The following is a 286,976-nucleotide window of genomic DNA, read 5'->3' on the forward strand; positions in this document are numbered from 1 at the left end:
AGCGAAGGGCTCTAGCCCACTGCTTCTGCCAAAAGACGCTCGGGCCAGGCACTTACATCCTCAGCACTACGTAGCCCTGTATTCTGCATCTCTTGTCATCCATATCATATCGGAAAGCATTTCACAGAGACAAAATGTGCCAGGACAATGAGCTTGGCTGGAGCATACCCCTGAAACTGGTGGTAATTTGTATTTGCACCACATTCAAGGGGCAGTCCTCTTTCCTATACAACCTGCACACCACTGTCAGATGGCAGTGCTCTCTGCCCACTCCTTCTTAACTTGAAGTACTGGTGTGCACATTAGAGCCTTGCAAGGGCAAAAGTTCCGGAGGGATGTGACAGTGCATTTGTGCAGCACAGACGCTGAAAAGAGGCAAAGCTGAATGCCATCACTGAGCTTCAGTTCTGTGCAGATCACAGAATGAAGCAGCAGAGTACTGCGATGTTGTGTGCAGTGTACCTCATTGCAGAAGTCGAGAAAGAGCTCGTTCACAGTCAGGTGAGAATATGCTTGTAGCCATAGAACTTTCTAATCCAATGGAGAGTTGCCAGACAGTATGTTTTGGTTTTCTAAACTGTCACCTTTACTTCTTTCTACTGCAATGTGGATACCTTTGCCCAGTAAGGTCTGATTACATGTACACATATATGTCTCTATTATAATATCTAAACTCTCAGTTTATTCTATTACAATCACATGACTACATTACTATACTATAAACCCTCCCTTATCTTATCTAATACAGTTTCTTACTTACTTAAGGCCTATTCTTATAACTATAGAAACATAAGTTGATGATTTCTCTGTTTAATGTCTGTGTACTGTGCTTTCACATCAATCTAGGCTTCTTCTAAGGCTGTAAATCAAACCCTCTTGGGTCTGTGACGATTTTATTTTTGTGATTCCCACACCTCTTCCAATCTTCTCAGGAAATTCCAACTGAAGTGTTTTTCAGTGTCTTCATAAGTGGGCTTTTTCTGGCTAGATCATGCAACACTGCCTGTCTAAGGAAAAATCAAATATCCCAGGTATGGAACATGTAGACAGAGGTTTGTGTGTCATCAATGAGATGTATGTGCTTACACACACATGCAGTGAGAACAGAGCGCTGTTATGGTGAGGGCTGTGGCTTGGAGACAGAGATGATACACACTCCAAAGGTCCTTGTGACAAACAACCTGTTTTATTGTTCAGAGCTTACTTTTATAGGGAGTTCAAAACTCCCAGCTCGTTTGGTCTGATCCTCACACAGCCCATCCCCTGACTAATGAGGTACCTGCTGCCCAGGCTGGAAGGTGATAGGTGCAGGTCCCTGTCTATCAACCCAGGGGGTCCAATGGCATGGAGCGAAGTCTGGAACCACTGATGTAGAGCAATGTAACAGCAACCCCCAACCAAAACCAAGAAGAAAAAGTATTCCTCAGTCAAATGTTTGGACAGTAAGGCAGAGACACATAAAGAAAGGAAAGTCTCCTGCAGAACAGTTGTGATTATGCAAAGATGTTGCAGTGTGATTTCCTGTTTCACCTATCCCAACCCCCCCAGGTGTGCCAACCTTCCCCCTCCCCCTTTTGCCCTCCTGCCTAAGAGCTGTCAATCAATCTTAACATTCCAGCAAGGGAGTTGTGTGGTTGGCAGAATTTCAAAAGATGCCCTTCAGGTACGGGTTCATTGGCCTGTCTAAGCATCTATATCCCTTGAGCCTTCCCCTCCTCACACCTGGTTGGCCCCTACCTGTCCCTTCCCCTTCCCTTGTCCCCGGGGCTTAAAAGGACACGAGACCATGCGGCCGGGAGTTCTATTGCGAGCTGTTACCACATTCAGAGGTCTACCATGCTGAAATAAAACTCTGGATTAAGACTCTACGATAGAACCTGCTCCTTTTCTCTTCACCGTTGCCTGAATCTTTTCCACCAGAGGTAAACTGAGTTCCTACTTTGCCTGGATTTGTTCCGAGTGCCTAGCTGCAGCATCCAGCCGGCCAAAGGTATCTCTGTGGTGAAAACACCACAGCTGCCGCCTTTGGTCCAGCAGCGGGGGCTAGACAAAGCCAGGCACCCCACACCCGGAAACATCGGGATTAATATTCTATATATTGGTGCCCAGACGTGTGGCTGCTCGAACCTGCAGCCCCAGAAGGAACCTCAGAACCTTGGAAAAGCGTTACAGCAGCTTTGCTTCCACTGAAGAGCTGTGGTTGCACAGCTCTCCAGAGAGACTTTGGGACTGAACCCCCAAGAAGCCTCGAGGAATGCATTGCGCCTCTGAAAAGTGCAGCTCCTTTCTGGTGAGAGAATTTTCCAGGGGAGAATAGGGGAGTTCCTCCTGCCCAAGGGGTCCTATTCAGTGAAGAGACCAGCCTGCCTGACTTTGCCAGCAACAGCTTCGATTTCGGTGAGTATTTCTGCTCCTTGGGGGCGTAGAAGCTCAAATTCCGTCTCTGCTGTGAGACTTGTTCTTTTTTGCTCTTGCATTAAGGCTGCGCAGCCCTGTGGAGCTAAGGCGGTTCCCGGTGTAAAGCTTTAACTCTGCGGCGTGTTTTCACCGTTTTTAGAATTCACGCCATCAGCTCGGAGGAGCAGGACAACTCTGCCTGCCCCGTCCCCCGGCTCGGCAGCGCGGCATGCTCGGCTCTCGGTGCAGGGGGGGAGCTCTCTCGGCTCTCGGTGCGGGGGGGGGAGCTCTCTCTTGGTGTGTGGGGGCGGGGGATGCTCCCTACGCGCGGCGCGGGGCAGCCCCGGTTTCGGCTCCCCACGTGGTGAGGGGGGGGCTGCGTTCGTGAGCTGGGGAGGCTTTGTCTGTCTCTCCACACGGCCGGGGTGGGCCCCGTTTCCCTGCTGCTGCTGCCGTGGCAGTTTTAAAAGCAGTATATACAGCTGCATTGTGAAAGCTTTCGTCTGATACCGCTTTTTAACTGTGGTCTTTTTAGAAATCGGTAGCTGATTTTGGCTTTGTATTCAGTTGGCGGGACTTTGTTCTGTGCCATTTACATCTAAGATGGGCTCGAAGTTGAGCACAGCACAAAAAGGAGTGTATTATAATATTATTGGAATTTTAGTTAGTGCAAATGTAAAGTTCTCTAAAGGAAAATTGAAACAGTTTATAAGGTGGCTTTTTCTACACTTCCCACCAACTTCTCCTGAGGAAGTCCACAATATTCAATTTTGGGATAAAGTAGGGCATTAATTGATAACCTTGGAACAGTCTGGGAATACATCTTCAGCTAAATTTGTGTTCTGGAGCTTACAAATTCGGACAGCCTTGCTCAAACAAAGGGAATTGGAGAAAAAGCCAAATATCAAGCCATGTACCTCTGCTCTCTCTGTTTCCCCCCCTTCCAGCCCTAAACCTCTTACCCCAAAACTTGGTATTTTAAAGAGAGCAAATCCTGCTCATGCACTGGGAAATCGACTCCCAGAGCAGGTTAAAATGCCTGAGTTCCCTTGTCCACAGGGCAAGGATGTTTTCCACGAGACCTGGCCAGGTCTCGTGGAAAACATCCCAAAACCCTGCTTCCCCTGCCCTGAATCCCAGAGCACCCAGAGCACGTGTTAGTTTTTTGGAGAGCAGTGATCCCCAAAATGGCCCCCAGTCCCTAGGGGGTACCCAAGATGGAGGATGCCACGTGGCACCTTCCCAAACCTGGTCGTCTTCTTCCCAAGATCCCCTTGAGTATTCCAAAATTCCTTCCCCATCCCCCTCCCCTCCTGTTCCTCGTGACACCTTCCCTCCCCCTCCCTCACCTGCCATACCCTCAGCTCCGCCCCTCTACTCCTCCCAGGGGGTGTCTGCCAATGTGATGTCACCAGGTGTCCCCGCCCCCTGTTCCCACAGTATCCCTGCCCCCTGCCTCCCCCCTGTCCCCGCCCCCTGTTCCCATTGCGTCCCCACCCTCTCCATGGGTTCCCACGGTGGGGCCACACCCACTGCATGTCCCCAAACCTGCTTCTGTTTTCCCAATAATTCCAATGCAAGGGATACAGGGCAGGAAGCTGCAGACCCAATACAGGGTCCCACTTTGTCATTTGCTCCTGTTTCGTATCAGCCTGCAGCACAAGGAGGAGCAGCCCCAACTGCTAATTGGAGCTCTTTTGGACGACGATTAAAGAGGTCTGTAAAGCTCACTGGGAGTATGGCCCACACAGTCCATATTTCTGTGGCCTTTTAAATTCTGAACTGAGTAGGACTGTAGTAGTCCTACATGATTTAAAACAGCTTTTCTCATGTCTCATGACCTCTACAAAATTCAAATTATGGGAAGTAGCATGGAAACAACTGTTAAAGGAGGCTCTCCCAGGCTTGCATGCTGATCCAAACACAGATAGATACTAATGGCATGCCAATTACCATTGAGCATCTCTCCGGTGTAGGCCAGTGGTCTTCACCCTCAATCTAAGCTACTGCAATACCTGTGGAAACACTCGAGAAGGTGAAGGAAGCAGCTGAAAAAGCATTCTTTTCCCTCCAACCTGAGGGGCCCCTTGAGCCCTACAGTAAGATTAAGCAGCTACCATCAGAGCCTTTTCTGAAATTTGTAGAAAGGTTAACTAGAGCCATTGAAATCCAAGTTAAAAAAGAGAATGCAAGGGAAGAAGTTTTAGAGGAAATGGCATTTACAAATGCAAATGAACAGTGTCAAGCGGCAATTTTGAGTCTCCCTCTAGAACTGCCCCCTACACTAAAAGATATGCTTCTAGTCTGTAACAGGAAGGTGCCTCTGATGAGTGTTGCTGAAGACACCAGACCAAGGCTGCTGCCAAGACCACCACAGCGTGTCGCCATTGCCAGCCCTGCGCCCATTCCCTCAGCACAGCAGTACCCTGGACAGCAGCGACGACCACCAATGGTTGACACCACAAAGCCATGCCTGCTTTGCAATAACCTTGGACATCGGAGTAACCAGTGCCCCCTGAAAAAGCAATTTGATAAATTTAGAAATGGCACAGGAGGAGAATTACAAGCACTCCCAGGGGGTCAACAACAACAAAAAAACTGAGAGTGCCAGCCTGTCAGGCGTGCAGACATAAAAAGAGCAGGCCAAGGGAATAAGGGAAGCAAAACAAACCAAGCGCGCAGTAATATTACTATTTCTTAAGTGAAGCAGATGCTTCAAAGACCACGTCTGCTGGTCCACTGTTAAAAATGCAACAGAATAACCTTTGTTATGATTTAGGTGAACCTATGTCAACCACGTCTTCTGTCAATGAGCCTTTCAGGTTGCAGCTGACAGAACCACTCCACCTAAAAGACACTGACTGGCATTTTGTCTCTGTCAACCCAGAACAGAAGGGTACTTGGCACCGTATTCACTGTAAGTACATCGTCATTGGGGACACCAAACACACACCACATGAGATTGAAATTGCTCCAGGAATGACAACATCAGATCCCGAACAATTCGTTCTCGGGCTGCACTGTTTCCACCCACCCCTGTTTCTTCCTAAAGGACAAATTGTTGCACAAGCTATCCCTGTGCAGTTTTTGCCTGAAGGCACCAAAAAACAAGGGCCCACAGTCACCTGGGTCCAAGTTATTGGGAGAGACAAACCTAAATTATGGTGTAATGTCAGTGGGGATGGGCAGTCAAAACGCATTGAGATGCTTGTAGACACAAGTGGAGACTGCACAGTGATCCCAGTACAAGACTGGCCTGCACATTGGCCTTTGCAAAACTTTGTTGGTCATGTTTGAGGTGTAGGAGGCCTGCAATTGGCAAGACAATCCAAAAGCATCATCCAAATTGAGGGACCAAACGGACAATTGGCAAATATCCGTCCATTTGTGTTAGATTATTCGGAACCTTTGTTAGGGAGAGATTTAATGGCCCAGTGTGGTGTCACAATTGATATTCCAGACTCTCCACAGCATTTTTGTACAGCGGTCATTGAACAAAAGTGCCCCACCCAAAAACTGAAGTGGAAAACAGACAAACCAGTTGAGGTGAAACAGTGGCCGCTCAGTAAACAAAAAATAAAGGCGCTTGAGGAGCTAGTGGAAGAGCAACTGAAAAAGGGTCACATTGTGGAGACCACGTCCCCATGGAACTCTCCGGTGTTTGTCATTCAGAAAGCTGACAAAAAGAGATGGTGGCTCCTCCTTGACCTCCGACAAATTAATAATGTCATTGAAGATATGGGCTCTCCCCAGCCTGGTATGCCATCCCCAACAATGCTTCCCCAGGATTGGAAATTAGCTGTTATTGATATAAAATATTGTTTTTTCCATATTCCCCTACACCCTGACGATGCACCGCATTTTGCATTCTCAGTCTCCACCATCAACATGGAAGCCCCTATGAAAAGGTACCATTGGACAGTTCTTCCTCAGGGCCTTAAGGTCTTGCCAGCGATCTGCCAGTGGTATGTCTCTTCCCTGCTTTCCCCAGTGCGTGCAGCCACAGAGAAGGCCATCATCTATCATTATATGGATGATATCCTTGTGTGTGCCCCCAGTGATGATTTACTCACACATGCGCTTGACCTAACGATCCATGCATTGATTGTTGCAGGGTTTGAGCTCCAGGAAAAGAAAATTCAAAAGATGCCACCTTGGAAATATTTGGGCCTAGAAATTGGAAATAGGACCATTGTTCCTCAAAAACTAGAAATCAATCCAAGCATCAAAACCCTTGTGGATGTCCACAAGTTGTGTGGGTCTTTGAATTGGGTAAGACCATGGCTCGGTCTGACTAATGAAGACCTTGCCCCTCTTTTCAATTTATTGAAAGGGGGGGAGGACCCGGGTGCTCCTAGGTCTATTACCCCAGAGGCACGGAAAGCTCTAGAAAAGGTTCAGATTGCAATGTCCACAAGACAGGCCCACCAATGTCAGCCTGACTTGCCATTCAAATTTATCATCTTAGGTGAGTTGCCACACCTCCATGGAATAATTTTCCAGTGGGAGGAAAAACAAACACTTAAGGCAAAGGGCACACCTAAAAAGGGCCAGGACCAGAGGGACCCTCTCTTGATCATAGAATGGGTTTTCCTCAGTCACAAAAGGTCCAAGAGAATGACAAAGCCTCAGGAGCTGGTAGCAGAACTGATCCGGAAAGCAAGAACCCGGATCAGGGGGTTAGCAGGATGTGACTTTGAGTGCATTCACATTCCAATTGAGTTAAAATCAGGCCAAAATACTATACAAATATTGGAAGAATTGTTTCGAGAAAATGAAGTGTTGCAGTTTGCTCTGGATTCCTACTCAGGACAAATTTCTGTCCACCGGCCTGCCCACAAAATGTTCAAACAAGATGTTCAATTTATTCTGAAATTAAGTGCTTAGAGTAGGAGACCTTTAAAAAAGGCTCTGACTGTCTTTACAGATGCATCCAGGAGGTCCCACAAGTCCATTATTACTTGGAAGGATCCTCAAACCCAGCAGTGGGAGATGGACATTGCTGAGGTGGAAGGTTCACCTCAGGTTGCTGAATTGGCTGCTGTTGCTAGGGCTTTTGAAAGGTTCTCAGAACCATTCAATCTGATTACAGATTCTGCATATGTGGCAGGAGTAGTATCCAGGGCAGATCAAGCAATACTGCAAGAAGTGTCTAACATCACACTTTTTGAATTGCTCTCAAAACTTGTAAAGTTAGTCACTCACCGAGAGTGACCATTTTATGTGATGCACGTCAGGTCACACACTGACTTGCAAGGGTTTATCGCTGAGGGCAACAGAAGGGCAGATGCTCTTGCTGCACCTGCAGTGATGGCCACTCTCCCAAATGTTTTTGAACAGGCAAAAATCAGCCATCAGCTTTTCCACCAAAATGCACCTGGCCTGGTTCGTCAGCTTCACATCACTCGAGAACAGGCCAAAGCGATGTTGGACACATGCCCAAATTGCCAACAACATGCATTCCCTACAGTGAGTACGGGAGCAAACCCTAGGGGGTTGAACAGTTGTGAACTGTGGCAAACAGATATTACACACATACGGTCATTTGTACAGCAGAAATACGTTCATGTTAGTGTAGATACCTTTTCTGGAGTGGTCTATGCCTCTGCCCACACAGGAGAGTCATCTAATGATGCCACTAAGCACCTCTTACAGGCTTTTTCTTTCATGGGCATCCCCAAGGAGTTGAAAACTGATAATGGGCCTGCCTATAAATCCAAGGAATTTGGGAGCTTCCTGCAGCAATGGGGAGTAGAGCACAAAACTGGCATCTCCTACTCCCCTACAGGTCAAGCCATCGTAGAAAGAACTCACTGCAATATTAAAAGAGTCCTGGACCAGCAACAACAGGTTCTGAAGGTGGAACATCCCCACATCCCGGTTGTCCAGGGCTCTGTTCACAATCAATTTTCTGAATTGTTCCTTTGACAGCCTGAACCCGCCCATCCTATGCCACTTTGGGGGGAGCAGTCATACGTTGATGAAAGAAAAGCCTCCGGTTTTAGTAAAGGACCCTGAGACTTTGAAGACGGTGGGACCTAAGAAATTGGTTACATGGGGACATGGATATGCCTGTGTGTCCACCCCCTCTGGGTTAAAGTGGGTTCCTTCCAAATGGGTAAGGCCCTATGTTCCCAAGGTCTCAGAGAAATTGACAGAAGCGCCCCAGGTTGCCAATGCTGCCTGGAGAAGGAAACGCCGCACGCATTCTCTGGAGGAAATTCCATTTAAGCCTCCTATCTGGAATAGTTTGCAATATGTTTGTCTTAAGTTCCTTGTACCAGTTTAGATCCCATGGTTCGCGTGTAGCCTCAAGACACCGTGAGACCAAGCCTGTTCCTCGTCCTACTCGCGATCATCCCACCAGCGATTTCCTGGATAGTCCCTCAGCCCAAAGCACGTATGGACTACCTTGGCAAAAGACCTTGGACATCAAGAGAGAAACTGATGACTGCCTGACTGGACTGTTCAAAGGCTGGGGACTCTCGGGCTGGTTGAGATCTATTCTGAAAACTGTGGTTTTAGTACTGTTTATATTAGTTATCGTTGTTGCAGTTGTTAGCATTGTTTTTGGACTAGTCAAACGCATGGTTCTCAAGTTGATTTCAAGCTCATCTCCCCCTCCTGAAGTTTACCATTTGGAAGCCCTTAGTGCTCCAATGAATGACATGGAACCTTCAGTGGAAAGCACCGAACCTCCTGTAGAGGAGGAACCGATTTACCAACCATGGTTTGGCAAGCACTCTGCACCACAAACCCAGTCCTCTTCTTTTTAAACAAAACCAGGGGGAGATGTTGCAGTGTGATTTCCTGTTTCACCTATCCCAACCCCCCCAGGTGTGCCAACCTTCCCCCTCCCCCTTTTGCCCTCCTGCCTAAGAGCTGTCAATCAATCTTAACATTCCAGCAAGGGAGTTGTGTGGTTGGCAGAATTTCAAAAGATGCCCTTCAGGTCTGGGTTCATTGGCCTGTCTAAGCATCTATATCCCTTGAGCCTTCCCCTCCTCACACCTGGTTGGCCCCTACCTGTCCCTTCCCCTTCCCTTGTCCCCGGGGCTTAAAAGGACACGAGACCATGCGGCCGGGAGTTCTATTGCGAGCTGTTACCACATTCAGAGGTCTACCATGCTGAAATAAAACTCTGGATTAAGACTCTATGATAGAACCTGCTCCTTTTCTCTTCACTGTCACCTGAACCTTTTCCACTAGAGGTAAACTGAGTTCCTACTTTGCCTGGATTTGTTCCGAGTGCCTAGCTGCAGCATCCAGCCGGCCAAAGGTATCTCTGTGGTGAAAACACCACAGCTGCCACCTTTGTCCCAGCAGCGAGGCCGGACGAAGCCAGGCACCCCACACCCGAAAACATTGGGATTAATATTCTATACAAAGAGTGACTTCTTATTAGAATATTAATCTTCATAGGGGCAATTCATTCCCTTTTTGGAATAACTTTACCTTTCCCACAAATTTATAGCTCCTTGGAGAGTAGGAAAAGGTATTGACAGGGCACATTTCAATAGCACAGCAATTGCTTGCTTTATGTATTAATCTTTCCACAAATGAAACAAGTTTAGAATGGTTGAAGAGGGAAGATTTGCATGGGTAGGGTGCTGTCTAGAAGCTGATACTGCAATGGGTTTGTTACTGGCATGAGAAGCATCTGTGTAATCAGAGAACTAATAGCAAACTTGTTGTCAATGATGGGTAACTTCAGCTGGATTAAAGCCACAGGAGTGTAGATGTCTGAGTGAGGAAAGTAACCATTATTTTTATACTTAAGGTTCTTATTAGACAAAGGGTAAACATGTAAATGAGTAGACATTTGCTACACTTCACGGTGTATCTTCATACAAGTCAGTCCTATAGAAGAGAGAAATTCACTTATGGGAACATTGCATGATTTGAATGCAGAGACACACTTGTCTTTTGTTTCTTTGTTGTGTACTTGGCATGGAACATGCTGCTTTGAAGAGGGAAGTGCCCAACAGACATTCCACTTTCCAAACATATATGCTTCCCTCTTCTGAGACCTCAGCAGAGAGCCCTGATTGGCATGGTAGTTTCCTTCCATTAGAAGGGAAACTCATCTAGCCAGGCTTCATCACCCTCTGCATATTTTGGGGTAGTTCTTGGAAGAAAATAAATAGCAGCTTTTCCACTCCACATGCTTTATGTTTCATTCTCTTCCTAATGTACTTCAGGGAACAAGCTATCAATTCCCTGCTGTTTCTGTGAAAAGGCATGAAGCTATTAACTAAATCCCATAGATATAATAAGAAATCAAAGTCTTTTATGCCTACAAACATGCCCCTCTGTTACAAAAAGTGTGGATTGTCAAGGATGGAAGAAGATCTGTATGAAAAAGGAGAAAACCCAGAAGCATGCAGGGATTTTCAGGTATGAAAGGGAAAACCACATTAAATTGTTGACAGAAAGAAATTGAAAGAGTGAGAAGGGAGGAAGAGGCATAAGCTGCCTTTGAGGCAGCTGACACAAAGACCATTGGCCTCATGAGCAAACAAGAAAACCAAAAGAAACTTCACAACCTGTTTGTTCATTTTTTATGTGTATAAGATACATAATATGTTCTTCATTCTGACAGAATTTTCAGGTAGCAAGCTGGTGTATGGCACCTGGAACCAGTGGTGTATTGAAAATGGCCAACATGCAGAACACGCTTTATCCTGAACACTGCCATAGCAGAATCACAGAATCATAGAATGGCCAGGGTTGAAAAAGACCTTAAAGGCCATCTAGTTCCAACCCTCTGACATGGGCAGGGATACCTTTTACCTGCCCAAGTTGCTCAGAGCCCCATCCAGCCTGGCCTTGAACACCAGGCTGGGGTGTCTGTAACTTTTCTGGGCAAGCTGTGCCAGTGCCTCACCACCCTCACAGGCAAGAATTTCTTCCTAGTATCTTTCATTTTGAAAGCATTGCCCATTGTCCTGTCTCCATAGTTCCTAATGAAGTGTCCCTCTCCTGCTTCCCTTCAGATACCAGAAGGTGTTTTCAGGTCTCCATACAACCTTCTCTTCACCAGGTTAACAGCCTTAATTCTCTCAGCCTGTGGGTTTTGCTCTTGTCCTGAATACTGAACTGCAGTATTAAATGATGATTTTTTGAATCCTTTGAAGGAATGTTCTTTTTCAGCCTTAAATTAGGCTAAATAGCTTTGATTTGTGGGTATTGCAAGTGAGCAACAGAAATCACTGCCCTGGCTTGCCTTTTCTTCAGCTCCTTTCCGTGGGAGACTTGGTGCAAACATCACAGCTGGTGAGACAGTGGGCACACCATCATTCTGAAAGAGCTTTGCACGGTAAACATAGAGGAGGATTAAATATTGCAATGAAGATGATAGAAGCTGGCCAATGGACTCTGCTGGTGGAAATCAAATACTAGTCTAGTATTTTGAATGCAAATACTTCCTCCCAATGAGGCCAGACAGGATTGTTTGGCTTTGAATCTGAGCATATGGACTGTAGTGGATGGTCTACAGGTTGAAAACAGTGTAGATACATCTCCTTTTTTTCATTAATGGCTCAGAAACTGAAAAGGCAGCTACAAAACGGTAAATTCATCCCTACAGATTCAAAAATGGTTGTTCTTAATTTGCATCTCCACCATAACAACAGACCGTTAGAACTAAAATACAGATGGGAATTTTATAGCTTCTCAGAAATGAAGCAGGAATTGGCCAATGGGCCTTAGCAGTAGCTACAAGTTTTTAAGCATGAGGCATCTAAAAAGTATTTTAACCTTACAGTACTTTTCTATGTTAAGCTTTAATCTCAAGGATGCATTAAAAAAAAAAAAGAAAAAGAAAACAAGAAAAAGGAAAAAGAAAAAATCTTACCAAATATATATATATTTAACATTACTAAGATAATAAGCACAATCAGTAACTTATATAGAAACAGAACCCATGGTTTTTAACTTTCAATCTTATCTTCTCAACACACTCTCGAAAATGGAATTGTTTCCCTAACTGCCTTGAAACATTTTGGAGCAAAAAACACTCTAAGGTCTTGATAGGTGTTTTGTTCAAAAGTCACTTCTTCTGGTTTTCTGTCCATAAGCAGAGTAATGGAGGGGAAAGCTGGTAGCTGGCCAAAGGAGGTAGGAAGAGTAATCATCATCCACAACACTGGGGCTAAAGAAATTTCCACAGAAAATTACCTGCCTTATTACTTGTTCATGGGTTGGGTTAAAAGTTCAGAATCTGTTTCCATTTTTCCCAAACCTCGAATGTTATATTTCATAGAATTCGAGCCCCTCAAACATCAGTCCTGCCAGAACAGCCTGCCATGTGCTGTCATAGGGGATCTGCTGATGCCCACTGACCCTTACCAGTATAGTGCTTGTCACTGTTGCAGATCAAAAACTTCTGAATAGTTTTGATTAATGTTCTTTGAGTGGTTGAAAACAAGAAAAAAATGACTAGACATTTGTATGATCAAATCCTCTGATGGAATAAAAATAGGAACATAATAAATGTATTTATTGTCATAAGAAGGGAGATGAAAGGTCCAAAAGATTACTTGCATACTTACTGTTCTAAATCCCTTGTTATTTTGCAAATTGCAAAAGATTCCAGGCTTTCACCAAAATACAAATCAAATTAAAATGTGAAGCCTTACACTTTACTGGATATAAAACTTCATCATTCATTTTTAAATCTTAGACATTGCGATGCGTTTCCTATTAATACCCCAAGGTTTAGAGAGGTTTAGAGCTGTAATTCAGAGAGAAAAGAATGCTATTTTGAATTCATTCTATTAAATCATCTTGTCTGCACTCTCTCCTCTTGCTTTTCACTTCTGAAACTCTGTATGAAAGGCATAGAGTTCTGGATTAATTCTTTTCATCAGTTTCCCCTGTAATTCTTCTTTTAAGGCAAACCTGTAAAAAGCCACACTTTCTTACCCCACCTCTTCTAAAATTGGATTGAGAAGCAAAAAAAAACCCCATCAAACAACTAAATCTCTGCTCCAATTTGTAGAAAAAAAGCAGTCCATTAACTGCTTTCTTAACATATTCTTTATGTTGTACTAACATGGCAACCTTTTCTTGCTTTTATAGATTAGAACTAAATTCTTAAAGCAATAAGGAAACACAGGTTTACTGTAGCTGATTCTGAGATACAAAAGTCCAGAATTTCATACGTCAAAAGGAGTGTCTGTACAACAAGATTCAGCACAACATTGAGACATATTAGCTATTTTTCAAGAAAAGCCGCCAAAATGAAACTGCTTAGACTTCTATACTATCATGGGTGCCTGCTTCCACAACCTGACCTAAGTTGCTGGAAACTAGCTGCAATATAACTGTGAACAATGCTGTGACTGTAGGACATTGTAATTCTTCTCTTCCATTGAAAACCACAAGTGGAGTTGTGTCACTTGTCTTCAAAATTTAGTATTTCTTTGCAAACTGGTACAATAATGATAAAAAAAGTATTCTGTTCATACAGTTTAAATCTAATAATGTTCAAAATGGAAAAAAAAAATCCATTCAGATATGGTCTGCAATAATACAGCCGAGACAAGATGAACCAGTCTGGCCTACAAAATAAAGTGAAGCAGAATTTGGGAATTTGGAACACCTTACGATGTAAGTTTTAAAGCAAAAAAAGAAAATATAACCTACCCAAACTCAATCAGTGATGCACAGACAGAGAAAAAGAACTAATTACGACTATTATTTCATTCATTCTCAGACAAGAAGTTAAATGATACTCTCAAATGCATGGAGGATTGTTGGAAAGACAGCAGCCTTCTTCTTTACAACATATTGCTCAGAACTCAGGAGACAAATCATTAGAGCTATGAGGCTCTTTCTCTCTGTAAAACCCCCAGAGCATAGCCAATATTATATTCCTTTAGAGATCCACACCACCATGGGCGAGTGGTGGATAGTCTACAGCCCCAGTACATCAGCCAGACACTCTGCCTTATTTAGCATGGCTACTGCAGCAAGGACACCATCTATACTGGCTTTCTATCCAAAATATATGCAAGGCACAACAAAGAATATACCCAAAACACTGAGCACAGCTTATGGCCTTCAAAACAAAAATCTCAGAATGGCAATACTGGATCGTCTGATCCAAACCATCAGGAAACATTTCTTTAGAGGTGAAAAAAGCTTTTGTGTATTGTACAAATTATGGTTATGTAAACCAGAGTTGCATGACCCAATATTTCTATTGAACTGGAACTATTTTGATCAATATTATTGATCCATTTTTTTTTAGTGCATTTGGTAAAAAATGTAAAGTATCGTTTAAAAGAAATTATTGGATGCATACTAAGTACTACGGATTAGTTAAGGTGTTGGTTTTGCATGGCTTGGTTAATGGTGGGGAGGGAAGAAGCCAGCCACAGAATTGAATTTGTGTGAAAAGCTCCTCGAAGCTTCCTCCATGCCTGGCAAAGTGAGTCCCTGCTTGGCACTAAGAACAGACATGCTGCTAAGCCAATTAGAGAAGCTGGTAGCGCCTCAGTGATATATTTAAGAAGGAAATCAAAACTGCAGCCAGTTAACTTTTAAGTTTGCAAATTTTTCGGTTGGCACCTCTTCTGGTTTGAAAGCAAAACCAGCGAGAGACTCCAAGTTAGAAATATAATTTATTAGGAGGAGTGGAAAAAACCCAAATACATGCAATAATACAAAAGAAAAACCACTGACAGAGTTAGAATACAACCTGACACCCTGCTAGTTAGGGTGGTGGCAGCAGTCCGGATGAAATGGTCTTGTTGAAGTGGTGATCCTGTAGAAACCATCTGGTAGCTCTTGTCCTCTGGAAAACCAGTGGGTAAGGGTGGCAGTTCTTCCAGGAATCCAGTGGAAAGACTGCTTGTGGTGTCCCAAAACCCAGATTATATCCAGCTGGGGATGCTTAGCTCCTCCCCCCTGGGTGGAGCATCTCACAATGGGCTGAAATCGTTCTTAGTCATGCAGTGGGTCCTTGATTACCCATTAAAAAGAAATGGCTCCTGGAGGAAGTTATCTGTGAGTCATGTAGCAAGACATTGATGCGCCCATTAACAGGAGATAAGGAAAAAACAATGCCCCTCCTGGTTTCAGCAGCTCTTGAGGATGGGAACAGAATACATTTTTATATTGTAACCTAGGACATAATCCTCCCCTTATTCTATTACCATCTATACCCAAACTAATATCCTCTTACATCTATACGTATATATGTGTATATACATATATACATACATATATATATAAAATAGAAAATGAAACATTACGTTCACCTCTAGCTTAAAATTAGGTCTCCTTGTGGTACACAACGGGTTTCCCCATCCTTCTGCATTACCCACCAAGTGTAATCAGGTCCTAGTGCAAAAACAATCCCATGGATGGGTTTGCCCCTGCGTGCAGTGGGATTAATGCTAATAGTCTTTCCCAAAATACCTTTCACGTGTATTACAGGAACTTTATCTCCATCCCCTGTGTGCAGAGTTTCAGACTGGGCAGGAGCAGGATTGATAGATCCTCGGGTGTTGGCCATCCAGGTGGCTTTTGCTAATTTCAATTCCCAGTTCCTGAAGGTTCCTGCGCCAAGTGCCTTCAGAGTAGTCTTAAGTAGTCCGTTGCATCGTTCAACTTTCCCGGCAGCTGGTGCATGATAGGGAATATAATAGATCCATTCCATACCATGTTCTCTGGCGCAGGTGTTTATAGGGCTGTTCTTGAAATGGGTTCCATTGTCCCACTCAGTTCTCTCAGGGGTGCCATGTCTCCACAGGATTTGCTTTTCTAGGCCCAAGATGGTGTTCTGGGCAGTAGCGTGAAGCACAGGGTAGGTTTCCAACCATTCTGTGGTAGCTTCTACCATGGTCAGCACGTAGCGCTTGCCTTGGTGGCTTTGGGGAAGCGTGATGCAGTCAATTTGCCAGGCTTCCCCATACCTGTACTTTAAACATCGCCCACTGTACCACAGAGACCTCACCCGCTTGGCCTGTTTGATTGCAGTGCAGGTCTCACACTTGTGGATGACCTGTGTGATGTTGTCCATAGTAAGGTCCACCCCTCGCTCATGGGCCCATTGGTACATTGTATCTGATGACCAGAGGCATCATGGGCCCAACAAGCTAGGAATGATTTTCCTTTGTGCTGCCAGTCTAGATCCACCTGTGATACTTTCACCTTGGCAACTTGGTCCACCTGTTCGTTATTGTGATGCTCTTCATTAGCCCTATTCTTGGATGTGTGCGCATCCACGTCTCGAATCTTCATTGTCAGCCTCTCTACTCAGGTGGCAGTCTTGCCAAATCTTGGCAGCCCGAATGGGTTTCCCTCTGCACTGCCAGTTGGCCTTTTTCCAGCAACCCAGCCATCGCCACAGAGTATTAGCTACCATCCATGAGTCGGTGTAGAGATAGAGCCTCAGCCACTTCTCTCATTTGGCAATATCCAAAGCCAGCTGGACGGCTTTATGCTCTGCAACCTGACTTGATCCACCTTGTCCCTTGGTATCTTGTGCAACTCATCATGTGGGGCTCCATACTGCAGCTCTCCATTTCCAGTTAGTGCCTACAATTCAGCAGGAACAATTAGTGAAGAGGGCATACTGTCTGTCAGGCTCCAGTAGCTCATTATATGGTGGGGCTTCCTCGGCACATGCCACTTGCTCCTCTTCTTCTTCTTCAGATAATCCAAAAGTCACTCTTTCAGGCCAGTTTGTTCTAATTTCCAGAATCCCAGGGTTTCAATTGGGATTTCCAATACGGGTTTGCTGAGTGATGAGGGCAATCCATTTGCTCCATGTAGTATTGGTGGCATGATGTGTGGAAGGAACATTTCCTTTAAACATCCACCCTAGCACTGGTAGCTGTGGTGCCAGAAGCAGCTGCGTTTTGGTGCCAATTACTTCTGAGGCAACTTGAACTCCTTCATAGGCAGCCAAGATTTCCTTCTCTGTGGGAGTGCTTCAGAGCCTTTGTCTCCAGAATCCCAGTGGTCAACCCCGAGTCTCACCAGGCACCTTCTGCCAAGGCTCCAGGACAGACTGTTGTTCCCAGCCACTGAGTAGAGCACATTCTTCACCTCTGGTCCCATCCTGACTGGGCCAAGGGCAACCGCATGAGTGATTTCCTGCTTGATCTGGGTGAAGGCTTGTTGCTGTTTAGGACCCCAGTGGAAATTGTTCTTCTTGCAGGTGACCAGGAATGCTCACAATCTGGCTGTATTGGGAATGTACATTCTCCAAAAGCCTATGGCACCTGGGAAAGCTTGTGTTTCCTTCTTGTTGGTAGGTGTAGACATAGCGGTGATCTTGTTGATTACCTCTGTCGGGATCTGACGACGTCCATCCTGCCACTTGACCCTAGAAACTGGATTTCTTGAGCTGGTCCCTTAACCTTGCTTTGCTTAATGGCAAAACCAGCTTTCAGCAGAATCTGGATAATCTTTCCTTTTTCAAAGACTTCCCCTGCTGTGCTCCCCCATACAATGATGCCATCAATATCCTGTAGATGTTTGGGAGCCTCGCCTTTTTCCAGTGCGGTCTGGATCAGTCCGTGGCAGATGATGGGACCATGCTTCCACCCCTGGGGCAGTAAGTTTCAGGTGTACTGCACTCCCCTCCAGGTGAAGGCTAACTGAGGCCTGCATTCTGCTGCCAAAGGAATGGAGAAGGCATTGGCAATATCCATGGTTGCGTGCCACTTTGCTGCCTTGGACTCCAGCTCGTACTGAAGCTCCAACATATCTGGCACGGCAGCACTCACTGGTGGTGTGACCTCATTCAGGCCACAGTAATCTACTGTCAGTCTCCATTCTCTGCTGGACTTATGCGCTGGCCATATGTTTCACATGAGCTATGTTCAAGGTCCACAGGCTACTTTTCACAGTATCTTGAGGCCTGATGCAGTAAGAATGATGAATAGAACACAGCTGGGATCAATTTTTCAGTTTGGATAAAATGTATTGTGCACACAAATCCAATGAGAAGGTGTTCCCCCTATGCCCGGAAAAACCTTCACTAGTACTAGTGTTCTACGCAAACTGCAACTTAGTTTGAAATAAAAGCTAAATAATTTTAAAGAAACAAATGAAATTATAATATTCTGCAAATATAATTAAATGAAAAGTTGTGATTTAAATAGGAGGTAGATATTAAACAGAATTTTTTACGAGGTATTTGAATTATTGCACCCTAACCCTAACTCTAACCCTTGACATAGAAAGTTATGTACCCTTATCTACTGCGCAATATCTAAGTTGGTGAGTTCACCATCTGTCAGCATCACTTCAGAAAATCAATGTTTGATCCACAAAAAAATATTTCATATGTCCTGTCTACCTGCTTCATTTCAACCAATGAGTAGGCTACATTCCATCAGCACAGGGTTTATGACCATATGTTTCTTTAAACTGTGGTAATTCTTTATGTTTTTCTAAATCAGACACTGTCTCTTCATAAGATTCAGATGTCCATGGTATGGTAGGGGTGTAATTAAGTTCACATGTTAAAAAATATCCTTCTTGGGTTTTTTTATTAAATTACTGACATGTAACATCAGTCTGAGAGCTTGTAGAGAGCTTTTTGGATAATTGGTTAGCTGAGAAAGGACATTTCGATGTGATACCAATGGATAAGGATAGGGGAAACAAGCTGGGAACTGAGCAACCAGTGTCCAATCACTGACAAAGGTCACAGTGACCTTCTCTGAAACGGGAAGACGGGGGAGAAAATCGCTTGCCAGAAAATGTAGTTATCTTAGGTAGAAAAGTTAGAAGAATGCAAACATAGAAGCAAAATAATTGTTAGAAGATAGAAGTAGGTGTGGTTGATCTAAGTGTGCTTTAACCAATAATGAGCTCAGCTTTTGCAATATGTATAAGCTTCATTAACACCAATATAAATATGTGTGGGGTTTCAATAAACTTCGGGATTTGCTATTCATCGCATATGGTGTGTCGCATTTCTCCCGCCGTTCACGACAAGAGCTGAAGAAAAACCCCTTCATTTGCTGTTTGCCAAGTATCATCTATGTGATACAAATTCTACTTGAGAAATCACACCTATACATTGCCATGTAACACTACTAGTAATGCCTTCACAACCTTTTCTTCATCATTAGGTCTTTTGGTGAAGTGAATGACTAGAACATAAGCAAGGGCATTTGTTCAAGATGCTCCAGAAAGAGCTGTGGTCTGTTCTCTTTTTTGCTGCCTATGTTAGCACTGAGCTGCAAAAAATGAAAGATTACTAGGAAGAGTGTTACTTTTAGTCTAAATTTCTAAATTATATTTGGAATAACCTGTTATATAAAATGTTATTTTAGATGCTCTTTTAAAATATGGCATCTAAAGGGAAAAAGTCAGCTTTAAAGACGTTTTGAGACAATTGCTTCTGGAAAAAAAAAAAAAAAATTGGAGGCATCTAAGATCTTTAGCCATACCATTTTGAAGATTGATTCGAAACACAGTTCCTTCATATAGGAAGAACAGAGGACCATAAATGCAAGGAGTTCTATATGTTTCTGGTTGGGATTACTGGACATCATTTCTTATAAAGTCAGGGGACTGCAGTTAGGTCTCCAATAATTTCCTTCCCTGAAATTCATCTGCATTTGCTCCTTTGTCCAGAGTCCCCATTTATTAGTGATGGTATACTTCATCTATGCATTAGAATATACTCTAACTAGAGTGTGTGTCTCATACTTGCTAGTTAAAATTGCCTGGAGCGGAATGGATAGTTACAGTTGCTTATATACAATAGTCTTATTTTGGCAAGTTTTCTTTAGACAATGTTGAAGCAGCACTAGCAAATAGGAAGTACTGCTTACAGCAGAGAAAGACACCTTTCTTCTTTCTCAAGTTTCCTGTAGTTAAATAGATGCCAAAAGGCTTTTCGTAGTACTACTACTGTCTTGTAGGAATACTTGATCTAATACTATCTTTGATAAAATTACTAATGGGCTACTTTTCTACAAGACAGAACATTTTTCTTTTAATAATATGTTTTTTGTGAGTTAGAAACATGAACTTGTGCACCAGTCACATGGAATGCTCTCCTACTTCTTAATAAGTTTTACAACCTCCTTTAGAAAATATTGACTCTGTGTAACTTCAAAATAAGAATTCTGGGCATCTTCATTCTATTGATGTATTTTTTTTCTGCCATGCTGTTATTGTTTTCTATCATTTTTGCCAATAGAAATATATTTCCCTGATACCTATGGAAAATACCTATGTTTACTCAATAGTGCAGCATCAGTACATTGTTTAGAATAATTTCAACATGGTCCCAAACATATCTGACAGCTAGACAGCAGAGGTTAGCAACAGGGAATGGGAATAACTTCTGAACCATTTCAGTAGATTTCCCAAGAAGGGCTTGCTTTCTGCCACTGCAAATTTTCCCAGACATATTGTCTGGTTAACAGTTGCATCAAAAGAGTATTTTTGCACAAACCCTGGGGCAAGCTCTGTCTCCGATTTACTAGTGAATGCAAAGAGGGTGAAAGTGCTGCTTCAAAGCCCTCTGTGCACTTTCTGTACCAAGAGGGGGTTACCAGAAATAAGTTTTTGATCTCTCTTCAGAACACAAGGCATGTCATCACCTCATTCATCTTCTTCTGGAACTCATAGCATCTAAAGACTAAGAAGCTCTCTTGCTTGCTAAAGTGTGTTCAGCAAAAAAACCTTGCCCCATCAGCAAATTTGAACACAACTACAAGCAAGTCAATTCCAATGCTGGCAGGGCAATACTCTACCCCAGTAGTAACATACCACTATTGGAAGACTGCGTAAAAATATTTTTGTACAAAGTAATCAGAGGGAAAAATAGAATTGGGAAGAACTGCACATTGTTCTGGAAAAAGCCTCCTTCCACAGTCTTACAGACATCATTTGCTGGTATCATTTTTAATAGTTAGGGTTTTTAAAATTTTGTATAAGATAAAATATTACTGCAGCTTTATGTTTCCTTAATAGAAGTACAGCCATTTCTTAATAGAATAGAAGTAAGCCATTTGAATATGTACAAATGGCCTTTTAAAATACATATGCTATAGCACACTGTGAAAGTAATTAGCTATAAATAGAAATCTAAAGGTTTAAAAGATTTTGAAGAAAGTAAGTCTAAGGTGATAGAAGAAGAAGAAAACAGCAGTTTTCTTCTGGTGAAAAAAAAATGGAGGACCTTGTATAGTGGAGATGTATTATTTGACTTCCTGAAAAACTGAGTAGGTTTGCTATTGCCAATGGTTTTTATTAGGAAGGAAGAGATTCCTTTGGGAAAAAACTTCAAATTGACTTGACATAAATGTGATGACACTTAACTTCACCAATCTTGAAGAAAAATTCTCATCACTTGATATGGAAATCATGATGGTAATGGAGACAAGGATGTCTAAGCCGTGCCATTAGGAACATAAAAAAACATTAGAATGCAGGTAAGACTGAGCTCCTGAACTAATGAGAAGAGAATCCAACAAAGACATTTTCCTTTAAGAGTCTTCGGGATGGAGAGCAGATCAAATTTTTTCATGTGAAGTATTTATGAATAGAATGAACCTTCAAAATAACATTGTTTTCAAAAACCTGTTTACAGTATTTCTTAGAATGATGCACAGTTCTTATTAATAGAAAAAGAAAAGCACTTTTTTTCCAAACTGTTGTGCACTCTTAAGCAATCTGCAATAAAAAAAGTATTTTTTCATGCTGGGAATGATGTTAATTGCAAAAAAGCCTTGTAGCACACTTGGCACTGTAGTCTATTGATTAGCATAGTTTTTTATTCATCAAACAAGTTTCATGCTGACTATTTTTCACCTTTAAATAGTGGCGTCTTTGTACTTATGCAGCATCCATGAAGAATTTCTTGGGTGTTATTTTGTACTGGATCCTAAATGGCAGGTTCTGCATTCTGCCATCTGTCTAGCTTTCCCATTTGATGCAGCTTCTGAGAGGTATTTTCAGAATTGAGGACTACCTTCAAGAATGATGTTAAATGCATGCATTTTACTCCTTGGTTAATGCAAAACTATTTTTCCTTTACAGCACAATAACAACAGGAAAATAATGATGGTGGATTCAATCCTTATAGTAATACAAAGAGGACTATTATCATCATTAGAAACCAAGCAAGTTGTATTTATTGCACATGCAGTATAATCACTAATGCAAATTGCCCTGTAAATTCAAAAGGAATCTGTATCATAGGAGTGGATGGAATGTTTCTATTGATATTTTGCTTAAAGCAGAAAATTAATTCTTTTGACAGCCAACTCATAATTGCAACCTCACTTTCAACTACAGCTTTTAAACAGTTGAAACATGTCTGTTTATAAAACAATACGGTACAGTACACAATAGCAAATCAGGTCATAGAGATTCAAAAGAAGAAAAGGACAGATTCATTCACATCTGCAAGCCCTCAAGAGTGTACAGGTCAAATGTCCCTAGAAAGCTAGGCTGGTGGCACAAATTCTCTGTGTTGGCACCAGCAGAAGCAGCTGCTATCTTTATAGGATGCAATCTTGCTTACATCACCCTTCAGAGCAATCTTCTGTACCCCTGCCCAATACACCTTCTGCTGTATTCCTTGGACTTCACATTTGCATTTCTATAGAGTCCTGTCCTGCAAACTGACTCAAAGTTCAGGTAATACATTTCCAAGATTTAGAAATGTTGTGTTAAGTTTATTTATTTCATATTTCGTTCTGTCTAAGCATATGGTAACTTTCTGAAGTTAAATATGTTGAGTATGTCGTGTATTTTGTATGTTAGTTCTGCTTCACATTAAAACTTCTCACAGACCCCTGTGATGCCTTGCTGCAAAAATATATAGCTGCCAAGAATGGTGGTGGGAAGCTAGCAGAGCCAGAAAACCATGAAAACAATCCAACAAGAGAGCCTTGAATTTCTGAATATAATTGCAGCATGTAAAGTCAAAATATAATATTTAAATGATTTTCATATAACGATGTGGGGTAGAGAGAATCCAGATAGAATTTTTTTTTAACAGTTCCAGGAAAAACATGGCCTTGACTTGGAAGTATAGCATTAAATATTTTTATACAGCATTAAGTTCTCATTACCTAATCATATGATTTGTATCACTGAATTGGAAACCAGGAAATAAACGAAGAAAGATATTCAAGCTATAAAAGATGTGAGTTTAAAATTTTCTTTGTATTTCTGATTAAAACTATTAGGAAACTAAATGGTCACCTATTATCTTAAAAAGCATCTGGACATTAAAAATAGATAAATTTCTGCAGGACTTAGATGTCAGGTATTCCTGAAAAGCTTTATTTCCCTGCTTCCCAACCCTGAATCAATTAACTTAAACACAGTTGTATTTCAGATGCTCAGTGGAACTGTCCATGTAATGCATATAGTTGACAAATAATCTGCAGAAAAAGCTAGATAGATTTGAAGATCTTTTCCTGTAAATGGCATTCAAATCATTTGTACAAACACACAGATGGGATTTCTGCTGTCTTCTTCAGGCCACTTCCTTCCTCCAGAGAGCTCTCCATTAAATCTCTCTAGTTCTACTCTTCAGGTGATCCAAAGTCAGCACTGGGATTGTCCAACTGCATGGAATTACTGTCTGCTAGAGGTGCACCCTGAGGGCTTCTGTGTCCTGCATCACGTGAGCCCTACTAATGTCACCCTGTTGGTATAAACTGAGCTTGCTGGACCTTAAGGGACAAGATTGTGCACTGATTTTGTAATAGAAATAAGGTACTAAGAAGGAGGCTGGAGGATTTAAGTATTTCTGCCTCCAGCTTAAGCAACACGAAAGCTTGGTCTTTATCTGAAAAACTAGGTGAATTGACCCATTCGGCATTCGTATGCCAAAAATGTCAGTAATACAGTAAGAACTGTCAAAAGAGTAACAATTCCAATCATTACTTTATAAAAATAATTCATTTGAAGAAGTCAGGAAGAAGGATGAAACATGCCAATATCCTACCCTGAGAATCATTCTGTTGATTTGCACAGGTTTCTTATTATATTCTAATGCATTGGACATGCATGCTTGTGATGACACAAATACTTGCAAAGCTTACCAGATAAACCATGTTCTCTTCAGACAGCAAAACATTGCTTGGTGGTTGCATTTGCTAATTACATTTAGACTCAATGTTCTTAAAGGTCTTTTCCAACCAAAGTGATTCCATCATTCTCTAAGTTTCACATCCTGCTTGTCCTGGTTTAGGGTAAATTTGGCAGCAACCTCAAAAAGGGGTGATTTATTAAAAGTATTGATCTAGTACTGATATCCAACTGTGATGGACAAAGGCTCTCGAACAGTTTAAAGTTAGAAAGTGTATGTTTATTGCAATGCCGGGCAGCATGCAGGATAGCTCCCAAATACACACTGTGATTTACAGGTGATTATAGAGTCCTTTTATCTATACAAGTATTGAATACCCAAAATACAAATACATATTCATAATTTTGGTACATCCCATTCCCCACTTCATATGGTAATTAGTTCAAAAGCTATTAAGCATGCAGAGTTTGTTCCTCAAAATGAGTCAGTGGTCCCTTTCATGGGGATGGGTTCCAAAATGAGGAAATAAATGAAGTCTTCCTCCTTCTGACCTTTCTACATTTTCAATGCAAATATGACAAATGAACCCATTGGTAGAACTCCCATTCCCCATCTTCAATTGGTTTCAGAACAGAGGAGGCCTACAATTGTCTTATGTTCCTAAAAGCGATTTATCAGTTTATATATTCTTCATTATAAACCCAGCTAAGCAAACATTATGCTGACAAGCAATCAATTATTAGTTAACTACTAACTCTTAACTTCATCAAGGCCTACCTATTTATTTTGATGATTTCTAAAAAGGCTTATCTCTAACTAAAACCACAGCTTCTCTAAAATCCCCAAATTCCTGAAAGTTTATGTCTCAGGGGGCCCCCCCCAGAAAGCCCACCCACACGGCCCCTCCTCTCAGCTGGTTTGGGAAACATTTCCTCTGAGAGAAGTGAAAAAAACCTGTTTATTTAACAGGCAAAGCACTCCCCAGCACAAAAAATGAACAATGCCAGATGACAAAACTCATTCGCAGCTCTGAAGAGACGACAAATTCAGAAAGTCTCTCCTGTGGATGCTCGCTCTGTTATCAATCCCTCCGGCACTGGGAAAGGCTGCTACCCAGAGTAGGCTCCCATAGGCCAAAGAGTGCAAACTCTCAGTGTACCCCAGGTCCCAGTCTGGAGCAGATTTGAACAGTTCCAAGAAAAGGGAAAGAAAAAAAGACAGTCCAGGGAAAACTCTGCCTCAGCCAGCAAAACCAACTAAAAAGCAAAGGAGTGCTCTGTTCTGCTCCGTCAGTGCCTGGACAACACAGTGCAGCACAGAATGTGGAGGAGTGTTGCTTTTCGAGGAGTGAGTGCAGCCTCTGATAACAAACTCCGTGCTTCTTCTCCCCACCTTTGCTCTCCGATCCAGTCTTGAAGGCAGAGAATATAATATCCAGCATTAACAGAACAGATGACTGGGGATACAAGCATCATGAAGTCACCCTAGGACACTGCTCTATTAAGATATGTCACCAGACTATGCTAAGACAAAGTTTTGGAACTGCTAATTAAAATTCTACTATCACAGTGAAGCTGAGGAGGAAACACAGCTCACTACAGTTACCTTGTGGCATGCCAATACTTCCTTTCAATCACAATGGTTTTTGTTTTTAAGTCTGTGACATCACAGGCATAATTCAACATCTTTTGGGCAGGAAGGAAGATATTATTATTCTTCTCATTATACTGATGGGTAAGCTGGAATACAAAGCAGTTAATTCAAAGTGAAACAGTGATAAAGTCAATAGTAAAATTCACCACAGTTTTGTTTACTACCCTGAGTCCTAACTATCCCAAAATACAAGAACAGCTGTAAAAGCCTTGTGGTTTCTTAATTTTTTCCTATACCTACATGGGAGGGTAAGGGATAAATTCTCCCAAACAATGGTAATCCACAACAACGCATTCTTGACTTCATATTCAGCTTTTGCATAGTGAGCTCTTCAACTGATCAAGTTATTCCATTGCAATAGTTTGGGGAGTATGTTAGAGGGCTGGGTGTTGTTTGGTTTGAAACCATTTTGATCATTCAGGAACCCAGTAGCAATGAGAAAGTTCAAAATAAGTGATGTATTGTTATGTATTGATTCTCATATATGACAGACATATTTGATTGTGTTATGTATTGATTCTCATATATGACAGACATATTTCTACAACACAGAAGGCTGACCTAATGCTTCACTACAACATGGCTGAAGCGGCATCCTGTTCCCCATAGGTTTTTCTGCTTATTTTTAGCTGCTTTCTTACCAGATTAATGAGCTGAACTAGCTCAAAAAGGAATCAGATAAGTTCCAGAGCTTTAAAACAAAAAAAAAAGCAAAATGGTGATTTGTAGGTGCGTTTGAAAATAGAAGTTTTTTTGTATTTTTCATAGATACATGGCATTCTCTAGAATGATATTGCTCTAACGGTTTGAGTTTGGGTTTTTTTTCCCACTCAATTCTAAATGTTATGCATTCTTTTTGGCCATTTCAGTAAATAGATTTTCTGATACGTGTGAAAGACTGTCTGAAGTTCCCTTCATTTGCCTCACAACCATTCCCAGGACAGACATTGGGACCCTAAGACCCTGATGGGAATTCTGGCCTGCCAGTGGTGGATGAACGCCAAAAATCCTGAGGCCCCTGAGCAGAATTCTGGCCTGCCAAGTGATTGTTCACAGCTGTGTCTACAGTGACTGCTTCTAGCAGGGCCTGCCAAAGGGTGACATGGCCTATATGCTTGCACCTGCTTCACGACAATAGACCAGGAATTTTCCCATCTCTTGGCCAGATGAACTTGCTGGGGCAACTTTGGTAGCCCCCCATGGAAAATCCTTCATCTGCTCAACTACCACCGTGATGGACGGAGATTGAAGCCCCCCTACCGAGGACTGAGACCCCCGTAATTCTGATCCAGGGGTGTTGGACTGACTGAAACAGGATGCCTGCTAAGTGTTGCCTACAGATGTGTTCACTGGACCTAGACTGGTTTCCCATAGAAAGCAGTCCTGAAACCATGGGTCCCACTCACTGCTGATACTGACTTATCTTGCTGAGAACATGGACTGTCTGTACCCGTCTTCAATACCTTTTTCCCCCTCAGCAATTTCAATAGACTTCTTCTTCTTGATTGTATCTGTTCCCCCTCAGCCATTTCAAGATCTGTTTCCCCCCTCAGCAATGGACTATAATAGAACCTTGAGTTAACCAGGACTTTGAGATCTTCCCGACATGACTAGGCAAACTCTATCGGTTGGACTATGAGGACTTAGTCTCTCTATGTTTGGTAGCTATACTCCTGTCCTGGTTCAGGGCAAATTTTGGAGAGAACCCCCAAAGGGTCTCCTCTAGGAAAGCAGATTCATTTGGCCCCTCCACTCAACCGGTCCAGGAGAAAATAGCTCCTTGGAAAAAAGTGGAAAAAACCTGTTTATTAAACAATAAAACCTAAACAATATAAAAGAGTAAAACCCCTTGTTGCTCCAAAAGAGATGACAAACTGAGAAAGTCCCCTCCCTGGGTTGCAGTTCAGCTCACTCAGGCTCTTATCAGTCCCTCTGGTGCTGGAAATGTTGTGGGCCAGGCCCGGCCCAGTGGGCCACAGGTGCTAGCTGCCGGTGCTCTTCTGGGTGTTCAGTCCAGAGCAGGTTTCAAGAGGTCCAAAGAAAAGGGAAAAAAGAAATAAAAACACAGTCCAGGGAACTTCCTTGCCTCAGCAAGCTAAAACTAACTAAAAGCAAAGAAGAGCTCTGTCCCACTGTCTGTTCATCCACAGACAACACAGTCCAGGAGCAGAAATGTGGAGGAGTGAGTGCAGTGTCTGAAAACAAACTGCACGCTTCTTCTCTCCCCCCTCACTCTCTGCAACAAGTCTTAAAGTGCAAAACTTATTATTCAGCATAAACAGAACAAGATGATTGGGGTTAAAAGCATCATATAGTCAACCTAGGGCAACTCCCTCTCTCTTTCTCCCCCTCTTTTTATTCTTTTCCTCTCCCTAATTCCTTTCACACATTTGCTGTTGTCATTCTATAAAGGTGCATTTGTTTTGATTGATACTGCAATCCCCTTTCCGTGTTGTGTGCTGCACTCTGAAATCAGTAAACTCACCATTACCACCCCTGTTGGTATGAGCGGATCGTGACATTAAATTGGTGTCATGGACAGGATTCTGATAGACAGAAGGGTCTGCAAAGCTGTTTGTAGTCTGTAACAGGGGAAGGATGATTTGCTTCAGCCACACCTCGCCCCTCATTGCGAAAGGGTTGAACGAAGCTGGAAAGCAAGGAAAGCTCTTCGAATTTCCCACAAACTGCACACGCCCAGGTGAAATACATCCCCATACTCTATTGAGGGTTCTGTCTTTAGAATTTCCCAAAAGATCTCTTAGTGCAAAAGGGGAAACTGTTTTTGTCTATGTGTGAATTCGGACTGTCTGGGAAGGAAGGGACAACCTGAAGGAACTAAGCAGGGCCTCCCAGGGAGATTTTGTCTCTTCACCCAGCCAGGGAAGCAAAGGGGAGCACAGCAAAGGCTGTGAGATTGTCTAACTTAAGTTTACACCTCCCCGTCGTGGTTTTAGTCCCTATACAAAATGACCGAAAACTCCAGCGCAAAAGTTAAAGCTGAATTTTCTGCTCTGCTTGCTAAATACAATGCCAAGCCTTCTCCAAGGGGAGGAGGTTTGGACAGAGAACAACTGGTTTAATTTAGAAAATATCATAGATAGAATTTGTTCTTTACAACAAGAAACAGAAGTTAAACTAGGCAAAAATAAAACCATCCTCTGCTCAGTTTTGGGAGCTTGTCTCACAGCAGGCATAGAAACACATTTTAAGCAAAGAAATTATTAAATAGCAAGAATAGATTCCCTTCAAAACCTAGTTGAAATTTTGCAGAAAGGATTAAAGGAAGATAGAAATGAGATCTATATGTTGCGAGCTGCCCTTAGAGAGAACTTGCTAAGAAGTCACATCATACTGATTCCTCTACAGAGGCAGAGGGAAAGGAAACTCCTCACATTAAAAAAATCTATCCCCATAAGGAACTCGAGGCAGTAAAAAATTGGGGAGAATACTGCTGTCCTTGCTTGAGACCCTTGGTTCAAACAGAATAGAACTATATTAATGATGAGGATCATTGGAATGTTGGGGGACACAGGACAGATTATGGACTTTGGACCTGGTTAATATAAGAGATCTGATAACAGGATGCCTTGGCATAAACAAACAGAACTTTGAAAATTAGACCTGGATTGCAAGAAGATTAAATCAAATGGGTTTACCGGAAAAAGAAAATCCCATTAAACTCTGCAAGCAAGAGATGTTGTTATATGCGTAAGTTTGTGTATGTGATTTTAACCTAATCGTTGTAGTACACATTACTAGTCTCCCTGAAATAGTATATAAACCCTTGTATCCCACAATAAATTTGGATTCTGATTACCGAGTGGGTCTCCCTGTCTCTCTCCATCACTGAAAGAGACTCTTGACCCACATATCACAACTAAACAAATACCATCCAGTGCTACCAAATTAGCTAAGCTGAAAAAGAATTTGGGCGCCTCCCACAAGAATCGGAAACAGAATATGACCTCAGAGTGTCCCTCGATGGTGGAGATCAAATTAAATTAACCAAACAGGAGGCCAGTGGGTACTGGGGATGTGGAGTCTTCTTAACAACAGGAGATAAGCGTGATGCGTGGTCCCTGACACAGGGCACATCTTTCTGGGCTGGGAGAATGAATCCTTTGAAAGGGGTGACCCCCTGGCAATCGTTGGAACCCCCGACCAGCTCTTAGAAAGTGTTCACAAAGCTGCCTGCCTGCAAATGATTCATGAAAAGAAATTGCTTCCTGGTTTTGAATGCCCAATGCAATTACCTGTGAAGCCAAAACTAATGACCCCTTGAATTCATGGGCTTCCAGAAATGCTTAAACCTACAGCAATCACTCTACAGAAAACCATAATGGCTTTGAATCCTGTAGAAAGACTAGATAAGGTTCCTCAGGAACTCCACTGACCAAAGTGGATCTAGACATCCTGGCTTCACTCCGTACTCTTCCTCCTCACAGCCCTTAGCTTCTCAATCTGATTCACCTGCCAGTAGCCATAAAGTTTGGACATGGGGTGAAGTTGCAGTAGATATGATTAATTATTGTAGACAATATGGAGCTATAAAAACCCCGGCATAGAAATCAGAAAAAAACAAAGATGTTTGGTTTATTGGGGCTCCTCACAGTGAAAATACAGAGAAAGGAAAACAGATCTCTAACCGCCACTGTTGATGGTTGTTGGGAATTAAAAAGGGGGTCCCCAAAGAGGTGTTGAATGGTTTGCCCCTTGATAAATTGCAGAAAATAATAAATAATTGGCACCAGCGAAAACCAAATCCATCGGCTCAACCCAGTGCACCCCTCCCTTCTCAGGAACCAAAACTAACCCTCCCCCAGCCTCTTCCTCAGAAAACAGGCAGTGAACCGAAACCAACGGGGTTTTCAGGAAACTAATCTCTCTGCCACTTACAGGTGGGCAAAGGGGTGTAGCTTGGGTTTATTTAAAAATGCTCACTAAAAATAAATCAGGAGATATATTAATTCCAGCTATCATGGGCCTCAAAAGGCTACTAGTAACCTTTTTGATTGACACTGGGGCTCAAATCTCTGTACTAACAAAAAAGGATGCCCAGAGGTGTGGAATTGTTCCAACTAAGAGACAATGCTGTGTTCTTAATGCTCTGGGAACTACAGAATCTATGAAAGTTGCCTTAGTCAAACTGACACTCCCTGGAGATGACCATCAACTAGTCATCAAAATGGTAATTGGGAACATTCCAAATAATTGATTAGAGTGGATGTCCTTGCTGGGAGGCAGTGGGAAGACTCTGAGGGATTTCTGTGGTCTTTTGGCACACTGCCACATAACATTAGGCTGCTTCAAACCGCACCCTCCCTACCTTACAATAAAACAACTAATGTAAAACAATACCCTCTACCTTCTGGTGCCAGAGAAGGTATCAAAGCAGTTCTACAGGACTTGAGAAACCAAGGGGTAATAATTCACACACATTCTCCTTTTAATTCACCGGTATGGCCAGTCCGAAAAGCCAATGGAAAGTGGAGATTAACAATAGATTTTCACAGGCTGAATGCCAACACAGATACTCTTAGAGCAGCGGTCCCAAACTTAGCTGAATTAATTACATCAATTCAAGAAAAGGCTCACTCAATCATGGCAATGGCAATTATAGATGTCAAAGACATCTTCTTTATGATACCTATACAGCCAGAAGATATGGACCATTTTGCCTTCACATGGGAAAGGACAGCAATACACTTGCACTAGGCTTCCCCAAGGCAACAAACACTCCTCCACTTTGGCCCACCATGCTTTAGCCCAGGAATTAGAAAAAATACCCAAACCTGATCCTGTATCTGTTTATCAATACATTGATGACGTTCTGGTGGGGTGGGGGAAGGATGAAATAGAGGTAGTAGGGAAACATCAGCAGAAAATAATCTCTCACTTAGAAAGTCTTGATTTGCAGATGGCCCCAGGCAAAACTCAGAAGCCTTCTCAGGAAGTGAAGTTTTTGGGAATTTGGTGGAAAGGATGTATGACAAGTATTCCACCCGATACCCTAAACTCTTTAGATCAGATTCAAATGCCTGAATCCAGGAAAGATCTCCAGCAAGCTCTAGGACTATTAGTGTTCTGGAGAAAACAGATTTCTCAATAATTGCTCAATAATCCCAGATTTCTCAATAATTGCTAGGCCACTTTATGACTTGCTGAGGAAAGGGGTAAAATGGAATTGGACTCCTTCTCAGGAAGAAGCATTGCAATTACTGATTTTTGAGGCAACAGCTCACCAAGCACTAGGCCCTATCCATCCCACAGATCCCTTTCAGGTGGAATGGGGATTTGCCTCCTCAGGGCTATCAGTACACATTTGGCAGAAGGGTCCCCAGGGTCCCACACCGCCTCTTGGTTTATATTCCTGTGGTTTCAAAGATGCTGAGAAAAGATACACTACCTGGGAAAAGGGGTTGTTTGTGGTTAGCTTAGCTCTCCTAGAAGAGGAAAAAATTGAACAACAGCCTATTGTATTAAGAGATGCTTTCAAAGTTAGCAAAATTGTCACTAATGGGACCCCCCCCCCCTCATCTGACGGGGTAGCCCAAAGGGCCTCAGTTAGGAAATGGTATGCTCAGATGTAAGCCTACTGTAATACCGTCTCAATAACAGAAGATGCTGCTAAAAATCTAACAATCCAAGGCACTGAGAGCCTGGTTAGCAGCCAAGATAAATCTGCCTCTGTAATCAAAGCTGCCCTTCCTTTCTCTCCCGAACTAGCAGCAAGATCTTGGTTCACAGATGCCTCTGCAAAACGGGAAGGGAAGGTATGGAGATATAGAGCAGCCGCCTTACACATTTCATCTGGTGAAAGAATCATTACCAAAGGGGAAGGCAGCGCTCAGGCTGGGGAGCTCATAGCTGTATGGAGTGTTTTCCGACGTGAGGCACAGAACATTTCTCTTGTCTGCATTTACACCGACTTTTACGCAGTGTACAAAGGTTGTACCAAGTGGCTTCCCTTCTGGCAGCAAAATGATTGGGAAGTTCACAGAATTGCAGTGTGGCAAAAGGAAAAGTAGCAAGAAATTTTAGATGCTGCAAGCCAAGGAAATTTTGCTGTTGGTTGGGTAGCTTCTCAGCAAACAGATGGAAATCCAGCAGGAGAGTGGAAGAATAGAGCTGATGAACTAGCAAGGCTCAGCCCCCTGAAAAAGGAACTCATTAGTGAGGACTGGGATCAGCTATTAGAATGGCTGCATGTAAAAAGGCAGCACACAGGTACGAAAGATTTGTACAGAGAAGCTCATGCTTGTGGTTGGCTGGTTACCAGGGAAATGTGTAAAACATGCATATCAGCCTGCGAGCAATGTCGCAGGCGACTGGAGAGACGTGCTTTAGAAGATGACCCATTTAAGAAAGGGCAAAGGCTTATGGGACATGTGGCAGGTAGACTACATCGGTCCCTTTAAGAAGTCAGGAGGTAAACACTTTGTGCTAGTAGGAGTAGAAATTGTATCTGAGTTGGTTCAAGCTGATGCTTTGAAAAGAGCTACAGGTGATAATGCAGTTAAAGCTTTGCAGGGGTGATTTGGAACTTGCCCAAAGCCACAGGAAATTCAATCTGACAACAGGTCCCACTTCACTGCTAGAGGTTTACAGCATTGGGCAAAAGGTGAAGGAATTAAGCAGACTTTCCACAGCCCTTACTACCCTCAAGCTAACGGGATCTTAGAAAGGACCAATGGTTTTTTGAAAGGACTTCTGAAGCCACGGGAAGGAAATTGGGACATTAGGTTATGGGAAGCTGTTAAAAGAGTGAACAGTAGATGGGGGGTGAATGGATGTCCCAAAATCACTGCCTTTTGCCCAACAGCTCCAAGCATCATTCCCTCACTATGGGGACCTGACAATTCAAAAAATCCAGCACATTACCCTGGACAACCTGTTCTGGTGTACCTCCCTACTGTGGGGGAAGTAGCACTAGTGCTGAAAACCCCTCTGAAGAAATATGCATGGGTAGCCTCTGATGCTCTAGGGAAAGAGCATTGGATAAATACATGCTGGATAATCCCATCATTTTAACTCTTTTCTGCCCCTCAGTAGAAGGGGGAACAGTAGATTGCTGTTGTTTTTACTTTTACAGAAGAACCCTGAGGGACATGAGAATCATCTGAACCATGATAACACTGGTGATACTTTTCTGCATCCTACTACAATTCCATGGACAGGATCCTGCTGAGTGGTCGTGGTCTGAAGCTACTCTCCATCACGCTAATGTTTTAGGAGCATATCCCAAGGGTGGCCACCTGAACCTAGAGTCTATAGTGCTGCATGACTCTGAGGTATATCGTCCAAGTGAGTGGGGATGAGATCAGAAGGACTGGACTAGAACCCTAACTGGAACAATTGGTGAGTCGATTGTGGAAGCATGAAGAAAAATGGAAGGATCTCTCTATGAGAAAGCCACCTCCATTACAATTGCTGGAAATTTTATGGAACCAGGTGGGAAAAATGAAGGACAACCTTCAGCAAGACTGTGTCCTATAAACAAGTGGGAGTGTGCCAAACAAATTCCCTTTATTCTGTGTTGCCACCAGGAGCATGTTGGGCATTACACTCTAGGTCCCAAAATGAACAATGTTGCAAGTACAAAGGATTGTAAAAATGAACCAATTGATTGCTGGCATAATTTTGCTTTACCCAAACCGACTTATGTGACATGCCGCTGGCAAAATAACTTGACTGACCCATTAGGTTGAAAAGGCTTAGTTCATAAATTGAAAATAGACGCCATAACAAAACCCACACTGAGTACCGTAGTTACATCCCAGCGGATAGAAGGGACTGAGAGCATGAAGCCCAAACTGAGTACTGTAGTTACACCCCAATGGGTAGAAGGGACTGAGAGCACAAAGCTGACATTGAGTACAGTAGTTACATCCTAGTGGGTAGAAGGGACTGAGACTACGAAGCCCACATTAAGTACAATAGTTATATCCCAATTGGTAGATCAGGCTGAGAGTCCCCTTAGTCAATGTGTTATCGAATGCCTTTGGTCACAGGCTTTTGTTCATTTTGCAGGAATGGGAAAAACAAAAAACCTGGCAGCTTCAAGGGGTAGTGGGAGAAAAAATCAGCCGAATTATTTGCGGAGCTACTTATAGTAAAGCAATCTCAATCATTGTTTTGACAGATCAGACAAATAAGTGTGAACAGGTTTGTATGCCCCCAAGCGTACAAGACTGTTGACCCAATTTTACATTAACACAAACTGCAGAGGTAGTTTGTCTTTGGTCCAAAAATACTGAAGGCCTTTCTTTTAAGTTGATAATAAATGGTATGACCCAACCTTCTACTACCACCACTCCAGCCCAACCACCGCTTATGCTTAGCCCGAGAAATTTTGAAATTGGACCATATATAATCAGGAAATCTGGTCAACAACACATATTGTTCAATCTGGCATGGTCTCTTAAAAAGTCAAATTGCTGATGATGCAAAACAATGTCTCAGAAATTCAGCTGGCCTGTTTCCCTTTTTTGCGGACTTCCTTTGAGGGTTGGACCACCTGGCTGCAAAAATGGAAAGTCCGTTTTTTCTTTAAAAACGGATACTAAGAGATATAACCGGTGTTTTGGGAACAGGTTTTGGAATTCTAAATAGTATTGATTCTGAAGTACTAATGGATAAATTGGCTGCCACAAATAGAGATTTGACCGAATTAAAACAACCACTGTAATCATCCTTATTGGCTTTGAGAACACAGCAGTTCTTGCTATCAAACATATTACCAGCTTGGGAAAAGGTAAATGTAAATGATCACAAATTGGTATACTGATGCACTCGGTGCTACACAAAACAACCTTTCTCTGGCTCTTAGCTGCATCCAGACACAATTGTTGATGCAGTCAGTTGCTGCCTCAATGATAAGAGAATGTGAAGAAGGCACTTTTCCTACTGAAATTCGGAAAATAGTTTGGGACAGTGCCACTGATTTTGAAAGAGAATTCCAATCCTGGTGGCACTTGGTGAATTTTACTTATGACCCCATTACAAACACAGCCACAGCTCCTGTGTTAACCATACACAATGCCTCAGTGCATTTGAGATTTCCTATTACTGCATTAGGGCTAAATCATGGTGGAGCTATTCCCTATCTTTCTGAACATAGAGAATGGGCCCGTCAAATTGGTGAAAAATGGCAATATGTTAATTTGGAATCTTGGATTGTCCAAGAACAAGGCTTCATCTGTGAAAGTAATGCAATTATAGCTCAAGACGTTTGTTTGGACACAGAACAAAATATCTGTCATTTTGAAATTCATCCTAACGAGACTTTTGAAACAGTCCTTAAATATATAGGCATTTGGTGTGCATGCTTTAGAACTGCTTGTGACGTGGTATTCGTAGAAAATGTAGTAGTGGATAGTAAAAATCATTCAAATTTTTGTGCTTGTAACTTCACAAAATTGCAGGACGTGATTTTTCTTCAGAAGCCCCAGTTACCTCCCATTACCTTTTACGATCCAATTAAACACAGATTCACAAACTACTACTGTCCTAAGGTGACGTAATGATGCTTGTATGCTCATCCGTGTGTTCTGTTTATGCTGGATATCATGTTCTGTGCCTTCAAGACTGGCTCTGAAGAGCAAATGTTTTGTTTTGGTTTTGCTTTTAGCCACTCCCCCACGGCTGGAGGGACACAAAGACAGGGCAGTACATGGGTGCTGCTTTTGCTTTGCTTTTTGTTTGCTCTTGCTTCTGCTTTGCTTCTGCTTTGCTTCTGCTTTGCTCTTGCTTTTTTGCTTCTGCTCATTAGTTAGTTTAGCTAAGTCCAAATTTTCCCCGGACTGTTATTCCTTTCCCTTTTTTCAACCTACTTGAAACTGGTCTGGACTGGGACCTGGGAAACACTGAGAGTTTGCACCTTGTGGCCTGCAGCAGCTACCCCAGCACAGGACAGACTGATAACAGAGTGACCACCCCCAAGAGACTTTTTGAATTTGTCTACTTTTTCAGAGCGGTGAAAGAGTGGTGTAATCTGGTACTGTTCATTTTGTGTGCTGAGGGGTGCTTTGCCTGTTCAATAAACAGGTTCTTTCCACTTGTCTCCATGGAATCTTTCTGGACCCGGTTGGATGGAGGGGCCACATGGGTTTGCTTTCTGGAGGAGCCCCCTTTTGGAGGTTTTCTCCCAAATTTGCCCTAAAACAGGACAAAATTTGGCGCCCAATGTGTGGGGCTCGAGAGAAAATGGAAAAACCCCTGTTCTGAGTGTATTTTGGTTGCCATTATTCTGTGTTCGTATAAAGGACTTCATAGCCATGCTTTTTGAATTCATAATATAGCCTTTCAAAACTACATTTTTTATCTTCTGTATTCTTACAAGTACATTTCTACTGCAGGGAACAGTTTGGAAGATCCTAATTGTTTTATTTCTCAGATATGTTGCTGCATAAAATAGCTCTTCTTTTAATTTTTTCCCTGCTAAAGTATAGGGTCTGTGCTTAAATGATTGTGATGCTAACTCATTATCATCTATTCTTGTCTTACAGAGTATGCAGCAAAGTTTTCTTCTGAGGACATTATACTCTTTTTATGAGAAATGTTGAAGGTCTGACTTTAGTTGCAAAGGTCACTGATTGACAGATTGCAAAATTGTTAAGTCTAGTAACAGCAGGAAAAGTGTGCTGTTGCTGTGTCTGTAAATGTCGTGTCAGCTGCTGTTGGGATAAAAAGCATGAGCATAAGCAAAGATATCTGCATGGATAGAAAAGAAACAAGACATTTGTTGTGATTTCTGCACTAAGGAAAAAGAAGAAGCATGAAGCACTAATTTCAGTGGCTAAGACAGTATCATCATTGGGCCAGTTCTCTTCAACATCTTTTGAGCAACCTAGACACAGCACTTGAAGGAATATTAAGCAAGTTTGCCAAGGACACTAAATTGGGAGGAGCTGTGAACTAACTCCCTTGAGGGCACAGAGACCTTGCAGAGAGATCTTGTCAAATAAGAGAGATGGGCAATTATTGCCGACCAGGAGTCTATGCACAAATCACAAAAGAGGCGGGACTGCTGGGGACAGCATCTCAAGCCGTTGTATTTTCCAGCATCAGTCTCATTACATGGTGATGACAATGGGAAGCTGCCAGCAGCTCACGTCCCCAGCAGCAGACAAAGAACTTAATGTTACAACTTCTTATATAATTTTTCTGCTGACAAACCTTATGACTACTGCTTAGCTCCAATGACAGTTCTGCTGTCTCTGAGGCCTGCCTTTTGCAGCTTTTCCAAACCCATCTGTTTTAGAGGATTTCCACAGGCCATCATCAACCAGATGGAGTTGAACAAGGTCAAGTGCTGGATTCAGCACCTGTGGCAGGGCAATCCTGGTGTGTGTATAGACTAGGGAGCAAGAGACTGGAGAGAAGCACTGCAGAAAGGGACCCAGGCTCCTGGCCAATGGCAAGCTGAATGTGCATCAGCAGTGCCCTGGCAGCCAGGAGGGCCAAGCCTGTCCTGGAGTGCTGTCATGGTTTGACACTGGCACAATGCCAGTGCCCCCATGAAGATACCTTCTCCCTGGTTTCTGCTGTGAGATGTGACCAGGAATAAGCAAAGCAGGCTCCTACTTAGGGAAAAAGAACCAGAACTTTATTAACTACTCTACAACTACAGATAAAAAGGAACACACACACAGGGAAAATGAAAACTTCACAAGTGCATTTCCTCCTCCCCCCACCAAATTTCCAACACAATACATTTGGTTCCTCAAATCACCAACTCTCGGTCCAGCACCACCTTTTAGACAATCAATCCTCAGTTCATCAAGAGGAGAGGAGTCCTTCTTGTGCCATGGGCTTCCCCTGGAAACACAGCTGAAGCCTCGTGTGTTTCTGTGTCACTCGTGGCACCGCCTGGAGTACATCTGCCGTCGTGACTTCTTCCTTTTCATGTCCAGTGCTCTCACCACTGAACATGGACCAGAACTGCTTCTAGGGTTGTCTTTTAAGGATGCTCTGTCCCGATCCAAAAAAGGCACAGTCTCTCCTTTGGGACACCTGTCCCCACAATCTCTCCTTTGGGACACCTGTCCCCCCCATATTTTTTCACCCCCTGGGGCCGAGGGGCATCAACACTGAGCAGTCTCTGTATCACAAGGAACATGGGTCTGTCCATCTCTCCTTTGGGACACCTGTCCCCACAATCTCTCCTTTGGGACACCTGTCCCCCCCATATTTTCACCCCCTGGGGCTGAGGGGCATCAACACTGAACCCTCTTGGTTCTGAGGCCATTGCCTCCCCCTAGAATGCAGTCTCTGTATCACAAGGAACATGGTTCTGTCCATGGCTATACAAAAAGAGTCCAGCAAAAGCTACTCCATCATCTCTTCCCACTAGGATTCTTCTCTATTCTTCTACTATCTCTCACTCGCCCAGACCTCTCTCACACTGGCCCATTTCCTTCCTCATCTTCCACTCTATCTTCTAGGAAAGGTCAATGTTCTGTAAAGTTCTCATTCTCCAAAAAGGGGTTAAAAGCTCCTACAAGCGGCCGGCTGAACCCCCCCCTCTTCTCCGTCCCAGCCGTGCTGCCGGCGCAGGCCCATGTTTATCAAGCTTCAAGGTTACAGTCCCAGGCAGCGGCTCTCTCTCTCTCTCTCTCTGTGTGTCTCTCAGGGGGGGCTGCCCGATGGCTCCCGGTGTCTCTCTCTCTTTCTCTCTCTCTCTCTGTGTCTCTCAGGGGGGGCTGCCCGATGGCTCCCGGTCTCTCTCTCTCTCTCTCTGTGTCTCTCAGGGGGGGCTGCCCGATGGCTCCCGGTCTCTCTCTCTTCCACCCTTGCTGTCTCCCAGGGGGGGCTGCCCGATGGCTCCTGGTCTCTCTCTCTTCCACCCTTCCACCCCCGGGCTCAGGCCTACCTCTCCCGGCCACATGGCTTTCCCCTCCCCCTGCCCAGCCAGCAGCTGGGCCGGGGGAGAGACCCGAACTCTTTCCCGCCGGAAACCCAAGAGAGCCCTCCCAGGGGAGAGCTCTGCTTTTAACCCCGTGTTCTCAGAGGCGTGTCCATGTCCCAATGGCCAGGTTAAATGCCAATATTAAAGTCTGAATATCCATTGGCCAAAAACACAGCATCCCAAAAAACACATTTCCTGTCAAACCAATACAAGTGCATCAGGCACAGCATCACCAGCTGGGCAAGGGAGGGGATTGTCTTGCTCTGCTCTGCTCTGCTCTGTTCTGCTCTGGGGTGGCCTCAACTTGGTATTAGAAAGTTCTCAAATGGGGTCTACAAGGACAGGACTCAAAGAACTGGCATGCAGCTGAGTCAGGGGAGGTTTAGGAAAAAGTTTTCGGGTATCAGGAAAATGTTTTTTATCCAGAGGATGGCTTGTCACTGGAAGAGTCTCTCCAGGGAATGGTCACAGCATCACGCCTGTTTGAGTTTTGGATATTGATCTCAGGCATATGGTGTGATTCTTGAGGATGGTCCCATGCAGGGCCAGGAGTTGGACTTGATGATCCTGATGGGCCCCTTCCAATTCAACTGATTCGATGACTATATGGTTCTGTCCTGGCCACTCAGGGTATAATGCTTGGTCTCATCAGATTTTGATCTGCTCTTGTTGATCAGACTTTGTCACTACTGGCTAATTGTCGCAGACATCTTTCATGAAAAATCCTTTCTTAGGATTTTTCCTTGTGAGAAGTTGCAGTTTCAGCAACCAAAGTAAACAATGGTTATCTGCTGCTGTGGAATGCAACAGGTAGAGCCGTGATTGGTCTCCTGTGGGTGTCTGGATTTCTTGACCACTCATGGCAGAGCTGGCTCTTGCTCTGTCTGAGACACAGATCTTTGTTATTCATTCTTGTCTATTCTTAGCTTAGCTAGCTTCTGAAGAAACCTTTTCCTTTCTATTTCTTTTTAGTATAGTCCTAATGTAACATATATCATAAAATAATAAATCAAGCCTTCTGATCATGGAGTCAACATTCTCGTCTCTTCTTCATCCTGAAAACCCTTGTGACCACAGTCACAACTAATGATATTAATCACAGGAGACAAAGTGCCTTCTCTCAATTTTCTCAAGAAATTGGAACATGCACACTAGCATCCTAAAAAGTCTTTTCCTTAAAACAACACTGTCTCCTGCCCAGTAGTCTTTCCAGATCTTATGGAGAAAGAAGGCAAAATGAGGGGACGTATTACAATGAAGCATTGTCAATTTTCTGGTTCTTTAGCAGTATATTTGTGCTTCCACTATTCTTTTCTATAAAATCATGGTTTTGTATAGCATCTAATTTTCTAGCAAGACACATTTCTGCAACTGTGTCCATCAGTCTCTGTGAAAATATATTGTCAAAAGCACAAAACATATGAATAGGCAGTGACAAGTGAGGAAAAAAAAGAGTATGAGAAGCAGGTCCGTGATACTATAGTGAGACAAGAAGGAGGAGGAGGTGCTCCACTAGACAGAGCAGAGAATCCCCTGCAGAAGGACATCACATTGAAGCAGGATGTCTCCCAGTAGTCCCTGGAGAACTGTGGAGGAAGACATACCTACACTGCAGCTCGTGGAGGGCTCCATGCCACAGCAGGTGAATGTGCTTGAAGGAAGCTGCAGCTTGTGGAGGGAGGGCCAGAAAACCATCCTTGACCTCTTCTTTAGTGGAAGAGTATGTGCAAATGTCAAACAGCTGCTAACTCAAATCTATTCTCTTTCCACTTCTTGTCTTAGGTAAGTAAGAAGACAATACAAGAATTAGAAGCCTAAATTCTTTTGCTTGAGGCTCCCATTCTCTCTGCCAGTCCCTTAAAATTTCGTTTGATATGAAATAAAACTCATGATAAAGTTCTTAAGGCTTGATGTTCAGGCTTTTCAGAAAAAAGGGAGTGCAAATAACTCTTGTCTCTGTCATTTTTTTCATAGAATGAAAAAAGTGCAATTACCGTTTTCTAAGGACTTATGGAAATCAGTTGGTACAGGTGGTGAGACTAAGAGCATAATTAATCTGAAAGAGAATATCATGTAGCTACCTCAACTGTGTACAAGTTATTTACCGGGAACTCTAGACTTTTAAATAGACTTAGGACACAATAGTTATCTCTGGGAATATTTTAGTATGTATAGTACATTCATTTTTAAATAGCTCTATCTGTTTGACAATTATGACTTAGGCTTTAAATTTTATGTGAAAAGAAATATTTGTGATTCAGATCATTTCCATATCTGAAGCATTTCAGTTGTTGGCAGTTTTTGCTCTCTCCTGAGGGCAGGAAAATAGTCTTTGCACCAATACTGAAACAAACTAGACGGAAAACATTGTTTTCCTCATTCTTTTCTGTTTATTCTAACAGGCACAGCAGCAAGACCACTACTATGAGTCGGAGTTGCCCTACCACTCCTGGATGACAAACCTGTAGTTGCTAGTATTTTATTTGCACACATTTCTGATGCCAGATGTTAACTGTTGTGCAGAAAGATCTGTCAGCTGTTTTCACGGGAGGACACTCCTGAATTGGTTCCACTTGTCTCTGAAACAGAGAACAAAGCTGGCACCCCATTTCGGCAAAAGGCGCTCTCTGGAATACACCGCGAACGGCACAAAGCTCTGTGCGCGAAGAAGCCACTTCTTCACCTCCGGGAGACAGAGAGAGCCGCAGCTTCCCAAAGGTGAAGAACCAAGACGCACCACACCAGTATATTGTGGTCAGATTTCAAATTTAAAGAAAATAGTACTTTGACAGTGTCTTGCTTTTTTCTATTCACGTTATATACAAAAAGAAGGAGTTTTATACAACTACATTTTGTAACTTTCTAAATACTCTGAAGACCACCTAGCAAATTCTAGAACACAGTTGGGGGTGTTTTCTGTACTGGCACACTTTCTCCTTGCAGGATAGAATGGAAAAGATTTTCCTGAGTGTTTGGCGACAAGAGAAGCAGAAGAGGCAGATACGGAGCTCTCCGAAACTAAATGCGGGTCCCGGGCATCTTTTGGCACAAACCGCTCTACGGAGCCCCCTGCGACAAGCACAATGCTCTGGGCACGAAGAAGCCGCTTCTTTGCCTTCACGAGACAGACAGAGTGGCAGCTTCCGAAAATCGAAGTATCAAGCTGCACAACACACTCATGGTGTGGGCAGCGTTCCAACGAGAGAAAACAGCACGATACCACTCTCCTGCCTTTTCCATTTACATTATATACGAAAAGAAAGTTTGCATAACTATTTTTTCTTCTTTCTAAAGATTCTGAAGACTTGTTTGCAACTTCTAGAACAAGATTGGGGGTTATTTTCTATCTTGCCACAGTTTCTCCTTGAGATATATAGTGGAAAGTCTTTTTGCTAAGTGTTTGGCAAAAGGAGAAGCAGAAGACAGAGATACGGAACTCTCCTAAGCTAAGTGCCGTTCCCGGACATCGTTCTGCACTAGGCGCACGCTGGAAGGCACTCTGACGGGCCAAATGCTCTATGCGCGAAGAAGCCGCTTCTTCGCTTCCGGGAGACAGACAGATCGGCAGCTTCCCAACGGCGAAGAACCAAGCCGCACCAAACCAGGAGAGTGTGCGTAGCTTTCTAACTTATAAAAAACAGAACTTAACTACTCTCTTGCCTTTTGAATGCACATTATAATGGAAAAGAAGGAGTTTTGGACAACTATTTTTGCTTCTTTCTAAGCACTCTGCAGACCTCCATGCATCTTCTAGAAAAAGACAGGGAGAGTTATCTGTAGTGGCACAGTTTCTCCTTGCAAGATAGAATGGAAAATATTTTTGCTAAGTGTTTTGTGACAAGAGAAGCAGAAGACAGAGATACAGAGCTCTATGAAGCTAAGTGGCTGTCCCCGGCATCTTTCGGCAAAAGGTGCTCTCTGGAAGGCAATGCGACAGCCATAATGCTCTGTGCGCGAAGAAGCCGCTTCTTCGCCTCCGGGAGACAGAGAGAGCGGCAGCTGCCCAAAGACGAAGAACCAAGCCGCACAACAACTATATAGTGTGGGTAGCATTAGAGCTTCTAGAAAACAGGACTTTACCAGCCCCTTGCCTTTTCCCTTCACATTAGATTGGAAAAGAAGGAGTTTTGGACAACTGTCCTTTGCTTTTTGCTAAACAGTATGCAGACCGCCGTTAAACGACTAGAACAAGGCTGGGGATGTTTTCTGTACTGGCATAGTTTCTCCTTGGAAGACATAGTGGAAAAGCTTTTTGCTGTGTGTTAGGTGGCAAGAGAAGTAGAAAACCGAGATATGGAGCTCTCCAAGGCTAAGTGCCACTCCCGGGCCCATTACGGCACAAAGCGCTCTAATGAACACACCGCTACCGCCGAAATGCCCTATGCGCGAAGAAGCGGCTTCTTCGCCTCCGGAAGACTGAGAGAGTGGCACCTTCCCAAAGGCAAAGAACCAAGCCGCACCACACTCGTAGAGTGTGGGTAGCTTTCAAACTTATACAAAACAGTACTTTACAACTCTCTTGCCTTTTCTATTCACATTTTTTCCAAAAAGAAGCTGTTTAGGCTAAATATTTTTGCTTCTTACTAAACATTCTGCAGACCTCCGAGACACTTCTAGAACAAGATATGGGGTGTTTTCCATACTGGCACAGTTTCTCCTGGCAAGATATAGTGGAAAAGCTTTTTCCTAAGTATTTGGCGACAGGAGAAGCAGAAGACGGAGATACGGAGCTCTCTGAAACTCTGTGCCAGACCTGAGCATCGTCCGGCACAAGGCGCCCTCTGGAACACGCCGCGACCTGCCAAATACTGTATGCGCGAAGAAGCTGCTTCTTCGCCTCCGGGAGACAGAGAGAGAGGCAGCTTCCCAAAGGCGAAGAACCCAGCCGCACAACACAAGTATATTGTGGGTAGCATCCAAATTTATATAAAAGAGAACTTAACCACTCTCTTGCCTTTTCCATTCACATTATATTTGGAAGGAAGGCGTTTTGAGCAACTATCTTTTGCTTTTTGATAAACAGTCTGCAGACCTCCTTGCAACTTCTAGAAAAGGATTTGGGATATTTTCTGTACTGGAACAGTTTCACCTTGGAAGACATAGTGGAAAAGCTTTTTGCGATGTGTTACGTGACAAGAGAAGCAGAAGAAGGAGATACGGAGCTTTATGAAGCTAAGTGCCGGTCCCGGGCATCTCTAGGCACAAGGAGCTCCCTGCGACTGGAACAATGCTCTGTGCGCATAGAAGCCTCTTCTTCGCCGCCCTGCAGCAGTTTTCGAAAGGTGAAGAACAAACAAAAACGACTCCGATATAGTGTCGCTAGCTTTCAAATCTATAGAAAACAGTACTTTACCACTCCCTTTCCTTTTCCATTCACAATATATTCGAAAAGGCAGCAGTTCTGGACAATTATCTTTTGCTTTTTGCTAATCACTCTGAAGACCTCCGAGACACTTCTAGAACAAGATTGGAGATGATTTCTGTAGTGGCACAGTTTCTCCTTGGAAGACATAGTGGAAAAGCTTTTTGTTATGTTGTATGACAAGAGAAGCAGAAGACGGAGATACGGAGCTCTATGAAGCTAAGTGGTGGTCCCGGGCATCTTTTGGCACAAAGTCCTCTACAGAGCTCCCTGCCACCAGCACAATGCTCTGTGTGCAAAAAAGCCTCTTCTTCGTCTCCTGGAGACAGAGAGTGAAGCAGGTTTCGAAAGTCGAAGAACTCAAACGAACGGCACACGCAGCGTGTGGCCAGCTTCCAAACTTATAGAAAAGAGTACTTTACCGCTCTTTTGCCTTTTCCACTCACATTAGATTGGAAAAGAAGGAGTTTTGGACAACTATCTTTTGCTTTTTGCTAATCAGTCTGCAGCTGTCCTTTCAATTTTAGAACAGCATATGCGGTATTTCCTGTACCGGCACAGTTTCTCCTTGCATGATAGAATGGAAAAAGCTTTTTGCTAAGTGTTAGGGGACAAGAGAGGCAGAAGACGGATATACGGACCTCCCCGAAACTAAGTGCCAGTCGTGGGCATCGTCTGGCACAAGGCGCCCTCTGGAACGCACTGCGACCGGAAAATTACTGCATGTGCGAAGAAGCCGCTTCTTCGCCTCCGGGAGACAGAGAGAGAGGTAGCTTCCCAAAGGCGAAGAACCAAGCCGCACCACACCCGTATAGTGCGTGTAGTGTTCAAAATTATAGGAAAGAGAACTTTACCACTCTCTTGCCTTTTCCATTCACATTAGATTGGAAAAGAAGGCCTTTGGGACAACTATCTTTTGCTTTTTGCTAATCAGTCTGCAGACCTCCCTTCGAATTCTAAAAGAAGATTGTGGATGTTTTCTGTACTGGCACAGTTTCTGCTTGGAAGATATAGTGGAAAAGCTTTTTGCTATGTGGTAGGTGACAAGAGAGGCAGAAGAGGGAGATACGGAGCTCTATGAAGCTAAGTGCTGGTCCCGGGCATCTTTCGACTCAAGGTGCTCTACGGAGCTCCCTGCCACCAGCACAATGCTCTGTGCGCAAAAAAGCCTCTTCCTCACCTCCCGGAGATGGAGAGAGAAGCAGGTATCGAAAGTCGAACCACTAAGACGAACGACACCGGCAGCGTGTGGCCAGCTTCCAAACTTATAGAAAAAGAGTACTTTACCGCTCTCTTGCCTTTTCCCTTCACATTAGATTGGAAAAGAAGGAGTTTTGGACAACTCTCTTTTGCTTTTTGCTAATCAGTCTGAAGATGTCCTTGCAATTTTAGAAGAGGATATGGGGTGTTTTCTGTATTGGCACAGTTTCTCCTTGCAAGATAGAATGGAAAAAGATTTTTTCTATGTGTTGTGTGACAAGAGAAGCAGAATTCGGAGATACGGAGCTCTATGAAGCTAAGCGCCGTTCCGGGCCCCGTTCGGCACAAGGCGCTGGCTGGAACGCAAAGAGACAGCCAGAATTCTCTGTGAGCGAAGAAGCCTCTTCTTCGCCCTCGGGAGACAGAGAGAGAGGCAGCTTCCCAAGGGCGAAGAACCAAGACGCACCACACCCGTATAGTGTGCGTAGCTTTTTCCATTCACATTAGATTGGAAAAGAAGGCGTTTTGGACAACTATCTTTTGCTTTTTGCTAATCAGTCTGCAGGCCTCCCTTCGACTTCTAAAACAAGATTTTGGATGTTTTCTGTACTGGCACAGTTTCTGCTTGGAAGACATAGTGGAAAAGCTTTTTGCTAAGTGTTGTGTGACAAGAAAACCAGAAGACGGAGATACGGAGCTCTATGAAGCTAAGCCCCGTTCCGGGGCCCCTTTTTGCACATGGCGCTGGCTGGAACGCACCGCGACAGCCACAATTCTCTGTGCGGGAACAAGCCGCTTCTTCGCCTCCGGGAGACAGAGAGAGAGGCAGCTTCCCAAGGGCGAAGAACCAAGCCGCACCATGCGGATATCGTGCGAGTAGCTTTGAAACCTATAGAAAACAGGACTTTACCACTCTCTTGCCTTTTCCATTCACATTAGATTGGAAAAGAAGGCGTTTTGGACAACTATCTTTTGCTTTTTCTAAACAGTCTGCAGACCGCCGTGCAACTCCTAGAACAAGATTGTGGATGTTTTCTGTACTGGCACAGTTTCTGCTTGGAAGACATAGTGGAAAAGCTTTTTGCTAAGTGTTGTCTGACAAGAGAACAGAAGATTGAGATACGGAGCTCTATGAACCTAAGCGCCGTTCCGGGCCCCGTTCGGCAAGAGGCGCTGGCTGGAACGCAACGCAACAGCCACAATTCTCTGTGCGCGAAGAAGCTGCTTCTTCGCCTCCGGGAGACAGAGAGAGAGGCAGCTTCCCAAGGGGGAAAAACCAAGCCACACCACACCAGTATAGTGCGTGTAGCTTTCAAACATATAGAAAACAGAACTTTACCACTCTCTTGCTTTTTCCATTCACATTAGATTGGAAATGAAGGCGTTTTGGACAACTATCTTTTGCTTTTTTGCTAAACAGTCTGCAGAACTCCAGGCAACTTCTAAAACAAGATTTTGGATGTTTTCTGTACTGGCACAGTTTCTTTTTGGAAGACATAGTGGAAAAGCTTTTTGCTAAGTGTTGTGTGACAAGAGAAGCAGAAGACGGAGATATGCAGCTCTATGAAGCTAAGTGTTGGTCCCGGGCATCTTTCGACTCAAGGTGTTCTACGGTGCTCCCTGCCACCAGCACCATGCTCTGTGCGCAAAAAAGCCTCTTCGCCTCCGAGAGTCGGAGAGTGAAGCAAGTTTCAAAAGTCGAACAACTAAGACGAACAAAACTGGCAGCGTGTGGCCAGCATCCAAACTTATAGAAAAGAGTACTTTACTGCTCTCTTGCCTTTTCCACTCACATTAGATTGGAAAAGAAGGAGTTTTGGACAACTATCTTTTGCTTTTTGCTAATCAGTCTGCAGATGTCCTTGCAAATGTAGAAGAGGATATGGGGTGTTTTCTGTACTGGCACAGTTTCTCCTTGCAAGATAGAATGGAAAAAACTTTTTTCTATGTGTTGTGTGACAAGAGAAGCAGAAGACGGAGATACGCAGCTCTATGAAGCTAAGCGCTGTTCCGGGTGCCTTTCGGCACAAGGCGCTGGATGGAACGCACCGCGACAGCCGCAATTCTCTGTGCGCGAAGAAGCCGCTTCTTCGACTCCGGGAGACAGAGTGTGCGGTAGCCTCCCAAGGGCGAAGAACCAAGCCGAACCACACCCGTATAATGCTCGTAGCTCTCAAACTTATAGAAAACAGAATTTACCACTCTCTTGCCTTTTTCCTTCACATTAGATTGGAAAAGAAGGCGTTTTGGACAACTATCTTTTGCTTTTTCCTAAACAGTCTGCAGACCGCCATGCAACTTCTAGAAGAAGATTTTGGATGTTTTCTGTACTGGCACAGTTTCTGCTTGGAAGACATAGTGGAAAAGCGTTTTGCTAAGTGTTGTGTGACAAGAGAAGCAGAAGACGGAGATACGCAGCTCTATGAAGCTAAGCGCCGTTCTGGGTGCCTTTCGGGACAAGGCGCTGGCTGGAACGCACTGTGACCGGAAAATCACTGTGCGCGAAGAAGCCGCTTCTTCGCCTCCGGGAGACAGAGAGTGCGGCAGCTTCCCAAGGGCGAAGAACCAAGCCGCACCACAGCCGTATAATGCGCGTAGCTTTCAAAGCTATAGAAAACAGAATTTACCACTCTCATGCCTTTTACCTTCACATTAGATTGGAAAAGAAGGCGTGTTGGACAACAATTTTTTGATTTTTGCTAATCAGTCTGCAGACCTCCCTTCGACTTCTAAAACAAGATTGCGGATGTTTTCTGTACTGGCACAGTTTCTCCTTGGAAGACATAGTGGAAAAGGTTTTTGCAAAGTGTTAGGTGACATGAGAGGCAGAAGACGGAGATACGGAGCTCTATGAAGCTAAGCGCCGTTCCGGGTACTGTTCGGCATAAGGCGCTGGCTGGAACGCACAGCGACCGGTAAATTACTTTGCGCGAAGAAGCTGCTTCTTCGCCTCTGGGAGACAGAGAGTGCGGCAGCTTCCCAAAGGCGAAGAACCAAGCCGCACCACACCCATATAATGCGCGTAGCTTTCAAAGCTATAGAAAACAGAATTTACCACTCTCTTGCCTGTTCCATTCACATTAGATTGGAAAAGAAGGCGTTTTGGACAACTATCTTTTGCTTTTTCCTAAACAGTCTGCAGACCTCCATGAAACTTCTAGAACAAGATTGTGGATGTTTTCTGTACTGGCACAGTTTCTCCTTGGAAGAAAAGCTTTTTGGAAAGTGTTGTGTGACAAGAGAGGCAGAAGACGGAGATATGCAGCTCTATGAAGCTAAGTGCTGGTCCCGGGCATCGTTCGAATCAAGGTGTTCCACGGTGCTCGCTGCAACCAGCACAATGCTCTGTGCGCAAAAAAGCCTCTTCTTTGCCTCCCAGTGTCGGAGAGTGAAGCAGGTTTTGAAAGTCGAACAACTAAGATGAAAGACACCGGCAGCGTGTGGCCAGCATGCAAACATATAGAAAAGAGTACTTTACTGCTCTCTTGCCTTTTCCACTCACATTAGATTGGAAAAGAAGGAGTTTTGGACAACTATCTTTTGCTTTTTGCTAATCAGTCTGCAGATGTCCTTGAAATTTTAGAAGAGGATATGCAGTGTTTTCTGTACTGGCACAGTTTCTCCTTGCAAGATAGAATGGAAAAACCTTTTTTCTATGTGTTGTGTGACAAGAGAAGCAGAAGACGGAGATACGCAGCTCTATGAAGCTAAGCGCCGTTCCGGGTGCCTTTCGGCGCAAGGCGCTGGATGGAACGCACCGCGACAGCCACAATTCTCTGTGCGCGAAGAAGCCGCTTCTTCGCCTCCGGGAGACAGAGAGTGTGGTAGCTTCCCAAAGGCGAAGAACCAAGCCACACCACACCCGTATAGTGCGCGTAGCTTTCAAAGGTATAGAAAACAGAACTTTACCACTCTCTTGCCTTTTCCATTCACATTAGATTGGAAAAGAAGGCGTTTTGGACAACTATCTTTTGCTTTTTGCTAAACAGTCTGCAGACCTCCATGCAACTTGTAAAACAAGATTGCGGATGTTTTCTGTACTGGCACAGTTTCTGCTTGGAAGACAAAGTGGAAAAGCTTTTTGCGAAGTGTTGTGTGACAAGAAAACCAGAAGACGGAGATACGGAACTCTATGAAGCTAAGCGCCGTTCCGGATGCCTTTCGGGAGAAGGCGCTGTCTGGAACGCACTGCGACCGCAAAATTACTGTTCGAAGAAGAAGCCACTTCTTCGCCTCCGGGAGACAGAGAGTGCGGCAGCTTCCCAAGGGCGAAGAACCAAGCCGCACCACAGCCGTATAATGCGCGTAGCTTTCAAACCATTAGAAAACAGAATTTACCACTCTCTTGCCTTTTCCATTCACATTAGATTGGAAAAGAAGGCGTTTTGGAGAACTATCTTTTGCTTTTTCCTAAACAGTCTGCAGACCTCCATGAAACTTCTAGAACAAGGTTGTGGATGTTTTCTGTACTGGCACAGTTTCTCTTTGGAAGATATAGTGGAAAAGCTTTTTCCTAAGTGTTGTGTGACAAGAGAGGCAGAAGACGGAGATATGGAGCTCTATGAAGCTAAGCGCCTTACAGGTGCCTTTCGGCACAAGGCGCTGGTTGGAACGCACCGCGACAGCCACAATTCTCTGTGCGCGAAGAAGCCGCTTCTTTTTCTCCGGAAGACAGAGAGAGAGGCAGCTTCCCAAGGGCGAAGAACCAAGCCGCACCACACCCGTATAGAGCGCGTAGCTTTCAAACGTATAGAAAACAGAACTTTACCACTCTCTTGCTGTATCCATTCACATTAGATTGGAAAAGAAGGAGTTTTGGACAACTATCTTTTGCTTTTTGCTAAACAATCTGCAGAAGGCCTTGAAAATTTAGAAGAGGCTATGGCCTCTTTTCTGTACTGGCACATTTTCTCCTTGGAAGACATAGTGGAAAAGCTTTTTGCTAAGTGTTGTGTGACAAGAGAAGAAAAAGACGGAGATACAGAGCTCTATGAAGCTAAGCGCCGTTCCGGGCGCCTTTCGGCACAAGGCGCTGGCTGGAACGCAACGTGCCAGCCACAATTCTCTGTGCGCGAAGAAGCCGCCTTTTCAGATCGGGGAGATAGAGAGTGCGGCAGCTTCCCAAGGGCGAAGAACCAAGCCGCACCACAGCCGTATAATGCGCGTAGCTTTCAAACCATTAGAAAACAGAACTTTACCTCTCTCTTGCCTTTTCCATTAACATTAGATTGGAAAAGAAGGCGTTTTGGACAACTATCTTTTGCTTTTTGCTAAACAGTCTGCAGACCTCCATGCAACTTCTAAAACAAGATTTTGGATGTTTTCTGTACTGGCACAGTTTCTGCTTGAAAGACATAGTGGAAAAACTTTTTGCTAAGTGTTGTGTGACAAGAGAGGCAGAAGACGGAGATACGCACCTCTATGAAGCTAGGCACCGTTCCAGGTGCCTTTCGGCACAAGGCGCTGGCTGGAACGCACTGCGACCAGAAAATTACTGTGCGCGAAGAAGCCGCTTCTTCGCCTCCGGGAGACAGAGAGTGCGGCAGCTTCGCAAAGGCGAAGAACCAAGCCGCACCACACCCATATAATGCGCATAGCTTTCAAAGCTATAGAAAACAGAATTTACCACTCTCTTGCCTTTTCCATTCACATTAATAGGAAAAGAAGGCGTTTTGGACAACTATCTTTTGCTTTTTCCTAAACAGTCTGCAGACCTCCATGAAAATTCTAAAGCAAGATTGTGGATGTTTTCTGTACTGGCACAGTTTCTCCTTGGAAGACATAGTGGAAAAGCTTTTTGGAAAGTGTTGTGTGACAGGAGAGGCAGAAGACGGCGATATGGAGCTCTATGAAGCTAAGCACTTTTACGGGTGCCTTTCGGCACAAGGCGCTGGCTGGAACGCAACGTGCCAGCCACAATTCTCTGTGCGCGAAGAAGCCGCCTTTTCAGATCGGGGAGACAGAGAGTGCGGCAGCTTCCCAAGGGCGAAGAACCAAGCCGCACCACAGCCGTATAATGCGCGTAGCTTTCAAACCATTAGAAAACAGAACTTTACCTCTCTCTTGCCTTTTCCATTAACATTAGATTGGAAAAGAAGGCGTTTTGGACAACTATCTTTTGCTTTTTGCTAAACAGTCTGCAGACCTCCATGCAACTTCTAAAACAAGATTGTGGATGTTTCCTGTACTGGCACAGTTTCTCCTTGGAAGACATAGTGGAAAAGCTTTTTGCTAAGTGTTGTGTGACAAGAGAGGCAGAAGACGGAGATACGGAGTGCTATGAAGCTAAGCGCCGTTCCGGATGCGTTTCGGCACAAGGCACAGGCTGGAACGCACCGCGACAGCCACAATTCTCTGTGCGCGAAGAAGCCGCTTCTTCGCCTCCGGGAGACAGAGAGAGAGGCAGCTTCCCAAGGGCGAAGAAACAAGCCGCACCATGCGGATACATTGTGCATAGCTTTCAAACTCATAGAAAAGAGCACTTTACCACTCTCTTGCCTTTTCCATTCACATTAGATTGGAAAAGAAGGCGTTTTGGACAACTATCTTTTGCTTTTTGCTAAACAGTGTGCAGACCGCCGTGCAACCTCTTGAACAAGATTGTGGATGGTTTCTGTCCTGGCACAGTTTCTCCTTGGAAGACATAGGGGAAAAGCTTTTTGCTAAGTGTTGTGTGACAAGAGCAGCAGGAGACGGAGATATGCAGCTCTATGAAGCTAAGTGCTGGTCCCGGGCATCTTTCGACTCAAGGTGCTCTACGGAGCTCCCTGCCACCAGCACCATGCTCTGTGCGCAAAAAAGCCTCTTATTTGCCTCCCAAAGTCGGAGAGTGAAGCAGGTTTCGAAAGTCGAACCACTAATACGAAGGACACCGGCAGCGTGTGGCCAGTATCCCAACTTATAGAAAACCTCCATTTACCGCTCTCTTGTCTTTTCCCTTCACATTAGATTGGAAAAGAAGGAGTTTTGGACAACACTCTTTTGCTTTTTGCTAATCAGTCTGCAGATGTCCTTGAAATTTTAGAAGAGGCAATGGGGTATTGTCTGTACTGGCACAGTTTCTCCTTGCAAGATAGAATGGAAAAAACTTTTTCTATGTGTTGTGTGAGAAGAAAACCAGAAGACGGAGATACAGAGCTCTATGAAGCTAAGCGCCGTTCCGGGCGCCTTTCGGCACAAGGCGCTGGCTGGAACGCAAAGTGCCAGTCACAATTCTCTGTGCGCGAAGAAGCCGCTTCTTCGCCTCCGGGAGACAGAGAGAGAGGCAGCTTCCCAAGGGCGAAGAAACAAGCCGCACCACACCCTTATAATGCGCGTAGCTTTCAAACCATTAGAAAACAGAACTTTACCTCTCTCTTGCCTTTTCCATTCACATTAGATTGGAAAAGAAGGCGTTTTGGACAACTATCTTTTGCTTTTTGCTAAACAGTCTGCAGACCTCCATGCAACTTCTAAAACAAGATTTTGGATGTTTTCTGTACTGGCACAGTTTCTCCTTGGAAGACATAGTGGAAAAGCTGTTTGCTAAGTGTTGTGTGACAAGAGAGGCAGAAGACGGCGATACGGAGCTCTATGAATCTAAGCACCATTCCAGGTGCCTTTCAGCACAAGGCGCTGGCTGGAACGCACTGCGTCCGGAAAATTACTTTGCGCGAAGAAGCCGCATCTTCGCCTCCGGGAGACAGAGAGTGCGGCAGCTTCCCAAAGGCGAAGAACCAAGCCGCACCACACCCATATAATGCGCGTAGGTTTCAAACCTATAGAAAACAGAATTTACCACTCTCTTGCCTTTTCCATTCACATTAATTGGAAAAGACGGCGCTTTGGACAACTATATTTTGCTTTTTCCTAAACAGTCTGCAGACCTCCCTTTGACTTCTAAAACAAGATTGTGGATGTTTTCTGTACTGGCACTGTTTCTCCTTCGAAGACATAGTGGAAAAGCTTTTTGCTAAGTGTTGTGTGACAAGAGAAGCAGAAGACGGAGATATGCAGCTCTATGAAGCTAAGCGCCGTTCCGGGCCCCTTTCAGCACAAGGCGCTGGCTGGAACGCATCGCGACAGCCACAATTCTCTGTGGGTGAAGAAGCCGCTTCTTCGCCTCGGGGAGACCGAGAGAGAGGCAGCTTCCCAAGGGCGAAGAACCAAGCCGCACCATGCGGATATAGTGCGCGTAGCTTTGAAACCTATAGAAAACAGAACTTTACCACTCTCTTGCCTTTTCCATTCACATTAGATTGGAAAAGACGGCGTTTTTGACAACTATCTTTTGCTTTTTCCTAAACAGTCTGCAGACCTCCATGCAACTTCTAAAACAAGATTGTGGATGTTTTCTGTACTGGCACAGTTTCTCCTTGGAAGACATAGGGGAAAAGCTTTTTGCTAAGTGTTGTGTGACAAGAGAAGCAGGAGACGGAGATACGCATCTCTATGAAGTTAAGTGCTGGTCCCGGGCATCTTTCGACTCAAGGTGCTCTACGGAGCTCCCTGCCAACAGCACCATGCTCTGTGCGCAGAAAAGCCTCTTCTTTGCCACCCAGAGTCGGAGAGTGAAGCAGGTTTCGAAAGCCGAACCACTAAGACGAACGACACCGGCAGCGTGTGGCCAGCATCCAAACTTATAGAAAAGAGCCCCTTACTGCTCTCTTACCTTTTCCATTGACATGAGATTGGAAAAGAAGGAGTTTTGGACAACTATCTTTTGCTTTTTGCTAATCAGTCTGCAGAAGTCCTTGAAAATTTAGAAGAGGGTGTGTGGTGTTTTCTGTACTGGCACAGTTTCTGCTTGGAAGACATAGTGGAAAAGATTTGTCCTAAGTGTTGTGTGACAAGAGAAGCAGAAGACGGTGATACAGAGCTCTATGAAGCTAAGCGCCCTTCCGGGCGCCTTTCGGTACCATGCGCTGGCTGGAATGCAACGTGCCAGCCACAATTCTCTGTGCGCGAAGAAGCCGCTTCTTCGCCTCCGGGAGACAGAGAGTGCGGCAGCTTCCCAAGGGCGAAGAACCAAGCCGCACCACGCCCGTATAGTGCGCGTAGGTTTCAAACCGTTAGAAAACAGAACTTTACCACTCTCTTGCCTTTTCCATTCACATTAGATTGGAAAAGAAGGCGTTTTGGACAACTATCTTTTGCTTTTTTGCTAAACAGTCTGCAGACCTCCAGGCAACTTCTAAAACAAGATTTTGGATGTTTTCTGTACTGGCACAGTTTCTCCTTGGAAGACATAGTGGAAAAGCTTTTTGCTAAGTGTTGTGTGACAAGAGAAGCAGAAGACGGAGATATGCAGCTCTATGAAGCTAAGTGCTGGTCCCGGGCATCTTTCGACTCAAGGACTTCTACGGTGCTCGCTGCAAGCAGCACAATGCTCTGTGCGCAAAAAAGCCTCTTCTTCGCCTCCCAGAGTCGCAGAGTGAAGCAGGTTTCGAAAGTCGAAGAACTAAGACGAACGACACTGGCAGCGTGTGGCCAGCATCCAAACTTATAGAAAAGAGTACTTTACTGCTCTCTTGCCCTTTCCACTCACATTAGATTGGAAAAGAAGGAGTTTTGGACAACTATCTTTTGCTTTTTGCTAATCAGTCTGCAGACCTCCCTTTGACTTCTAAAACAAGATTGCGGATGTTTTCTGTACTGGCACAGTTTCTGCTTGGAAGACATAGTGGAAAAGCTTTTTGCTAAGAGTTGTCTGACAAGAGAACAGAAGATTGAGATACGGAGCTCTATGAACCTAAGCGCCGTTCCGGGCCCCGTTCGGCAAGAGGCGCTGGCTGGAACGCAACGCAACAGCCACAATTCTCTGTGCGCGAAGAAGCCGCTTCTTCGCCTCCGGGAGACAGAGAGAGAGGCAGCTTCCCAAGGGGGAAGAACCAAGCCACACCACACCAGTATAGTGCGTGTAGCTTTCAAACATATAGAAAACAGAACTTTCCCACTCTCTTGCCTTTTCCATTCACATTAGATTGGAAAAGAAGGAGTTTTGGACAACTATCTTTTGCTTTTTGCTAATCAGTCTGCAGATGTCCTTGCAAATGTAGAAGAGGATATGCAGTGTTTTCTGTACTGGCAGAGTTTCTCCTTGCAAGATAGAATGGAAAAAACTTTTTTCTATGTGTTGTGTGACAAGAGAAGCAGAAGACGGAGATACGCAGCTCTATGAAGCTAAGCGCCGTTCCGGGTGCCTTTCGGCACAAGGCGCTGGCTGGAACACAAGGCGACAGACACAATTCTCTGTATGCGCGAAGAAGCCGCTTCTTCACCTGCGGGAGACAGAGAGAGAGGCAGCTTCCCAAGGGCGAAGAACCAAGCCGCACCACACCCGTATAGTGCGCCTAGCTTTCAAACCTATAGGAGCGAGAACTTTACCACTCTCTCGCCTTCTCCCTTCACATTAGATTGGAAAAGAAGGCGTTTTGGACAACTAACTTTTGCTTTTTCCTAAACAGTCTGCAGAACCCCGTGCAACTTGTAAAACAAGATTGCGGATGATTTCTGTACTGGCACAGTTTCACCTTGGAAGATATAGTGAAAAAGCTTTTTGGAAAGTGTTGTGTGAGAAGAGAAGCAGAAGACGGAGATACGCAGCTCTATGAAGCTAAGCGCCGTTCTGGGTGCCTTTCGGGACAAGGCGCTGGCTGGAACGCACTGTGACCGGAAAATCACTGTGCGCGAAGAAGCCGCTTCTTCGCCTCCGGGAGACAGAGAGTGCGGCAGCTTCCCAAAGGCGAAGAACCAGGCCGCACCACACCCGTATAATGCGCGTAGCTTTCAAAACTATAGAAAACAGAAGTTTACCACTCTCTTGCCTTTTCCATTCACATTAGATTGGAAAAGAAGGCGTTTTGGACAACTATCTTTTGCTTTTTCCTAAACAGTCTGCAGACCTCCATGCAACTTCTAGAACAAGATTGCGGATGTTTTCTGTACCGGCACAGTTTCTCCTTGGAAGACATAGTGGAAAAGCTTTTTGCTAAGTGTTGTCTGACAAGAGAACAGAAGATTGAGATACGGAGCTCTATGAACCTAAGCGCCGTTCCGGGCCCCGTTCGGCAAGAGGCGCTGGCTGGAACGCAACGCAACAGCCACAATTCTCTGTGCGCGAAGAAGCCGCTTCTTCGCCTCTGGGAGACAGAGAGAGAGGCAGCTTCCCAAGGGCGAAGAACCAAGCCGCACCACACCCGTATAGTGCGCCTAGCTTTCAAACCTATAGGAGCGAGAACTTTACCACTCTCTCGCCTTCTCCCTTCACATTAGATTGGAAAAGAAGGCGTTTTGGACAACTAACTTTTGCTTTTTCCTAAACAGTCTGCAGAACCCCGTGCAACTTGTAAAACAAGATTGCGGATGATTTCTGTACTGGCACAGTTTCACCTTGGAAGATATAGTGAAAAAGCTTTTTGGAAAGTGTTGTGTGACAAGAGAAGCAGAAGACGGAGATACGCAGCTCTATGAAGCTAAGCGCCGTTCTGGGTGCCTTTCGGGACAAGGCGCTGGCTGGAACGCACTGTGACCGGAAAATCACTGTGCGCGAAGAAGCCGCTTCTTCGCCTCCGGGAGACAGAGAGTGCGGCAGCTTCCCAAAGGCGAAGAACCAGGCCGCACCACACCCGTATAATGCGCGTAGCTTTCAAAACTATAGAAAACAGAAGTTTACCACTCTCTTGCCTTTTCCATTCACATTAGATTGGAAAAGAAGGCGTTTTGGACAACTATCTTTTGCTTTTTCCTAAACAGTCTGCAGACCTCCATGCAACTTCTAGAACAAGATTGCGGATGTTTTCTGTACCGGCACAGTTTCTCCTTGGAAGACATAGTGGAAAAGCTTTTTGCTAAGTGTTGTCTGACAAGAGAACAGAAGATTGAGATACGGAGCTCTATGAACCTAAGCGCCGTTCCGGGCCCCGTTCGGCAAGAGGCGCTGGCTGGAACGCAACGCAACAGCCACAATTCTCTGTGCGCGAAGAAGCCGCTTCTTCGCCTCCGGGAGACAGAGAGAGAGGCAGCTTCCCAAGGGGGAAGAACCAACCCCCACCACACCAGTATAGTGCGTGTAGCTTTCAAACATATAGAAAACAGAACTTTACCACTCTCTTGCCTTTTCCATTCACATTAGATTGGAAAAGAAGGCGTTTTGGACAACTATCTTTTGCTTTTTTGCTAAACAGTCTGCAGACCTCCAGGCAACTTCTAAAACAAGATTTTGGATGTTTTCTGTACTGGCACAGTTTCTCCTTGGAAGACATAGTGGAAAAGCTTTTTGCTAAGTGTTGTGTGACAAGAGAAGCAGAAGACGGAGATATGCAGCTCTATGAAGCTAAGTGCTGGTCCCGGGCATCTTTCGACTCAAGGACTTCTACGGTGCTCGCTGCAAGCAGCACAATGCTCTGTGCGCAAAAAAGCCTCTTCTTCGCCTCCCAGAGTCGCAGAGTGAAGCAGGTTTCGAAAGTCGAAGAACTAAGACGAACGACACTGGCAGCGTGTGGCCAGCATCCAAACTTATAGAAAAGAGTACTTTACTGCTCTCTTGCCCTTTCCACTCACATTAGATTGGAAAAGAAGGAGTTTTGGACAACTATCTTTTGCTTTTTGCTAATCAGTCTGCAGACCTCCCTTTGACTTCTAAAACAAGATTGCGGATGTTTTCTGTACTGGCACAGTTTCTGCTTGGAAGACATAGTGGAAAAGCTTTTTGCTAAGTGTTGTGTGACAAGAGAAGCCGGAGACGGAGATACGGAGCTCTATGAAGCTAAGTGCTGGTCCCGGGCATCTTTCGACTCAAGGTGTTCTACGGTGCTCCCTGCCACCAGGACCATGCTCAGTGCGCAAAAAAGCCTCTTCTTTGCCTCCGAAAGTCGGAGAGTGAAGCAGGTTTTGAAAGTCGAACAACTAAGACGAACAAAACTGGCAGCGTGTGGCCAGCATCCAAACTTATAGAAAAGAGCACTTTACTGCTCTCTTGCCTTTTCCACTCACATTAGATTGGAAAAGAAGGAGTTTTGGACAACTATCTTTTGCTTTTTGCTAATCAGTCTGCAGATGTCCTTGCAAATGTAGAAGAGGATATGGGGTGTTTTCTGTACTGGCACAGTTTCTCCTTGCAAGATAGAATGGAAAAAACTTTTTTCTATGTGTTGTGTGACAAGAGAAGCAGAAGACGGAGATACGCAGCTCTATGAAGCTAAGCGCCGTTCCGGGTGCCTTTCGGCACAAGGTGCTGGATGGAACGCACCGCGACAGCCAAAATTCTCTTTATGCGCGAAGAAGCCGCTTCTTCGCCTCCGGGAGACAGAGAGAGAGGCAGCTTCCCAAGGGCGAAGAACCAAGCCGCACCACACCCGTATAGTGCGCCTAGCTTTCAAACCTATAGGAGCGAGAACTTTACCACTCTCTCGCCTTCTCCCTTCACATTAGATTGGAAAAGAAGGCGTTTTGGACAACTAACTTTTGCTTTTTCCTAAACAGTCTGCAGAACCCCGTGCAACTTGTAAAACAAGATTGCGGATGATTTCTGTACTGGCACAGTTTCACCTTGGAAGATATAGTGAAAAAGCTTTTTGGAAAGTGTTGTGTGACAAGAGAAGCAGAAGACGGAGATACGCAGCTCTATGAAGCTAAGCGCCGTTCTGGGTGCCTTTCGGGACAAGGCGCTGGCTGGAACGCACTGTGACCGGAAAATCACTGTGCGCGAAGAAGCCGCTTCTTCGCCTCCGGGAGACAGAGAGTGCGGCAGCTTCCCAAAGGCGAAGAACCAGGCCGCACCACACCAGTATAATGCGCGTAGCTTTCAAAACTATAGAAAACAGAAGTTTACCACTCTCTTGCCTTTTCCATTCACATTAGATTGGAAAAGAAGGCGTTTTGGACAACTATCTTTTGCTTTTTCCTAAACAGTCTGCAGACCTCCATGCAACTTCTAGAACAAGATTGCGGATGTTTTCTGTACCGGCACAGTTTCTCCTTGGAAGACATAGTGGAAAAGCTTTTTGCTAAGTGTTGTCTGACAAGAGAACAGAAGATTGAGATACGGAGCTCTATGAACCTAAGCGCCGTTCCGGGCCCCGTTCGGCAAGAGGCGCTGGCTGGAACGCAACGCAACAGCCACAATTCTCTGTGCGCGAAGAAGCCGCTTCTTCGCCTCCGGGAGACAGAGAGAGAGGCAGCTTCCCAAGGGGGAAGAACCAACCCCCACCACACCAGTATAGTGCGTGTAGCTTTCAAACATATAGAAAACAGAACTTTACCACTCTCTTGCCTTTTCCATTCACATTAGATTGGAAAAGAAGGCGTTTTGGACAACTATCTTTTGCTTTTTTGCTAAACAGTCTGCAGACCTCCAGGCAACTTCTAAAACAAGATTTTGGATGTTTTCTGTACTGGCACAGTTTCTCCTTGGAAGACATAGTGGAAAAGCTTTTTGCTAAGTGTTGTGTGACAAGAGAAGCAGAAGACGGAGATATGCAGCTCTATGAAGCTAAGTGCTGGTCCCGGGCATCTTTCGACTCAAGGACTTCTACGGTGCTCGCTGCAAGCAGCACAATGCTCTGTGCGCAAAAAAGCCTCTTCTTCCCCTCCCAGAGTCGCAGAGTGAAGCAGGTTTCGAAAGTCGAAGAACTAAGACGAACGACACTGGCAGCGTGTGGCCAGCATCCAAACTTATAGAAAAGAGTACTTTACTGCTCTCTTGCCCTTTCCACTCACATTAGATTGGAAAAGAAGGAGTTTTGGACAACTATCTTTTGCTTTTTGCTAATCAGTCTGCAGACCTCCCTTTGACTTCTAAAACAAGATTGCGGATGTTTTCTGTACTGGCACAGTTTCTGCTTGGAAGACATAGTGGAAAAGCTTTTTGCTAAGTGTTGTGTGACAAGAGAAGCCGGAGACGGAGATACGGAGCTCTATGAAGCTAAGTGCTGGTCCCGGGCATCTTTCGACTCAAGGTGTTCTACGGTGCTCCCTGCCACCAGGACCATGCTCAGTGCGCAAAAAAGCCTCTTCTTTGCCTCCGAAAGTCGGAGAGTGAAGCAGGTTTTGAAAGTCGAAGAACTAAGACGAACGACACTGGCAGCGTGTGGCCAGCATCCAAACTTATAGAAAAGAGCACTTTACTGCTCTCTTGCCTTTTCCACTCACATTAGATTGGAAAAGAAGGAGTTTTGGACAACTATCTTTTGCTTTTTGCTAATCAGTCTGCAGATGTCCTTGCAAATGTAGAAGAGGATATGGGGTGTTTTCTGTACTGGCACAGTTTCTCCTTGCAAGATAGAATGGAAAAAACTTTTTTCTATGTGTTGTGTGACAAGAGAAGCAGAAGACGGAGATACGCAGCTCTATGAAGCTAAGCGCCGTTCCGGGTGCCTTTCGGCACAAGGTGCTGGATGGAACGCACCGCGACAGCCAAAATTCTCTTTATGCGCGACGAAGCCGCTTCTTCGCCTCCAGGAGACAGAGAGAGAGGCAGCTTCCCAAGGGCGAAGAACCAAGCCGCACCACACCCGTATAGTGCGCCTAGCTTTCAAACCTATAGGAGCGAGAACTTTACCACTCTCTCGCCTTCTCCCTTCACATTAGATTGGAAAAGAAGGCGTTTTGGACAACTAACTTTTGCTTTTTCCTAAACAGTCTGCAGAACCCCGTGCAACTTGTAAAACAAGATTGCGGATGATTTCTGTACTGGCACAGTTTCACCTTGGAAGATATAGTGAAAAAGCTTTTTGGAAAGTGTTGTGTGACAAGAGAAGCAGAAGACGGAGATACGCAGCTCTATGAAGCTAAGCGCCGTTCTGGGTGCCTTTCGGGACAAGGCGCTGGCTGGAACGCACTGTGACCGGAAAATCACTGTGCGCGAAGAAGCCGCTTCTTCGCCTCCGGGAGACAGAGAGTGCGGCAGCTTCCCAAAGGCGAAGAACCAGGCCGCACCACACCCGTATAATGCACGTAGCTTTCAAAACTATAGAAAACAGAAGTTTACCACTCTCTTGCCTTTTCCATTCACATTAGATTGGAAAAGAAGGCGTTTTGGACAACTATCTTTTGCTTTTTCCTAAACAGTCTGCAGACCTCCATGCAACTTCTAGAACAAGATTGCGGATGTTTTCTGTACCGGCACAGTTTCTCCTTGGAAGACATAGTGGAAAAGCTTTTTGCTAAGTGTTGTCTGACAAGAGAACAGAAGATTGAGATACGGAGCTCTATGAACCTAAGCGCCGTTCCCGGCCCCGTTCGGCAAGAGGCGCTGGCTGGAACGCAACGCAACAGCCACAATTCTCTGTGCGCGAAGAAGCCGCTTCTTCGCCTCCGGGAGACAGAGAGAGAGGCAGCTTCCCAAGGGGGAAGAACCAACCCCCACCACACCAGTATAGTGCGTGTAGCTTTCAAACATATAGAAAACAGAACTTTACCACTCTCTTGCCTTTTCCATTCACATTAGATTGGAAAAGAAGGCGTTTTGGACAACTATCTTTTGCTTTTTTGCTAATCAGTCTGCAGACCTCCCTTTGACTTCTAAAACAAGATTGCGGATGTTTTCTGTACTGGCACAGTTTCTCCTTGGAAGACATAGTGGAAAAGCTTTTTGCTAAGTGTTGTGTGACAAGAGAAGCCGGAGACCCAGATACGGAGCTCTATGAAGCTAAGTGCTGGTCCCGGGCATCTTTCAACTCAAGGTGTTCTACGGTGCTCCCTGCCACCAGGACCATGCTCAGTGCGCAAAAAAGCCTCTTCTTTGCCTCCGAAAGTCGGAGAGTGAAGCAGGTTTCGAAAGTCAAACAACTAAGACGAACAAAACTGGCAGCGTGTGGCCAGCATCCAAACTTATAGAAAAGAGTACTTTACTGCTCTCTTGCCCTTTCCACTCACATTAGATTGGAAAAGAAGGAGTTTTGGACAACTATCTTTTGCTTTTTGCTAATCAGTCTGCAGACCTCCCTTTGACTTCTAAAACAAGATTGCGGATGTTTTCTGTACTGGCACAGTTTCTGCTTGGAAGACATAGTGGAAAAGCTTTTTGCTAAGTGTTGTGTGACAAGAGAAGCTGGAGACGGAGATACGGAGCTCTATGAAGCTAAGTGCTGGTCCCGGGCATCTTTCGACTCAAGGTGTTCTACGGTGCTCCCTGCCACCAGGACCATGCTCAGTGCGCAAAAAAGCCTCTTCTTTGCCTCCGAAAGTCGGAGAGTGAAGCAGGTTTTGAAAGTCGAACAACTAAGACGAACAAAACTGGCAGCGTGTGGCCAGCATCCAAACTTATAGAAAAGAGCACTTTACTGCTCTCTTGCCTTTTCCACTCACATTAGATTGGAAAAGAAGGAGTTTTGGACAACTATCTTTTGCTTTTTGCTAATCAGTCTGCAGATGTCCTTGCAAATGTAGAAGAGGATATGGGGTGTTTTCTGTACTGGCACAGTTTCTCCTTGCAAGATAGAATGGAAAAAACTTTTTTCTATGTGTTGTGTGACAAGAGAAGCAGAAGACGGAGATACGCAGCTCTATGAAGCTAAGCGCCGTTCCGGGTGCCTTTCGGCACAAGGTGCTGGATGGAACGCACCGCGACAGCCAAAATTCTCTTTATGCGCGAAGAAGCCGCTTCTTCGCCTCCGGGAGACAGAGAGAGAGGCAGCTTCCCAAGGGCGAAGAACCAAGCCGCACCACACCCGTATAGTGCGCCTAGCTTTCAAACCTATAGGAGCGAGAACTTTACCACTCTCTCGCCTTCTCCCTTCACATTAGATTGGAAAAGAAGGCGTTTTGGACAACTAACTTTTGCTTTTTCCTAAACAGTCTGCAGAACCCCGTGCAACTTGTAAAACAAGATTGCGGATGATTTCTGTACTGGCACAGTTTCACCTTGGAAGATATAGTGAAAAAGCTTTTTGGAAAGTGTTGTGTGACAAGAGAAGCAGAAGACGGAGATACGCAGCTCTATGAAGCTAAGCGCCGTTCTGGGTGCCTTTCGGGACAAGGCGCTGGCTGGAACGCACTGTGACCGGAAAATCACTGTGCGCGAAGAAGCCGCTTCTTCGCCTCCGGGAGACAGAGAGTGCGGCAGCTTCCCAAAGGCGAAGAACCAGGCCGCACCACACCAGTATAATGCGCGTAGCTTTCAAAACTATAGAAAACAGAAGTTTACCACTCTCTTGCCTTTTCCATTCACATTAGATTGGAAAAGAAGGCGTTTTGGACAACTATCTTTTGCTTTTTCCTAAACAGTCTCCAGACCTCCATGCAACTTCTAGAACAAGATTGCGGATGTTTTCTGTACCGGCACAGTTTCTCCTTGGAAGACATAGTGGAAAAGCTTTTTGCTAAGTGTTGTCTGACAAGAGAACAGAAGATTGAGATACGGAGCTCTATGAACCTAAGCGCCGTTCCGGGCCCCGTTCGGCAAGAGGCGCTGGCTGGAACGCAACGCAACAGCCACAATTCTCTGTGCGCGAAGAAGCCGCTTCTTCGCCTCCGGGAGACAGAGAGAGAGGCAGCTTCCCAAGGGGGAAGAACCAACCCCCACCACACCAGTATAGTGCGTGTAGCTTTCAAACATATAGAAAACAGAACTTTACCACTCTCTTGCCTTTTCCATTCACATTAGATTGGAAAAGAAGGCGTTTTGGACAACTATCTTTTGCTTTTTTGCTAAACAGTCTGCAGACCTCCAGGCAACTTCTAAAACAAGATTTTGGATGTTTTCTGTACTGGCACAGTTTCTCCTTGGAAGACATAGTGGAAAAGCTTTTTGCTAAGTGTTGTGTGACAAGAGAAGCAGAAGACGGAGATATGCAGCTCTATGAAGCTAAGTGCTGGTCCCGGGCATCTTTCAACTCAAGGTGTTCTACGGTGCTCCCTGCCACCAGGACCATGCTCAGTGCGCAAAAAAGCCTCTTCTTTGCCTCCGAAAGTCGGAGAGTGAAGCAGGTTTCGAAAGTCAAACAACTAAGACGAACAAAACTGGCAGCGTGTGGCCAGCATCCAAACTTATAGAAAAGAGTACTTTACTGCTCTCTTGCCCTTTCCACTCACATTAGATTGGAAAAGAAGGAGTTTTGGACAACTATCTTTTGCTTTTTGCTAATCAGTCTGCAGACCTCCCTTTGACTTCTAAAACAAGATTGCGGATGTTTTCTGTACTGGCACAGTTTCTGCTTGGAAGACATAGTGGAAAAGCTTTTTGCTAAGTGTTGTGTGACAAGAGAAGCCGGAGACGGAGATACGGAGCTCTATGAAGCTAAGTGCTGGTCCCGGGCATCTTTCGACTCAAGGTGTTCTACGGTGCTCCCTGCCACCAGGACCATGCTCAGTGCGCAAAAAAGCCTCTTCTTTGCCTCCGAAAGTCGGAGAGTGAAGCAGGTTTTGAAAGTCGAACAACTAAGACGAACAAAACTGGCAGCGTGTGGCCAGCATCCAAACTTATAGAAAAGAGCACTTTACTGCTCTCTTGCCTTTTCCACTCACATTAGATTGGAAAAGAAGGAGTTTTGGACAACTATCTTTTGCTTTTTGCTAATCAGTCTGCAGATGTCCTTGCAAATGTAGAAGAGGATATGGGGTGTTTTCTGTACTGGCACAGTTTCTCCTTGCAAGATAGAATGGAAAAAACTTTTTTCTATGTGTTGTGTGACAAGAGAAGCAGAAGACGGAGATACGCAGCTCTATGAAGCTAAGCGCCGTTCCGGGTGCCTTTCGGCACAAGGTGCTGGATGGAACGCACCGCGACAGCCAAAATTCTCTTTATGCGCGAAGAAGCCGCTTCTTCGCCTCCAGGAGACAGAGAGAGAGGCAGCTTCCCAAGGGCGAAGAACCAAGCCGCACCACACCCGTATAGTGCGCCTAGCTTTCAAACCTATAGGAGCGAGAACTTTACCACTCTCTCGCCTTCTCCCTTCACATTAGATTGGAAAAGAAGGCGTTTTGGACAACTAACTTTTGCTTTTTCCTAAACAGTCTGCAGAACCCTGTGCAACTTGTAAAACAAGATTGCGGATGATTTCTGTACTGGCACAGTTTCACCTTGGAAGATATAGTGAAAAAGCTTTTTGGAAAGTGTTGTGTGACAAGAGAAGCAGAAGACGGAGATACGCAGCTCTATGAAGCTAAGCGCCGTTCTGGGTGCCTTTCGGGACAAGGCGCTGGCTGGAACGCACTGTGACCGGAAAATCACTGTGCACGAAGAAGCCGCTTCTTCGCCTCCGGGAGACAGAGAGTGCGGCAGCTTCCCAAAGGCGAAGAACCAGGCCGCACCACACCCGTATAATGCGCGTAGCTTTCAAAACTATAGAAAACAGAAGTTTACCACTCTCTTGCCTTTTCCATTCACATTAGATTGGAAAAGAAGGCGTTTTGGACAACTATCTTTTGCTTTTTCCTAAACAGTCTGCAGACCTCCATGCAACTTCTAGAACAAGATTGCGGATGTTTTCTGTACCGGCACAGTTTCTCCTTGGAAGACATAGTGGAAAAGCTTTTTGCTAAGTGTTGTCTGACAAGAGAACAGAAGATTGAGATACGGAGCTCTATGAACCTAAGCGCCGTTCCGGGCCCCGTTCGGCAAGAGGCGCTGGCTGGAACGCAACGCAACAGCCACAATTCTCTGTGCGCGAAGAAGCCGCTTCTTCGCCTCCGGGAGACAGAGAGAGAGGCAGCTTCCCAAGGGGGAAGAACCAACCCCCACCACACCAGTATAGTGCGTGTAGCTTTCAAACATATAGAAAACAGAACTTTACCACTCTCTTGCCTTTTCCATTCACATTAGATTGGAAAAGAAGGCGTTTTGGACAACTATCTTTTGCTTTTTTGCTAAACAGTCTGCAGACCTCCAGGCAACTTCTAAAACAAGATTTTGGATGTTTTCTGTACTGGCACAGTTTCTCCTTGGAAGACATAGTGGAAAAGCTTTTTGCTAAGTGTTGTGTGACAAGAGAAGCAGAAGACGGAGATATGCAGCTCTATGAAGCTAAGTGCTGGTCCCGGGCATCTTTCGACTCAAGGACTTCTACGGTGCTCGCTGCAAGCAGCACAATGCTCTGTGCGCAAAAAAGCCTCTTCTTCCCCTCCCAGAGTCGCAGAGTGAAGCAGGTTTCGAAAGTCGAAGAACTAAGACGAACGACACTGGCAGCGTGTGGCCAGCATCCAAACTTATAGAAAAGAGTACTTTACTGCTCTCTTGCCCTTTCCACTCACATTAGATTGGAAAAGAAGGAGTTTTGGACAACTATCTTTTGCTTTTTGCTAATCAGTCTGCAGACCTCCCTTTGACTTCTAAAACAAGATTGCGGATGTTTTCTGTACTGGCACAGTTTCTGCTTGGAAGACATAGTGGAAAAGCTTTTTGCTAAGTGTTGTGTGACAAGAGAAGCCGGAGACGGAGATACGGAGCTCTATGAAGCTAAGTGCTGGTCCCGGGCATCTTTCGACTCAAGGTGTTCTACGGTGCTCCCTGCCACCAGGACCATGCTCAGTGCGCAAAAAAGCCTCTTCTTTGCCTCCGAAAGTCGGAGAGTGAAGCAGGTTTTGAAAGTCGAACAACTAAGACGAACAAAACTGGCAGCGTGTGGCCAGCATCCAAACTTATAGAAAAGAGCACTTTACTGCTCTCTTGCCTTTTCCACTCACATTAGATTGGAAAAGAAGGAGTTTTGGACAACTATCTTTTGCTTTTTGCTAATCAGTCTGCAGATGTCCTTGCAAATGTAGAAGAGGATATGGGGTGTTTTCTGTACTGGCACAGTTTCTCCTTGCAAGATAGAATGGAAAAAACTTTTTTCTATGTGTTGTGTGACAAGAGAAGCAGAAGACGGAGATACGCAGCTCTATGAAGCTAAGCGCCGTTCCGGGTGCCTTTCGGCACAAGGTGCTGGATGGAACGCACCGCGACAGCCAAAATTCTCTTTATGCGCGAAGAAGCCGCTTCTTCGCCTCCAGGAGACAGAGAGAGAGGCAGCTTCCCAAGGGCGAAGAACCAAGCCGCACCACACCCGTATAGTGCGCCTAGCTTTCAAACCTATAGGAGCGAGAACTTTACCACTCTCTCGCCTTCTCCCTTCACATTAGATTGGAAAAGAAGGCGTTTTGGACAACTATCTTTTGCTTTTTCCTAAACAGTCTGCAGAACCCTGTGCAACTTGTAAAACAAGATTGCGGATGATTTCTGTACTGGCACAGTTTCACCTTGGAAGATATAGTGAAAAAGCTTTTTGGAAAGTGTTGTGTGACAAGAGAAGCAGAAGACGGAGATACGCAGCTCTATGAAGCTAAGCGCCGTTCTGGGTGCCTTTCGGGACAAGGCGCTGGCTGGAACGCACTGTGACCGGAAAATCACTGTGCGCGAAGAAGCCGCTTCTTCGCCTCCGGGAGACAGAGAGTGCGGCAGCTTCCCAAAGGCGAAGAACCAGGCCGCACCACACCAGTATAATGCGCGTAGCTTTCAAAACTATAGAAAACAGAAGTTTACCACTCTCTTGCCTTTTCCATTCACATTAGATTGGAAAAGAAGGCGTTTTGGACAACTATCTTTTGCTTTTTCCTAAACAGTCTGCAGACCTCCATGCAACTTCTAGAACAAGATTGCGGATGTTTTCTGTACCGGCACAGTTTCTCCTTGGAAGACATAGTGGAAAAGCTTTTTGCTAAGTGTTGTCTGACAAGAGAACAGAAGATTGAGATACGGAGCTCTATGAACCTAAGCGCCGTTCCGGGCCCCGTTCGGCAAGAGGCGCTGGCTGGAACGCAACGCAACAGCCACAATTCTCTGTGCGCGAAGAAGCCGCTTCTTCGCCTCCGGGAGACAGAGAGAGAGGCAGCTTCCCAAGGGGGAAGAACCAACCCCCACCACACCAGTATAGTGCGTGTAGCTTTCAAACATATAGAAAACAGAACTTTACCACTCTCTTGCCTTTTCCATTCACATTAGATTGGAAAAGAAGGCGTTTTGGACAACTATCTTTTGCTTTTTTGCTAAACAGTCTGCAGACCTCCAGGCAACTTCTAAAACAAGATTTTGGATGTTTTCTGTACTGGCACAGTTTCTCCTTGGAAGACATAGTGGAAAAGCTTTTTGCTAAGTGTTGTGTGACAAGAGAAGCAGAAGACGGAGATATGCAGCTCTATGAAGCTAAGTGCTGGTCCCGGGCATCTTTCGACTCAAGGACTTCTACGGTGCTCGCTGCAAGCAGCACAATGCTCTGTGCGCAAAAAAGCCTCTTCTTCGCCTCCCAGAGTCGCAGAGTGAAGCAGGTTTCGAAAGTCGAAGAACTAAGACGAACGACACTGGCAGCGTGTGGCCAGCATCCAAACTTATAGAAAAGAGTACTTTACTGCTCTCTTGCCCTTTCCACTCACATTAGATTGGAAAAGAAGGAGTTTTGGACAACTATCTTTTGCTTTTTGCTAATCAGTCTGCAGACCTCCCTTTGACTTCTAAAACAAGATTGCGGATGTTTTCTGTACTGGCACAGTTTCTGCTTGGAAGACATAGTGGAAAAGCTTTTTGCTAAGTGTTGTGTGACAAGAGAAGCCGGAGACGGAGATACGGAGCTCTATGAAGCTAAGTGCTGGTCCCGGGCATCTTTCGACTCAAGGTGTTCTACGGTGCTCCCTGCCACCAGGACCATGCTCAGTGCGCAAAAAAGCCTCTTCTTTGCCTCCGAAAGTCGGAGAGTGAAGCAGGTTTTGAAAGTCGAACAACTAAGACGAACAAAACTGGCAGCGTGTGGCCAGCATCCAAACTTATAGAAAAGAGCACTTTACTGCTCTCTTGCCTTTTCCACTCACATTAGATTGGAAAAGAAGGAGTTTTGGACAACTATCTTTTGCTTTTTGCTAATCAGTCTGCAGATGTCCTTGCAAATGTAGAAGAGGATATGGGGTGTTTTCTGTACTGGCACAGTTTCTCCTTGCAAGATAGAATGGAAAAAACTTTTTTCTATGTGTTGTGTGACAAGAGAAGCAGAAGACGGAGATACGCAGCTCTATGAAGCTAAGCGCCGTTCCGGGTGCCTTTCGGCACAAGGTGCTGGATGGAACGCACCGCGACAGCCAAAATTCTCTTTATGCGCGAAGAAGCCGCTTCTTCGCCTCCAGGAGACAGAGAGAGAGGCAGCTTCCCAAGGGCGAAGAACCAAGCCGCACCACACCCGTATAGTGCGCCTAGCTTTCAAACCTATAGGAGCGAGAACTTTACCACTCTCTCGCCTTCTCCCTTCACATTAGATTGGAAAAGAAGGCGTTTTGGACAACTAACTTTTGCTTTTTCCTAAACAGTCTGCAGAACCCTGTGCAACTTGTAAAACAAGATTGCGGATGATTTCTGTACTGGCACAGTTTCACCTTGGAAGATATAGTGAAAAAGCTTTTTGGAAAGTGTTGTGTGACAAGAGAAGCAGAAGACGGAGATACGCAGCTCTATGAAGCTAAGCGCCGTTCTGGGTGCCTTTCGGGACAAGGCGCTGGCTGGAATGCACTGTGACCGGAAAATCACTGTGCGCGAAGAAGCCGCTTCTTCGCCTCCGGGAGACAGAGAGTGCGGCAGCTTCCCAAAGGCGAAGAACCAAGCCGCACCACACCCATATAATGCGCGTAGGTTTCAAACCTATAGAAAACAGAATTTACCACTCTCTTGCCTTTTCCATTCACATTAATTGGAAAAGACGGCGCTTTGGACAACTATATTTTGCTTTTTCCTAAACAGTCTGCAGACCTCCCTTTGACTTCTAAAACAAGATTGTGGATGTTTTCTGTACTGGCACTGTTTCTCCTTCGAAGACATAGTGGAAAAGCTTTTTGCTAAGTGTTGTGTGACAAGAGAAGCAGAAGACGGAGATATGCAGCTCTATGAAGCTAAGCGCCGTTCCGGGCCCCTTTCAGCACAAGGCGCTGGCTGGAACGCATCGCGACAGCCACAATTCTCTGTGGGTGAAGAAGCCGCTTCTTCGCCTCGGGGAGACCGAGAGAGAGGCAGCTTCCCAAGGGCGAAGAACCAAGCCGCACCATGCGGATATAGTGCGCGTAGCTTTGAAACCTATAGAAAACAGAACTTTACCACTCTCTTGCCTTTTCCATTCACATTAGATTGGAAAAGACGGCGTTTTTGACAACTATCTTTTGCTTTTTCCTAAACAGTCTGCAGACCTCCATGCAACTTCTAAAACAAGATTGTGGATGTTTTCTGTACTGGCACAGTTTCTCCTTGGAAGACATAGGGGAAAAGCTTTTTGCTAAGTGTTGTGTGACAAGAGAAGCAGGAGACGGGGATACGCATCTCTATGAAGTTAAGTGCTGGTCCCGGGCATCTTTCGACTCAAGGTGCTCTACGGAGCTCCCTGCCAACAGCACCATGCTCTGTGCGCAGAAAAGCCTCTTCTTTGCCACCCAGAGTCGGAGAGTGAAGCAGGTTTCGAAAGCCGAACCACTAAGACGAACGACACCGGCAGCGTGTGGCCAGCATCCAAACTTATAGAAAAGAGCCCCTTACTGCTCTCTTACCTTTTCCATTGACATGAGATTGGAAAAGAAGGAGTTTTGGACAACTATCTTTTGCTTTTTGCTAATCAGTCTGCAGAAGTCCTTGAAAATTTAGAAGAGGGTGTGTGGTGTTTTCTGTACTGGCACAGTTTCTGCTTGGAAGACATAGTGGAAAAGATTTGTCCTAAGTGTTGTGTGACAAGAGAAGCAGAAGACGGTGATACAGAGCTCTATGAAGCTAAGCGCCCTTCCGGGCGCCTTTCGGTACCATGCGCTGGCTGGAATGCAACGTGCAAGCCACAATTCTCTGTGCGCGAAGAAGCCGCTTCTTCGCCTCCGGGAGACAGAGAGTGCGGCAGCTTCCCAAGGGCGAAGAACCAAGCCGCACCACGCCCGTATAGTGCGCGTAGCTTTCAAACCGTTAGAAAACAGAACTTTACCACTCTCTTGCCTTTTCCATTCACATTAGATTGGAAAAGAAGGCGTTTTGGACAACTATCTTTTGCTTTTTTGCTAAACAGTCTGCAGACCTCCAGGCAACTTCTAAAACAAGATTTTGGATGTTTTCTGTACTGGCACAGTTTCTCCTTGGAAGACATAGTGGAAAAGCTTTTTGCTAAGTGTTGTGTGACAAGAGAAGCAGAAGACGGAGATATGCAGCTCTATGAAGCTAAGTGCTGGTCCCGGGCATCTTTCGACTCAAGGACTTCTACGGTGCTCGCTGCAAGCAGCACAATGCTCTGTGCGCAAAAAAGCCTCTTCTTCGCCTCCCAGAGTCGCAGAGTGAAGCAGGTTTCGAAAGTCGAAGAACTAAGACGAACGACACTGGCAGCGTGTGGCCAGCATCCAAACTTATAGAAAAGAGTACTTTACTGCTCTCTTGCCCTTTCCACTCACATTAGATTGGAAAAGAAGGAGTTTTGGACAACTATCTTTTGCTTTTTGCTAATCAGTCTGCAGACCTCCCTTTGACTTCTAAAACAAGATTGCGGATGTTTTCTGTACTGGCACAGTTTCTGCTTGGAAGACATAGTGGAAAAGCTTTTTGCTAAGAGTTGTCTGACAAGAGAACAGAAGATTGAGATACGGAGCTCTATGAACCTAAGCGCCGTTCCGGGCCCCGTTCGGCAAGAGGCGCTGGCTGGAACGCAACGCAACAGCCACAATTCTCTGTGCGCGAAGAAGCCGCTTCTTCGCCTCCGGGAGACAGAGAGAGAGGCAGCTTCCCAAGGGGGAAGAACCAAGCCACACCACACCAGTATAGTGCGTGTAGCTTTCAAACATATAGAAAACAGAACTTTCCCACTCTCTTGCCTTTTCCATTCACATTAGATTGGAAAAGAAGGAGTTTTGGACAACTATCTTTTGCTTTTTGCTAATCAGTCTGCAGATGTCCTTGCAAATGTAGAAGAGGATATGCAGTGTTTTCTGTACTGGCAGAGTTTCTCCTTGCAAGATAGAATGGAAAAAACTTTTTTCTATGTGTTGTGTGACAAGAGAAGCAGAAGACGGAGATACGCAGCTCTATGAAGCTAAGCGCCGTTCCGGGTGCCTTTCGGCACAAGGCGCTGGCTGGAACACAAGGCGACAGACACAATTCTCTGTATGCGCGAAGAAGCCGCTTCTTCACCTGCGGGAGACAGAGAGAGAGGCAGCTTCCCAAGGGCGAAGAACCAAGCCGCACCACACCCGTATAGTGCGCCTAGCTTTCAAACCTATAGGAGCGAGAACTTTACCACTCTCTCGCCTTCTCCCTTCACATTAGATTGGAAAAGAAGGCGTTTTGGACAACTAACTTTTGCTTTTTCCTAAACAGTCTGCAGAACCCCGTGCAACTTGTAAAACAAGATTGCGGATGATTTCTGTACTGGCACAGTTTCACCTTGGAAGATATAGTGAAAAAGCTTTTTGGAAAGTGTTGTGTGAGAAGAGAAGCAGAAGACGGAGATACGCAGCTCTATGAAGCTAAGCGCCGTTCTGGGTGCCTTTCGGGACAAGGCGCTGGCTGGAACGCACTGTGACCGGAAAATCACTGTGCGCGAAGAAGCCGCTTCTTCGCCTCCGGGAGACAGAGAGTGCGGCAGCTTCCCAAAGGCGAAGAACCAGGCCGCACCACACCCGTATAATGCGCGTAGCTTTCAAAACTATAGAAAACAGAAGTTTACCACTCTCTTGCCTTTTCCATTCACATTAGATTGGAAAAGAAGGCGTTTTGGACAACTATCTTTTGCTTTTTCCTAAACAGTCTGCAGACCTCCATGCAACTTCTAGAACAAGATTGCGGATGTTTTCTGTACCGGCACAGTTTCTCCTTGGAAGACATAGTGGAAAAGCTTTTTGCTAAGTGTTGTCTGACAAGAGAACAGAAGATTGAGATACGGAGCTCTATGAACCTAAGCGCCGTTCCGGGCCCCGTTCGGCAAGAGGCGCTGGCTGGAACGCAACGCAACAGCCACAATTCTCTGTGCGCGAAGAAGCCGCTTCTTCGCCTCCGGGAGACAGAGAGAGAGGCAGCTTCCCAAGGGCGAAGAACCAAGCCGCACCACACCCGTATAGTGCGCCTAGCTTTCAAACCTATAGGAGCGAGAACTTTACCACTCTCTCGCCTTCTCCCTTCACATTAGATTGGAAAAGAAGGCGTTTTGGACAACTAACTTTTGCTTTTTCCTAAACAGTCTGCAGAACCCCGTGCAACTTGTAAAACAAGATTGCGGATGATTTCTGTACTGGCACAGTTTCACCTTGGAAGATATAGTGAAAAAGCTTTTTGGAAAGTGTTGTGTGACAAGAGAAGCAGAAGACGGAGATACGCAGCTCTATGAAGCTAAGCGCCGTTCTGGGTGCCTTTCGGGACAAGGCGCTGGCTGGAACGCACTGTGACCGGAAAATCACTGTGCGCGAAGAAGCCGCTTCTTCGCCTCCGGGAGACAGAGAGTGCGGCAGCTTCCCAAAGGCGAAGAACCAGGCCGCACCACACCCGTATAATGCGCGTAGCTTTCAAAACTATAGAAAACAGAAGTTTACCACTCTCTTGCCTTTTCCATTCACATTAGATTGGAAAAGAAGGCGTTTTGGACAACTATCTTTTGCTTTTTCCTAAACAGTCTGCAGACCTCCATGCAACTTCTAGAACAAGATTGCGGATGTTTTCTGTACCGGCACAGTTTCTCCTTGGAAGACATAGTGGAAAAGCTTTTTGCTAAGTGTTGTCTGACAAGAGAACAGAAGATTGAGATACGGAGCTCTATGAACCTAAGCGCCGTTCCGGGCCCCGTTCGGCAAGAGGCGCTGGCTGGAACGCAACGCAACAGCCACAATTCTCTGTGCGCGAAGAAGCCGCTTCTTCGCCTCCGGGAGACAGAGAGAGAGGCAGCTTCCCAAGGGGGAAGAACCAACCCCCACCACACCAGTATAGTGCGTGTAGCTTTCAAACATATAGAAAACAGAACTTTACCACTCTCTTGCCTTTTCCATTCACATTAGATTGGAAAAGAAGGCGTTTTGGACAACTATCTTTTGCTTTTTTGCTAAACAGTCTGCAGACCTCCAGGCAACTTCTAAAACAAGATTTTGGATGTTTTCTGTACTGGCACAGTTTCTCCTTGGAAGACATAGTGGAAAAGCTTTTTGCTAAGTGTTGTGTGACAAGAGAAGCAGAAGACGGAGATATGCAGCTCTATGAAGCTAAGTGCTGGTCCCGGGCATCTTTCGACTCAAGGACTTCTACGGTGCTCGCTGCAAGCAGCACAATGCTCTGTGCGCAAAAAAGCCTCTTCTTCGCCTCCCAGAGTCGCAGAGTGAAGCAGGTTTCGAAAGTCGAAGAACTAAGACGAACGACACTGGCAGCGTGTGGCCAGCATCCAAACTTATAGAAAAGAGTACTTTACTGCTCTCTTGCCCTTTCCACTCACATTAGATTGGAAAAGAAGGAGTTTTGGACAACTATCTTTTGCTTTTTGCTAATCAGTCTGCAGACCTCCCTTTGACTTCTAAAACAAGATTGCGGATGTTTTCTGTACTGGCACAGTTTCTGCTTGGAAGACATAGTGGAAAAGCTTTTTGCTAAGTGTTGTGTGACAAGAGAAGCCGGAGACGGAGATACGGAGCTCTATGAAGCTAAGTGCTGGTCCCGGGCATCTTTCGACTCAAGGTGTTCTACGGTGCTCCCTGCCACCAGGACCATGCTCAGTGCGCAAAAAAGCCTCTTCTTTGCCTCCGAAAGTCGGAGAGTGAAGCAGGTTTTGAAAGTCGAACAACTAAGACGAACAAAACTGGCAGCGTGTGGCCAGCATCCAAACTTATAGAAAAGAGCACTTTACTGCTCTCTTGCCTTTTCCACTCACATTAGATTGGAAAAGAAGGAGTTTTGGACAACTATCTTTTGCTTTTTGCTAATCAGTCTGCAGATGTCCTTGCAAATGTAGAAGAGGATATGGGGTGTTTTCTGTACTGGCACAGTTTCTCCTTGCAAGATAGAATGGAAAAAACTTTTTTCTATGTGTTGTGTGACAAGAGAAGCAGAAGACGGAGATACGCAGCTCTATGAAGCTAAGCGCCGTTCCGGGTGCCTTTCGGCACAAGGTGCTGGATGGAACGCACCGCGACAGCCAAAATTCTCTTTATGCGCGAAGAAGCCGCTTCTTCGCCTCCAGGAGACAGAGAGAGAGGCAGCTTCCCAAGGGCGAAGAACCAAGCCGCACCACACCCGTATAGTGCGCCTAGCTTTCAAACCTATAGGAGCGAGAACTTTACCACTCTCTCGCCTTCTCCCTTCACATTAGATTGGAAAAGAAGGCGTTTTGGACAACTAACTTTTGCTTTTTCCTAAACAGTCTGCAGAACCCTGTGCAACTTGTAAAACAAGATTGCGGATGATTTCTGTACTGGCACAGTTTCACCTTGGAAGATATAGTGAAAAAGCTTTTTGGAAAGTGTTGTGTGACAAGAGAAGCAGAAGACGGAGATACGCAGCTCTATGAAGCTAAGCGCCGTTCTGGGTGCCTTTCGGGACAAGGCGCTGGCTGGAACGCACTGTGACCGGAAAATCACTGTGCGCGAAGAAGCCGCTTCTTCGCCTCCGGGAGACAGAGAGTGCGGCAGCTTCCCAAAGGCGAAGAACCAGGCCGCACCACACCCGTATAATGCGCGTAGCTTTCAAAACTATAGAAAACAGAAGTTTACCACTCTCTTGCCTTTTCCATTCACATTAGATTGGAAAAGAAGGCGTTTTGGACAACTATCTTTTGCTTTTTCCTAAACAGTCTGCAGACCTCCATGCAACTTCTAGAACAAGATTGCGGATGTTTTCTGTACCGGCACAGTTTCTCCTTGGAAGACATAGTGGAAAAGCTTTTTGCTAAGTGTTGTCTGCCAAGAGAACAGAAGATTGAGATACGGAGCTCTATGAACCTAAGCGCCGTTCCGGGCCCCGTTCGGCAAGAGGCGCTGGCTGGAACGCAACGCAACAGCCACAATTCTCTGTGCGCGAAGAAGCCGCTTCTTCGCCTCCGGGAGACAGAGAGAGAGGCAGCTTCCCAAGGGGGAAGAACCAACCCCCACCACACCAGTATAGTGCGTGTAGCTTTCAAACATATAGAAAACAGAACTTTACCACTCTCTTGCCTTTTCCATTCACATTAGATTGGAAAAGAAGGCGTTTTGGACAACTATCTTTTGCTTTTTTGCTAAACAGTCTGCAGACCTCCAGGCAACTTCTAAAACAAGATTTTGGATGTTTTCTGTACTGGCACAGTTTCTCCTTGGAAGACATAGTGGAAAAGCTTTTTGCTAAGTGTTGTGTGACAAGAGAAGCAGAAGACGGAGATATGCAGCTCTATGAAGCTAAGTGCTGGTCCCGGGCATCTTTCGACTCAAGGACTTCTACGGTGCTCGCTGCAAGCAGCACAATGCTCTGTGCGCAAAAAAGCCTCTTCTTCCCCTCCCAGAGTCGCAGAGTGAAGCAGGTTTCGAAAGTCGAAGAACTAAGACGAACGACACTGGCAGCGTGTGGCCAGCATCCAAACTTATAGAAAAGAGTACTTTACTGCTCTCTTGCCCTTTCCACTCACATTAGATTGGAAAAGAAGGAGTTTTGGACAACTATCTTTTGCTTTTTGCTAATCAGTCTGCAGACCTCCCTTTGACTTCTAAAACAAGATTGCGGATGTTTTCTGTACTGGCACAGTTTCTCCTTGGAAGACATAGTGGAAAAGCTTTTTGCTAAGTGTTGTGTGACAAGAGAAGCCGGAGACGGAGATACGGAGCTCTATGAAGCTAAGTGCTGGTCCCGGGCATCTTTCGACTCAAGGTGTTCTACGGTGCTCCCTGCCACCAGGACCATGCTCAGTGCGCAAAAAAGCCTCTTCTTTGCCTCCGAAAGTCGGAGAGTGAAGCAGGTTTTGAAAGTCGAACAACTAAGACGAACAAAACTGGCAGCGTGTGGCCAGCATCCAAACTTATAGAAAAGAGCACTTTACTGCTCTCTTGCCTTTTCCACTCACATTAGATTGGAAAAGAAGGAGTTTTGGACAACTATCTTTTGCTTTTTGCTAATCAGTCTGCAGATGTCCTTGCAAATGTAGAAGAGGATATGGGGTGTTTTCTGTACTGGCACAGTTTCTCCTTGCAAGATAGAATGGAAAAAACTTTTTTCTATGTGTTGTGTGACAAGAGAAGCAGAAGACGGAGATACGCAGCTCTATGAAGCTAAGCGCCGTTCCGGGTGCCTTTCGGCACAAGGTGCTGGATGGAACGCACCGCGACAGCCAAAATTCTCTTTATGCGCGAAGAAGCCGCTTCTTCGCCTCCAGGAGACAGAGAGAGAGGCAGCTTCCCAAGGGCGAAGAACCAAGCCGCACCACACCCGTATAGTGCGCCTAGCTTTCAAACCTATAGGAGCGAGAACTTTACCACTCTCTCGCCTTCTCCCTTCACATTAGATTGGAAAAGAAGGCGTTTTGGACAACTAACTTTTGCTTTTTCCTAAACAGTCTGCAGAACCCTGTGCAACTTGTAAAACAAGATTGCGGATGATTTCTGTACTGGCACAGTTTCACCTTGGAAGATATAGTGAAAAAGCTTTTTGGAAAGTGTTGTGTGACAAGAGAAGCAGAAGACGGAGATACGCAGCTCTATGAAGCTAAGCGCCGTTCTGGGTGCCTTTCGGGACAAGGCGCTGGCTGGAACGCACTGTGACCGGAAAATCACTGTGCGCGAAGAAGCCGCTTCTTCGCCTCCGGGAGACAGAGAGTGCGGCAGCTTCCCAAAGGCGAAGAACCAGGCCGCACCACACCCGTATAATGCGCGTAGCTTTCAAAACTATAGAAAACAGAAGTTTACCACTCTCTTGCCTTTTCCATTCACATTAGATTGGAAAAGAAGGCGTTTTGGACAACTATCTTTTGCTTTTTCCTAAACAGTCTGCAGACCTCCATGCAACTTCTAGAACAAGATTGCGGATGTTTTCTGTACCGGCACAGTTTCTCCTTGGAAGACATAGTGGAAAAGCTTTTTGCTAAGTGTTGTCTGACAAGAGAACAGAAGATTGAGATACGGAGCTCTATGAACCTAAGCGCCGTTCCGGGCCCCGTTCGGCAAGAGGCGCTGGCTGGAACGCAACGCAACAGCCACAATTCTCTGTGCGCGAAGAAGCCGCTTCTTCGCCTCCGGGAGACAGAGAGAGAGGCAGCTTCCCAAGGGGGAAGAACCAACCCCCACCACACCAGTATAGTGCGTGTAGCTTTCAAACATATAGAAAACAGAACTTTACCACTCTCTTGCCTTTTCCATTCACATTAGATTGGAAAAGAAGGCGTTTTGGACAACTATCTTTTGCTTTTTTGCTAAACAGTCTGCAGACCTCCAGGCAACTTCTAAAACAAGATTTTGGATGTTTTCTGTACTGGCACAGTTTCTCCTTGGAAGACATAGTGGAAAAGCTTTTTGCTAAGTGTTGTGTGACAAGAGAAGCAGAAGACGGAGATATGCAGCTCTATGAAGCTAAGTGCTGGTCCCGGGCATCTTTCGACTCAAGGACTTCTACGGTGCTCGCTGCAAGCAGCACAATGCTCTGTGCGCAAAAAAGCCTCTTCTTCGCCTCCCAGAGTCGCAGAGTGAAGCAGGTTTCGAAAGTCGAAGAACTAAGACGAACGACACTGGCAGCGTGTGGCCAGCATCCAAACTTATAGAAAAGAGTACTTTACTGCTCTCTTGCCCTTTCCACTCACATTAGATTGGAAAAGAAGGAGTTTTGGACAACTATCTTTTGCTTTTTGCTAATCAGTCTGCAGACCTCCCTTTGACTTCTAAAACAAGATTGCGGATGTTTTCTGTACTGGCACAGTTTCTGCTTGGAAGACATAGTGGAAAAGCTTTTTGCTAAGTGTTGTGTGACAAGAGAAGCCGGAGACGGAGATACGGAGCTCTATGAAGCTAAGTGCTGGTCCTGGGCATCTTTCGACTCAAGGTGTTCTACGGTGCTCCCTGCCACCAGGACCATGCTCAGTGCGCAAAAAAGCCTCTTCTTTGCCTCCGAAAGTCGGAGAGTGAAGCAGGTTTTGAAAGTCGAACAACTAAGACGAACAAAACTGGCAGCGTGTGGCCAGCATCCAAACTTATAGAAAAGAGCACTTTACTGCTCTCTTGCCTTTTCCACTCACATTAGATTGGAAAAGAAGGAGTTTTGGACAACTATCTTTTGCTTTTTGCTAATCAGTCTGCAGATGTCCTTGCAAATGTAGAAGAGGATATGGGGTGTTTTCTGTACTGGCACAGTTTCTCCTTGCAAGATAGAATGGAAAAAACTTTTTTCTATGTGTTGTGTGACAAGAGAAGCAGAAGACGGAGATACGCAGCTCTATGAAGCTAAGCGCCGTTCCGGGTGCCTTTCGGCACAAGGTGCTGGATGGAACGCACCGCGACAGCCAAAATTCTCTTTATGCGCGAAGAAGCCGCTTCTTCGCCTCCAGGAGACAGAGAGAGAGGCAGCTTCCCAAGGGCGAAGAACCAAGCCGCACCACACCCGTATAGTGCGCCTAGCTTTCAAACCTATAGGAGCGAGAACTTTACCACTCTCTCGCCTTCTCCCTTCACATTAGATTGGAAAAGAAGGCGTTTTGGACAACTAACTTTTGCTTTTTCCTAAACAGTCTGCAGAACCCTGTGCAACTTGTAAAACAAGATTGCGGATGATTTCTGTACTGGCACAGTTTCACCTTGGAAGATATAGTGAAAAAGCTTTTTGGAAAGTGTTGTGTGACAAGAGAAGCAGAAGACGGAGATACGCAGCTCTATGAAGCTAAGCGCCGTTCTGGGTGCCTTTCGGGACAAGGCGCTGGCTGGAACGCACTGTGACCGGAAAATCACTGTGCGCGAAGAAGCCGCTTCTTCGCCTCCGGGAGACAGAGAGTGCGGCAGCTTCCCAAAGGCGAAGAACCAGGCCGCACCACACCCGTATAATGCGCGTAGCTTTCAAAACTATAGAAAACAGAAGTTTACCACTCTCTTGCCTTTTCCATTCACATTAGATTGGAAAAGAAGGCGTTTTGGACAACTATCTTTTGCTTTTTCCTAAACAGTCTGCAGACCTCCATGCAACTTCTAGAACAAGATTGCGGATGTTTTCTGTACCGGCACAGTTTCTCCTTGGAAGACATAGTGGAAAAGCTTTTTGCTAAGTGTTGTCTGACAAGAGAACAGAAGATTGAGATACGGAGCTCTATGAACCTAAGCGCCGTTCCGGGCCCCGTTCGGCAAGAGGCGCTGGCTGGAACGCAACGCAACAGCCACAATTCTCTGTGCGCGAAGAAGCCGCTTCTTCGCCTCCGGGAGACAGAGAGAGAGGCAGCTTCCCAAGGGGGAAGAACCAACCCCCACCACACCAGTATAGTGCGTGTAGCTTTCAAACATATAGAAAACAGAACTTTACCACTCTCTTGCCTTTTCCATTCACATTAGATTGGAAAAGAAGGCGTTTTGGACAACTATCTTTTGCTTTTTTGCTAAACAGTCTGCAGACCTCCAGGCAACTTCTAAAACAAGATTTTGGATGTTTTCTGTACTGGCACAGTTTCTCCTTGGAAGACATAGTGGAAAAGCTTTTTGCTAAGTGTTGTCTGACAAGAGAAGCAGAAGACGGAGATATGCAGCTCTATGAAGCTAAGTGCTGGTCCCGGGCATCTTTCGACTCAAGGACTTCTACGGTGCTCGCTGCAAGCAGCACAATGCTCTGTGCGCAAAAAAGCCTCTTCTTCCCCTCCCAGAGTCGCAGAGTGAAGCAGGTTTCGAAAGTCAAACAACTAAGACGAACGACACTGGCAGCGTGTGGCCAGCATCCAAACTTATAGAAAAGAGTACTTTACTGCTCTCTTGCCCTTTCCACTCACATTAGATTGGAAAAGAAGGAGTTTTGGACAACTATCTTTTGCTTTTTGCTAATCAGTCTGCAGACCTCCCTTTGACTTCTAAAACAAGATTGCGGATGTTTTCTGTACTGGCACAGTTTCTCCTTGGAAGACATAGTGGAAAAGCTTTTTGCTAAGTGTTGTGTGACAAGAGAAGCCGGAGACGGAGATACGGAGCTCTATGAAGCTAAGTGCTGGTCCCGGGCATCTTTCGACTCAAGGTGTTCTACGGTGCTCCCTGCCACCAGGACCATGCTCAGTGCGCAAAAAAGCCTCTTCTTTGCCTCCGAAAGTCGGAGAGTGAAGCAGGTTTTGAAAGTCGAACAACTAAGACGAACAAAACTGGCAGCGTGTGGCCAGCATCCAAACTTATAGAAAAGAGCACTTTACTGCTCTCTTGCCTTTTCCACTCACATTAGATTGGAAAAGAAGGAGTTTTGGACAACTATCTTTTGCTTTTTGCTAATCAGTCTGCAGATGTCCTTGCAAATGTAGAAGAGGATATGGGGTGTTTTCTGTACTGGCACAGTTTCTCCTTGCAAGATAGAATGGAAAAAACTTTTTTCTATGTGTTGTGTGACAAGAGAAGCAGAAGACGGAGATACGCAGCTCTATGAAGCTAAGCGCCGTTCCGGGTGCCTTTCGGCACAAGGTGCTGGATGGAACGCACCGCGACAGCCAAAATTCTCTTTATGCGCGAAGAAGCCGCTTCTTCGCCTCCGGGAGACAGAGAGAGAGGCAGCTTCCCAAGGGCGAAGAACCAAGCCGCACCACACCCGTATAGTGCGCCTAGCTTTCAAACCTATAGGAGCGAGAACTTTACCACTCTCTCGCCTTCTCCCTTCACATTAGATTGGAAAAGAAGGCGTTTTGGACAACTAACTTTTGCTTTTTCCTAAACAGTCTGCAGAACCCTGTGCAACTTGTAAAACAAGATTGCGGATGATTTCTGTACTGGCACAGTTTCACCTTGGAAGATATAGTGAAAAAGCTTTTTGGAAAGTGTTGTGTGACAAGAGAAGCAGAAGACGGAGATACGCAGCTCTATGAAGCTAAGCGCCGTTCTGGGTGCCTTTCGGGACAAGGCGCTGGCTGGAACGCACTGTGACCGGAAAATCACTGTGCGCGAAGAAGCCGCTTCTTCGCCTCCGGGAGACAGAGAGTGCGGCAGCTTCCCAAAGGCGAAGAACCAGGCCGCACCACACCAGTATAATGCGCGTAGCTTTCAAAACTATAGAAAACAGAAGTTTACCACTCTCTTGCCTTTTCCATTCACATTAGATTGGAAAAGAAGGCGTTTTGGACAACTATCTTTTGCTTTTTCCTAAACAGTCTGCAGACCTCCATGCAACTTCTAGAACAAGATTGCGGATGTTTTCTGTACCGGCACAGTTTCTCCTTGGAAGACATAGTGGAAAAGCTTTTTGCTAAGTGTTGTCTGACAAGAGAACAGAAGATTGAGATACGGAGCTCTATGAACCTAAGCGCCGTTCCGGGCCCCGTTCGGCAAGAGGCGCTGGCTGGAACGCAACGCAACAGCCACAATTCTCTGTGCGCGAAGAAGCCGCTTCTTCGCCTCCGGGAGACAGAGAGAGAGGCAGCTTCCCAAGGGGGAAGAACCAACCCCCACCACACCAGTATAGTGCGTGTAGCTTTCAAACATATAGAAAACAGAACTTTACCACTCTCTTGCCTTTTCCATTCACATTAGATTGGAAAAGAAGGCGTTTTGGACAACTATCTTTTGCTTTTTTGCTAAACAGTCTGCAGACCTCCAGGCAACTTCTAAAACAAGATTTTGGATGTTTTCTGTACTGGCACAGTTTCTCCTTGGAAGACATAGTGGAAAAGCTTTTTGCTAAGTGTTGTGTGACAAGAGAAGCAGAAGACGGAGATATGCAGCTCTATGAAGCTAAGTGCTGGTCCCGGGCATCTTTCGACTCAAGGACTTCTACGGTGCTCGCTGCAAGCAGCACAATGCTCTGTGCGCAAAAAAGCCTCTTCTTCCCCTCCCAGAGTCGCAGAGTGAAGCAGGTTTCGAAAGTCGAAGAACTAAGACGAACGACACTGGCAGCGTGTGGCCAGCATCCAAACTTATAGAAAAGAGTACTTTACTGCTCTCTTGCCCTTTCCACTCACATTAGATTGGAAAAGAAGGAGTTTTGGACAACTATCTTTTGCTTTTTGCTAATCAGTCTGCAGACCTCCCTTTGACTTCTAAAACAAGATTGCGGATGTTTTCTGTACTGGCACAGTTTCTGCTTGGAAGACATAGTGGAAAAGCTTTTTGCTAAGTGTTGTGTGACAAGAGAAGCCGGAGATGGAGATACGGAGCTCTATGAAGCTAAGTGCTGGTCCCGGGCATCTTTCGACTCAAGGTGTTCTACGGTGCTCCCTGCCACCAGGACCATGCTCAGTGCGCAAAAAAGCCTCTTCTTTGCCTCCGAAAGTCGGAGAGTGAAGCAGGTTTTGAAAGTCGAACAACTAAGACGAACAAAACTGGCAGCGTGTGGCCAGCATCCAAACTTATAGAAAAGAGCACTTTACTGCTCTCTTGCCTTTTCCACTCACATTAGATTGGAAAAGAAGGAGTTTTGGACAACTATCTTTTGCTTTTTGCTAATCAGTCTGCAGATGTCCTTGCAAATGTAGAAGAGGATATGGGGTGTTTTCTGTACTGGCACAGTTTCTCCTTGCAAGATAGAATGGAAAAAACTTTTTTCTATGTGTTGTGTGACAAGAGAAGCAGAAGACGGAGATACGCAGCTCTATGAAGCTAAGCGCCGTTCCGGGTGCCTTTCGGCACAAGGTGCTGGACGGAACGCACCGCGACAGCCAAAATTCTCTTTATGCGCGAAGAAGCCGCTTCTTCGCCTCCAGGAGACAGAGAGAGAGGCAGCTTCCCAAGGGCGAAGAACCAAGCCGCACCACACCCGTATAGTGCGCCTAGCTTTCAAACCTATAGGAGCGAGAACTTTACCACTCTCTCGCCTTCTCCCTTCACATTAGATTGGAAAAGAAGGCGTTTTGGACAACTAACTTTTGCTTTTTCCTAAACAGTCTGCAGAACCCTGTGCAACTTGTAAAACAAGATTGCGGATGATTTCTGTACTGGCACAGTTTCACCTTGGAAGATATAGTGAAAAAGCTTTTTGGAAAGTGTTGTGTGACAAGAGAAGCAGAAGACGGAGATACGCAGCTCTATGAAGCTAAGCGCCGTTCTGGGTGCCTTTCGGGACAAGGCGCTGGCTGGAACGCACTGTGACCGGAAAATCACTGTGCGCGAAGAAGCCGCTTCTTCGCCTCCGGGAGACAGAGAGTGCGGCAGCTTCCCAAAGGCGAAGAACCAGGCCGCACCACACCCGTATAATGCGCGTAGCTTTCAAAACTATAGAAAACAGAAGTTTACCACTCTCTTGCCTTTTCCATTCACATTAGATTGGAAAAGAAGGCGTTTTGGACAACTATCTTTTGCTTTTTCCTAAACAGTCTGCAGACCTCCATGCAACTTCTAGAACAAGATTGCGGATGTTTTCTGTACCGGCACAGTTTCTCCTTGGAAGACATAGTGGAAAAGCTTTTTGCTAAGTGTTGTCTGACAAGAGAACAGAAGATTGAGATACGGAGCTCTATGAACCTAAGCGCCGTTCCGGGCCCCGTTCGGCAAGAGGCGCTGGCTGGAACGCAACGCAACAGCCACAATTCTCTGTGCGCGAAGAAGCCGCTTCTTCGCCTCCGGGAGACAGAGAGAGAGGCAGCTTCCCAAGGGGGAAGAACCAACCCCCACCACACCAGTATAGTGCGTGTAGCTTTCAAACATATAGAAAACAGAACTTTACCACTCTCTTGCCTTTTCCATTCACATTAGATTGGAAAAGAAGGCGTTTTGGACAACTATCTTTTGCTTTTTTGCTAAACAGTCTGCAGACCTCCAGGCAACTTCTAAAACAAGATTTTGGATGTTTTCTGTACTGGCACAGTTTCTCCTTGGAAGACATAGTGGAAAAGCTTTTTGCTAAGTGTTGTGTGACAAGAGAAGCAGAAGACGGAGATATGCAGCTCTATGAAGCTAAGTGCTGGTCCCGGGCATCTTTCGACTCAAGGACTTCTACGGTGCTCGCTGCAAGCAGCACAATGCTCTGTGCGCAAAAAAGCCTCTTCTTTGCCTCCCAGAGTCGCAGAGTGAAGCAGGTTTCGAAAGTCGAAGAACTAAGACGAACGACACTGGCAGCGTGTGGCCAGCATCCAAACTTATAGAAAAGAGTACTTTACTGCTCTCTTGCCCTTTCCACTCACATTAGATTGGAAAAGAAGGAGTTTTGGACAACTATCTTTTGCTTTTTGCTAATCAGTCTGCAGACCTCCCTTTGACTTCTAAAACAAGATTGCGGATGTTTTCTGTACTGGCACAGTTTCTGCTTGGAAGACATAGTGGAAAAGCTTTTTGCTAAGTGTTGTGTGACAAGAGAAGCCGGAGACGGAGATACGGAGCTCTATGAAGCTAAGTGCTGGTCCCGGGCATCTTTCGACTCAAGGTGTTCTACGGTGCTCCCTGCCACCAGGACCATGCTCAGTGCGCAAAAAAGCCTCTTCTTTGCCTCCGAAAGTCGGAGAGTGAAGCAGGTTTTGAAAGTCGAACAACTAAGACGAACAAAACTGGCAGCGTGTGGCCAGCATCCAAACTTATAGAAAAGAGCACTTTACTGCTCTCTTGCCTTTTCCACTCACATTAGATTGGAAAAGAAGGAGTTTTGGACAACTATCTTTTGCTTTTTGCTAGTCAGTCTGCAGATGTCCTTGCAAATGTAGAAGAGGATATGGGGTGTTTTCTGTACTGGCACAGTTTCTCCTTGCAAGATAGAATGGAAAAAACTTTTTTCTATGTGTTGTGTGACAAGAGAAGCAGAAGACGGAGATACGCAGCTCTATGAAGCTAAGCGCCGTTCCGGGTGCCTTTCGGCACAAGGTGCTGGATGGAACGCACCGCGACAGCCAAAATTCTCTTTATGCGCGAAGAAGCCGCTTCTTCGCCTCCAGGAGACAGAGAGAGAGGCAGCTTCCCAAGGGCGAAGAACCAAGCCGCACCACACCCGTATAGTGCGCCTAGCTTTCAAACCTATAGGAGCGAGAACTTTACCACTCTCTCGCCTTCTCCCTTCACATTAGATTGGAAAAGAAGGCGTTTTGGACAACTAACTTTTGCTTTTTCCTAAACAGTCTGCAGAACCCTGTGCAACTTGTAAAACAAGATTGCGGATGATTTCTGTACTGGCACAGTTTCACCTTGGAAGATATAGTGAAAAAGCTTTTTGGAAAGTGTTGTGTGAGAAGAGAAGCAGAAGACGGAGATACGCAGCTCTATGAAGCTAAGCGCCGTTCTGGGTGCCTTTCGGGACAAGGCGCTGGCTGGAACGCACTGTGACCGGAAAATCACTGTGCGCGAAGAAGCCGCTTCTTCGCCTCCGGGAGACAGAGAGTGCGGCAGCTTCCCAAAGGCGAAGAACCAGGCCGCACCACACCCGTATAATGCGCGTAGCTTTCAAAACTATAGAAAACAGAAGTTTACCACTCTCTTGCCTTTTCCATTCACATTAGATTGGAAAAGAAGGCGTTTTGGACAACTATCTTTTGCTTTTTCCTAAACAGTCTGCAGACCTCCATGCAACTTCTAGAACAAGATTGCGGATGTTTTCTGTACCGGCACAGTTTCTCCTTGGAAGACATAGTGGAAAAGCTTTTTGCTAAGTGTTGTCTGACAAGAGAACAGAAGATTGAGATACGGAGCTCTATGAACCTAAGCGCCGTTCCGGGCCCCGTTCGGCAAGAGGCGCTGGCTGGAACGCAACGCAACAGCCACAATTCTCTGTGCGCGAAGAAGCCGCTTCTTCGCCTCCGGGAGACAGAGAGAGAGGCAGCTTCCCAAGGGGGAAGAACCAACCCCCACCACACCAGTATAGTGCGTGTAGCTTTCAAACATATAGAAAACAGAACTTTACCACTCTCTTGCCTTTTCCATTCACATTAGATTGGAAAAGAAGGCGTTTTGGACAACTATCTTTTGCTTTTTTGCTAAACAGTCTGCAGACCTCCAGGCAACTTCTAAAACAAGATTTTGGATGTTTTCTGTACTGGCACAGTTTCTCCTTGGAAGACATAGTGGAAAAGCTTTTTGCTAAGTGTTGTGTGACAAGAGAAGCAGAAGACGGAGATATGCAGCTCTATGAAGCTAAGTGCTGGTCCCGGGCATCTTTCGACTCAAGGACTTCTACGGTGCTCGCTGCAAGCAGCACAATGCTCTGTGCGCAAAAAAGCCTCTTCTTCGCCTCCCAGAGTCGCAGAGTGAAGCAGGTTTCGAAAGTCGAAGAACTAAGACGAACGACACTGGCAGCGTGTGGCCAGCATCCAAACTTATAGAAAAGAGTACTTTACTGCTCTCTTGCCCTTTCCACTCACATTAGATTGGAAAAGAAGGAGTTTTGGACAACTATCTTTTGCTTTTTGCTAATCAGTCTGCAGACCTCCCTTTGACTTCTAAAACAAGATTGCGGATGTTTTCTGTACTGGCACAGTTTCTCCTTGGAAGACATAGTGGAAAAGCTTTTTGCTAAGTGTTGTGTGACAAGAGAAGCCGGAGACGGAGATACGGAGCTCTATGAAGCTAAGTGCTGGTCCCGGGCATCTTTCGACTCAAGGTGTTCTACGGTGCTTCCTGCCACCAGGACCATGCTCAGTGCGCAAAAAAGCCTCTTCTTTGCCTCCGAAAGTCGGAGAGTGAAGCAGGTTTTGAAAGTCGAACAACTAAGACGAACAAAACTGGCAGCGTGTGGCCAGCATCCAAACTTATAGAAAAGAGCACTTTACTGCTCTCTTGCCTTTTCCACTCACATTAGATTGGAAAAGAAGGAGTTTTGGACAACTATCTTTTGCTTTTTGCTAATCAGTCTGCAGATGTCCTTGCAAATGTAGAAGAGGATATGGGGTGTTTTCTGTACTGGCACAGTTTCTCCTTGCAAGATAGAATGGAAAAAACTTTTTTCTATGTGTTGTGTGACAAGAGAAGCAGAAGACGGAGATACGCAGCTCTATGAAGCTAAGCGCCGTTCCGGGTGCCTTTCGGCACAAGGTGCTGGATGGAACGCACCGCGACAGCCAAAATTCTCTTTATGCGCGAAGAAGCCGCTTCTTCGCCTCCAGGAGACAGAGAGAGAGGCAGCTTCCCAAGGGCGAAGAACCAAGCCGCACCACACCCGTATAGTGCGCCTAGCTTTCAAACCTATAGGAGCGAGAACTTTACCACTCTCTCGCCTTCTCCCTTCACATTAGATTGGAAAAGAAGGCGTTTTGGACAACTAACTTTTGCTTTTTCCTAAACAGTCTGCAGAACCCTGTGCAACTTGTAAAACAAGATTGCGGATGATTTCTGTACTGGCACAGTTTCACCTTGGAAGATATAGTGAAAAAGCTTTTTGGAAAGTGTTGTGTGACAAGAGAAGCAGAAGACGGAGATACGCAGCTCTATGAAGCTAAGCGCCGTTCTGGGTGCCTTTCGGGACAAGGCGCTGGCTGGAACGCACTGTGACCGGAAAATCACTGTGCGCGAAGAAGCCGCTTCTTCGCCTCCGGGAGACAGAGAGTGCGGCAGCTTCCCAAAGGCGAAGAACCAGGCCGCACCACACCAGTATAATGCGCGTAGCTTTCAAAACTATAGAAAACAGAAGTTTACCACTCTCTTGCCTTTTCCATTCACATTAGATTGGAAAAGAAGGCGTTTTGGACAACTATCTTTTGCTTTTTCCTAAACAGTCTGCAGACCTCCATGCAACTTCTAGAACAAGATTGCGGATGTTTTCTGTACCGGCACAGTTTCTCCTTGGAAGACATAGTGGAAAAGCTTTTTGCTAAGTGTTGTCTGACAAGAGAACAGAAGATTGAGATACGGAGCTCTATGAACCTAAGCGCCGTTCCGGGCCCCGTTCGGCAAGAGGCGCTGGCTGGAACGCAACGCAACAGCCACAATTCTCTGTGCGCGAAGAAGCCGCTTCTTCGCCTCCGGGAGACAGAGAGAGAGGCAGCTTCCCAAGGGGGAAGAACCAACCCCCACCACACCAGTATAGTGCGTGTAGCTTTCAAACATATAGAAAACAGAACTTTACCACTCTCTTGCCTTTTCCATTCACATTAGATTGGAAAAGAAGGCGTTTTGGACAACTATCTTTTGCTTTTTTGCTAAACAGTCTGCAGACCTCCAGGCAACTTCTAAAACAAGATTTTGGATGTTTTCTGTACTGGCACAGTTTCTCCTTGGAAGACATAGTGGAAAAGCTTTTTGCTAAGTGTTGTGTGACAAGAGAAGCAGAAGACGGAGATATGCAGCTCTATGAAGCTAAGTGCTGGTCCCGGGCATCTTTCGACTCAAGGACTTCTACGGTGCTCGCTGCAAGCAGCACAATGCTCTGTGCGCAAAAAAGCCTCTTCTTTGCCTCCCAGAGTCGCAGAGTGAAGCAGGTTTCGAAAGTCGAAGAACTAAGACGAACGACACTGGCAGCGTGTGGCCAGCATCCAAACTTATAGAAAAGAGTACTTTACTGCTCTCTTGCCCTTTCCACTCACATTAGATTGGAAAAGAAGGAGTTTTGGACAACTATCTTTTGCTTTTTGCTAATCAGTCTGCAGACCTCCCTTTGACTTCTAAAACAAGATTGCGGATGTTTTCTGTACTGGCACAGTTTCTGCTTGGAAGACATAGTGGAAAAGCTTTTTGCTAAGTGTTCTGTGACAAGAGAAGCCGGAGACGGAGATACGGAGCTCTATGAAGCTAAGTGCTGGTCCCGGGCATCTTTCGACTCAAGGTGTTCTACGGTGCTCCCTGCCACCAGGACCATGCTCAGTGCGCAAAAAAGCCTCTTCTTTGCCTCCGAAAGTCGGAGAGTGAAGCAGGTTTTGAAAGTCGAACAACTAAGACGAACAAAACTGGCAGCGTGTGGCCAGCATCCAAACTTATAGAAAAGAGCACTTTACTGCTCTCTTGCCTTTTCCACTCACATTAGATTGGAAAAGAAGGAGTTTTGGACAACTATCTTTTGCTTTTTGCTAGTCAGTCTGCAGATGTCCTTGCAAATGTAGAAGAGGATATGGGGTGTTTTCTGTACTGGCACAGTTTCTCCTTGCAAGATAGAATGGAAAAAACTTTTTTCTATGTGTTGTGTGACAAGAGAAGCAGAAGACGGAGATACGCAGCTCTATGAAGCTAAGCGCCGTTCCGGGTGCCTTTCGGCACAAGGTGCTGGATGGAACGCACCGCGACAGCCAAAATTCTCTTTATGCGCGAAGAAGCCGCTTCTTCGCCTCCAGGAGACAGAGAGAGAGGCAGCTTCCCAAGGGCGAAGAACCAAGCCGCACCACACCCGTATAGTGCGCCTAGCTTTCAAACCTATAGGAGCGAGAACTTTACCACTCTCTCGCCTTCTCCCTTCACATTAGATTGGAAAAGAAGGCGTTTTGGACAACTAACTTTTGCTTTTTCCTAAACAGTCTGCAGAACCCTGTGCAACTTGTAAAACAAGATTGCGGATGATTTCTGTACTGGCACAGTTTCACCTTGGAAGATATAGTGAAAAAGCTTTTTGGAAAGTGTTGTGTGACAAGAGAAGCAGAAGACGGAGATACGCAGCTCTATGAAGCTAAGCGCCGTTCTGGGTGCCTTTCGGGACAAGGCGCTGGCTGGAACGCACTGTGACCGGAAAATCACTGTGCGCGAAGAAGCCGCTTCTTCGCCTCCGGGAGACAGAGAGTGCGGCAGCTTCCCAAAGGCGAAGAACCAGGCCGCACCACACCCGTATAATGCGCGTAGCTTTCAAAACTATAGAAAACAGAAGTTTACCACTCTCTTGCCTTTTCCATTCACATTAGATTGGAAAAGAAGGCGTTTTGGACAACTATCTTTTGCTTTTTCCTAAACAGTCTGCAGACCTCCATGCAACTTCTAGAACAAGATTGCGGATGTTTTCTGTACCGGCACAGTTTCTCCTTGGAAGACATAGTGGAAAAGCTTTTTGCTAAGTGTTGTCTGACAAGAGAACAGAAGATTGAGATACGGAGCTCTATGAACCTAAGCGCCGTTCCGGGCCCCGTTCGGCAAGAGGCGCTGGCTGGAACGCAACGCAACAGCCACAATTCTCTGTGCGCGAAGAAGCCGCTTCTTCGCCTCCGGGAGACAGAGAGAGAGGCAGCTTCCCAAGGGGGAAGAACCAACCCCCACCACACCAGTATAGTGCGTGTAGCTTTCAAACATATAGAAAACAGAACTTTACCACTCTCTTGCCTTTTCCATTCACATTAGATTGGAAAAGAAGGCGTTTTGGACAACTATCTTTTGCTTTTTTGCTAAACAGTCTGCAGACCTCCAGGCAACTTCTAAAACAAGATTTTGGATGTTTTCTGTACTGGCACAGTTTCTCCTTGGAAGACATAGTGGAAAAGCTTTTTGCTAAGTGTTGTGTGACAAGAGAAGCAGAAGACGGAGATATGCAGCTCTATGAAGCTAAGTGCTGGTCCCGGGCATCTTTCGACTCAAGGACTTCTACGGTGCTCGCTGCAAGCAGCACAATGCTCTGTGCGCAAAAAAGCCTCTTCTTTGCCTCCCAGAGTCGCAGAGTGAAGCAGGTTTCGAAAGTCGAAGAACTAAGACGAACGACACTGGCAGCGTGTGGCCAGCATCCAAACTTATAGAAAAGAGTACTTTACTGCTCTCTTGCCCTTTCCACTCACATTAGATTGGAAAAGAAGGAGTTTTGGACAACTATCTTTTGCTTTTTGCTAATCAGTCTGCAGACCTCCCTTTGACTTCTAAAACAAGATTGCGGATGTTTTCTGTACTGGCACAGTTTCTGCTTGGAAGACATAGTGGAAAAGCTTTTTGCTAAGTGTTGTGTGACAAGAGAAGCCGGAGACGGAGATACGGAGCTCTATGAAGCTAAGTGCTGGTCCCGGGCATCTTTCGACTCAAGGTGTTCTACGGTGCTCCCTGCCACCAGGACCATGCTCAGTGCGCAAAAAAGCCTCTTCTTTGCCTCCGAAAGTCGGAGAGTGAAGCAGGTTTTGAAAGTCGAACAACTAAGACGAACAAAACTGGCAGCGTGTGGCCAGCATCCAAACTTATAGAAAAGAGCACTTTACTGCTCTCTTGCCTTTTCCACTCACATTAGATTGGAAAAGAAGGAGTTTTGGACAACTATCTTTTGCTTTTTGCTAGTCAGTCTGCAGATGTCCTTGCAAATGTAGAAGAGGATATGGGGTGTTTTCTGTACTGGCACAGTTTCTCCTTGCAAGATAGAATGGAAAAAACTTTTTTCTATGTGTTGTGTGACAAGAGAAGCAGAAGACGGAGATACGCAGCTCTATGAAGCTAAGCGCCGTTCCGGGTGCCTTTCGGCACAAGGTGCTGGATGGAACGCACCGCGACAGCCAAAATTCTCTTTATGCGCGAAGAAGCCGCTTCTTCGCCTCCAGGAGACAGAGAGAGAGGCAGCTTCCCAAGGGCGAAGAACCAAGCCGCACCACACCCGTATAGTGCGCCTAGCTTTCAAACCTATAGGAGCGAGAACTTTACCACTCTCTCGCCTTCTCCCTTCACATTAGATTGGAAAAGAAGGCGTTTTGGACAACTAACTTTTGCTTTTTCCTAAACAGTCTGCAGAACCCTGTGCAACTTGTAAAACAAGATTGCGGATGATTTCTGTACTGGCACAGTTTCACCTTGGAAGATATAGTGAAAAAGCTTTTTGGAAAGTGTTGTGTGAGAAGAGAAGCAGAAGACGGAGATACGCAGCTCTATGAAGCTAAGCGCCGTTCTGGGTGCCTTTCGGGACAAGGCGCTGGCTGGAACGCACTGTGACCGGAAAATCACTGTGCGCGAAGAAGCCGCTTCTTCGCCTCCGGGAGACAGAGAGTGCGGCAGCTTCCCAAAGGCGAAGAACCAGGCCGCACCACACCCGTATAATGCGCGTAGCTTTCAAAACTATAGAAAACAGAAGTTTACCACTCTCTTGCCTTTTCCATTCACATTAGATTGGAAAAGAAGGCGTTTTGGACAACTATCTTTTGCTTTTTCCTAAACAGTCTGCAGACCTCCATGCAACTTCTAGAACAAGATTGCGGATGTTTTCTGTACCGGCACAGTTTCTCCTTGGAAGACATAGTGGAAAAGCTTTTTGCTAAGTGTTGTCTGACAAGAGAACAGAAGATTGAGATACGGAGCTCTATGAACCTAAGCGCCGTTCCGGGCCCCGTTCGGCAAGAGGCGCTGGCTGGAACGCAACGCAACAGCCACAATTCTCTGTGCGCGAAGAAGCCGCTTCTTCGCCTCCGGGAGACAGAGAGAGAGGCAGCTTCCCAAGGGGGAAGAACCAACCCCCACCACACCAGTATAGTGCGTGTAGCTTTCAAACATATAGAAAACAGAACTTTACCACTCTCTTGCCTTTTCCATTCACATTAGATTGGAAAAGAAGGCGTTTTGGACAACTATCTTTTGCTTTTTTGCTAAACAGTCTGCAGACCTCCAGGCAACTTCTAAAACAAGATTTTGGATGTTTTCTGTACTGGCACAGTTTCTCCTTGGAAGACATAGTGGAAAAGCTTTTTGCTAAGTGTTGTGTGACAAGAGAAGCAGAAGACGGAGATATGCAGCTCTATGAAGCTAAGTGCTGGTCCCGGGCATCTTTCGACTCAAGGACTTCTACGGTGCTCGCTGCAAGCAGCACAATGCTCTGTGCGCAAAAAAGCCTCTTCTTCGCCTCCCAGAGTCGCAGAGTGAAGCAGGTTTCGAAAGTCGAAGAACTAAGACGAACGACACTGGCAGCGTGTGGCCAGCATCCAAACTTATAGAAAAGAGTACTTTACTGCTCTCTTGCCCTTTCCACTCACATTAGATTGGAAAAGAAGGAGTTTTGGACAACTATCTTTTGCTTTTTGCTAATCAGTCTGCAGACCTCCCTTTGACTTCTAAAACAAGATTGCGGATGTTTTCTGTACTGGCACAGTTTCTCCTTGGAAGACATAGTGGAAAAGCTTTTTGCTAAGTGTTGTGTGACAAGAGAAGCCGGAGACGGAGATACGGAGCTCTATGAAGCTAAGTGCTGGTCCCGGGCATCTTTCGACTCAAGGTGTTCTACGGTGCTTCCTGCCACCAGGACCATGCTCAGTGCGCAAAAAAGCCTCTTCTTTGCCTCCGAAAGTCGGAGAGTGAAGCAGGTTTTGAAAGTCGAAGAACTAAGACGAACGACACTGGCAGCGTGTGGCCAGCATCCAAACTTATAGAAAAGAGCACTTTACTGCTCTCTTGCCTTTTCCACTCACATTAGATTGGAAAAGAAGGAGTTTTGGACAACTATCTTTTGCTTTTTGCTAATCAGTCTGCAGATGTCCTTGCAAATGTAGAAGAGGATATGGGGTGTTTTCTGTACTGGCACAGTTTCTCCTTGCAAGATAGAATGGAAAAAACTTTTTTCTATGTGTTGTGTGACAAGAGAAGCAGAAGACGGAGATACGCAGCTCTATGAAGCTAAGCGCCGTTCCGGGTGCCTTTCGGCACAAGGTGCTGGATGGAACGCACCGCGACAGCCAAAATTCTCTTTATGCGCGAAGAAGCCGCTTCTTCGCCTCCAGGAGACAGAGAGAGAGGCAGCTTCCCAAGGGCGAAGAACCAAGCCGCACCACACCCGTATAGTGCGCCTAGCTTTCAAACCTATAGGAGCGAGAACTTTACCACTCTCTCGCCTTCTCCCTTCACATTAGATTGGAAAAGAAGGCGTTTTGGACAACTAACTTTTGCTTTTTCCTAAACAGTCTGCAGAACCCTGTGCAACTTGTAAAACAAGATTGCGGATGATTTCTGTACTGGCACAGTTTCACCTTGGAAGATATAGTGAAAAAGCTTTTTGGAAAGTGTTGTGTGACAAGAGAAGCAGAAGACGGAGATACGCAGCTCTATGAAGCTAAGCGCCGTTCTGGGTGCCTTTCGGGACAAGGCGCTGGCTGGAACGCACTGTGACCGGAAAATCACTGTGCGCGAAGAAGCCGCTTCTTCGCCTCCGGGAGACAGAGAGTGCGGCAGCTTCCCAAAGGCGAAGAACCAGGCCGCACCACACCAGTATAATGCGCGTAGCTTTCAAAACTATAGAAAACAGAAGTTTACCACTCTCTTGCCTTTTCCATTCACATTAGATTGGAAAAGAAGGCGTTTTGGACAACTATCTTTTGCTTTTTCCTAAACAGTCTGCAGACCTCCATGCAACTTCTAGAACAAGATTGCGGATGTTTTCTGTACCGGCACAGTTTCTCCTTGGAAGACATAGTGGAAAAGCTTTTTGCTAAGTGTTGTCTGACAAGAGAACAGAAGATTGAGATACGGAGCTCTATGAACCTAAGCGCCGTTCCGGGCCCCGTTCGGCAAGAGGCGCTGGCTGGAACGCAACGCAACAGCCACAATTCTCTGTGCGCGAAGAAGCCGCTTCTTCGCCTCCGGGAGACAGAGAGAGAGGCAGCTTCCCAAGGGGGAAGAACCAACCCCCACCACACCAGTATAGTGCGTGTAGCTTTCAAACATATAGAAAACAGAACTTTACCACTCTCTTGCCTTTTCCATTCACATTAGATTGGAAAAGAAGGCGTTTTGGACAACTATCTTTTGCTTTTTTGCTAAACAGTCTGCAGACCTCCAGGCAACTTCTAAAACAAGATTTTGGATGTTTTCTGTACTGGCACAGTTTCTCCTTGGAAGACATAGTGGAAAAGCTTTTTGCTAAGTGTTGTGTGACAAGAGAAGCAGAAGACGGAGATATGCAGCTCTATGAAGCTAAGTGCTGGTCCCGGGCATCTTTCGACTCAAGGACTTCTACGGTGCTCGCTGCAAGCAGCACAATGCTCTGTGCGCAAAAAAGCCTCTTCTTCGCCTCCCAGAGTCGCAGAGTGAAGCAGGTTTCGAAAGTCGAAGAACTAAGACGAACGACACTGGCAGCGTGTGGCCAGCATCCAAACTTATAGAAAAGAGTACTTTACTGCTCTCTTGCCCTTTCCACTCACATTAGATTGGAAAAGAAGGAGTTTTGGACAACTATCTTTTGCTTTTTGCTAATCAGTCTGCAGACCTCCCTTTGACTTCTAAAACAAGATTGCGGATGTTTTCTGTACTGGCACAGTTTCTCCTTGGAAGACATAGTGGAAAAGCTTTTTGCTAAGTGTTGTGTGACAAGAGAAGCCGGAGACGGAGATACGGAGCTCTATGAAGCTAAGTGCTGGTCCCGGGCATCTTTCGACTCAAGGTGTTCTACGGTGCTCCCTGCCACCAGGACCATGCTCAGTGCGCAAAAAAGCCTCTTCTTTGCCTCCGAAAGTCGGAGAGTGAAGCAGGTTTTGAAAGTCGAACAACTAAGACGAACAAAACTGGCAGCGTGTGGCCAGCATCCAAACTTATAGAAAAGAGCACTTTACTGCTCTCTTGCCTTTTCCACTCACATTAGATTGGAAAAGAAGGAGTTTTGGACAACTATCTTTTGCTTTTTGCTAATCAGTCTGCAGATGTCCTTGCAAATGTAGAAGAGGATATGGGGTGTTTTCTGTACTGGCACAGTTTCTCCTTGCAAGATAGAATGGAAAAAACTTTTTTCTATGTGTTGTGTGACAAGAGAAGCAGAAGACGGAGATACGCAGCTCTATGAAGCTAAGCGCCGTTCCGGGTGCCTTTCGGCACAAGGTGCTGGATGGAACGCACCGCGACAGCCAAAATTCTCTTTATGCGCGAAGAAGCCGCTTCTTCGCCTCCAGGAGACAGAGAGAGAGGCAGCTTCCCAAGGGCGAAGAACCAAGCCGCACCACACCCGTATAGTGCGCCTAGCTTTCAAACCTATAGGAGCGAGAACTTTACCACTCTCTCGCCTTCTCCCTTCACATTAGATTGGAAAAGAAGGCGTTTTGGACAACTAACTTTTGCTTTTTCCTAAACAGTCTGCAGAACCCTGTGCAACTTGTAAAACAAGATTGCGGATGATTTCTGTACTGGCACAGTTTCACCTTGGAAGATATAGTGAAAAAGCTTTTTGGAAAGTGTTGTGTGACAAGAGAAGCAGAAGACGGAGATACGCAGCTCTATGAAGCTAAGCGCCGTTCTGGGTGCCTTTCGGGACAAGGCGCTGGCTGGAACGCACTGTGACCGGAAAATCACTGTGCGCGAAGAAGCCGCTTCTTCGCCTCCGGGAGACAGAGAGTGCGGCAGCTTCCCAAAGGCGAAGAACCAGGCCGCACCACACCCGTATAATGCGCGTAGCTTTCAAAACTATAGAAAACAGAAGTTTACCACTCTCTTGCCTTTTCCATTCACATTAGATTGGAAAAGAAGGCGTTTTGGACAACTATCTTTTGCTTTTTCCTAAACAGTCTGCAGACCTCCATGCAACTTCTAGAACAAGATTGCGGATGTTTTCTGTACCGGCACAGTTTCTCCTTGGAAGACATAGTGGAAAAGCTTTTTGCTAAGTGTTGTCTGACAAGAGAACAGAAGATTGAGATACGGAGCTCTATGAACCTAAGCGCCGTTCCGGGCCCCGTTCGGCAAGAGGCGCTGGCTGGAACGCAACGCAACAGCCACAATTCTCTGTGCGCGAAGAAGCCGCTTCTTCGCCTCCGGGAGACAGAGAGAGAGGCAGCTTCCCAAGGGGGAAGAACCAACCCCCACCACACCAGTATAGTGCGTGTAGCTTTCAAACATATAGAAAACAGAACTTTACCACTCTCTTGCCTTTTCCATTCACATTAGATTGGAAAAGAAGGCGTTTTGGACAACTATCTTTTGCTTTTTTGCTAAACAGTCTGCAGACCTCCAGGCAACTTCTAAAACAAGATTTTGGATGTTTTCTGTACTGGCACAGTTTCTCCTTGGAAGACATAGTGGAAAAGCTTTTTGCTAAGTGTTGTGTGACAAGAGAAGCAGAAGACGGAGATATGCAGCTCTATGAAGCTAAGTGCTGGTCCCGGGCATCTTTCGACTCAAGGACTTCTACGGTGCTCGCTGCAAGCAGCACAATGCTCTGTGCGCAAAAAAGCCTCTTCTTCGCCTCCCAGAGTCGCAGAGTGAAGCAGGTTTCGAAAGTCGAAGAACTAAGACGAACGACACTGGCAGCGTGTGGCCAGCATCCAAACTTATAGAAAAGAGTACTTTACTGCTCTCTTGCCCTTTCCACTCACATTAGATTGGAAAAGAAGGAGTTTTGGACAACTATCTTTTGCTTTTTGCTAATCAGTCTGCAGACCTCCCTTTGACTTCTAAAACAAGATTGCGGATGTTTTCTGTACTGGCACAGTTTCTGCTTGGAAGACATAGTGGAAAAGCTTTTTGCTAAGTGTTGTGTGACAAGAGAAGCCGGAGACGGAGATACGGAGCTCTATGAAGCTAAGTGCTGGTCCTGGGCATCTTTCGACTCAAGGTGTTCTACGGTGCTCCCTGCCACCAGGACCATGCTCAGTGCGCAAAAAAGCATCTTCTTTGCCTCCGAAAGTCGGAGAGTGAAGCAGGTTTTGAAAGTCGAACAACTAAGACGAACAAAACTGGCAGCGTGTGGCCAGCATCCAAACTTATAGAAAAGAGCACTTTACTGCTCTCTTGCCTTTTCCACTCACATTAGATTGGAAAAGAAGGAGTTTTGGACAACTATCTTTTGCTTTTTGCTAATCAGTCTGCAGATGTCCTTGCAAATGTAGAAGAGGATATGGGGTGTTTTCTGTACTGGCACAGTTTCTCCTTGCAAGATAGAATGGAAAAAACTTTTTTCTATGTGTTGTGTGACAAGAGAAGCAGAAGACGGAGATACGCAGCTCTATGAAGCTAAGCGCCGTTCCGGGTGCCTTTCGGCACAAGGTGCTGGATGGAACGCACCGCGACAGCCAAAATTCTCTTTATGCGCGAAGAAGCCGCTTCTTCGCCTCCAGGAGACAGAGAGAGAGGCAGCTTCCCAAGGGCGAAGAACCAAGCCGCACCACACCCGTATAGTGCGCCTAGCTTTCAAACCTATAGGAGCGAGAACTTTACCACTCTCTCGCCTTCTCCCTTCACATTAGATTGGAAAAGAAGGCGTTTTGGACAACTAACTTTTGCTTTTTCCTAAACAGTCTGCAGAACCCTGTGCAACTTGTAAAACAAGATTGCGGATGATTTCTGTACTGGCACAGTTTCACCTTGGAAGATATAGTGAAAAAGCTTTTTGGAAAGTGTTGTGTGAGAAGAGAAGCAGAAGACGGAGATACGCAGCTCTATGAAGCTAAGCGCCGTTCTGGGTGCCTTTCGGGACAAGGCGCTGGCTGGAACGCACTGTGACCGGAAAATCACTGTGCGCGAAGAAGCCGCTTCTTCGCCTCCGGGAGACAGAGAGTGCGGCAGCTTCCCAAAGGCGAAGAACCAGGCCGCACCACACCCGTATAATGCGCGTAGCTTTCAAAACTATAGAAAACAGAAGTTTACCACTCTCTTGCCTTTTCCATTCACATTAGATTGGAAAAGAAGGCGTTTTGGACAACTATCTTTTGCTTTTTCCTAAACAGTCTGCAGACCTCCATGCAACTTCTAGAACAAGATTGCGGATGTTTTCTGTACCGGCACAGTTTCTCCTTGGAAGACATAGTGGAAAAGCTTTTTGCTAAGTGTTGTCTGACAAGAGAACAGAAGATTGAGATACGGAGCTCTATGAACCTAAGCGCCGTTCCGGGCCCCGTTCGGCAAGAGGCGCTGGCTGGAACGCAACGCAACAGCCACAATTCTCTGTGCGCGAAGAAGCCGCTTCTTCGCCTCCGGGAGACAGAGAGAGAGGCAGCTTCCCAAGGGCGAAGAACCAAGCCGCACCACACCAGTATAGTGCGCCTAGCTTTCAAACCTATAGGAGCGAGAACTTTACCACTCTCTCGCCTTCTCCCTTCACATTAGATTGGAAAAGAAGGCGTTTTGGACAACTAACTTTTGCTTTTTCCTAAACAGTCTGCAGAACCCTGTGCAACTTGTAAAACAAGATTGCGGATGATTTCTGTACTGGCACAGTTTCACCTTGGAAGATATAGTGAAAAAGCTTTTTGGAAAGTGTTGTGTGAGAAGAGAAGCAGAAGACGGAGATACGCAGCTCTATGAAGCTAAGCGCCGTTCTGGGTGCCTTTCGGGACAAGGCGCTGGCTGGAACGCACTGTGACCGGAAAATCACTGTGCGCGAAGAAGCCGCTTCTTCGCCTCCGGGAGACAGAGAGAGAGGCAGCTTCCCAAGGGGGAAGAACCAACCCCCACCACACCAGTATAGTGCGTGTAGCTTTCAAACATATAGAAAACAGAACTTTACCACTCTCTTGCCTTTTCCATTCACATTAGATTGGAAAAGAAGGCGTTTTGGACAACTATCTTTTGCTTTTTTGCTAAACAGTCTGCAGACCTCCAGGCAACTTCTAAAACAAGATTTTGGATGTTTTCTGTACTGGCACAGTTTCTCCTTGGAAGACATAGTGGAAAAGCTTTTTGCTAAGTGTTGTGTGACAAGAGAAGCAGAAGACGGAGATATGCAGCTCTATGAAGCTAAGTGCTGGTCCCGGGCATCTTTCGACTCAAGGACTTCTACGGTGCTCGCTGCAAGCAGCACAATGCTCTGTGCGCAAAAAAGCCTCTTCTTCGCCTCCCAGAGTCGCAGAGTGAAGCAGGTTTCGAAAGTCGAAGAACTAAGACGAACGACACTGGCAGCGTGTGGCCAGCATCCAAACTTATAGAAAAGAGTACTTTACTGCTCTCTTGCCCTTTCCACTCACATTAGATTGGAAAAGAAGGAGTTTTGGACAACTATCTTTTGCTTTTTGCTAATCAGTCTGCAGACCTCCCTTTGACTTCTAAAACAAGATTGCGGATGTTTTCTGTACTGGCACAGTTTCTCCTTGGAAGACATAGTGGAAAAGCTTTTTGCTAAGTGTTGTGTGACAAGAGAAGCCGGAGACGGAGATACGGAGCTCTATGAAGCTAAGTGCTGGTCCCGGGCATCTTTCGACTCAAGGTGTTCTACGGTGCTCCCTGCCACCAGGACCATGCTCAGTGCGCAAAAAAGCCTCTTCTTTGCCTCCGAAAGTCGGAGAGTGAAGCAGGTTTTGAAAGTCGAACAACTAAGACGAACAAAACTGGCAGCGTGTGGCCAGCATCCAAACTTATAGAAAAGAGCACTTTACTGCTCTCTTGCCTTTTCCACTCACATTAGATTGGAAAAGAAGGAGTTTTGGACAACTATCTTTTGCTTTTTGCTAATCAGTCTGCAGATGTCCTTGCAAATGTAGAAGAGGATATGGGGTGTTTTCTGTACTGGCACAGTTTCTCCTTGCAAGATAGAATGGAAAAAACTTTTTTCTATGTGTTGTGTGACAAGAGAAGCAGAAGACGGAGATACGCAGCTCTATGAAGCTAAGCGCCGTTCCGGGTGCCTTTCGGCACAAGGTGCTGGATGGAACGCACCGCGACAGCCAAAATTCTCTTTATGCGCAAAGAAGCCGCTTCTTCGCCTCCAGGAGACAGAGAGAGAGGCAGCTTCCCAAGGGGGAAGAACCAAGCCGCACCACACCCGTATAGTGCGCCTAGCTTTCAAAACTATAGGAGCGAGAACTTTACCACTCTCTCGCCTTCTCCCTTCACATTAGATTGGAAAAGAAGGCGTTTTGGACAACTAACTTTTGCTTTTTCCTAAACAGTCTGCAGAACCCTGTGCAACTTGTAAAACAAGATTGCGGATGATTTCTGTACTGGCACAGTTTCACCTTGGAAGATATAGTGAAAAAGCTTTTTGGAAAGTGTTGTGTGACAAGAGAAGCAGAAGACGGAGATACGCAGCTCTATGAAGCTAAGCGCCGTTCTGGGTGCCTTTCGGGACAAGGCGCTGGCTGGAACGCACTGTGACCGGAAAATCACTGTGCGCGAAGAAGCCGCTTCTTCGCCTCCGGGAGACAGAGAGAGAGGCAGCTTCCCAAGGGGGAAGAACCAACCCCCACCACACCAGTATAGTGCGTGTAGCTTTCAAACATATAGAAAACAGAACTTTACCACTCTCTTGCCTTTTCCATTCACATTAGATTGGAAAAGAAGGCGTTTTGGACAACTATCTTTTGCTTTTTCCTAAACAGTCTGCAGACCTCCATGCAACTTCTAGAACAAGATTGCGGATGTTTTCTGTACCGGCACAGTTTCTCCTTGGAAGACATAGTGGAAAAGCTTTTTGCTAAGTGTTGTCTGACAAGAGAACAGAAGATTGAGATACGGAGCTCTATGAAGCTAAGCGCCGTTCCGGGCCCCGTTCGGCAAGAGGCGCTGGCTGGAACGCAACGCAACAGCCACAATTCTCTGTGCGCGAAGAAGCCGCTTCTTCGCCTCCGGGAGACAGAGAGAGAGGCAGCTTCCCAAGGGGGAAGAACCAACCCCCACCACACCAGTATAGTGCGTGTAGCTTTCAAACATATAGAAAACAGAACTTTACCACTCTCTTGCCTTTTCCATTCACATTAGATTGGAAAAGAAGGCGTTTTGGACAACTATCTTTTGCTTTTTTGCTAAACAGTCTGCAGACCTCCAGGCAACTTCTAAAACAAGATTTTGGATGTTTTCTGTACTGGCACAGTTTCTCCTTGGAAGACATAGTGGAAAAGCTTTTTGCTAAGTGTTGTGTGACAAGAGAAGCAGAAGACGGAGATATGCAGCTCTATGAAGCTAAGTGCTGGTCCCGGGCATCTTTCGACTCAAGGACTTCTACGGTGCTCGCTGCAAGCAGCACAATGCTCTGTGCGCAAAAAAGCCTCTTCTTCGCCTCCCAGAGTCGCAGAGTGAAGCAGGTTTCGAAAGTCGAAGAACTAAGACGAACGACACTGGCAGCGTGTGGCCAGCATCCAAACTTATAGAAAAGAGTACTTTACTGCTCTCTTGCCCTTTCCACTCACATTAGATTGGAAAAGAAGGAGTTTTGGACAACTATCTTTTGCTTTTTGCTAATCAGTCTGCAGACCTCCCTTTGACTTCTAAAACAAGATTGCGGATGTTTTCTGTACTGGCACAGTTTCTGCTTGGAAGACATAGTGGAAAAGCTTTTTGCTAAGTGTTGTGTGACAAGAGAAGCCGGAGACGGAGATACGGAGCTCTATGAAGCTAAGTGCTGGTCCTGGGCATCTTTCGACTCAAGGTGTTCTACGGTGCTCCCTGCCACCAGGACCATGCTCAGTGTGCAAAAAAGCCTCTTCTTTGCCTCCGAAAGTCGGAGAGTGAAGCAGGTTTTGAAAGTCGAACAACTAAGACGAACAAAACTGGCAGCGTGTGGCCAGCATCCAAACTTATAGAAAAGAGCACTTTACTGCTCTCTTGCCTTTTCCACTCACATTAGATTGGAAAAGAAGGAGTTTTGGACAACTATCTTTTGCTTTTTGCTAATCAGTCTGCAGATGTCCTTGCAAATGTAGAAGAGGATATGGGGTGTTTTCTGTACTGGCACAGTTTCTCCTTGCAAGATAGAATGGAAAAAACTTTTTTCTATGTGTTGTGTGACAAGAGAAGCAGAAGACGGAGATACGCAGCTCTATGAAGCTAAGCGCCGTTCCGGGTGCCTTTCGGCACAAGGTGCTGGATGGAACGCACCGCGACAGCCAAAATTCTCTTTATGCGCGAAGAAGCCGCTTCTTCGCCTCCAGGAGACAGAGAGAGAGGCAGCTTCCCAAGGGCGAAGAACCAAGCCGCACCACACCCGTATAGTGCGCCTAGCTTTCAAACCTATAGGAGCGAGAACTTTACCACTCTCTCGCCTTCTCCCTTCACATTAGATTGGAAAAGAAGGCGTTTTGGACAACTAACTTTTGCTTTTTCCTAAACAGTCTGCAGAACCCTGTGCAACTTGTAAAACAAGATTGCGGATGATTTCTGTACTGGCACAGTTTCACCTTGGAAGATATAGTGAAAAAGCTTTTTGGAAAGTGTTGTGTGACAAGAGAAGCAGAAGACGGAGATACGCAGCTCTATGAAGCTAAGCGCCGTTCTGGGTGCCTTTCGGGACAAGGCGCTGGCTGGAACGCACTGTGACCGGAAAATCACTGTGCGCGAAGAAGCCGCTTCTTCGCCTCCGGGAGACAGAGAGTGCGGCAGCTTCCCAAAGGCGAAGAACCAGGCCGCACCACACCCGTATAATGCGCGTAGCTTTCAAAACTATAGAAAACAGAAGTTTACCACTCTCTTGCCTTTTCCATTCACATTAGATTGGAAAAGAAGGCGTTTTGGACAACTATCTTTTGCTTTTTCCTAAACAGTCTGCAGACCTCCATGCAACTTCTAGAACAAGATTGCGGATGTTTTCTGTACCGGCACAGTTTCTCCTTGGAAGACATAGTGGAAAAGCTTTTTGCTAAGTGTTGTCTGACAAGAGAACAGAAGATTGAGATACGGAGCTCTATGAACCTAAGCGCCGTTCCGGGCCCCGTTCGGCAAGAGGCGCTGGCTGGAACGCAACGCAACAGCCACAATTCTCTGTGCGCGAAGAAGCCGCTTCTTCGCCTCCGGGAGACAGAGAGAGAGGCAGCTTCCCAAGGGTGAAGAACCAAGCCGCACCACACCCGTATAGTGCGCCTAGCTTTCAAACCTATAGGAGCGAGAACTTTACCACTCTCTCGCCTTCTCCCTTCACATTAGATTGGAAAAGAAGGCGTTTTGGACAACTAACTTTTGCTTTTTCCTAAACAGTCTGCAGAACCCCGTGCAACTTGTAAAACAAGATTGCGGATGATTTCTGTACTGGCACAGTTTCACCTTGGAAGATATAGTGAAAAAGCTTTTTGGAAAGTGTTGTGTGACAAGAGAAGCAGAAGACGGAGATACGCAGCTCTATGAAGCTAAGCGCCGTTCTGGGTGCCTTTCGGGACAAGGCGCTGGCTGGAACGCACTGTGACCGGAAAATCACTGTGCGCGAAGAAGCCGCTTCTTCGCCTCCGGGAGACAGAGAGTGCGGCAGCTTCCCAAAGGCGAAGAACCAGGCCGCACCACACCCGTATAATGCGCGTAGCTTTCAAAACTATAGAAAACAGAAGTTTACCACTCTCTTGCCTTTTCCATTCACATTAGATTGGAAAAGAAGGCGTTTTGGACAACTATCTTTTGCTTTTTCCTAAACAGTCTGCAGACCTCCATGCAACTTCTAGAACAAGATTGCGGATGTTTTCTGTACCGGCACAGTTTCTCCTTGGAAGACATAGTGGAAAAGCTTTTTGCTAAGTGTTGTCTGACAAGAGAACAGAAGATTGAGATACGGAGCTCTATGAACCTAAGCGCCGTTCCGGGCCCCGTTCGGCAAGAGGCGCTGGCTGGAACGCAACGCAACAGCCACAATTCTCTGTGCGCGAAGAAGCCGCTTCTTCGCCTCCGGGAGACAGAGAGAGAGGCAGCTTCCCAAGGGGGAAGAACCAACCCCCACCACACCAGTATAGTGCGTGTAGCTTTCAAACATATAGAAAACAGAACTTTACCACTCTCTTGCCTTTTCCATTCACATTAGATTGGAAAAGAAGGCGTTTTGGACAACTATCTTTTGCTTTTTTGCTAAACAGTCTGCAGACCTCCAGGCAACTTCTAAAACAAGATTTTGGATGTTTTCTGTACTGGCACAGTTTCTCCTTGGAAGACATAGTGGAAAAGCTTTTTGCTAAGTGTTGTGTGACAAGAGAAGCAGAAGACGGAGATATGCAGCTCTATGAAGCTAAGTGCTGGTCCCGGGCATCTTTCGACTCAAGGACTTCTACGGTGCTCGCTGCAAGCAGCACAATGCTCTGTGCGCAAAAAAGCCTCTTCTTCGCCTCCCAGAGTCGCAGAGTGAAGCAGGTTTCGAAAGTCGAAGAACTAAGACGAACGACACTGGCAGCGTGTGGCCAGCATCCAAACTTATAGAAAAGAGTACTTTACTGCTCTCTTGCCCTTTCCACTCACATTAGATTGGAAAAGAAGGAGTTTTGGACAACTATCTTTTGCTTTTTGCTAATCAGTCTGCAGACCTCCCTTTGACTTCTAAAACAAGATTGCGGATGTTTTCTGTACTGGCACAGTTTCTGCTTGGAAGACATAGTGGAAAAGCTTTTTGCTAAGTGTTGTGTGACAAGAGAAGCCGGAGACGGAGATACGGAGCTCTATGAAGCTAAGTGCTGGTCCCGGGCATCTTTCGACTCAAGGTGTTCTACGGTGCTCCCTGCCACCAGGACCATGCTCAGTGCGCAAAAAAGCCTCTTCTTTGCCTCCGAAAGTCGGAGAGTGAAGCAGGTTTTGAAAGTCGAACAACTAAGACGAACAAAACTGGCAGCGTGTGGCCAGCATCCAAACTTATAGAAAAGAGCACTTTACTGCTCTCTTGCCTTTTCCACTCACATTAGATTGGAAAAGAAGGAGTTTTGGACAACTATCTTTTGCTTTTTGCTAATCAGTCTGCAGATGTCCTTGCAAATGTAGAAGAGGATATGGGGTGTTTTCTGTACTGGCACAGTTTCTCCTTGCAAGATAGAATGGAAAAAACTTTTTTCTATGTGTTGTGTGACAAGAGAAGCAGAAGACGGAGATACGCAGCTCTATGAAGCTAAGCGCCGTTCCGGGTGCCTTTCGGCACAAGGTGCTGGATGGAACGCACCGCGACAGCCAAAATTCTCTTTATGCGCGAAGAAGCCGCTTCTTCGCCTCCGGGAGACAGAGAGAGAGGCAGCTTCCCAAGGGCGAAGAACCAAGCCGCACCACACCCGTATAGTGCGCCTAGCTTTCAAACCTATAGGAGCGAGAACTTTACCACTCTCTCGCCTTCTCCCTTCACATTAGATTGGAAAAGAAGGCGTTTTGGACAACTAACTTTTGCTTTTTCCTAAACAGTCTGCAGAACCCCGTGCAACTTGTAAAACAAGATTGCGGATGATTTCTGTACTGGCACAGTTTCACCTTGGAAGATATAGTGAAAAAGCTTTTTGGAAAGTGTTGTGTGACAAGAGAAGCAGAAGACGGAGATACGCAGCTCTATGAAGCTAAGCGCCGTTCTGGGTGCCTTTCGGGACAAGGCGCTGGCTGGAACGCACTGTGACCGGAAAATCACTGTGCGCGAAGAAGCCGCTTCTTCGCCTCCGGGAGACAGAGAGTGCGGCAGCTTCCCAAAGGCGAAGAACCAGGCCGCACCACACCCGTATAATGCGCGTAGCTTTCAAAACTATAGAAAACAGAAGTTTACCACTCTCTTGCCTTTTCCATTCACATTAGATTGGAAAAGAAGGCGTTTTGGACAACTATCTTTTGCTTTTTCCTAAACAGTCTGCAGACCTCCATGCAACTTCTAGAACAAGATTGCGGATGTTTTCTGTACCGGCACAGTTTCTCCTTGGAAGACATAGTGGAAAAGCTTTTTGCTAAGTGTTGTCTGACAAGAGAACAGAAGATTGAGATACGGAGCTCTATGAACCTAAGCGCCGTTCCGGGCCCCGTTCGGCAAGAGGCGCTGGCTGGAACGCAACGCAACAGCCACAATTCTCTGTGCGCGAAGAAGCCGCTTCTTCGCCTCCGGGAGACAGAGAGAGAGGCAGCTTCCCAAGGGGGAAGAACCAACCCCCACCACACCAGTATAGTGCGTGTAGCTTTCAAACATATAGAAAACAGAACTTTACCACTCTCTTGCCTTTTCCATTCACATTAGATTGGAAAAGAAGGCGTTTTGGACAACTATCTTTTGCTTTTTTGCTAAACAGTCTGCAGACCTCCAGGCAACTTCTAAAACAAGATTTTGGATGTTTTCTGTACTGGCACAGTTTCTCCTTGGAAGACATAGTGGAAAAGCTTTTTGCTAAGTGTTGTGTGACAAGAGAAGCAGAAGACGGAGATATGCAGCTCTATGAAGCTAAGTGCTGGTCCCGGGCATCTTTCGACTCAAGGACTTCTACGGTGCTCGCTGCAAGCAGCACAATGCTCTGTGCGCAAAAAAGCCTCTTCTTCGCCTCCCAGAGTCGCAGAGTGAAGCAGGTTTCGAAAGTCGAAGAACTAAGACGAACGACACTGGCAGCGTGTGGCCAGCATCCAAACTTATAGAAAAGAGTACTTTACTGCTCTCTTGCCCTTTCCACTCACATTAGATTGGAAAAGAAGGAGTTTTGGACAACTATCTTTTGCTTTTTGCTAATCAGTCTGCAGACCTCCCTTTGACTTCTAAAACAAGATTGCGGATGTTTTCTGTACTGGCACAGTTTCTGCTTGGAAGACATAGTGGAAAAGCTTTTTGCTAAGTGTTGTGTGACAAGAGAAGCCGGAGACGGAGATACGGAGCTCTATGAAGCTAAGTGCTGGTCCTGGGCATCTTTCGACTCAAGGTGTTCTACGGTGCTCCCTGCCACCAGGACCATGCTCAGTGCGCAAAAAAGCCTCTTCTTTGCCTCCGAAAGTCGGAGAGTGAAGCAGGTTTTGAAAGTCGAACAACTAAGACGAACAAAACTGGCAGCGTGTGGCCAGCATCCAAACTTATAGAAAAGAGCACTTTACTGCTCTCTTGCCTTTTCCACTCACATTAGATTGGAAAAGAAGGAGTTTTGGACAACTATCTTTTGCTTTTTGCTAATCAGTCTGCAGATGTCCTTGCAAATGTAGAAGAGGATATGGGGTGTTTTCTGTACTGGCACAGTTTCTCCTTGCAAGATAGAATGGAAAAAACTTTTTTCTATGTGTTGTGTGACAAGAGAAGCAGAAGACGGAGATACGCAGCTCTATGAAGCTAAGCGCCGTTCCGGGTGCCTTTCGGCACAAGGTGCTGGATGGAACGCACCGCGACAGCCAAAATTCTCTTTATGCGCGAAGAAGCCGCTTCTTCGCCTCCAGGAGACAGAGAGAGAGGCAGCTTCCCAAGGGCGAAGAACCAAGCCGCACCACACCCGTATAGTGCGCCTAGCTTTCAAACCTATAGGAGCGAGAACTTTACCACTCTCTCGCCTTCTCCCTTCACATTAGATTGGAAAAGAAGGCGTTTTGGACAACTAACTTTTGCTTTTTCCTAAACAGTCTGCAGAACCCTGTGCAACTTGTAAAACAAGATTGCGGATGATTTCTGTACTGGCACAGTTTCACCTTGGAAGATATAGTGAAAAAGCTTTTTGGAAAGTGTTGTGTGAGAAGAGAAGCAGAAGACGGAGATACGCAGCTCTATGAAGCTAAGCGCCGTTCTGGGTGCCTTTCGGGACAAGGCGCTGGCTGGAACGCACTGTGACCGGAAAATCACTGTGCGCGAAGAAGCCGCTTCTTCGCCTCCGGGAGACAGAGAGTGCGGCAGCTTCCCAAAGGCGAAGAACCAGGCCGCACCACACCCGTATAATGCGCGTAGCTTTCAAAACTATAGAAAACAGAAGTTTACCACTCTCTTGCCTTTTCCATTCACATTAGATTGGAAAAGAAGGCGTTTTGGACAACTATCTTTTGCTTTTTCCTAAACAGTCTGCAGACCTCCATGCAACTTCTAGAACAAGATTGCGGATGTTTTCTGTACCGGCACAGTTTCTCCTTGGAAGACATAGTGGAAAAGCTTTTTGCTAAGTGTTGTCTGACAAGAGAACAGAAGATTGAGATACGGAGCTCTATGAAGCTAAGCGCCGTTCCGGGCCCCGTTCGGCAAGAGGCGCTGGCTGGAACGCAACGCAACAGGCACAATTCTCTGTGCGCGAAGAAGCCGCTTCTTCGCCTCCGGGAGACAGAGAGAGAGGCAGCTTCCCAAGGGGGAAGAACCAACCCCCACCACACCAGTATAGTGCGTGTAGCTTTCAAACATATAGAAAACAGAACTTTACCACTCTCTTGCCTTTTCCATTCACATTAGATTGGAAAAGAAGGCGTTTTGGACAACTATCTCTTGCTTTTTTGCTAAACAGTCTGCAGACCTCCAGGCAACTTCTAAAACAAGATTTTGGATGTTTTCTGTACTGGCACAGTTTCTCCTTGGAAGACATAGTGGAAAAGCTTTTTGCTAAGTGTTGTGTGACAAGAGAAGCAGAAGACGGAGATATGCAGCTCTATGAAGCTAAGTGCTGGTCCCGGGCATCTTTCGACTCAAGGACTTCTACGGTGCTCGCTGCAAGCAGCACAATGCTCTGTGCGCAAAAAAGCCTCTTCTTCGCCTCCCAGAGTCGCAGAGTGAAGCAGGTTTCGAAAGTCGAAGAACTAAGACGAACGACACTGGCAGCGTGTGGCCAGCATCCAAACTTATAGAAAAGAGTACTTTACTGCTCTCTTGCCCTTTCCACTCACATTAGATTGGAAAAGAAGGAGTTTTGGACAACTATCTTTTGCTTTTTGCTAATCAGTCTGCAGACCTCCCTTTGACTTCTAAAACAAGATTGCGGATGTTTTCTGTACTGGCACAGTTTCTGCTTGGAAGACATAGTGGAAAAGCTTTTTGCTAAGTGTTGTGTGACAAGAGAAGCCGGAGACGGAGATACGGAGCTCTATGAAGCTAAGTGCTGGTCCTGGGCATCTTTCGACTCAAGGTGTTCTACGGTGCTCCCTGCCACCAGGACCATGCTCAGTGCGCAAAAAAGCCTCTTCTTTGCCTCCGAAAGTCGGAGAGTGAAGCAGGTTTTGAAAGTCGAACAACTAAGACGAACAAAACTGGCAGCGTGTGGCCAGCATCCAAACTTATAGAAAAGAGCACTTTACTGCTCTCTTGCCTTTTCCACTCACATTAGATTGGAAAAGAAGGAGTTTTGGACAACTATCTTTTGCTTTTTGCTAATCAGTCTGCAGATGTCCTTGCAAATGTAGAAGAGGATATGGGGTGTTTTCTGTACTGGCACAGTTTCTCCTTGCAAGATAGAATGGAAAAAACTTTTTTCTATGTGTTGTGTGACAAGAGAAGCAGAAGACGGAGATACGCAGCTCTATGAAGCTAAGCGCCGTTCCGGGTGCCTTTCGGCACAAGGTGCTGGATGGAACGCACCGCGACAGCCAAAATTCTCTTTATGCGCGAAGAAGCCGCTTCTTCGCCTCCAGGAGACAGAGAGAGAGGCAGCTTCCCAAGGGCGAAGAACCAAGCCGCACCACACCCGTATAGTGCGCCTAGCTTTCAAACCTATAGGAGCGAGAACTTTACCACTCTCTCGCCTTCTCCCTTCACATTAGATTGGAAAAGAAGGCGTTTTGGACAACTAACTTTTGCTTTTTCCTAAACAGTCTGCAGAACCCTGTGCAACTTGTAAAACAAGATTGCGGATGATTTCTGTACTGGCACAGTTTCACCTTGGAAGATATAGTGAAAAAGCTTTTTGGAAAGTGTTGTGTGAGAAGAGAAGCAGAAGACGGAGATACGCAGCTCTATGAAGCTAAGCGCCGTTCTGGGTGCCTTTCGGGACAAGGCGCTGGCTGGAACGCACTGTGACCGGAAAATCACTGTGCGCGAAGAAGCCGCTTCTTCGCCTCCGGGAGACAGAGAGTGCGGCAGCTTCCCAAAGGCGAAGAACCAGGCCGCACCACACCCGTATAATGCGCGTAGCTTTCAAAACTATAGAAAACAGAAGTTTACCACTCTCTTGCCTTTTCCATTCACATTAGATTGGAAAAGAAGGCGTTTTGGACAACTATCTTTTGCTTTTTCCTAAACAGTCTGCAGACCTCCATGCAACTTCTAGAACAAGATTGCGGATGTTTTCTGTACCGGCACAGTTTCTCCTTGGAAGACATAGTGGAAAAGCTTTTTGCTAAGTGTTGTCTGACAAGAGAACAGAAGATTGAGATACGGAGCTCTATGAAGCTAAGCGCCGTTCCGGGCCCCGTTCGGCAAGAGGCGCTGGCTGGAACGCAACGCAACAGGCACAATTCTCTGTGCGCGAAGAAGCCGCTTCTTCGCCTCCGGGAGACAGAGAGAGAGGCAGCTTCCCAAGGGGGAAGAACCAACCCCCACCACACCAGTATAGTGCGTGTAGCTTTCAAACATATAGAAAACAGAACTTTACCACTCTCTTGCCTTTTCCATTCACATTAGATTGGAAAAGAAGGCGTTTTGGACAACTATCTCTTGCTTTTTTGCTAAACAGTCTGCAGACCTCCAGGCAACTTCTAAAACAAGATTTTGGATGTTTTCTGTACTGGCACAGTTTCTCCTTGGAAGACATAGTGGAAAAGCTTTTTGCTAAGTGTTGTGTGACAAGAGAAGCAGAAGACGGAGATATGCAGCTCTATGAAGCTAAGTGCTGGTCCCGGGCATCTTTCGACTCAAGGACTTCTACGGTGCTCGCTGCAAGCAGCACAATGCTCTGTGCGCAAAAAAGCCTCTTCTTCGCCTCCCAGAGTCGCAGAGTGAAGCAGGTTTCGAAAGTCGAAGAACTAAGACGAACGACACTGGCAGCGTGTGGCCAGCATCCAAACTTATAGAAAAGAGTACTTTACTGCTCTCTTGCCCTTTCCACTCACATTAGATTGGAAAAGAAGGAGTTTTGGACAACTATCTTTTGCTTTTTGCTAATCAGTCTGCAGACCTCCCTTTGACTTCTAAAACAAGATTGCGGATGTTTTCTGTACTGGCACAGTTTCTGCTTGGAAGACATAGTGGAAAAGCTTTTTGCTAAGTGTTGTGTGACAAGAGAAGCCGGAGACGGAGATACGGAGCTCTATGAAGCTAAGTGCTGGTCCTGGGCATCTTTCGACTCAAGGTGTTCTACGGTGCTCCCTGCCACCAGGACCATGCTCAGTGCGCAAAAAAGCCTCTTCTTTGCCTCCGAAAGTCGGAGAGTGAAGCAGGTTTTGAAAGTCGAACAACTAAGACGAACAAAACTGGCAGCGTGTGGCCAGCATCCAAACTTATAGAAAAGAGCACTTTACTGCTCTCTTGCCTTTTCCACTCACATTAGATTGGAAAAGAAGGAGTTTTGGACAACTATCTTTTGCTTTTTGCTAATCAGTCTGCAGATGTCCTTGCAAATGTAGAAGAGGATATGGGGTGTTTTCTGTACTGGCACAGTTTCTCCTTGCAAGATAGAATGGAAAAAACTTTTTTCTATGTGTTGTGTGACAAGAGAAGCAGAAGACGGAGATACGCAGCTCTATGAAGCTAAGCGCCGTTCCGGGTGCCTTTCGGCACAAGGTGCTGGATGGAACGCACCGCGACAGCCAAAATTCTCTTTATGCGCGAAGAAGCCGCTTCTTCGCCTCCAGGAGACAGAGAGAGAGGCAGCTTCCCAAGGGCGAAGAACCAAGCCGCACCACACCCGTATAGTGCGCCTAGCTTTCAAACCTATAGGAGCGAGAACTTTACCACTCTCTCGCCTTCTCCCTTCACATTAGATTGGAAAAGAAGGCGTTTTGGACAACTAACTTTTGCTTTTTCCTAAACAGTCTGCAGAACCCTGTGCAACTTGTAAAACAAGATTGCGGATGATTTCTGTACTGGCACAGTTTCACCTTGGAAGATATAGTGAAAAAGCTTTTTGGAAAGTGTTGTGTGACAAGAGAAGCAGAAGACGGAGATACGCAGCTCTATGAAGCTAAGCGCCGTTCTGGGTGCCTTTCGGGACAAGGCGCTGGCTGGAACGCACTGTGACCGGAAAATCACTGTGCGCGAAGAAGCCGCTTCTTCGCCTCCGGGAGACAGAGAGTGCGGCAGCTTCCCAAAGGCGAAGAACCAGGCCGCACCACACCCGTATAATGCGCGTAGCTTTCAAAACTATAGAAAACAGAAGTTTACCACTCTCTTGCCTTTTCCATTCACATTAGATTGGAAAAGAAGGCGTTTTGGACAACTATCTTTTGCTTTTTCCTAAACAGTCTGCAGACCTCCATGCAACTTCTAGAACAAGATTGCGGATGTTTTCTGTACCGGCACAGTTTCTCCTTGGAAGACATAGTGGAAAAGCTTTTTGCTAAGTGTTGTCTGACAAGAGAACAGAAGATTGAGATACGGAGCTCTATGAACCTAAGCGCCGTTCCGGGCCCCGTTCGGCAAGAGGCGCTGGCTGGAACGCAACGCAACAGCCACAATTCTCTGTGCGCGAAGAAGCCGCTTCTTCGCCTCCGGGAGACAGAGAGAGAGGCAGCTTCCCAAGGGTGAAGAACCAAGCCGCACCACACCCGTATAGTGCGCCTAGCTTTCAAACCTATAGGAGCGAGAACTTTACCACTCTCTCGCCTTCTCCCTTCACATTAGATTGGAAAAGAAGGCGTTTTGGACAACTAACTTTTGCTTTTTCCTAAACAGTCTGCAGAACCCCGTGCAACTTGTAAAACAAGATTGCGGATGATTTCTGTACTGGCACAGTTTCACCTTGGAAGATATAGTGAAAAAGCTTTTTGGAAAGTGTTGTGTGACAAGAGAAGCAGAAGACGGAGATACGCAGCTCTATGAAGCTAAGCGCCGTTCTGGGTGCCTTTCGGGACAAGGCGCTGGCTGGAACGCACTGTGACCGGAAAATCACTGTGCGCGAAGAAGCCGCTTCTTCGCCTCCGGGAGACAGAGAGTGCGGCAGCTTCCCAAAGGCGAAGAACCAGGCCGCACCACACCCGTATAATGCGCGTAGCTTTCAAAACTATAGAAAACAGAAGTTTACCACTCTCTTGCCTTTTCCATTCACATTAGATTGGAAAAGAAGGCGTTTTGGACAACTATCTTTTGCTTTTTCCTAAACAGTCTGCAGACCTCCATGCAACTTCTAGAACAAGATTGCGGATGTTTTCTGTACCGGCACAGTTTCTCCTTGGAAGACATAGTGGAAAAGCTTTTTGCTAAGTGTTGTCTGACAAGAGAACAGAAGATTGAGATACGGAGCTCTATGAAGCTAAGCGCCGTTCCGGGCCCCGTTCGGCAAGAGGCGCTGGCTGGAACGCAACGCAACAGCCACAATTCTCTGTGCGCGAAGAAGCCGCTTCTTCGCCTCCGGGAGACAGAGAGAGAGGCAGCTTCCCAAGGGGGAAGAACCAACCCCCACCACACCAGTATAGTGCGTGTAGCTTTCAAACATATAGAAAACAGAACTTTACCACTCTCTTGCCTTTTCCATTCACATTAGATTGGAAAAGAAGGCGTTTTGGACAACTATCTTTTGCTTTTTTGCTAAACAGTCTGCAGACCTCCAGGCAACTTCTAAAACAAGATTTTGGATGTTTTCTGTACTGGCACAGTTTCTCCTTGGAAGACATAGTGGAAAAGCTTTTTGCTAAGTGTTGTGTGACAAGAGAAGCAGAAGACGGAGATATGCAGCTCTATGAAGCTAAGTGCTGGTCCCGGGCATCTTTCGACTCAAGGACTTCTACGGTGCTCGCTGCAAGCAGCACAATGCTCTGTGCGCAAAAAAGCCTCTTCTTCGCCTCCCAGAGTCGCAGAGTGAAGCAGGTTTCGAAAGTCGAAGAACTAAGACGAACGACACTGGCAGCGTGTGGCCAGCATCCAAACTTATAGAAAAGAGTACTTTACTGCTCTCTTGCCCTTTCCACTCACATTAGATTGGAAAAGAAGGAGTTTTGGACAACTATCTTTTGCTTTTTGCTAATCAGTCTGCAGACCTCCCTTTGACTTCTAAAACAAGATTGCGGATGTTTTCTGTACTGGCACAGTTTCTCCTTGGAAGACATAGTGGAAAAGCTTTTTGCTAAGTGTTGTGTGACAAGAGAAGCCGGAGACGGAGATACGGAGCTCTATGAAGCTAAGTGCTGGTCCCGGGCATCTTTCGACTCAAGGTGTTCTACGGTGCTCCCTGCCACCAGGACCATGCTCAGTGCGCAAAAAAGCCTCTTCTTTGCCTCCGAAAGTCGGAGAGTGAAGCAGGTTTTGAAAGTCGAACAACTAAGACGAACAAAACTGGCAGCGTGTGGCCAGCATCCAAACTTATAGAAAAGAGCACTTTACTGCTCTCTTGCCTTTTCCACTCACATTAGATTGGAAAAGAAGGAGTTTTGGACAACTATCTTTTGCTTTTTGCTAATCAGTCTGCAGATGTCCTTGCAAATGTAGAAGAGGATATGGGGTGTTTTCTGTACTGGCACAGTTTCTCCTTGCAAGATAGAATGGAAAAAACTTTTTTCTATGTGTTGTGTGACAAGAGAAGCAGAAGACGGAGATACGCAGCTCTATGAAGCTAAGCGCCGTTCCGGGTGCCTTTCGGCACAAGGTGCTGGATGGAACGCACCGCGACAGCCAAAATTCTCTTTATGCGCGAAGAAGCCGCTTCTTCGCCTCCGGGAGACAGAGAGAGAGGCAGCTTCCCAAGGGGGAAGAACCAAGCCGCACCACACCCGTATAGTGCGCCTAGCTTTCAAACCTATAGGAGCGAGAACTTTACCACTCTCTCGCCTTCTCCCTTCACATTAGATTGGAAAAGAAGGCGTTTTGGACAACTAACTTTTGCTTTTTCCTAAACAGTCTGCAGAACCCTGTGCAACTTGTAAAACAAGATTGCGGATGATTTCTGTACTGGCACAGTTTCACCTTGGAAGATATAGTGAAAAAGCTTTTTGGAAAGTGTTGTGTGACAAGAGAAGCAGAAGACGGAGATACGCAGCTCTATGAAGCTAAGCGCCGTTCTGGGTGCCTTTCGGGACAAGGCGCTGGCTGGAACGCACTGTGACCGGAAAATCACTGTGCGCGAAGAAGCCGCTTCTTCGCCTCCGGGAGACAGAGAGTGCGGCAGCTTCCCAAAGGCGAAGAACCAGGCCGCACCACACCAGTATAATGCGCGTAGCTTTCAAAACTATAGAAAACAGAAGTTTACCACTCTCTTGCCTTTTCCATTCACATTAGATTGGAAAAGAAGGCGTTTTGGACAACTATCTTTTGCTTTTTCCTAAACAGTCTGCAGACCTCCATGCAACTTCTAGAACAAGATTGCGGATGTTTTCTGTACCGGCACAGTTTCTCCTTGGAAGACATAGTGGAAAAGCTTTTTGCTAAGTGTTGTCTGACAAGAGAACAGAAGATTGAGATACGGAGCTCTATGAACCTAAGCGCCGTTCCGGGCCCCGTTCGGCAAGAGGCGCTGGCTGGAACGCAACGCAACAGCCACAATTCTCTGTGCGCGAAGAAGCCGCTTCTTCGCCTCCGGGAGACAGAGAGAGAGGCAGCTTCCCAAGGGGGAAGAACCAACCCCCACCACACCAGTATAGTGCGTGTAGCTTTCAAACATATAGAAAACAGAACTTTACCACTCTCTTGCCTTTTCCATTCACATTAGATTGGAAAAGAAGGCGTTTTGGACAACTATCTTTTGCTTTTTTGCTAAACAGTCTGCAGACCTCCAGGCAACTTCTAAAACAAGATTTTGGATGTTTTCTGTACTGGCACAGTTTCTCCTTGGAAGACATAGTGGAAAAGCTTTTTGCTAAGTGTTGTGTGACAAGAGAAGCAGAAGACGGAGATATGCAGCTCTATGAAGCTAAGTGCTGGTCCCGGGCATCTTTCGACTCAAGGACTTCTACGGTGCTCGCTGCAAGCAGCACAATGCTCTGTGCGCAAAAAAGCCTCTTCTTCCCCTCCCAGAGTCGCAGAGTGAAGCAGGTTTCGAAAGTCGAAGAACTAAGACGAACGACACTGGCAGCGTGTGGCCAGCATCCAAACTTATAGAAAAGAGTACTTTACTGCTCTCTTGCCCTTTCCACTCACATTAGATTGGAAAAGAAGGAGTTTTGGACAACTATCTTTTGCTTTTTGCTAATCAGTCTGCAGACCTCCCTTTGACTTCTAAAACAAGATTGCGGATGTTTTCTGTACTGGCACAGTTTCTCCTTGGAAGACATAGTGGAAAAGCTTTTTGCTAAGTGTTGTGTGACAAGAGAAGCCGGAGACGGAGATACGGAGCTCTATGAAGCTAAGTGCTGGTCCCGAGCATCTTTCGACTCAAGGTGTTCTACGGTGCTCCCTGCCACCAGGACCATGCTCAGTGCGCAAAAAAGCCTCTTCTTTGCCTCCGAAAGTCGGAGAGTGAAGCAGGTTTTGAAAGTCGAACAACTAAGACGAACAAAACTGGCAGCGTGTGGCCAGCATCCAAACTTATAGAAAAGAGCACTTTACTGCTCTCTTGCCTTTTCCACTCACATTAGATTGGAAAAGAAGGAGTTTTGGACAACTATCTTTTGCTTTTTGCTAATCAGTCTGCAGATGTCCTTGCAAATGTAGAAGAGGATATGGGGTGTTTTCTGTACTGGCACAGTTTCTCCTTGCAAGATAGAATGGAAAAAACTTTTTTCTATGTGTTGTGTGACAAGAGAAGCAGAAGACGGAGATACGCAGCTCTATGAAGCTAAGCGCCGTTCCGGGTGCCTTTCGGCACAAGGTGCTGGATGGAACGCACCGCGACAGCCAAAATTCTCTTTATGCGCGAAGAAGCCGCTTCTTCGCCTCCAGGAGACAGAGAGAGAGGCAGCTTCCCAAGGGCGAAGAACCAAGCCGCACCACACCCGTATAGTGCGCCTAGCTTTCAAACCTATAGGAGCGAGAACTTTACCACTCTCTCGCCTTCTCCCTTCACATTAGATTGGAAAAGAAGGCGTTTTGGACAACTAACTTTTGCTTTTTCCTAAACAGTCTGCAGAACCCTGTGCAACTTGTAAAACAAGATTGCGGATGATTTCTGTACTGGCACAGTTTCACCTTGGAAGATATAGTGAAAAAGCTTTTTGGAAAGTGTTGTGTGACAAGAGAAGCAGAAGACGGAGATACGCAGCTCTATGAAGCTAAGCGCCGTTCTGGGTGCCTTTCGGGACAAGGCGCTGGCTGGAACGCACTGTGACCGGAAAATCACTGTGCGCGAAGAAGCCGCTTCTTCGCCTCCGGGAGACAGAGAGTGCGGCAGCTTCCCAAAGGCGAAGAACCAGGCCGCACCACACCCGTATAATGCACGTAGCTTTCAAAACTATAGAAAACAGAAGTTTACCACTCTCTTGCCTTTTCCATTCACATTAGATTGGAAAAGAAGGCGTTTTGGACAACTATCTTTTGCTTTTTCCTAAACAGTCTGCAGACCTCCATGCAACTTCTAGAACAAGATTGTGGATGTTTTCTGTACCGGCACAGTTTCTCCTTGGAAGACATAGTGGAAAAGCTTTTTGCTAAGTGTTGTCTGACAAGAGAACAGAAGATTGAGATACGGAGCTCTATGAACCTAAGCGCCGTTCCCGGCCCCGTTCGGCAAGAGGCGCTGGCTGGAACGCAACGCAACAGCCACAATTCTCTGTGCGCGAAGAAGCCGCTTCTTCGCCTCCGGGAGACAGAGAGAGAGGCAGCTTCCCAAGGGGGAAGAACCAACCCCCACCACACCAGTATAGTGCGTGTAGCTTTCAAACATATAGAAAACAGAACTTTACCACTCTCTTGCCTTTTCCATTCACATTAGATTGGAAAAGAAGGCGTTTTGGACAACTATCTTTTGCTTTTTTGCTAATCAGTCTGCAGACCTCCCTTTGACTTCTAAAACAAGATTGTGGATGTTTTCTGTACTGGCACAGTTTCTCCTTGGAAGACATAGTGGAAAAGCTTTTTGCTAAGTGTTTTGTGACAAGAGAACCCGGAGACCCAGATACGGAGCTCTATGAAGCTAAGTGCTGGTCCCGGGCATCTTTCAACTCAAGGTGTTCTACGGTGCTCCCTGCCACCAGGACCATGCTCAGTGCGCAAAAAAGCCTCTTCTTTGCCTCCGAAAGTCAGAGAGTGAAGCAGGTTTCGAAAGTCAAACAACTAAGACGAACAAAACTGGCAGCGTGTGGCCAGCATCCAAACTTATAGAAAAGAGTACTTTACTGCTCTCTTGCCCTTTCCACTCACATTAGATTGGAAAAGAAGGAGTTTTGGACAACTATCTTTTGCTTTTTGCTAATCAGTCTGCAGACCTCCCTTTGACTTCTAAAACAAGATTGCGGATGTTTTCTGTACTGGCACAGTTTCTGCTTGGAAGACATAGTGGAAAAGCTTTTTGCTAAGTGTTGTGTGACAAGAGAAGCCAGAGACGGAGATACGGAGCTCTATGAAGCTAAGTGCTGGTCCCGGGCATCTTTCGACTCAAGGTGTTCTACGGTGCTCCCTGCCACCAGGACCATGCTCAGTGCGCAAAAAAGCCTCTTCTTTGCCTCCGAAAGTCGGAGAATGAAGCAGGTTTTGAAAGTCGAACAACTAAGACGAACAAAACTGGCAGCGTGTGGCCAGCATCCAAACTTATAGAAAAGAGCACTTTACTGCTCTCTTGCCTTTTCCACTCACATTAGATTGGAAAAGAAGGAGTTTTGGACAACTATCTTTTGCTTTTTGCTAATCAGTCTGCAGATGTCCTTGCAAATGTAGAAGAGGATATGGGGTGTTTTCTGTACTGGCACAGTTTCTCCTTGCAAGATAGAATGGAAAAAACTTTTTTCTATGTGTTGTGTGACAAGAGAAGCAGAAGACGGAGATACGCAGCTCTATGAAGCTAAGCGCCGTTCCGGGTGCCTTTCGGCACAAGGTGCTGGATGGAACGCACCGCGACAGCCAAAATTCTCTTTATGCGCGAAGAAGCCGCTTCTTCGCCTCCAGGAGACAGAGAGAGAGGCAGCTTCCCAAGGGCGAAGAACCAAGCCGCACCACACCCGTATAGTGCGCCTAGCTTTCAAACCTATAGGAGCGAGAACTTTACCACTCTCTCGCCTTCTCCCTTCACATTAGATTGGAAAAGAAGGCGTTTTGGACAACTAACTTTTGCTTTTTCCTAAACAGTCTGCAGAACCCTGTGCAACTTGTAAAACAAGATTGCGGATGATTTCTGTACTGGCACAGTTTCACCTTGGAAGATATAGTGAAAAAGCTTTTTGGAAAGTGTTGTGTGACAAGAGAAGCAGAAGACGGAGATACGCAGCTCTATGAAGCTAAGCGCTGTTCTGGGTGCCTTTCGGGACAAGGCGCTGGCTGGAACGCACTGTGACCGGAAAATCACTGTGCGCGAAGAAGCCGCTTCTTCGCCTCCGGGAGACAGAGAGTGCGGCAGCTTCCCAAAGGCGAAGAACCAGGCCGCACCACACCCGTATAATGCGCGTAGCTTTCAAAACTATAGAAAACAGAAGTTTACCACTCTCTTGCCTTTTCCATTCACATTAGATTGGAAAAGAAGGCGTTTTGGACAACTATCTTTTGCTTTTTCCTAAACAGTCTGCAGACCTCCATGCAACTTCTAGAACAAGATTGCGGATGTTTTCTGTACCGGCACAGTTTCTCCTTGGAAGACATAGTGGAAAAGCTTTTTGCTAAGTGTTGTCTGACAAGAGAACAGAAGATTGAGATACGGAGCTCTATGAACCTAAGCGCCGTTCCGGGCCCCGTTCGGCAAGAGGCGCTGGCTGGAACGCAACGCAACAGCCACAATTCTCTGTGCGCGAAGAAGCCGCTTCTTCGCCTCCGGGAGACAGAGAGAGAGGCAGCTTCCCAAGGGGGAAGAACCAACCCCCACCACACCAGTATAGTGCGTGTAGCTTTCAAACATATAGAAAACAGAACTTTACCACTCTCTTGCCTTTTCCATTCACATTAGATTGGAAAAGAAGGCGTTTTGGACAACTATCTTTTGCTTTTTTGCTAAACAGTCTGCAGACCTCCAGGCAACTTCTAAAACAAGATTTTGGATGTTTTCTGTACTGGCACAGTTTCTCCTTGGAAGACATAGTGGAAAAGCTTTTTGCTAAGTGTTGTGTGACAAGAGAAGCAGAAGACGGAGATATGCAGCTCTATGAAGCTAAGTGCTGGTCCCGGGCATCTTTCAACTCAAGGACTTCTACGGTGCTCGCTGCAAGCAGCACAATGCTCTGTGCGCAAAAAAGCCTCTTCTTCGCCTCCCAGAGTCGCAGAGTGAAGCAGGTTTCGAAAGTCGAAGAACTAAGACGAACGACACTGGCAGCGTGTGGCCAGCATCCAAACTTATAGAAAAGAGTACTTTACTGCTCTCTTGCCCTTTCCACTCACATTAGATTGGAAAAGAAGGAGTTTTGGACAACTATCTTTTGCTTTTTGCTAATCAGTCTGCAGACCTCCCTTTGACTTCTAAAACAAGATTGCGGATGTTTTCTGTACTGGCACAGTTTCTGCTTGGAAGACATAGTGGAAAAGCTTTTTGCTAAGTGTTGTGTGACAAGAGAAGCCAGAGACGGAGATACGGAGCTCTATGAAGCTAAGTGCTGGTCCCGGGCATCTTTCGACTCAAGGTGTTCTACGGTGCTCCCTGCCACCAGGACCATGCTCAGTGCGCAAAAAAGCCTCTTCTTTGCCTCCGAAAGTCGGAGAGTGAAGCAGGTTTTGAAAGTCGAACAACTAAGACGAACAAAACTGGCAGCGTGTGGCCAGCATCCAAACTTATAGAAAAGAGCACTTTACTGCTCTCTTGCCTTTTCCACTCACATTAGATTGGAAAAGAAGGAGTTTTGGACAACTATCTTTTGCTTTTTGCTAATCAGTCTGCAGATGTCCTTGCAAATGTAGAAGAGGATATGGGGTGTTTTCTGTACTGGCACAGTTTCTCCTTGCAAGATAGAATGGAAAAAACTTTTTTCTATGTGTTGTGTGACAAGAGAAGCAGAAGACGGAGATACGCAGCTCTATGAAGCTAAGCGCCGTTCCGGGTGCCTTTCGGCACAAGGTGCTGGATGGAACGCACCGCGACAGCCAAAATTCTCTTTATGCGCGAAGAAGCCGCTTCTTCGCCTCCAGGAGACAGAGAGAGAGGCAGCTTCCCAAGGGCGAAGAACCAAGCCGCACCACACCCGTATAGTGCGCCTAGCTTTCAAACCTATAGGAGCGAGAACTTTACCACTCTCTCGCCTTCTCCCTTCACATTAGATTGGAAAAGAAGGCGTTTTGGACAACTAACTTTTGCTTTTTCCTAAACAGTCTGCAGAACCCTGTGCAACTTGTAAAACAAGATTGCGGATGATTTCTGTACTGGCACAGTTTCACCTTGGAAGATATAGTGAAAAAGCTTTTTGGAAAGTGTTGTGTGACAAGAGAAGCAGAAGACGGAGATACGCAGCTCTATGAAGCTAAGCGCCGTTCTGGGTGCCTTTCGGGACAAGGCGCTGGCTGGAACGCACTGTGACCGGAAAATCACTGTGCGCGAAGAAGCCGCTTCTTCGCCTCCGGGAGACAGAGAGTGCGGCAGCTTCCCAAAGGCGAAGAACCAGGCCGCACCACACCCGTATAATGCACGTAGCTTTCAAAACTATAGAAAACAGAAGTTTACCACTCTCTTGCCTTTTCCATTCACATTAGATTGGAAAAGAAGGCGTTTTGGACAACTATCTTTTGCTTTTTCCTAAACAGTCTGCAGACCTCCATGCAACTTCTAGAACAAGATTGCGGATGTTTTCTGTACCGGCACAGTTTCTCCTTGGAAGACATAGTGGAAAAGCTTTTTGCTAAGTGTTGTCTGACAAGAGAACAGAAGATTGAGATACGGAGCTCTATGAACCTAAGCGCCGTTCCCGGCCCCGTTCGGCAAGAGGCGCTGGCTGGAACGCAACGCAACAGCCACAATTCTCTGTGCGCGAAGAAGCCGCTTCTTCGCCTCCGGGAGACAGAGAGAGAGGCAGCTTCCCAAGGGGGAAGAACCAACCCCCACCACACCAGTATAGTGCGTGTAGCTTTCAAACATATAGAAAACAGAACTTTACCACTCTCTTGCCTTTTCCATTCACATTAGATTGGAAAAGAAGGCGTTTTGGACAACTATCTTTTGCTTTTTTGCTAATCAGTCTGCAGACCTCCCTTTGACTTCTAAAACAAGATTGTGGATGTTTTCTGTACTGGCACAGTTTCTCCTTGGAAGACATAGTGGAAAAGCTTTTTGCTAAGTGTTTTGTGACAAGAGAACCCGGAGACCCAGATACGGAGCTCAATGAAGCTAAGTGCTGGTCCCGGGCATCTTTCAACTCAAGGTGTTCTACGGTGCTCCCTGCCACCAGGACCATGCTCAGTGCGCAAAAAAGCCTCTTCTTTGCCTCCGAAAGTCAGAGAGTGAAGCAGGTTTTGAAAGTCAAACAACTAAGACGAACAAAACTGGCAGCGTGTGGCCAGCATCCAAACTTATAGAAAAGAGTACTTTACTGCTCTCTTGCCCTTTCCACTCACATTAGATTGGAAAAGAAGGAGTTTTGGACAACTATCTTTTGCTTTTTGCTAATCAGTCTGCAGACCTCCCTTTGACTTCTAAAACAAGATTGCGGATGTTTTCTGTACTGGCACAGTTTCTGCTTGGAAGACATAGTGGAAAAGCTTTTTGCTAAGTGTTGTGTGACAAGAGAAGCCAGAGACGGAGATACGGAGCTCTATGAAGCTAAGTGCTGGTCCCGGGCATCTTTCGACTCAAGGTGTTCTACGGTGCTCCCTGCCACCAGGACCATGCTCAGTGCGCAAAAAAGCCTCTTCTTTGCCTCCGAAAGTCGGAGAATGAAGCAGGTTTTGAAAGTCGAACAACTAAGACGAACAAAACTGGCAGCGTGTGGCCAGCATCCAAACTTATAGAAAAGAGCACTTTACTGCTCTCTTGCCTTTTCCACTCACATTAGATTGGAAAAGAAGGAGTTTTGGACAACTATCTTTTGCTTTTTGCTAATCAGTCTGCAGATGTCCTTGCAAATGTAGAAGAGGATATGGGGTGTTTTCTGTACTGGCACAGTTTCTCCTTGCAAGATAGAATGGAAAAAACTTTTTTCTATGTGTTGTGTGACAAGAGAAGCAGAAGACGGAGATACGCAGCTCTATGAAGCTAAGCGCCGTTCCGGGTGCCTTTCGGCACAAGGTGCTGGATGGAACGCACCGCGACAGCCAAAATTCTCTTTATGCGCGAAGAAGCCGCTTCTTCGCCTCCAGGAGACAGAGAGAGAGGCAGCTTCCCAAGGGCGAAGAACCAAGCCGCACCACACCCGTATAGTGCGCCTAGCTTTCAAACCTATAGGAGCGAGAACTTTACCACTCTCTCGCCTTCTCCCTTCACATTAGATTGGAAAAGAAGGCGTTTTGGACAACTAACTTTTGCTTTTTCCTAAACAGTCTGCAGAACCCTGTGCAACTTGTAAAACAAGATTGCGGATGATTTCTGTACTGGCACAGTTTCACCTTGGAAGATATAGTGAAAAAGCTTTTTGGAAAGTGTTGTGTGACAAGAGAAGCAGAAGACGGAGATACGCAGCTCTATGAAGCTAAGCGCTGTTCTGGGTGCCTTTCGGGACAAGGCGCTGGCTGGAACGCACTGTGACCGGAAAATCACTGTGCGCGAAGAAGCCGCTTCTTCGCCTCCGGGAGACAGAGAGTGCGGCAGCTTCCCAAAGGCGAAGAACCAGGCCGCACCACACCCGTATAATGCGCGTAGCTTTCAAAACTATAGAAAACAGAAGTTTACCACTCTCTTGCCTTTTCCATTCACATTAGATTGGAAAAGAAGGCGTTTTGGACAACTATCTTTTGCTTTTTCCTAAACAGTCTGCAGACCTCCATGCAACTTCTAGAACAAGATTGCGGATGTTTTCTGTACCGGCACAGTTTCTCCTTGGAAGACATAGTGGAAAAGCTTTTTGCTAAGTGTTGTCTGACAAGAGAACAGAAGATTGAGATACGGAGCTCTATGAACCTAAGCGCCGTTCCGGGCCCCGTTCGGCAAGAGGCGCTGGCTGGAACGCAACGCAACAGCCACAATTCTCTGTGCGCGAAGAAGCCGCTTCTTCGCCTCCGGGAGACAGAGAGAGAGGCAGCTTCCCAAGGGGGAAGAACCAACCCCCACCACACCAGTATAGTGCGTGTAGCTTTCAAACATATAGAAAACAGAACTTTACCACTCTCTTGCCTTTTCCATTCACATTAGATTGGAAAAGAAGGCGTTTTGGACAACTATCTTTTGCTTTTTTGCTAAACAGTCTGCAGACCTCCAGGCAACTTCTAAAACAAGATTTTGGATGTTTTCTGTACTGGCACAGTTTCTCCTTGGAAGACATAGTGGAAAAGCTTTTTGCTAAGTGTTGTGTGACAAGAGAAGCAGAAGACGGAGATATGCAGCTCTATGAAGCTAAGTGCTGGTCCCGGGCATCTTTCAACTCAAGGACTTCTACGGTGCTCGCTGCAAGCAGCACAATGCTCTGTGCGCAAAAAAGCCTCTTCTTCGCCTCCCAGAGTCGCAGAGTGAAGCAGGTTTCGAAAGTCGAAGAACTAAGACGAACGACACTGGCAGCGTGTGGCCAGCATCCAAACTTATAGAAAAGAGTACTTTACTGCTCTCTTGCCCTTTCCACTCACATTAGATTGGAAAAGAAGGAGTTTTGGACAACTATCTTTTGCTTTTTGCTAATCAGTCTGCAGACCTCCCTTTGACTTCTAAAACAAGATTGCGGATGTTTTCTGTACTGGCACAGTTTCTGCTTGGAAGACATAGTGGAAAAGCTTTTTGCTAAGTGTTGTGTGACAAGAGAAGCCAGAGACGGAGATACGGAGCTCTATGAAGCTAAGTGCTGGTCCCGGGCATCTTTCGACTCAAGGTGTTCTACGGTGCTCCCTGCCACCAGGACCATGCTCAGTGCGCAAAAAAGCCTCTTCTTTGCCTCCGAAAGTCGGAGAATGAAGCAGGTTTTGAAAGTCGAACAACTAAGACGAACAAAACTGGCAGCGTGTGGCCAGCATCCAAACTTATAGAAAAGAGCACTTTACTGCTCTCTTGCCTTTTCCACTCACATTAGATTGGAAAAGAAGGAGTTTTGGACAACTATCTTTTGCTTTTTGCTAATCAGTCTGCAGATGTCCTTGCAAATGTAGAAGAGGATATGGGGTGTTTTCTGTACTGGCACAGTTTCTCCTTGCAAGATAGAATGGAAAAAACTTTTTTCTATGTGTTGTGTGACAAGAGAAGCAGAAGACGGAGATACGCAGCTCTATGAAGCTAAGCGCCGTTCCGGGTGCCTTTCGGCACAAGGTGCTGGATGGAACGCACCGCGACAGCCAAAATTCTCTTTATGCGCGAAGAAGCCGCTTCTTCGCCTCCAGGAGACAGAGAGAGAGGCAGCTTCCCAAGGGCGAAGAACCAAGCCGCACCACACCCGTATAGTGCGCCTAGCTTTCAAACCTATAGGAGCGAGAACTTTACCACTCTCTCGCCTTCTCCCTTCACATTAGATTGGAAAAGAAGGCGTTTTGGACAACTAACTTTTGCTTTTTCCTAAACAGTCTGCAGAACCCTGTGCAACTTGTAAAACAAGATTGCGGATGATTTCTGTACTGGCACAGTTTCACCTTGGAAGATATAGTGAAAAAGCTTTTTGGAAAGTGTTGTGTGACAAGAGAAGCAGAAGACGGAGATACGCAGCTCTATGAAGCTAAGCGCTGTTCTGGGTGCCTTTCGGGACAAGGCGCTGGCTGGAACGCACTGTGACCGGAAAATCACTGTGCGCGAAGAAGCCGCTTCTTCGCCTCCGGGAGACAGAGAGTGCGGCAGCTTCCCAAAGGCGAAGAACCAGGCCGCACCACACCCGTATAATGCGCGTAGCTTTCAAAACTATAGAAAACAGAAGTTTACCACTCTCTTGCCTTTTCCATTCACATTAGATTGGAAAAGAAGGCGTTTTGGACAACTATCTTTTGCTTTTTCCTAAACAGTCTGCAGACCTCCATGCAACTTCTAGAACAAGATTGCGGATGTTTTCTGTACCGGCACAGTTTCTCCTTGGAAGACATAGTGGAAAAGCTTTTTGCTAAGTGTTGTCTGACAAGAGAACAGAAGATTGAGATACGGAGCTCTATGAACCTAAGCGCCGTTCCGGGCCCCGTTCGGCAAGAGGCGCTGGCTGGAACGCAACGCAACAGCCACAATTCTCTGTGCGCGAAGAAGCCGCTTCTTCGCCTCCGGGAGACAGAGAGAGAGGCAGCTTCCCAAGGGGGAAGAACCAACCCCCACCACACCAGTATAGTGCGTGTAGCTTTCAAACATATAGAAAACAGAACTTTACCACTCTCTTGCCTTTTCCATTCACATTAGATTGGAAAAGAAGGCGTTTTGGACAACTATCTTTTGCTTTTTTGCTAAACAGTCTGCAGACCTCCAGGCAACTTCTAAAACAAGATTTTGGATGTTTTCTGTACTGGCACAGTTTCTCCTTGGAAGACATAGTGGAAAAGCTTTTTGCTAAGTGTTGTGTGACAAGAGAAGCAGAAGACGGAGATATGCAGCTCTATGAAGCTAAGTGCTGGTCCCGGGCATCTTTCAACTCAAGGACTTCTACGGTGCTCGCTGCAAGCAGCACAATGCTCTGTGCGCAAAAAAGCCTCTTCTTCGCCTCCCAGAGTCGCAGAGTGAAGCAGGTTTCGAAAGTCGAAGAACTAAGACGAACGACACTGGCAGCGTGTGGCCAGCATCCAAACTTATAGAAAAGAGTACTTTACTGCTCTCTTGCCCTTTCCACTCACATTAGATTGGAAAAGAAGGAGTTTTGGACAACTATCTTTTGCTTTTTGCTAATCAGTCTGCAGACCTCCCTTTGACTTCTAAAACAAGATTGCGGATGTTTTCTGTACTGGCACAGTTTCTGCTTGGAAGACATAGTGGAAAAGCTTTTTGCTAAGTGTTGTGTGACAAGAGAAGCCGGAGACGGAGATACGGAGCTCTATGAAGCTAAGTGCTGGTCCCGAGCATCTTTCGACTCAAGGTGTTCTACGGTGCTCCCTGCCACCAGGACCATGCTCAGTGCGCAAAAAAGCCTCTTCTTTGCCTCCGAAAGTCGGAGAGTGAAGCAGGTTTTGAAAGTCGAACAACTAAGACGAACAAAACTGGCAGCGTGTGGCCAGCATCCAAACTTATAGAAAAGAGCACTTTACTGCTCTCTTGCCTTTTCCACTCACATTAGATTGGAAAAGAAGGAGTTTTGGACAACTATCTTTTGCTTTTTGCTAATCAGTCTGCAGATGTCCTTGCAAATGTAGAAGAGGATATGGGGTGTTTTCTGTACTGGCACAGTTTCTCCTTGCAAGATAGAATGGAAAAAACTTTTTTCTATGTGTTGTGTGACAAGAGAAGCAGAAGACGGAGATACGCAGCTCTATGAAGCTAAGCGCCGTTCCGGGTGCCTTTCGGCACAAGGTGCTGGATGGAACGCACCGCGACAGCCAAAATTCTCTTTATGCGCGAAGAAGCCGCTTCTTCGCCTCCAGGAGACAGAGAGAGAGGCAGCTTCCCAAGGGCGAAGAACCAAGCCGCACCACACCCGTATAGTGCGCCTAGCTTTCAAACCTATAGGAGCGAGAACTTTACCACTCTCTCGCCTTCTCCCTTCACATTAGATTGGAAAAGAAGGCGTTTTGGACAACTAACTTTTGCTTTTTCCTAAACAGTCTGCAGAACCCTGTGCAACTTGTAAAACAAGATTGCGGATGATTTCTGTACTGGCACAGTTTCACCTTGGAAGATATAGTGAAAAAGCTTTTTGGAAAGTGTTGTGTGAGAAGAGAAGCAGAAGACGGAGATACGCAGCTCTATGAAGCTAAGCGCCGTTCTGGGTGCCTTTCGGGACAAGGCGCTGGCTGGAACGCACTGTGACCGGAAAATCACTGTGCGCGAAGAAGCCGCTTCTTCGCCTCCGGGAGACAGAGAGTGCGGCAGCTTCCCAAAGGCGAAGAACCAGGCCGCACCACACCCGTATAATGCGCGTAGCTTTCAAAACTATAGAAAACAGAAGTTTACCACTCTCTTGCCTTTTCCATTCACATTAGATTGGAAAAGAAGGCGTTTTGGACAACTATCTTTTGCTTTTTCCTAAACAGTCTGCAGACCTCCATGCAACTTCTAGAACAAGATTGCGGATGTTTTCTGTACCGGCACAGTTTCTCCTTGGAAGACATAGTGGAAAAGCTTTTTGCTAAGTGTTGTCTGACAAGAGAACAGAAGATTGAGATACGGAGCTCTATGAACCTAAGCGCCGTTCCGGGCCCCGTTCGGCAAGAGGCGCTGGCTGGAACGCAACGCAACAGCCACAATTCTCTGTGCGCGAAGAAGCCGCTTCTTCGCCTCCGGGAGACAGAGAGAGAGGCAGCTTCCCAAGGGGGAAGAACCAACCCCCACCACACCAGTATAGTGCGTGTAGCTTTCAAACATATAGAAAACAGAACTTTACCACTCTCTTGCCTTTTCCATTCACATTAGATTGGAAAAGAAGGCGTTTTGGACAACTATCTTTTGCTTTTTTGCTAAACAGTCTGCAGACCTCCAGGCAACTTCTAAAACAAGATTTTGGATGTTTTCTGTACTGGCACAGTTTCTCCTTGGAAGACATAGTGGAAAAGCTTTTTGCTAAGTGTTGTGTGACAAGAGAAGCAGAAGACGGAGATATGCAGCTCTATGAAGCTAAGTGCTGGTCCCGGGCATCTTTCAACTCAAGGACTTCTACGGTGCTCGCTGCAAGCAGCACAATGCTCTGTGCGCAAAAAAGCCTCTTCTTCGCCTCCCAGAGTCGCAGAGTGAAGCAGGTTTCGAAAGTCGAAGAACTAAGACGAACGACACTGGCAGCGTGTGGCCAGCATCCAAACTTATAGAAAAGAGTACTTTACTGCTCTCTTGCCCTTTCCACTCACATTAGATTGGAAAAGAAGGAGTTTTGGACAACTATCTTTTGCTTTTTGCTAATCAGTCTGCAGACCTCCCTTTGACTTCTAAAACAAGATTGCGGATGTTTTCTGTACTGGCACAGTTTCTGCTTGGAAGACATAGTGGAAAAGCTTTTTGCTAAGTGTTGTGTGACAAGAGAAGCCGGAGACGGAGATACGGAGCTCTATGAAGCTAAGTGCTGGTCCCGAGCATCTTTCGACTCAAGGTGTTCTACGGTGCTCCCTGCCACCAGGACCATGCTCAGTGCGCAAAAAAGCCTCTTCTTTGCCTCCGAAAGTCGGAGAGTGAAGCAGGTTTTGAAAGTCGAACAACTAAGACGAACAAAACTGGCAGCGTGTGGCCAGCATCCAAACTTATAGAAAAGAGCACTTTACTGCTCTCTTGCCTTTTCCACTCACATTAGATTGGAAAAGAAGGAGTTTTGGACAACTATCTTTTGCTTTTTGCTAATCAGTCTGCAGATGTCCTTGCAAATGTAGAAGAGGATATGGGGTGTTTTCTGTACTGGCACAGTTTCTCCTTGCAAGATAGAATGGAAAAAACTTTTTTCTATGTGTTGTGTGACAAGAGAAGCAGAAGACGGAGATACGCAGCTCTATGAAGCTAAGCGCCGTTCCGGGTGCCTTTCGGCACAAGGTGCTGGATGGAACGCACCGCGACAGCCAAAATTCTCTTTACGCGCGAAGAAGCCGCTTCTTCGCCTCCAGGAGACAGAGAGAGAGGCAGCTTCCCAAGGGCGAAGAACCAAGCCGCACCACACCCGTATAGTGCGCCTAGCTTTCAAACCTATAGGAGCGAGAACTTTACCACTCTCTCGCCTTCTCCCTTCACATTAGATTGGAAAAGAAGGCGTTTTGGACAACTAACTTTTGCTTTTTCCTAAACAGTCTGCAGAACCCTGTGCAACTTGTAAAACAAGATTGCGGATGATTTCTGTACTGGCACAGTTTCACCTTGGAAGATATAGTGAAAAAGCTTTTTGGAAAGTGTTGTGTGAGAAGAGAAGCAGAAGACGGAGATACGCAGCTCTATGAAGCTAAGCGCCGTTCTGGGTGCCTTTCGGGACAAGGCGCTGGCTGGAACGCACTGTGACCGGAAAATCACTGTGCGCGAAGAAGCCGCTTCTTCGCCTCCGGGAGACAGAGAGTGCGGCAGCTTCCCAAAGGCGAAGAACCAGGCCGCACCACACCCGTATAATGCGCGTAGCTTTCAAAACTATAGAAAACAGAAGTTTACCACTCTCTTGCCTTTTCCATTCACATTAGATTGGAAAAGAAGGCGTTTTGGACAACTATCTTTTGCTTTTTCCTAAACAGTCTGCAGACCTCCATGCAACTTCTAGAACAAGATTGCGGATGTTTTCTGTACCGGCACAGTTTCTCCTTGGAAGACATAGTGGAAAAGCTTTTTGCTAAGTGTTGTCTGACAAGAGAACAGAAGATTGAGATACGGAGCTCTATGAACCTAAGCGCCGTTCCGGGCCCCGTTCGGCAAGAGGCGCTGGCTGGAACGCAACGCAACAGCCACAATTCTCTGTGCGCGAAGAAGCCGCTTCTTCGCCTCCGGGAGACAGAGAGAGAGGCAGCTTCCCAAGGGGGAAGAACCAACCCCCACCACACCAGTATAGTGCGTGTAGCTTTCAAACATATAGAAAACAGAACTTTACCACTCTCTTGCCTTTTCCATTCACATTAGATTGGAAAAGAAGGCGTTTTGGACAACTATCTTTTGCTTTTTTGCTAAACAGTCTGCAGACCTCCAGGCAACTTCTAAAACAAGATTTTGGATGTTTTCTGTACTGGCACAGTTTCTCCTTGGAAGACATAGTGGAAAAGCTTTTTGCTAAGTGTTGTGTGACAAGAGAAGCAGAAGACGGAGATATGCAGCTCTATGAAGCTAAGTGCTGGTCCCGGGCATCTTTCGACTCAAGGACTTCTACGGTGCTCGCTGCAAGCAGCACAATGCTCTGTGCGCAAAAAAGCCTCTTCTTCGCCTCCCAGAGTCGCAGAGTGAAGCAGGTTTCGAAAGTCGAAGAACTAAGACGAACGACACTGGCAGCGTGTGGCCAGCATCCAAACTTATAGAAAAGAGTACTTTACTGCTCTCTTGCCCTTTCCACTCACATTAGATTGGAAAAGAAGGAGTTTTGGACAACTATCTTTTGCTTTTTGCTAATCAGTCTGCAGACCTCCCTTTGACTTCTAAAACAAGATTGCGGATGTTTTCTGTACTGGCACAGTTTCTGCTTGGAAGACATAGTGGAAAAGCTTTTTGCTAAGTGTTGTGTGACAAGAGAAGCCGGAGACGGAGATACGGAGCTCTATGAAGCTAAGTGCTGGTCCCGGGCATCTTTCGACTCAAGGTGTTCTACGGTGCTCCCTGCCACCAGGACCATGCTCAGTGCGCAAAAAAGCCTCTTCTTTGCCTCCGAAAGTCGGAGAGTGAAGCAGGTTTTGAAAGTCGAACAACTAAGACGAACAAAACTGGCAGCGTGTGGCCAGCATCCAAACTTATAGAAAAGAGCACTTTACTGCTCTCTTGCCTTTTCCACTCACATTAGATTGGAAAAGAAGGAGTTTTGGACAACTATCTTTTGCTTTTTGCTAATCAGTCTGCAGATGTCCTTGCAAATGTAGAAGAGGATATGGGGTGTTTTCTGTACTGGCACAGTTTCTCCTTGCAAGATAGAATGGAAAAAACTTTTTTCTATGTGTTGTGTGACAAGAGAAGCAGAAGACGGAGATACGCAGCTCTATGAAGCTAAGCGCCGTTCCGGGTGCCTTTCGGCACAAGGTGCTGGATGGAACGCACCGCGACAGCCAAAATTCTCTTTATGCGCGAAGAAGCCGCTTCTTCGCCTCCAGGAGACAGAGAGAGAGGCAGCTTCCCAAGGGCGAAGAACCAAGCCGCACCACACCCGTATAGTGCGCCTAGCTTTCAAACCTATAGGAGCGAGAACTTTACCACTCTCTCGCCTTCTCCCTTCACATTAGATTGGAAAAGAAGGCGTTTTGGACAACTAACTTTTGCTTTTTCCTAAACAGTCTGCAGAACCCTGTGCAACTTGTAAAACAAGATTGCGGATGATTTCTGTACTGGCACAGTTTCACCTTGGAAGATATAGTGAAAAAGCTTTTTGGAAAGTGTTGTGTGAGAAGAGAAGCAGAAGACGGAGATACGCAGCTCTATGAAGCTAAGCGCCGTTCTGGGTGCCTTTCGGGACAAGGCGCTGGCTGGAACGCACTGTGACCGGAAAATCACTGTGCGCGAAGAAGCCGCTTCTTCGCCGCCGGGAGACAGAGAGTGCGGCAGCTTCCCAAAGGCGAAGAACCAGGCCGCACCACACCCGTATAATGCGCGTAGCTTTCAAAACTATAGAAAACAGAAGTTTACCACTCTCTTGCCTTTTCCATTCACATTAGATTGGAAAAGAAGGCGTTTTGGACAACTATCTTTTGCTTTTTCCTAAACAGTCTGCAGACCTCCATGCAACATCTAGAACAAGATTGCGGATGTTTTCTGTACCGGCACAGTTTCTCCTTGGAAGACATAGTGGAAAAGCTTTTTGCTAAGTGTTGTCTGACAAGAGAACAGAAGATTGAGATACGGAGCTCTATGAACCTAAGCGCCGTTCCGGGCCCCGTTCGGCAAGAGGCGCTGGCTGGAACGCAACGCAACAGCCACAATTCTCTGTGCGCGAAGAAGCCGCTTCTTCGCCTCCGGGAGACAGAGAGAGAGGCAGCTTCCCAAGGGGGAAGAACCAACCCCCACCACACCAGTATAGTGCGTGTAGCTTTCAAACATATAGAAAACAGAACTTTACCACTCTCTTGCCTTTTCCATTCACATTAGATTGGAAAAGAAGGCGTTTTGGACAACTATCTTTTGCTTTTTTGCTAAACAGTCTGCAGACCTCCAGGCAACTTCTAAAACAAGATTTTGGATGTTTTCTGTACTGGCACAGTTTCTCCTTGGAAGACATAGTGGAAAAGCTTTTTGCTAAGTGTTGTGTGACAAGAGAAGCAGAAGACGGAGATATGCAGCTCTATGAAGCTAAGTGCTGGTCCCGGGCATCTTTCGACTCAAGGACTTCTACGGTGCTCGCTGCAAGCAGCACAATGCTCTGTGCGCAAAAAAGCCTCTTCTTCGCCTCCCAGAGTCGCAGAGTGAAGCAGGTTTCGAAAGTCGAAGAACTAAGACGAACGACACTGGCAGCGTGTGGCCAGCATCCAAACTTATAGAAAAGAGTACTTTACTGCTCTCTTGCCCTTTCCACTCACATTAGATTGGAAAAGAAGGAGTTTTGGACAACTATCTTTTGCTTTTTGCTAATCAGTCTGCAGACCTCCCTTTGACTTCTAAAACAAGATTGCGGATGTTTTCTGTACTGGCACAGTTTCTGCTTGGAAGACATAGTGGAAAAGCTTTTTGCTAAGTGTTGTGTGACAAGAGAAGCCGGAGACGGAGATACGGAGCTCTATGAAGCTAAGTGCTGGTCCCGGGCATCTTTCGACTCAAGGTGTTCTACGGTGCTCCCTGCCACCAGGACCATGCTCAGTGCGCAAAAAAGCCTCTTCTTTGCCTCCGAAAGTCGGAGAGTGAAGCAGGTTTTGAAAGTCGAACAACTAAGACGAACAAAACTGGCAGCGTGTGGCCAGCATCCAAACTTATAGAAAAGAGCACTTTACTGCTCTCTTGCCTTTTCCACTCACATTAGATTGGAAAAGAAGGAGTTTTGGACAACTATCTTTTGCTTTTTGCTAATCAGTCTGCAGATGTCCTTGCAAATGTAGAAGAGGATATGGGGTGTTTTCTGTACTGGCACAGTTTCTCCTTGCAAGATAGAATGGAAAAAACTTTTTTCTATGTGTTGTGTGACAAGAGAAGCAGAAGACGGAGATACGCAGCTCTATGAAGCTAAGCGCCGTTCCGGGTGCCTTTCGGCACAAGGTGCTGGATGGAACGCACCGCGACAGCCAAAATTCTCTTTATGCGCGAAGAAGCCGCTTCTTCGCCTCCAGGAGACAGAGAGAGAGGCAGCTTCCCAAGGGCGAAGAACCAAGCCGCACCACACCCGTATAGTGCGCCTAGCTTTCAAACCTATAGGAGCGAGAACTTTACCACTCTCTCGCCTTCTCCCTTCACATTAGATTGGAAAAGAAGGCGTTTTGGACAACTAACTTTTGCTTTTTCCTAAACAGTCTGCAGAACCCCGTGCAACTTGTAAAACAAGATTGCGGATGATTTCTGTACTGGCACAGTTTCACCTTGGAAGATATAGTGAAAAAGCTTTTTGGAAAGTGTTGTGTGACAAGAGAAGCAGAAGACGGAGATACGCAGCTCTATGAAGCTAAGCGCCGTTCTGGGTGCCTTTCGGGACAAGGCGCTGGCTGGAACGCACTGTGACCGGAAAATCACTGTGCGCGAAGAAGCCGCTTCTTCGCCTCCGGGAGACAGAGAGTGCGGCAGCTTCCCAAAGGCAAAGAACCAGGCCGCACCACACCCGTATAATGCGCGTAGCTTTCAAAACTATAGAAAACAGAAGTTTACCACTCTCTTGCCTTTTCCATTCACATTAGATTGGAAAAGAAGGCGTTTTGGACAACTATCTTTTGCTTTTTTGCTAAACAGTCTGCAGACCTCCAGGCAACTTCTAAAACAAGATTTTGGATGTTTTCTGTACTGGCACAGTTTCTCCTTGGAAGACATAGTGGAAAAGCTTTTTGCTAAGTGTTGTGTGACAAGAGAAGCAGAAGACGGAGATATGCAGCTCTATGAAGCTAAGTGCTGGTCCCGGGCATCTTTCGACTCAAGGACTTCTACGGTGCTCGCTGCAAGCAGCACAATGCTCTGTGCGCAAAAAAGCCTCTTCTTCGCCTCCCAGAGTCGCAGAGTGAAGCAGGTTTCGAAAGTCGAAGAACTAAGACGAACGACACTGGCAGCGTGTGGCCAGCATCCAAACTTATAGAAAAGAGTACTTTACTGCTCTCTTGCCCTTTCCACTCACATTAGATTGGAAAAGAAGGAGTTTTGGACAACTATCTTTTGCTTTTTGCTAATCAGTCTGCAGACCTCCCTTTGACTTCTAAAACAAGATTGCGGATGTTTTCTGTACTGGCACAGTTTCTGCTTGGAAGACATAGTGGAAAAGCTTTTTGCTAAGTGTTGTGTGACAAGAGAAGCCGGAGACGGAGATACGGAGCTCTATGAAGCTAAGTGCTGGTCCCGGGCATCTTTCGACTCAAGGTGTTCTACGGTGCTCCCTGCCACCAGGACCATGCTCAGTGCGCAAAAAAGCCTCTTCTTTGCCTCCGAAAGTCGGAGAGTGAAGCAGGTTTTGAAAGTCGAACAACTAAGACGAACAAAACTGGCAGCGTGTGGCCAGCATCCAAACTTATAGAAAAGAGCACTTTACTGCTCTCTTGCCTTTTCCACTCACATTAGATTGGAAAAGAAGGAGTTTTGGACAACTATCTTTTGCTTTTTGCTAATCAGTCTGCAGATGTCCTTGCAAATGTAGAAGAGGATATGGGGTGTTTTCTGTACTGGCACAGTTTCTCCTTGCAAGATAGAATGGAAAAAACTTTTTTCTATGTGTTGTGTGACAAGAGAAGCAGAAGACGGAGATACGCAGCTCTATGAAGCTAAGCGCCGTTCCGGGTGCCTTTCGGCACAAGGTGCTGGATGGAACGCACCGCGACAGCCAAAATTCTCTTTATGCGCGAAGAAGCCGCTTCTTCGCCTCCAGGAGACAGAGAGAGAGGCAGCTTCCCAAGGGCGAAGAACCAAGCCGCACCACACCCGTATAGTGCGCCTAGCTTTCAAACCTATAGGAGCGAGAACTTTACCACTCTCTCGCCTTCTCCCTTCACATTAGATTGGAAAAGAAGGCGTTTTGGACAACTAACTTTTGCTTTTTCCTAAGCAGTCTGCAGAACCCCGTGCAACTTGTAAAACAAGATTGCGGATGATTTCTGTACTGGCACAGTTTCACCTTGGAAGATATAGTGAAAAAGCTTTTTGGAAAGTGTTGTGTGAGAAGAGAAGCAGAAGACGGAGATACGCAGCTCTATGAAGCTAAGCGCCGTTCTGGGTGCCTTTCGGGACAAGGCGCTGGCTGGAACGCACTGTGACCGGAAAATCACTGTGCGCGAAGAAGCCGCTTCTTCGCCTCCGGGAGACAGAGAGTGCGGCAGCTTCCCAAAGGCGAAGAACCAGGCCGCACCACACCCGTATAATGCGCGTAGCTTTCAAAACTATAGAAAACAGAAGTTTACCACTCTCTTGCCTTTTCCATTCACATTAGATTGGAAAAGAAGGCGTTTTGGACAACTATCTTTTGCTTTTTCCTAAACAGTCTGCAGACCTCCATGCAACTTCTAGAACAAGATTGCGGATGTTTTCTGTACCGGCACAGTTTCTCCTTGGAAGACATAGTGGAAAAGCTTTTTGCTAAGTGTTGTCTGACAAGAGAACAGAAGATTGAGATACGGAGCTCTATGAACCTAAGCGCCGTTCCGGGCCCCGTTCGGCAAGAGGCGCTGGCTGGAACGCAACGCAACAGCCACAATTCTCTGTGCGCGAAGAAGCCGCTTCTTCGCCTCCGGGAGACAGAGAGAGAGGCAGCTTCCCAAGGGGGAAGAACCAACCCCCACCACACCAGTATAGTGCGTGTAGCTTTCAAACATATAGAAAACAGAACTTTACCACTCTCTTGCCTTTTCCATTCACATTAGATTGGAAAAGAAGGCGTTTTGGACAACTATCTTTTGCTTTTTTGCTAAACAGTCTGCAGACCTCCAGGCAACTTCTAAAACAAGATTTTGGATGTTTTCTGTACTGGCACAGTTTCTCCTTGGAAGACATAGTGGAAAAGCTTTTTGCTAAGTGTTGTGTGACAAGAGAAGCAGAAGACGGAGATATGCAGCTCTATGAAGCTAAGTGCTGGTCCCGGGCATCTTTCGACTCAAGGACTTCTACGGTGCTCGCTGCAAGCAGCACAATGCTCTGTGCGCAAAAAAGCCTCTTCTTCGCCTCCCAGAGTCGCAGAGTGAAGCAGGTTTCGAAAGTCGAAGAACTAAGACGAACGACACTGGCAGCGTGTGGCCAGCATCCAAACTTATAGAAAAGAGCACTTTACTGCTCTCTTGCCCTTTCCACTCACATTAGATTGGAAAAGAAGGAGTTTTGGACAACTATCTTTTGCTTTTTGCTAATCAGTCTGCAGACCTCCCTTTGACTTCTAAAACAAGATTGCGGATGTTTTCTGTACTGGCACAGTTTCTGCTTGGAAGACATAGTGGAAAAGCTTTTTGCTAAGTGTTGTGTGACAAGAGAAGCCGGAGACGGAGATACGGAGCTCTATGAAGCTAAGTGCTGGTCCCGGGCATCTTTCGACTCAAGGTGTTCTACGGTGCTCCCTGCCACCAGGACCATGCTCAGTGCGCAAAAAAGCCTCTTCTTTGCCTCCGAAAGTCGGAGAGTGAAGCAGGTTTCGAAAGTCGAACAACTAAGACGAACGACACCGGCAGCGTGTGGCCAGCTTCCAAACTTATAGAAAAGAGCACTTTACTGCTCTCTTGCCTTTTCCACTCACATTAGATTGGAAAGAAGGAGTTTTGGACAAGTATCTTTTGCTATTTCTAATCAGTCTGCAGATGTCCTTGCAAATTTAGAAGAGGACATGGGGTGTTTTCTGTACTGGCACAGTTTCTCCTTGCAAGATAGAATGGAAAAAACTTTTTTCTATGTGTTGTGTGACAAGAGAAGCAGAAGACGGAGATACGCAGCTCTATGAAGCTAAGCGCCGTTCCGGGTGCCTTTCGGCACAAGGTGCTGGATGGAACGCACCGCGACAGCCAAAATTCTCTTTATGCGCGAAGAAGCCGCTTCTTCGCCTCCAGGAGACAGAGAGAGAGGCAGCTTCCCAAGGGCGAAGAACCAAGCCGCACCACACCCGTATAGTGCGCCTAGCTTTCAAACCTATAGGAGCGAGAACTTTACCACTCTCTCGCCTTCTCCCTTCACATTAGATTGGAAAAGAAGGCGTTTTGGACAACTAACTTTTGCTTTTTCCTAAACAGTCTGCAGAACCCCGTGCAACTTGTAAAACAAGATTGCGGATGATTTCTGTACTGGCACAGTTTCACCTTGGAAGATATAGTGAAAAAGCTTTTTGGAAAGTGTTGTGTGACAAGAGAAGCAGAAGACGGAGATACGCAGCTCTATGAAGCTAAGCGCCGTTCTGGGTGCCTTTCGGGACAAGGCGCTGGCTGGAACGCACTGTGACCGGAAAATCACTGTGCGCGAAGAAGCCGCTTCTTCGCCTCCGGGAGACAGAGAGTGCGGCAGCTTCCCAAAGGCAAAGAACCAGGCCGCACCACACCCGTATAATGCGCGTAGCTTTCAAAACTATAGAAAACAGAAGTTTACCACTCTCTTGCCTTTTCCATTCACATTAGATTGGAAAAGAAGGCGTTTTGGACAACTATCTTTTGCTTTTTCCTAAACAGTCTGCAGACCTCCATGCAACTTCTAGAACAAGATTGCGGATGTTTTCTGTACCGGCACAGTTTCTCCTTGGAAGACATAGTGGAAAAGCTTTTTGCTAAGTGTTGTCTGACAAGAGAACAGAAGATTGAGATACGGAGCTCTATGAACCTAAGCGCCGTTCCGGGCCCCGTTCGGCAAGAGGCGCTGGCTGGAACGCAACGCAACAGCCACAATTCTCTGTGCGCGAAGAAGCCGCTTCTTCGCCTCCGGGAGACAGAGAGAGAGGCAGCTTCCCAAGGGGGAAGAACCAACCCCCACCACACCAGTATAGTGCGTGTAGCTTTCAAACATATAGAAAACAGAACTTTACCACTCTCTTGCCTTTTCCATTCACATTAGATTGGAAAAGAAGGCGTTTTGGACAACTATCTTTTGCTTTTTTGCTAAACAGTCTGCAGACCTCCAGGCAACTTCTAAAACAAGATTTTGGATGTTTTCTGTACTGGCACAGTTTCTCCTTGGAAGACATAGTGGAAAAGCTTTTTGCTAAGTGTTGTGTGACAAGAGAAGCAGAAGACGGAGATATGCAGCTCTATGAAGCTAAGTGCTGGTCCCGGGCATCTTTCGACTCAAGGACTTCTACGGTGCTCGCTGCAAGCAGCACAATGCTCTGTGCGCAAAAAAGCCTCTTCTTCGCCTCCCAGAGTCGCAGAGTGAAGCAGGTTTCGAAAGTCGAAGAACTAAGACGAACGACACTGGCAGCGTGTGGCCAGCATCCAAACTTATAGAAAAGAGTACTTTACTGCTCTCTTGCCCTTTCCACTCACATTAGATTGGAAAAGAAGGAGTTTTGGACAACTATCTTTTGCTTTTTGCTAATCAGTCTGCAGACCTCCCTTTGACTTCTAAAACAAGATTGCGGATGTTTTCTGTACTGGCACAGTTTCTGCTTGGAAGACATAGTGGAAAAGCTTTTTGCTAAGTGTTGTGTGACAAGAGAAGCCGGAGACGGAGATACGGAGCTCTATGAAGCTAAGTGCTGGTCCCGGGCATCTTTCGACTCAAGGTGTTCTACGGTGCTCCCTGCCACCAGGACCATGCTCAGTGCGCAAAAAAGCCTCTTCTTTGCCTCCGAAAGTCGGAGAGTGAAGCAGGTTTTGAAAGTCGAACAACTAAGACGAACAAAACTGGCAGCGTGTGGCCAGCATCCAAACTTATAGAAAAGAGCACTTTACTGCTCTCTTGCCTTTTCCACTCACATTAGATTGGAAAAGAAGGAGTTTTGGACAACTATCTTTTGCTTTTTGCTAATCAGTCTGCAGATGTCCTTGCAAATGTAGAAGAGGATATGGGGTGTTTTCTGTACTGGCACAGTTTCTCCTTGCAAGATAGAATGGAAAAAACTTTTTTCTATGTGTTGTGTGACAAGAGAAGCAGAAGACGGAGATACGCAGCTCTATGAAGCTAAGCGCCGTTCCGGGTGCCTTTCGGCACAAGGTGCTGGATGGAACGCACCGCGACAGCCAAAATTCTCTTTATGCGCGAAGAAGCCGCTTCTTCGCCTCCAGGAGACAGAGAGAGAGGCAGCTTCCCAAGGGCGAAGAACCAAGCCGCACCACACCCGTATAGTGCGCCTAGCTTTCAAACCTATAGGAGCGAGAACTTTACCACTCTCTCGCCTTCTCCCTTCACATTAGATTGGAAAAGAAGGCGTTTTGGACAACTAACTTTTGCTTTTTCCTAAACAGTCTGCAGAACCCCGTGCAACTTGTAAAACAAGATTGCGGATGATTTCTGTACTGGCACAGTTTCACCTTGGAAGATATAGTGAAAAAGCTTTTTGGAAAGTGTTGTGTGACAAGAGAAGCAGAAGACGGAGATACGCAGCTCTATGAAGCTAAGCGCCGTTCTGGGTGCCTTTCGGGACAAGGCGCTGGCTGGAACGCACTGTGACCGGAAAATCACTGTGCGCGAAGAAGCCGCTTCTTCGCCTCCGGGAGACAGAGAGTGCGGCAGCTTCCCAAAGGCGAAGAACCAGGCCGCACCACACCCGTATAATGCGCGTAGCTTTCAAAACTATAGAAAACAGAAGTTTACCACTCTCTTGCCTTTTCCATTCACATTAGATTGGAAAAGAAGGCGTTTTGGACAACTATCTTTTGCTTTTTCCTAAACAGTCTGCAGACCTCCATGCAACTTCTAGAACAAGATTGCGGATGTTTTCTGTACCGGCACAGTTTCTCCTTGGAAGACATAGTGGAAAAGCTTTTTGCTAAGTGTTGTCTGACAAGAGAACAGAAGATTGAGATACGGAGCTCTATGAACCTAAGCGCCGTTCCGGGCCCCGTTCGGCAAGAGGCGCTGGCTGGAACGCAACGCAACAGCCACAATTCTCTGTGCGCGAAGAAGCCGCTTCTTCGCCTCCGGGAGACAGAGAGAGAGGCAGCTTCCCAAGGGGGAAGAACCAACCCCCACCACACCAGTATAGTGCGTGTAGCTTTCAAAACTATAGAAAACAGAAGTTTACCACTCTCTTGCCTTTTCCATTCACATTAGATTGGAAAAGAAGGCGTTTTGGACAACTATCTTTTGCTTTTTTGCTAAACAGTCTGCAGACCTCCAGGCAACTTCTAAAACAAGATTTTGGATGTTTTCTGTACTGGCACAGTTTCTCCTTGGAAGACATAGTGGAAAAGCTTTTTGCTAAGTGTTGTGTGACAAGAGAAGCAGAAGACGGAGATATGCAGCTCTATGAAGCTAAGTGCTGGTCCCGGGCATCTTTCGACTCAAGGACTTCTACGGTGCTCGCTGCAAGCAGCACAATGCTCTGTGCGCAAAAAAGCCTCTTCTTCCCCTCCCAGAGTCGCAGAGTGAAGCAGGTTTCGAAAGTCGAAGAACTAAGACGAACGACACTGGCAGCGTGTGGCCAGCATCCAAACTTATAGAAAAGAGTACTTTACTGCTCTCTTGCCCTTTCCACTCACATTAGATTGGAAAAGAAGGAGTTTTGGACAACTATCTTTTGCTTTTTGCTAATCAGTCTGCAGACCTCCCTTTGACTTCTAAAACAAGATTGCGGATGTTTTCTGTACTGGCACAGTTTCTGCTTGGAAGACATAGTGGAAAAGCTTTTTGCTAAGTGTTCTGTGACAAGAGAAGCCGGAGACGGAGATACGGAGCTCTATGAAGCTAAGTGCTGGTCCCGGGCATCTTTCGACTCAAGGTGTTCTACGGTGCTCCCTGCCACCAGGACCATGCTCAGTGCGCAAAAAAGCCTCTTCTTTGCCTCCGAAAGTCGGAGAGTGAAGCAGGTTTTGAAAGTCGAACAACTAAGACGAACAAAACTGGCAGCGTGTGGCCAGCATCCAAACTTATAGAAAAGAGCACTTTACTGCTCTCTTGCCTTTTCCACTCACATTAGATTGGAAAAGAAGGAGTTTTGGACAACTATCTTTTGCTTTTTGCTAATCAGTCTGCAGATGTCCTTGCAAATGTAGAAGAGGATATGGGGTGTTTTCTGTACTGGCACAGTTTCTCCTTGCAAGATAGAATGGAAAAAACTTTTTTCTATGTGTTGTGTGACAAGAGAAGCAGAAGACGGAGATACGCAGCTCTATGAAGCTAAGCGCCGTTCCGGGTGCCTTTCGGCACAAGGTGCTGGATGGAACGCACCGCGACAGCCAAAATTCTCTTTATGCGCGAAGAAGCCGCTTCTTCGCCTCCAGGAGACAGAGAGAGAGGCAGCTTCCCAAGGACGAAGAACCAAGCCGCACCACACCCGTATAGTGCGCCTAGCTTTCAAACCTATAGGAGCGAGAACTTTACCACTCTCTCGCCTTCTCCCTTCACATTAGATTGGAAAAGAAGGCGTTTTGGACAACTAACTTTTGCTTTTTCCTAAACAGTCTGCAGAACCCCGTGCAACTTGTAAAACAAGATTGCGGATGATTTCTGTACTGGCACAGTTTCACCTTGGAAGATATAGTGAAAAAGCTTTTTGGAAAGTGTTGTGTGACAAGAGAAGCAGAAGACGGAGATACGCAGCTCTATGAAGCTAAGCGCCGTTCTGGGTGCCTTTCGGGACAAGGCGCTGGCTGGAACGCACTGTGACCGGAAAATCACTGTGCGCGAAGAAGCCGCTTCTTCGCCTCCGGGAGACAGAGAGTGCGGCAGCTTCCCAAAGGCGAAGAACCAGGCCGCACCACACCCGTATAATGCGCGTAGCTTTCAAAACTATAGAAAACAGAAGTTTACCACTCTCTTGCCTTTTCCATTCACATTAGATTGGAAAAGAAGGCGTTTTGGACAACTATCTTTTGCTTTTTCCTAAACAGTCTGCAGACCTCCATGCAACTTCTAGAACAAGATTGCGGATGTTTTCTGTACCGGCACAGTTTCTCCTTGGAAGACATAGTGGAAAAGCTTTTTGCTAAGTGTTGTCTGACAAGAGAACAGAAGATTGAGATACGGAGCTCTATGAACCTAAGCGCCGTTCCGGGCCCCGTTCGGCAAGAGGCGCTGGCTGGAACGCAACGCAACAGCCACAATTCTCTGTGCGCGAAGAAGCCGCTTCTTCGCCTCCGGGAGACAGAGAGAGAGGCAGCTTCCCAAGGGGGAAGAACCAACCCCCACCACACCAGTATAGTGCGTGTAGCTTTCAAACATATAGAAAACAGAACTTTACCACTCTCTTGCCTTTTCCATTCACATTAGATTGGAAAAGAAGGCGTTTTGGACAACTATCTTTTGCTTTTTTGCTAAACAGTCTGCAGACCTCCAGGCAACTTCTAAAACAAGATTTTGGATGTTTTCTGTACTGGCACAGTTTCTCCTTGGAAGACATAGTGGAAAAGCTTTTTGCTAAGTGTTGTGTGACAAGAGAAGCAGAAGACGGAGATATGCAGCTCTATGAAGCTAAGTGCTGGTCCCGGGCATCTTTCGACTCAAGGACTTCTACGGTGCTCGCTGCAAGCAGCACAATGCTCTGTGCGCAAAAAAGCCTCTTCTTCGCCTCCCAGAGTCGCAGAGTGAAGCAGGTTTCGAAAGTCGAAGAACTAAGACGAACGACACTGGCAGCGTGTGGCCAGCATCCAAACTTATAGAAAAGAGTACTTTACTGCTCTCTTGCCCTTTCCACTCACATTAGATTGGAAAAGAAGGAGTTTTGGACAACTATCTTTTGCTTTTTGCTAATCAGTCTGCAGACCTCCCTTTGACTTCTAAAACAAGATTGCGGATGTTTTCTGTACTGGCACAGTTTCTGCTTGGAAGACATAGTGGAAAAGCTTTTTGCTAAGTGTTGTGTGACAAGAGAAGCCGGAGACGGAGATACGGAGCTCTATGAAGCTAAGTGCTGGTCCCGGGCATCTTTCGACTCAAGGTGTTCTACGGTGCTCCCTGCCACCAGGACCATGCTCAGTGCGCAAAAAAGCCTCTTCTTTGCCTCCGAAAGTCGGAGAGTGAAGCAGGTTTTGAAAGTCGAACAACTAAGACGAACAAAACTGGCAGCGTGTGGCCAGCATCCAAACTTATAGAAAAGAGCACTTTACTGCTCTCTTGCCTTTTCCACTCACATTAGATTGGAAAAGAAGGAGTTTTGGACAACTATCTTTTGCTTTTTGCTAATCAGTCTGCAGATGTCCTTGCAAATGTAGAAGAGGATATGGGGTGTTTTCTGTACTGGCACAGTTTCTCCTTGCAAGATAGAATGGAAAAAACTTTTTTCTATGTGTTGTGTGACAAGAGAAGCAGAAGACGGAGATACGCAGCTCTATGAAGCTAAGCGCCGTTCCGGGTGCCTTTCGGCACAAGGTGCTGGATGGAACGCACCGCGACAGCCAAAATTCTCTTTATGCGCGAAGAAGCCGCTTCTTCGCCTCCAGGAGACAGAGAGAGAGGCAGCTTCCCAAGGGCGAAGAACCAAGCCGCACCACACCCGTATAGTGCGCCTAGCTTTCAAACCTATAGGAGCGAGAACTTTACCACTCTCTCGCCTTCTCCCTTCACATTAGATTGGAAAAGAAGGCGTTTTGGACAACTAACTTTTGCTTTTTCCTAAACAGTCTGCAGAACCCCGTGCAACTTGTAAAACAAGATTGCGGATGATTTCTGTACTGGCACAGTTTCACCTTGGAAGATATAGTGAAAAAGCTTTTTGGAAAGTGTTGTGTGAGAAGAGAAGCAGAAGACGGAGATACGCAGCTCTATGAAGCTAAGCGCCGTTCTGGGTGCCTTTCGGGACAAGGCGCTGGCTGGAACGCACTGTGACCGGAAAATCACTGTGCGCGAAGAAGCCGCTTCTTCGCCTCCGGGAGACAGAGAGTGCGGCAGCTTCCCAAAGGCGAAGAACCAGGCCGCACCACACCCGTATAATGCGCGTAGCTTTCAAAACTATAGAAAACAGAAGTTTACCACTCTCTTGCCTTTTCCATTCACATTAGATTGGAAAAGAAGGCGTTTTGGACAACTATCTTTTGCTTTTTCCTAAACAGTCTGCAGACCTCCATGCAACTTCTAGAACAAGATTGCGGATGTTTTCTGTACCGGCACAGTTTCTCCTTGGAAGACATAGTGGAAAAGCTTTTTGCTAAGTGTTGTCTGACAAGAGAACAGAAGATTGAGATACGGAGCTCTATGAACCTAAGCGCCGTTCCGGGCCCCGTTCGGCAAGAGGCGCTGGCTGGAACGCAACGCAACAGCCACAATTCTCTGTGCGCGAAGAAGCCGCTTCTTCGCCTCCGGGAGACAGAGAGAGAGGCAGCTTCCCAAGGGGGAAGAACCAACCCCCACCACACCAGTATAGTGCGTGTAGCTTTCAAACATATAGAAAACAGAACTTTACCACTCTCTTGCCTTTTCCATTCACATTAGATTGGAAAAGAAGGCGTTTTGGACAACTATCTTTTGCTTTTTTGCTAAACAGTCTGCAGACCTCCAGGCAACTTCTAAAACAAGATTTTGGATGTTTTCTGTACTGGCACAGTTTCTCCTTGGAAGACATAGTGGAAAAGCTTTTTGCTAAGTGTTGTGTGACAAGAGAAGCAGAAGACGGAGATATGCAGCTCTATGAAGCTAAGTGCTGGTCCCGGGCATCTTTCGACTCAAGGACTTCTACGGTGCTCGCTGCAAGCAGCACAATGCTCTGTGCGCAAAAAAGCCTCTTCTTCGCCTCCCAGAGTCGCAGAGTGAAGCAGGTTTCGAAAGTCGAAGAACTAAGACGAACGACACTGGCAGCGTGTGGCCAGCATCCAAACTTATAGAAAAGAGTACTTTACTGCTCTCTTGCCCTTTCCACTCACATTAGATTGGAAAAGAAGGAGTTTTGGACAACTATCTTTTGCTTTTTGCTAATCAGTCTGCAGACCTCCCTTTGACTTCTAAAACAAGATTGCGGATGTTTTCTGTACTGGCACAGTTTCTGCTTGGAAGACATAGTGGAAAAGCTTTTTGCTAAGTGTTGTGTGACAAGAGAAGCCGGAGACGGAGATACGGAGCTCTATGAAGCTAAGTGCTGGTCCCGGGCATCTTTCGACTCAAGGTGTTCTACGGTGCTCCCTGCCACCAGGACCATGCTCAGTGCGCAAAAAAGCCTCTTCTTTGCCTCCGAAAGTCGGAGAGTGAAGCAGGTTTTGAAAGTCGAACAACTAAGACGAACAAAACTGGCAGCGTGTGGCCAGCATCCAAACTTATAGAAAAGAGCACTTTACTGCTCTCTTGCCTTTTCCACTCACATTAGATTGGAAAAGAAGGAGTTTTGGACAACTATCTTTTGCTTTTTGCTAATCAGTCTGCAGATGTCCTTGCAAATGTAGAAGAGGATATGGGGTGTTTTCTGTACTGGCACAGTTTCTCCTTGCAAGATAGAATGGAAAAAACTTTTTTCTATGTGTTGTGTGACAAGAGAAGCAGAAGACGGAGATACGCAGCTCTATGAAGCTAAGCGCCGTTCCGGGTGCCTTTCGGCACAAGGTGCTGGATGGAACGCACCGCGACAGCCAAAATTCTCTTTATGCGCGAAGAAGCCGCTTCTTCGCCTCCAGGAGACAGAGAGAGAGGCAGCTTCCCAAGGGCGAAGAACCAAGCCGCACCACACCCGTATAGTGCGCCTAGCTTTCAAACCTATAGGAGCGAGAACTTTACCACTCTCTCGCCTTCTCCCTTCACATTAGATTGGAAAAGAAGGCGTTTTGGACAACTAACTTTTGCTTTTTCCTAAGCAGTCTGCAGAACCCCGTGCAACTTGTAAAACAAGATTGCGGATGATTTCTGTACTGGCACAGTTTCACCTTGGAAGATATAGTGAAAAAGCTTTTTGGAAAGTGTTGTGTGACAAGAGAAGCAGAAGACGGAGATACGCAGCTCTATGAAGCTAAGCGCCGTTCTGGGTGCCTTTCGGGACAAGGCGCTGGCTGGAACGCACTGTGACCGGAAAATCACTGTGCGCGAAGAAGCCGCTTCTTCGCCTCCGGGAGACAGAGAGTGCGGCAGCTTCCCAAAGGCGAAGAACCAGGCCGCACCACACCCGTATAATGCGCGTAGCTTTCAAAACTATAGAAAACAGAAGTTTACCACTCTCTTGCCTTTTCCATTCACATTAGATTGGAAAAGAAGGCGTTTTGGACAACTATCTTTTGCTTTTTCCTAAACAGTCTGCAGACCTCCATGCAACTTCTAGAACAAGATTGCGGATGTTTTCTGTACCGGCACAGTTTCTCCTTGGAAGACATAGTGGAAAAGCTTTTTGCTAAGTGTTGTCTGACAAGAGAACAGAAGATTGAGATACGGAGCTCTATGAACCTAAGCGCCGTTCCGGGCCCCGTTCGGCAAGAGGCGCTGGCTGGAACGCAACGCAACAGCCACAATTCTCTGTGCGCGAAGAAGCCGCTTCTTCGCCTCCGGGAGACAGAGAGAGAGGCAGCTTCCCAAGGGGGAAGAACCAACCCCCACCACACCAGTATAGTGCGTGTAGCTTTCAAACATATAGAAAACAGAACTTTACCACTCTCTTGCCTTTTCCATTCACATTAGATTGGAAAAGAAGGCGTTTTGGACAACTATCTTTTGCTTTTTTGCTAAACAGTCTGCAGACCTCCAGGCAACTTCTAAAACAAGATTTTGGATGTTTTCTGTACTGGCACAGTTTCTCCTTGGAAGACATAGTGGAAAAGCTTTTTGCTAAGTGTTGTGTGACAAGAGAAGCAGAAGACGGAGATATGCAGCTCTATGAAGCTAAGTGCTGGTCCCGGGCATCTTTCGACTCAAGGACTTCTACGGTGCTCGCTGCAAGCAGCACAATGCTCTGTGCGCAAAAAAGCCTCTTCTTCGCCTCCCAGAGTCGCAGAGTGAAGCAGGTTTCGAAAGTCGAAGAACTAAGACGAACGACACTGGCAGCGTGTGGCCAGCATCCAAACTTATAGAAAAGAGTACTTTACTGCTCTCTTGCCCTTTCCACTCACATTAGATTGGAAAAGAAGGAGTTTTGGACAACTATCTTTTGCTTTTTGCTAATCAGTCTGCAGACCTCCCTTTGACTTCTAAAACAAGATTGCGGATGTTTTCTGTACTGGCACAGTTTCTGCTTGGAAGACATAGTGGAAAAGCTTTTTGCTAAGTGTTGTGTGACAAGAGAAGCCGGAGACGGAGATACGGAGCTCTATGAAGCTAAGTGCTGGTCCCGGGCATCTTTCGACTCAAGGTGTTCTACGGTGCTCCCTGCCACCAGGACCATGCTCAGTGCGCAAAAAAGCCTCTTCTTTGCCTCCCAGAGTCGCAGAGTGAAGCAGGTTTCGAAAGTCGAACAACTAAGACGAACGACACCGGCAGCGTGTGGCCAGCTTCCATACTTATAGAAAAGAGCACTTTACTGCTCTCTTGCCCTTTCCACTCACATTAGATTGGAAAGAAGGAGTTTTGGACAAGTATCTTTTGCTATTTCTAATCAGTCTGCAGATGTCCTTGCAAATTTAGAAGAGGACATGGGGTGTTTTCTGTACTGGCACAGTTTCTCCTTGCAAGATAGAATGGAAAAAACTTTTTTCTATGTGTTGTGTGACAAGAGAAGCAGAAGACGGAGATACGCAGCTCTATGAAGCTAAGCGCCGTTCCGGGTGCCTTTCGGCACAAGGTGCTGGATGGAACGCACCGCGACAGCCAAAATTCTCTTTATGCGCGAAGAAGCCGCTTCTTCGCCTCCAGGAGACAGAGAGAGAGGCAGCTTCCCAAGGGCGAAGAACCAAGCCGCACCACACCCGTATAGTGCGCCTAGCTTTCAAACCTATAGGAGCGAGAACTTTACCACTCTCTCGCCTTCTCCCTTCACATTAGATTGGAAAAGAAGGCGTTTTGGACAACTAACTTTTGCTTTTTCCTAAACAGTCTGCAGAACCCCGTGCAACTTGTAAAACAAGATTGCGGATGATTTCTGTACTGGCACAGTTTCACCTTGGAAGATATAGTGAAAAAGCTTTTTGGAAAGTGTTGTGTGACAAGAGAAGCAGAAGACGGAGATACGCAGCTCTATGAAGCTAAGCGCCGTTCTGGGTGCCTTTCGGGACAAGGCGCTGGCTGGAACGCACTGTGACCGGAAAATCACTGTGCGCGAAGAAGCCGCTTCTTCGCCTCCGGGAGACAGAGAGTGCGGCAGCTTCCCAAAGGCGAAGAACCAGGCCGCACCACACCCGTATAATGCGCGTAGCTTTCAAAACTATAGAAAACAGAAGTTTACCACTCTCTTGCCTTTTCCATTCACATTAGATTGGAAAAGAAGGCGTTTTGGACAACTATCTTTTGCTTTTTCCTAAACAGTCTGCAGACCTCCATGCAACTTCTAGAACAAGATTGCGGATGTTTTCTGTACCGGCACAGTTTCTCCTTGGAAGACATAGTGGAAAAGCTTTTTGCTAAGTGTTGTCTGACAAGAGAACAGAAGATTGAGATACGGAGCTCTATGAACCTAAGCGCCGTTCCGGGCCCCGTTCGGCAAGAGGCGCTGGCTGGAACGCAACGCAACAGCCACAATTCTCTGTGCGCGAAGAAGCCGCTTCTTCGCCTCCGGGAGACAGAGAGAGAGGCAGCTTCCCAAGGGGGAAGAACCAACCCCCACCACACCAGTATAGTGCGTGTAGCTTTCAAACATATAGAAAACAGAACTTTACCACTCTCTTGCCTTTTCCATTCACATTAGATTGGAAAAGAAGGCGTTTTGGACAACTATCTTTTGCTTTTTTGCTAAACAGTCTGCAGACCTCCAGGCAACTTCTAAAACAAGATTTTGGATGTTTTCTGTACTGGCACAGTTTCTCCTTGGAAGACATAGTGGAAAAGCTTTTTGCTAAGTGTTGTGTGACAAGAGAAGCAGAAGACGGAGATATGCAGCTCTATGAAGCTAAGTGCTGGTCCCGGGCATCTTTCGACTCAAGGACTTCTACGGTGCTCGCTGCAAGCAGCACAATGCTCTGTGCGCAAAAAAGCCTCTTCTTCGCCTCCCAGAGTCGCAGAGTGAAGCAGGTTTCGAAAGTCGAAGAACTAAGACGAACGACACTGGCAGCGTGTGGCCAGCATCCAAACTTATAGAAAAGAGTACTTTACTGCTCTCTTGCCCTTTCCACTCACATTAGATTGGAAAAGAAGGAGTTTTGGACAACTATCTTTTGCTTTTTGCTAATCAGTCTGCAGACCTCCCTTTGACTTCTAAAACAAGATTGCGGATGTTTTCTGTACTGGCACAGTTTCTGCTTGGAAGACATAGTGGAAAAGCTTTTTGCTAAGTGTTGTGTGACAAGAGAAGCCGGAGACGGAGATACGGAGCTCTATGAAGCTAAGTGCTGGTCCCGGGCATCTTTCGACTCAAGGTGTTCTACGGTGCTCCCTGCCACCAGGACCATGCTCAGTGCGCAAAAAAGCCTCTTCTTTGCCTCCGAAAGTCGGAGAGTGAAGCAGGTTTTGAAAGTCGAACAACTAAGACGAACAAAACTGGCAGCGTGTGGCCAGCATCCAAACTTATAGAAAAGAGCACTTTACTGCTCTCTTGCCTTTTCCACTCACATTAGATTGGAAAGAAGGAGTTTTGGACAAGTATCTTTTGCTATTTCTAATCAGTCTGCAGATGTCCTTGCAAATATAGAAGAGGACATGGGGTGTTTTCTGTACTGGCACAGTTTCTCCTTGCAAGATAGAATGGAAAAAACTTTTTTCTATGTGTTGTGTGACAAGAGAAGCAGAAGACGGAGATACGCAGCTCTATGAAGCTAAGCGCCGTTCCGGGTGCCTTTCGGCACAAGGTGCTGGATGGAACGCACCGCGACAGCCAAAATTCTCTTTATGCGCGAAGAAGCCGCTTCTTCGCCTCCAGGAGACAGAGAGAGAGGCAGCTTCCCAAGGGCGAAGAACCAAGCCGCACCACACCCGTATAGTGCGCCTAGCTTTCAAACCTATAGGAGCGAGAACTTTACCACTCTCTCGCCTTCTCCCTTCACATTAGATTGGAAAAGAAGGCGTTTTGGACAACTAACTTTTGCTTTTTCCTAAACAGTCTGCAGAACCCTGTGCAACTTGTAAAACAAGATTGCGGATGATTTCTGTACTGGCACAGTTTCACCTTGGAAGATATAGTGAAAAAGCTTTTTGGAAAGTGTTGTGTGACAAGAGAAGCAGAAGACGGAGATACGCAGCTCTATGAAGCTAAGCGCCGTTCTGGGTGCCTTTCGGGACAAGGCGCTGGCTGGAACGCACTGTGACCGGAAAATCACTGTGCGCGAAGAAGCCGCTTCTTCGCCTCCGGGAGACAGAGAGTGCGGCAGCTTCCCAAAGGCGAAGAACCAGGCCGCACCACACCCGTATAATGCGCGTAGCTTTCAAAACTATAGAAAACAGAAGTTTACCACTCTCTTGCCTTTTCCATTCACATTAGATTGGAAAAGAAGGCGTTTTGGACAACTATCTTTTGCTTTTTCCTAAACAGTCTGCAGACCTCCATGCAACTTCTAGAACAAGATTGCGGATGTTTTCTGTACCGGCACAGTTTCTCCTTGGAAGACATAGTGGAAAAGCTTTTTGCTAAGTGTTGTCTGACAAGAGAACAGAAGATTGAGATACGGAGCTCTATGAACCTAAGCGCCGTTCCGGGCCCCGTTCGGCAAGAGGCGCTGGCTGGAACGCAACGCAACAGCCACAATTCTCTGTGCGCGAAGAAGCCGCTTCTTCGCCTCCGGGAGACAGAGAGAGAGGCAGCTTCCCAAGGGGGAAGAACCAACCCCCACCACACCAGTATAGTGCGTGTAGCTTTCAAACATATAGAAAACAGAACTTTACCACTCTCTTGCCTTTTCCATTCACATTAGATTGGAAAAGAAGGCGTTTTGGACAACTATCTTTTGCTTTTTTGCTAAACAGTCTGCAGACCTCCAGGCAACTTCTAAAACAAGATTTTGGATGTTTTCTGTACTGGCACAGTTTCTCCTTGGAAGACATAGTGGAAAAGCTTTTTGCTAAGTGTTGTGTGACAAGAGAAGCAGAAGACGGAGATATGCAGCTCTATGAAGCTAAGTGCTGGTCCCGGGCATCTTTCGACTCAAGGACTTCTACGGTGCTCGCTGCAAGCAGCACAATGCTCTGTGCGCAAAAAAGCCTCTTCTTCGCCTCCCAGAGTCGCAGAGTGAAGCAGGTTTCGAAAGTCGAAGAACTAAGACGAACGACACTGGCAGCGTGTGGCCAGCATCCAAACTTATAGAAAAGAGTACTTTACTGCTCTCTTGCCCTTTCCACTCACATTAGATTGGAAAAGAAGGAGTTTTGGACAACTATCTTTTGCTTTTTGCTAATCAGTCTGCAGACCTCCCTTTGACTTCTAAAACAAGATTGCGGATGTTTTCTGTACTGGCACAGTTTCTGCTTGGAAGACATAGTGGAAAAGCTTTTTGCTAAGTGTTGTGTGACAAGAGAAGCCGGAGACGGAGATACGGAGCTCTATGAAGCTAAGTGCTGGTCCCGGGCATCTTTCGACTCAAGGTGTTCTACGGTGCTCCCTGCCACCAGGACCATGCTCAGTGCGCAAAAAAGCCTCTTCTTTGCCTCCCAGAGTCGGAGAGTGAAGCAGGTTTCGAAAGTCGAACAACTAAGACGAACGACACCAGCAGCGTGTGGCCAGCTTCCAAACTTATAGAAAAGAGCACTTTACTGCTCTCTTGCCTTTTCCACTCACATTAGATTGGAAAGAAGGAGTTTTGGACAAGTATCTTTTGCTATTTCTAATCAGTCTGCAGATGTCCTTGCAAATTTAGAAGAGGACATGGGGTGTTTTCTGTACTGGCACAGTTTCTCCTTGCAAGATAGAATGGAAAAAACTTTTTTCTATGTGTTGTGTGACAAGAGAAGCAGAAGACGGAGATACGCAGCTCTATGAAGCTAAGCGCCGTTCCGGGTGCCTTTCGGCACAAGGTGCTGGATGGAACGCACCGCGACAGCCAAAATTCTCTTTATGCGCGAAGAAGCCGCTTCTTCGCCTCCAGGAGACAGAGAGAGAGGCAGCTTCCCAAGGGCGAAGAACCAAGCCGCACCACACCCGTATAGTGCGCCTAGCTTTCAAACCTATAGGAGCGAGAACTTTACCACTCTCTCGCCTTCTCCCTTCACATTAGATTGGAAAAGAAGGCGTTTTGGACAACTAACTTTTGCTTTTTCCTAAACAGTCTGCAGAACCCTGTGCAACTTGTAAAACAAGATTGCGGATGATTTCTGTACTGGCACAGTTTCACCTTGGAAGATATAGTGAAAAAGCTTTTTGGAAAGTGTTGTGTGACAAGAGAAGCAGAAGACGGAGATACGCAGCTCTATGAAGCTAAGCGCCGTTCTGGGTGCCTTTCGGGACAAGGCGCTGGCTGGAACGCACTGTGACCGGAAAATCACTGTGCGCGAAGAAGCCGCTTCTTCGCCTCCGGGAGACAGAGAGTGCGGCAGCTTCCCAAAGGCGAAGAACCAGGCCGCACCACACCCGTATAATGCGCGTAGCTTTCAAAACTATAGAAAACAGAAGTTTACCACTCTCTTGCCTTTTCCATTCACATTAGATTGGAAAAGAAGGCGTTTTGGACAACTATCTTTTGCTTTTTCCTAAACAGTCTGCAGACCTCCATGCAACTTCTAGAACAAGATTGCGGATGTTTTCTGTACCGGCACAGTTTCTCCTTGGAAGACATAGTGGAAAAGCTTTTTGCTAAGTGTTGTCTGACAAGAGAACAGAAGATTGAGATACGGAGCTCTATGAACCTAAGCGCCGTTCCGGGCCCCGTTCGGCAAGAGGCGCTGGCTGGAACGCAACGCAACAGCCACAATTCTCTGTGCGCGAAGAAGCCGCTTCTTCGCCTCTGGGAGACAGAGAGAGAGGCAGCTTCCCAAGGGGGAAGAACCAACCCCCACCACACCAGTATAGTGCGTGTAGCTTTCAAACATATAGAAAACAGAACTTTACCACTCTCTTGCCTTTTCCATTCACATTAGATTGGAAAAGAAGGCGTTTTGGACAACTATCTTTTGCTTTTTTGCTAAACAGTCTGCAGACCTCCAGGCAACTTCTAAAACAAGATTTTGGATGTTTTCTGTACTGGCACAGTTTCTCCTTGGAAGACATAGTGGAAAAGCTTTTTGCTAAGTGTTGTGTGACAAGAGAAGCAGAAGACGGAGATATGCAGCTCTATGAAGCTAAGTGCTGGTCCCGGGCATCTTTCGACTCAAGGACTTCTACGGTGCTCGCTGCAAGCAGCACAATGCTCTGTGCGCAAAAAAGCCTCTTCTTCGCCTCCCAGAGTCGCAGAGTGAAGCAGGTTTCGAAAGTCGAAGAACTAAGATGAACGACACTGGCAGCGTGTGGCCAGCATCCAAACTTATAGAAAAGAGTACTTTACTGCTCTCTTGCCCTTTCCACTCACATTAGATTGGAAAAGAAGGAGTTTTGGACAACTATCTTTTGCTTTTTGCTAATCAGTCTGCAGACCTCCCTTTGACTTCTAAAACAAGATTGCGGATGTTTTCTGTACTGGCACAGTTTCTGCTTGGAAGACATAGTGGAAAAGCTTTTTGCTAAGTGTTGTGTGACAAGAGAAGCCGGAGACGGAGATACGGAGCTCTATGAAGCTAAGTGCTGGTCCCGAGCATCTTTCGACTCAAGGTGTTCTACGGTGCTCCCTGCCACCAGGACCATGCTCAGTGCGCAAAAAAGCCTCTTCTTTGCCTCCGAAAGTCGGAGAGTGAAGCAGGTTTTGAAAGTCGAACAACTAAGACGAACAAAACTGGCAGCGTGTGGCCAGCATCCAAACTTATAGAAAAGAGCACTTTACTGCTCTCTTGCCTTTTCCACTCACATTAGATTGGAAAAGAAGGAGTTTTGGACAACTATCTTTTGCTTTTTGCTAGTCAGTCTGCAGATGTCCTTGCAAATGTAGAAGAGGATATGGGGTGTTTTCTGTACTGGCACAGTTTCTCCTTGCAAGATAGAATGGAAAAAACTTTTTTCTATGTGTTGTGTGACAAGAGAAGCAGAAGACGGAGATACGCAGCTCTATGAAGCTAAGCGCCGTTCCGGGTGCCTTTCGGCACAAGGTGCTGGATGGAACGCACCGCGACAGCCAAAATTCTCTTTATGCGCGAAGAAGCCGCTTCTTCGCCTCCAGGAGACAGAGAGAGAGGCAGCTTCCCAAGGGCGAAGAACCAAGCCGCACCACACCCGTATAGTGCGCCTAGCTTTCAAACCTATAGGAGCGAGAACTTTACCACTCTCTCGCCTTCTCCCTTCACATTAGATTGGAAAAGAAGGCGTTTTGGACAACTAACTTTTGCTTTTTCCTAAACAGTCTGCAGAACCCCGTGCAACTTGTAAAACAAGATTGCGGATGATTTCTGTACTGGCACAGTTTCACCTTGGAAGATATAGTGAAAAAGCTTTTTGGAAAGTGTTGTGTGACAAGAGAAGCAGAAGACGGAGATACGCAGCTCTATGAAGCTAAGCGCCGTTCTGGGTGCCTTTCGGGACAAGGCGCTGGCTGGAACGCACTGTGACCGGAAAATCACTGTGCGCGAAGAAGCCGCTTCTTCGCCTCCGGGAGACAGAGAGTGCGGCAGCTTCCCAAAGGCGAAGAACCAGGCCGCACCACACCCGTATAATGCGCGTAGCTTTCAAAACTATAGAAAACAGAAGTTTACCACTCTCTTGCCTTTTCCATTCACATTAGATTGGAAAAGAAGGCGTTTTGGACAACTATCTTTTGCTTTTTCCTAAACAGTCTGCAGACCTCCATGCAACTTCTAGAACAAGATTGCGGATGTTTTCTGTACCGGCACAGTTTCTCCTTGGAAGACATAGTGGAAAAGCTTTTTGCTAAGTGTTGTCTGACAAGAGAACAGAAGATTGAGATACGGAGCTCTATGAACCTAAGCGCCGTTCCGGGCCCCGTTCGGCAAGAGGCGCTGGCTGGAACGCAACGCAACAGCCACAATTCTCTGTGCGCGAAGAAGCCGCTTCTTCGCCTCCGGGAGACAGAGAGAGAGGCAGCTTCCCAAGGGGGAAGAACCAACCCCCACCACACCAGTATAGTGCGTGTAGCTTTCAAACATATAGAAAACAGAACTTTACCACTCTCTTGCCTTTTCCATTCACATTAGATTGGAAAAGAAGGCGTTTTGGACAACTATCTTTTGCTTTTTTGCTAAACAGTCTGCAGACCTCCAGGCAACTTCTAAAACAAGATTTTGGATGTTTTCTGTACTGGCACAGTTTCTCCTTGGAAGACATAGTGGAAAAGCTTTTTGCTAAGTGTTGTGTGACAAGAGAAGCAGAAGACGGAGATATGCAGCTCTATGAAGCTAAGTGCTGGTCCCGGGCATCTTTCGACTCAAGGACTTCTACGGTGCTCGCTGCAAGCAGCACAATGCTCTGTGCGCAAAAAAGCCTCTTCTTCGCCTCCCAGAGTCGCAGAGTGAAGCAGGTTTCGAAAGTCGAAGAACTAAGACGAACGACACTGGCAGCGTGTGGCCAGCATCCAAACTTATAGAAAAGAGTACTTTACTGCTCTCTTGCCCTTTCCACTCACATTAGATTGGAAAAGAAGGAGTTTTGGACAACTATCTTTTGCTTTTTGCTAATCAGTCTGCAGACCTCCCTTTGACTTCTAAAACAAGATTGCGGATGTTTTCTGTACTGGCACAGTTTCTGCTTGGAAGACATAGTGGAAAAGCTTTTTGCTAAGTGTTGTGTGACAAGAGAAGCCGGAGACGGAGATACGGAGCTCTATGAAGCTAAGTGCTGGTCCCGGGCATCTTTCGACTCAAGGTGTTCTACGGTGCTCCCTGCCACCAGGACCATGCTCAGTGCGCAAAAAAGCCTCTTCTTTGCCTCCGAAAGTCGGAGAGTGAAGCAGGTTTTGAAAGTCGAACAACTAAGACGAACAAAACTGGCAGCGTGTGGCCAGCATCCAAACTTATAGAAAAGAGCACTTTACTGCTCTCTTGCCTTTTCCACTCACATTAGATTGGAAAAGAAGGAGTTTTGGACAACTATCTTTTGCTTTTTGCTAGTCAGTCTGCAGATGTCCTTGCAAATGTAGAAGAGGATATGGGGTGTTTTCTGTACTGGCACAGTTTCTCCTTGCAAGATAGAATGGAAAAAACTTTTTTCTATGTGTTGTGTGACAAGAGAAGCAGAAGACGGAGATACGCAGCTCTATGAAGCTAAGCGCCGTTCCGGGTGCCTTTCGGCACAAGGTGCTGGATGGAACGCACCGCGACAGCCAAAATTCTCTTTATGCGCGAAGAAGCCGCTTCTTCGCCTCCAGGAGACAGAGAGAGAGGCAGCTTCCCAAGGGCGAAGAACCAAGCCGCACCACACCCGTATAGTGCGCCTAGCTTTCAAACCTATAGGAGCGAGAACTTTACCACTCTCTCGCCTTCTCCCTTCACATTAGATTGGAAAAGAAGGCGTTTTGGACAACTAACTTTTGCTTTTTCCTAAACAGTCTGCAGAACCCCGTGCAACTTGTAAAACAAGATTGCGGATGATTTCTGTACTGGCACAGTTTCACCTTGGAAGATATAGTGAAAAAGCTTTTTGGAAAGTGTTGTGTGACAAGAGAAGCAGAAGACGGAGATACGCAGCTCTATGAAGCTAAGCGCCGTTCTGGGTGCCTTTCGGGACAAGGCGCTGGCTGGAACGCACTGTGACCGGAAAATCACTGTGCGCGAAGAAGCCGCTTCTTCGCCTCCGGGAGACAGAGAGTGCGGCAGCTTCCCAAAGGCGAAGAACCAGGCCGCACCACACCCGTATAATGCGCGTAGCTTTCAAAACTATAGAAAACAGAAGTTTACCACTCTCTTGCCTTTTCCATTCACATTAGATTGGAAAAGAAGGCGTTTTGGACAACTATCTTTTGCTTTTTCCTAAACAGTCTGCAGACCTCCATGCAACTTCTAGAACAAGATTGCGGATGTTTTCTGTACCGGCACAGTTTCTCCTTGGAAGACATAGTGGAAAAGCTTTTTGCTAAGTGTTGTCTGACAAGAGAACAGAAGATTGAGATACGGAGCTCTATGAACCTAAGCGCCGTTCCGGGCCCCGTTCGGCAAGAGGCGCTGGCTGGAACGCAACGCAACAGCCACAATTCTCTGTGCGCGAAGAAGCCGCTTCTTCGCCTCCGGGAGACAGAGAGAGAGGCAGCTTCCCAAGGGGGAAGAACCAACCCCCACCACACCAGTATAGTGCGTGTAGCTTTCAAACATATAGAAAACAGAACTTTACCACTCTCTTGCCTTTTCCATTCACATTAGATTGGAAAAGAAGGCGTTTTGGACAACTATCTTTTGCTTTTTTGCTAAACAGTCTGCAGACCTCCAGGCAACTTCTAAAACAAGATTTTGGATGTTTTCTGTACTGGCACAGTTTCTCCTTGGAAGACATAGTGGAAAAGCTTTTTGCTAAGTGTTGTGTGACAAGAGAAGCAGAAGACGGAGATATGCAGCTCTATGAAGCTAAGTGCTGGTCCCGGGCATCTTTCGACTCAAGGACTTCTACGGTGCTCGCTGCAAGCAGCACAATGCTCTGTGCGCAAAAAAGCCTCTTCTTCGCCTCCCAGAGTCGCAGAGTGAAGCAGGTTTCGAAAGTCGAAGAACTAAGACGAACGACACTGGCAGCGTGTGGCCAGCATCCAAACTTATAGAAAAGAGTACTTTACTGCTCTCTTGCCCTTTCCACTCACATTAGATTGGAAAAGAAGGAGTTTTGGACAACTATCTTTTGCTTTTTGCTAATCAGTCTGCAGACCTCCCTTTGACTTCTAAAACAAGATTGCGGATGTTTTCTGTACTGGCACAGTTTCTGCTTGGAAGACATAGTGGAAAAGCTTTTTGCTAAGTGTTGTGTGACAAGAGAAGCCGGAGACGGAGATACGGAGCTCTATGAAGCTAAGTGCTGGTCCCGGGCATCTTTCGACTCAAGGTGTTCTACGGTGCTCCCTGCCACCAGGACCATGCTCAGTGCGCAAAAAAGCCTCTTCTTTGCCTCCCAGAGTCGCAGAGTGAAGCAGGTTTCGAAAGTCGAACAACTAAGACGAACGACACCGGCAGCGTGTGGCCAGCTTCCAAACTTATAGAAAAGAGCACTTTACTGCTCTCTTGCCTTTTCCACTCACATTAGATTGGAAAGAAGGAGTTTTGGACAAGTATCTTTTGCTATTTCTAATCAGTCTGCAGATGTCCTTGCAAATTTAGAAGAGGACATGGGGTGTTTTCTGTACTGGCACAGTTTCTCCTTGCAAGATAGAATGGAAAAAACTTTTTTCTATGTGTTGTGTGACAAGAGAAGCAGAAGACGGAGATACGCAGCTCTATGAAGCTAAGCGCCGTTCCGGGTGCCTTTCGGCACAAGGTGCTGGATGGAACGCACCGCGACAGCCAAAATTCTCTTTATGCGCGAAGAAGCCGCTTCTTCGCCTCCAGGAGACAGAGAGAGAGGCAGCTTCCCAAGGGCGAAGAACCAAGCCGCACCACACCCGTATAGTGCGCCTAGCTTTCAAACCTATAGGAGCGAGAACTTTACCACTCTCTCGCCTTCTCCCTTCACATTAGATTGGAAAAGAAGGCGTTTTGGACAACTAACTTTTGCTTTTTCCTAAACAGTCTGCAGAACCCCGTGCAACTTGTAAAACAAGATTGCGGATGATTTCTGTACTGGCACAGTTTCACCTTGGAAGATATAGTGAAAAAGCTTTTTGGAAAGTGTTGTGTGACAAGAGAAGCAGAAGACGGAGATACGCAGCTCTATGAAGCTAAGCGCCGTTCTGGGTGCCTTTCGGGACAAGGCGCTGGCTGGAACGCACTGTGACCGGAAAATCACTGTGCGCGAAGAAGCCGCTTCTTCGCCTCCGGGAGACAGAGAGTGCGGCAGCTTCCCAAAGGCGAAGAACCAGGCCGCACCACACCCGTATAATGCGCGTAGCTTTCAAAACTATAGAAAACAGAAGTTTACCACTCTCTTGCCTTTTCCATTCACATTAGATTGGAAAAGAAGGCGTTTTGGACAACTATCTTTTGCTTTTTCCTAAACAGTCTGCAGACCTCCATGCAACTTCTAGAACAAGATTGCGGATGTTTTCTGTACCGGCACAGTTTCTCCTTGGAAGACATAGTGGAAAAGCTTTTTGCTAAGTGTTGTCTGACAAGAGAACAGAAGATTGAGATACGGAGCTCTATGAACCTAAGCGCCGTTCCGGGCCCCGTTCGGCAAGAGGCGCTGGCTGGAACGCAACGCAACAGCCACAATTCTCTGTGCGCGAAGAAGCCGCTTCTTCGCCTCCGGGAGACAGAGAGAGAGGCAGCTTCCCAAGGGGGAAGAACCAACCCCCACCACACCAGTATAGTGCGTGTAGCTTTCAAACATATAGAAAACAGAACTTTACCACTCTCTTGCCTTTTCCATTCACATTAGATTGGAAAAGAAGGCGTTTTGGACAACTATCTTTTGCTTTTTTGCTAAACAGTCTGCAGACCTCCAGGCAACTTCTAAAACAAGATTTTGGATGTTTTCTGTACTGGCACAGTTTCTCCTTGGAAGACATAGTGGAAAAGCTTTTTGCTAAGTGTTGTGTGACAAGAGAAGCAGAAGACGGAGATATGCAGCTCTATGAAGCTAAGTGCTGGTCCCGGGCATCTTTCGACTCAAGGACTTCTACGGTGCTCGCTGCAAGCAGCACAATGCTCTGTGCGCAAAAAAGCCTCTTCTTCGCCTCCCAGAGTCGCAGAGTGAAGCAGGTTTCGAAAGTCGAAGAACTAAGACGAACGACACTGGCAGCGTGTGGCCAGCATCCAAACTTATAGAAAAGAGTACTTTACTGCTCTCTTGCCCTTTCCACTCACATTAGATTGGAAAAGAAGGAGTTTTGGACAACTATCTTTTGCTTTTTGCTAATCAGTCTGCAGACCTCCCTTTGACTTCTAAAACAAGATTGCGGATGTTTTCTGTACTGGCACAGTTTCTGCTTGGAAGACATAGTGGAAAAGCTTTTTGCTAAGTGTTGTGTGACAAGAGAAGCCGGAGACGGAGATACGGAGCTCTATGAAGCTAAGTGCTGGTCCCGGGCATCTTTCGACTCAAGGTGTTCTACGGTGCTCCCTGCCACCAGGACCATGCTCAGTGCGCAAAAAAGCCTCTTCTTTGCCTCCGAAAGTCGGAGAGTGAAGCAGGTTTTGAAAGTCGAACAACTAAGACGAACAAAACTGGCAGCGTGTGGCCAGCATCCAAACTTATAGAAAAGAGCACTTTACTGCTCTCTTGCCTTTTCCACTCACATTAGATTGGAAAAGAAGGAGTTTTGGACAACTATCTTTTGCTTTTTGCTAGTCAGTCTGCAGATGTCCTTGCAAATGTAGAAGAGGATATAGGGTGTTTTCTGTACTGGCACAGTTTCTCCTTGCAAGATAGAATGGAAAAAACTTTTTTCTATGTGTTGTGTGACAAGAGAAGCAGAAGACGGAGATACGCAGCTCTATGAAGCTAAGCGCCGTTCCGGGTGCCTTTCGGCACAAGGTGCTGGATGGAACGCACCGCGACAGCCAAAATTCTCTTTATGCGCGAAGAAGCCGCTTCTTCGCCTCCAGGAGACAGAGAGAGAGGCAGCTTCCCAAGGGCGAAGAACCAAGCCGCACCACACCCGTATAGTGCGCCTAGCTTTCAAACCTATAGGAGCGAGAACTTTACCACTCTCTCGCCTTCTCCCTTCACATTAGATTGGAAAAGAAGGCGTTTTGGACAACTAACTTTTGCTTTTTCCTAAACAGTCTGCAGAACCCCGTGCAACTTGTAAAACAAGATTGCGGATGATTTCTGTACTGGCACAGTTTCACCTTGGAAGATATAGTGAAAAAGCTTTTTGGAAAGTGTTGTGTGACAAGAGAAGCAGAAGACGGAGATACGCAGCTCTATGAAGCTAAGCGCCGTTCTGGGTGCCTTTCGGGACAAGGCGCTGGCTGGAACGCACTGTGACCGGAAAATCACTGTGCGCGAAGAAGCCGCTTCTTCGCCTCCGGGAGACAGAGAGTGCGGCAGCTTCCCAAAGGCGAAGAACCAGGCCGCACCACACCCGTATAATGCGCGTAGCTTTCAAAACTATAGAAAACAGAAGTTTACCACTCTCTTGCCTTTTCCATTCACATTAGATTGGAAAAGAAGGCGTTTTGGACAACTATCTTTTGCTTTTTCCTAAACAGTCTGCAGACCTCCATGCAACTTCTAGAACAAGATTGCGGATGTTTTCTGTACCGGCACAGTTTCTCCTTGGAAGACATAGTGGAAAAGCTTTTTGCTAAGTGTTGTCTGACAAGAGAACAGAAGATTGAGATACGGAGCTCTATGAACCTAAGCGCCGTTCCGGGCCCCGTTCGGCAAGAGGCGCTGGCTGGAACGCAACGCAACAGCCACAATTCTCTGTGCGCGAAGAAGCCGCTTCTTCGCCTCCGGGAGACAGAGAGAGAGGCAGCTTCCCAAGGGGGAAGAACCAACCCCCACCACACCAGTATAGTGCGTGTAGCTTTCAAACATATAGAAAACAGAACTTTACCACTCTCTTGCCTTTTCCATTCACATTAGATTGGAAAAGAAGGCGTTTTGGACAACTATCTTTTGCTTTTTTGCTAAACAGTCTGCAGACCTCCAGGCAACTTCTAAAACAAGATTTTGGATGTTTTCTGTACTGGCACAGTTTCTCCTTGGAAGACATAGTGGAAAAGCTTTTTGCTAAGTGTTGTGTGACAAGAGAAGCAGAAGACGGAGATATGCAGCTCTATGAAGCTAAGTGCTGGTCCCGGGCATCTTTCGACTCAAGGACTTCTACGGTGCTCGCTGCAAGCAGCACAATGCTCTGTGCGCAAAAAAGCCTCTTCTTCGCCTCCCAGAGTCGCAGAGTGAAGCAGGTTTCGAAAGTCGAAGAACTAAGACGAACGACACTGGCAGCGTGTGGCCAGCATCCAAACTTATAGAAAAGAGTACTTTACTGCTCTCTTGCCCTTTCCACTCACATTAGATTGGAAAAGAAGGAGTTTTGGACAACTATCTTTTGCTTTTTGCTAATCAGTCTGCAGACCTCCCTTTGACTTCTAAAACAAGATTGCGGATGTTTTCTGTACTGGCACAGTTTCTGCTTGGAAGACATAGTGGAAAAGCTTTTTGCTAAGTGTTGTGTGACAAGAGAAGCCGGAGACGGAGATACGGAGCTCTATGAAGCTAAGTGCTGGTCCCGAGCATCTTTCGACTCAAGGTGTTCTACGGTGCTCCCTGCCACCAGGACCATGCTCAGTGCGCAAAAAAGCCTCTTCTTTGCCTCCGAAAGTCGGAGAGTGAAGCAGGCTTTGAAAGTCGAACAACTAAGACGAACAAAACTGGCAGCGTGTGGCCAGCATCCAAACTTATAGAAAAGAGCACTTTACTGCTCTCTTGCCTTTTCCACTCACATTAGATTGGAAAAGAAGGAGTTTTGGACAACTATCTTTTGCTTTTTGCTAATCAGTCTGCAGATGTCCTTGCAAATGTAGAAGAGGATATGCAGTGTTTTCTGTACTGGCACAGTTTCTCCTTGCAAGATAGAATGGAAAAAACTTTTTTCTATGTGTTGTGTGACAAGAGAAGCAGAAGACGGAGATACGCAGCTCTATGAAGCTAAGCGCCGTTCCGGGTGCCTTTCGGCACAAGGTGCTGGATGGAACGCACCGCGACAGCCAAAATTCTCTTTATGCGCGAAGAAGCCGCTTCTTCGCCTCCAGGAGACAGAGAGAGAGGCAGCTTCCCAAGGGCGAAGAACCAAGCCGCACCACACCCGTATAGTGCGCCTAGCTTTCAAACCTATAGGAGCGAGAACTTTACCACTCTCTCGCCTTCTCCCTTCACATTAGATTGGAAAAGAAGGCGTTTTGGACAACTAACTTTTGCTTTTTCCTAAACAGTCTGCAGAACCCTGTGCAACTTGTAAAACAAGATTGCGGATGATTTCTGTACTGGCACAGTTTCACCTTGGAAGATATAGTGAAAAAGCTTTTTGGAAAGTGTTGTGTGACAAGAGAAGCAGAAGACGGAGATACGCAGCTCTATGAAGCTAAGCGCCGTTCTGGGTGCCTTTCGGGACAAGGCGCTGGCTGGAACGCACTGTGACCGGAAAATCACTGTGCGCGAAGAAGCCGCTTCTTCGCCTCCGGGAGACAGAGAGTGCGGCAGCTTCCCAAAGGCGAAGAACCAGGCCGCACCACACCCGTATAATGCGCGTAGCTTTCAAAACTATAGAAAACAGAAGTTTACCACTCTCTTGCCTTTTCCATTCACATTAGATTGGAAAAGAAGGCGTTTTGGACAACTATCTTTTGCTTTTTCCTAAACAGTCTGCAGACCTCCATGCAACTTCTAGAACAAGATTGCGGATGTTTTCTGTACCGGCACAGTTTCTCCTTGGAAGACATAGTGGAAAAGCTTTTTGCTAAGTGTTGTCTGACAAGAGAACAGAAGATTGAGATACGGAGCTCTATGAACCTAAGCGCCGTTCCGGGCCCCGTTCGGCAAGAGGCGCTGGCTGGAACGCAACGCAACAGCCACAATTCTCTGTGCGCGAAGAAGCCGCTTCTTCGCCTCCGGGAGACAGAGAGAGAGGCAGCTTCCCAAGGGGGAAGAACCAACCCCCACCACACCAGTATAGTGCGTGTAGCTTTCAAACATATAGAAAACAGAACTTTACCACTCTCTTGCCTTTTCCATTCACATTAGATTGGAAAAGAAGGCGTTTTGGACAACTATCTTTTGCTTTTTTGCTAAACAGTCTGCAGACCTCCAGGCAACTTCTAAAACAAGATTTTGGATGTTTTCTGTACTGGCACAGTTTCTCCTTGGAAGACATAGTGGAAAAGCTTTTTGCTAAGTGTTGTGTGACAAGAGAAGCAGAAGACGGAGATATGCAGCTCTATGAAGCTAAGTGCTGGTCCCGGGCATCTTTCGACTCAAGGACTTCTACGGTGCTCGCTGCAAGCAGCACAATGCTCTGTGCGCAAAAAAGCCTCTTCTTCGCCTCCCAGAGTCGCAGAGTGAAGCAGGTTTCGAAAGTCGAAGAACTAAGACGAACGACACTGGCAGCGTGTGGCCAGCATCCAAACTTATAGAAAAGAGTACTTTACTGCTCTCTTGCCCTTTCCACTCACATTAGATTGGAAAAGAAGGAGTTTTGGACAACTATCTTTTGCTTTTTGCTAATCAGTCTGCAGACCTCCCTTTGACTTCTAAAACAAGATTGCGGATGTTTTCTGTACTGGCACAGTTTCTGCTTGGAAGACATAGTGGAAAAGCTTTTTGCTAAGTGTTGTGTGACAAGAGAAGCCGGAGACGGAGATACGGAGCTCTATGAAGCTAAGTGCTGGTCCCGAGCATCTTTCGACTCAAGGTGTTCTACGGTGCTCCCTGCCACCAGGACCATGCTCAGTGCGCAAAAAAGCCTCTTCTTTGCCTCCGAAAGTCGGAGAGTGAAGCAGGTTTTGAAAGTCGAACAACTAAGACGAACAAAACTGGCAGCGTGTGGCCAGCATCCAAACTTATAGAAAAGAGCACTTTACTGCTCTCTTGCCTTTTCCACTCACATTAGATTGGAAAAGAAGGAGTTTTGGACAACTATCTTTTGCTTTTTGCTAATCAGTCTGCAGATGTCCTTGCAAATGTAGAAGAGGACATGGGGTGTTTTCTGTACTGGCACAGTTTCTCCTTGCAAGATAGAATGGAAAAAACTTTTTTCTATGTGTTGTGTGACAAGAGAAGCAGAAGACGGAGATACGCAGCTCTATGAAGCTAAGCGCCGTTCCGGGTGCCTTTCGGCACAAGGTGCTGGATGGAACGCACCGCGACAGCCAAAATTCTCTTTATGCGCGAAGAAGCCGCTTCTTCGCCTCCAGGAGACAGAGAGAGAGGCAGCTTCCCAAGGGCGAAGAACCAAGCCGCACCACACCCGTATAGTGCGCCTAGCTTTCAAACCTATAGGAGCGAGAACTTTACCACTCTCTCGCCTTCTCCCTTCACATTAGATTGGAAAAGAAGGCATTTTGGACAACTAACTTTTGCTTTTTCCTAAACAGTCTGCAGAACCCTGTGCAACTTGTAAAACAAGATTGCGGATGATTTCTGTACTGGCACAGTTTCACCTTGGAAGATATAGTGAAAAAGCTTTTTGGAAAGTGTTGTGTGACAAGAGAAGCAGAAGACAGAGATACGCAGCTCTATGAAGCTAAGCGCCGTTCTGGGTGCCTTTCGGGACAAGGCGCTGGCTGGAACGCACTGTGACCGGAAAATCACTGTGCGCGAAGAAGCCGCTTCTTCGCCTCCGGGAGACAGAGAGTGCGGCAGCTTCCCAAAGGCGAAGAACCAGGCCGCACCACACCCGTATAATGCGCGTAGCTTTCAAAACTATAGAAAACAGAAGTTTACCACTCTCTTGCCTTTTCCATTCACATTAGATTGGAAAAGAAGGCGTTTTGGACAACTATCTTTTGCTTTTTCCTAAACAGTCTGCAGACCTCCAGGCAACTTCTAGAACAAGATTGCGGATGTTTTCTGTACCGGCACAGTTTCTCCTTGAAAGACATAGTGGAAAAGCTTTTTGCTAAGTGTTGTCTGACAAGAGAACAGAAGATTGAGATACGGAGCTCTATGAACCTAAGCGCCGTTCCGGGCCCCGTTCGGCAAGAGGCGCTGGCTGGAACGCAACGCAACAGCCACAATTCTCTGTGCGCGAAGAAGCCGCTTCTTCGCCTCCGGGAGACAGAGAGAGAGGCAGCTTCCCAAGGGGGAAGAACCAACCCCCACCACACCAGTATAGTGCGTGTAGCTTTCAAACATATAGAAAACAGAACTTTACCACTCTCTTGCCTTTTCCATTCACATTAGATTGGAAAAGAAGGCGTTTTGGACAACTATCTTTTGCTTTTTTGCTAAACAGTCTGCAGACCTCCAGGCAACTTCTAAAACAAGATTTTGGATGTTTTCTGTACTGGCACAGTTTCTCCTTGGAAGACATAGTGGAAAAGCTTTTTGCTAAGTGTTGTGTGACAAGAGAAGCAGAAGACGGAGATATGCAGCTCTATGAAGCTAAGTGCTGGTCCCGGGCATCTTTCGACTCAAGGACTTCTACGGTGCTCGCTGCAAGCAGCACAATGCTCTGTGCGCAAAAAAGCCTCTTCTTCGCCTCCCAGAGTCGCAGAGTGAAGCAGGTTTCGAAAGTCGAAGAACTAAGACGAACGACACTGGCAGCGTGTGGCCAGCATCCAAACTTATAGAAAAGAGTACTTTACTGCTCTCTTGCCCTTTCCACTCACATTAGATTGGAAAAGAAGGAGTTTTGGACAACTATCTTTTGCTTTTTGCTAATCAGTCTGCAGACCTCCCTTTGACTTCTAAAACAAGATTGCGGATGTTTTCTGTACTGGCACAGTTTCTGCTTGGAAGACATAGTGGAAAAGCTTTTTGCTAAGTGTTGTGTGACAAGAGAAGCCGGAGACGGAGATACGGAGCTCTATGAAGCTAAGTGCTGGTCCCGGGCATCTTTCGACTCAAGGTGTTCTACGGTGCTCCCTGCCACCAGGACCATGCTCAGTGCGCAAAAAAGCCTCTTCTTTGCCTCCGAAAGTCGGAGAGTGAAGCAGGTTTTGAAAGTCGAACAACTAAGACGAACAAAACTGGCAGCGTGTGGCCAGCATCCAAACTTATAGAAAAGAGCACTTTACTGCTCTCTTGCCTTTTCCACTCACATTAGATTGGAAAAGAAGGAGTTTTGGACAACTATCTTTTGCTTTTTGCTAATCAGTCTGCAGATGTCCTTGCAAATGTAGAAGAGGATATGCAGTGTTTTCTGTACTGGCACAGTTTCTCCTTGCAAGATAGAATGGAAAAAACTTTTTTCTATGTGTTGTGTGACAAGAGAAGCAGAAGACGGAGATACGCAGCTCTATGAAGCTAAGCGCCGTTCCGGGTGCCTTTCGGCACAAGGTGCTGGATGGAACGCACCGCGACAGCCAAAATTCTCTTTATGCGCGAAGAAGCCGCTTCTTCGCCTCCAGGAGACAGAGAGAGAGGCAGCTTCCCAAGGGCGAAGAACCAAGCCGCACCACACCCGTATAGTGCGCCTAGCTTTCAAACCTATAGGAGCGAGAACTTTACCACTCTCTCGCCTTCTCCCTTCACATTAGATTGGAAAAGAAGGCGTTTTGGACAACTAACTTTTGCTTTTTCCTAAACAGTCTGCAGAACCCTGTGCAACTTGTAAAACAAGATTGCGGATGATTTCTGTACTGGCACAGTTTCACCTTGGAAGATATAGTGAAAAAGCTTTTTGGAAAGTGTTGTGTGACAAGAGAAGCAGAAGACGGAGATACGCAGCTCTATGAAGCTAAGCGCCGTTCTGGGTGCCTTTCGGGACAAGGCGCTGGCTGGAACGCACTGTGACCGGAAAATCACTGTGCGCGAAGAAGCCGCTTCTTCGCCTCCGGGAGACAGAGAGTGCGGCAGCTTCCCAAAGGCGAAGAACCAGGCCGCACCACACCCGTATAATGCGCGTAGCTTTCAAAACTATAGAAAACAGAAGTTTACCACTCTCTTGCCTTTTCCATTCACATTAGATTGGAAAAGAAGGCGTTTTGGACAACTATCTTTTGCTTTTTCCTAAACAGTCTGCAGACCTCCATGCAACTTCTAGAACAAGATTGCGGATGTTTTCTGTACCGGCACAGTTTCTCCTTGGAAGACATAGTGGAAAAGCTTTTTGCTAAGTGTTGTCTGACAAGAGAACAGAAGATTGAGATACGGAGCTCTATGAACCTAAGCGCCGTTCCGGGCCCCGTTCGGCAAGAGGCGCTGGCTGGAACGCAACGCAACAGCCACAATTCTCTGTGCGCGAAGAAGCCGCTTCTTCGCCTCCGGGAGACAGAGAGAGAGGCAGCTTCCCAAGGGGGAAGAACCAACCCCCACCACACCAGTATAGTGCGTGTAGCTTTCAAACATATAGAAAACAGAACTTTACCACTCTCTTGCCTTTTCCATTCACATTAGATTGGAAAAGAAGGCGTTTTGGACAACTATCTTTTGCTTTTTTGCTAAACAGTCTGCAGACCTCCAGGCAACTTCTAAAACAAGATTTTGGATGTTTTCTGTACTGGCACAGTTTCTCCTTGGAAGACATAGTGGAAAAGCTTTTTGCTAAGTGTTGTGTGACAAGAGAAGCAGAAGACGGAGATATGCAGCTCTATGAAGCTAAGTGCTGGTCCCGGGCATCTTTCAACTCAAGGACTTCTACGGTGCTCGCTGCAAGCAGCACAATGCTCTGTGCGCAAAAAAGCCTCTTCTTCGCCTCCCAGAGTCGCAGAGTGAAGCAGGTTTCGAAAGTCGAAGAACTAAGACGAACGACACTGGCAGCGTGTGGCCAGCATCCAAACTTATAGAAAAGAGTACTTTACTGCTCTCTTGCCCTTTCCACTCACATTAGATTGGAAAAGAAGGAGTTTTGGACAACTATCTTTTGCTTTTTGCTAATCAGTCTGCAGACCTCCCTTTGACTTCTAAAACAAGATTGCGGATGTTTTCTGTACTGGCACAGTTTCTGCTTGGAAGACATAGTGGAAAAGCTTTTTGCTAAGTGTTGTGTGACAAGAGAAGCCGGAGACGGAGATACGGAGCTCTATGAAGCTAAGTGCTGGTCCCGAGCATCTTTCGACTCAAGGTGTTCTACGGTGCTCCCTGCCACCAGGACCATGCTCAGTGCGCAAAAAAGCCTCGTCTTTGCCTCCGAAAGTCGGAGAGTGAAGCAGGTTTTGAAAGTCGAACAACTAAGACGAACAAAACTGGCAGCGTGTGGCCAGCATCCAAACTTATAGAAAAGAGCACTTTACTGCTCTCTTGCCTTTTCCACTCACATTAGATTGGAAAAGAAGGAGTTTTGGACAACTATCTTTTGCTTTTTGCTAATCAGTCTGCAGATGTCCTTGCAAATGTAGAAGAGGACATGGGGTGTTTTCTGTACTGGCACAGTTTCTCCTTGCAAGATAGAATGGAAAAAACTTTTTTCTATGTGTTGTGTGACAAGAGAAGCAGAAGACGGAGATACGCAGCTCTATGAAGCTAAGCGCCGTTCCGGGTGCCTTTCGGCACAAGGTGCTGGATGGAACGCACCGCGACAGCCAAAATTCTCTTTATGCGCGAAGAAGCCGCTTCTTCGCCTCCAGGAGACAGAGAGAGAGGCAGCTTCCCAAGGGCGAAGAACCAAGCCGCACCACACCCGTATAGTGCGCCTAGCTTTCAAACCTATAGGAGCGAGAACTTTACCACTCTCTCGCCTTCTCCCTTCACATTAGATTGGAAAAGAAGGCATTTTGGACAACTAACTTTTGCTTTTTCCTAAACAGTCTGCAGAACCCTGTGCAACTTGTAAAACAAGATTGCGGATGATTTCTGTACTGGCACAGTTTCACCTTGGAAGATATAGTGAAAAAGCTTTTTGGAAAGTGTTGTGTGACAAGAGAAGCAGAAGACAGAGATACGCAGCTCTATGAAGCTAAGCGCCGTTCTGGGTGCCTTTCGGGACAAGGCGCTGGCTGGAACGCACTGTGACCGGAAAATCACTGTGCGCGAAGAAGCCGCTTCTTCGCCTCCGGGAGACAGAGAGTGCGGCAGCTTCCCAAAGGCGAAGAACCAGGCCGCACCACACCCGTATAATGCGCGTAGCTTTCAAAACTATAGAAAACAGAAGTTTACCACTCTCTTGCCTTTTCCATTCACATTAGATTGGAAAAGAAGGCGTTTTGGACAACTATCTTTTGCTTTTTCCTAAACAGTCTGCAGACCTCCATGCAACTTCTAGAACAAGATTGCGGATGTTTTCTGTACCGGCACAGTTTCTCCTTGGAAGACATAGTGGAAAAGCTTTTTGCTAAGTGTTGTCTGACAAGAGAACAGAAGATTGAGATACGGAGCTCTATGAACCTAAGCGCCGTTCCGGGCCCCGTTCGGCAAGAGGCGCTGGCTGGAACGCAACGCAACAGCCACAATTCTCTGTGCGCGAAGAAGCCGCTTCTTCGCCTCCGGGAGACAGAGAGAGAGGCAGCTTCCCAAGGGGGAAGAACCAACCCCCACCACACCAGTATAGTGCGTGTAGCTTTCAAACATATAGAAAACAGAACTTTACCACTCTCTTGCCTTTTCCATTCACATTAGATTGGAAAAGAAGGCGTTTTGGACAACTATCTTTTGCTTTTTTGCTAAACAGTCTGCAGACCTCCAGGCAACTTCTAAAACAAGATTTTGGATGTTTTCTGTACTGGCACAGTTTCTCCTTGGAAGACATAGTGGAAAAGCTTTTTGCTAAGTGTTGTGTGACAAGAGAAGCAGAAGACGGAGATATGCAGCTCTATGAAGCTAAGTGCTGGTCCCGGGCATCTTTCGACTCAAGGACTTCTACGGTGCTCGCTGCAAGCAGCACAATGCTCTGTGCGCAAAAAAGCCTCTTCTTCGCCTCCCAGAGTCGCAGAGTGAAGCAGGTTTCGAAAGTCGAAGAACTAAGACGAACGACACTGGCAGCGTGTGGCCAGCATCCAAACTTATAGAAAAGAGTACTTTACTGCTCTCTTGCCCTTTCCACTCACATTAGATTGGAAAAGAAGGAGTTTTGGACAACTATCTTTTGCTTTTTGCTAATCAGTCTGCAGACCTCCCTTTGACTTCTAAAACAAGATTGCGGATGTTTTCTGTACTGGCACAGTTTCTGCTTGGAAGACATAGTGGAAAAGCTTTTTGCTAAGTGTTGTGTGACAAGAGAAGCCGGAGACGGAGATACGGAGCTCTATGAAGCTAAGTGCTGGTCCCGAGCATCTTTCGACTCAAGGTGTTCTACGGTGCTCCCTGCCACCAGGACCATGCTCAGTGCGCAAAAAAGCCTCTTCTTTGCCTCCGAAAGTCGGAGAGTGAAGCAGGCTTTGAAAGTCGAACAACTAAGACGAACAAAACTGGCAGCGTGTGGCCAGCATCCAAACTTATAGAAAAGAGCACTTTACTGCTCTCTTGCCTTTTCCACTCACATTAGATTGGAAAAGAAGGAGTTTTGGACAACTATCTTTTGCTTTTTGCTAATCAGTCTGCAGATGTCCTTGCAAATGTAGAAGAGGATATGCAGTGTTTTCTGTACTGGCACAGTTTCTCCTTGCAAGATAGAATGGAAAAAACTTTTTTCTATGTGTTGTGTGACAAGAGAAGCAGAAGACGGAGATACGCAGCTCTATGAAGCTAAGCGCCGTTCCGGGTGCCTTTCGGCACAAGGTGCTGGATGGAACGCACCGCGACAGCCAAAATTCTCTTTATGCGCGAAGAAGCCGCTTCTTCGCCTCCAGGAGACAGAGAGAGAGGCAGCTTCCCAAGGGCGAAGAACCAAGCCGCACCACACCCGTATAGTGCGCCTAGCTTTCAAACCTATAGGAGCGAGAACTTTACCACTCTCTCGCCTTCTCCCTTCACATTAGATTGGAAAAGAAGGCGTTTTGGACAACTAACTTTTGCTTTTTCCTAAACAGTCTGCAGAACCCTGTGCAACTTGTAAAACAAGATTGCGGATGATTTCTGTACTGGCACAGTTTCACCTTGGAAGATATAGTGAAAAAGCTTTTTGGAAAGTGTTGTGTGACAAGAGAAGCAGAAGACGGAGATACGCAGCTCTATGAAGCTAAGCGCCGTTCTGGGTGCCTTTCGGGACAAGGCGCTGGCTGGAACGCACTGTGACCGGAAAATCACTGTGCGCGAAGAAGCCGCTTCTTCGCCTCCGGGAGACAGAGAGTGCGGCAGCTTCCCAAAGGCGAAGAACCAGGCCGCACCACACCCGTATAATGCGCGTAGCTTTCAAAACTATAGAAAACAGAAGTTTACCACTCTCTTGCCTTTTCCATTCACATTAGATTGGAAAAGAAGGCGTTTTGGACAACTATCTTTTGCTTTTTCCTAAACAGTCTGCAGACCTCCATGCAACTTCTAGAACAAGATTGCGGATGTTTTCTGTACCGGCACAGTTTCTCCTTGGAAGACATAGTGGAAAAGCTTTTTGCTAAGTGTTGTCTGACAAGAGAACAGAAGATTGAGATACGGAGCTCTATGAACCTAAGCGCCGTTCCGGGCCCCGTTCGGCAAGAGGCGCTGGCTGGAACGCAACGCAACAGCCACAATTCTCTGTGCGCGAAGAAGCCGCTTCTTCGCCTCCGGGAGACAGAGAGAGAGGCAGCTTCCCAAGGGGGAAGAACCAACCCCCACCACACCAGTATAGTGCGTGTAGCTTTCAAACATATAGAAAACAGAACTTTACCTCTCTCTTGCCTTTTCCATTCACATTAGATTGGAAAAGAAGGCGTTTTGGACAACTATCTTTTGCTTTTTTGCTAAACAGTCTGCAGACCTCCAGGCAACTTCTAAAACAAGATTTTGGATGTTTTCTGTACTGGCACAGTTTCTCCTTGGAAGACATAGTGGAAAAGCTTTTTGCTAAGTGTTGTGTGACAAGAGAAGCAGAAGACGGAGATATGCAGCTCTATGAAGCTAAGTGCTGGTCCCGGGCATCTTTCGACTCAAGGACTTCTACGGTGCTCACTGCAAGCAGCACAATGCTCTGTGCGCAAAAAAGCCTCTTCTTCGCCTCCCAGAGTCGCAGAGTGAAGCAGGTTTCGAAAGTCGAAGAACTAAGACGAACGACACTGGCAGCGTGTGGCCAGCATCCAAACTTATAGAAAAGAGTACTTTACTGCTCTCTTGCCCTTTCCACTCACATTAGATTGGAAAAGAAGGAGTTTTGGACAACTATCTTTTGCTTTTTGCTAATCAGTCTGCAGACCTCCCTTTGACTTCTAAAACAAGATTGCGGATGTTTTCTGTACTGGCACAGTTTCTGCTTGGAAGACATAGTGGAAAAGCTTTTTGCTAAGTGTTGTGTGACAAGAGAAGCCGGAGACGGAGATACGGAGCTCTATGAAGCTAAGTGCTGGTCCCGGGCATCTTTCGACTCAAGGTGTTCTACGGTGCTCCCTGCCACCAGGACCATGCTCAGTGCGCAAAAAAGCCTCTTCTTTGCCTCCGAAAGTCGGAGAGTGAAGCAGGTTTTGAAAGTCGAACAACTAAGACGAACGACACTGGCAGCGTGTGGCCAGCATCCAAACTTATAGAAAAGAGCACTTTACTGCTCTCTTGCCTTTTCCACTCACATTAGATTGGAAAAGAAGGAGTTTTGGACAACTATCTTTTGCTTTTTGCTAATCAGTCTGCAGATGTCCTTGCAAATGTAGAAGAGGATATGCAGTGTTTTCTGTACTGGCACAGTTTCTCCTTGCAAGATAGAATGGAAAAAACTTTTTTCTATGTGTTGTGTGACAAGAGAAGCAGAAGACGGAGATACGCAGCTCTATGAAGCTAAGCGCCGTTCCGGGTGCCTTTCGGCACAAGGTGCTGGATGGAACGCACCGCGACAGCCAAAATTCTCTTTATGCGCGAAGAAGCCGCTTCTTCGCCTCCGGGAGACAGAGAGAGAGGCAGCTTCCCAAGGGCGAAGAACCAAGCCGCACCACACCCGTATAGTGCGCCTAGCTTTCAAACCTATAGGAGCGAGAACTTTACCACTCTCTCGCCTTCTCCCTTCACATTAGATTGGAAAAGAAGGCGTTTTGGACAACTAACTTTTGCTTTTTCCTAAACAGTCTGCAGAACCCCGTGCAACTTGTAAAACAAGATTGCGGATGATTTCTGTACTGGCACAGTTTCACCTTGGAAGATATAGTGAAAAAGCTTTTTGGAAAGTGTTGTGTGACAAGAGAAGCAGAAGACGGAGATACGCAGCTCTATGAAGCTAAGCGCCGTTCTGGGTGCCTTTCGGGACAAGGCGCTGGCTGGAACGCACTGTGACCGGAAAATCACTGTGCGCGAAGAAGCCGCTTCTTCGCCTCCGGGAGACAGAGAGTGCGGCAGCTTCCCAAAGGCGAAGAACCGGGCCGCACCACACCCGTATAATGCGCGTAGCTTTCAAAACTATAGAAAACAGAAGTTTACCACTCTCTTGCCTTTTCCATTCACATTAGATTGGAAAAGAAGGCGTTTTGGACAACTATCTTTTGCTTTTTCCTAAACAGTCTGCAGACCTCCATGCAACTTCTAGAACAAGATTGCGGATGTTTTCTGTACCGGCACAGTTTCTCCTTGGAAGACATAGTGGATAAGCTTTTTGCTAAGTGTTGTCTGACAAGAGAACAGAAGATTGAGATACGGAGCTCTATGAACCTAAGCGCCGTTCCGGGCCCCGTTCGGCAAGAGGCGCTGGCTGGAACGCAACGCAACAGCCACAATTCTCTGTGCGCGAAGAAGCCGCTTCTTCGCCTCCGGGAGACAGAGAGAGAGGCAGCTTCCCAAGGGGGAAGAACCAACCCCCACCACACCAGTATAGTGCGTGTAGCTTTCAAACATATAGAAAACAGAACTTTACCACTCTCTTGCCTTTTCCATTCACATTAGATTGGAAAAGAAGGCGTTTTGGACAACTATCTTTTGCTTTTTTGCTAAACAGTCTGCAGACCTCCAGGCAACTTCTAAAACAAGATTTTGGATGTTTTCTGTACTGGCACAGTTTCTCCTTGGAAGACATAGTGGAAAAGCTTTTTGCTAAGTGTTGTGTGACAAGAGAAGCAGAAGACGGAGATATGCAGCTCTATGAAGCTAAGTGCTGGTCCCGGGCATCTTTCGACTCAAGGACTTCTACGGTGCTCGCTGCAAGCAGCACAATGCTCTGTGCGCAAAAAAGCCTCTTCTTCGCCTCCCAGAGTCGCAGAGTGAAGCAGGTTTCGAAAGTCGAAGAACTAAGACGAACGACACTGGCAGCGTGTGGCCAGCATCCAAACTTATAGAAAAGAGTACTTTACTGCTCTCTTGCCCTTTCCACTCACATTAGATTGGAAAAGAAGGAGTTTTGGACAACTATCTTTTGCTTTTTGCTAATCAGTCTGCAGACCTCCCTTTGACTTCTAAAACAAGATTGCGGATGTTTTCTGTACTGGCACAGTTTCTGCTTGGAAGACATAGTGGAAAAGCTTTTTGCTAAGTGTTGTGTGACAAGAGAAGCCGGAGACGGAGATACGGAGCTCTATGAAGCTAAGTGCTGGTCCCGAGCATCTTTCGACTCAAGGTGTTCTACGGTGCTCCCTGCCACCAGGACCATGCTCAGTGCGCAAAAAAGCCTCTTCTTTGCCTCCGAAAGTCGGAGAGTGAAGCAGGCTTTGAAAGTCGAACAACTAAGACGAACAAAACTGGCAGCGTGTGGCCAGCATCCAAACTTATAGAAAAGAGCACTTTACTGCTCTCTTGCCTTTTCCACTCACATTAGATTGGAAAAGAAGGAGTTTTGGACAACTATCTTTTGCTTTTTGCTAATCAGTCTGCAGATGTCCTTGCAAATGTAGAAGAGGATATGGGGTGTTTTCTGTACTGGCACAGTTTCTCCTTGCAAGATAGAATGGAAAAAACTTTTTTCTATGTGTTGTGTGACAAGAGAAGCAGAAGACGGAGATACGCAGCTCTATGAAGCTAAGCGCCGTTCCGGGTGCCTTTCGGCACAAGGTGCTGGATGGAACGCACCGCGACAGCCAAAATTCTCTTTATGCGCGAAGAAGCCGCTTCTTCGCCTCCAGGAGACAGAGAGAGAGGCAGCTTCCCAAGGGCGAAGAACCAAGCCGCACCACACCCGTATAGTGCGCCTAGCTTTCAAACCTATAGGAGCGAGAACTTTACCACTCTCTCGCCTTCTCCCTTCACATTAGATTGGAAAAGAAGGCGTTTTGGACAACTAACTTTTGCTTTTTCCTAAACAGTCTGCAGAACCCTGTGCAACTTGTAAAACAAGATTGCGGATGATTTCTGTACTGGCACAGTTTCACCTTGGAAGATATAGTGAAAAAGCTTTTTGGAAAGTGTTGTGTGACAAGAGAAGCAGAAGACGGAGATACGCAGCTCTATGAAGCTAAGCGCCGTTCTGGGTGCCTTTCGGGACAAGGCGCTGGCTGGAACGCACTGTGACCGGAAAATCACTGTGCGCGAAGAAGCCGCTTCTTCGCCTCCGGGAGACAGAGAGTGCGGCAGCTTCCCAAAGGCGAAGAACCAGGCCGCACCACACCCGTATAATGCGCGTAGCTTTCAAAACTATAGAAAACAGAAGTTTACCACTCTCTTGCCTTTTCCATTCACATTAGATTGGAAAAGAAGGCGTTTTGGACAACTATCTTTTGCTTTTTCCTAAACAGTCTGCAGACCTCCATGCAACTTCTAGAACAAGATTGCGGATGTTTTCTGTACCGGCACAGTTTCTCCTTGGAAGACATAGTGGAAAAGCTTTTTGCTAAGTGTTGTCTGACAAGAGAACAGAAGATTGAGATACGGAGCTCTATGAACCTAAGCGCCGTTCCGGGCCCCGTTCGGCAAGAGGCGCTGGCTGGAACGCAACGCAACAGCCACAATTCTCTGTGCGCGAAGAAGCCGCTTCTTCGCCTCCGGGAGACAGAGAGAGAGGCAGCTTCCCAAGGGGGAAGAACCAACCCCCACCACACCAGTATAGTGCGTGTAGCTTTCAAACATATAGAAAACAGAACTTTACCTCTCTCTTGCCTTTTCCATTCACATTAGATTGGAAAAGAAGGCGTTTTGGACAACTATCTTTTGCTTTTTTGCTAAACAGTCTGCAGACCTCCAGGCAACTTCTAAAACAAGATTTTGGATGTTTTCTGTACTGGCACAGTTTCTCCTTGGAAGACATAGTGGAAAAGCTTTTTGCTAAGTGTTGTGTGACAAGAGAAGCAGAAGACGGAGATATGCAGCTCTATGAAGCTAAGTGCTGGTCCCGGGCATCTTTCGACTCAAGGACTTCTACGGTGCTCGCTGCAAGCAGCACAATGCTCTGTGCGCAAAAAAGCCTCTTCTTCGCCTCCCAGAGTCGCAGAGTGAAGCAGGTTTCGAAAGTCGAAGAACTAAGACGAACGACACTGGCAGCGTGTGGCCAGCATCCAAACTTATAGAAAAGAGTACTTTACTGCTCTCTTGCCCTTTCCACTCACATTAGATTGGAAAAGAAGGAGTTTTGGACAACTATCTTTTGCTTTTTGCTAATCAGTCTGCAGACCTCCCTTTGACTTCTAAAACAAGATTGCGGATGTTTTCTGTACTGGCACAGTTTCTGCTTGGAAGACATAGTGGAAAAGCTTTTTGCTAAGTGTTGTGTGACAAGAGAAGCCGGAGACGGAGATACGGAGCTCTATGAAGCTAAGTGCTGGTCCCGAGCATCTTTCGACTCAAGGTGTTCTACGGTGCTCCCTGCCACCAGGACCATGCTCAGTGCGCAAAAAAGCCTCTTCTTTGCCTCCGAAAGTCGGAGAGTGAAGCAGGTTTTGAAAGTCGAACAACTAAGACGAACAAAACTGGCAGCGTGTGGCCAGCATCTAAACTTATAGAAAAGAGCACTTTACTGCTCTCTTGCCTTTTCCACTCACATTAGATTGGAAAAGAAGGAGTTTTGGACAACTATCTTTTGCTTTTTGCTAATCAGTCTGCAGATGTCCTTGCAAATGTAGAAGAGGATATGGGGTGTTTTCTGTACTGGCACAGTTTCTCCTTGCAAGATAGAATGGAAAAAACTTTTTTCTATGTGTTGTGTGACAAGAGAAGCAGAAGACGGAGATACGCAGCTCTATGAAGCTAAGCGCCGTTCCGGGTGCCTTTCGGCACAAGGTGCTGGATGGAACGCACCGCGACAGCCAAAATTCTCTTTATGCGCGAAGAAGCCGCTTCTTCGCCTCCAGGAGACAGAGAGAGAGGCAGCTTCCCAAGGGCGAAGAACCAAGCCGCACCACACCCGTATAGTGCGCCTAGCTTTCAAACCTATAGGAGCGAGAACTTTACCACTCTCTCGCCTTCTCCCTTCACATTAGATTGGAAAAGAAGGCGTTTTGGACAACTAACTTTTGCTTTTTCCTAAACAGTCTGCAGAACCCTGTGCAACTTGTAAAACAAGATTGCGGATGATTTCTGTACTGGCACAGTTTCACCTTGGAAGATATAGTGAAAAAGCTTTTTGGAAAGTGTTGTGTGACAAGAGAAGCAGAAGACGGAGATACGCAGCTCTATGAAGCTAAGCGCCGTTCTGGGTGCCTTTCGGGACAAGGCGCTGGCTGGAACGCACTGTGACCGGAAAATCACTGTGCGCGAAGAAGCCGCTTCTTCGCCTCCGGGAGACAGAGAGTGCGGCAGCTTCCCAAAGGCGAAGAACCAGGCCGCACCACACCCGTATAATGCGCGTAGCTTTCAAAACTATAGAAAACAGAAGTTTACCACTCTCTTGCCTTTTCCATTCACATTAGATTGGAAAAGAAGGCGTTTTGGACAACTATCTTTTGCTTTTTCCTAAACAGTCTGCAGACCTCCATGCAACTTCTAGAACAAGATTGCGGATGTTTTCTGTACCGGCACAGTTTCTCCTTGGAAGACATAGTGGAAAAGCTTTTTGCTAAGTGTTGTCTGACAAGAGAACAGAAGATTGAGATACGGAGCTCTATGAACCTAAGCGCCGTTCCGGGCCCCGTTCGGCAAGAGGCGCTGGCTGGAACGCAACGCAACAGCCACAATTCTCTGTGCGCGAAGAAGCCGCTTCTTCGCCTCCGGGAGACAGAGAGAGAGGCAGCTTCCCAAGGGGGAAGAACCAACCCCCACCACACCAGTATAGTGCGTGTAGCTTTCAAACATATAGAAAACAGAACTTTACCTCTCTCTTGCCTTTTCCATTCACATTAGATTGGAAAAGAAGGCGTTTTGGACAACTATCTTTTGCTTTTTTGCTAAACAGTCTGCAGACCTCCAGGCAACTTCTAAAACAAGATTTTGGATGTTTTCTGTACTGGCACAGTTTCTCCTTGGAAGACATAGTGGAAAAGCTTTTTGCTAAGTGTTGTGTGACAAGAGAAGCAGAAGACGGAGATATGCAGCTCTATGAAGCTAAGTGCTGGTCCCGGGCATCTTTCGACTCAAGGACTTCTACGGTGCTCGCTGCAAGCAGCACAATGCTCTGTGCGCAAAAAAGCCTCTTCTTCGCCTCCCAGAGTCGCAGAGTGAAGCAGGTTTCGAAAGTCGAAGAACTAAGACGAACGACACTGGCAGCGTGTGGCCAGCATCCAAACTTATAGAAAAGAGTACTTTACTGCTCTCTTGCCCTTTCCACTCACATTAGATTGGAAAAGAAGGAGTTTTGGACAACTATCTTTTGCTTTTTGCTAATCAGTCTGCAGACCTCCCTTTGACTTCTAAAACAAGATTGCGGATGTTTTCTGTACTGGCACAGTTTCTGCTTGGAAGACATAGTGGAAAAGCTTTTTGCTAAGTGTTGTGTGACAAGAGAAGCCGGAGACGGAGATACGGAGCTCTATGAAGCTAAGTGCTGGTCCCGAGCATCTTTCGACTCAAGGTGTTCTACGGTGCTCCCTGCCACCAGGACCATGCTCAGTGCGCAAAAAAGCCTCTTCTTTGCCTCCGAAAGTCGGAGAGTGAAGCAGGTTTTGAAAGTCGAACAACTAAGACGAACAAAACTGGCAGCGTGTGGCCAGCATCCAAACTTATAGAAAAGAGCACTTTACTGCTCTCTTGCCTTTTCCACTCACATTAGATTGGAAAAGAAGGAGTTTTGGACAACTATCTTTTGCTTTTTGCTAATCAGTCTGCAGATGTCCTTGCAAATGTAGAAGAGGATATGGGGTGTTTTCTGTACTGGCACAGTTTCTCCTTGCAAGATAGAATGGAAAAAACTTTTTTCTATGTGTTGTGTGACAAGAGAAGCAGAAGACGGAGATACGCAGCTCTATGAAGCTAAGCGCCGTTCCGGGTGCCTTTCGGCACAAGGTGCTGGATGGAACGCACCGCGACAGCCAAAATTCTCTTTATGCGCGAAGAAGCCGCTTCTTCGCCTCCAGGAGACAGAGAGAGAGGCAGCTTCCCAAGGGCGAAGAACCAAGCCGCACCACACCCGTATAGTGCGCCTAGCTTTCAAACCTATAGGAGCGAGAACTTTACCACTCTCTCGCCTTCTCCCTTCACATTAGATTGGAAAAGAAGGCGTTTTGGACAACTAACTTTTGCTTTTTCCTAAACAGTCTGCAGAACCCTGTGCAACTTGTAAAACAAGATTGCGGATGATTTCTGTACTGGCACAGTTTCACCTTGGAAGATATAGTGAAAAAGCTTTTTGGAAAGTGTTGTGTGACAAGAGAAGCAGAAGACGGAGATACGCAGCTCTATGAAGCTAAGCGCCGTTCTGGGTGCCTTTCGGGACAAGGCGCTGGCTGGAACGCACTGTGACCGGAAAATCACTGTGCGCGAAGAAGCCGCTTCTTCGCCTCCGGGAGACAGAGAGTGCGGCAGCTTCCCAAAGGCGAAGAACCAGGCCGCACCACACCCGTATAATGCGCGTAGCTTTCAAAACTATAGAAAACAGAAGTTTACCACTCTCTTGCCTTTTCCATTCACATTAGATTGGAAAAGAAGGCGTTTTGGACAACTATCTTTTGCTTTTTCCTAAACAGTCTGCAGACCTCCATGCAACTTCTAGAACAAGATTGCGGATGTTTTCTGTACCGGCACAGTTTCTCCTTGGAAGACATAGTGGAAAAGCTTTTTGCTAAGTGTTGTCTGACAAGAGAACAGAAGATTGAGATACGGAGCTCTATGAACCTAAGCGCCGTTCCGGGCCCCGTTCGGCAAGAGGCGCTGGCTGGAACGCAACGCAACAGCCACAATTCTCTGTGCGCGAAGAAGCCGCTTCTTCGCCTCCGGGAGACAGAGAGAGAGGCACCTTCCCAAGGGGGAAGAACCAACCCCCACCACACCAGTATAGTGCGTGTAGCTTTCAAACATATAGAAAACAGAACTTTACCTCTCTCTTGCCTTTTCCATTCACATTAGATTGGAAAAGAAGGCGTTTTGGACAACTATCTTTTGCTTTTTTGCTAAACAGTCTGCAGACCTCCAGGCAACTTCTAAAACAAGATTTTGGATGTTTTCTGTACTGGCACAGTTTCTCCTTGGAAGACATAGTGGAAAAGCTTTTTGCTAAGTGTTGTGTGACAAGAGAAGCAGAAGACGGAGATATGCAGCTCTATGAAGCTAAGTGCTGGTCCCGGGCATCTTTCGACTCAAGGACTTCTACGGTGCTCGCTGCAAGCAGCACAATGCTCTGTGCGCAAAAAAGCCTCTTCTTCGCCTCCCAGAGTCGCAGAGTGAAGCAGGTTTCGAAAGTCGAAGAACTAAGACGAACGACACTGGCAGCGTGTGGCCAGCATCCAAACTTATAGAAAAGAGTACTTTACTGCTCTCTTGCCCTTTCCACTCACATTAGATTGGAAAAGAAGGAGTTTTGGACAACTATCTTTTGCTTTTTGCTAATCAGTCTGCAGACCTCCCTTTGACTTCTAAAACAAGATTGCGGATGTTTTCTGTACTGGCACAGTTTCTGCTTGGAAGACATAGTGGAAAAGCTTTTTGCTAAGTGTTGTGTGACAAGAGAAGCCGGAGACGGAGATACGGAGCTCTATGAAGCTAAGTGCTGGTCCCGAGCATCTTTCGACTCAAGGTGTTCTACGGTGCTCCCTGCCACCAGGACCATGCTCAGTGCGCAAAAAAGCCTCTTCTTTGCCTCCGAAAGTCGGAGAGTGAAGCAGGTTTTGAAAGTCGAACAACTAAGACGAACGAAACTGGCAGCGTGTGGCCAGCATCCAAACTTATAGAAAAGAGCACTTTACTGCTCTCTTGCCTTTTCCACTCACATTAGATTGGAAAAGAAGGAGTTTTGGACAACTATCTTTTGCTTTTTGCTAATCAGTCTGCAGATGTCCTTGCAAATGTAGAAGAGGATATGCAGTGTTTTCTGTACTGGCACAGTTTCTCCTTGCAAGATAGAATGGAAAAAACTTTTTTCTATGTGTTGTGTGACAAGAGAAGCAGAAGACGGAGATACGCAGCTCTATGAAGCTAAGCGCCGTTCCGGGTGCCTTTCGGCACAAGGTGCTGGATGGAACGCACCGCGACAGCCAAAATTCTCTTTATGCGCGAAGAAGCCGCTTCTTCGCCTCCAGGAGACAGAGAGAGAGGCAGCTTCCCAAGGGCGAAGAACCAAGCCGCACCACACCCGTATAGTGCGCCTAGCTTTCAAACCTATAGGAGCGAGAACTTTACCACTCTCTCGCCTTCTCCCTTCACATTAGATTGGAAAAGAAGGCGTTTTGGACAACTAACTTTTGCTTTTTCCTAAACAGTCTGCAGAACCCTGTGCAACTTGTAAAACAAGATTGCGGATGATTTCTGTACTGGCACAGTTTCACCTTGGAAGATATAGTGAAAAAGCTTTTTGGAAAGTGTTGTGTGACAAGAGAAGCAGAAGACGGAGATACGCAGCTCTATGAAGCTAAGCGCCGTTCTGGGTGCCTTTCGGGACAAGGCGCTGGCTGGAACGCACTGTGACCGGAAAATCACTGTGCGCGAAGAAGCCGCTTCTTCGCCTCCGGGAGACAGAGAGTGCGGCAGCTTCCCAAAGGCGAAGAACCAGGCCGCACCACACCCGTATAATGCGCGTAGCTTTCAAAACTATAGAAAACAGAAGTTTACCACTCTCTTGCCTTTTCCATTCACATTAGATTGGAAAAGAAGGCGTTTTGGACAACTATCTTTTGCTTTTTCCTAAACAGTCTGCAGACCTCCATGCAACTTCTAGAACAAGATTGCGGATGTTTTCTGTACCGGCACAGTTTCTCCTTGGAAGACATAGTGGAAAAGCTTTTTGCTAAGTGTTGTCTGACAAGAGAACAGAAGATTGAGATACGGAGCTCTATGAACCTAAGCGCCGTTCCGGGCCCCGTTCGGCAAGAGGCGCTGGCTGGAACGCAACGCAACAGCCACAATTCTCTGTGCGCGAAGAAGCCGCTTCTTCGCCTCCGGGAGACAGAGAGAGAGGCAGCTTCCCAAGGGGGAAGAACCAACCCCCACCACACCAGTATAGTGCGTGTAGCTTTCAAACATATAGAAAACAGAACTTTACCTCTCTCTTGCCTTTTCCATTCACATTAGATTGGAAAAGAAGGCGTTTTGGACAACTATCTTTTGCTTTTTTGCTAAACAGTCTGCAGACCTCCAGGCAACTTCTAAAACAAGATTTTGGATGTTTTCTGTACTGGCACAGTTTCTCCTTGGAAGACATAGTGGAAAAGCTTTTTGCTAAGTGTTGTGTGACAAGAGAAGCAGAAGACGGAGATATGCAGCTCTATGAAGCTAAGTGCTGGTCCCGGGCATCTTTCGACTCAAGGACTTCTACGGTGCTCGCTGCAAGCAGCACAATGCTCTGTGCGCAAAAAAGCCTCTTCTTCGCCTCCCAGAGTCGCAGAGTGAAGCAGGTTTCGAAAGTCGAAGAACTAAGACGAACGACACTGGCAGCGTGTGGCCAGCATCCAAACTTATAGAAAAGAGTACTTTACTGCTCTCTTGCCCTTTCCACTCACATTAGATTGGAAAAGAAGGAGTTTTGGACAACTATCTTTTGCTTTTTGCTAATCAGTCTGCAGACCTCCCTTTGACTTCTAAAACAAGATTGCGGATGTTTTCTGTACTGGCACAGTTTCTGCTTGGAAGACATAGTGGAAAAGCTTTTTGCTAAGTGTTGTGTGACAAGAGAAGCCGGAGACGGAGATACGGAGCTCTATGAAGCTAAGTGCTGGTCCCGGGCATCTTTCGACTCAAGGTATTCTACGGTGCTCCCTGCCACCAGGACCATGCTCAGTGCGCAAAAAAGCCTCTTCTTTGCCTCCGAAAGTCGGAGAGTGAAGCAGGTTTTGAAAGTCGAACAACTAAGACGAACGACACTGGCAGCGTGTGGCCAGCATCCAAACTTATAGAAAAGAGCACTTTACTGCTCTCTTGCCTTTTCCACTCACATTAGATTGGAAAAGAAGGAGTTTTGGACAACTATCTTTTGCTTTTTGCTAATCAGTCTGCAGATGTCCTTGCAAATGTAGAAGAGGATATGCAGTGTTTTCTGTACTGGCACAGTTTCTCCTTGCAAGATAGAATGGAAAAACTTTTTTCTATGTGTTGTGTGACAAGAGAAGCAGAAGACGGAGATACGCAGCTCTATGAAGCTAAGCGCCGTTCCGGGTGCCTTTCGGCACAAGGTGCTGGATGGAACGCACCGCGACAGCCAAAATTCTCTTTATGCGCGAAGAAGCCGCTTCTTCGCCTCCGGGAGACAGAGAGAGAGGCAGCTTCCCAAGGGCGAAGAACCAAGCCGCACCACACCCGTATAGTGCGCCTAGCTTTCAAACCTATAGGAGCGAGAACTTTACCACTCTCTCGCCTTCTCCCTTCACATTAGATTGGAAAAGAAGGCGTTTTGGACAACTAACTTTTGCTTTTTCCTAAACAGTCTGCAGAACCCCGTGCAACTTGTAAAACAAGATTGCGGATGATTTCTGTACTGGCACAGTTTCACCTTGGAAGATATAGTGAAAAAGCTTTTTGGAAAGTGTTGTGTGACAAGAGAAGCAGAAGACGGAGATACGCAGCTCTATGAAGCTAAGCGCCGTTCTGGGTGCCTTTCGGGACAAGGCGCTGGCTGGAACGCACTGTGACCGGAAAATCACTGTGCGCGAAGAAGCCGCTTCTTCGCCTCCGGGAGACAGAGAGTGCGGCAGCTTCCCAAAGGCGAAGAACCAGGCCGCACCACACCCGTATAATGCGCGTAGCTTTCAAAACTATAGAAAACAGAAGTTTACCACTCTCTTGCCTTTTCCATTCACATTAGATTGGAAAAGAAGGCGTTTTGGACAACTATCTTTTGCTTTTTCCTAAACAGTCTGCAGACCTCCATGCAACTTCTAGAACAAGATTGCGGATGTTTTCTGTACCGGCACAGTTTCTCCTTGGAAGACATAGTGGATAAGCTTTTTGCTAAGTGTTGTCTGACAAGAGAACAGAAGATTGAGATACGGAGCTCTATGAACCTAAGCGCCGTTCCGGGCCCCGTTCGGCAAGAGGCGCTGGCTGGAACGCAACGCAACAGCCACAATTCTCTGTGCGCGAAGAAGCCGCTTCTTCGCCTCCGGGAGACAGAGAGAGAGGCAGCTTCCCAAGGGGGAAGAACCAACCCCCACCACACCAGTATAGTGCGTGTAGCTTTCAAACATATAGAAAACAGAACTTTACCACTCTCTTGCCTTTTCCATTCACATTAGATTGGAAAAGAAGGCGTTTTGGACAACTATCTTTTGCTTTTTTGCTAAACAGTCTGCAGACCTCCAGGCAACTTCTAAAACAAGATTTTGGATGTTTTCTGTACTGGCACAGTTTCTCCTTGGAAGACATAGTGGAAAAGCTTTTTGCTAAGTGTTGTGTGACAAGAGAAGCAGAAGACGGAGATATGCAGCTCTATGAACCTAAGTGCTGGTCCCGGGCATCTTTCGACTCAAGGACTTCTACGGTGCTCGCTGCAAGCAGCACAATGCTCTGTGCGCAAAAAAGCCTCTTCTTCACCTCCCCGAGTCGCAGAGTGAAGCAGGTTTCGAAAGTCGAAGAACTAAGACGAACAAAACTGGCAGCGTGTGGCTAGCATCCAAACTTATAGAAAAGAGTACTTTACTGCTCTCTTGCCCTTTCCACTCACATTAGATTGGAAAAGAAGGAGTTTTGGACAACTATCTTTTGCTTTTTGCTAATCAGTCTGCAGACCTCCCTTTGACTTCTAAAACAAGATTGCGGATGTTTTCTGTACTGGCACAGTTTCTGCTTGGAAGACATAGTGGAAAAGCTTTTTGCTAAGTGTTGTGTGACAAGAGAAGCCGGAGACGGAGATACGGAGCTCTATGAAGCTAAGTGCTGGTCCCGGGCATCTTTCGACTCAAGGTGTTCTACGGTGCTCCCTGCCACCAGGACCATGCTCAGTGCGCAAAAAAGCCTCTTCTTTGCCTCCGAAAGTCGGAGAGTGAAGCAGGTTTTGAAAGTCGAACAACTAAGACGAACGACACTGGCAGCGTGTGGCCAGCATCCAAACTTATAGAAAAGAGCACTTTACTGCTCTCTTGCCTTTTCCACTCACATTAGATTGGAAAAGAAGGAGTTTTGGACAACTATCTTTTGCTTTTTGCTAATCAGTCTGCAGATGTCCTTGCAAATGTAGAAGAGGATATGCAGTGTTTTCTGTACTGGCACAGTTTCTCCTTGCAAGATAGAATGGAAAAAACTTTTTTCTATGTGTTGTGTGACAAGAGAAGCAGAAGACGGAGATACGCAGCTCTATGAAGCTAAGCGCCGTTCCGGGTGCCTTTCGGCACAAGGTGCTGGATGGAACGCACCGCGACAGCCAAAATTCTCTTTATGCGCGAAGAAGCCGCTTCTTCGCCTCCGGGAGACAGAGAGAGAGGCAGCTTCCCAAGGGCGAAGAACCAAGCCGCACCACACCCGTATAGTGCGCCTAGCTTTCAAACCTATAGGAGCGAGAACTTTACCACTCTCTCGCCTTCTCCCTTCACATTAGATTGGAAAAGAAGGCGTTTTGGACAACTAACTTTTGCTTTTTCCTAAACAGTCTGCAGAACCCCGTGCAACTTGTAAAACAAGATTGCGGATGATTTCTGTACTGGCACAGTTTCACCTTGGAAGATATAGTGAAAAAGCTTTTTGGAAAGTGTTGTGTGACAAGAGAAGCAGAAGACGGAGATACGCAGCTCTATGAAGCTAAGCGCCGTTCTGGGTGCCTTTCGGGACAAGGCGCTGGCTGGAACGCACTGTGACCGGAAAATCACTGTGCGCGAAGAAGCCGCTTCTTCGCCTCCGGGAGACAGAGAGTGCGGCAGCTTCCCAAAGGCGAAGAACCAGGCCGCACCACACCCGTATAATGCGCGTAGCTTTCAAAACTATAGAAAACAGAAGTTTACCACTCTCTTGCCTTTTCCATTCACATTAGATTGGAAAAGAAGGCGTTTTGGACAACTATCTTTTGCTTTTTCCTAAACAGTCTGCAGACCTCCATGCAACTTCTAGAACAAGATTGCGGATGTTTTCTGTACCGGCACAGTTTCTCCTTGGAAGACATAGTGGATAAGCTTTTTGCTAAGTGTTGTCTGACAAGAGAACAGAAGATTGAGATACGGAGCTCTATGAACCTAAGCGCCGTTCCGGGCCCCGTTCGGCAAGAGGCGCTGGCTGGAACGCAACGCAACAGCCACAATTCTCTGTGCGCGAAGAAGCCGCTTCTTCGCCTCCGGGAGACAGAGAGAGAGGCAGCTTCCCAAGGGGGAAGAACCAACCCCCACCACACCAGTATAGTGCGTGTAGCTTTCAAACATATAGAAAACAGAACTTTACCACTCTCTTGCCTTTTCCATTCACATTAGATTGGAAAAGAAGGCGTTTTGGACAACTATCTTTTGCTTTTTTGCTAAACAGTCTGCAGACCTCCAGGCAACTTCTAAAACAAGATTTTGGATGTTTTCTGTACTGGCACAGTTTCTCCTTGGAAGACATAGTGGAAAAGCTTTTTGCTAAGTGTTGTGTGACAAGAGAAGCAGAAGACGGAGATATGCAGCTCTATGAAGCTAAGTGCTGGTCCCGGGCATCTTTCGACTCAAGGACTTCTACGGTGCTCGCTGCAAGCAGCACAATGCTCTGTGCGCAAAAAAGCCTCTTCTTCACCTCCCCGAGTCGCAGAGTGAAGCAGGTTTCGAAAGTCGAAGAACTAAGACGAACAAAACTGGCAGCGTGTGGCTAGCATCCAAACTTATAGAAAAGAGTACTTTACTGCTCTCTTGCCCTTTCCACTCACATTAGATTGGAAAAGAAGGAGTTTTGGACAACTATCTTTTGCTTTTTGCTAATCAGTCTGCAGACCTCCCTTTGACTTCTAAAACAAGATTGCGGATGTTTTCTGTACTGGCACAGTTTCTGCTTGGAAGACATAGTGGAAAAGCTTTTTGCTAAGTGTTGTGTGACAAGAGAAGCCGGAGACGGAGATACGGAGCTCTATGAAGCTAAGTGCTGGTCCCGGGCATCTTTCGACTCAAGGTGTTCTACGGTGCTCCCTGCCACCAGGACCATGCTCAGTGCGCAAAAAAGCCTCTTCTTTGCCTCCGAAAGTCGGAGAGTGAAGCAGGTTTTGAAAGTCGAACAACTAAGACGAACGACACTGGCAGCGTGTGGCCAGCATCCAAACTTATAGAAAAGAGCACTTTACTGCTCTCTTGCCTTTTCCACTCACATTAGATTGGAAAAGAAGGAGTTTTGGACAACTATCTTTTGCTTTTTGCTAATCAGTCTGCAGATGTCCTTGCAAATGTAGAAGAGGATATGGGGTGTTTTCTGTACTGGCACAGTTTCTCCTTGCAAGATAGAATGGAAAAAACTTTTTTCTATGTGTTGTGTGACAAGAGAAGCAGAAGACGGAGATACGCAGCTCTATGAAGCTAAGCGCCGTTCCGGGTGCCTTTCGGCACAAGGTGCTGGATGGAACGCACCGCGACAGCCAAAATTCTCTTTATGCGCGAAGAAGCCGCTTCTTCGCCTCCGGGAGACAGAGAGAGAGGCAGCTTCCCAAGGGCGAAGAACCAAGCCGCACCACACCCGTATAGTGCGCCTAGCTTTCAAACCTATAGGAGCGAGAACTTTACCACTCTCTCGCCTTCTCCCTTCACATTAGATTGGAAAAGAAGGCGTTTTGGACAACTAACTTTTGCTTTTTCCTAAACAGTCTGCAGAACCCCGTGCAACTTGTAAAACAAGATTGCGGATGATTTCTGTACTGGCACAGTTTCACCTTGGAAGATATAGTGAAAAAGCTTTTTGGAAAGTGTTGTGTGACAAGAGAAGCAGAAGACGGAGATACGCAGCTCTATGAAGCTAAGCGCCGTTCTGGGTGCCTTTCGGGACAAGGCGCTGGCTGGAACGCACTGTGACCGGAAAATCACTGTGCGCGAAGAAGCCGCTTCTTCGCCTCCGGGAGACAGAGAGTGCGGCAGCTTCCCAAAGGCGAAGAACCAGGCCGCACCACACCCGTATAATGCGCGTAGCTTTCAAAACTATAGAAAACAGAAGTTTACCACTCTCTTGCCTTTTCCATTCACATTAGATTGGAAAAGAAGGCGTTTTGGACAACTATCTTTTGCTTTTTCCTAAACAGTCTGCAGACCTCCATGCAACTTCTAGAACAAGATTGCGGATGTTTTCTGTACCGGCACAGTTTCTCCTTGGAAGACATAGTGGATAAGCTTTTTGCTAAGTGTTGTCTGACAAGAGAACAGAAGATTGAGATACGGAGCTCTATGAACCTAAGCGCCGTTCCGGGCCCCGTTCGGCAAGAGGTGCTGGCTGGAACGCAACGCAACAGCCACAATTCTCTGTGCGCGAAGAAGCCGCTTCTTCACCTCCGGGAGACAGAGAGAGAGGCAGCTTCCCAAGGGGGAAGAACCAACCCCCACCACACCAGTATAGTGTGTGTAGCTTTCAAACATATAGAAAACAGAACTTTACCACTCTCTTGCTTTTTCCATTCACATTAGATTGGAAAAGAAGGCGTTTTGGACAACTATCTTTTGCTTTTCCCTAAACAGTCTGCAGACCTCCATGAAACTTCTAGAACAAGATTGCGGATGTTTTCTGTACTGTCACAGTTTCTGCTTGGAAGACATAGTGGAAAAGCTTTTTGCTAAGTGTTGTGTGACAAGAGAAGCCGGAGACGGAGATACGGAGCTCTATGAAGCTAAGTGCTGGTCCCGAGCATCTTTCGACTCAAGGTGTTCTACGGAGCTCCCTGCCACCAGCACCATGCTCTGTGCGCAAAAAAGCCTCTTCTTTGCTTCCCAGAGTCGGAGAGTGAAGCAGGTTTTGAAAGTCGAAGAACTAAGACGAACGACACCGGCAGCGTGTGGCCAGCTTCCAAACTTATAGAAAAGAGCACTTTACTGCTCTCTTGCCTTTTCCACTCACATTAGATTGGAAAAGAAGGAGTTTTGGACAACTATCTTTTGCTTTTTGCTAGTCAGTCTGCAGATGTCCTTGCAAATGTAGAAGAGGATATGGGGTGTTTTCTGTACTGGCACAGTTTCTCCTTGCAAGATAGAATGGAAAAAACTTTTTTCTATGTGTTGTGTGACAAGAGAAGCAGAAGACGGAGATACGCAGCTCTATGAAGCTAAGCGCCGTTCCGGGTGCCTTTCGGCACAAGGTGCTGGATGGAACGCACCGCGACAGCCAAAATTCTCTTTATGCGCGAAGAAGCCGCTTCTTCGCCTCCAGGAGACAGAGAGAGAGGCAGCTTCCCAAGGGCGAAGAACCAAGCCGCACCACACCCGTATAGTGCGCCTAGCTTTCAAACCTATAGGAGCGAGAACTTTACCACTCTCTCGCCTTCTCCCTTCACATTAGATTGGAAAAGAAGGCGTTTTGGACAACTAACTTTTGCTTTTTCCTAAACAGTCTGCAGAACCCCGTGCAACTTGTAAAACAAGATTGCGGATGATTTCTGTACTGGCACAGTTTCACCTTGGAAGATATAGTGAAAAAGCTTTTTGGAAAGTGTTGTGTGACAAGAGAAGCAGAAGACGGAGATACGCAGCTCTATGAAGCTAAGCGCCGTTCTGGGTGCCTTTCGGGACAAGGCGCTGGCTGGAACGCACTGTGACCGGAAAATCACTGTGCGCGAAGAAGCCGCTTCTTCGCCTCCGGGAGACAGAGAGTGCGGCAGCTTCCCAAAGGCGAAGAACCAGGCCGCACCACACCCGTATAATGCGCGTAGCTTTCAAAACTATAGAAAACAGAAGTTTACCACTCTCTTGCCTTTTCCATTCACATTAGATTGGAAAAGAAGGCGTTTTGGACAACTATCTTTTGCTTTTTCCTAAACAGTCTGCAGACCTCCATGCAACTTCTAGAACAAGATTGCGGATGTTTTCTGTACCGGCACAGTTTCTCCTTGGAAGACATAGTGGAAAAGCTTTTTGCTAAGTGTTGTCTGACAAGAGAACAGAAGATTGAGATACGGAGCTCTATGAACCTAAGCGCCGTTCCGGGCCCCGTTCGGCAAGAGGCGCTGGCTGGAACGCAACGCAACAGCCACAATTCTCTGTGCGCGAAGAAGCCGCTTCTTCGCCTCCGGGAGACAGAGAGAGAGGCAGCTTCCCAAGGGGGAAGAACCAACCCCCACCACACCAGTATAGTGCGTGTAGCTTTCAAACATATAGAAAACAGAACTTTACCACTCTCTTGCCTTTTCCATTCACATTAGATTGGAAAAGAAGGCGTTTTGGACAACTATCTTTTGCTTTTTTGCTAAACAGTCTGCAGACCTCCAGGCAACTTCTAAAACAAGATTTTGGATGTTTTCTGTACTGGCACAGTTTCTCCTTGGAAGACATAGTGGAAAAGCTTTTTGCTAAGTGTTGTGTGACAAGAGAAGCAGAAGACGGAGATATGCAGCTCTATGAAGCTAAGTGCTGGTCCCGGGCATCTTTCGACTCAAGGACTTCTACGGTGCTCGCTGCAAGCAGCACAATGCTCTGTGCGCAAAAAAGCCTCTTCTTCACCTCCCAGAGTCGCAGAGTGAAGCAGGTTTCGAAAGTCGAAGAACTAAGACGAACGACACTGGCAGCGTGTGGCCAGCATCCAAACTTATAGAAAAGAGTACTTTACTGCTCTCTTGCCCTTTCCACTCACATTAGATTGGAAAAGAAGGAGTTTTGGACAACTATCTTTTGCTTTTTGCTAATCAGTCTGCAGACTTCCCTTTGACTTCTAAAACAAGATTGCGGATGTTTTCTGTACTGGCACAGTTTCTGCTTGGAAGACATAGTGGAAAAGCTTTTTGCTAAGTGTTGTGTGACAAGAGAAGCCGGAGACGGAGATACGGAGCTCTATGAAGCTAAGTGCTGGTCCCGAGCATCTTTCGACTCAAGGTGTTCTACGGTGCTCCCTGCCACCAGGACCATGCTCAGTGCGCAAAAAAGCCTCTTCTTTGCCTCCGAAAGTCGGAGAGTGAAGCAGGTTTTGAAAGTCGAACAACTAAGACGAACAAAACTGGCAGCGTGTGGCCAGCATCCAAACTTATAGAAAAGAGCACTTTACTGCTCTCTTGCCTTTTCCACTCACATTAGATTGGAAAAGAAGGAGTTTTGGACAACTATCTTTTGCTTTTTGCTAATCAGTCTGCAGATGTCCTTGCAAATGTAGAAGAGGATATGGGGTGTTTTCTGTACTGGCACAGTTTCTCCTTGCAAGATAGAATGGAAAAAACTTTTTTCTATGTGTTGTGTGACAAGAGAAGCAGAAGACGGAGATACGCAGCTCTATGAAGCTAAGCGCCGTTCCGGGTGCCTTTCGGCACAAGGTGCTGGATGGAACGCACCGCGACAGCCAAAATTCTCTTTATGCGCGAAGAAGCCGCTTCTTCGCCTCCAGGAGACAGAGAGAGAGGCAGCTTCCCAAGGGCGAAGAACCAAGCCGCACCACACCCGTATAGTGCGCCTAGCTTTCAAACCTATAGGAGCGAGAACTTTACCACTCTCTCGCCTTCTCCCTTCACATTAGATTGGAAAAGAAGGCGTTTTGGACAACTAACTTTTGCTTTTTCCTAAACAGTCTGCAGAACCCTGTGCAACTTGTAAAACAAGATTGCGGATGATTTCTGTACTGGCACAGTTTCACCTTGGAAGATATAGTGAAAAAGCTTTTTGGAAAGTGTTGTGTGACAAGAGAAGCAGAAGATGGAGATACGCAGCTCTATGAAGCTAAGCGCCGTTCTGGGTGCCTTTCGGGACAAGGCGCTGGCTGGAACGCACTGTGACCGGAAAATCACTGTGCGCGAAGAAGCCGCTTCTTCGCCTCCGGGAGACAGAGAGTGCGGCAGCTTCCCAAAGGCGAAGAACCAGGCCGCACCACACCCGTATAATGCGCGTAGCTTTCAAAACTATAGAAAACAGAAGTTTACCACTCTCTTGCCTTTTCCATTCACATTAGATTGGAAAAGAAGGCGTTTTGGACAACTATCTTTTGCTTTTTCCTAAACAGTCTGCAGACCTCCATGCAACTTCTAGAACAAGATTGCGGATGTTTTCTGTACCGGCACAGTTTCTCCTTGGAAGACATAGTGGAAAAGCTTTTTGCTAAGTGTTGTCTGACAAGAGAACAGAAGATTGAGATACGGAGCTCTATGAACCTAAGCGCCGTTCCGGGCCCCGTTCGGCAAGAGGCGCTGGCTGGAACGCAACGCAACAGCCACAATTCTCTGTGCGCGACGAAGCCGCTTCTTCGCCTCCGGGAGACAGAGAGAGAGGCAGCTTCCCAAGGGGGAAGAACCAACCCCCACCACACCAGTATAGTGCGTGTAGCTTTCAAACATATAGAAAACAGAACTTTACCTCTCTCTTGCCTTTTCCATTCACATTAGATTGGAAAAGAAGGCGTTTTGGACAACTATCTTTTGCTTTTTTGCTAAACAGTCTGCAGACCTCCAGGCAACTTCTAAAACAAGATTTTGGATGTTTTCTGTACTGGCACAGTTTCTCCTTGGAAGACATAGTGGAAAAGCTTTTTGCTAAGTGTTGTGTGACAAGAGAAGCAGAAGACGGAGATATGCAGCTCTATGAAGCTAAGTGCTGGTCCCGGGCATCTTTCGACTCAAGGACTTCTACGGTGCTCGCTGCAAGCAGCACAATGCTCTGTGCGCAAAAAAGCCTCTTCTTCGCCTCCCAGAGTCGCAGAGTGAAGCAGGTTTCGAAAGTCGAAGAACTAAGACGAACGACACTGGCAGCGTGTGGCCAGCATCCAAACTTATAGAAAAGAGTACTTTACTGCTCTCTTGCCCTTTCCACTCACATTAGATTGGAAAAGAAGGAGTTTTGGACAACTATCTTTTGCTTTTTGCTAATCAGTCTGCAGACCTCCCTTTGACTTCTAAAACAAGATTGCGGATGTTTTCTGTACTGGCACAGTTTCTGCTTGGAAGACATAGTGGAAAAGCTTTTTGCTAAGTGTTGTGTGACAAGAGAAGCCGGAGACGGAGATACGGAGCTCTATGAAGCTAAGTGCTGGTCCCGGGCATCTTTCGACTCAAGGTGTTCTACGGTGCTCCCTGCCACCAGGACCATGCTCAGTGCGCAAAAAAGCCTCTTCTTTGCCTCCCAGAGTCGGAGAGTGAAGCAGGTTTCGAAAGTCGAACAACTAAGACAAACGACACCGGCAGCGTGTGGCCAGCTTCCAAACTTATAGAAAAGAGCACTTTACTGCTCTCTTGCCTTTTCCACTCACATTAGATTGGAAAGAAGGAGTTTTGGACAAGTATCTTTTGCTATTTCTAATCAGTCTGCAGATGTCCTTGCAAATTTAGAAGAGGACATGGGGTGTTTTCTGTACTGGCACAGTTTCTCCTTGCAAGATAGAATGGAAAAAACTTTTTTCTATGTGTTGTGTGACAAGAGAAGCAGAAGACGGAGATACGCAGCTCTATGAAGCTAAGCGCCGTTCCGGGTGCCTTTCGGCACAAGGTGCTGGATGGAACGCACCGCGACAGCCAAAATTCTCTTTATGCGCGAAGAAGCCGCTTCTTCGCCTCCAGGAGACAGAGAGAGAGGCAGCTTCCCAAGGGCGAAGAACCAAGCCGCACCACACCCGTATAGTGCGCCTAGCTTTCAAACCTATAGGAGCGAGAACTTTACCACTCTCTCGCCTTCTCCCTTCACATTAGATTGGAAAAGAAGGCGTTTTGGACAACTAACTTTTGCTTTTTCCTAAACAGTCTGCAGAACCCCGTGCAACTTGTAAAACAAGATTGCGGATGATTTCTGTACTGGCACAGTTTCACCTTGGAAGATATAGTGAAAAAGCTTTTTGGAAAGTGTTGTGTGACAAGAGAAGCAGAAGACGGAGATACGCAGCTCTATGAAGCTAAGCGCCGTTCTGGGTGCCTTTCGGGACAAGGCGCTGGCTGGAACGCACTGTGACCGGAAAATCACTGTGCGCGAAGAAGCCGCTTCTTCGCCTCCGGGAGACAGAGAGTGCGGCAGCTTCCCAAAGGCGAAGAACCAGGCCGCACCACACCCGTATAATGCGCGTAGCTTTCAAAACTATAGAAAACAGAAGTTTACCACTCTCTTGCCTTTTCCATTCACATTAGATTGGAAAAGAAGGCGTTTTGGACAACTATCTTTTGCTTTTTCCTAAACAGTCTGCAGACCTCCATGCAACTTCTAGAACAAGATTGCGGATGTTTTCTGTACCGGCACAGTTTCTCCTTGGAAGACATAGTGGATAAGCTTTTTGCTAAGTGTTGTCTGACAAGAGAACAGAAGATTGAGATACGGAGCTCTATGAACCTAAGCGCCGTTCCGGGCCCCGTTCGGCAAGAGGCGCTGGCTGGAACGCAACGCAACAGCCACAATTCTCTGTGCGCGAAGAAGCCGCTTCTTCGCCTCCGGGAGACAGAGAGAGAGGCAGCTTCCCAAGGGGGAAGAACCAACCCCCACCACACCAGTATAGTGTGTGTAGCTTTCAAACATATAGAAAACAGAACTTTACCACTCTCTTGCCTTTTCCATTCACATTAGATTGGAAAAGAAGGCGTTTTGGACAACTATCTTTTGCTTTTTTGCTAAACAGTCTGCAGACCTCCAGGCAACTTCTAAAACAAGATTTTGGATGTTTTCTGTACTGGCACAGTTTCTCCTTGGAAGACATAGTGGAAAAGCTTTTTGCTAAGTGTTGTGTGACAAGAGAAGCAGAAGACGGAGATATGCAGCTCTATGAAGCTAAGTGCTGGTCCCGGGCATCTTTCGACTCAAGGACTTCTACGGTGCTCGCTGCAAGCAGCACAATGCTCTGTGCGCAAAAAAGCCTCTTCTTCGCCTCCCAGAGTCGCAGAGTGAAGCAGGTTTCGAAAGTCGAAGAACTAAGACGAACGACACTGGCAGCGTGTGGCCAGCATCCAAACTTATAGAAAAGAGTACTTTACTGCTCTCTTGCCCTTTCCACTCACATTAGATTGGAAAAGAAGGAGTTTTGGACAACTATCTTTTGCTTTTTGCTAATCAGTCTGCAGACCTCCCTTTGACTTCTAAAACAAGATTGCGGATGTTTTCTGTACTGGCACAGTTTCTGCTTGGAAGACATAGTGGAAAAGCTTTTTGCTAAGTGTTGTGTGACAAGAGAAGCCGGAGACGGAGATACGGAGCTCTATGAAGCTAAGTGCTGGTCCCGGGCATCTTTCGACTCAAGGTGTTCTACGGTGCTCCCTGCCACCAGGACCATGCTCAGTGCGCAAAAAAGCCTCTTCTTTGCCTCCGAAAGTCGGAGAGTGAAGCAGGTTTTGAAAGTCGAACAACTAAGACGAACAAAACTGGCAGCGTGTGGCCAGCATCCAAACTTATAGAAAAGAGCACTTTACTGCTCTCTTGCCTTTTCCACTCACATTAGATTGGAAAAGAAGGAGTTTTGGACAACTATCTTTTGCTTTTTGCTAATCAGTCTGCAGATGTCCTTGCAAATGTAGAAGAGGATATGGGGTGTTTTCTGTACTGGCAGAGTTTCTCCTTGCAAGATAGAATGGAAAAAACTTTTTTCTATGTGTTGTGTGACAAGAGAAGCAGAAGACGGAGATACGCAGCTCTATGAAGCTAAGCGCCGTTCCGGGTGCCTTTCGGCACAAGGTGCTGGATGGAACGCACCGCGACAGCCAAAATTCTCTTTATGCGCGAAGAAGCCGCTTCTTCGCCTCCAGGAGACAGAGAGAGAGGCAGCTTCCCAAGGGCGAAGAACCAAGCCGCACCACACCCGTATAGTGCGCCTAGCTTTCAAACCTATAGGAGCGAGAACTTTACCACTCTCTCGCCTTCTCCCTTCACATTAGATTGGAAAAGAAGGCGTTTTGGACAACTAACTTTTGCTTTTTCCTAAACAGTCTGCAGAACCCTGTGCAACTTGTAAAACAAGATTGCGGATGATTTCTGTACTGGCACAGTTTCACCTTGGAAGATATAGTGAAAAAGCTTTTTGGAAAGTGTTGTGTGACAAGAGAAGCAGAAGACGGAGATACGCAGCTCTATGAAGCTAAGCGCCGTTCTGGGTGCCTTTCGGGACAAGGCGCTGGCTGGAACGCACTGTGACCGGAAAATCACTGTGCGCGAAGAAGCCGCTTCTTCGCCTCCGGGAGACAGAGAGTGCGGCAGCTTCCCAAAGGCGAAGAACCAGGCCGCACCACACCCGTATAATGCGCGTAGCTTTCAAAACTATAGAAAACAGAAGTTTACCACTCTCTTGCCTTTTCCATTCACATTAGATTGGAAAAGAAGGCGTTTTGGACAACTATCTTTTGCTTTTTCCTAAACAGTCTGCAGACCTCCATGCAACTTCTAGAACAAGATTGCGGATGTTTTCTGTACCGGCACAGTTTCTCCTTGGAAGACATAGTGGAAAAGCTTTTTGCTAAGTGTTGTCTGACAAGAGAACAGAAGATTGAGATACGGAGCTCTATGAACCTAAGCGCCGTTCCGGGCCCCGTTCGGCAAGAGGCGCTGGCTGGAACGCAACGCAACAGCCACAATTCTCTGTGCGCGAAGAAGCCGCTTCTTCGCCTCCGGGAGACAGAGAGAGAGGCAGCTTCCCAAGGGGGAAGAACCAACCCCCACCACACCAGTATAGTGCGTGTAGCTTTCAAACATATAGAAAACAGAACTTTACCACTCTCTTGCCTTTTCCATTCACATTAGATTGGAAAAGAAGGCGTTTTGGACAACTATCTTTTGCTTTTTTGCTAAACAGTCTGCAGACCTCCAGGCAACTTCTAAAACAAGATTTTGGATGTTTTCTGTACTGGCACAGTTTCTCCTTGGAAGACATAGTGGAAAAGCTTTTTGCTAAGTGTTGTGTGACAAGAGAAGCAGAAGACGGAGATATGCAGCTCTATGAAGCTAAGTGCTGGTCCCGGGCATCTTTCGACTCAAGGACTTCTACGGTGCTCGCTGCAAGCAGCACAATGCTCTGTGCGCAAAAAAGCCTCTTCTTCGCCTCCCAGAGTCGCAGAGTGAAGCAGGTTTCGAAAGTCGAAGAACTAAGACGAACGACACTGGCAGCGTGTGGCCAGCATCCAAACTTATAGAAAAGAGTACTTTACTGCTCTCTTGCCCTTTCCACTCACATTAGATTGGAAAAGAAGGAGTTTTGGACAACTATCTTTTGCTTTTTGCTAATCAGTCTGCAGACCTCCCTTTGACTTCTAAAACAAGATTGCGGATGTTTTCTGTACTGGCACAGTTTCTGCTTGGAAGACATAGTGGAAAAGCTTTTTGCTAAGTGTTGTGTGACAAGAGAAGCCGGAGACGGAGATACGGAGCTCTATGAAGCTAAGTGCTGGTCCCGGGCATCTTTCGACTCAAGGTGTTCTACGGTGCTCCCTGCCACCAGGACCATGCTCAGTGCGCAAAAAAGCCTCTTCTTTGCCTCCCAGAGTCGGAGAGTGAAGCAGGTTTCGAAAGTCGAACAACTAAGACGAACGACACCGGCAGCGTGTGGCCAGCTTCCAAACTTATAGAAAAGAGCACTTTACTGCTCTCTTGCCTTTTCCACTCACATTAGATTGGAAAGAAGGAGTTTTGGACAAGTATCTTTTGCTATTTCTAATCAGTCTGCAGATGTCCTTGCAAATTTAGAAGAGGACATGGGGTGTTTTCTGTACTGGCACAGTTTCTCCTTGCAAGATAGAATGGAAAAAACTTTTTTCTATGTGTTGTGTGACAAGAGAAGCAGAAGACGGAGATACGCAGCTCTATGAAGCTAAGCGCCGTTCCGGGTGCCTTTCGGCACAAGGTGCTGGATGGAACGCACCGCGACAGCCAAAATTCTCTTTATGCGCGAAGAAGCCGCTTCTTCGCCTCCAGGAGACAGAGAGAGAGGCAGCTTCCCAAGGGCGAAGAACCAAGCCGCACCACACCCGTATAGTGCGCCTAGCTTTCAAACCTATAGGAGCGAGAACTTTACCACTCTCTCGCCTTCTCCCTTCACATTAGATTGGAAAAGAAGGCGTTTTGGACAACTAACTTTTGCTTTTTCCTAAACAGTCTGCAGAACCCCGTGCAACTTGTAAAACAAGATTGCGGATGATTTCTGTACTGGCACAGTTTCACCTTGGAAGATATAGTGAAAAAGCTTTTTGGAAAGTGTTGTGTGACAAGAGAAGCAGAAGACGGAGATACGCAGCTCTATGAAGCTAAGCGCCGTTCTGGGTGCCTTTCGGGACAAGGCGCTGGCTGGAACGCACTGTGACCGGAAAATCACTGTGCGCGAAGAAGCCGCTTCTTCGCCTCCGGGAGACAGAGAGTGCGGCAGCTTCCCAAAGGCGAAGAACCAGGCCGCACCACACCCGTATAATGCGCGTAGCTTTCAAAACTATAGAAAACAGAAGTTTACCACTCTCTTGCCTTTTCCATTCACATTAGATTGGAAAAGAAGGCGTTTTGGACAACTATCTTTTGCTTTTTCCTAAACAGTCTGCAGACCTCCATGCAACTTCTAGAACAAGATTGCGGATGTTTTCTGTACCGGCACAGTTTCTCCTTGGAAGACATAGTGGAAAAGCTTTTTGCTAAGTGTTGTCTGACAAGAGAACAGAAGATTGAGATACGGAGCTCTATGAACCTAAGCGCCGTTCCGGGCCCCGTTCGGCAAGAGGCGCTGGCTGGAACGCAACGCAACAGCCACAATTCTCTGTGCGCGAAGAAGCCGCTTCTTCGCCTCCGGGAGACAGAGAGAGAGGCAGCTTCCCAAGGGGGAAGAACCAACCCCCACCACACCAGTATAGTGTGTGTAGCTTTCAAACATATAGAAAACAGAACTTTACCACTCTCTTGCCTTTTCCATTCACATTAGATTGGAAAAGAAGGCGTTTTGGACAACTATCTTTTGCTTTTTTGCTAAACAGTCTGCAGACCTCCAGGCAACTTCTAAAACAAGATTTTGGATGTTTTCTGTACTGGCACAGTTTCTCCTTGGAAGACATAGTGGAAAAGCTTTTTGCTAAGTGTTGTGTGACAAGAGAAGCAGAAGACGGAGATATGCAGCTCTATGAACCTAAGTGCTGGTCCCGGGCATCTTTCGACTCAAGGACTTCTACGGTGCTCGCTGCAAGCAGCACAATGCTCTGTGCGCAAAAAAGCCTCTTCTTCGCCTCCCAGAGTCGCAGAGTGAAGCAGGTTTCGAAAGTCGAAGAACTAAGACGAACGACACTGGCAGCGTGTGGCCAGCATCCAAACTTATAGAAAAGAGTACTTTACTGCTCTCTTGCCCTTTCCACTCACATTAGATTGGAAAAGAAGGAGTTTTGGACAACTATCTTTTGCTTTTTGCTAATCAGTCTGCAGACCTCCCTTTGACTTCTAAAACAAGATTGCGGATGTTTTCTGTACTGGCACAGTTTCTGCTTGGAAGACATAGTGGAAAAGCTTTTTGCTAAGTGTTGTGTGACAAGAGAAGCCGGAGACGGAGATACGGAGCTCTATGAAGCTAAGTGCTGGTCCCGGGCATCTTTCGACTCAAGGTGTTCTACGGTGCTCCCTGCCACCAGGACCATGCTCAGTGCGCAAAAAAGCCTCTTCTTTGCCTCCCAGAGTCGGAGAGTGAAGCAGGTTTTGAAAGTCGAACAACTAAGACGAACAAAACTGGCAGCGTGTGGCCAGCATCCAAACTTATAGAAAAGAGCACTTTACTGCTCTCTTGCCTTTTCCACTCACATTAGATTGGAAAAGAAGGAGTTTTGGACAACTATCTTTTGCTTTTTGCTAATCAGTCTGCAGATGTCCTTGCAAATGTAGAAGAGGATATGGGGTGTTTTCTGTACTGGCACAGTTTCTCCTTGCAAGATAGAATGGAAAAAACTTTTTTCTATGTGTTGTGTGACAAGAGAAGCAGAAGACGGAGATACGCAGCTCTATGAAGCTAAGCGCCGTTCCGCGTGCCTTTCGGCACAAGGTGCTGGATGGAACGCACCGCGACAGCCAAAATTCTCTTTATGCGCGAAGAAGCCGCTTCTTCGCCTCCGGGAGACAGAGAGAGAGGCAGCTTCCCAAGGGCGAAGAACCAAGCCGCACCACACCCGTATCGTGCGCCTAGCTTTCAAACCTATAGGAGCGAGAACTTTACCACTCTCTCGCCTTCTCCCTTCACATTAGATTGGAAAAGAAGGCGTTTTGGACAACTAACTTTTGCTTTTTCCTAAACAGTCTGCAGAACCCCGTGCAACTTGTAAAACAAGATTGCGGATGATTTCTGTACTGGCACAGTTTCACCTTGGAAGATATAGTGAAAAAGCTTTTTGGAAAGTGTTGTGTGACAAGAGAAGCAGAAGACGGAGATACGCAGCTCTATGAAGCTAAGCGCCGTTCTGGGTGCCTTTCGGGACAAGGCGCTGGCTGGAACGCACTGTGACCGGAAAATCACTGTGCGCGAAGAAGCCGCTTCTTCGCCTCCGGGAGACAGAGAGTGCGGCAGCTTCCCAAAGGCGAAGAACCAGGCCGCACCACACCCGTATAATGCACGTAGCTTTCAAAACTATAGAAAACAGTAGTTTACCACTCTCTTGCCTTTTCCATTCACATTAGATTGGAAAAGAAGGCGTTTTGGACAACTATCTTTTGCTTTTTCCTAAACAGTCTGCAGACCTCCATGCAACTTCTAGAACAAGATTGCGGATGTTTTCTGTACCGGCACAGTTTCTCCTTGGAAGACATAGTGGAAAAGCTTTTTGCTAAGTGTTGTCTGACAAGAGAACAGAAGATTGAGATACGGAGCTCTATGAACCTAAGCGCCGTTCCGGGCCCCGTTCGGCAAGAGGCGCTGGCTGGAACGCAACGCAACAGCCACAATTCTCTGTGCGCGAAGAAGCCGCTTCTTCGCCTCCGGGAGACAGAGAGAGAGGCAGCTTCCCAAGGGGGAAGAACCAACCCCCACCACACCAGTATAGTGTGTGTAGCTTTCAAACATATAGAAAACAGAACTTTACCTCTCTCTTGCCTTTTCCATTCACATTAGATTGGAAAAGAAGGCGTTTTGGACAACTATCTTTTGCTTTTTTGCTAAACAGTCTGCAGACCTCCAGGCAACTTCTAAAACAAGATTTTGGATGTTTTCTGTACTGGCACAGTTTCTCCTTGGAAGACATAGTGGAAAAGCTTTTTGCTAAGTGTTGTCTGACAAGAGAACAGAAGATTGAGGTACGGAGCTCTATGAACCTAAGCGCCGTTCCGGGCCCCGTTCGGCAAGAGGCGCTGGCTGGAACGCAACGCAACAGCCACAATTCTCTGTGCGCGAAGAAGCCGCTTCTTCGCCTCCGGGAGACAGAGAGAGAGGCAGCTTCCCAAGGGGGAAGAACCAACCCCCACCACACCAGTATAGTGTGTGTAGCTTTCAAACATATAGAAAACAGAACTTTACCACTCTCTTGCTTTTTCCATTCACATTAGATTGGAAAAGAAGGCGTTTTGGACAACTATCTTTTGCTTTTCCCTAAACAGTCTGCAGACCTCCATGAAACTTCTAGAACAAGATTGCGGATGTTTTCTGTACTGGCACAGTTTCTGCTTGGAAGACATAGTGGAAAAGCTTTTTGCTAAGTGTTGTGTGACAAGAGAAGCCGGAGACGGAGATACGGAGCTCTATGAAGCTAAGTGCTGGTCCCGAGCATCTTTCGACTCAAGGTGTTCTACGGAGCTCCCTGCCACCAGCACCATGCTCTGTGCGCAAAAAAGCCTCTTCTTTGCCTCCCAGAGTCGGAGAGTGAAGCAGGTTTTGAAAGTCGAAGAACTAAGACGAACGACACCGGCAGCGTGTGGCCAGCTTCCAAACTTATAGAAAAGAGCACTTTACTGCTCTCTTGCCTTTTCCACTCACATTAGATTGGAAAAGAAGGAGTTTTGGACAACTATCTTTTGCTTTTTGCTAATCAGTCTGCAGATGTCCTTGCAAATGTAGAAGAGGATATGCAGTGTTTTCTGTACTGGCACAGTTTCTCCTTGCAAGATAGAATGGAAAAAACTTTTTTCTATGTGTTGTGTGACAAGAGAAGCAGAAGACGGAGATACGCAGCTCTATGAAGCTAAGCGCCGTTCCGGGTGCCTTTCGGCACAAGGTGCTGGATGGAACGCACCGCGACAGCCAAAATTCTCTTTATGCGCGAAGAAGCCGCTTCTTCGCCTCCAGGAGACAGAGAGAGAGGCAGCTTCCCAAGGGCGAAGAACCAAGCCGCACCACACCCGTATAGTGCGCCTAGTTTTCAAACCTATAGGAGCGAGAACTTTACCACTCTCTCGCCTTCTCCCTTCACATTAGATTGGAAAAGAAGGCGTTTTGGACAACTAACTTTTGCTTTTTCCTAAACAGTCTGCAGAACCCCGTGCAACTTGTAAAACAAGATTGCGGATGATTTCTGTACTGGCACAGTTTCACCTTGGAAGATATAGTGAAAAAGCTTTTTGGAAAGTGTTGTGTGACAAGAGAAGCAGAAGACGGAGATACGCAGCTCTATGAAGCTAAGCGCCGTTCTGGGTGCCTTTCGGGACAAGGCGCTGGCTGGAACGCACTGTGACCGGAAAATCACTGTGCGCGAAGAAGCCGCTTCTTCGCCTCCGGGAGACAGAGAGTGCGGCAGCTTCCCAAAGGCGAAGAACCAGGCCGCACCACACCCGTATAATGCGCGTAGCTTTCAAAACTATAGAAAACAGAAGTTTACCACTCTCTTGCCTTTTCCATTCACATTAGATTGGAAAAGAAGGCGTTTTGGACAACTATCTTTTGCTTTTTCCTAAACAGTCTGCAGACCTCCATGCAACTTCTAGAACAAGATTGCGGATGTTTTCTGTACCGGCACAGTTTCTCCTTGGAAGACATAGTGGAAAAGCTTTTTGCTAAGTGTTGTCTGACAAGAGAACAGAAGATTGAGATACGGAGCTCTATGAACCTAAGCGCCGTTCCGGGCCCCGTTCGGCAAGAGGCGCTGGCTGGAACGCAACGCAACAGCCACAATTCTCTGTGCGCGAAGAAGCCGCTTCTTCGCCTCCGGGAGACAGAGAGAGAGGCAGCTTCCCAAGGGGGAAGAACCAACCCCCACCACACCAGTATAGTGTGTGTAGCTTTCAAACATATAGAAAACAGAACTTTACCACTCTCTTGCCTTTTCCATTCACATTAGATTGGAAAAGAAGGCGTTTTGGACAACTATCTTTTGCTTTTTTGCTAAACAGTCTGCAGACCTCCAGGCAACTTCTAAAACAAGATTTTGGATGTTTTCTGTACTGGCACAGTTTCTCCTTGGAAGACATAGTGGAAAAGCTTTTTGCTAAGTGTTGTGTGACAAGAGAAGCAGAAGACGGAGATATGCAGCTCTATGAACCTAAGTGCTGGTCCCGGGCATCTTTCGACTCAAGGACTTCTACGGTGCTCGCTGCAAGCAGCACAATGCTCTGTGCGCAAAAAAGCCTCTTCTTCGCCTCCCAGAGTCGCAGAGTGAAGCAGGTTTCGAAAGTCGAAGAACTAAGACGAACGACACTGGCAGCGTGTGGCCAGCATCCAAACTTATAGAAAAGAGTACTTTACTGCTCTCTTGCCCTTTCCACTCACATTAGATTGGAAAAGAAGGAGTTTTGGACAACTATCTTTTGCTTTTTGCTAATCAGTCTGCAGACCTCCCTTTGACTTCTAAAACAAGATTGCGGATGTTTTCTGTACTGGCACAGTTTCTGCTTGGAAGACATAGTGGAAAAGCTTTTTGCTAAGTGTTGTGTGACAAGAGAAGCCGGAGACGGAGATACGGAGCTCTATGAAGCTAAGTGCTGGTCCCGGGCATCTTTCGACTCAAGGTGTTCTACGGTGCTCCCTGCCACCAGGACCATGCTCAGTGCGCAAAAAAGCCTCTTCTTTGCCTCCCAGAGTCGGAGAGTGAAGCAGGTTTTGAAAGTCGAACAACTAAGACGAACAAAACTGGCAGCGTGTGGCCAGCATCCAAACTTATAGAAAAGAGCACTTTACTGCTCTCTTGCCTTTTCCACTCACATTAGATTGGAAAAGAAGGAGTTTTGGACAACTATCTTTTGCTTTTTGCTAATCAGTCTGCAGATGTCCTTGCAAATGTAGAAGAGGATATGGGGTGTTTTCTGTACTGGCACAGTTTCTCCTTGCAAGATAGAATGGAAAAAACTTTTTTCTATGTGTTGTGTGACAAGAGAAGCAGAAGACGGAGATACGCAGCTCTATGAAGCTAAGCGCCGTTCCGCGTGCCTTTCGGCACAAGGTGCTGGATGGAACGCACCGCGACAGCCAAAATTCTCTTTATGCGCGAAGAAGCCGCTTCTTCGCCTCCGGGAGACAGAGAGAGAGGCAGCTTCCCAAGGGCGAAGAACCAAGCCGCACCACACCCGTATCGTGCGCCTAGCTTTCAAACCTATAGGAGCGAGAACTTTACCACTCTCTCGCCTTCTCCCTTCACATTAGATTGGAAAAGAAGGCGTTTTGGACAACTAACTTTTGCTTTTTCCTAAACAGTCTGCAGAACCCCGTGCAACTTGTAAAACAAGATTGCGGATGATTTCTGTACTGGCACAGTTTCACCTTGGAAGATATAGTGAAAAAGCTTTTTGGAAAGTGTTGTGTGACAAGAGAAGCAGAAGACGGAGATACGCAGCTCTATGAAGCTAAGCGCCGTTCTGGGTGCCTTTCGGGACAAGGCGCTGGCTGGAACGCACTGTGACCGGAAAATCACTGTGCGCGAAGAAGCCGCTTCTTCGCCTCCGGGAGACAGAGAGTGCGGCAGCTTCCCAAAGGCGAAGAACCAGGCCGCACCACACCCGTATAATGCACGTAGCTTTCAAAACTATAGAAAACAGTAGTTTACCACTCTCTTGCCTTTTCCATTCACATTAGATTGGAAAAGAAGGCGTTTTGGACAACTATCTTTTGCTTTTTCCTAAACAGTCTGCAGACCTCCATGCAACTTCTAGAACAAGATTGCGGATGTTTTCTGTACCGGCACAGTTTCTCCTTGGAAGACATAGTGGAAAAGCTTTTTGCTAAGTGTTGTCTGACAAGAGAACAGAAGATTGAGATACGGAGCTCTATGAACCTAAGCGCCGTTCCGGGCCCCGTTCGGCAAGAGGCGCTGGCTGGAACGCAACGCAACAGCCACAATTCTCTGTGCGCGAAGAAGCCGCTTCTTCGCCTCCGGGAGACAGAGAGAGAGGCAGCTTCCCAAGGGGGAAGAACCAACCCCCACCACACCAGTATAGTGTGTGTAGCTTTCAAACATATAGAAAACAGAACTTTACCTCTCTCTTGCCTTTTCCATTCACATTAGATTGGAAAAGAAGGCGTTTTGGACAACTATCTTTTGCTTTTTTGCTAAACAGTCTGCAGACCTCCAGGCAACTTCTAAAACAAGATTTTGGATGTTTTCTGTACTGGCACAGTTTCTCCTTGGAAGACATAGTGGAAAAGCTTTTTGCTAAGTGTTGTCTGACAAGAGAACAGAAGATTGAGGTACGGAGCTCTATGAACCTAAGCGCCGTTCCGGGCCCCGTTCGGCAAGAGGCGCTGGCTGGAACGCAACGCAACAGCCACAATTCTCTGTGCGCGAAGAAGCCGCTTCTTCGCCTCCGGGAGACAGAGAGAGAGGCAGCTTCCCAAGGGGGAAGAACCAACCCCCACCACACCAGTATAGTGTGTGTAGCTTTCAAACATATAGAAAACAGAACTTTACCACTCTCTTGCTTTTTCCATTCACATTAGATTGGAAAAGAAGGCGTTTTGGACAACTATCTTTTGCTTTTCCCTAAACAGTCTGCAGACCTCCATGAAACTTCTAGAACAAGATTGCGGATGTTTTCTGTACTGGCACAGTTTCTGCTTGGAAGACATAGTGGAAAAGCTTTTTGCTAAGTGTTGTGTGACAAGAGAAGCCGGAGACGGAGATACGGAGCTCTATGAAGCTAAGTGCTGGTCCCGAGCATCTTTCGACTCAAGGTGTTCTACGGAGCTCCCTGCCACCAGCACCATGCTCTGTGCGCAAAAAAGCCTCTTCTTTGCCTCCCAGAGTCGGAGAGTGAAGCAGGTTTTGAAAGTCGAAGAACTAAGACGAACGACACCGGCAGCGTGTGGCCAGCTTCCAAACTTATAGAAAAGAGCACTTTACTGCTCTCTTGCCTTTTCCACTCACATTAGATTGGAAAAGAAGGAGTTTTGGACAACTATCTTTTGCTTTTTGCTAATCAGTCTGCAGATGTCCTTGCAAATGTAGAAGAGGATATGCAGTGTTTTCTGTACTGGCACAGTTTCTCCTTGCAAGATAGAATGGAAAAAACTTTTTTCTATGTGTTGTGTGACAAGAGAAGCAGAAGACGGAGATACGCAGCTCTATGAAGCTAAGCGCCGTTCCGGGTGCCTTTCGGCACAAGGTGCTGGATGGAACGCACCGCGACAGCCAAAATTCTCTTTATGCGCGAAGAAGCCGCTTCTTCGCCTCCAGGAGACAGAGAGAGAGGCAGCTTCCCAAGGGCGAAGAACCAAGCCGCACCACACCCGTATAGTGCGCCTAGTTTTCAAACCTATAGGAGCGAGAACTTTACCACTCTCTCGCCTTCTCCCTTCACATTAGATTGGAAAAGAAGGCGTTTTGGACAACTAACTTTTGCTTTTTCCTAAACAGTCTGCAGAACCCCGTGCAACTTGTAAAACAAGATTGCGGATGATTTCTGTACTGGCACAGTTTCACCTTGGAAGATATAGTGAAAAAGCTTTTTGGAAAGTGTTGTGTGACAAGAGAAGCAGAAGACGGAGATACGCAGCTCTATGAAGCTAAGCGCCGTTCTGGGTGCCTTTCGGGACAAGGCGCTGGCTGGAACGCACTGTGACCGGAAAATCACTGTGCGCGAAGAAGCCGCTTCTTCGCCTCCGGGAGACAGAGAGTGCGGCAGCTTCCCAAAGGCGAAGAACCAGGCCGCACCACACCCGTATAATGCGCGTAGCTTTCAAAACTATAGAAAACAGAAGTTTACCACTCTCTTGCCTTTTCCATTCACATTAGATTGGAAAAGAAGGCGTTTTGGACAACTATCTTTTGCTTTTTCCTAAACAGTCTGCAGACCTCCATGCAACTTCTAGAACAAGATTGCGGATGTTTTCTGTACCGGCACAGTTTCTCCTTGGAAGACATAGTGGAAAAGCTTTTTGCTAAGTGTTGTCTGACAAGAGAACAGAAGATTGAGATACGGAGCTCTATGAACCTAAGCGCCGTTCCGGGCCCCGTTCGGCAAGAGGCGCTGGCTGGAACGCAACGCAACAGCCACAATTCTCTGTGCGCGAAGAAGCCGCTTCTTCGCCTCCGGGAGACAGAGAGAGAGGCAGCTTCCCAAGGGGGAAGAACCAACCCCCACCACACCAGTATAGTGCGTGTAGCTTTCAAACATATAGAAAACAGAACTTTACCACTCTCTTGCCTTTTCCATTCACATTAGATTGGAAAAGAAGGCGTTTTGGACAACTATCTTTTGCTTTTTTGCTAAACAGTCTGCAGACCTCCAGGCAACTTCTAAAACAAGATTTTGGATGTTTTCTGTACTGGCACAGTTTCTCCTTGGAAGACATAGTGGAAAAGCTTTTTGCTAAGTGTTGTGTGACAAGAGAAGCAGAAGACGGAGATATGCAGCTCTATGAAGCTAAGTGCTGGTCCCGGGCATCTTTCGACTCAAGGACTTCTACGGTGCTCGCTGCAAGCAGCACAATGCTCTGTGCGCAAAAAAGCCTCTTCTTCGCCTCCCAGAGTCGCAGAGTGAAGCAGGTTTCGAAAGTCGAAGAACTAAGACGAACGACACTGGCAGCGTGTGGCCAGCATCCAAACTTATAGAAAAGAGTACTTTACTGCTCTCTTGCCCTTTCCACTCACATTAGATTGGAAAAGAAGGAGTTTTGGACAACTATCTTTTGCTTTTTGCTAATCAGTCTGCAGACCTCCCTTTGACTTCTAAAACAAGATTGCGGATGTTTTCTCTACTGGCACAGTTTCTGCTTGGAAGACATAGTGGAAAAGCTTTTTGCTAAGTGTTGTGTGACAAGAGAAGCCGGAGACGGAGATACGGAGCTCTATGAAGCTAAGTGCTGGTCCCGAGCATCTTTCGACTCAAGGTGTTCTACGGTGCTCCCTGCCACCAGGACCATGCTCAGTGCGCAAAAAAGCCTCTTCTTTGCCTCCGAAAGTCGGAGAGTGAAGCAGGTTTTGAAAGTCGAACAACTAAGACGAACAAAACTGGCAGCGTGTGGCCAGCATCCAAACTTATAGAAAAGAGCACTTTACTGCTCTCTTGCCTTTTCCACTCACATTAGATTGGAAAAGAAGGAGTTTTGGACAACTATCTTTTGCTTTTTGCTAATCAGTCTGCAGATGTCCTTGCAAATGTAGAAGAGGATATGGGGTGTTTTCTGTACTGGCACAGTTTCTCCTTGCAAGATAGAATGGAAAAAACTTTTTTCTATGTGTTGTGTGACAAGAGAAGCAGAAGACGGAGATACGCAGCTCTATGAAGCTAAGCGCCGTTCCGGGTGCCTTTCGGCACAAGGTGCTGGATGGAACGCACCGCGACAGCCAAAATTCTCTTTATGCGCGAAGAAGCCGCTTCTTCGCCTCCAGGAGACAGAGAGAGAGGCAGCTTCCCAAGGGCGAAGAACCAAGCCGCACCACACCCGTATAGTGCGCCTAGCTTTCAAACCTATAGGAGCGAGAACTTTACCACTCTCTCGCCTTCTCCCTTCACATTAGATTGGAAAAGAAGGCGTTTTGGACAACTAACTTTTGCTTTATGCTAAACAGTCTGCAGAACCCCGTGCAACTTGTAAAACAAGATTGCGGATGATTTCTGTACTGGCACAGTTTCACCTTGGAAGATATAGTGAAAAAGCTTTTTGGAAAGTGTTGTGTGACAAGAGAAGCAGAAGACGGAGATACGCAGCTCTATGAAGCTAAGCACCGTTCTGGGTGCCTTTCGCGACAAGGCGCTGGCTGGAACGCACTGGGACCGGAAAATCACTGTGCGCGAAGAAGCCGCTTCTTCGCCTCCGGGAGACAGAGAGTGCGGCAGCTTCCCAAAGGCGAAGAACCAGGCCGCACCACACCCGTATAATGCGCGTAGCTTTCAAAACTATAGAAAACAGAAGTTTACCACTCTCTTGCCTTTTCCATTCACATTAGATTGGAAAAGAAGGCGTTTTGGACAACTATCTTTTGCTTTTTCCTAAACAGTCTGCAGACCTCCAGGCAACTTCTAGAACAAGATTGCGGATGTTTTCTGTACCGGCACAGTTTCTCCTTGGAAGACATAGTGGAAAAGCTTTTTGCTAAGTGTTGTCTGACAAGAGAACAGAAGATTGAGGTACGGAGCTCTATGAACCTAAGCGCCGTTCCGGGCCCCGTTCGGCAAGAGGTGCTGGCTGGAACGCAACGCAACAGCCACAATTCTCTGTGCGCGAAGAAGCCGCTTCTTCGCCTCCGGGAGACAGAGAGAGAGGCAGCTTCCCAAGGGGGAAGAACCAACCCCCACCACACCAGTATAGTGTGTGTAGCTTTCAAACATATAGAAAACAGAACTTTACCACTCTCTTGCTTTTTCCATTCACATTAGATTGGAAAAGAAGGCGTTTTGGACAACTATCTTTTGCTTTTCCCTAAACAGTCTGCAGACCTCCATGAAACTTCTAGAACAAGATTGCGGATGTTTTCTGTACTGGCACAGTTTCTGCTTGGAAGACATAGTGGAAAAGCTTTTTGCTAAGTGTTGTGTGACAAGAGAAGCCGGAGACGGAGATACGGAGCTCTATGAAGCTAAGTGCTGGTCCCGAGCATCTTTCGACTCAAGGTGTTCTACGGAGCTCCCTGCCACCAGCACCATGCTCTGTGCGCAAAAAAGCCTCTTCTTTGCCTCCCAGAGTCGGAGAGTGAAGCAGGTTTTGAAAGTCGAAGAACTAAGACGAACGACACCGGCAGCGTGTGGCCAGCTTCCAAACTTATAGAAAAGAGCACTTTACTGCTCTCTTGCCTTTTCCACTCACATTAGATTGGAAAAGAAGGAGTTTTGGACAACTATCTTTTGCTTTTTGCTAATCAGTCTGCAGACCTCCCTTTGACTTCTAAAACAAGATTGCGGATGTTTTCTCTACTGGCACAGTTTCTGCTTGGAAGACATAGTGGAAAAGCTTTTTGCTAAGTGTTGTGTGACAAGAGAAGCCGGAGACGGAGATACGGAGCTCTATGAAGCTAAGTGCTGGTCCCGGGCATCTTTCGACTCAAGGTGTTCTACGGTGCTCCCTGCCACCAGGACCATGCTCAGTGCGCAAAAAAGCCTCTTCTTTGCCTCCGAAAGTCGGAGAGTGAAGCAGGTTTTGAAAGTCGAACAACTAAGACGAACAAAACTGGCAGCGTGTGGCCAGCATCCAAACTTATAGAAAAGAGCACTTTACTGCTCTCTTGCCTTTTCCACTCACATTAGATTGGAAAAGAAGGAGTTTTGGACAACTATCTTTTGCTTTTTGCTAATCAGTCTGCAGATGTCCTTGCAAATGTAGAAGAGGATATGGGGTGTTTTCTGTACTGGCACAGTTTCTCCTTGCAAGATAGAATGGAAAAAACTTTTTTCTATGTGTTGTGTGACAAGAGAAGCAGAAGACGGAGATACGCAGCTCTATGAAGCTAAGCGCCGTTCCGGGTGCCTTTCGGCACAAGGTGCTGGATGGAACGCACCGCGACAGCCAAAATTCTCTTTATGCGCGAAGAAGCCGCTTCTTCGCCTCCAGGAGACAGAGAGAGAGGCAGCTTCCCAAGGGCGAAGAACCAAGCCGCACCACACCCGTATAGTGCGCCTAGCTTTCAAACCTATAGGAGCGAGAACTTTACCACTCTCTCGCCTTCTCCCTTCACATTAGATTGGAAAAGAAGGCGTTTTGGACAACTAACTTTTGCTTTATGCTAAACAGTCTGCAGAACCCCGTGCAACTTGTAAAACAAGATTGCGGATGATTTCTGTACTGGCACAGTTTCACCTTGGAAGATATAGTGAAAAAGCTTTTTGGAAAGTGTTGTGTGACAAGAGAAGCAGAAGACGGAGATACGCAGCTCTATGAAGCTAAGCACCGTTCTGGGTGCCTTTCGGGACAAGGCGCTGGCTGGAACGCACTGGGAACGGAAAATCACTGTGCGCGAAGAAGCCGCTTCTTCGCCTCCGGGAGACAGAGAGTGCGGCAGCTTCCCAAAGGCGAAGAACCAGGCCGCACCACACCCGTATAATGCGCGTAGCTTTCAAAACTATAGAAAACAGAAGTTTACCACTCTCTTGCCTTTTCCATTCACATTAGATTGGAAAAAAAGGCGTTTTGGACAACTATCTTTTGCTTTTTCCTAAACAGTCTGCAGACCTCCAGGCAACTTCTAGAACAAGATTGCGGATGTTTTCTGTACCGGCACAGTTTCTCCTTGGAAGACATAGTGGAAAAGCTTTTTGCTAAGTGTTGTCTGACAAGAGAACAGAAGATTGAGGTACGGAGCTCTATGAACCTAAGCGCCGTTCCGGGCCCCGTTCGGCAAGAGGCGCTGGCTGGAACGCAACGCAACAGCCACAATTCTCTGTGCGCGAAGAAGCCGCTTCTTCGCCTCCGGGAGACAGAGAGAGAGGCAGCTTCCCAAGGGGGAAGAACCAACCCCCACCACACCAGTATAGTGTGTGTAGCTTTCAAACATATAGAAAACAGAACTTTACCACTCTCTTGCTTTTTCCATTCACATTAGATTGGAAAAGAAGGCGTTTTGGACAACTATCTTTTGCTTTTCCCTAAACAGTCTGCAGACCTCCATGAAACTTCTAGAACAAGATTGCGGATGTTTTCTGTACTGGCACAGTTTCTGCTTGGAAGACATAGTGGAAAAGCTTTTTGCTAAGTGTTGTGTGACAAGAGAAGCCGGAGACGGAGATACGGAGCTCTATGAAGCTAAGTGCTGGTCCCGAGCATCTTTCGACTCAAGGTGTTCTACGGAGCTCCCTGCCACCAGCACCATGCTCTGTGCGCAAAAAAGCCTCTTCTTTGCCTCCCAGAGTCGGAGAGTGAAGCAGGTTTTGAAAGTCGAAGAACTAAGACGAACGACACCGGCAGCGTGTGGCCAGCTTCCAAACTTATAGAAAAGAGCACTTTACTGCTCTCTTGCCTTTTCCACTCACATTAGATTGGAAAAGAAGGAGTTTTGGACAACTATCTTTTGCTTTTTGCTAATCAGTCTGCAGATGTCCTTGCAAATGTAGAAGAGGATATGCAGTGTTTTCTGTACTGGCACAGTTTCTCCTTGCAAGATAGAATGGAAAAAACTTTTTTCTATGTGTTGTGTGACAAGAGAAGCAGAAGACGGAGATACGCAGCTCTATGAAGCTAAGCGCCGTTCCGGGTGCCTTTCGGCACAAGGTGCTGGATGGAACGCACCGCGACAGCCAAAATTCTCTTTATGCGCAAAGAAGCCGCTTCTTCGCCTCCAGGAGACAGAGAGAGAGGCAGCTTCCCAAGGGCGAAGAACCAAGCCGCACCACACCCGTATAGTGCGCCTAGTTTTCAAACCTATAGGAGCGAGAACTTTACCACTCTCTCGCCTTCTCCCTTCACATTAGATTGGAAAAGAAGGCGTTTTGGACAACTAACTTTTGCTTTTTCCTAAACAGTCTGCAGAACCCCGTGCAACTTGTAAAACAAGATTGCGGATGATTTCTGTACTGGCACAGTTTCACCTTGGAAGATATAGTGAAAAAGCTTTTTGGAAAGTGTTGTGTGACAAGAGAAGCAGAAGACGGAGATACGCAGCTCTATGAAGCTAAGCGCCGTTCTGGGTGCCTTTCGGGACAAGGCGCTGGCTGGAACGCACTGTGACCGGAAAATCACTGTGCGCGAAGAAGCCGCTTCTTCGCCTCCGGGAGACAGAGAGTGCGGCAGCTTCCCAAAGGCGAAGAACCAGGCCGCACCACACCCGTATAATGCGCGTAGCTTTCAAAACTATAGAAAACAGAAGTTTACCACTCTCTTGCCTTTTCCATTCACATTAGATTGGAAAAGAAGGCGTTTTGGACAACTATCTTTTGCTTTTTCCTAAACAGTCTGCAGACCTCCATGCAACTTCTAGAACAAGATTGCGGATGTTTTCTGTACCGGCACAGTTTCTCCTTGGAAGACATAGTGGAAAAGCTTTTTGCTAAGTGTTGTCTGACAAGAGAACAGAAGATTGAGATACGGAGCTCTATGAACCTAAGCGCCGTTCCGGGCCCCGTTCGGCAAGAGGCGCTGGCTGGAACGCAACGCAACAGCCACAATTCTCTGTGCGCGAAGAAGCCGCTTCTTCGCCTCCGGGAGACAGAGAGAGAGGCAGCTTCCCAAGGGGGAAGAACCAACCCCCACCACACCAGTATAGTGCGTGTAGCTTTCAAACATATAGAAAACAGAACTTTACCACTCTCTTGCCTTTTCCATTCACATTAGATTGGAAAAGAAGGCGTTTTGGACAACTATCTTTTGCTTTTTTGCTAAACAGTCTGCAGACCTCCAGGCAACTTCTAAAACAAGATTTTGGATGTTTTCTGTACTGGCACAGTTTCTCCTTGGAAGACATAGTGGAAAAGCTTTTTGCTAAGTGTTGTGTGACAAGAGAAGCAGAAGACGGAGATATGCAGCTCTATGAAGCTAAGTGCTGGTCCCGGGCATCTTTCGACTCAAGGACTTCTACGGTGCTCGCTGCAAGCAGCACAATGCTCTGTGCGCAAAAAAGCCTCTTCTTCGCCTCCCAGAGTCGCAGAGTGAAGCAGGTTTCGAAAGTCGAAGAACTAAGACGAACGACACTGGCAGCGTGTGGCCAGCATCCAAACTTATAGAAAAGAGTACTTTACTGCTCTCTTGCCCTTTCCACTCACATTAGATTGGAAAAGAAGGAGTTTTGGACAACTATCTTTTGCTTTTTGCTAATCAGTCTGCAGACCTCCCTTTGACTTCTAAAACAAGATTGCGGATGTTTTCTGTACTGGCACAGTTTCTCCTTGGAAGACATAGTGGAAAAGCTTTTTGCTAAGTGTTGTGTGACAAGAGAAGCCGGAGACGGAGATACGGAGCTCTATGAAGCTAAGTGCTGGTCCCGGGCATCTTTCGACTCAAGGTGTTCTACGGTGCTCCCTGCCACCAGGACCATGCTCAGTGCGCAAAAAAGCCTCTTCTTTGCCTCCCAGAGTCGGAGAGTGAAGCAGGTTTCGAAAGTCGAACAACTAAGACGAACGACACCGGCAGCGTGTGGCCAGCTTCCAAACTTATAGAAAAGAGCACTTTACTGCTCTCTTGCCTTTTCCACTCACATTAGATTGGAAAGAAGGAGTTTTGGACAAGTATCTTTTGCTATTTCTAATCAGTCTGCAGATGTCCTTGCAAATTTAGAAGAGGACATGGGGTGTTTTCTGTACTGGCACAGTTTCTCCTTGCAAGATAGAATGGAAAAAACTTTTTTCTATGTGTTGTGTGACAAGAGAAGCAGAAGACGGAGATACGCAGCTCTATGAAGCTAAGCGCCGTTCCGGGTGCCTTTCGGCACAAGGTGCTGGATGGAACGCACCGCGACAGCCAAAATTCTCTTTATGCGCGAAGAAGCCGCTTCTTCGCCTCCAGGAGACAGAGAGAGAGGCAGCTTCCCAAGGGCGAAGAACCAAGCCGCACCACACCCGTATAGTGCGCCTAGCTTTCAAACCTATAGGAGCGAGAACTTTACCACTCTCTCGCCTTCTCCCTTCACATTAGATTGGAAAAGAAGGCGTTTTGGACAACTAACTTTTGCTTTTTCCTAAACAGTCTGCAGAACCCCGTGCAACTTGTAAAACAAGATTGCGGATGATTTCTGTACTGGCACAGTTTCACCTTGGAAGATATAGTGAAAAAGCTTTTTGGAAAGTGTTGTGTGACAAGAGAAGCAGAAGACGGAGATACGCAGCTCTATGAAGCTAAGCGCCGTTCTGGGTGCCTTTCGGGACAAGGCGCTGGCTGGAACGCACTGTGACCGGAAAATCACTGTGCGCGAAGAAGCCGCTTCTTCGCCTCCGGGAGACAGAGAGTGCGGCAGCTTCCCAAAGGCGAAGAACCAGGCCGCACCACACCCGTATAATGCGCGTAGCTTTCAAAACTATAGAAAACAGAAGTTTACCACTCTCTTGCCTTTTCCATTCACATTAGATTGGAAAAGAAGGCGTTTTGGACAACTATCTTTTGCTTTTTCCTAAACAGTCTGCAGACCTCCATGCAACTTCTAGAACAAGATTGCGGATGTTTTCTGTACCGGCACAGTTTCTCCTTGGAAGACATAGTGGAAAAGCTTTTTGCTAAGTGTTGTCTGACAAGAGAACAGAAGATTGAGATACGGAGCTCTATGAACCTAAGCGCCGTTCCGGGCCCCGTTCGGCAAGAGGCGCTGGCTGGAACGCAACGCAACAGCCACAATTCTCTGTGCGCGAAGAAGCCGCTTCTTCGCCTCCGGGAGACAGAGAGAGAGGCAGCTTCCCAAGGGGGAAGAACCAACCCCCACCACACCAGTATAGTGCGTGTAGCTTTCAAACATATAGAAAACAGAACTTTACCACTCTCTTGCCTTTTCCATTCACATTAGATTGGAAAAGAAGGCGTTTTGGACAACTATCTTTTGCTTTTTTGCTAAACAGTCTGCAGACCTCCAGGCAACTTCTAAAACAAGATTTTGGATGTTTTCTGTACTGGCACAGTTTCTCCTTGGAAGACATAGTGGAAAAGCTTTTTGCTAAGTGTTGTGTGACAAGAGAAGCAGAAGACGGAGATATGCAGCTCTATGAAGCTAAGTGCTGGTCCCGGGCATCTTTCGACTCAAGGACTTCTACGGTGCTCGCTGCAAGCAGCACAATGCTCTGTGCGCAAAAAAGCCTCTTCTTCGCCTCCCAGAGTCGCAGAGTGAAGCAGGTTTCGAAAGTCGAAGAACTAAGACGAACGACACTGGCAGCGTGTGGCCAGCATCCAAACTTATAGAAAAGAGTACTTTACTGCTCTCTTGCCCTTTCCACTCACATTAGATTGGAAAAGAAGGAGTTTTGGACAACTATCTTTTGCTTTTTGCTAATCAGTCTGCAGACCTCCCTTTGACTTCTAAAACAAGATTGCGGATGTTTTCTCTACTGGCACAGTTTCTGCTTGGAAGACATAGTGGAAAAGCTTTTTGCTAAGTGTTGTGTGACAAGAGAAGCCGGAGACGGAGATACGGAGCTCTATGAAGCTAAGTGCTGGTCCCGAGCATCTTTCGACTCAAGGTGTTCTACGGTGCTCCCTGCCACCAGGACCATGCTCAGTGCGCAAAAAAGCCTCTTCTTTGCCTCCGAAAGTCGGAGAGTGAAGCAGGTTTTGAAAGTCGAACAACTAAGACGAACAAAACTGGCAGCGTGTGGCCAGCATCCAAACTTATAGAAAAGAGCACTTTACTGCTCTCTTGCCTTTTCCACTCACATTAGATTGGAAAAGAAGGAGTTTTGGACAACTATCTTTTGCTTTTTGCTAATCAGTCTGCAGATGTCCTTGCAAATGTAGAAGAGGATATGCAGTGTTTTCTGTACTGGCACAGTTTCTCCTTGCAAGATAGAATGGAAAAAACTTTTTTCTATGTGTTGTGTGACAAGAGAAGCAGAAGACGGAGATACGCAGCTCTATGAAGCTAAGCGCCGTTCCGGGTGCCTTTCGGCACAAGGTGCTGGATGGAACGCACCGCGACAGCCAAAATTCTCTTTATGCGCGAAGAAGCCGCTTCTTCGCCTCCAGGAGACAGAGAGAGAGGCAGCTTCCCAAGGGCGAAGAACCAAGCCGCACCACACCCGTATAGTGCGCCTAGCTTTCAAACCTATAGGAGCGAGAACTTTACCACTCTCTCGCCTTCTCCCTTCACATTAGATTGGAAAAGAAGGCGTTTTGGACAACTAACTTTTGCTTTATGCTAAACAGTCTGCAGAACCCCGTGCAACTTGTAAAACAAGATTGCGGATGATTTCTGTACTGGCACAGTTTCACCTTGGAAGATATAGTGAAAAAGCTTTTTGGAAAGTGTTGTGTGACAAGAGAAGCAGAAGACGGAGATACGCAGCTCTATGAAGCTAAGCACCGTTCTGGGTGCCTTTCGCGACAAGGCGCTGGCTGGAACGCACTGGGACCGGAAAATCACTGTGCGCGAAGAAGCCGCTTCTTCGCCTCCGGGAGACAGAGAGTGCGGCAGCTTCCCAAAGGCGAAGAACCAGGCCGCACCACACCCGTATAATGCGCGTAGCTTTCAAAACTATAGAAAACAGAAGTTTACCACTCTCTTGCCTTTTCCATTCACATTAGATTGGAAAAGAAGGCGTTTTGGACAACTATCTTTTGCTTTTTCCTAAACAGTCTGCAGACCTCCAGGCAACTTCTAGAACAAGATTGCGGATGTTTTCTGTACCGGCACAGTTTCTCCTTGGAAGACATAGTGGAAAAGCTTTTTGCTAAGTGTTGTCTGACAAGAGAACAGAAGATTGAGGTACGGAGCTCTATGAACCTAAGCGCCGTTCCGGGCCCCGTTCGGCAAGAGGTGCTGGCTGGAACGCAACGCAACAGCCACAATTCTCTGTGCGCGAAGAAGCCGCTTCTTCGCCTCCGGGAGACAGAGAGAGAGGCAGCTTCCCAAGGGGGAAGAACCAACCCCCACCACACCAGTATAGTGTGTGTAGCTTTCAAACATATAGAAAACAGAACTTTACCACTCTCTTGCTTTTTCCATTCACATTAGATTGGAAAAGAAGGCGTTTTGGACAACTATCTTTTGCTTTTCCCTAAACAGTCTGCAGACCTCCATGAAACTTCTAGAACAAGATTGCGGATGTTTTCTGTACTGGCACAGTTTCTGCTTGGAAGACATAGTGGAAAAGCTTTTTGCTAAGTGTTGTGTGACAAGAGAAGCCGGAGACGGAGATACGGAGCTCTATGAAGCTAAGTGCTGGTCCCGAGCATCTTTCGACTCAAGGTGTTCTACGGAGCTCCCTGCCACCAGCACCATGCTCTGTGCGCAAAAAAGCCTCTTCTTTGCCTCCCAGAGTCGGAGAGTGAAGCAGGTTTTGAAAGTCGAAGAACTAAGACGAACGACACCGGCAGCGTGTGGCCAGCTTCCAAACTTATAGAAAAGAGCACTTTACTGCTCTCTTGCCTTTTCCACTCACATTAGATTGGAAAAGAAGGAGTTTTGGACAACTATCTTTTGCTTTTTGCTAATCAGTCTGCAGACCTCCCTTTGACTTCTAAAACAAGATTGCGGATGTTTTCTCTACTGGCACAGTTTCTGCTTGGAAGACATAGTGGAAAAGCTTTTTGCTAAGTGTTGTGTGACAAGAGAAGCCGGAGACGGAGATACGGAGCTCTATGAAGCTAAGTGCTGGTCCCGGGCATCTTTCGACTCAAGGTGTTCTACGGTGCTCCCTGCCACCAGGACCATGCTCAGTGCGCAAAAAAGCCTCTTCTTTGCCTCCGAAAGTCGGAGAGTGAAGCAGGTTTTGAAAGTCGAACAACTAAGACGAACAAAACTGGCAGCGTGTGGCCAGCATCCAAACTTATAGAAAAGAGCACTTTACTGCTCTCTTGCCTTTTCCACTCACATTAGATTGGAAAAGAAGGAGTTTTGGACAACTATCTTTTGCTTTTTGCTAATCAGTCTGCAGATGTCCTTGCAAATGTAGAAGAGGATATGGGGTGTTTTCTGTACTGGCACAGTTTCTCCTTGCAAGATAGAATGGAAAAAACTTTTTTCTATGTGTTGTGTGACAAGAGAAGCAGAAGACGGAGATACGCAGCTCTATGAAGCTAAGCGCCGTTCCGGGTGCCTTTCGGCACAAGGTGCTGGATGGAACGCACCGCGACAGCCAAAATTCTCTTTATGCGCGAAGAAGCCGCTTCTTCGCCTCCAGGAGACAGAGAGAGAGGCAGCTTCCCAAGGGCGAAGAACCAAGCCGCACCACACCCGTATAGTGCGCCTAGCTTTCAAACCTATAGGAGCGAGAACTTTACCACTCTCTCGCCTTCTCCCTTCACATTAGATTGGAAAAGAAGGCGTTTTGGACAACTAACTTTTGCTTTATGCTAAACAGTCTGCAGAACCCCGTGCAACTTGTAAAACAAGATTGCGGATGATTTCTGTACTGGCACAGTTTCACCTTGGAAGATATAGTGAAAAAGCTTTTTGGAAAGTGTTGTGTGACAAGAGAAGCAGAAGACGGAGATACGCAGCTCTATGAAGCTAAGCACCGTTCTGGGTGCCTTTCGGGACAAGGCGCTGGCTGGAACGCACTGGGACCGGAAAATCACTGTGCGCGAAGAAGCCGCTTCTTCGCCTCCGGGAGACAGAGAGTGCGGCAGCTTCCCAAAGGCGAAGAACCAGGCCGCACCACACCCGTATAATGCGCGTAGCTTTCAAAACTATAGAAAACAGAAGTTTACCACTCTCTTGCCTTTTCCATTCACATTAGATTGGAAAAGAAGGCGTTTTGGACAACTATCTTTTGCTTTTTCCTAAACAGTCTGCAGACCTCCAGGCAACTTCTAGAACAAGATTGCGGATGTTTTCTGTACCGGCACAGTTTCTCCTTGGAAGACATAGTGGAAAAGCTTTTTGCTAAGTGTTGTCTGACAAGAGAACAGAAGATTGAGGTACGGAGCTCTATGAACCTAAGCGCCGTTCCGGGCCCCGTTCGGCAAGAGGCGCTGGCTGGAACGCAACGCAACAGCCACAATTCTCTGTGCGCGAAGAAGCCGCTTCTTCGCCTCCGGGAGACAGAGAGAGAGGCAGCTTCCCAAGGGGGAAGAACCAACCCCCACCACACCAGTATAGTGTGTGTAGCTTTCAAACATATAGAAAACAGAACTTTACCACTCTCTTGCTTTTTCCATTCACATTAGATTGGAAAAGAAGGCGTTTTGGACAACTATCTTTTGCTTTTCCCTAAACAGTCTGCAGACCTCCATGAAACTTCTAGAACAAGATTGCGGATGTTTTCTGTACTGGCACAGTTTCTGCTTGGAAGACATAGTGGAAAAGCTTTTTGCTAAGTGTTGTGTGACAAGAGAAGCCGGAGATGGAGATACGGAGCTCTATGAAGCTAAGTGCTGGTCCCGAGCATCTTTCGACTCAAGGTGTTCTACGGAGCTCCCTGCCACCAGCACCATGCTCTGTGCGCAAAAAAGCCTCTTCTTTGCCTCCCAGAGTCGGAGAGTGAAGCAGGTTTTGAAAGTCGAAGAACTAAGACGAACGACACCGGCAGCGTGTGGCCAGCTTCCAAACTTATAGAAAAGAGCACTTTACTGCTCTCTTGCCTTTTCCACTCACATTAGATTGGAAAAGAAGGAGTTTTGGACAACTATCTTTTGCTTTTTGCTAATCAGTCTGCAGATGTCCTTGCAAATGTAGAAGAGGATATGCAGTGTTTTCTGTACTGGCACAGTTTCTCCTTGCAAGATAGAATGGAAAAAACTTTTTTCTATGTGTTGTGTGACAAGAGAAGCAGAAGACGGAGATACGCAGCTCTATGAAGCTAAGCGCCGTTCCGGGTGCCTTTCGGCACAAGGTGCTGGATGGAACGCACCGCGACAGCCAAAATTCTCTTTATGCGCAAAGAAGCCGCTTCTTCGCCTCCAGGAGACAGAGAGAGAGGCAGCTTCCCAAGGGCGAAGAACCAAGCCGCACCACACCCGTATAGTGCGCCTAGTTTTCAAACCTATAGGAGCGAGAACTTTACCACTCTCTCGCCTTCTCCCTTCACATTAGATTGGAAAAGAAGGCGTTTTGGACAACTAACTTTTGCTTTTTCCTAAACAGTCTGCAGAACCCCGTGCAACTTGTAAAACAAGATTGCGGATGATTTCTGTACTGGCACAGTTTCACCTTGGAAGATATAGTGAAAAAGCTTTTTGGAAAGTGTTGTGTGACAAGAGAAGCAGAAGACGGAGATACGCAGCTCTATGAAGCTAAGCGCCGTTCTGGGTGCCTTTCGGGACAAGGCGCTGGCTGGAACGCACTGTGACCGGAAAATCACTGTGCGCGAAGAAGCCGCTTCTTCGCCTCCGGGAGACAGAGAGTGCGGCAGCTTCCCAAAGGCGAAGAACCAGGCCGCACCACACCCGTATAATGCGCGTAGCTTTCAAAACTATAGAAAACAGAAGTTTACCACTCTCTTGCCTTTTCCATTCACATTAGATTGGAAAAGAAGGCGTTTTGGACAACTATCTTTTGCTTTTTCCTAAACAGTCTGCAGACCTCCATGCAACTTCTAGAACAAGATTGCGGATGTTTTCTGTACCGGCACAGTTTCTCCTTGGAAGACATAGTGGAAAAGCTTTTTGCTAAGTGTTGTCTGACAAGAGAACAGAAGATTGAGATACGGAGCTCTATGAACCTAAGCGCCGTTCCGGGCCCCGTTCGGCAAGAGGCGCTGGCTGGAACGCAACGCAACAGCCACAATTCTCTGTGCGCGAAGAAGCCGCTTCTTCGCCTCCGGGAGACAGAGAGAGAGGCAGCTTCCCAAGGGGGAAGAACCAACCCCCACCACACCAGTATAGTGCGTGTAGCTTTCAAACATATAGAAAACAGAACTTTACCACTCTCTTGCCTTTTCCATTCACATTAGATTGGAAAAGAAGGCGTTTTGGACAACTATCTTTTGCTTTTTTGCTAAACAGTCTGCAGACCTCCAGGCAACTTCTAAAACAAGATTTTGGATGTTTTCTGTACTGGCACAGTTTCTCCTTGGAAGACATAGTGGAAAAGCTTTTTGCTAAGTGTTGTGTGACAAGAGAAGCAGAAGACGGAGATATGCAGCTCTATGAAGCTAAGTGCTGGTCCCGGGCATCTTTCGACTCAAGGACTTCTACGGTGCTCGCTGCAAGCAGCACAATGCTCTGTGCGCAAAAAAGCCTCTTCTTCGCCTCCCAGAGTCGCAGAGTGAAGCAGGTTTCGAAAGTCGAAGAACTAAGACGAACGACACTGGCAGCGTGTGGCCAGCATCCAAACTTATAGAAAAGAGTACTTTACTGCTCTCTTGCCCTTTCCACTCACATTAGATTGGAAAAGAAGGAGTTTTGGACAACTATCTTTTGCTTTTTGCTAATCAGTCTGCAGACCTCCCTTTGACTTCTAAAACAAGATTGCGGATGTTTTCTGTACTGGCACAGTTTCTGCTTGGAAGACATAGTGGAAAAGCTTTTTGCTAAGTGTTGTGTGACAAGAGAAGCCGGAGACGGAGATACGGAGCTCTATGAAGCTAAGTGCTGGTCCCGAGCATCTTTCGACTCAAGGTGTTCTACGGTGCTCCCTGCCACCAGGACCATGCTCAGTGCGCAAAAAAGCCTCTTCTTTGCCTCCGAAAGTCGGAGAGTGAAGCAGGTTTTGAAAGTCGAACAACTAAGACGAACAAAACTGGCAGCGTGTGGCCAGCATCCAAACTTATAGAAAAGAGCACTTTACTGCTCTCTTGCCTTTTCCACTCACATTAGATTGGAAAAGAAGGAGTTTTGGACAACTATCTTTTGCTTTTTGCTAATCAGTCTGCAGATGTCCTTGCAAATGTAGAAGAGGATATGGGGTGTTTTCTGTACTGGCACAGTTTCTCCTTGCAAGATAGAATGGAAAAAACTTTTTTCTATGTGTTGTGTGACAAGAGAAGCAGAAGACGGAGATACGCAGCTCTATGAAGCTAAGCGCCGTTCCGGGTGCCTTTCGGCACAAGGTGCTGGATGGAACGCACCGCGACAGCCAAAATTCTCTTTATGCGCGAAGAAGCCGCTTCTTCGCCTCCAGGAGACAGAGAGAGAGGCAGCTTCCCAAGGGCGAAGAACCAAGCCGCACCACACCCGTATAGTGCGCCTAGCTTTCAAACCTATAGGAGCGAGAACTTTACCACTCTCTCGCCTTCTCCCTTCACATTAGATTGGAAAAGAAGGCGTTTTGGACAACTAACTTTTGCTTTTTCCTAAACAGTCTGCAGAACCCCGTGCAACTTGTAAAACAAGATTGCGGATGATTTCTGTACTGGCACAGTTTCACCTTGGAAGATATAGTGAAAAAGCTTTTTGGAAAGTGTTGTGTGACAAGAGAAGCAGAAGACGGAGATACGCAGCTCTATGAAGCTAAGCGCCGTTCTGGGTGCCTTTCGGGACAAGGCGCTGGCTGGAATGCACTGTGACCGGAAAATCACTGTGCGCGAAGAAGCCGCTTCTTCGCCTCCGGGAGACAGAGAGTGCGGCAGCTTCCCAAAGGCGAAGAACCAGGCCGCACCACACCCGTATAATGCGCGTAGCTTTCAAAACTATAGAAAACAGAAGTTTACCACTCTCTTGCCTTTTCCATTCACATTAGATTGGAAAAGAAGGCGTTTTGGACAACTATCTTTTGCTTTTTCCTAAACAGTCTGCAGACCTCCATGCAACTTCTAGAACAAGATTGCGGATGTTTTCTGTACCGGCACAGTTTCTCCTTGGAAGACATAGTGGAAAAGCATTTTGCTAAGTGTTGTCTGACAAGAGAACAGAAGATTGAGATACGGAGCTCTATGAACCTAAGCGCCGTTCCGGGCCCCGTTCGGCAAGAGGCGCTGGCTGGAACGCAACGCAACAGCCACAATTCTCTGTGCGCGAAGAAGCCGCTTCTTCGCCTCCGGGAGACAGAGAGAGAGGCAGCTTCCCAAGGGGGAAGAACCAACCCCCACCACACCAGTATAGTGTGTGTAGCTTTCAAACATATAGAAAACAGAACTTTACCTCTCTCTTGCCTTTTCCATTCACATTAGATTGGAAAAGAAGGCGTTTTGGACAACTATCTTTTGCTTTTTTGCTAAACAGTCTGCAGACCTCCAGGCAACTTCTAAAACAAGATTTTGGATGTTTTCTGTACTGGCACAGTTTCTCCTTGCAAGATAGAATGGAAAAAACTTTTTTCTATGTGTTGTGTGACAAGAGAATCAGAAGACGGAGATACGCAGCTCTATGAAGCTAAGCGCCGTTCCGGGTGCCTTTCGGCACAAGGTGCTGGATGGAACGCACCGCGACAGCCAAAATTCTCTTTATGCGCGAAGAAGCCGCTTCTTCGCCTCCAGGAGACAGAGAGAGAGGCAGCTTCCCAAGGGCGAAGAACCAAGCCGCACCACACCCGTATAGTGCGCCTAGCTTTCAAACCTATAGGAGCGAGAACTTTACCACTCTCTCGCCTTCTCCCTTCACATTAGATTGGAAAAGAAGGCGTTTTGGACAACTAACTTTTGCTTTATGCTAAACAGTCTGCAGAACCCCGTGCAACTTGTAAAACAAGATTGCGGATGATTTCTGTACTGGCACAGTTTCACCTTGGAAGATATAGTGAAAAAGCTTTTTGGAAAGTGTTGTGTGACAAGAGAAGCAGAAGACGGAGATACGCAGCTCTATGAAGCTAAGCGCCGTTCTGGGTGCCTTTCGGGACAAGGCGCTGGCTGGAACGCACTGGGACCGGAAAATCACTGTGCGCGAAGAAGCCGCTTCTTCGCCTCCGGGAGACAGAGAGTGCGGCAGCTTCCCAAAGGCGAAGAACCAGGCCGCACCACACCCGTATAATGCGCGTAGCTTTCAAAACTATAGAAAACAGAAGTTTACCACTCTCTTGCCTTTTCCATTCACATTAGATTGGAAAAGAAGGCGTTTTGGACAACTATCTTTTGCTTTTTCCTAAACAGTCTGCAGACCTCCAGGCAACTTCTAGAACAAGATTGCGGATGTTTTCTGTACCGGCACAGTTTCTCCTTGGAAGACATAGTGGAAAAGCTTTTTGCTAAGTGTTGTCTGACAAGAGAACAGAAGATTGAGGTACGGAGCTCTATGAACCTAAGCGCCGTTCCGGGCCCCGTTCGGCAAGAGGCGCTGGCTGGAACGCAACGCAACAGCCACAATTCTCTGTGCGCGAAGAAGCCGCTTCTTCGCCTCCGGGAGACAGAGAGAGAGGCAGCTTCCCAAGGGGGAAGAACCAACCCCCACCACACCAGTATAGTGTGTGTAGCTTTCAAACATATAGAAAACAGAACTTTACCACTCTCTTGCTTTTTCCATTCACATTAGATTGGAAAAGAAGGCGTTTTGGACAACTATCTTTTGCTTTTCCCTAAACAGTCTGCAGACCTCCATGAAACTTCTAGAACAAGATTGCGGATGTTTTCTGTACTGGCACAGTTTCTGCTTGGAAGACATAGTGGAAAAGCTTTTTGCTAAGTGTTGTGTGACAAGAGAAGCCGGAGACGGAGATACGGAGCTCTATGAAGCTAAGTGCTGGTCCCGAGCATCTTTCGACTCAAGGTGTTCTACGGAGCTCCCTGCCACCAGCACCATGCTCTGTGCGCAAAAAAGCCTCTTCTTTGCCTCCCAGAGTCGGAGAGTGAAGCAGGTTTTGAAAGTCGAAGAACTAAGACGAACGACACCGGCAGCGTGTGGCCAGCTTCCAAACTTATAGAAAAGAGCACTTTACTGCTCTCTTGCCTTTTCCACTCACATTAGATTGGAAAAGAAGGAGTTTTGGACAACTATCTTTTGCTTTTTGCTAATCAGTCTGCAGATGTCCTTGCAAATGTAGAAGAGGATATGCAGTGTTTTCTGTACTGGCACAGTTTCTCCTTGCAAGATAGAATGGAAAAAACTTTTTTCTATGTGTTGTGTGACAAGAGAAGCAGAAGACGGAGATACGCAGCTCTATGAAGCTAAGCGCCGTTCCGGGTGCCTTTCGGCACAAGGTGCTGGATGGAACGCACCGCGACAGCCAAAATTCTCTTTATGCGCGAAGAAGCCGCTTCTTCGCCTCAAGGAGACAGAGAGAGAGGCAGCTTCCCAAGGGCGAAGAACCAAGCCGCACCACACCCGTATAGTGCGCCTAGTTTTCAAACCTATAGGAGCGAGAACTTTACCACTCTCTCGCCTTCTCCCTTCACATTAGATTGGAAAAGAAGGCGTTTTGGACAACTAACTTTTGCTTTTTCCTAAACAGTCTGCAGAACCCCGTGCAACTTGTAAAACAAGATTGCGGATGATTTCTGTACTGGCACAGTTTCACCTTGGAAGATATAGTGAAAAAGCTTTTTGGAAAGTGTTGTGTGACAAGAGAAGCAGAAGACGGAGATACGCAGCTCTATGAAGCTAAGCGCCGTTCTGGGTGCCTTTCGGGACAAGGCGCTGGCTGGAACGCACTGTGACCGGAAAATCACTGTGCGCGAAGAAGCCGCTTCTTCGCCTCCGGGAGACAGAGAGTGCGGCAGCTTCCCAAAGGCGAAGAACCAGGCCGCACCACACCCGTATAATGCGCGTAGCTTTCAAAACTATAGAAAACAGAAGTTTACCACTCTCTTGCCTTTTCCATTCACATTAGATTGGAAAAGAAGGCGTTTTGGACAACTATCTTTTGCTTTTTCCTAAACAGTCTGCAGACCTCCATGCAACTTCTAGAACAAGATTGCGGATGTTTTCTGTACCGGCACAGTTTCTCCTTGGAAGACATAGTGGAAAAGCTTTTTGCTAAGTGTTGTCTGACAAGAGAACAGAAGATTGAGATACGGAGCTCTATGAACCTAAGCGCCGTTCCGGGCCCCGTTCGGCAAGAGGCGCTGGCTGGAACGCAACGCAACAGCCACAATTCTCTGTGCGCGAAGAAGCCGCTTCTTCGCCTCCGGGAGACAGAGAGAGAGGCAGCTTCCCAAGGGGGAAGAACCAACCCCCACCACACCAGTATAGTGCGTGTAGCTTTCAAACATATAGAAAACAGAACTTTACCACTCTCTTGCCTTTTCCATTCACATTAGATTGGAAAAGAAGGCGTTTTGGACAACTATCTTTTGCTTTTTTGCTAAACAGTCTGCAGACCTCCAGGCAACTTCTAAAACAAGATTTTGGATGTTTTCTGTACTGGCACAGTTTCTCCTTGGAAGACATAGTGGAAAAGCTTTTTGCTAAGTGTTGTGTGACAAGAGAAGCAGAAGACGGAGATATGCAGCTCTATGAAGCTAAGTGCTGGTCCCGGGCATCTTTCGACTCAAGGACTTCTACGGTGCTCGCTGCAAGCAGCACAATGCTCTGTGCGCAAAAAAGCCTCTTCTTCGCCTCCCAGAGTCGCAGAGTGAAGCAGGTTTCGAAAGTCGAAGAACTAAGACGAACGACACTGGCAGCGTGTGGCCAGCATCCAAACTTATAGAAAAGAGTACTTTACTGCTCTCTTGCCCTTTCCACTCACATTAGATTGGAAAAGAAGGAGTTTTGGACAACTATCTTTTGCTTTTTGCTAATCAGTCTGCAGACCTCCCTTTGACTTCTAAAACAAGATTGCGGATGTTTTCTCTACTGGCACAGTTTCTGCTTGGAAGACATAGTGGAAAAGCTTTTTGCTAAGTGTTGTGTGACAAGAGAAGCCGGAGACGGAGATACGGAGCTCTATGAAGCTAAGTGCTGGTCCCGAGCATCTTTCGACTCAAGGTGTTCTACGGTGCTCCCTGCCACCAGGACCATGCTCAGTGCGCAAAAAAGCCTCTTCTTTGCCTCCGAAAGTCGGAGAGTGAAGCAGGTTTTGAAAGTCGAACAACTAAGACGAACAAAACTGGCAGCGTGTGGCCAGCATCCAAACTTATAGAAAAGAGCACTTTACTGCTCTCTTGCCTTTTCCACTCACATTAGATTGGAAAAGAAGGAGTTTTGGACAACTATCTTTTGCTTTTTGCTAATCAGTCTGCAGATGTCCTTGCAAATGTAGAAGAGGATATGGGGTGTTTTCTGTACTGGCACAGTTTCTCCTTGCAAGATAGAATGGAAAAAACTTTTTTCTATGTGTTGTGTGACAAGAGAAGCAGAAGACGGAGATACGCAGCTCTATGAAGCTAAGCGCCGTTCCGGGTGCCTTTCGGCACAAGGTGCTGGATGGAACGCACCGCGACAGCCAAAATTCTCTTTATGCGCGAAGAAGCCGCTTCTTCGCCTCCAGGAGACAGAGAGAGAGGCAGCTTCCCAAGGACGAAGAACCAAGCCGCACCACACCCGTATAGTGCGCCTAGCTTTCAAACCTATAGGAGCGAGAACTTTACCACTCTCTCGCCTTCTCCCTTCACATTAGATTGGAAAAGAAGGCGTTTTGGACAACTAACTTTTGCTTTATGCTAAACAGTCTGCAGAACCCCGTGCAACTTGTAAAACAAGATTGCGGATGATTTCTGTACTGGCACAGTTTCACCTTGGAAGATATAGTGAAAAAGCTTTTTGGAAAGTGTTGTGTGACAAGAGAAGCAGAAGACGGAGATACGCAGCTCTATGAAGCTAAGCACCGTTCTGGGTGCCTTTCGGGACAAGGCGCTGGCTGGAACGCACTGGGACCGGAAAATCACTGTGCGCGAAGAAGCCGCTTCTTCGCCTCCGGGAGACAGAGAGTGCGGCAGCTTCCCAAAGGCGAAGAACCAGGCCGCACCACACCCGTATAATGCGCGTAGCTTTCAAAACTATAGAAAACAGAAGTTTACCACTCTCTTGCCTTTTCCATTCACATTAGATTGGAAAAGAAGGCGTTTTGGACAACTATCTTTTGCTTTTTCCTAAACAGTCTGCAGACCTCCAGGCAACTTCTAGAACAAGATTGCGGATGTTTTCTGTACCGGCACAGTTTCTCCTTGGAAGACATAGTGGAAAAGCTTTTTGCTAAGTGTTGTCTGACAAGAGAACAGAAGATTGAGGTACGGAGCTCTATGAACCTAAGCGCCGTTCCGGGCCCCGTTCGGCAAGAGGCGCTGGCTGGAACGCAACGCAACAGCCACAATTCTCTGTGCGCGAAGAAGCCGCTTCTTCGCCTCCGGGAGACAGAGAGAGAGGCAGCTTCCCAAGGGGGAAGAACCAACCCCCACCACACCAGTATAGTGTGTGTAGCTTTCAAACATATAGAAAACAGAACTTTACCACTCTCTTGCTTTTTCCATTCACATTAGATTGGAAAAGAAGGCGTTTTGGACAACTATCTTTTGCTTTTCCCTAAACAGTCTGCAGACCTCCATGAAACTTCTAGAACAAGATTGCGGATGTTTTCTGTACTGGCACAGTTTCTGCTTGGAAGACATAGTGGAAAAGCTTTTTGCTAAGTGTTGTGTGACAAGAGAAGCCGGAGACGGAGATACGGAGCTCTATGAAGCTAAGTGCTGGTCCCGAGCATCTTTCGACTCAAGGTGTTCTACGGAGCTCCCTGCCACCAGCACCATGCTCTGTGCGCAAAAAAGCCTCTTCTTTGCCTCCCAGAGTCGGAGAGTGAAGCAGGTTTTGAAAGTCGAAGAACTAAGACGAACGACACCGGCAGCGTGTGGCCAGCTTCCAAACTTATAGAAAAGAGCACTTTACTGCTCTCTTGCCTTTTCCACTCACATTAGATTGGAAAAGAAGGAGTTTTGGACAACTATCTTTTGCTTTTTGCTAATCAGTCTGCAGATGTCCTTGCAAATGTAGAAGAGGATATGCAGTGTTTTCTGTACTGGCACAGTTTCTCCTTGCAAGATAGAATGGAAAAAACTTTTTTCTATGTGTTGTGTGACAAGAGAAGCAGAAGACGGAGATACGCAGCTCTATGAAGCTAAGCGCCGTTCCGGGTGCCTTTCGGCACAAGGTGCTGGATGGAACGCACCGCGACAGCCAAAATTCTCTTTATGCGCGAAGAAGCCGCTTCTTCGCCTCCAGGAGACAGAGAGAGAGGCAGCTTCCCAAGGGCGAAGAACCAAGCCGCACCACACCCGTATAGTGCGCCTAGCTTTCAAACCTATAGGAGCGAGAACTTTACCACTCTCTCGCCTTCTCCCTTCACATTAGATTGGAAAAGAAGGCGTTTTGGACAACTAACTTTTGCTTTTTCCTAAACAGTCTGCAGAACCCCGTGCAACTTGTAAAACAAGATTGCGGATGATTTCTGTACTGGCACAGTTTCACCTTGGAAGATATAGTGAAAAAGCTTTTTGGAAAGTGTTGTGTGACAAGAGAAGCAGAAGACGGAGATACGCAGCTCTATGAAGCTAAGCGCCGTTCTGGGTGCCTTTCGGGACAAGGCGCTGGCTGGAATGCACTGTGACCGGAAAATCACTGTGCGCGAAGAAGCCGCTTCTTCGCCTCCGGGAGACAGAGAGTGCGGCAGCTTCCCAAAGGCGAAGAACCAGGCCGCACCACACCCGTATAATGCGCGTAGCTTTCAAAACTATAGAAAACAGAAGTTTACCACTCTCTTGCCTTTTCCATTCACATTAGATTGGAAAAGAAGGCGTTTTGGACAACTATCTTTTGCTTTTTCCTAAACAGTCTGCAGACCTCCATGCAACTTCTAGAACAAGATTGCGGATGTTTTCTGTACCGGCACAGTTTCTCCTTGGAAGACATAGTGGAAAAGCATTTTGCTAAGTGTTGTCTGACAAGAGAACAGAAGATTGAGATACGGAGCTCTATGAACCTAAGCGCCGTTCCGGGCCCCGTTCGGCAAGAGGCGCTGGCTGGAACGCAACGCAACAGCCACAATTCTCTGTGCGCGAAGAAGCCGCTTCTTCGCCTCCGGGAGACAGAGAGAGAGGCAGCTTCCCAAGGGGGAAGAACCAACCCCCACCACACCAGTATAGTGTGTGTAGCTTTCAAACATATAGAAAACAGAACTTTACCTCTCTCTTGCCTTTTCCATTCACATTAGATTGGAAAAGAAGGCGTTTTGGACAACTATCTTTTGCTTTTTTGCTAAACAGTCTGCAGACCTCCAGGCAACTTCTAAAACAAGATTTTGGATGTTTTCTGTACTGGCACAGTTTCTCCTTGCAAGATAGAATGGAAAAAACTTTTTTCTATGTGTTGTGTGACAAGAGAATCAGAAGACGGAGATACGCAGCTCTATGAAGCTAAGCGCCGTTCCGGGTGCCTTTCGGCACAAGGTGCTGGATGGAACGCACCGCGACAGCCAAAATTCTCTTTATGCGCGAAGAAGCCGCTTCTTCGCCTCCAGGAGACAGAGAGAGAGGCAGCTTCCCAAGGGCGAAGAACCAAGCCGCACCACACCCGTATAGTGCGCCTAGCTTTCAAACCTATAGGAGCGAGAACTTTACCACTCTCTCGCCTTCTCCCTTCACATTAGATTGGAAAAGAAGGCGTTTTGGACAACTAACTTTTGCTTTATGCTAAACAGTCTGCAGAACCCCGTGCAACTTGTAAAACAAGATTGCGGATGATTTCTGTACTGGCACAGTTTCACCTTGGAAGATATAGTGAAAAAGCTTTTTGGAAAGTGTTGTGTGACAAGAGAAGCAGAAGACGGAGATACGCAGCTCTATGAAGCTAAGCGCCGTTCTGGGTGCCTTTCGGGACAAGGCGCTGGCTGGAACGCACTGGGACCGGAAAATCACTGTGCGCGAAGAAGCCGCTTCTTCGCCTCCGGGAGACAGAGAGTGCGGCAGCTTCCCAAAGGCGAAGAACCAGGCCGCACCACACCCGTATAATGCGCGTAGCTTTCAAAACTATAGAAAACAGAAGTTTACCACTCTCTTGCCTTTTCCATTCACATTAGATTGGAAAAGAAGGCGTTTTGGACAACTATCTTTTGCTTTTTCCTAAACAGTCTGCAGACCTCCAGGCAACTTCTAGAACAAGATTGCGGATGTTTTCTGTACCGGCACAGTTTCTCCTTGGAAGACATAGTGGAAAAGCTTTTTGCTAAGTGTTGTCTGACAAGAGAACAGAAGATTGAGGTACGGAGCTCTATGAACCTAAGCGCCGTTCCGGGCCCCGTTCGGCAAGAGGCGCTGGCTGGAACGCAACGCAACAGCCACAATTCTCTGTGCGCGAAGAAGCCGCTTCTTCGCCTCCGGGAGACAGAGAGAGAGGCAGCTTCCCAAGGGGGAAGAACCAACCCCCACCACACCAGTATAGTGTGTGTAGCTTTCAAACATATAGAAAACAGAACTTTACCACTCTCTTGCTTTTTCCATTCACATTAGATTGGAAAAGAAGGCGTTTTGGACAACTATCTTTTGCTTTTCCCTAAACAGTCTGCAGACCTCCATGAAACTTCTAGAACAAGATTGCGGATGTTTTCTGTACTGGCACAGTTTCTGCTTGGAAGACATAGTGGAAAAGCTTTTTGCTAAGTGTTGTGTGACAAGAGAAGCCGGAGACGGAGATACGGAGCTCTATGAAGCTAAGTGCTGGTCCCGAGCATCTTTCGACTCAAGGTGTTCTACGGAGCTCCCTGCCACCAGCACCATGCTCTGTGCGCAAAAAAGCCTCTTCTTTGCCTCCCAGAGTCGGAGAGTGAAGCAGGTTTTGAAAGTCGAAGAACTAAGACGAACGACACCGGCAGCGTGTGGCCAGCTTCCAAACTTATAGAAAAGAGCACTTTACTGCTCTCTTGCCTTTTCCACTCACATTAGATTGGAAAAGAAGGAGTTTTGGACAACTATCTTTTGCTTTTTGCTAATCAGTCTGCAGATGTCCTTGCAAATGTAGAAGAGGATATGCAGTGTTTTCTGTACTGGCACAGTTTCTCCTTGCAAGATAGAATGGAAAAAACTTTTTTCTATGTGTTGTGTGACAAGAGAAGCAGAAGACGGAGATACGCAGCTCTATGAAGCTAAGCGCCGTTCCGGGTGCCTTTCGGCACAAGGTGCTGGATGGAACGCACCGCGACAGCCAAAATTCTCTTTATGCGCGAAGAAGCCGCTTCTTCGCCTCAAGGAGACAGAGAGAGAGGCAGCTTCCCAAGGGCGAAGAACCAAGCCGCACCACACCCGTATAGTGCGCCTAGTTTTCAAACCTATAGGAGCGAGAACTTTACCACTCTCTCGCCTTCTCCCTTCACATTAGATTGGAAAAGAAGGCGTTTTGGACAACTAACTTTTGCTTTTTCCTAAACAGTCTGCAGAACCCCGTGCAACTTGTAAAACAAGATTGCGGATGATTTCTGTACTGGCACAGTTTCACCTTGGAAGATATAGTGAAAAAGCTTTTTGGAAAGTGTTGTGTGACAAGAGAAGCAGAAGACGGAGATACGCAGCTCTATGAAGCTAAGCGCCGTTCTGGGTGCCTTTCGGGACAAGGCGCTGGCTGGAACGCACTGTGACCGGAAAATCACTGTGCGCGAAGAAGCCGCTTCTTCGCCTCCGGGAGACAGAGAGTGCGGCAGCTTCCCAAAGGCGAAGAACCAGGCCGCACCACACCCGTATAATGCGCGTAGCTTTCAAAACTATAGAAAACAGAAGTTTACCACTCTCTTGCCTTTTCCATTCACATTAGATTGGAAAAGAAGGCGTTTTGGACAACTATCTTTTGCTTTTTCCTAAACAGTCTGCAGACCTCCATGCAACTTCTAGAACAAGATTGCGGATGTTTTCTGTACCGGCACAGTTTCTCCTTGGAAGACATAGTGGAAAAGCTTTTTGCTAAGTGTTGTCTGACAAGAGAACAGAAGATTGAGATACGGAGCTCTATGAACCTAAGCGCCGTTCCGGGCCCCGTTCGGCAAGAGGCGCTGGCTGGAACGCAACGCAACAGCCACAATTCTCTGTGCGCGAAGAAGCCGCTTCTTCGCCTCCGGGAGACAGAGAGAGAGGCAGCTTCCCAAGGGGGAAGAACCAACCCCCACCACACCAGTATAGTGCGTGTAGCTTTCAAACATATAGAAAACAGAACTTTACCACTCTCTTGCCTTTTCCATTCACATTAGATTGGAAAAGAAGGCGTTTTGGACAACTATCTTTTGCTTTTTTGCTAAACAGTCTGCAGACCTCCAGGCAACTTCTAAAACAAGATTTTGGATGTTTTCTGTACTGGCACAGTTTCTCCTTGGAAGACATAGTGGAAAAGCTTTTTGCTAAGTGTTGTGTGACAAGAGAAGCAGAAGACGGAGATATGCAGCTCTATGAAGCTAAGTGCTGGTCCCGGGCATCTTTCGACTCAAGGACTTCTACGGTGCTCGCTGCAAGCAGCACAATGCTCTGTGCGCAAAAAAGCCTCTTCTTCGCCTCCCAGAGTCGCAGAGTGAAGCAGGTTTCGAAAGTCGAAGAACTAAGACGAACGACACTGGCAGCGTGTGGCCAGCATCCAAACTTATAGAAAAGAGTACTTTACTGCTCTCTTGCCCTTTCCACTCACATTAGATTGGAAAAGAAGGAGTTTTGGACAACTATCTTTTGCTTTTTGCTAATCAGTCTGCAGACCTCCCTTTGACTTCTAAAACAAGATTGCGGATGTTTTCTCTACTGGCACAGTTTCTGCTTGGAAGACATAGTGGAAAAGCTTTTTGCTAAGTGTTGTGTGACAAGAGAAGCCGGAGACGGAGATACGGAGCTCTATGAAGCTAAGTGCTGGTCCCGAGCATCTTTCGACTCAAGGTGTTCTACGGTGCTCCCTGCCACCAGGACCATGCTCAGTGCGCAAAAAAGCCTCTTCTTTGCCTCCGAAAGTCGGAGAGTGAAGCAGGTTTTGAAAGTCGAACAACTAAGACGAACAAAACTGGCAGCGTGTGGCCAGCATCCAAACTTATAGAAAAGAGCACTTTACTGCTCTCTTGCCTTTTCCACTCACATTAGATTGGAAAAGAAGGAGTTTTGGACAACTATCTTTTGCTTTTTGCTAATCAGTCTGCAGATGTCCTTGCAAATGTAGAAGAGGATATGGGGTGTTTTCTGTACTGGCACAGTTTCTCCTTGCAAGATAGAATGGAAAAAACTTTTTTCTATGTGTTGTGTGACAAGAGAAGCAGAAGACGGAGATACGCAGCTCTATGAAGCTAAGCGCCGTTCCGGGTGCCTTTCGGCACAAGGTGCTGGATGGAACGCACCGCGACAGCCAAAATTCTCTTTATGCGCGAAGAAGCCGCTTCTTCGCCTCCAGGAGACAGAGAGAGAGGCAGCTTCCCAAGGACGAAGAACCAAGCCGCACCACACCCGTATAGTGCGCCTAGCTTTCAAACCTATAGGAGCGAGAACTTTACCACTCTCTCGCCTTCTCCCTTCACATTAGATTGGAAAAGAAGGCGTTTTGGACAACTAACTTTTGCTTTATGCTAAACAGTCTGCAGAACCCCGTGCAACTTGTAAAACAAGATTGCGGATGATTTCTGTACTGGCACAGTTTCACCTTGGAAGATATAGTGAAAAAGCTTTTTGGAAAGTGTTGTGTGACAAGAGAAGCAGAAGACGGAGATACGCAGCTCTATGAAGCTAAGCACCGTTCTGGGTGCCTTTCGGGACAAGGCGCTGGCTGGAACGCACTGGGACCGGAAAATCACTGTGCGCGAAGAAGCCGCTTCTTCGCCTCCGGGAGACAGAGAGTGCGGCAGCTTCCCAAAGGCGAAGAACCAGGCCGCACCACACCCGTATAATGCGCGTAGCTTTCAAAACTATAGAAAACAGAAGTTTACCACTCTCTTGCCTTTTCCATTCACATTAGATTGGAAAAGAAGGCGTTTTGGACAACTATCTTTTGCTTTTTCCTAAACAGTCTGCAGACCTCCAGGCAACTTCTAGAACAAGATTGCGGATGTTTTCTGTACCGGCACAGTTTCTCCTTGGAAGACATAGTGGAAAAGCTTTTTGCTAAGTGTTGTCTGACAAGAGAACAGAAGATTGAGGTACGGAGCTCTATGAACCTAAGCGCCGTTCCGGGCCCCGTTCGGCAAGAGGCGCTGGCTGGAACGCAACGCAACAGCCACAATTCTCTGTGCGCGAAGAAGCCGCTTCTTCGCCTCCGGGAGACAGAGAGAGAGGCAGCTTCCCAAGGGGGAAGAACCAACCCCCACCACACCAGTATAGTGTGTGTAGCTTTCAAACATATAGAAAACAGAACTTTACCACTCTCTTGCTTTTTCCATTCACATTAGATTGGAAAAGAAGGCGTTTTGGACAACTATCTTTTGCTTTTCCCTAAACAGTCTGCAGACCTCCATGAAACTTCTAGAACAAGATTGCGGATGTTTTCTGTACTGGCACAGTTTCTGCTTGGAAGACATAGTGGAAAAGCTTTTTGCTAAGTGTTGTGTGACAAGAGAAGCCGGAGACGGAGATACGGAGCTCTATGAAGCTAAGTGCTGGTCCCGAGCATCTTTCGACTCAAGGTGTTCTACGGAGCTCCCTGCCACCAGCACCATGCTCTGTGCGCAAAAAAGCCTCTTCTTTGCCTCCCAGAGTCGGAGAGTGAAGCAGGTTTTGAAAGTCGAAGAACTAAGACGAACGACACCGGCAGCGTGTGGCCAGCTTCCAAACTTATAGAAAAGAGCACTTTACTGCTCTCTTGCCTTTTCCACTCACATTAGATTGGAAAAGAAGGAGTTTTGGACAACTATCTTTTGCTTTTTGCTAATCAGTCTGCAGATGTCCTTGCAAATGTAGAAGAGGATATGCAGTGTTTTCTGTACTGGCACAGTTTCTCCTTGCAAGATAGAATGGAAAAAACTTTTTTCTATGTGTTGTGTGACAAGAGAAGCAGAAGACGGAGATACGCAGCTCTATGAAGCTAAGCGCCGTTCCGGGTGCCTTTCGGCACAAGGTGCTGGATGGAACGCACCGCGACAGCCAAAATTCTCTTTATGCGCGAAGAAGCCGCTTCTTCGCCTCCAGGAGACAGAGAGAGAGGCAGCTTCCCAAGGGCGAAGAACCAAGCCGCACCACACCCGTATAGTGCGCCTAGTTTTCAAACCTATAGGAGCGAGAACTTTACCACTCTCTCGCCTTCTCCCTTCACATTAGATTGGAAAAGAAGGCGTTTTGGACAACTAACTTTTGCTTTTTCCTAAACAGTCTGCAGAACCCCGTGCAACTTGTAAAACAAGATTGCGGATGATTTCTGTACTGGCACAGTTTCACCTTGGAAGATATAGTGAAAAAGCTTTTTGGAAAGTGTTGTGTGACAAGAGAAGCAGAAGACGGAGATACGCAGCTCTATGAAGCTAAGCGCCGTTCTGGGTGCCTTTCGGGACAAGGCGCTGGCTGGAACGCACTGTGACCGGAAAATCACTGTGCGCGAAGAAGCCGCTTCTTCGCCTCCGGGAGACAGAGAGTGCGGCAGCTTCCCAAAGGCGAAGAACCAGGCCGCACCACACCCGTATAATGCGCGTAGCTTTCAAAACTATAGAAAACAGAAGTTTACCACTCTCTTGCCTTTTCCATTCACATTAGATTGGAAAAGAAGGCGTTTTGGACAACTATCTTTTGCTTTTTCCTAAACAGTCTGCAGACCTCCATGCAACTTCTAGAACAAGATTGCGGATGTTTTCTGTACCGGCACAGTTTCTCCTTGGAAGACATAGTGGAAAAGCTTTTTGCTAAGTGTTGTCTGACAAGAGAACAGAAGATTGAGATACGGAGCTCTATGAACCTAAGCGCCGTTCCGGGCCCCGTTCGGCAAGAGGCGCTGGCTGGAACGCAACGCAACAGCCACAATTCTCTGTGCGCGAAGAAGCCGCTTCTTCGCCTCCGGGAGACAGAGAGAGAGGCAGCTTCCCAAGGGGGAAGAACCAACCCCCACCACACCAGTATAGTGCGTGTAGCTTTCAAACATATAGAAAACAGAACTTTACCACTCTCTTGCCTTTTCCATTCACATTAGATTGGAAAAGAAGGCGTTTTGGACAACTATCTTTTGCTTTTTTGCTAAACAGTCTGCAGACCTCCAGGCAACTTCTAAAACAAGATTTTGGATGTTTTCTGTACTGGCACAGTTTCTCCTTGGAAGACATAGTGGAAAAGCTTTTTGCTAAGTGTTGTGTGACAAGAGAAGCAGAAGACGGAGATATGCAGCTCTATGAAGCTAAGTGCTGGTCCCGGGCATCTTTCGACTCAAGGACTTCTACGGTGCTCGCTGCAAGCAGCACAATGCTCTGTGCGCAAAAAAGCCTCTTCTTCGCCTCCCAGAGTCGCAGAGTGAAGCAGGTTTCGAAAGTCGAAGAACTAAGACGAACGACACTGGCAGCGTGTGGCCAGCATCCAAACTTATAGAAAAGAGTACTTTACTGCTCTCTTGCCCTTTCCACTCACATTAGATTGGAAAAGAAGGAGTTTTGGACAACTATCTTTTGCTTTTTGCTAATCAGTCTGCAGACCTCCCTTTGACTTCTAAAACAAGATTGCGGATGTTTTCTGTACTGGCACAGTTTCTGCTTGGAAGACATAGTGGAAAAGCTTTTTGCTAAGTGTTGTGTGACAAGAGAAGCCGGAGACGGAGATACGGAGCTCTATGAAGCTAAGTGCTGGTCCCGAGCATCTTTCGACTCAAGGTGTTCTACGGTGCTCCCTGCCACCAGGACCATGCTCAGTGCGCAAAAAAGCCTCTTCTTTGCCTCCGAAAGTCGGAGAGTGAAGCAGGTTTTGAAAGTCGAACAACTAAGACGAACAAAACTGGCAGCGTGTGGCCAGCATCCAAACTTATAGAAAAGAGCACTTTACTGCTCTCTTGCCTTTTCCACTCACATTAGATTGGAAAAGAAGGAGTTTTGGACAACTATCTTTTGCTTTTTGCTAATCAGTCTGCAGATGTCCTTGCAAATGTAGAAGAGGATATGGGGTGTTTTCTGTACTGGCACAGTTTCTCCTTGCAAGATAGAATGGAAAAAACTTTTTTCTATGTGTTGTGTGACAAGAGAAGCAGAAGACGGAGATACGCAGCTCTATGAAGCTAAGCGCCGTTCCGGGTGCCTTTCGGCACAAGGTGCTGGATGGAACGCACCGCGACAGCCAAAATTCTCTTTATGCGCGAAGAAGCCGCTTCTTCGCCTCCAGGAGACAGAGAGAGAGGCAGCTTCCCAAGGGCGAAGAACCAAGCCGCACCACACCCGTATAGTGCGCCTAGCTTTCAAACCTATAGGAGCGAGAACTTTACCACTCTCTCGCCTTCTCCCTTCACATTAGATTGGAAAAGAAGGCGTTTTGGACAACTAACTTTTGCTTTTTCCTAAACAGTCTGCAGAACCCCGTGCAACTTGTAAAACAAGATTGCGGATGATTTCTGTACTGGCACAGTTTCACCTTGGAAGATATAGTGAAAAAGCTTTTTGGAAAGTGTTGTGTGACAAGAGAAGCAGAATACGGAGATACGCAGCTCTATGAAGCTAAGCGCCGTTCTGGGTGCCTTTCGGGACAAGGCTCTGGCTGGAATGCACTGTGACCGGAAAATCACTGTGCGCGAAGAAGCCGCTTCTTCGCCTCCGGGAGACAGAGAGTGCGGCAGCTTCCCAAAGGCGAAGAACCAGGCCGCACCACACCCGTATAATGCGCGTAGCTTTCAAAACTATAGAAAACAGAAGTTTACCACTCTCTTGCCTTTTCCATTCACATTAGATTGGAAAAGAAGGCGTTTTGGACAACTATCTTTTGCTTTTTCCTAAACAGTCTGCAGACCTCCAGGCAACTTCTAGAACAAGATTGCGGATGTTTTCTGTACCGGCACAGTTTCTCCTTGGAAGACATAGTGGAAAAGCTTTTTGCTAAGTGTTGTCTGACAAGAGAACAGAAGATTGAGATACGGAGCTCTATGAACCTAAGCGCCGTTCCGGGCCCCGTTCGGCAAGAGGCGCTGGCTGGAACGCAACGCAACAGCCACAATTCTCTGTGCGCGAAGAAGCCGCTTCTTCGCCTCCGGGAGACAGAGAGAGAGGCAGCTTCCCAAGGGGGAAGAACCAACCCCCACCACACCAGTATAGTGTGTGTAGCTTTCAAACATATAGAAAACAGAACTTTACCACTCTCTTGCTTTTTCCATTCACATTAGATTGGAAAAGAAGGCGTTTTGGACAACTATCTTTTGCTTTTCCCTAAACAGTCTGCAGACCTCCATGAAACTTCTAGAACAAGATTGCGGATGTTTTCTGTACTGGCACAGTTTCTGCTTGGAAGACATAGTGGAAAAGCTTTTTGCTAAGTGTTGTGTGACAAGAGAAGCCGGAGACGGAGATACGGAGCTCTATGAAGCTAAGTGCTGGTCCCGAGCATCTTTCGACTCAAGGTGTTCTACGGAGCTCCCTGCCACCAGCACCATGCTCTGTGCGCAAAAAAGCCTCTTCTTTGCCTCCCAGAGTCGGAGAGTGAAGCAGGTTTTGAAAGTCGAAGAACTAAGACGAACAACACCGGCAGCGTGTGGCCAGCTTCCAAACTTATAGAAAAGAGCACTTTACTGCTCTCTTGCCTTTTCCACTCACATTAGATTGGAAAAGAAGGAGTTTTGGACAACTATCTTTTGCTTTTTGCTAATCAGTCTGCAGATGTCCTTGCAAATGTAGAAGAGGATATGCAGTGTTTTCTGTACTGGCACAGTTTCTCCTTGCAAGATAGAATGGAAAAAACTTTTTTCTATGTGTTGTGTGACAAGAGAAGCAGAAGACGGAGATACGCAGCTCTATGAAGCTAAGCGCCGTTCCGGGTGCCTTTCGGCACAAGGTGCTGGATGGAACGCACCGCGACAGCCAAAATTCTCTTTATGCGCGAAGAAGCCGCTTCTTCGCCTCCAGGAGACAGAGAGAGAGGCAGCTTCCCAAGGGCGAAGAACCAAGCCGCACCACACCCGTATAGTGCGCCTAGTTTTCAAACCTATAGGAGCGAGAACTTTACCACTCTCTCGCCTTCTCCCTTCACATTAGATTGGAAAAGAAGGCGTTTTGGACAACTAACTTTTGCTTTTTCCTAAACAGTCTGCAGAACCCCGTGCAACTTGTAAAACAAGATTGCGGATGATTTCTGTACTGGCACAGTTTCACCTTGGAAGATATAGTGAAAAAGCTTTTTGGAAAGTGTTGTGTGACAAGAGAAGCAGAAGACGGAGATACGCAGCTCTATGAAGCTAAGCGCCGTTCTGGGTGCCTTTCGGGACAAGGCGCTGGCTGGAACGCACTGTGACCGGAAAATCACTGTGCGCGAAGAAGCCGCTTCTTCGCCTCCGGGAGACAGAGAGTGCGGCAGCTTCCCAAAGGCGAAGAACCAGGCCGCACCACACCCGTATAATGCGCGTAGCTTTCAAAACTATAGAAAACAGAAGTTTACCACTCTCTTGCCTTTTCCATTCACATTAGATTGGAAAAGAAGGCGTTTTGGACAACTATCTTTTGCTTTTTCCTAAACAGTCTGCAGACCTCCATGCAACTTCTAGAACAAGATTGCGGATGTTTTCTGTACCGGCACAGTTTCTCCTTGGAAGACATAGTGGAAAAGCTTTTTGCTAAGTGTTGTCTGACAAGAGAACAGAAGATTGAGATACGGAGCTCTATGAACCTAAGCGCCGTTCCGGGCCCCGTTCGGCAAGAGGCGCTGGCTGGAACGCAACGCAACAGCCACAATTCTCTGTGCGCGAAGAAGCCGCTTCTTCGCCTCCGGGAGACAGAGAGAGAGGCAGCTTCCCAAGGGGGAAGAACCAACCCCCACCACACCAGTATAGTGCGTGTAGCTTTCAAACATATAGAAAACAGAACTTTACCACTCTCTTGCCTTTTCCATTCACATTAGATTGGAAAAGAAGGCGTTTTGGACAACTATCTTTTGCTTTTTTGCTAAACAGTCTGCAGACCTCCAGGCAACTTCTAAAACAAGATTTTGGATGTTTTCTGTACTGGCACAGTTTCTCCTTGGAAGACATAGTGGAAAAGCTTTTTGCTAAGTGTTGTGTGACAAGAGAAGCAGAAGACGGAGATATGCAGCTCTATGAAGCTAAGTGCTGGTCCCGGGCATCTTTCGACTCAAGGACTTCTACGGTGCTCGCTGCAAGCAGCACAATGCTCTGTGCGCAAAAAAGCCTCTTCTTCGCCTCCCAGAGTCGCAGAGTGAAGCAGGTTTCGAAAGTCGAAGAACTAAGACGAACGACACTGGCAGCGTGTGGCCAGCATCCAAACTTATAGAAAAGAGTACTTTACTGCTCTCTTGCCCTTTCCACTCACATTAGATTGGAAAAGAAGGAGTTTTGGACAACTATCTTTTGCTTTTTGCTAATCAGTCTGCAGACCTCCCTTTGACTTCTAAAACAAGATTGCGGATGTTTTCTGTACTGGCACAGTTTCTGCTTGGAAGACATAGTGGAAAAGCTTTTTGCTAAGTGTTGTGTGACAAGAGAAGCCGGAGACGGAGATACGGAGCTCTATGAAGCTAAGTGCTGGTCCCGAGCATCTTTCGACTCAAGGTGTTCTACGGTGCTCCCTGCCACCAGGACCATGCTCAGTGCGCAAAAAAGCCTCTTCTTTGCCTCCGAAAGTCGGAGAGTGAAGCAGGTTTTGAAAGTCGAACAACTAAGACGAACAAAACTGGCAGCGTGTGGCCAGCATCCAAACTTATAGAAAAGAGCACTTTACTGCTCTCTTGCCTTTTCCACTCACATTAGATTGGAAAAGAAGGAGTTTTGGACAACTATCTTTTGCTTTTTGCTAATCAGTCTGCAGATGTCCTTGCAAATGTAGAAGAGGATATGGGGTGTTTTCTGTACTGGCACAGTTTCTCCTTGCAAGATAGAATGGAAAAAACTTTTTTCTATGTGTTGTGTGACAAGAGAAGCAGAAGACGGAGATACGCAGCTCTATGAAGCTAAGCGCCGTTCCGGGTGCCTTTCGGCACAAGGTGCTGGATGGAATGCACCGCGACAGCCAAAATTCTCTTTATGCGCGAAGAAGCCGCTTCTTCGCCTCCAGGAGACAGAGAGAGAGGCAGCTTCCCAAGGGCGAAGAACCAAGCCGCACCACACCCGTATAGTGCGCCTAGCTTTCAAACCTATAGGAGCGAGAACTTTACCACTCTCTCGCCTTCTCCCTTCACATTAGATTGGAAAAGAAGGCGTTTTGGACAACTAACTTTTGCTTTTTCCTAAACAGTCTGCAGAACCCCGTGCAACTTGTAAAACAAGATTGCGGATGATTTCTGTACTGGCACAGTTTCACCTTGGAAGATATAGTGAAAAAGCTTTTTGGAAAGTGTTGTGTGACAAGAGAAGCAGAAGACGGAGATACGCAGCTCTATGAAGCTAAGCGCCGTTCTGGGTGCCTTTCGGGACAAGGCGCTGGCTGGAACGCACTGTGACCGGAAAATCACTGTGCGCGAAGAAGCCGCTTCTTCGCCTCCGGGAGACAGAGAGTGCGGCAGCTTCCCAAAGGCGAAGAACCAGGCCGCACCACACCCGTATAATGCGCGTAGCTTTCAAAACTATAGAAAACAGAAGTTTACCACTCTCTTGCCTTTTCCATTCACATTAGATTGGAAAAGAAGGCGTTTTGGACAACTATCTTTTGCTTTTTCCTAAACAGTCTGCAGACCTCCATGCAACTTCTAGAACAAGATTGCGGATGTTTTCTGTACCGGCAGAGTTTCTCCTTGGAAGACATAGTGGAAAAGCTTTTTGCTAAGTGTTGTCTGACAAGAGAACAGAAGATTGAGATACGGAGCTCTATGAACCTAAGCGCCGTTCCGGGCCCCGTTCGGCAAGAGGCGCTGGCTGGAACGCAACGCAACAGCCACAATTCTCTGTGCGCGAAGAAGCCGCTTCTTCGCCTCCGGGAGACAGAGAGAGAGGCAGCTTCCCAAGGGGGAAGAACCAACCCCCACCACACCAGTATAGTGCGTGTAGCTTTCAAACATATAGAAAACAGAACTTTACCACTCTCTTGCCTTTTCCATTCACATTAGATTTGAAAAGAAGGCGTTTTGGACAACTATCTTTTGCTTTTTTGCTAAACAGTCTGCAGACCTCCAGGCAACTTCTAGAACAAGATTTTGGATGTTTTCTGTACTGGCACAGTTTCTCCTTGGAAGACATAGTGGAAAAGCTTTTTGCTAAGTGTTGTGTGACAAGAGAAGCAGAAGACGGAGATATGCAGCTCTATGAAGCTAAGTGCTGGTCCCGGGCATCTTTCGACTCAAGGACTTCTACGGTGCTCGCTGCAAGCAGCACAATGCTCTGTGCGCAAAAAAGCCTCTTCTTCCCCTCCCAGAGTCGCAGAGTGAAGCAGGTTTCGAAAGTCGAAGAACTAAGACGAACGACACTGGCAGCGTGTGGCCAGCATCCAAACTTATAGAAAAGAGTACTTTACTGCTCTCTTGCCCTTTCCACTCACATTAGATTGGAAAAGAAGGAGTTTTGGACAACTATCTTTTGCTTTTTGCTAATCAGTCTGCAGACCTCCCTTTGACTTCTAAAACAAGATTGCGGATGTTTTCTGTACTGGCACAGTTTCTGCTTGGAAGACATAGTGGAAAAGCTTTTTGCTAAGTGTTGTGTGACAAGAGAAGCCGGAGACGGAGATACGGAGCTCTATGAAGCTAAGTGCTGGTCCCGGGCATCTTTCGACTCAAGGTGTTCTACGGTGCTCCCTGCCACCAGGACCATGCTCAGTGCGCAAAAAAGCCTCTTCTTTGCCTCCGAAAGTCGGAGAGTGAAGCAGGTTTTGAAAGTCGAACAACTAAGACGAACGACACTGGCAGCGTGTGGCCAGCATCCAAACGTATAGAAAAGAGCACTTTACTGCTCTCTTGCCTTTTCCACTCACATTAGATTGGAAAAGAAGGAGTTTTGGACAACTATCTTTTGCTTTTTGCTAATCAGTCTGCAGATGTCCTTGCAAATGTAGAAGAGGATATGCAGTGTTTTCTGTACTGGCACAGTTTCTCCTTGCAAGATAGAATGGAAAAAACTTTTTTCTATGTGTTGTGTGACAAGAGAAGCAGAAGACGGAGATACGCAGCTCTATGAAGCTAAGCGCCGTTCCGGGTGCCTTTCGGCACAAGGTGCTGGATGGAACGCACCGCGACAGCCAAAATTCTCTTTATGCGCGAAGAAGCCGCTTCTTCGCCTCCAGGAGACAGAGAGAGAGGCAGCTTCCCAAGGGCGAAGAACCAAGCCGCACCACACCCGTATAGTGCGCCTAGCTTTCAAACCTATAGGAGCGAGAACTTTACCACTCTCTCGCCTTCTCCCTTCACATTAGATTGGAAAAGAAGGCGTTTTGGACAACTAACTTTTGCTTTTTCCTAAACAGTCTGCAGAACCCTGTGCAACTTGTAAAACAAGATTGCGGATGATTTCTGTACTGGCACAGTTTCACCTTGGAAGATATAGTGAAAAAGCTTTTTGGAAAGTGTTGTGTGACAAGAGAAGCAGAAGACGGAGATACGCAGCTCTATGAAGCTAAGCGCCGTTCTGGGTGCCTTTCGGGACAAGGCGCTGGCTGGAACGCACTGTGACCGGAAAATCACTGTGCGCGAAGAAGCCGCTTCTTCGCCTCCGGGAGACAGAGAGTGCGGCAGCTTCCCAAAGGCGAAGAACCAGGCCGCACCACACCCGTATAATGCGCGTAGCTTTCAAAACTATAGAAAACAGAAGTTTACCACTCTCTTGCCTTTTCCATTCACATTAGATTGGAAAAGAAGGCGTTTTGGACAACTATCTTTTGCTTTTTCCTAAACAGTCTGCAGACCTCCAGGCAACTTCTAGAACAAGATTGCGGATGTTTTCTGTACCGGCACAGTTTCTCCTTGGAAGACATAGTGGAAAAGCTTTTTGCTAAGTGTTGTCTGACAAGAGAACAGAAGATTGAGGTACGGAGCTCTATGAACCTAAGCGCCGTTCCGGGCCCCGTTCGGCAAGAGGCGCTGGCTGGAACGCAACGCAACAGCCACAATTCTCTGTGCGCGAAGAAGCCGCTTCTTCGCCTCCGGGAGACAGAGAGAGAGGCAGCTTCCCAAGGGGGAAGAACCAACCCCCACCACACCAGTATAGTGCGTGTAGCTTTCAAACATATAGAAAACAGAACTTTACCACTCTCTTGCCTTTTCCATTCACATTAGATTGGAAAAGAAGGCGTTTTGGACAACTATCTTTTGCTTTTCCCTAAACAGTCTGCAGACCTCCATGAAACTTCTAGAACAAGATTGTGGATGTTTTCTGTACTGGCACAGTTTCTCCTTGGAAGACATAGTGGAAAAGCTTTTTGCTAAGTGTTGTGTGACAAGAGAAGCAGAAGATGGAGATATGCAGCTCTATGAAGCTAAGTGCTGGTCCCGGGCATCTTTCGACTCAAGGTGCTCTACGGAGCTCCCTGCCACCAGCACCATGCTCTGTGCGCAAAAAAGCCTCTTCTTTGCCTCCCAGAGTCGGAGAGTGAAGCAGGTTTCGAAAGTCGAACAACTAAGACGAACGACACCGGCAGCGTGTGGCCAGCTTCCAAACTTATAGAAAAGAGCACTTTACTGCTCTCTTGCCTTTTCCACTCACATTAGATTGGAAAAGAAGGAGTTTTGGACAACTATTTTTGCTTTTTGCTAATCAGTCTGCAGATGTCCTTGCAAATGTAGAAGAGGATATGGGGTGTTTTCTGTACTGGCACAGTTTCTCCTTGCAAGATAGAATGGAAAAAACTTTTTTCTATGTGTTGTGTGACAAGAGAAGCAGAAGACGGAGATACGCAGCTCTATGAAGCTAAGCGCCGTTCCGGGTGCCTTTCGGCACAAGGTGCTGGATGGAACGCACCGCGACAGCCAAAATTCTCTTTATGCGCGAAGAAGCCGCTTCTTCGCCTCCAGGAGACAGAGACAGAGGCAGCTTCCCAAGGGCGAAGAACCAAGCCGCACCACACCCGTATAGTGCGCCTAGCTTTCAAACCTATAGGAGCGAGAACTTTACCACTCTCTCGCCTTCTCCGTTCACATTAGATTGGAAAAGAAGGCGTTTTGGACAACTAACTTTTGCTTTTTCCTAAACAGTCTGCAGAACCCCGTGCAACTTGTAAAACAAGATTGCGGATGATTTCTGTACTGGCACAGTTTCACCTTGGAAGATATAGTGAAAAAGCTTTTTGGAAAGTGTTGTGTGACAAGAGAAGCAGAAGACGGAGATACGCAGCTCTATGAAGCTAAGCGCCGTTCTGGGTGCCTTTCGGGACAAGGCGCTGGCTGGAACGCACTGTGACCGGAAAATCACTGTGCGCGAAGAAGCCGCTTCTTCGCCTCCGGGAGACAGAGAGTGCGGCAGCTTCCCAAAGGCGAAGAACCAGGCCGCACCACACCCGTATAATGCGCGTAGCTTTCAAAACTATAGAAAACAGAAGTTTACCACTCTCTTGCCTTTTCCATTCACATTAGATTGGAAAAGAAGGCGTTTTGGACAACTATCTTTTGCTTTTTCCTAAACAGTCTGCAGATCTCCATGCAACTTCTAGAACAAGATTGCGGATGTTTTCTGTACCGGCACAGTTTCTCCTTGGAAGACATAGTGGAAAAGCTTTTTGCTAAGTGTTGTCTGACAAGAGAACAGAAGATTGAGATACGAAGCTCTATGAACCTAAGCGCCGTTCCGGGCCCCGTTCGGCAAGAGGCGCTGGCTGGAACGCAACGCAACAGCCACAATTCTCTGTGCGCGAAGAAGCCGCTTCTTCGCCTCCGGGAGACAGAGAGAGAGGCAGCTTCCCAAGGGGGAAGAACCAACCCCCACCACACCAGTATAGTGCGTGTAGCTTTCAAACCAATAGAAAACAGAATTTACCACTCTCTTGCCTTTTCCCTTCACATTAGATTGGAAAAGAAGGCGTTTTGGACAACTATCTTTTGCTTTTTCCTAAACAGTCTGCAGACCTCCGTGCAATTTCTAGAACAAGATTTTGGATGTTTTATGTACTGGCACAGTTTCTGCTTGGAAGACATAGTGGAAAAGCTTTTTGCTAAGTGTTGTGTGACAAGAGAAGCAGAAGACGGAGATACGCAGCTCTATGAAGCTAAGCGCCGTTCCGGGCCGCTTTCGGCACAAGGCGTTGGCTGGAATGCACTGCGACAGCCACAATTCTCTGTGCGCGAAGAAGCCGCTTCTTCGCCTCCGGGAGACAGAGAGAGAGGCAGCTTCCCAAGGGCGAAGAACCAAGCCGCACCACACCCGTATAGTGCGCCTAGCTTTCAAACTTATAGGAGAGAGAACTTTACCACTCTCTCGCCATCTCCCTTCACATTAGATTGGAAAAGAAGCCGTTTTGGACAACTATCTTTTGCTTTTTGCTAATCAGTCTGCAGACATCCATGCAACTTCTAAAACAAGATTGCGGATGTTTTCTGTACTGGCACAGTTTCTTCTTGGAAGACATAGTGGAAAAGCTTTTTGCTAAGTGTTTTGTGATAAGAGAAGCAGAAGACGGAGATACGCAGCTCTATGAAGCTAAGCGCTTTTCCTGGTGCCTTTCGGCACAAGGCGCTGGATGGAACGCAACGCGACAGTGACAATTCTCTGTGCGCGAAGAAGCCGCTTCTTCGCCTCCAGGAGACAGAGAGAGAGGCAGCTTCCCAAGGGCGAAGAACCAAGCCGCACCACACCCGTATAATGCGTGTAGCTTTCAGACCATTAGAAAACAGAACTTTACCTCTCTCTTGCCTTTTCCCTTCACATTAGATTGGAAAAGAAAGCGTTTTGGACAACTATCTTTTGCTCTTTGCTAATCAGTCTGCAGACGTCCTTGATATTTTCGAAGAGGCTATGGGGTATTTTCTGTACTGGCACAGTTTCTCCTTGCAAGATAGAATGGAAAAACTTTTTTCTATGTGTTGTGTGACAAGAAAACCAGAAGACGGCGATACGGAGCTCTATGAAGCTAAGCGCCGTTCCGGGCGCCTTTCAGCACAAGGCGCTGGCTGGAACGCACCGCGACAAGCACAATTCTCTGTGTGCGAAGAAGCCGCTTCTTCGCCTGCGGGAGACAGAGAGTGCGGCAGCTTCCCAAAGGCGAAGAACCAAGCCGCACCACACTCATATAGTGCGCGTAGCTCTCAAACCTATAGAAAACAGAACTTTACCTCTCTCTCGCCTTTTCCCTTCACATTAGATTGGAAAAGAAAGCGTTTTGGACAACTATCTTTTGCTCTTTGCTAATCAGTCTGCAGACGTCCCTTCGACATCTAAAACAAGATTGCGGATGTTTCCTGTACTGGCACAGTTTCTGCTTGGAAGACATAGTGGAAAAGCTTTTTGCTAAGTGTTGTGTGACAAGAGAGGCAGAAGACGGAGATACGGAGCTCTATGAAGCTAAGCGCTGTTCCGGATGCCTTTCGGCACAAGGCGCAGGCTGGAACGCACCGCGACAGCCACAATTCTCTTTGCGCGAATAAGCCGCTTCTTCGCCTCCGGGAGACAGAGAGAGAGGCAGCTTCCCAAGGGCGAAGAAACAAGCCGCACCATGCGGACACAGTGTGCATAGCTTTCAAACCTATAGAAAACAGGACTTTTCCACTCTCTTGCCTTTTCCATTCACATTAGATTGGAAAAGAAGGCATTTTGGACAACTATCTTTTGCTTTTTGCTAAACAGTCTGCAGACCGCCGTGCAACTTCTAGAACAAGATTGTGGATGTTTTCTGTACTGGCACAGTTTCTGCTTGGAAGACATAGTGGAAAAGCTTTTTGCTAAGTGTTGTGTGACAAGAGAGGCAGAAGACGGAGATATGCAGTTCTATGAAGCTAAGCGCCTTTCCAGGTGCCTTTCGGGACAAGGCGCTGGCTGGAACGCACGGCGACCGGAAAATTACTTTGTGCGAAGAAGCCGCTTCATCGCCTCCGGGAGACAGAGAGTGCGGCAGCTTCCCAATGGCGAAGAACCAAGCCGCACCACACCCATATTATGCGCGTAGCTCTCAAACCTATAAAAAACAGAATTTACCACTCTCTTGCCTTTTCCATTCACATTAATTGGAAAAGTAGGCGATTTGGACAACTATCTTTTGCTTTTTCCTAAACAGTCTGCAGACCTCCCTTTGACTTCTAAAACAAGATTGTGGATGTTTTCTGTACAGGCACAGTTTCTCCTTGGAAGACATAGTGGAAAAGCTTTTTGCTAAGTGTTGTGTGACAAGAGAGGCAGAAGACGGCGATACGGAGCTCTATGAAGCTAAGCACCTTTACGGGTGCCTTCCAGCACAAGGCGCTGGCTGGAACGCACCGCGACAGAGACAATTCTGTGTGGGCGAAGAAGCCGCTTCTTCGCCTCCGGGAGACAGAGAGTGCGGCAGCTTCCCAAAGGCGAAGAACCAAGCCGCACCACAACCGTATAGTGCGCGTAGCTTTCAAACTTATAGAAAACAGAACTTTACCACTCTCTTGCTGTATCCATTCACATTAGATTGGAAAAGAAGGCGTTTTGGACAACTATCTTTTGCTTTTTCCTAAACAGTCTGCAGACCGCAGTGGAAGTTCTAGAACAAGATTGTGGATGTTTTCTGTACTGGCACAGTTTCTCCTTGGAAGACATAGGGGAAAAGCTTTTTGCTAAGTGTTGTGTGACAAGAGAAGCAGGAGACGGAGATATGCAGCTCTATGAAGGTAAGTGCTGGTCCCAGGCATCTTTCGACTCAAGGTGTTCTACGGAGCTCCCTGCCACCAGCACCATGGTCTATGCGCAAAAAAAGCCTCTTCTTTGCCTCCCAGAGTCGGAGAGTGAAGCAGGTTTCGAAAGTCGAACCACTAAGAAGAACGACACCGGCAGCGTGTGGCCAGCTTCCAAACTTATAGAAAAGAGCACTTTACTGCTCTCTTGCCTTTTCCACTCACATTAGATTGGAAAAGAAGGAGTTTTGGACAACTATCTTTTGCTTTTTGCTAATCAGTCTGCAGACCTCCCTTTGACTTCTAAAACAAGATTGCGGATGTTTTCTGTACTGGCACAGTTTCTGCTTGGAAGACATAGTGGAAAAGCTTTTTGCTAAGTGTTGTGTGACAAGAGAAGCCGGAGACGGAGATACGGAGCTCTATGAAGCTAAGTGCTGGTCCCGGGCATCTTTCGACTCAAGGTGTTCTACGGAGCTCCCTGCCACCAGGACCATGCTCAGTGCGCAAAAAAGCCTCTTCTTTGCCTCCCAGAGTCGGAGAGTGAAGCAGGTTTTGAAAGTCGAACAACTAAGACGAACGACACTGGCAGCGTGTGGCCAGCATCCAAACTTATAGAAAAGAGTATTTTAATGCTCTCTTGCCTTTTCCACTCACATTAGATTGGAAAAGAAGGAGTTTTGGACAACTATCTTTTGCTTTTTCCTAAACAGTCTGCAGATGTTCCTGCAAATTTAGAAAAGGCTATGTGGTGTTTTCTGTACTGGCACAGTTTCTCCTTGCAAGATAGAATGGAAAAAACTTTTTTCTATGTGTTGTGTGACAAGAGAAGCAGAAGACGGAGATACGCAGCTCTATGAAGCTAAGCGCCGTTCCGGGTGCCTTTCGGCACAAGGCGCTGCCTAGAACTCAAGTCGACAGCCACAATTCTCTGTGCGCGAAGAAGCCGCTACTTCGCCTCCGGGAGACAGAGAGAGAGGCAGCTTCCCAAGGGCGAAGAACCAAGCCGGACCACAGCCGTATAGTGCGCGTAGCTTTCAAAGCTATAGAAAACAGAATTTAGCACTCTCTTGCCTTTTCCCTTCACATTAGATTGGAAAAGAAGGCGTTTTGGACAACTATCTTTTTCTTTTTGCTAAACAGTCTGCAGACCTCCATGCAATTTCTAGAACAAGATTGCAGATGTTTTCTGTACTGGTACAAATTCACCGTGGAAGACATAGTCGAAAAGCTTTTTGGAAAGTGTTGTGTGACAAGAGAGGCAGAAGACGGCTATACGGAGCTCTATGAAGATATGCGCCGTTCCGGGTGGCTTTCGGCACAAGGCACTGGCTGGAACGCACTGTGAACGGAAAATCACTGTATGCGCGAAGAAGCCACTTCTTCGCCTCTGGGAGACAGAGAGTGCGGCAGCTTCCCAAAGGCGAAGAACCAAGCCGCACCACAACAGTATAGTGCGCGTAGCTTTCAAACCTATAGAAAACAGAATTTACCACTCTCTTGCCTTCTCCCTTCACATTAGATTGGAAAAGAAGGCGTTTTGGACAACTATCTTTTGCTCTTTCCTAAACAGTCTGCAGACCTGCATGAAAATTCTAGAACAAGATTGCGGATGTTTTCTGTACTGGCACCGTTTCTCCTTGGAAGACATAGTGGTAAAGCTTTTTGCTAAGTGTTGTGTGACAAGAGAAGCAGAAGACGGAGATACGCAGCTCTATGAAGCTAAGCGCCGTTCCGGGTGCCTTTCGGCACAAGGCGCTGGCTGGAACGCACCGCAACAGCCACAATTCTCTGTGCGCGAAGAAGCCACTTCTTCGCCTCCGGGAGACAGAGAGAGAGGTACCTTCCCAAGGGGGAAGAACCAAGCCGCACCACACCCGTATAATGCGCGTAGCTTTCAAAGCTATAGAAAACAGAACTTTACCACTCTCTTGCCTTTTCCCTTCACATTAGATTGGAAAAGAAGGCATTTTGGACAACTATCTTTTGCTTTTTGCTAAACAGTCTGCAGACCTCCATGCAACTTCTAGAACAAGATTTTGGATGTTTTCTGTACTGGCACAGTTTCTCCTTGGAAGACATAGTGGAAAAGCTTTTTGCTAAGTGTTGTGTGACAAGAGAAGAAGGAGACGGAGATATGCAGCTCTATGAAGGTAAGTGCTGGTCCCGGGCATCTTTCGACTCAAGGTGTTCTACGGTGCTCCCTGCCACCAGCACCATGCTCTGTGCGCAAAAAATCCTCTTCGCCTCCGAGAGTCGGAGAGTGAAGCAAGTTTCAAAAGTCGAACAACTAAGACGAACAAAACTGGCAGCGTGTGGCCAGCATCCAAACTTATAGAAAAGAGTACTTTACTGCTCTCTTGCCTTTTCCACTCACATTAGATTGGAAAAGAAGGCGTTTTGGACAACTAACTTTTGCTTTTTCCTAAACAGTCTGTAGATGTCCTTGCAAATGTAGAAGAGGATATGGGGTGTTTTCTGTACTGGCACAGTTTCTCCTTGCAAGATAGAATGGAAAAAACTTTTTTCTATGTGTTGTGTGACAAGAGAAGCAGAAGACGGAGATACGCAGCTCTATGAAGCTAAGCGCCGTTCCGGGTGCCTTTCGGCACAAGGCGCTGGCTGGAACACAAGGCGACAGACACAATTCTCTGTATGCGCGAAGAAGCCGCTTCTTCACCTGCGGGAGACAGAGAGAGAGGCAGCTTCCCAAGGGCGAAGAACCAACCCCCACCACACCAGTATAGTGCGTGTAGCTTTCAAACATATAGAAAACAGAACTTTACCACTCTCTTGCCTTTTCCATTCACATTAGATTGGAAAAGAAGGCGTTTTGGACAACTATCTTTTGCTTTTTTGCTAAACAGTCTGCAGACCTCCAGGCAACTTCTAAAACAAGATTTTGGATGTTTTCTGTACTGGCACAGTTTCTCCTTGGAAGACATAGTGGAAAAGCTTTTTGCTAAGTGTTGTCTGACAAGAGAACAGAAGATTGAGATACGGAGCTCTATGAACCTAAGCGCCGTTCCGGGCCCCGTTCGGCAAGAGGCGCTGGCTGGAACGCAACGCAACAGCCACAATTCTCTGTGCGCGAAGAAGCCGCTTCTTCGCCTCCGGGAGACAGAGAGAGAGGCAGCTTCCCAAGGGGGAAGAACCAACCCCCACCACACCAGTATAGTGTGTGTAGCTTTCAAACATATAGAAAACAGAACTTTACCACTCTCTTGCTTTTTCCATTCACATTAGATTGGAAAAGAAGGCGTTTTGGACAACTATCTTTTGCTTTTCCCTAAACAGTCTGCAGACCTCCATGAAACTTCTAGAACAAGATTGCGGATGTTTTCTGTACTGGCACAGTTTCTGCTTGGAAGACATAGTGGAAAAGCTTTTTGCTAAGTGTTGTGTGACAAGAGAAGCCGGAGACGGAGATACGGAGCTCTATGAAGCTAAGTGCTGGTCCCGAGCATCTTTCGACTCAAGGTGTTCTACGGAGCTCCCTGCCACCAGCACCATGCTCTGTGCGCAAAAAAGCCTCTTCTTTGCCTCCCAGAGTCGGAGAGTGAAGCAGGTTTTGAAAGTCGAAGAACTAAGACGAACAACACCGGCAGCGTGTGGCCAGCTTCCAAACTTATAGAAAAGAGCACTTTACTGCTCTCTTGCCTTTTCCACTCACATTAGATTGGAAAAGAAGGAGTTTTGGACAACTATCTTTTGCTTTTTGCTAATCAGTCTGCAGATGTCCTTGCAAATGTAGAAGAGGATATGCAGTGTTTTCTGTACTGGCACAGTTTCTCCTTGCAAGATAGAATGGAAAAAACTTTTTTCTATGTGTTGTGTGACAAGAGAAGCAGAAGACGGAGATACGCAGCTCTATGAAGCTAAGCGCCGTTCCGGGTGCCTTTCGGCACAAGGTGCTGGATGGAACGCACCGCGACAGCCAAAATTCTCTTTATGCGCGAAGAAGCCGCTTCTTCGCCTCCAGGAGACAGAGAGAGAGGCAGCTTCCCAAGGGCGAAGAACCAAGCCGCACCACACCCGTATAGTGCGCCTAGTTTTCAAACCTATAGGAGCGAGAACTTTACCACTCTCTCGCCTTCTCCCTTCACATTAGATTGGAAAAGAAGGCGTTTTGGACAACTAACTTTTGCTTTTTCCTAAACAGTCTGCAGAACCCCGTGCAACTTGTAAAACAAGATTGCGGATGATTTCTGTACTGGCACAGTTTCACCTTGGAAGATATAGTGAAAAAGCTTTTTGGAAAGTGTTGTGTGACAAGAGAAGCAGAAGACGGAGATACGCAGCTCTATGAAGCTAAGCGCCGTTCTGGGTGCCTTTCGGGACAAGGCGCTGGCTGGAACGCACTGTGACCGGAAAATCACTGTGCGCGAAGAAGCCGCTTCTTCGCCTCCGGGAGACAGAGAGTGCGGCAGCTTCCCAAAGGCGAAGAACCAGGCCGCACCACACCCGTATAATGCGCGTAGCTTTCAAAACTATAGAAAACAGAAGTTTACCACTCTCTTGCCTTTTCCATTCACATTAGATTGGAAAAGAAGGCGTTTTGGACAACTATCTTTTGCTTTTTCCTAAACAGTCTGCAGACCTCCATGCAACTTCTAGAACAAGATTGCGGATGTTTTCTGTACCGGCACAGTTTCTCCTTGGAAGACATAGTGGAAAAGCTTTTTGCTAAGTGTTGTCTGACAAGAGAACAGAAGATTGAGATACGGAGCTCTATGAACCTAAGCGCCGTTCCGGGCCCCGTTCGGCAAGAGGCGCTGGCTGGAACGCAACGCAACAGCCACAATTCTCTGTGCGCGAAGAAGCCGCTTCTTCGCCTCCGGGAGACAGAGAGAGAGGCAGCTTCCCAAGGGGGAAGAACCAACCCCCACCACACCAGTATAGTGCGTGTAGCTTTCAAACATATAGAAAACAGAACTTTACCACTCTCTTGCCTTTTCCATTCACATTAGATTGGAAAAGAAGGCGTTTTGGACAACTATCTTTTGCTTTTTTGCTAAACAGTCTGCAGACCTCCAGGCAACTTCTAAAACAAGATTTTGGATGTTTTCTGTACTGGCACAGTTTCTCCTTGGAAGACATAGTGGAAAAGCTTTTTGCTAAGTGTTGTGTGACAAGAGAAGCAGAAGACGGAGATATGCAGCTCTATGAAGCTAAGTGCTGGTCCCGGGCATCTTTCGACTCAAGGACTTCTACGGTGCTCGCTGCAAGCAGCACAATGCTCTGTGCGCAAAAAAGCCTCTTCTTCGCCTCCCAGAGTCGCAGAGTGAAGCAGGTTTCGAAAGTCGAAGAACTAAGACGAACGACACTGGCAGCGTGTGGCCAGCATCCAAACTTATAGAAAAGAGTACTTTACTGCTCTCTTGCCCTTTCCACTCACATTAGATTGGAAAAGAAGGAGTTTTGGACAACTATCTTTTGCTTTTTGCTAATCAGTCTGCAGACCTCCCTTTGACTTCTAAAACAAGATTGCGGATGTTTTCTGTACTGGCACAGTTTCTGCTTGGAAGACATAGTGGAAAAGCTTTTTGCTAAGTGTTGTGTGACAAGAGAAGCCGGAGACGGAGATACGGAGCTCTATGAAGCTAAGTGCTGGTCCCGAGCATCTTTCGACTCAAGGTGTTCTACGGTGCTCCCTGCCACCAGGACCATGCTCAGTGCGCAAAAAAGCCTCTTCTTTGCCTCCGAAAGTCGGAGAGTGAAGCAGGTTTTGAAAGTCGAACAACTAAGACGAACAAAACTGGCAGCGTGTGGCCAGCATCCAAACTTATAGAAAAGAGCACTTTACTGCTCTCTTGCCTTTTCCACTCACATTAGATTGGAAAAGAAGGAGTTTTGGACAACTATCTTTTGCTTTTTGCTAATCAGTCTGCAGATGTCCTTGCAAATGTAGAAGAGGATATGGGGTGTTTTCTGTACTGGCACAGTTTCTCCTTGCAAGATAGAATGGAAAAAACTTTTTTCTATGTGTTGTGTGACAAGAGAAGCAGAAGACGGAGATACGCAGCTCTATGAAGCTAAGCGCCGTTCCGGGTGCCTTTCGGCACAAGGTGCTGGATGGAATGCACCGCGACAGCCAAAATTCTCTTTATGCGCGAAGAAGCCGCTTCTTCGCCTCCAGGAGACAGAGAGAGAGGCAGCTTCCCAAGGGCGAAGAACCAAGCCGCACCACACCCGTATAGTGCGCCTAGCTTTCAAACCTATAGGAGCGAGAACTTTACCACTCTCTCGCCTTCTCCCTTCACATTAGATTGGAAAAGAAGGCGTTTTGGACAACTAACTTTTGCTTTTTCCTAAACAGTCTGCAGAACCCCGTGCAACTTGTAAAACAAGATTGCGGATGATTTCTGTACTGGCACAGTTTCACCTTGGAAGATATAGTGAAAAAGCTTTTTGGAAAGTGTTGTGTGACAAGAGAAGCAGAAGACGGAGATACGCAGCTCTATGAAGCTAAGCGCCGTTCTGGGTGCCTTTCGGGACAAGGCGCTGGCTGGAACGCACTGTGACCGGAAAATCACTGTGCGCGAAGAAGCCGCTTCTTCGCCTCCGGGAGACAGAGAGTGCGGCAGCTTCCCAAAGGCGAAGAACCAGGCCGCACCACACCCGTATAATGCGCGTAGCTTTCAAAACTATAGAAAACAGAAGTTTACCACTCTCTTGCCTTTTCCATTCACATTAGATTGGAAAAGAAGGCGTTTTGGACAACTATCTTTTGCTTTTTCCTAAACAGTCTGCAGACCTCCATGCAACTTCTAGAACAAGATTGCGGATGTTTTCTGTACCGGCAGAGTTTCTCCTTGGAAGACATAGTGGAAAAGCTTTTTGCTAAGTGTTGTCTGACAAGAGAACAGAAGATTGAGATACGGAGCTCTATGAACCTAAGCGCCGTTCCGGGCCCCGTTCGGCAAGAGGCGCTGGCTGGAACGCAACGCAACAGCCACAATTCTCTGTGCGCGAAGAAGCCGCTTCTTCGCCTCCGGGAGACAGAGAGAGAGGCAGCTTCCCAAGGGGGAAGAACCAACCCCCACCACACCAGTATAGTGCGTGTAGCTTTCAAACATATAGAAAACAGAACTTTACCACTCTCTTGCCTTTTCCATTCACATTAGATTTGAAAAGAAGGCGTTTTGGACAACTATCTTTTGCTTTTTTGCTAAACAGTCTGCAGACCTCCAGGCAACTTCTAGAACAAGATTTTGGATGTTTTCTGTACTGGCACAGTTTCTCCTTGGAAGACATAGTGGAAAAGCTTTTTGCTAAGTGTTGTGTGACAAGAGAAGCAGAAGACGGAGATATGCAGCTCTATGAAGCTAAGTGCTGGTCCCGGGCATCTTTCGACTCAAGGACTTCTACGGTGCTCGCTGCAAGCAGCACAATGCTCTGTGCGCAAAAAAGCCTCTTCTTCCCCTCCCAGAGTCGCAGAGTGAAGCAGGTTTCGAAAGTCGAAGAACTAAGACGAACGACACTGGCAGCGTGTGGCCAGCATCCAAACTTATAGAAAAGAGTACTTTACTGCTCTCTTGCCCTTTCCACTCACATTAGATTGGAAAAGAAGGAGTTTTGGACAACTATCTTTTGCTTTTTGCTAATCAGTCTGCAGACCTCCCTTTGACTTCTAAAACAAGATTGCGGATGTTTTCTGTACTGGCACAGTTTCTGCTTGGAAGACATAGTGGAAAAGCTTTTTGCTAAGTGTTGTGTGACAAGAGAAGCCGGAGACGGAGATACGGAGCTCTATGAAGCTAAGTGCTGGTCCCGGGCATCTTTCGACTCAAGGTGTTCTACGGTGCTCCCTGCCACCAGGACCATGCTCAGTGCGCAAAAAAGCCTCTTCTTTGCCTCCGAAAGTCGGAGAGTGAAGCAGGTTTTGAAAGTCGAACAACTAAGACGAACGACACTGGCAGCGTGTGGCCAGCATCCAAACGTATAGAAAAGAGCACTTTACTGCTCTCTTGCCTTTTCCACTCACATTAGATTGGAAAAGAAGGAGTTTTGGACAACTATCTTTTGCTTTTTGCTAATCAGTCTGCAGATGTCCTTGCAAATGTAGAAGAGGATATGCAGTGTTTTCTGTACTGGCACAGTTTCTCCTTGCAAGATAGAATGGAAAAAACTTTTTTCTATGTGTTGTGTGACAAGAGAAGCAGAAGACGGAGATACGCAGCTCTATGAAGCTAAGCGCCGTTCCGGGTGCCTTTCGGCACAAGGTGCTGGATGGAACGCACCGCGACAGCCAAAATTCTCTTTATGCGCGAAGAAGCCGCTTCTTCGCCTCCAGGAGACAGAGAGAGAGGCAGCTTCCCAAGGGCGAAGAACCAAGCCGCACCACACCCGTATAGTGCGCCTAGCTTTCAAACCTATAGGAGCGAGAACTTTACCACTCTCTCGCCTTCTCCCTTCACATTAGATTGGAAAAGAAGGCGTTTTGGACAACTAACTTTTGCTTTTTCCTAAACAGTCTGCAGAACCCCGTGCAACTTGTAAAACAAGATTGCGGATGATTTCTGTACTGGCACAGTTTCACCTTGGAAGATATAGTGAAAAAGCTTTTTGGAAAGTGTTGTGTGACAAGAGAAGCAGAAGACGGAGATACGCAGCTCTATGAAGCTAAGCACCGTTCTGGGTGCCTTTCGGGACAAGGCGCTGGCTGGAACGCACTGTGACCGGAAAATCACTGTGCGCGAAGAAGCCGCTTCTTCGCCTCCGGGAGACAGAGAGTGCGGCAGCTTCCCAAAGGCGAAGAACCAGGCCGCACCACACCCGTATAATGCGCGTAGCTTTCAAAACTATAGAAAACAGAAGTTTACCACTCTCTTGCCTTTTCCATTCACATTAGATTGGAAAAGAAGGCGTTTTGGACAACTATCTTTTGCTTTTTCCTAAACAGTCTGCAGACCTCCAGGCAACTTCTAGAACAAGATTGCGGATGTTTTCTGTACCGGCACAGTTTCTCCTTGGAAGACATAGTGGAAAAGCTTTTTGCTAAGTGTTGTCTGACAAGAGAACAGAAGATTGAGGTACGGAGCTCTATGAACCTAAGCGCCGTTCCGGGCCCCGTTCGGCAAGAGGCGCTGGCTGGAACGCAACGCAACAGCCACAATTCTCTGTGCGCGAAGAAGCCGCTTCTTCGCCTCCGGGAGACAGAGAGAGAGGCAGCTTCCCAAGGGGGAAGAACCAACCCCCACCACACCAGTATAGTGCGTGTAGCTTTCAAACATATAGAAAACAGAACTTTACCACTCTCTTGCTTTTTCCATTCACATTAGATTGGAAAAGAAGGCGTTTTGGACAACTATCTTTTGCTTTTCCCTAAACAGTCTGCAGACCTCCATGAAACTTCTAGAACAAGATTGTGGATGTTTTCTGTACTGGCACAGTTTCTCCTTGGAAGACATAGTGGAAAAGCTTTTTGCTAAGTGTTGTGTGACAAGAGAAGCAGAAGATGGAGATATGCAGCTCTATGAACCTAAGTGCTGGTCCCGGGCATCTTTCGACTCAAGGTGCTCTACGGAGCTCCCTGCCACCAGCACCATGCTCTGTGCGCAAAAAAGCCTCTTCTTTGCCTCCCAGAGTCGGAGAGTGAAGCAGGTTTCGAAAGTCGAACAACTAAGACGAACGACACCGGCAGCGTGTGGCCAGCTTCCAAACTTATAGAAAAGAGCACTTTACTGCTCTCTTGCCTTTTCCACTCACATTAGATTGGAAAAGAAGGAGTTTTGGACAACTATCTTTTGCTTTTTGCTAATCAGTCTGCAGACCTCCCTTTGACTTCTAAAACAAGATTGCGGATGTTTTCTGTACTGGCACAGTTTCTGCTTGGAAGACATAGTGGAAAAGCTTTTTGCTAAGTGTTGTGTGACAAGAGAAGCCGGAGACGGAGATACGGAGCTCTATGAAGCTAAGTGCTGGTCCCGGGCATCTTTCGACTCAAGGTGTTCTACGGAGCTCCCTGCCACCAGCACCATGCTCTGTGCGCAAAAAAGCCTCTTCTTCACCTCCCAGAGTCGCAGAGTGAAGCAGGTTTCGAAAGTCGAAGAACTAAGACGAACGACACTGGCAGCGTGTGGCCAGCATCCAAACTTATAGAAAAGAGTACTTTACTGCTCTCTTGCCCTTTCCACTCACATTAGATTGGAAAAGAAGGAGTTTTGGACAACTATCTTTTGCTTTTTGCTAATCAGTCTGCAGACCTCCCTTTGACTTCTAAAACAAGATTGCGGATGTTTTCTGTACTGGCACAGTTTCTGCTTGGAAGACATAGTGGAAAAGCTTTTTGCTAAGTGTTGTGTGACAAGAGAAGCCGGAGACGGAGATACGGAGCTCTATGAAGCTAAGTGCTGGTCCCGGGCATCTTTCGACTCAAGGTGTTCTACGGTGCTCCCTGCCACCAGGACCATGCTCAGTGCGCAAAAAAGCCTCTTCTTTGCCTCCGAAAGTCGGAGAGTGAAGCAGGTTTTGAAAGTCGAACAACTAAGACGAACGACACTGGCAGCGTGTGGCCAGCATCCAAACTTATAGAAAAGAGTACTTTACTGCTCTCTTGCCTTTTCCACTCACATTAGATTGGAAAAGAAGGAGTTTTGGACAACTATCTTTTGCTTTTTGCTAATCAGTCTGCAGATGTCCTTGCAAATGTAGAAGAGGATATGGGGTGTTTTCTGTACTGGCACAGTTTCTCCTTGCAAGATAGAATGGAAAAAACTTTTTTCTATGTGTTGTGTGACAAGAGAAGCAGAAGACGGAGATACGCAGCTCTATGAAGCTAAGCGCCGTTCCGGGTGCCTTTCGGCACAAGGCGCTGGCTGGAACACAAGGCGACAGACACAATTCTCTGTATGCGCGAAGAAGCCGCTTCTTCACCTGCGGGCGACAGAGAGAGAGGCAGCTTCCCAAGGGCGAAGAACCAACCCCCACCACACCCGTATAATGCGCGTAGCTTTCAAATGTATAGAAAACAGAATTTACCACTCTCTTGCCTTTTCCATTCACATTAGATTGGAAAAGAAGGCGTTTTGGACAACTATCTTTTGCTTTTCCCTACACAGTCTGCAGACCTCCATGAAACTTCTAGAACAAGATTGTGGATGTTTTCTGTACTGGCACAGTTTCTCCTTGGAAGACATAGGGGAAAAGCTTTTTGCTAAGTGTTGTGTGACAAGAGAAGCAGAAGACGGAGATATGCAGCTCTATGAAGCTAAGTGCTGGTCCCGGGCATCTTTCGACTCAAGGTGCTCTACGGAGCTCCCTGCCACCAGCACCATGCTCTGTGCGCAAAAAAGCCTCTTCTTTGCCTCCCAGAGTCGGAGAGTGAAGCAGGTTTTGAAAGTCGAAGAACTAAGACGAACAAAACTGGCAGCGTGTGGCCAGCTTCCAAACTTATAGAAAAGAGCACTTTACTGCTCTCTTGCCTTTTCCACTCACATTAGATTGGAAAAGAAGGAGTTTTGGACAACTATTTTTGCTTTTTGCTAATCAGTCTGCAGATGTCCTTGCAAATGTAGAAGAGGATATGGGGTGTTTTCTGTACTGGCACAGTTTCTCCTTGCAAGATAGAATGGAAAAAACTTTTTTCTATGTGTTGTGTGACAAGAGAAGCAGAAGACGGAGATACGCAGCTCTATGAAGCTAAGCGCCGTTCCGGGTGCCTTTCGGCACAAGGTGCTGGATGGAACGCACCGCGACAGCCAAAATTCTCTTTATGCGCGAAGAAGCCGCTTCTTCGCCTCCAGGAGACAGAGACAGAGGCAGCTTCCCAAGGGCGAAGAACCAAGCCGCACCACACCCGTATAGTGCGCCTAGCTTTCAAACCTATAGGAGCGAGAACTTTACCACTCTCTCGCCTTCTCCGTTCACATTAGATTGGAAAAGAAGGCGTTTTGGACAACTAACTTTTGCTTTTTCCTAAACAGTCTGCAGAACCCCGTGCAACTTGTAAAACAAGATTGCGGATGATTTCTGTACTGGCACAGTTTCACCTTGGAAGATATAGTGAAAAAGCTTTTTGGAAAGTGTTGTGTGACAAGAGAAGCAGAAGACGGAGATACGCAGCTCTATGAAGCTAAGCGCCGTTCTGGGTGCCTTTCGGGACAAGGCGCTGGCTGGAACGCACTGTGACCGGAAAATCACTGTGCGCGAAGAAGCCGCTTCTTCGCCTCCGGGAGACAGAGAGTGCGGCAGCTTCCCAAAGGCGAAGAACCAGGCCGCACCACACCCGTATAATGCGCGTAGCTTTCAAAACTATAGAAAACAGAAGTTTACCACTCTCTTGCCTTTTCCATTCACATTAGATTGGAAAAGAAGGCGTTTTGGACAACTATCTTTTGCTTTTTCCTAAACAGTCTGCAGATCTCCATGCAACTTCTAGAACAAGATTGCGGATGTTTTCTGTACCGGCACAGTTTCTCCTTGGAAGACATAGTGGAAAAGCTTTTTGCTAAGTGTTGTCTGACAAGAGAACAGAAGATTGAGATACGAAGCTCTATGAACCTAAGCGCCGTTCCGGGCCCCGTTCGGCAAGAGGCGCTGGCTGGAACGCAACGCAACAGCCACAATTCTCTGTGCGCGAAGAAGCCGCTTCTTCGCCTCCGGGAGACAGAGAGAGAGGCAGCTTCCCAAGGGGGAAGAACCAACCCCCACCACACCAGTATAGTGCGTGTAGCTTTCAAACCAATAGAAAACAGAATTTACCACTCTCTTGCCTTTTCCCTTCACATTAGATTGGAAAAGAAGGCGTTTTGGACAACTATCTTTTGCTTTTTCCTAAACAGTCTGCAGACCTCCGTGCAATTTCTAGAACAAGATTTTGGATGTTTTATGTACTGGCACAGTTTCTGCTTGGAAGACATAGTGGAAAAGCTTTTTGCTAAGTGTTGTGTGACAAGAGAAGCAGAAGACGGAGATACGCAGCTCTATGAAGCTAAGCGCCGTTCCGGGCCGCTTTCGGCACAAGGCGTTGGCTGGAATGCACTGCGACAGCCACAATTCTCTGTGCGCGAAGAAGCCGCTTCTTCGCCTCCGGGAGACAGAGAGAGAGGCAGCTTCCCAAGGGCGAAGAACCAAGCCGCACCACACCCGTATAGTGCGCCTAGCTTTCAAACTTATAGGAGAGAGAACTTTACCACTCTCTCGCCATCTCCCTTCACATTAGATTGGAAAAGAAGCCGTTTTGGACAACTATCTTTTGCTTTTTGCTAATCAGTCTGCAGACATCCATGCAACTTCTAAAACAAGATTGCGGATGTTTTCTGTACTGGCACAGTTTCTTCTTGGAAGACATAGTGGAAAAGCTTTTTGCTAAGTGTTTTGTGATAAGAGAAGCAGAAGACGGAGATACGCAGCTCTATGAAGCTAAGCGCTTTTCCTGGTGCCTTTCGGCACAAGGCGCTGGATGGAACGCAACGCGACAGTGACAATTCTCTGTGCGCGAAGAAGCCGCTTCTTCGCCTCCAGGAGACAGAGAGAGAGGCAGCTTCCCAAGGGCGAAGAACCAAGCCGCACCACACCCGTATAATGCGTGTAGCTTTCAGACCATTAGAAAACAGAACTTTACCTCTCTCTTGCCTTTTCCCTTCACATTAGATTGGAAAAGAAAGCGTTTTGGACAACTATCTTTTGCTCTTTGCTAATCAGTCTGCAGACGTCCTTGATATTTTCGAAGAGGCTATGGGGTATTTTCTGTACTGGCACAGTTTCTCCTTGCAAGATAGAATGGAAAAACTTTTTTCTATGTGTTGTGTGACAAGAAAACCAGAAGACGGCGATACGGAGCTCTATGAAGCTAAGCGCCGTTCCGGGCGCCTTTCAGCACAAGGCGCTGGCTGGAACGCACCGCGACAAGCACAATTCTCTGTGTGCGAAGAAGCCGCTTCTTCGCCTGCGGGAGACAGAGAGTGCGGCAGCTTCCCAAAGGCGAAGAACCAAGCCGCACCACACTCATATAGTGCGCGTAGCTCTCAAACCTATAGAAAACAGAACTTTACCTCTCTCTCGCCTTTTCCCTTCACATTAGATTGGAAAAGAAAGCGTTTTGGACAACTATCTTTTGCTCTTTGCTAATCAGTCTGCAGACGTCCCTTCGACATCTAAAACAAGATTGCGGATGTTTCCTGTACTGGCACAGTTTCTGCTTGGAAGACATAGTGGAAAAGCTTTTTGCTAAGTGTTGTGTGACAAGAGAGGCAGAAGACGGAGATACGGAGCTCTATGAAGCTAAGCGCTGTTCCGGATGCCTTTCGGCACAAGGCGCAGGCTGGAACGCACCGCGACAGCCACAATTCTCTTTGCGCGAATAAGCCGCTTCTTCGCCTCCGGGAGACAGAGAGAGAGGCAGCTTCCCAAGGGCGAAGAAACAAGCCGCACCATGCGGACACAGTGTGCATAGCTTTCAAACCTATAGAAAACAGGACTTTTCCACTCTCTTGCCTTTTCCATTCACATTAGATTGGAAAAGAAGGCATTTTGGACAACTATCTTTTGCTTTTTGCTAAACAGTCTGCAGACCGCCGTGCAACTTCTAGAACAAGATTGTGGATGTTTTCTGTACTGGCACAGTTTCTGCTTGGAAGACATAGTGGAAAAGCTTTTTGCTAAGTGTTGTGTGACAAGAGAGGCAGAAGACGGAGATATGCAGTTCTATGAAGCTAAGCGCCTTTCCAGGTGCCTTTCGGGACAAGGCGCTGGCTGGAACGCACGGCGACCGGAAAATTACTTTGTGCGAAGAAGCCGCTTCATCGCCTCCGGGAGACAGAGAGTGCGGCAGCTTCCCAATGGCGAAGAACCAAGCCGCACCACACCCATATTATGCGCGTAGCTCTCAAACCTATAAAAAACAGAATTTACCACTCTCTTGCCTTTTCCATTCACATTAATTGGAAAAGTAGGCGATTTGGACAACTATCTTTTGCTTTTTCCTAAACAGTCTGCAGACCTCCCTTTGACTTCTAAAACAAGATTGTGGATGTTTTCTGTACAGGCACAGTTTCTCCTTGGAAGACATAGTGGAAAAGCTTTTTGCTAAGTGTTGTGTGACAAGAGAGGCAGAAGACGGCGATACGGAGCTCTATGAAGCTAAGCACCTTTACGGGTGCCTTCCAGCACAAGGCGCTGGCTGGAACGCACCGCGACAGAGACAATTCTGTGTGGGCGAAGAAGCCGCTTCTTCGCCTCCGGGAGACAGAGAGTGCGGCAGCTTCCCAAAGGCGAAGAACCAAGCCGCACCACAACCGTATAGTGCGCGTAGCTTTCAAACTTATAGAAAACAGAACTTTACCACTCTCTTGCTGTATCCATTCACATTAGATTGGAAAAGAAGGCGTTTTGGACAACTATCTTTTGCTTTTTCCTAAACAGTCTGCAGACCGCAGTGGAAGTTCTAGAACAAGATTGTGGATGTTTTCTGTACTGGCACAGTTTCTCCTTGGAAGACATAGGGGAAAAGCTTTTTGCTAAGTGTTGTGTGACAAGAGAAGCAGGAGACGGAGATATGCAGCTCTATGAAGGTAAGTGCTGGTCCCGGGCATCTTTCGACTCAAGGTGTTCTACGGAGCTCCCTGCCACCAGCACCATGGTCTATGCGCAAAAAAAGCCTCTTCTTTGCCTCCCAGAGTCGGAGAGTGAAGCAGGTTTCGAAAGTCGAACCACTAAGAAGAACGACACCGGCAGCGTGTGGCCAGCTTCCAAACTTATAGAAAAGAGCACTTTACTGCTCTCTTGCCTTTTCCACTCACATTAGATTGGAAAAGAAGGAGTTTTGGACAACTATCTTTTGCTTTTTGCTAATCAGTCTGCAGACCTCCCTTTGACTTCTAAAACAAGATTGCGGATGTTTTCTGTACTGGCACAGTTTCTGCTTGGAAGACATAGTGGAAAAGCTTTTTGCTAAGTGTTGTGTGACAAGAGAAGCCGGAGACGGAGATACGGAGCTCTATGAAGCTAAGTGCTGGTCCCGGGCATCTTTCGACTCAAGGTGTTCTACGGAGCTCCCTGCCACCAGGACCATGCTCAGTGCGCAAAAAAGCCTCTTCGCCTCCGAGAGTCGGAGAGTGAAGCAGGTTTTGAAAGTCGAACAACTAAGACGAACGACACTGGCAGCGTGTGGCCAGCATCCAAACTTATAGAAAAGAGTATTTTAATGCTCTCTTGCCTTTTCCACTCACATTAGATTGGAAAAGAAGGAGTTTTGGACAACTATCTTTTGCTTTTTCCTAAACAGTCTGCAGATGTTCCTGCAAATTTAGAAAAGGCTATGTGGTGTTTTCTGTACTGGCACAGTTTCTCCTTGCAAGATAGAATGGAAAAAACTTTTTTCTATGTGTTGTGTGACAAGAGAAGCAGAAGACGGAGATACGCAGCTCTATGAAGCTAAGCGCCGTTCCGGGTGCCTTTCGGCACAAGGCGCTGCCTAGAACTCAAGTCGACAGCCACAATTCTCTGTGCGCGAAGAAGCCGCTTCTTCGCCTCCGGGAGACAGAGAGAGAGGCAGCTTCCCAAGGGCGAAGAACCAAGCCGGACCACAGCCGTATAGTGCGCGTAGCTTTCAAAGCTATAGAAAACAGAATTTAGCACTCTCTTGCCTTTTCCCTTCACATTAGATTGGAAAAGAAGGCGTTTTGGACAACTATCTTTTTCTTTTTGCTAAACAGTCTGCAGACCTCCATGCAATTTCTAGAACAAGATTGAAGATGTCTTCTGTACTGGTACAAATTCACCGTGGAAGACATAGTCGAAAAGCTTTTTGGAAAGTGTTGTGTGACAAGAGAGGCAGAAGACGGCTATACGGAGCTCTATGAAGATATGCGCCGTTCCGGGTGGCTTTCGGCACAAGGCACTGGCTGGAACGCACTGTGAACGGAAAATCACTGTATGCGCGAAGAAGCCACTTCTTCGCCTCTGGGAGACAGAGAGTGCGGCAGCTTCCCAAAGGCGAAGAACCAAGCCGCACCACAACAGTATAGTGCGCGTAGCTTTCAAACCTATAGAAAACAGAATTTACCACTCTCTTGCCTTCTCCCTTCACATTAGATTGGAAAAGAAGGCGTTTTGGACAACTATCTTTTGCTCTTTCCTAAACAGTCTGCAGACCTGCATGAAAATTCTAGAACAAGATTGCGGATGTTTTCTGTACTGGCACCGTTTCTCCTTGGAAGACATAGTGGTAAAGCTTTTTGCTAAGTGTTGTGTGACAAGAGAACAGAAGATTGAGATACGGAGCTCTATGAACCTAAGCGCCGTTCCGGGCCCCGTTCGGCAAGAGGCGCTGGCTGGAACGCACCGCAACAGCCACAATTCTCTGTGCGCGAAGAAGCCGCTTCTTCGCCTCCGGGAGACAGAGAGAGAGGTACCTTCCCAAGGGGGAAGAACCAAGCCGCACCACACCCGTATAATGCGCGTAGCTTTCAAAGCTATAGAAAACAGAACTTTACCACTCTCTTGCCTTTTCCCTTCACATTAGATTGGAAAAGAAGGCATTTTGGACAACTATCTTTTGCTTTTTGCTAAACAGTCTGCAGACCTCCATGCAACTTCTAGAACAAGATTTTGGATGTTTTCTGTACTGGCACAGTTTCTCCTTGGAAGACATAGTGGAAAAGCTTTTTGCTAAGTGTTGTGTGACAAGAGAAGAAGGAGACGGAGATATGCAGCTCTATGAAGGTAAGTGCTGGTCCCGGGCATCTTTCGACTCAAGGTGTTCTACGGTGCTCCCTGCCACCAGCACCATGCTCTGTGCGCAAAAAATCCTCTTCGCCTCCGAGAGTCGGAGAGTGAAGCAAGTTTCAAAAGTCGAACAACTAAGACGAACAAAACTGGCAGCGTGTGGCCAGCATCCAAACTTATAGAAAAGAGTACTTTACTGCTCTCTTGCCTTTTCCACTCACATTAGATTGGAAAAGAAGGCGTTTTGGACAACTAACTTTTGCTTTTTCCTAAACAGTCTGTAGATGTCCTTGCAAATGTAGAAGAGGATATGGGGTGTTTTCTGTACTGGCACAGTTTCTCCTTGCAAGATAGAATGGAAAAAACTTTTTTCTATGTGTTGTGTGACAAGAGAAGCAGAAGACGGAGATACGCAGCTCTATGAAGCTAAGCGCCGTTCCGGGTGCCTTTCGGCACAAGGCGCTGGCTGGAACACAAGGCGACAGACACAATTCTCTGTATGCGCGAAGAAGCCGCTTCTTCACCTGCGGGAGACAGAGAGAGAGGCAGCTTCCCAAGGGCGAAGAACCAACCCCCACCACACCCGTATAATGCGCGTAGCTTTCAAACCTATAGAAAACAGAATTTACCACTCTCTTGCCTTTTCCATTCACATTAGATTGGAAAAGAAGGCGTTTTGGACAACTATCTTTTGCTTTTTGCTAAACAGTCTGCAGACCTCCCTTCGAATTCTAGAACAAGATTGTGGATGATTTCTGTACTGGCACAGTTTCTCCTTGGAAGATATAGTGGAAAAGCTCTTTGCTAAGTGTTGTGTGACAAGAGAAGCAGAAGACGCAGATACGCAGCTCTATGAAGCTAAGTGCTGGTCCCGGGCATCTTTCGACTCAAGGTGCTCTACGGAGCTCCCTGCCACCAGCACCATGCTCTGTGCGCAAAAAAGCCTCTTCTTTGCCTCCCAGAGTCGGAGAGTGAAGCTGGTTTCGAAAGTCGAACAACTAAGACGAACGACACCGGCAGCGTGTGGCCAGCTTCCAAACTTATAGAAAAGAGCACTTTACTGCTCTCTTACCTTTTCCACTCACATTAGATTGGAAAAGAAGTCGCTTTGGACAACTATCTTTTGCTTTTTCCTAAACAGTCTGCAGAACCCCGTGCAACTTGTAAAACAAGATTGCGGATGATTTCTGTACTGGCACAGTTTCACCTTGGAAGATATAGTGGAAAAGCTTTTTGCTAAGTGTTGTGTGACAAGAGAAGCAGAAGACGCAGATACGCAGCTCTATGAAGCTAAGCGTTGTTCTGGGTGCCTTTCGGGACAAGGCGCTGGCTGGAACGCACTGTGACCGGAAAATCAATGTGCGCGAAGAAGCCGCTTCTTCGCCTCCGGGAGACAGAGAGTGCGGCAGCTTCCCAAAGGCGAAGAACCAAGCCACACCACACCAGTATAGTGCGCGTAGCTTTCAAACATATAGAAAACAGAACTTTGCCACTCTCTTGCCTTTTTCCATTCACATTATATTGGAAAAGAAGGCGTTTTGGACAACTATCTTTTGCTTTTTTGCTAAACAGTCTGCAGACCTCCAGGCAACTTCTAAAACAAGATTTTGGATGTTTTCTGTACTGGCACAGTTTCTCCTTGGAAGACATAGTGGAAAAGCTTTTTGCTAAGTGTTGTGTGACAAGAGAAGCAGAAGACGGAGATATGCAGCTCTATGAAGCTAACTGCTGGTCCCGGGCATCTTTCGACTCAAGGACTTCTACGGTGCTCGCTGCAAGCAGCACAATCCTCTGTGTGCAAAAAAGCCTCTTCTTCGCCTCCCAGAGTCGGAGAGTGAAGCAGGTTTCGAAAGTCGAACAACTAAGACGAACGACACTGGCAGCGTGTGGCCAGCATCCAAACTTATAGAAAAGAGTACTTTAATGCTCTCTTGCCTTTTCCACTCACATTAGATTGGAAAAGAAGGAGTTTTGGACAACTATCTTTTGCTTTTTGCTAATCAGTCTGCAGACCTCCCTTTGACTTCTAAAACAAGATTGCGGATGTTTTCTGTACTGGCACAGTTTCTGCTTGGAAGACATAGTGGAAAAGCTTTTTGCTAAGTGTTGTGTGACAAGAGAAGCCGGAGACGGAGATACGGAGCTCTATGAAGCTAAGTGCTGGTCCCGGGCATCTTTCGACTCAAGGTGTTCTACGGAGCTCCCTGCCACCAGGACCATGCTCAGTGCGCAAAAAAGCCTCTTCGCCTCCGAGAGTCGGAGAGTGAAGCAGGTTTTGAAAGTCGAACAACTAAGACGAACGACACTGGCAGCGTGTGGCCAGCATCCAAACTTATAGAAAAGAGTATTTTACTGCTCTCTTGCCTTTTCCACTCACATTAGATTGGAAAAGAAGGAGTTTTGGACAACTATCTTTTGCTTTTTCCTAAACAGTCTGCAGATGTTCCTGCAAATTTAGAAAAGTCTATGTGGTGTTTTCTGTACTGGCACAGTTTCTCCTTGCAAGATAGAATGGAAAAAACTTTTTTCTATGTGTTGTGTGACAAGAGAAGCAGAAGACGGAGATACGCAGCTCTATGAAGCTAAGCGCCGTTCCGGGTGCCTTTCGGCACAAGGCGCTGCCTAGAACTCAAGTCGACAGCCACAATTCTCTGTGCGCGAAGAAGCCGCTTCTTCGCCTCCGGGAGACAGAGAGAGAGGCAGCTTCCCAAGGGCGAAGAACCAAGCCGCGCCATACCCATATAGTGCGCGTAGCTTTCAAACCTATAGGAGAGAGAACTTTACCACTCTCTTGCGTTTTCCTTTCACATTAGATTGGAAAAGAAGGAGTTTTGGCAACTATCTTTTGCTTTTTGCTTAACAGTCTGCAGACCCCCATGCAACTGCTAAAACAAGATTGCGGATGTTTTCTGTACTGGCACAGTTTCTCTTTGGAAGACATAGAGGAAAAGCTTTTTGCTAAGTGTTAGGTGACAAGAGAAGCAGAAGACGGAGATACGGACCTCTATGGAGCTAAGCGCCGTTCCGGGTGCCTTTCGGGATAAGGCGCTGGATGGAACGCACTGCGACCGGAAAACTACTGTATGCGCGAAGAAGCCGCTTCTTCGCCTCCGGGAGACAGAGAGTGCAGCAGCTTCCCAAAGGCGAAGAACCAAGCCGCACCATAGCCGTCTAAGGCGTGTAGCTTTCAAACCTATAAAAAACAGAATTTACCACTCTCTTGCCTTTTCCATTCACATTAGATTGGAAAAGAAGGCGTTTTGGACAACTATCTTTTGCTTTTTGCTAATCAGTCTGCAGACCTCCCTTCGACTTCTAAAACAAGATTGCGGATGTTTTCTGTACTGGCACAGTTTCTCCTTGGAAGACATAGTGGAAAAGCTTTTTGCTAAGTGTTGTGTGACAAGAGAAGCAGAAGACGGAGATACGCAGCTCTATGAAGCTAAGCGCCGTCCCGGTCCGCTTTCGGCACAAGGTGCTGGATGGAAAGCACCGCGACAGCCAAAATTCTCTGTGCGCGAAGAAGCCGCTTCTTCGCCTCCGGGAGACAGAGAGTGTGGTAGCTTCCCAAGGGCGAAGAACCAAACCACACTACACCCGTATAGTGCGCGTAGCTCTCAAACCTATAGAAAACAGAACTTTACCACTCTTGCCTTTTCCATTCACATTAGATTGGAAAAGAAGGCATTTTGGACAACTATCTTTTTCTTTTTGCTAAACAGTCTGCAGATCTCCATGCAATTTCTAGAACAAGATTGCAGATGTTTTCTGTACTGGCACAAATTCACCGTGGAAGACATAGTGGAAAAGCTTTTTGGAAAGTGTTGTGTGACAAGAGAGGCAGAAGACGGCTATACGGAGCTCTATGAAGATATGCGCCGTTCCGGGTGCCTTTCGGCACAAGGCACTGGCTGGAACGCACTGTGAACGGAAAATCACTGTATGCGCGAAGAAGCCACTTCTTCGCCTCTGGGAGACAGAGAGTGCGGCAGCTTCCCAAAGGCGAAGAACCAAGCCGCACGACAACAGTATAATGCGCGTAGCTTTCAAACCTATAGAAAACAGAATTTACCACTCTCTTGCCTTCTCCCTTCACGTTAGATTGGAAAAGAAGGCGTTTTGGACAACTATCTTTTGCTCTTTCCTAAACAGTCTGCAGACCTGCATGAAAATTCTAGAACAAGATTGCGGATGTTTTCTGTACTGGCACCGTTTCTCCTTGGAAGACATAGTGGAAAAGCTTTTTGCTAAGTGTTGTGTGACAAGAGAAGCAGAAGACGGAGATACGCAGCTCTATGAAGCTAAGTGCCGTTCCGGGTGCCTTTCGGCACAAGGCGCTGGCTGGAACGCACCGCAACAGCCACAATTCTCTGTGCGCGAAGAAGCCACTTCTTCGCCTCCGGGAGACAGAGAGAGAGGTAGCTTCCCAAGGGGGAAGAACCAAGCCGCACCACACCCGTATAATGCGCGTAGATTTCAAAGCTATAGAAAACAGAACTTTACCACTCTCTTGCCTTTTCCCTTCACATTAGATTGGAAAAGAAGGCATTTTGGACAACTATCTTTTGCTTTTTGCTAAACAGTCTGCAGACCTCCATGCAACTTCTAGAACAAGATTTTGGATGTTTTCTGTACTGGCACAGTTTCTCCTTGGAAGACATAGTGGAAAAGCTTTTTGCTAAGTGTTGTGTGACAAGAGAAGCAGAAGACGGAGATATGCAGCTCTATGAAGGTAAGTGCTGGTCCCGGGCATCTTTCGACTCAAGGTGTTCTACGGTGCTCCCTGCCACCAGGACCATGCTCAGTGCGCAAAAAAGCCTCTTCGCCTCCGAGAGTCGGAGAGTGAAGCAGGTTTTGAAAGTCGAACAACTAAGACGAACGACACTGGCAGCGTGTGGCCAGCATCCAAACTTATAGAAAAGAGTATTTTACTGCTCTCTTGCCTTTTCCACTCACATTAGATTGGAAAATAAGGCGTTTTGGACAACTAACTTTTGCTTTTTCCTAAACAGTCTGTAGATGTCCTTGCAAATGTAGAAGAGGATATGGGGTGTTTTCTGTACTGGCACAGTTTCTCCTTGCAAGATAGAATGGAAAAACTTTTTTCTATGTGTTGTGTGACAAGAGAAGCAGAAGACGGAGATACGCAGCTCTATGAAGCTAAGCGCCGTTCCGGGTGCCTTTCGGCACAAGGCGCTGGCTGGAACACAAGGCGACAGACACAATTCTCTGTATGCGCGAAGAAGCCGCTTCTTCACCTGCCAGAGACAGAGAGAGAGGCAGCTTCCCAAGGGCGAAGAACGAACCCCCACCACACCCGTATAATGCGCGTAGCTTTCAAACCTATAGAAAAGAGAATTTACCACTCTCTTGCCTTTTCCATTCACATTAGATTGGAAAAGAAGGCGTTTTGGACAACTATCTTTTGCTTTTTGCTAAACAGTCTGCAGACCTCCCTTCGAATTCTAGAACAAGATTGTGGATGTTTTCTGTACTGGCACAGTTTCTCCTTGGAAGACATAGTGGAAAAGCTTTTTGCTAAGTGTTGTGTGACAAGAGAAGCAGAAGACGGAGATATGCAGCTCTATGAAGCTAAGTGCTCCTCCCGGGCATCTTTCGACTCAAGGTGCTCTACGGAGCTCCCTGCCACCAGAACCATGCTCTGTGCGCAAAAAAGCCTCTTCTTTGCCTCTCAGAGTCGGAGAGTGAAGCTGGTTTCGAAAGTCGAACAACTAAGACGAACGACACCGGCAGCGTGTGGCCAGCTTCCAAACTTATAGAAAAGAGCACTTTATTGCTCTCTTACCTTTTCCACTCACATTAGATTGGAAAAGAAGTCGTTTAGGACAACTATCTTTTGCTTTTTCCTAAACAGTCTGCAGAACCCCGTGCAACTTGTAAAACAAGATTGCGGATGATTTCTGTACTGGCACAGTTTCACCTTGGAAGATATAGTGGAAAAGCTCTTTGCTAAGTGTTGTGTGACAAGAGAAGCAGAAGACGCAGATACGCAGCTCTATGAAGCTAAGCACCGTTCTGGGTGCCTTTCGGGACAAGGCGCTGGCTGGAACGCACTGTGACCGGAAAATCAATGTGCGCGAAGAAGCCGCTTCTTCGCCTCCGGGAGACAGAGAGTGCGGCAGCTTCCCAAAGGCGAAGAACCAGGCCGCACCACACCCGTATAATGCGCGTAGCTTTCAAAACTATAGAAAACAGAAGTTTACCACTCTCTTGCCTTTTCCACTCACATTAGATTGGAAAAGAAGGCGTTTTGGACAACTATCTTTTGCTTTTTTCTAAACAGTCTGCAGACCTCCATGCAACTTCTAGAACAAGATTGCGGATGTTTTCTGTACTGGCACAGTTTCTCCTTGGAAGACATAGTGGAAAAGCTTTTAGCTAAGTGTTGTCTGACAAGAGAAGAAGAAGATTGAGATACGCAGCTCTATGAACCTAAGCTCCGTTCCGGGCCCCGTTCGGCACAAGGCGCTGGCTGGAACGCAACGCAAAAGCCACAATTCTCTGTGCGCGAAGAAGCCGCTTCTTCGCCTCCGGGAGACAGAGAGAGAGGCAGCTTCCCAAGGGCGAAGAACCAAGCCACACCACACCAGTATAGTGCGCGTAGCTTTCAAACATATAGAAAACAGAACTTTGCCACTCTCTTGCCTTTTTCCATTCACATTATATTGGAAAAGAAGGCGTTTTGGACAACTATCTTTTGCTTTTTTGCTAAACAGTCTGCAGAACTCCAGGCAACTTCTAAAACAAGATTTTGGATGTTTTCTGTACTGGCACAGTTTCTCCTTGGAAGACATAGTGGAAAAGCTTTTTGCTAAGTGTTGTGTGACAAGAGAAGCAGAAGACGGAGATATGCAGCTCTATGAAGCTAAGTGCTGGTCCCGGGCATCTTTCGACTCAAGGACTTCTACGGTGCTCGCTGCAAGCAGCACAATGCTCTGTGCGCAAAAAAGCCTCTTCTTCGCCTCCCAGAGTCGCAGAGTGAAGCAGGTTTCGAAAGTCGAAGAACTAAGACGAACGACACTGGCAGCGTGTGGCCAGCATCCAAACTTATAGAAAAGTGTACTTTAATGCTCTCTTGCCTTTTCCACTCACATTAGATTGGAAAAGAAGGCGTTTTGGACAACTATCTTTTGCTTTTTGCTAATCAGTCCGCAGACCTCCCTTCGACTTCTAAAACAAGATTGCGGATGTTTTCTGTACTGGCACAGTTTCTCCTTGGAAGACATAGTGGAAAAGCTTTTTGCTAAGTGTTGTGTGACAAGAGAAGCAGAATACGGAGATACGCAGCTCTATGAAGCTAAGCGCCGTTCCGGTCCGCTTTCGGCACAAGGTGCTGGATGGAACGCACCGCGACAGCCAAAATTCTCTGTGCGCGAAGAAGCCGCTTCTTCGCCTCCGGGAGACAGAGAGTGTGGTAGCTTCCCAAGGGCGAAGAACCAAACCACACTACACCCGTATAGTGCGCGTAGCTTTCAAACCTATAGAAAACAGAACTTTACCACTCTCTTGCCTTTTCCATTCACATTAGATTGGAAAAGAAGGCGTTTTGGACAACTATCTTTTGGTTTTTCCTAAACAGTCTGCAGACCTCCTTTCGACATCTAGAACAAGATTGCGGATGTTTTCTGTACTGGCACAGTTTCTGCTTCGAAGATATAGTGGACAAGATTTTTGCAAAGTGTTAGGTGACAAGAGAGCCAGAAGACCGGGATACGGAGCTCTATGAAGCTAAGCGCCGTTCCGCGTGCCTTTCGGCACAAGGCGCTGGCTGGAATAGAAGGCGACAGCCACAATTCTCTGTGCGCGAAGAAGCCGCTTCTTCGCCTTCGGGAGACAGATAGAGAGGTAGCTTCCCAAGGGCGAAGAACCAAGCTGCACCACACCCGTATAATGCGCGTAGCTTTCAAACCTATAGGAAACAGGACTTTACCTCTCTCTTGCCTTTTCCATTCACATTAGATTGGAAAAGAAGGCGTTTTGGACAACTATCTTTTGCTTTTTCCTAAACAGTCTGCGGAACTCCATGCAACTTCTAGAACAAGATTGTGGATGTTTTCTGTACTGGCACAGTTTCTCCTTGGAAGACATAGTGGAAAAGCTTTTTGGAAAGTGTTGTGTGACAAGAGAGGCAGAAGACGGAGATACGGAGCTCTATGAAGCTAAGCGCCGTTCCGGGTACCTTTCGGGACAAGGCGCTGGCTGGAACGCACTGCGACCAGAAAATCACAATATGATCGAAGAAGCCACTGCGTTGCCTCTGGGAGACAGAGAGTGCAACAGCTTCCCAAAGGCGAAGAACCAAGCCGCACCACACCCGTATAGTGCGCGTAGCTTTCAAACTTAAAGAAAACAGAACTTTATCACTCTCTTGCCTTTTCCATTCACATTAGATTGGAAAAGAAGGCGTTTTGGACAACTATCTTTTGCTTTTTGCTAAACAGTCTGCAGATCTCCGTTCGACTTCTAAAACATGATTGCGGATGTTTTCTGTACTGGCACAGTTTCTCCTTGGAAGACATAGTGGAAAAGCTTTTTGCAAAGTGTTAGGTGACAAGAGAGGCAGAAGACGAAGATACGGAGCTCTATGAAGCTAAGGGCCGTTCCGGGCCCTTTTCGGCACAAGGCGCTGGCTGGAACGCACTGCGACAGCCACAATTCTCTGTATGCGCGAAGAAGCCGCTTCTTCGCCTCCGGGAGAAAGAGAGAGAGGCAGCTTCCCAAGGGCGAAGAACCAAGCCGCACCACACCCGTATATTGCGCGTGGCTTAAAAACTTATAGAAAACAGAACTTTACCACTCTCTTGCCTTTTCCATTCACATTAGATTGGAAAAGAAGGCGTTTTTGACAACTATCTTTTGCTTTTGTCTAAACAGTCTGCAGATCTCCCTTCGAGTTCTAAAACAAGATTTTGGATTGTTTTCTGTACTGGCACAGTTTCTGCTTTGAAGACATAGTGGAAAAGCTTTTTGCTAAGTGTTGTGTGACAAGAGAAGCAGGAGACGGAGATACTGAGCTCTATGAAGTTAAGCGCCGTTCCGGGTGCCTTTCGGCACAAGGCGCTGGATAGAACGCACCGCGACAGCCACAATTCTCTGTAGGCGCGAAGAAGCCGCTTCTTCGCCTCCGGGAGACAGAGAGAGAGGCAGCTTCCCAAGGGCAAATAACCAAGCCGCACCACACCCGTATAGTGCACGTGGCTTTCAAAGCTATAGAAAACAGAACTTAACCACTCTCTTGCCTTTTCCCTTCACATTAGATTGGAAAAGAAGGTGTTTTGGACAACTATCTTTTGCTTTTTGCTAAACAGTCTGCAGACCTCCATGCAACTTCTAAAACAAGATTGCGGATGTTTTCTGTACTGGCACAGTTTCTCCTTGGAAGACATAGTGGAAAAGCTTTTTGCTAAGTGTTAGGTGACAAGAGAGGCAGAAGACGGAGATACGCAGCTCTATGAAGCTATGTGCTGGTCCCCGGCATCTTTCGAGTCAAGGTGTTCTACGGAGCTCCCTGCCACCAGCACCATGCTCTGTGCGTAAAAAAGCCTCTTCTTCGCCTCCCAGAGTCGGAGAGTGAAGCAGGTTTCTAAAGTCGAACTACTAAGACGAACTAAACCGGCAGCAGGTGGCCAGCTTCCACACTTCTCGAAAAAGAGTACTTTACTGCTCTCTTGCCTTTTCCACTCACATTAGATTGGAAAAGAAGGCGTTTTGGACAACTATCTTTTGCTTTTTGCTAATCAGTCTGCAGATGTCCTTGCAATTCTAGAAGAGGCTATGGGGTATTTTCTGTACTGGCACAGTTTCTCCGTGCAAGATGGAATGGAAAATGTTTTTGCTAAGTGTTGTGTGACAAGAGAAGCAGAAGACGGAGATACGGAGCTCTATGAAGCTAAGCGCCGTTCCGGGTGCCTTTCGGCACAAGGCGCTGGCTGGAACGCAACGCGACAGCCACAATTCTCTGTGCGCAAAGAAGCCGCTTCTTCGCCTCCAGGAGACAGAGAGAGAGGCAACTTCCCAAAGGCGAAGAACAAAGCCGCACCACAACCGTATATTGCGCGTAGCTTTCAAACCTATTAAAAACAGAACTTTACCACTCTCTTGCCTTTTCCATTCACATTAGATTGGAAAAGAAGGCGTTTTGGACAACTATCTTTTGCTTTATCCTAAACAGTCTGCAGACCTCCCTTCGACTTCTAAAACAAGATTGCGGATGTTTCCTGTACTGGCACAGTTTCTCCTTGGAAGACATAGTGGAAAAGCTTTTTGCTAAGTGTTGTGTGACCTGAGAAGCAGAAGACGGAAATACGGAGCTCTATGAAGCTAAGTGCTGGTCCCGGGCATCTTTGGACTCAAGGTGCTCTACGGAGCTCCCTGCCACCAGCACAATGCTCTGTGCATAAAAAAGCCTCTTCTTCGCCTCCCAGAGTCGGAGAGAGAAGAAGGTTTCGAAAGTCGAACAACTAATACGAACGACACCAGCAGCGGGTGGCCAGCTTCCAAACATACAGAAAAAGAGTACTTGACTGCTCTCCTGCCTTTTCCATTTACATTAGATTAAAAGAAGGAGTTTTGGACAACTATCTTTTGCTTTTTGCTAATCAGTCTGCAGATGTCCTTGCAATTTTAGAACAGGCTATGGGGTGTTTTCTGTACTGGCACAGTTTCTCCTTGCAAGATAGAATGGAAAAAGCTATTTGCTAAGTGTTGTGTGACAAGAGAAGCAGAAGACGGAGATACGGAGCTCCATGAAGCTAAGTGGCGGTCCCAGGCATCTTTCGGCACAAGGCGCTGGCCGGAACGCACTGCGACCGGACAATTACTATATGCGCGAAGAAGCCGCTTCTTCCCCTCCGGGAGACAGAGAGTGCAGCAGCTTTCCAAAGGCGAAGAACCAGGCTGCACCACACCCGTGCGCATAGCTTTCAAACCTATAGAAAACAGAATTTACCACTCTCTTGCCTTTTCCCTTCACATTAGATTGGAAAAGAAGGCGTTTTGGACAACTGTCTTTTGCTTTTTCATAAACAGTCTTCAGAACTCCATGCAACTTCTAAACAAGATTGCGCTGTTTTCTGTACTGCACAGTTTCTCCTTGCAAGATATAATGGAAAAAGCTTTTTGCTATGTGTTGTCTGACAAGAGAAGCAGAAGACGAAGATACGGAGCTCTATGAAGCTAAGTGGCGTTCCTAGGCATCTTTCTGGCACAAGGAGCCCTCTGGAAGGCACTGTGACCGGACAATTACTGTATGCGCGAAGAAGCCTCTTCTTCCCCACCGGGAGACAGAGAGTGCGGCAGCTTCCCAAGGGCGAAGAACCAAGCCGCGCCATACCCATATAGTGCGCGTAGCTTTCAAACCTATAGAAAACAGAACTTTATCACTCTCTTGCCTTTTCCCTTCACATTAGATTGGAAAAGAAGGCGTTTTGGACAACTATCTTTTGCTTTTTCCTAAACAGTCTGCAGACCTCCATGCAACTTCTAGAACAAGATTGTGGATGTTGTCTGTACTGGCACAGTTTCTCCTTGGAAGACATAGTGGAAAAGCTTTTTTTATGTGTTAGGTGATAAAAGAGGCCGAAGATGGAGATACGGAGCTCTAAGAAGCTAAGCGCTGTTCCGGGCGCCTTTCGGCACAAGGAGCCCTCTGGAACGCACTGCGACCGGAAAATTACTGTATGCGCGAAGAAGCCGCTTCTTCGCCTCCAGGAGACAGAGAGAGAGCCAGCTTCCCAAAGGTGAAGAACCAAGCCGCACCACAACCGTAGAGTGCGCGTAGCTTTCAAACCTATAGAAAACAGAATTGACCACTCTCTTGCCTTTTCCACTCACATTAGATTGGAAAAGAAGGCGTTTTGGACAACTATCTTTTGCTTTTTCCTAAACAGTCTGCAGACCTCCATGCAACTTCTAAAACAAGATTGCGGATGTTTTCTGTACTGGCACAGTTTCTTCTTGCAAGATAGAATGGAAAATGTTTTTGCTAAGTGTTGTGTGACAAGAGAATCAGAAGACGGAAATACGGAGCTCTATGAAGCTAAGTGCTGGTCCCGGGCATCTTTCGACTCAAGGTGCTCTACGGAGCTGCCTGCCACCAGCACAATGCTCTGTGCGTAAAAAAGCCTCTTCTTTGCCTCCCAGAGTCGGAGAGTGAAGCAAGTTTCGAAAGTCGAACAAGTAAGAGGAACGACACCAGCAGCGTGTGGCCAGCTTCCAAACATACAGAAAAAGAGTATTTGACTGCTCTCCTGACTTTCTTCATTTATATTAGATTAAAAGAATGAGTTTTGGACAACTATCTTTTGCTTTTTGCTAATCAGTCTGCAGATGTCCTTGCAATTTTAGAACAGGCTATGGGGTGTTTTCTGTTCTGGCACAGTTTCTCCTTCAAGATAGAATGGGAAAAGATTTTTGCTAAGTGTTGTGTGACAAGAGAAGCAGAAGACGGAGATACGGAGCTCCATGAAGCTAAGTGGCGGTCCCAGGCATCTTTCGGCACAAGGCCCTGGGCGGAACGCACTGTGACCGGACAATTACTGTATGCACGAAGAAGCCGCTTCTTCACCTCCGGGAGACAGAGAGTGCGGCAGCTTCGCAAAGGCGAAGAACCAAGCTGCACCACACCCGTGCGCGTAGCTTTCAAACCTATAGAAAACAGGACTTTACCACTCTCTTGCCTTTTCCATTCACATTAGATTGGAAAAGAAGGCGTTTAGGACAACTCTCTTTTGCTTTTTCCTAAACAGTCTGCAGAACTCCATGCAACTTCTAAACAAGGTTGCGCTGTTTTCTGTACTGGCACAGTTTCTCCTTGCAAGATAGAATGGAAATTGTTTTTGCTAAGTGATGTGTGACAAGAGAAGCAGAAGACGGAGATACGGAGCTCTATGAAGCTAAGTGCTGGTCCCGGGCATCTTTCGACTCAAGGTGTTCTACGGAGCTCCCTGCCACCAGGACCATGCTCAGTGCGCAAAAAAGCCTCTTCGCCTCCGAGAGTCGGAGAGTGAAGCAGGTTTTGAAAGTCGAACAACTAAGACGAACTAGACTGGCAGCGTGTGGCCAGCATCCAAACTTATAGAAAAGAGTATTTTACTGCTCTCTTGCCTTTTCCACTCACATTAGATTGGAAAAGAAGGAGTTTTGGACAACTATCTTTTGCTTTTTCCTAAACAGTCTGCAGATGTTCCTGCAAATTTAGAAAAGGCTATGTGGTGTTTTCTGTACTGGCACAGTTTCTCCTTGCAAGATAGAATGGAAAAAACTTTTTTCTATGTGTTGTGTGACAAGAGAAGCAGAAGACGGAGATACGCAGCTCTATGAAGCTAAGCGCCGTTCCGGGTGCCTTTCGGCACAAGGCGCTGCCTAGAACTCAAGTCGACAGCCACAATTCTCTGTGCGCGAAGAAGCCGCTTCTTCGCCTCCGGGAGACAGAGAGAGAGGCAGCTTCCCAAGGGCGAAGAACCAAGCCGCGCCATACCCATATAGTGCGTGTAGCTTTCAAACCTATAGGAGAGAGAACTTTACCACTCTCTTGCCTTTTCCTTTCACATTAGATTGGAAAAGAAGGAGTTTTGGACAACTATCTTTTGCTTTTTGCTAATCAGTCTGCAGACCCCCATGCAACTGCTAAAACAAGATTGCGGATGTTTTCTGTACTGGCACAGTTTCTCTTTGGAAGACATAGAGGAAAAGCTTTTTGCTAAGTGTTAGGTGACAAGAGAGGCAGAAGATGGAGATACGGACCTCTATGAAGCT

Source organism: Molothrus aeneus, chromosome 25, assembly GCF_037042795.1.
Source record: "Molothrus aeneus isolate 106 chromosome 25, BPBGC_Maene_1.0, whole genome shotgun sequence".
NCBI classification, from domain to species: domain Eukaryota; kingdom Metazoa; phylum Chordata; class Aves; order Passeriformes; family Icteridae; genus Molothrus; species Molothrus aeneus.